Genomic DNA, 288,358 nt, shown 5'->3' with positions numbered 1-288,358 from the left:
AAATTTCTTTGAGAGGGAGAACTCTCTATCCACACATCACCGCGGGCTTAGAAATCACTGCTCGTCCGAATCTCATCTTGCCCTTTTGACACACGATAATCTCCGAACAACGGACGGAAAACGGTCAGATTCTATATTCCCAGCTTTCCGGAAAGCGCTTGACGCAAAGCCGCGTTGCAGACTGTTAACGAAGGTCCGAGGGTATGGAACAGGCTCTCAGATACGTGAGTGGTTCGAAGACTCTTTAATAAAAGAACCCAGTACACTGCCTTGGACAGCGATTGTTCCCCGGAGGAGACAAAATACGGACATTACTGTCTTAGGGAAGTGGTCTTTCTTTAAAAATAAAAAAACAAATATCCGCCATTTGACTGTAAATTGTTTATGTATTTTTCACAATCATAATTTTGGCTTCGCAGCCAGTCTCAAGTGCACGTTGAAATGTTAAAATATATCCTGCACTTGGGAATGGCTATAAAACCGAAATCGTGATTATTTAAAATAAATGAACGATTAACAGTCGAATGGCGGAACCTAAGTAGTTCTAAGTTCTAGGGGACTGATGACCTCAGAGCCATTTGAACATTTAGAGCTAGTTGCGATTCATCACACAAATCAGAAATTTTGTCTATGCCATTTTGTATTTTCCGACGACACCGTCAAGAACACCCTAGCATCATCAGCAAACAGACGTAGATTGCTGCCCACCCTATCCGCCATATCATTTATGCATATAGAAAATAACAGCTGTCGTAAATTACTTTCCTGGGGTACTCCCGACGACACCCTTGCCTTTGATGAACGCTCACCCTCGACGACAACATACTGCTTTCTATTACTTAAGAGCAACTAACATATTTGGGAAAATCTTCCACACGCTCATATCTCCGATAGCAGTCTGCAGTGGGGTACCGTTTTTTTTTTTTTCGGAAATGACTGTTGCCGCTTCACCCATATTTCCCATCATATCACGTGAGAAACGGGCAAGCTGCATTTCGTACAAGCGACACTTTTTAAAACCATGCTGAGTCGTCGGCATAAGTTTACGGTCTCCAGAAAGTTTATTGTATTCGACCTCATATGTTCAAGGATTCAGCAGCAAACCGGTGTTACGTATATGCATCCGTAATTATGTGGCTCCATTCTCTTACTCTTCTTATGTACTCTACAGGAGTCAACTGTGATTTTGTCCAGTTGGGAGATTCGTTACAAATACAAGCTAAGTAAGGGGCCAATGCCATAGAGTAAAGCCGGATTGGGATTCCATTCGGACTCCTTCAGTTTCTCTACGCCAGGGATACTTATTAGTACGTCGTCCATATGGGACTCTGTGCGATGGTCAAATGTCAGTATGTCTGTGCGACTCCCCTGCGTGAACGGTGTCTTAAATGCGAAATTTAAAGCTTCAGCTTCCGCTTTCATATCTTCCACTGCCACGCTAGACTGGGCAACAAGTGACTGGTTGGAAGACTTAGACCCTCTTAGCGGGTTTCCACGGGACAAGAACTTTCTCGGATTCTCGGTCAGATCCGAGAATGGTATGACGGTGGTAGTTGTTGAAAGCTTCGTGCACAGATCTTTTCACAGCCGCACGAATCTCTGCTAATCTTTGTCTGTCGTCATAGTTAAACCACGGTGGGTCTTTTCCGTCCTTAACCCTCTTATTAGACACATACTTGTCCACAGCACGATTTACAATCTGTTTGAACTTTGCCACTAATTTCTCTACGTCCATCACACTAAAACTAAACGACGTTAATTCAGTGTCTAAGTGAGATAACAGCTGATTATCTGCTCTTTCAAGCAGAAACACTCCCCTGATTTATTAACTTTCGTAACCATAGTCGCTATGCTGACATCAGAATAACCGACCCGATTTCCATACTGACGCCATCGATAAGGTCTGATGTGTCTGTAGCTAGAAGGTCTAAGATATTTCCATTGGCTGTGGGCTGGCGAATTGGCTGCTCAAGACAATTTTCGGAAAACACGTTCAAACGTACTCCGCAAGACTGTTTGTCCATACCCCCTGCAATGAATCAGTAGACGTCCAAGACTATACTCGGTAGGTTAAAGTCGCCTCCAAGAAGTATAGCATGATCTATTTACGCGCTACTGACAGTAGACTTTCTTTGAATGGTTCATGATCTGTCATTGCGAAATTGGGTCCCCAGTAGAAACATCCAAGAATTAACTAGGTTTCATCTAGACCTGTTCTTCACGACCAGATAACTTCACTGTACATTCAGTTTCGACCTCGTTACAGACAATATTTTTGTCAGCTGCAAAGAGCACTCCCCCTCCTATGGCATCTAATCTGTCTTTCTGGTATACATTCCAGAGCTTTCTACTTCCGGTTTCAACCAGCTCTCGAATGGTTCAAATGGGTTTAAGCACTATGATGGGACTTAACATCTGAGGTCATCAGTCCCCTAGACTTAGAGCTACTTAAACCTAACTACTCAATTCACTTCCATGCTGTGCTGAGCACTGGATCAACGCGCACTATAATGCAGAGTGAAAATTATTTCGGAAACTCCCGCGTTTCCAATTTTATCGTCCACCTATGTTTCTCCATACCACTCTAACATAACTTCTTAAACGCTTATTCCTAATTTCGTTTTTCCCCCACCACTCAATTCACTTCCATGCTGTGCTGAGCACTAGATGAACATTCTCAGAATGTTTTATTCTCAAATTAAGGCCTTTATTTGGTACTATAAAGTTCATTTGACGAGGAATGCTGTCTTTGCCAGTACTTTCTGCTTCTTACATCCTCCTTGCTTCCTAGATGCAGAATTCTTTCATATAGTCTACTGCCCCCTATTTTGATAAGTTTCTTGCTAATTTCAGTTCTGTTGTTCCAAAATATGATGGTCATCGTTTAGTTAACCCTCAACAAATTCCAAAAATGGTTCAAATGGCTCTAAGCATTATGGGACTTAACATCTAAGGTCATCAGTCTTCTAGACTTAGACCTACTTAAACCTAACTAACGTAAGGACAGCACACATGTTCATGCCCGAGGCAGGATTCGAACCTGCGACCGTAGCAGCCGCGTGGTTCGGGACTGAAGCGCCTAGAACCACTCGGTTAGCGCCGCTGGCGTTCAGGCGTTCAACAGATTCCGTTTGACTCACTACTAATATGCCAGTTTCTGTCGAGGCGGGGCTACGAGATGAAACTTTTTATTTTTACTTTTTTTTCTCCACCATTTGACTGTATATTACTATATCTGGTAAAGTCGACCCAAAACGGACTTTACCAGATGTAAGGACAACAGACACATCCATACACGAGACAGGATTCGAACCTGCGACCGTAGCAGCCGCGTGGTTCCGGACTGAGGCGCCTAGAACCGCTCCCAGCTCTCGAACCCAAGAACAATTTGAGCATGAGAACTTTCCTGGACGGCAGTAAATTCGGAAACTTTGTTACAAATACTTCGACAATTTACTGATATAATTTGGACAGTCTGATTTCGCTATCTGCATATCGATTGGCGAGTGTTCATTGAAGTACCCGAAAGGATTAAATGTGCACTCCACAAGTACTCTGCTACCCGAGTATCTCGCGTAAGCACCACGAAGACAAGTAATTACTAGTAAGAAGGCCAGACAAACAAAAAGAGCCGCGCGGAGTGACCGCGCGGTTAGAGGCGTTATGTCACGCATTGCGCGGCCCCTCCCGGCGTAGGTTCGAGTCCTCCCTCGAGCAGGGGTGTGTGTGTGGTTCTTAGCATAAGCTAGTTTAAGTAGTGTGTAAGTCTAGGGACCGAAGACCTCAGCAGTTTGGTCTCTTAGGAATTCACATACATTAAAAAGATTTTTTTTTAAACAAAAGGATATAATTATTAATTTCATAGTATTGTGTTGTATTGTGTTGCGTAAGCAGAAGCGCTGGAAAGAGAATGCGGAACGCAAGACCAGAGAAGGCGGTGAGTAAACATCGGCGAATGATGCGCGAAATTCTATCGCGTCGCGCCAAGAGCGACACGTAGAAGATGGGAATATAAGCGACGCTTCTGCTAGCCTCGGACGCTCAGATCGCCCCGGTCTGCAACGGACGTCTGTGCTACGCTATCAGATTTTCGTGATCCGTATCAAGTGCTTACTTGGACTTTGTGTATAGCAAGAACTATACTGTTTCCTTGTCGACTCTCGCTAGCGACATTTGTTGTAATCAAAGTATTGTCAACGGGATTTCTAGAAATAAAACTACTGATGTTGTTCGAATTGTTGTATAGCATTCAGAGAACGCAACATCCTTTCGGCACCCTATAAGCAACGAGTGGGCAAGGCCCCACATATTGAAATTCAGAAAATCATGTGGTAAAATTTACACGAACCTTAGTTTTACAAGGTTTTTTGTACGACCATCATCCACAGGAAGCAAAGAAATAGCCGTTTTTAAATAAAAACCGAATTTTCTTGTTACTATGTATTTTATTGCTTCCAGGCGCACCGGCCGCGGTGGTCGTGCGGTTCTAGGCGCTCCAGTCCGGAGCCGCGCTGCTGCTACGGTCGCAGGTTCGAATCCTGCCTCGGACATGGATGTGTGTGATGTCCTTAGGTTAGTTAGGTTTAATTAGTTCTATGTTCTAGGGGACTGATGACCGCAGCAGTTGAGTCCCATAGTGCTCAGAGCCATTTGAACCATTTTTTTTCTTCCAGGCGCGTTTCGCCTTTTACTGTAAGGCCTCGTCAGTGGAATAGTTCTTCGATTTTTTTGTTGGCATCGACGTTTCCTCTCATCAGGCCACATGGTGGAGGTAGCACTATAATTTCACTTAAGACAAATAAGCACATTTTCAGGTTACGAACTTTTTTCTTCGTAATTTTCATATTTTGAGTGTGGTGTCACCGCCAGACACCACACTTGCTAGGTGGTAGCCTTTAAATCGGCCGCGGTGCATTAGTATACGTCGGACCCGCGTGTCGCCACCGTCAGTGATAGCAGACCGAGCGCCACCACACGGCAGGTCTAGAGAGACGTACTGGCACTCGCCCCAGTTGTACAGCCGACTTTGCTAACGAAGCTACACTGACCGATACGCTCTCATTTGCCGAGACGATAGTTAGCATAGCCTTCAGCTACGTCATTTGCTACGACCTAGCAAGGCGCCATAGCAGTTGAAAATTAATATTATGAAGCATGTACCGTAGCGTGAGATGTTCTACAATTGTGGATTAAAGTTAAGCATTACATCATCTACGTACTTTATTTGCAATTCTCAAGATATTGTCCTGTTCCAGACCTCACGCTAGTCAGCGTGTAATTAAACGCGTGCATTTCGGCCTCCTCTAGAAACACAGTGTTGGCTCTTCTGCCAACACTACATTTAGCCCTAATTGCTGTGGAGCACTATCAGACATGTGTCACTAATTGATATTTTATCGAAACTCTGCTTTAGAGACGTAAGTATTGCGTCTCTACAACAGGTACAGCCATGGGGAAAACGTTAAGTTGCAAGATTTGTGACGTGTTCGCGGCAATACTGTTACACACACATACAAAAAAGAAAAAAAAACAGTACTCTGATGTGTGTGTACGTATTAAGGTACAATATATAATGTAGACATTCAACCGAATGGAAAAATGACATATATTAAAACTAATATAGAGGTGTACCGACAGGCATTCTTCCCACGTACTATTTACGAATGGAACAGGAAAGGCGGGAAGCATTTTAATGCCAGAAGTACTCTCCACACACACTGTAAGGTGGTTTGCGGAGTATAAACGTCGGTGTGTAGTGGTTTGCTGAATACTTATGTAGACGGAGAGCAGTTTTGCGGCCAACGTAAGAAATATGGTACTCTGCATCGACTCTCCTTTACGAGTGGCAAACCGTGTATACGTAGCGCCCGATAGAGACGAGTGTGTGCATGCTTGCTAGCGACACGCTGCTGGTGCCGTCGTATCTGCAACTCCAACAGCGGTTCGCTGTCACTAATCCCCTCCTAATGTCAGTTCCCTACGAAGAGCAACACGGCCTTTAAAGAACAGGACCGCGGCTCGTCAAATGAAATCTGAAATTCCTAGTCCTTTATAGCTTTCGTGGAGCCGGAGCTTTCTAGATTTTGGTTGGCGACCCCGGCGACAGAATCCAGATGATATGGGGTGAGCGAAGGAGAGAGGATGCCCCACGCCGTAGCCTAGTCGCTCGCCGGCTAAGTGGGTGCTATCGGTTGGGTGATTACCGGCGCGCCATCAGACGGCAGTAAACCGGGCTAAGGCACTAAAAGCCGCCGGCAGTCGCATTCCTGGACAGGCGGAGTCGCTGGAAGCGGTAATACCGACGCGAGGCGTCTGTGATTCAGACGTCGCCGGCAGTGCGCAACTCTGTTGCGTGCATTCCGGAAGTCAACACGGGTGCCGTTGTCTATGGCACTCCGGGCCTCATGGTCGGACGGAGCGAGCTGAATGTCGCAAGAGTTGTCTGCGGAATCAACGTTGACTTTTATACAGGAAATTTTCATTCTCCAACTGTACCTATAATTCTACAACAGACTCATATCAGCTGTATGGACCTATAATTACGTGTGTTCTTCCGTCGATACTACTTGAAAACGGGAATAACCAGAGCTGTTTTTCCCTATTCGCTTGGTACCCTTCGTTACTCCAGGGAAAGGTCCCAGATTCGAGCCCCGATCCTGCGAGAAAGTCTCGAATCTGCGCACACTCTACTGCAGAGTGGAAATTATTTCGGAAACTCTCTCATTTCAAATTTTAACGTCCACCTATGTTTCTCCATGCCACTCTAACATAACTTCTTAAACGCTTATTCCTAATTTCGTTTTTCCCCCACTACTCAATTCACTTCCATGCTGTGCTGAGCACTAGATGAACATTCTCAGAATGTTTTGTTCTCAAATTAAGGCCTTTATTTGGTACTATAAAGTTCATTTGACGAGGAATGCTGTCTTTGCCAGTACTTTCTGCTTCTTATATCCTCCTTGCTTCCTAGATGCAGAATTCTTTCATATAGTCTACTGCCCCCTATTTTGATAGTTTCTTGCTAATTTCAGTTCTGTTGTTCCAAAATATGATGGTCATCTTTTAGTTAACCCTCAACAAATTCCAAAAATGGTTCAAATGGCTCTAAGCATTATGGGACTTAACATCTATGGTCATCAGTCCCCTAGAACTTAGAGCTACTTAAACCTAACTAACCTAAGGACAGCACACAACACCCAGTCATCACGAGGCAGAGAAAATCCCTGAGACCGCCGGGAATCGAACCCGTGCACCCTACAAGTCCCGTCTCTAAACAAAGCGGGAATCACAAAAAACAATGTCTTCAATATGCTCACTAAAAGCTGTAAAAAACCGATCATCATAATTATTTATTTTTCACAGTATCTGTAAAAGAAACACATTTTGGTGACGACTCTGTAGCTGTACTAAATCTATGAAATTTATTCGCAGTTGCGGAATCTTTATGATATAAGCTACATTAGGTATGAAGATATTACCTGTTGTTGACACGTGAATACCTAATGCAGCTAATGTCAGAAAGATTCCGCAGTTGAAAATAAATTTCATAGATTTAGTACAGCTGCAAGGTCGTCACCAACGCCTGTTTCTTCAGACATTGTTAAAAGTTAGTATTAAAACCCTCGACAGGCAATGTGACGATCGTAACACTAACGCGGAGTACGTTTGTGTCCTTGAAACCCTGTGCGCAAATTCAAGCAAACTTGTGGGCGATGAAATCGTATGGGTCGATTCTGGAAGCGTGCTCCAGTAGCCGAAGTGGTGGAGGCAAGCGGAAATCCGGTTGCTGGTCCGACAAAAGTTTCCGTGTGTCAGCCATAGGTAACATCTCAACACCTAATGCAGCTAATGTCTGAAAGATTCCGCAACTGCGAATAAATTTCATAAACAGTAATTATTATAGAATTGCAGATCAGCACTTTATTTCCGTGAAGTAATTATCTAGCAAGAGAAGTAGTGACTTTATTCCGGTCATCGTACGAATACTGCTTACATCACTAGACAGTTGTAGAGATAGAAGTTGTGGCTGAGATGACGACTCACGATTGAGAAATTAGTCATTGCGAAGTCCCAACTATCTATTCCTAACGAAGAATCAGAGACTCAGTCACGAAAGTGTGAAACAAAAAGATAGCTAGAATTTTCCAGATGTAGGGGGAGATCTTACATATAAATAAGGGGTGTGACATAAATGTACGTCAAAAGTTTCAGTAATCATTTTTCTCAGGTAGAAGACGTATGAAAAAATTCATGCGTGCAGGTGTTCAGAAATACTTCATTATGATTAATCATGGCAAACACACACGAACAGACCGTACTAGGATAACACATGAACCTCTTTTTTACTTCAAATGTTCAAATCATCTCTTGGTTACAACTGATTACGAAACAAATCAGGTGAAACGGAACGAGTAGGTCGATCGTGATGAAATCGATGAAGATGCAGTGATTTTAAATGATACGAGTGCTATCAGTACAGATATGGTGAGCTGGCAATGTAAGGAGTACGTAGGGACAGCTGATAATTTGTGCCACACAGAAGGAAAGCACAGATTTCCTGTCTGTCGCCTTAACCATGAATCTCCCAGAGAGGACATACTACTACATGTTCGATAAAAGTTTCACTTGATGACATTGTATTTTCAGTGACATTGAATGCCGCATGGTGGCACTGTGGGCACGTGACGTGGTAAGGCAAGTATACAAGCGTTAGAGACGACTGGGAATCATTTTGGTGACGATGGCAGACCGAAGTTCAGATGGTTCAAAGCACTATGGGACCTAACATCTGAGGTCATCAGTCCCCTAGACTTACAACTACTTAAACCTAACTAACCTAAGGACATCACACACATCCATGCCCGAGGCAGGATTCAAACCTGTGACAGTGGCAGCAGCGCGCTTCCGGACTGCAGCGCCTAGAACCACTCAGTCACAGCGGCTGGCCAGATCTAAGTCAGTGATATTCACTGAGATAAGTGACTGAGATGAAGAACAGTTATGGCGTGTCACCTGTGTATCTCGGAAACGGCGAAGGTGTTCGGCTGTTCGCGTGCTATTGCCGTGAGCTTTCACGGAAAGTGCTTGAAGGACGGTGAAGCCACGAGTAGGCCACAGAGTATTGGACGTCAGTGTCTTATCACTGAACGAGGAGGTCAGAGTTTTACTCGCTCTTCACAAGCACCAACTGTGACAAATCTTGCCTCAGAGTACACTTCTGGCACAGGCCCAAGTGTTTCGGAGCAACCGTTCAGCGCACGTTGTTGAAGACAGGATTCCGCTGTGGACAACCGTGGTCCAGATAATCACGTATCTTGTTACACTAGATCGACGGTCGAGTCCGGATACGCTTTCTTCCGGATGGAAGTCTGCCGGAGGAGGAGCTTATGGGCGCTCATCGGCGACATCATAAGCGGAAAGTCTCCTGAAACACGCACTGAACCACGGACGCAGGACGGTGGGAGCAGTATTTGTTATGGGGGCCATTCTGCTGGGTTTCCTTGAGATCTGAGATAGAAATCGAAGGCACAGCGACAGACGTGGACTACGTGGACGTTACCAGCGACCATATCTATCCCTTCATGCTGGATATCTTTCCCCATAGCGACAGCATCTCCCAGCAGGATAACTACCCGTGTCCCCACACCGGGACCGTGCTACAGTGATTTGAGGAACATTTTAGTGTACTCACGTCGTTAGTCACTAAATTCGCCTGATCCGAACCCTAATGGAGCACTTCTGGGACTCTATTAGACCCCAGTCTCATGCCCATAAGAAATTGGCTCGTAATTTACAGGAATTCTGTGGCCAGGGCGTAGACATTTGATGCCACAATCCTCGTAAACGTACCAAAGACTTGTTGAAACCAACCCACTCAAAATAATTTTTATGATACGTTCGAAAGATGGAGCAACACGCTGTTAAGCTGGTTGTCTTAATGCCTCGTCAGGTATCTGACATGTTAAGCCTCGGTCCACCATCAACTCCGTTCCATCGCTATTACTGCTCCCACGTACTCGTGGAGATCCTCTCGTAGTTGTGTCCACAAAAAGTTGGTGTGAACGTCAGTGAAAAAGAATGCTGGAGTCAGTCCTGGTTCAGTTAGGGGTTAAGACGACTGCTCTTGATAAGCAACAAGTCAGGTGTGGCACCAATTTTTAGTTGTTGCTACACATTCGTTACATCTGGTCTTGTCGCAATTCTCAGGTTCACTATCAGTGTTTGCTGTGTTATTTCACAGGAAGCATTGTTGAGATGCGACTCATCTAATTGCCTTATTTACGTGCAGCACCTACTACTTAAGTTGGTTACTGTTTCATAGAAGTATTGAAAAACTGATAGAAGCTCACCTCGGGAAAGATGAGAGTAGGCTGCGAATAAATGTAGGAACACGCGAGGCTACACCGATCTTACTACTCATCTTAGAAAATCGTTTAAAGAAAGGCAAATCTACATCTATAGCATTTTCAGGCTTAGAGAAAGGTGTTGAAAATGTTGATTGGAATACACTTTTCAAATTCTGGTGGTAGCTGTGATAAAACACAGGGAGCGAAAAGCTATTTACAGCTTGTACCAGTTGTCACAAAAATCGAAGGACATGAAAAGGAAGCAGTATTCGAGAAGGTAGTGAGAAGGGTTGTAGCTTATCATCGATGTTATTCTATCTGTAGATTGAGCATGGAGTAAGGGGAACCAAAGAGAAATTTGGAGGATAAATCCAAACATCAGGAGGAAGAAATGAAAAAAGTGAGGTTTGCTGATGTGGTTATTCTGTCAGAGACAGTAAAGGACTTGGACGAGAAGGTGAACGGAATGGATAGGACTTTAAAAGAAGTAACAAGACGGACATCAGAAGTAGTAAAACAAGGGTAGACGGGTCAAATCAATCGATACTGAGAGAATTAGATTAGGAACTGTGACACTTAAAGTAGTAGACGAGTTTCACTGTTTGTGCAGAAAAATAACCGATGATGGCCAAAGTAGAAAGATATAAAATGCACACAGCCTATAGATAGGGAAACATTTCTGTAAAAGAGAAATTCGTAATTATCAAGTAAAATTTAAGTGCTAGGAAGTCTTTTCTGAAGGTATTTGGAGTGTAGGCTTGTACTGAAATGAAAAGTGGACATGTAGCAGTTCAGACAAGAAAAGAATAGAACATTTTGAGGTGTTGTGCTATAGACGAATTTTAAAGATTGAATGGGCAGATCACGAACTAGTGAACTATAGAAGATTATTAAAGATTAGAGGGGTGGATCACGTAACAAATGAGGAAGTATTGAGTCGAATTAGAGAGGAAAGAAATTAATAGCACAGCTCGAAAACAGGATAGATTCGGTTGACAGAACACATACTGAGACATCCAGGAATCGTCGATTTGGTATTGGAAGGAAGGGTGGGGGCAAAAATTGGAGAAGGAAGCCAAACCATGAATACAGTAAGGAGGTTGAAATGGATGTAGGTCGCACTAATGACTGGGAGACGAATAGGCTTCCTTCAGACAGATTAGTCTGGAAATTGCATCAAACTAGTCTTTGAATTGAACACCACAACAGGATAACGGATTTTGAAACCATGTATCCGTTAACTGTTGTTCATCATTGACTTGGATTCTCGGAAAGTTGAAGTACACACAAAATGTTATGACTGTCGCAACTTTTGCATTCTATGGCACAAACTTTTGTTCCAACAGTGCCACAAACAGATGTTACGACGCATCAGGCAGCTATCACAAACATTGCGGGTGACTGATAAACAGGTTCTGGTAACCAGATGTCATCGCTTCGTTCAGAATGCTACTGTACCTTTTACCTGTTTTACGTGTATGTGTGCTTTCTATAGAATCTTGAGGAATCCCAACAAGACTGTACTAAACATTGGTGAAGTCACTCTTCTATCAGAGGTTCTAATTCAAGTAACATCCTGCATTTCCACTTCGATTTCGCTGAGTGCTCGTAAAAAGTGTTGTAAAAGCGGATTTCGTTTTTAGGAGCAATGCATCACAGCCGTAGTAACGACAAACGTAAAGATACGTTTAACCTCGTAGTCCTGTGTACGGGAAATTAATTTGCTGTGAGACGCGAGATACGCACCAGAAATGGATTGCTTGTAAGAAGCGCGTTTAACAATTTATCACTTTGTGACGAATAAATAAAACTGTTTAGTACGAAGTAAGCTGGCCTTTGCGCCAACAGGTACGAGCTTCTCCAATAACACTCGGAAACTTGTCCTATAGGGCTCGCGACTCCTTCAGTTTTCTATAAAGTGCACTTTGGGAGTGACACCACAATTACAATCTTTTGAGAGTGCATGGTTTCTCGGCGAATATCATTGACGGAACCTTCTCTTTCAAATGGTTCAAATGGCTCTGAGTACTATGCGACTTAACTTCTGAGGTCATCAGTCGCCTAGAACTTAGAACTAACTAAACCTAACTAACCTAAGGACATCACACACATCCATGCCCGAGGCAGGATTCGAACCTGCGATCGTAGCGGTCGCTCGTTTCCAGACTGTAAAGCCTAGAACCGCACGGCCACTCCGGCCGGCCCTTCTCTTTCGATCTGCCTACGGCTACATCCTGCTCCTACGTCTAAACGAGTTGCCTTTCTATGATTTTCGGTTCTTCACGTACAGCAGAAGAGCAGAAATTTTTAGAACCGTTTCTTCAAAACAACATTGTTACGCTGCTGATAACCTAACGAACGATCTTTGGTCCTAGAAATCTCACCAAACGGAAGTACAACTAACTGATCAAGTGTTTCTTATCTCGACTTCATATTCATTCTTTGAGAGTGGCTTTACTTATTTACTCGGGTCAGAAACCGCACAAAATTGTACATCATATAAATAATCAACACTTTACAATTTACATAGCTGACGTAATGAAGTGAATGGTCTTCCCCCAGAATTGAGCAACAGCAGTTGAATCCTTGTAGCCTTCATCAGTTCTTCATGACTGCATGACGCAGGGCAGCATTGACAATGGGACAGGTGATGGACTGCCTAATCTCCGTATTCACATTCGATCGGTTCTTTGGAGAGTTCCCATTCGATAAGATTGTCCCTGGGTTTATTAACAGCTCTTAGCCTGTTCAATGATCTCCAGGTGGACCTGTCTGAAGTAACCCCAAGAGGTAGACATTCAGCAGGTTTCATCCACACAGTTGTTCTCTGTGAGCAAGTGATAGAATACCTGCCAAATTGTTAACCTTGTCTGTAGGTGTTGGTTTCAGACATCCAGTTGTCAGCCGTGCAGTTTGATTCAATGCAACATCCCCTTTCCTTGAGCGGGGAGAGCTCTGCCATACAGGGCACGCATACTCCTCTGGAGAAAAACAGAGTGCCATGACGGAGGCTGTGATAACTTGTGGTTGGGCTCCCAAGTTACTGCGACTTAGTTTCCCAGGGGTGTTATTTCGGGCTGACGCTTTTAGCTTGGTCTTGAGATAGATACTGTTCCAGCTAGGTGCCCCCCCCCCCCCCCAATTAAATTTTAGGTTTCTGTTTGCCTCCCTATTTCGGGGGCGGAAGGCATAAACTTCCGGTGGTGCACCATCCAGCCCACCATTATAACAACAAAATGGTTCAAATGGCTCTGAGCACTATGGGACTCAACTGCTGAGGTCATTAGTCCCCTAGAACTTAGAACTAGTTAAACCTAACTAACCTAAGGACATCACAAACATCCACGCCCGAGGCAGGATTCGAACCTGCGACCGTAGCGGTCTTGCGGTTCCAGACTGCAGCGCCTTTAACCGCACGGCCACTTCGGCCGGCTATAACAACATGATAACGCGTTTTCAATATCTATTTTACCCGTCAACTAGTGTGAGGCATCTCTCTATATCTACATTTATAGTCTGCAAGCCACCTTACGATGTGCGGTGGAGTTAACTTCCTACATCACTGATATTTCCAATTTTCCTGTTCCATTCGTGCATGGGAAAAGCAATTATAGGTATACCTCCGTGTGACCCCTAAAGATTCTTTCTCCCGTCGCAATCAATTAGCAATTATTATGTGGAAGAAACTAATACAAATGATCTCAGAATTTTAGCAGTATACCTCTCCATGATGCACAACGACCCTATTGTATCGCCTGCCATTAGGGTTTGATTACACTTTCGGTAACGGTCTTACTGTATTTCGCTAATTTTCTAGCTTTGTCAATTTTCTGTATACAATAATATTATCGAAGAACAGGGTCCTAGAGCTTCCTTACGTTATTCACCAGATCATTTATGTATATGATAAACGGTAATGACCCTGTAACACACTTTAAGCTACTTTTGCATCTTGTGAAGTTCGCTCAGTAAAGAACAATGTCCATAGGTCTGTCTGCTTGGAAATTGTGAATCCAACATTAGACGCTTGCTCTAGGTATACTCTACGCCCCTGGTACAAACTGCTGTTTTCCGCAAACGGCCGTATAAGGATCCTATATTTTCTGTGACGACATAACCAGCTTGAGGAGCACAGTCGTTAGACCCCATGTAGCCACTTCCCATGTAGCCACCTCTACACTCCTGTTGACTCGATGGTGGTTGCCTCACGACAATCGAAACAGGACGCAACATAGAGAACCCAACAGTTTCATCTATCCGAGAAAGACCACTGTAAGCTGATCGAAACGGCAGTTGTTACTTCACAGTTCCTAATTAATTTATGGTGCTAAATGACAAATAGGTTTTCATTCATCTTAACAATGACAATGGAAGCCGTCGCACCTTTACTACATTTGTCACAGAGAGAATTGCCATTGTGGAGTCAATAGATTCGTTTATAAAGATGGATATGGTATCTTCATCTCCTGGATGACAAGGTTACGAAACCATGTCGATCATTGTTTTATGTGCTTCTGGTGACTGCGTGTAGATGAACAAAAACATCCAGTATCTTTATGGCGGGAAAAAATGTTTCAGGGGAACGAGTTCAGTGGGTTACGTTTTATATACCGAGCTGGCGCAATAGTTATGGCACAGGGTTCGTATTCAGGGAGTATAGGGTTCATCCTATCGTTCTGGCCGGCCGGTATGGCCGAGCGGTTCTAGGCGCTTCAGTCTGGAACCGCGCGACCGCTAATTTCGCAGGTTCGAATCCTGCCTCGGGCATGGATGTGTGTGATGTCCTTAGGTTAGTTAGGTTTAAGTAGTTCTAAGTTCTAGGGGACTGATGAACTCATATGTTAAGTCCCATAGTGCTCATAGCCATTTGAACCATCTATGGTTCTGATTTAGGTTTTACATGTTTACCCTTTAAGACTAGAGGCGAATTTCAGGATGATACTATAGTAAAGTTTCAGCCGATTTCCTTCCCTTTCCAGTAAGTGGAATACACTAATGATGTCGACGTCAGCTGGGCGTTACACTCAAACTTCCCCCAAAGCCGTGTACCTCGCTTATACACATCCACGTTAGCTATCACGTCCAAGAATTTATTCTGTGTTTCCCCCTCAATCGCGTTTTCTTTGGCTATCTCTTGTCTTCTAATCCCTCTTTGTCGCTACCTCTCAGCTCTTTCCTTCTCCCCTCCCCCCCCCCCCCCAACTATCTCTCTCTTTCCCTTCTCCCTCCATCTGTCTCCTTCTCTCTCCTTGTTTGTAACCTATTGTCTTATTCTCCATTCTCTCGCTCCCTCTTCTTCTTTAATTTCTCTTGTAGATTAAAACCTCGGAAGCGACTTTGTCCGTACCGCCAATAAGCAAATGATGTGTCCCCAGCGCTCCCATTAGTTCCACTGAGAGACCTCGGCCTTTCCGTTTTCAATTAAACTAATAAGCTGCAGCTGCTCGCAGACGCCTTCGCCTTCCCGTTTGCCCATGCCGACGTCTTTTTGCCACTAAGCGGCGAGCGCGCATTTTATGGGCAGTAAACGGGGGCTCTGTGACCGCCGCCGCCGGACGCGCTCGTGGTCATGGCCGTGGCCGCAACGGAAAATTAAAGCTATTCATCCTAACTTTGTTTCTTTACGAGCGAGGCGTTAACGCGGTGGCAAGTGCCATTACGACTTGGGCCCTTCTTTTCTATACCCCGGCACTCCTATAAATACTCTTCTCATTACGTTACTTCATCATATCGGCATTAAGATGAGGAGCAAAATACGTGCACTAGACTGGCATTCTGAAGTTACCGGACTGAAATTCTCCTCTTGAAATCCTGATGTGGGATTTCTGTGATGCCTTCAGAGTATCAGACGGGAACGTTTTGCTCGATCCTTATCTTTGTTAGGTGTAAGTAGATGGGCAATTTTATATTTCTCCATGGGGTCTATCCTTTTTTGCATCTACAGTGAAGAATTATTTTAAAAAATCTCGTTTACAGTTTCTAAAGAGAATCTGCGAGTCTTAATCAGTGCTATATGCGTAGTTTCTTCTATTCACCTTGCATGTGGCGTTATCATTTTCCGAAACTGTCTCATTTTTGGTCTGCATGGTCTGAGTGGACGCAGAGATGGTTCTGGTAACGATAGTAAAGATCGGGGTACATATACTTACACAGAATTACATCAAGAAAAATTAAGAGTAGACGATGAGTTTTGCTATATGGGCAGTAAAGTAACTGACGATGACTGAAGTAGTGAAGAAATGAAGTGCAAACTGTCAGTAGCAAGAAATGCATTTCTGAGAATGAGGAATGTCGTAACATCGTATATATGGGGTGATTAAAAAAAGAACATACTTCAGTTGCTTATTACAGACAAACTGTACTAGATAGAAACACATTGCGCATGTCACTGCGTAGAGGAAGATTACTAGTTTTGTGTTCCACGGACACTATACCATACACTCAGCATGAGCACCACGCGGTGCTGGAGAAACTACGAAACGGTACTCCATTTCATTCCAATCATACCTTCTGTTATGGTCGCCGGGAGGCAATTGCTCCAGTAACTGCGACTTATGAGACTTTCTACGAAGCCGTCGCTTCAGAATGCGCCACGCCGTTGTTGAAAAGTCTAAGTTCGTACCCCGCTCGTCTTGTGGACTTCCGAGGGCTCCGTGCGAAGGCATTGTGGCGTGCGGTTAGGATTACGGTATTTTACAAATCGTGGGCAGGACCACAACAAAACCCATAACTTATGATTAGCGTAACATGGGGTTTCATTTAATTGCTGCCTCTCCCGACTAAAGATAGTTATCCTGTCAAAGAAATCTCCACCTGAGAACGCGTACCAATGTTGTCTGTCAAGCAATGTAAATGGGACTAAATTTTTTTTTACAAGAGTGATCTCACACAATTTAGCGAACAATTATTCAAAGTGAAACATTTTTCCTTACACAAAATGAACTATTTTTACATAGAATACCAAATGCGCACAACACTAATGTATTCTTTCCTGTCAAAAAATATTTCCTAATAGTTCTTACGAAACAATCAGGGTTCATACATTAGCAGAGAACAGTTTCACCACGTAAGATACTGTTTGCACCATATTTAAAGATTATTCATAATCTAAGTCGAATTTATGATTTTGGGTGGGTTCTGGGCCACCAATACACAATTATTATCGTAAAAATTGACCATCAAGATTCTTGTGCCCTTAGTAGTTTGATTTAGAACTGCCGCTGTAATATTTCACTACAATGGCGTCCAACATAAGACAGTCACTTATTATTTCTGCTTCAGACGTTGTTTCACTCTCAAAAAATAACATAGATATTAAATCTTTCCTGTACCTTAACTATATGCATTAACATTTAAAAGTATTTCTCCATGTTACTCACTCATTATTCAGCACTTTACCAATAATCCGCGCTGTAGATCAATAGCGCTAATGGCTGCGTTCCATTGTAGCTGAACAGAAAACTTAAACGTTTATTTAGGACGAGAATCATATTGAAATAAAGTTTCAAACATAAGTATTGATTTCAGTGACACAGAAACTCTATTTTTCAAATATTACTAAGCAACATAACACAGTTTTTTACCGTCCTCAGTGCTACGTGGCATCAATCTCGTCCGATCATTACAACAGTTCGAACAAGAAGAAGAATTACTCTAGAAAAATCAGAGATAACAAAATATGAAGATTTCCATTATCTTTTTCCATGAGTATTGTCTGAGATATAATTTTCACCCCTGACAGTAGTTAATTATTATTATTTTAGTATCGACGAAGTCCTTTTATATTAACATCACGAGAATGTTCGCCCAAATTGCACACACAATGCCGTCGTGAATATTGTTCTGAATAAAATATAGTCGTGGATGTTACAGAATCTCGTATACGCTCGACATTTTCATCAGACGTGCGTGGCTGACCAGTTTTCGCTTTGCATATGCTACGAACGTCGAAGAATGTTGTATGCTAGTCATAAATATGCTTGTGCGAAGGCGGCGTCTTGCTGAACCGATAGCGGGATGCACTTCATAGTTGAACAATGAAAGGACTTCGCGCAAATTCCAACACACAAAATGTTTCCTCTGGTAATGTAGTCGCCATGTTCCATTTGTAAAGACTGTGCCCTTGAGAGAAAGAAACTTTTAAATTTGGTGCTACATAGAATGCTGAAAATTAGATGGTAATTAATTTAGAAAGACCCGCTTCAGTTGTACTCCGTCTACAGGCCACAAGTGGCCCATATGGACCATCCGACCACCGTGTCATCCTCACTGAGGACTCGGATAGGAGGGGCATGTGGTCAGCACACCGCTCTGCCGGTCGTTATGATGGTTTTCTGTGACCGGAGGAGCTATTCGGTGGAGTAGCTGCTCAATTCGCATCACGAGCTTGAGTGCACCCCGAACAATGTTAACAGCGCATGGCGCCTGGATGGTCACCCATCCAAGTACCGGCCACGCCCAACAGCGCTTAACTTCGGTGATCTGACGGGAACCGGTGGTTTCACTGCGGCAAGGCCGTTGCCCTCAGTTGTAATAGTATTTCTTTAAACCACGACCACATTTTCACATCACAATATATTTTACACGTGTTATAAGGGACGATAAAAAGTTTCTCTTTTAGGTCATTGCTGCAACGAATATGTAACGTTGCATGACTCAGATGCTGGTATATAAACACCGATAAGTAGTCAAATTATTACTATGGCATTCGTGTCTTTCCGATGTGCGTGCGGTAAACGGGGAAAAGTTTTCTATGTGCGACGTTATTACCACATGCGTCCAAACAGGATCAACGTGATGTTAGTCTTTTCTCGGCTGTCGAAATGACAAACATCGGTAGACAGCCACTAGAGAATGAAGAATTTGTATGGGACAGTATGTCAGTCGAAAACCGGGAAAACTGCGACCAGGGACGCTGCTGCTTCATTATAACGCACGTCCCCACGACGCAAATGCAGAAATTACGCCGTTTCGAGTAGGAGACACTCGAACACCTGCCCTACAGTCCTGATTTCTGCCGCTGCGATTATTACGTCTTTGATACCTTAAAGAAAGCCTAGAAATGTTGACGAGTCCTTGTCGGACGACAATGTGTAGCAGACAGTTACGGACTCCTTCACGAAACAGGACACTGTATTTTACCAAACGGGCATCTTCAACCTGGTGGCTAGATGGGATGAATGTCTCAATCCTCACTGTGATTTTTCCTGATTGGCATATGCAGCTTTCGAACGGAAATTTTTTTTATCGTCCGTTTTAAGATTGAAACATGGAGTAAATTTTAACTAACGCGTAGGGCAAAAGAACCGTCTGGTTTTACAAGTGCATATCTTTCAACCGCATGCACGTGGAACGCTGAGGTCCTTTTTATACACTACTGGCCATTAAAATTGCTACACCAAGAAGGACTGCAGATGGTAAACGGGTATTCATTGGACACACATATATTACTAGAATTGACATGTGATTACATTTTCACGCAATTTGGGTGCATAGATCCTGAGAAATCAGTACCCAGAACCACCACCTCTGGCCGTAATAACGGCCTTGATACGCCTGGGCATTGAGTCAAACACAGCTTGGATGGCAAGTACAGATACAGCTGCCCATGCAGCTTCAACACGTTACCACAGTTCATCAAGAGTAGTGACTGGCTTATTGTGACGAGCCAGTTGCTCGGCCACCATTGCCCAGACGTTTTTAATTGGTGAGAGATCTGGAGAATGTGTTGGCCAGGGCAGCAGTCTAACATTTTCTGTATCCAGAAAGGCCCGTACAGGACCTGCAACATGCGGTCGTTCATTATCATGCTGAAATGTAGGGTTTTGCAGGGATCTAACGAAGGGTAGAGCCACGGGTCGTAACACTGTTCAAAGTGCCGTCAATGCGAACAAGACGTGACCGCGACGTGTAACCATGGCACCCCATACCATCACGCCGGGTGATACGTCAGTATGGCGATGACGAATACACGCTTCCAATGTGCGTACACTGCGATGTCGCCAAACACGGATGCGACCATCATGATGCTGTAAACAGAACCTGGATTCATCCGAAAAAATGACGGTTTGCCATTCGTGCATCTAGGTTCGTCGTTGAGTACATCATCGCAGGCGATCCTGTCAAGTGATGTAGCCTCAAGGGTAACTGCCGCCATGGTCTCCGAGCTGATAGTCCATGCTGCTGCAAACGTCGTCGAACTGTTCGTGCAGATGGTTGTTGTCTTGAAAACGTCCCCGTCTGTTGACTCAAGGATCGAGACGTGGCTGCAGGATCCGTTACAGCCATGCGGATAAGATGCCTGTCATCCCGACTGCTAGTGATACGAGGCCGTTGGTATCCAGCACGGCGTTCCGTATTACCCTCCTGAACCCACCGATTCCATATTCTGCTAACAGTCATTGGATCTCGACCAACGCGAGCAGCAATGTCGCGAGACGACAAACCGCAATCGCGATAAGGTACAATCCGACCTTTATCAAGGTCGGAAACGTGATGGTACGCATTTCTCGAATCATTTGCATATCACAGCATCTTCTTCTTGTCGGTTAAATTTCGCGTCTGTAGCACGTCATCTTCGTCGTGCAGCAATTTTAATGGCCAGTAGTGTAATTACGTGTAGCATTAAAGTTTCTACTTATCTCTCACAAATGTTCTGTGAGCCCTGCACTGGGCTCACTGCAAACATAGAGACGGCAGTCCATGTTCTTGGGAGCATCTCTAGAGTTGCTGTGCGGCGTCGCGGTTTACCCAAAGGTTTTGGAAGGGGAAGTACACAAATCGCAGAGTTTCGCAAACTCGGCCCCCCCCCCCCCAAAAAAGAAAAAAAAAGAAGCACAAACCATGAAATTAGGCGACCTTTTAAGACAGTGGTGTAATACGCTGAGGCAGGTTATTGCTAAGAAATTTTCTGATATGCCGCACGAACAATTGTAACTGAACTGGAGCTATTGAAACGGAGAGCGCAAAAGACTTTTTGCTGCTGTGTTATCGGCATTTGACTCAACGCACATCGAGTAACGAACGAACGAGCGAACGAGGTAGCTGACACAGGGGGGCTGTTACTGCCGAACACATGAACGGGTAACTTTTGACAAAAAGATGAACGTCTAGTTTTAGTGCGACGAAATGCATCACCAAATTTCTATTTTCATTCATTAATCACAAAGCGCACCAAACCTTTCTCACAGTGGGCCGGATAACTGACGAAATGGAGAACCCGGGCCGCATCATATTTTTGTACAATACTTGCAAGCGACGTCGAAAGCTCTGGGAAAAACAAGTGAAAAACTAATTTCAGCATTCCATATCAATCGTAGGTGAGTGGCACGCAGTGGAAAAAAACCAACGGCAACTAACATATTTATGTACTAAAAAGTCTCCGAAATTGTTAGCAAAAAGACAGGTACATCAAACCTAGTGTGCAGATATCTGAATCTCACAAACTAAGCTGCAAAAAAACGCTAGTGTGATTTGTGAAACTGGCGTTTGGCTTTTAGATATCGTCTTTGTTTGCTTTTGTATTGCTGCATCCGTTCAATGGAATTGCTTTCCAATGTTCATCAGTCAATCTCGATCGATGTGCTGACTTCGCGTACTTCTTTTTTTAAAATGTTCGCTCACGAATGTAAGTTGTGTCATCCCAGTGGCAAATTTCTTCAATTTCGGAAACTCAGCATCAGGTAAGCAGCGATAAAATTCATCACGTTTTCCTTCTCTGTGATTCTTTCTGAACAAGTCATTTGCTTGCAAGCCATTGACCTCTAACTGCAGTTCAAATGGCACGTCATCAATGTAGCAGTCAAATGGATTCTGGGACAGATGAATTCACTCTCAGTTCTCTCAAGATGGAATTTTTTTTCAGAAAATCAAAGTTGACATCTTCAGGGGTTGTAGCATAAAACGTTTTAGTGCAGTGAAAATGAGAAGTTTTCTCTTTCCAGTTGTCCTTCAGACAACAACAGCTTTCTCCGAAATCCTCTAATGATTCTGTAAAGATCACAGACGAGGTTGTCTCTCCCTGGAGATTCAAACTCATTTCATTCATGTGGGCTGTGATGTCGTTCCGGAGCTTGTAAATACGAAATAGGTCGTCACCGCAGCTGTCACCACTACTGTCTGAAAAGGCAAGTCACAGAATTCATAATCAAATTCTTTAAGAAAAGCCAGAAACACGATGATTGAGTGCATGTCCCCGAATGAAGTGGGTTTGAGCCATCGTCCTCCCGAATGCGAGTGCAGTGTGCTAACCACTGCACCACCTCGCTCGGTGATTCATTTGCAACAAACTTTGTTGTGAAGAGATCTGTTTCGGTTTCTAAAGTACAGGGTGATTACAAATGATTGAAGCGATTTCACAGCTCTACAATAACTTTATTGTTTGAGATATTTTCACAATGCTTTGCACACACATACAAAAACTCAAAAAGTTTTTTTAGGCATTCACAAATGTTCGATATGTGCCCCTTTAGTGATTCGGCAGACATCAGGCCGATAATCAAGTTCCTCCCACACTCGGCGCAGCATGTCCCCATCAATGAGTTCGAAAGCATCGTTGATTCGAGCTCGCAGTTTTGGCACGTTTCTTGCTAGAGGAGGTTTAAACACTGAATCTTTGACATAACCCCACAGAAAGAAATCGGGAGAGCGTGGAGGCCATGACATGAATTGTTGATCATGATCTCCACCACGACCGATCCATCGGTTTTCCAATCCCCTGTTTAAGAAATGCTTCTGCTTTTGCCTTTTCCGTAATATTTTCCAAACCGTCGGCTGTGGTACGTTTAGCTCCCTGCTTGCTTTATTGCGTGAAACTTGCCCGCACGCGTTCAACCGTTTCTTCGCTCACTGCAGGCCGACCCGTTGATTTCCCCTTACAGAGGCATCCAGAAGCTTTAAACTGCGCATACCATCGCCGAATGGAGTTAGCAGTTGGTGGATTTTTGTTGAACTTCGTCCTGAAGTGTCGTTGCACTGTTATGATTGACTGATGTGAGTGCATTTCAATGTGACATACGCTTCCTCGGCTCCTGTCGCCATTTTGTCTCACTGCGCTCTCGAGCGCTCTGGCGGCAGAAACCTGAAGTGCGGCTTCAGCCGGACAAAACTTTATGAGTTTTTCTACGTATCTGTAGTGTGTCGTGACCATATGTCAATGAATGGAGCTACAATGAATTTATGAAATCGCTTCAATCATTTGTAATAGCCCTGTATATTTCACTGCGTAACCTTCCAGAGAAGTATGAATATGTTGACAGATATTTTACTTCATATCTACGTCGAAGATTGTGCTCTTTCTTAACGGTAAGGTTTTCGTTCCATATCACCATGTTTTGTTTCCACAAAGTATTTCTTCACTCCCAATTTTCATTGAAAACGCGACACTCGGCGTCCACTTCCCGTTTCTTAGTAGCCATAATGAAGAATGAGGTAAACGGGATGACAAAAAAAGAAAGACATTGAATAACAAGTATCATTAAAATCTTGGGACAGCGCGAAAAGGCAAACGTTACGATAGTCAAGAAAATTTATGATACGCCCGCTAAACCCGCTGGGCAGGACAGGTAATTAGAATTGTGGAAAGGGCCAAATAATGTTGGGGTCAGTTTCACCTTCTAATTGTAATTTAATAACACATTTACAACCAAAGAGGCACATAGCGAACCTTTACCAAATGCAACCCTTTCAAGGCTGAAGGCCTCCAAACAAGAAATCTTAACAAATCAACAAGATAAAATTCAATTAAGATAGCAATAAAATAATTAGAAAAAAACATCTATCACAGCTAGGTGGAAAGCCTCAAAGCAATGTAGATAGTACATACACATGCAAGGTGGAATACAAATGGCTGAAGGCCAGAATTAAGTTTCAAAATTTTAGAATATATTACCATAATCTTTTAAAAGCAGAAGAGTGCAATGTTTAAGCTTGAAAGATAATTGCAAGACTGAAAGCCCACAATTAATTTTGCAAAATTCTTAAGAAAAAAAGGAAAAAAATAACCATAAGCCTTAAATTTTAAGTAGCTGAAAACAGATAACTAAACACCGGTGGGAAAGACAATAAAGACAACGGCACTCAGACGCCTCCAGGCAGGTCGGTCTCCCCTCGTTCACTTACGCGAGACAGGTGGTGAACCCAACTGCACTTGATCCGTCGGAACCAAACCAGGGGACAGCCAAGGACCGACCGACACAACGACTTGCTTCCCATCAATCAGTACATGAGAACTCAAACAGAAAAGTTTGCAAACGTGATAATCCACAATGGAATATGTATTAGCTGTCAAAATTACACACCATGTTGGACAGCTACAAAAGGTGATGGAAGGACACTGCCTGAAATTACGTTAGTGGCCAGGGCAGGTAACCGGAACACTAACGGCCAGAAGGCAGAAAATTCCAATGGTGCACTCGAATTGAAGTCAGCCATAACGGTTAATTGCACCGCATGACGGCTAAATTTCAGCAGTAGAAACACTCTGTGTTGCTCACAGGAAAACCTCCTAAACAGCAAGCCACCGAAACGAAACACCACAACATGAATGGACGTGGCTTGAGTAGTTGAAACCACTACTCAACTTTGACGTTATAGGACGGTGAACCACGAAGCTCGTAGCGATCGGACAGCTCCACACACGCTACGACACTGCGCTGGGAGGGACTGCCAGCGGACCCAGCCGACTGCACCGCGCGGAGGTAACTTCCCTAGTCCGCAACAACCGACCGACTCCCCTCAGAATGCCGACAACATCTACAGTTGAAAATAACGCCAACTACACACACAAACTGACAAACACTTGAACGAAGACCTGAACAATACCCAACAGTAACTAAACACGGACGAGGACAAGTTACACACACACACACACACACACACACAGCCGACTCATGAAAAATCGGCGAGCCAAAACGCGTCGTCCAGTAGGACGACCGACCGACGATCCACCAAGACGGTGGCCCGGCTCAAGTGATGCGTGGCGGCAATTGTCGGCCGAGCCATGTCGACGCAGAGGTTACTGCTGCTCCAACACGACTGCACCAGCGCCGCATTGTAACTCCCCGACTGCCAGGTCCGGACTGCATTCCACATGCGTTCCAACAGACTGGCAGACCCGAACTCGCGACCGGAACACCGTACGACAGACAACGATCGTGAAGTAGTAGCAGTCGAGCAAAGATATTGCGAGAGGGGATATATCGATACGCGGTACTAGCGCCAGTCACTGTCAGGCAAAGCAGCAACTCAGTGACAGTAGTAATTTAAATTAACGTCGTGAGGTGGAAGTACGTTAACAACAGAATGTAAAATATGTGATGGCGGGAACATGAGCCACGCACGGCTTAATTTGTATGTGTTAATTAAGACCCAATACAAGATATTTAAGCCATATGGCAATCATTAGGTCTCCACACGTGTGAAGATCTACTATTCGAAAAACAGTATTAATATTTAAATTGTATCATAACATCTCGTGTTCTATACGTTTAAGCAAGCAAATTTAAGTAACGTCGGCGAGCCGGATGAAATGACGTCGCGGGCCGAATACGGCGCGCGTGCCATAGTTCGATGAACAACAACTGGATGAATATTTTTTTTGAACACCCTTTATGTTTGTTTTGGGGTAGTCTTCCATTATTCTGCGGATCTGAAGCTCTAGATCTCTGACATCCACCAGTGCCTTCATGTTTTAGTAAAAAGCCAAAAAACAGATTTGGTCACACTGCCCTTATTGCATATTGTGTGCCCTCCTCTTTCCTGAGCTTATACAGAATTATCCAGCCAATTAAAAGAACCTCATAACAAAGACGCTGTAGTTCATGACACATGCATTCGGCCTATTGCCAAGGAGAAAGATACGTCAGATTCCGGGAATCGAACCTCTGTTCCAAAACCCGTCGCGCGACACTAGCCCCTCTGGGTTCAGCCTGCAAGAAAGACAAGTTGCGGCAATCCGAAAGCAATCTCACGGAGACAAATTTTAAGTACTGGGCATTATGTAGCGAGCCGGACAGCGGGGTGTAGGAGTAATTACCATATTTCCGCCGTTATGGAGGCAAATGCTCGCTTTAATTAAACGCAGATTGGGTTTGTTGTGCGCGGGCCGGCTTATCTGTGCCTGCGGTCTGCGCTAAATGAAGACATCCTGGGCGCCGCGCGCGGAGCATTTCATTTACATAAATTAATGTGACGCCGTATTAAATGTGGACAGTTCTCGGCAGAACGGGTTTCGTAGGGCTGTGACAAGAACGCGCTTTCCCGTAACAGAGCAGAATTATAGTTCTGGAAGATGGTCCCCCCCCCCCCCCCGTAATGACTATCTAGGAGGCTATTCCACTGGGTCTTCATGAGCGAGAGATCCGTTTCGATAGGATTCCCAAATCCAGTTTCCATAAACCGATTGCCCTATGCCACTTATGTTTGGTCATGGTAACAATCCAATATCTATTTTGGAAATTTGGATCTAGCTATCGGATTTCCTCTTCCACAGTCGCACTTCTGGCATTTGCTTAGACAGTGAAGTTCCTACTTTTAAAAATAAGGGCCAATGTGGACGGAGTGCGACCAAGGAGAAGACGAAATATTACGACGTTTAAGGATTATTATTTTAATTAATTGATGAGCTATCGTGATGACTGAATCAGAAGCCGAAGCTGCTGATTTGTAGAGTCTATTCGCGAAAGCAACGATCAGAAAATTGATATCAGACCAAGCTAGCAAAATGGATTCAAGACTTAAAATATAAAATGATCAGCGAAAATTGTTTCCTGACAATCTGTTTTCTCCTTCCGGAAGTTGAGTTGCATGTAATTGAGAAAGTAGCGAACTGCCCCACGGAAACACAGCTAGGACACAAGTGACAGCTTTTTATTCCAAAATCATTAAAAAAAATTAAAAAAAAAATAGTACAGCTAATATTAACGTTTTCTGCTTCGCCGTTTCCTTAAAGTGTTATCCACATCTGTTTTCTGCAAGGCACCGTACGGTGTGTGACCGAGGGCACATAATGTAGCCAGCCGTTGTGTCCGAGCGGTTCTAGGCGTTGCAGTCTGGTACCGCGCTGCTGCTACGGTCGCAGGTTCGAATCCTGCCTCGGACATGGATGTGTGTGCTGTCCTTAGGTTAGTCAGGTTTAAGTCGTTCTAAGTCTAGGGGACTGATGACCTCAGACGTTAAGTCCCATAGTGCTCAGAGCCATTTGAACCATTTTAGCACATAATGCAAATGTATGATTATCCTGCCGCCTCCCCCCCCCCCCCCCCTCTATCCACTGCGCCTCTTTTCATATCACATGAAAGGATGGCGATATCGCTCTGTATAGATTTCTTATTGCATTGCGGTCATCACGTGAGATGTACAGTATGTTGGAGGAAGCAATATGTTTTTTGGCTAATATCGGCTCTTGGGCGCTCGTAATAAGACTCTTCATGGTGTACATCATCTTCCTGTAAAGGCTCCACTGCATTCTGTTGAGGATTTCATGGCACTATGATGCTGATTAAACAAGTTCCTAGCGAGTCGTACAGATCTGTACATAGAACTTCTCGTTAGTTTCTTTTTTTCTCTCTGTCTCTCTTCCGTTTAGCCAGACTGAGGGAAAATACTCAGTAATTGGCCGCAAACGGGTTTTGTAGGCGACTTCTTTGGTGCGCAACTTCACTTCCATGGTAAAATGTTACAACCCTTATAGGGTGGTATTGCGTGGTAGTAACATTTTATTCGACGCTCGATATGTAATTGCTTTGCTACTTTAGGATTTGTATCACACTTGGTTTCGGAAGAATATTATTGTAGGTTCTTTTAAAATTTAAGAAAGAATGGAGGTACAATTGATTTTATCTTCATCCAATAAAAGTTCATATTAAAGACTCATGTAATATTTGCACTGTTGTTTGACGTGTTCGTATGAGAACTAGAGATGTTATAATACTGCCGCACAGCTACTTGCATTAATATCTCAATGCAGAATGGGAATCCAGGCTAAATTCAGATTAATTTTTTTCTTTCGATTATTTACTGCAGCTGTACTTTTCACTAATCGATGACTTGCACTTTCTTCGCTTGAAGACACATTAAAATACTATTTTATATGTTCGTTTCCTCGAATTTATGGGAAACAATCTGAGTCTGTGATGAAATTCCTCAAGTATCATTCAAATATTTTCTTTAAACAGATTCAATAAATTCATCCCATAAACAGAGTTTTTTATCTTCTGCATTTCAAATAAATTTATCGGATGTAGCACTACACGAGTACGTGTTACCGCCCGGTTATGAAAAACTTTAAGTTATTAAAACATATTAGCGGGAAAGCAAACGTGGCTAAATGAAAATTGTTGCACAATTAATATGTATCTCTTTTTCCTTTCGAATGCCAAATGTAGGCAACGGCGTTCTGGAGTGAGCTGCAGGTATCATCTTGCAAGGACTGACTGTGGGCTCGGCGATAATGCCCTGCTTATGCCAAGTCCCCGTGTCGAGGATGCAACAAACAGAAAACACTGAAAAACACTTTTTAGTGTTTAATAAGCGTAAAAATAGGTTGGACGACGTACTTCGCCGTAACTCGTGGAGACAACAACTTTGTAGTGGTACAGCATCTGACGCCGTATCACTACAATACGACAGGATTCTTCCAACAAATGTAGTTCTGGAGTATACCTTCCCCCCGTCTAGATTTATGTGGTCGTTCTAACTGGAGATTGACAAATATTCGTAGATACCTGGAAAAGAAAAGAAAGACTCATACGGCATAGTTGGCTGGAGTATGGTCGCCAGGTGTCCAGGTTTTTACGGATGTATCCGGTCAAATATACAAAAGTCCCTCCTGTCCGGCTTTTGTTAGGCTTCCAAGCGATGAAATGGGTAAATCTCGTTCCAAGCTAACGACGTAAGCCCTAGGACTAAGTATGAGCAGGAGCAAGGAGATATACCATAAGGATATATAGACATATCAACCAGTGCTATTTTTTTTTTTTGTGTCTGTGTCCTATGTTTTTCTTCCTAGGCCTAATTGTGTAATTTAAAATTATCCTGTCAACAGTTCAACGAAATGGCTACCAAGCAAACAAAGTTTTCGATAAATTGGCTCCAAATGAGGAATATTAGTACCGGTATTTAACTATAATTTTCGTTGTTTCTTCCCAAGTCAAATTGAAATGACCAGTTATTCAATATCTTAGTTGCTAACATAAGTGACAAATTATCTGGCTGTTTACTGACCTTTTTTTAGATTAAGCAGATGTAATTTGACTACACAAAAACTTAATTGATTACTAATAAACAGTTGAAGATTCCATTTAAAATACGGCAGAATCTTCGGTTAAATAAAACGCCAAGTCCGGCTTTTCTATTTTTCTCCCTGGTAACTCTAGTTGTGGGACCCTGAAGGGGTAGGTTCAGCCGCTTAATAGGGAGGCTTACTTCCTCTGCACCCTATGTCCCCTTTCCTCAAACTTGTACATTAATTGTATCTGTCCAGTGTAGGTGACTGTAATGGATGTGTCTGTAGTTGCCGGCCGGTGTGGCCGAGCGCTTCTAGTCGCTTCAGTCTGGAACCGCGCGACCGCTACGGTCGCAGGTTCGAATCCTGCCTCGGGCATGGTTGTGTGTGATGTCCTTAGGTTAGTTAGGCTTAAGTAGTTATAAGTTCTAGGGGACTGATGACCTCAGATGTCAAGTCCCATAGTGCTGAGAGCCATTTTTTTTGTCTGTAGTTTGAAGTCATGTTTGTTTCCTGTCATGAGAGAAGGGCGAGGGTAGAACCCGATACAGGCGCAAAGCCTACGCCTCTCGAATAGCACCTAGGAGGCGAAGATCTCAAAACCTCTATTCGACGGACAGATCAACATAAACAGTGTCACATGTCCTCATTCTGTGAGTCACTGTGCAAAGATTCGATTTTTAATTCAGGACTGTAGCTGTTCAGGAACTTTACACCACAACTCTCCTTCCCTTGTGGTCCAAATACTGCGGGCACTAGAATTCTAACCGCCTATCTCAGAGTCCGCTACCGAACTAGCGTTTTAGATACTTGAAGGTTGTACAGATTTCAGTAGCCGATCAGCCATAGCGTAGCAAGACCAATACGCGTGAAAGGTTCGCAGCTTTCACGACCACTCTCCCCGTTGGTATTCAATGACCGACATTATGCTCCTAGTTCTAAAACCACTCCTTGAATAACAAAATGAAACTTTCTCTCTAAAGTTCCTGATTCGGAAACTGAAGAGTACGCAGTGGGGGTCGCACTTCAGTATAACGACGTTTCAGCAGTGTCATTGTCTCTTTCTGCCGCTAACTATGCTGCGCCATTCTGGCACGGACCATGTAGGTATTATTCTCTACATCTGTATCTTCACTGAGTGTACTATTAGAACAGCTATTTCTCCTCCCAATTCCTGTCACAATGACGAATGGCACGTGGGAGAATGACAGTCGGCAAAGCTCTGTGCGAGCTCTGATTTTCAGCTCGTCATAATTACGCGAAAGGTACGTCGGAGGAAATAATATGTTTCCTTACATCTCTCGGAACGCACTTTCTCGAAATTTAAATAGTAATCCTCTCCGTGGTGCACAACGTCTGCCACTGGACTATGCTGAGTATCTTCGTAACGTTCTCGCGCCGACTAAATGATCCCGCGACGAAACGCGCTATTCTTCGTAACACCTTTTCTCTCTCTCTTTCTCTTCTATTAATCCTACTTGGTAAGAAAAAAATGGTTCAAATGGCTCTGAGCACTATGGGACTCAACTGCTGTGGTCATAAGTCCCCTAGAACTTAGAACTACTTAAACCTAACTAACCTAAGGACATCACAAACATCCATGCCCGAGGCAGGATTCGAACCTGCGACCGTAGCGGTCGCGCGGTTCCAGACTGTAGCGCCTTTAACCGCTCGGCCACTCCGGCCGGCTACTTGGTAAGAGTCCCAGAATGATCAACTACAGACCTATTCGAGAAGCAGTCGGGTGAATGTTTTGTAAACCACTTCTTTCGAGGATCCGTAGGTCAGTGGTCAGGCTAATTACACATTCCCTGAAACCAACACCACAATTGAATTTTTAGTACCTATCAGAAATAGTTTGACCTGGTAAGGCAAAGCTGAAATTGTGGAGAGGAAGGCACCTCACCTATGCAGATGAGTGACGGCAGCTGAACTTGTAACATATCGTTCCCAAGCCTTCTTTTTGTTGGTTAGAGACACTTAGCTGACCTGGGCCAAACGATTGATGTAGGCTTCTTCCAGCCTCAAGGTGATGCGTTTATCATTTCCCAGTCCATCATAGGTGTGTTCTGGCCGGGCTTTATAACAGAACGGCTTCTGGTCGAGTGTATCTTACATAGCTCGTAGGCAAAATAAGTTCCACATCCTTCTTCACAGAGATCGCGCCTGTCCGAAGATTAGGAAAATTACTTTTAGACGTGTTCACTCAGCTCTAGCGGTCGATATGTGAGCACTGAGTAGTATAAATGCTTCCGTAAAATTATTTTTTGGTATAATTGATTGGAAACCAAATACCTTCTTCTATTCGTTTATCCGTTGCTGTACGAACCAAGAATGACTGTTGACAGAAAGATGCTTAAGCACATTTATCTCTGGTAAGCGTACTAAAATTCTCAAGTGCAAAACATTATTATGTAATTTGTGTTTAATTTAGATGCCTCTTGAGTAATAAAACACAATGTCTCACTGGTATATCCTATCAGATCACAATGCTTTGAAAATCATTCCTAGATTTGCAATTTATATCACTTCTCATAAGCTCGGTAAGTCAAAGATTAAACACCACTTTCTTTTAGCGTCGTGAGGTATATAAATTTTTCATTCAGTAAAAATCCGCTCTTCCTGACCTTCGGACACTATAAATAAACTGGAGTCATCAATTTCCAAAATAACTAATTCTGCAAAACTTTTCTTTTTAGATGGTCTAAGAAGTTTTATTTCGTAAAACCATACGCAGACGACTGCTACGTATGTATTTCAATGTACAGCTGAAACTTGGCTATTCCAGAACAGCTAACATCAAACTCTGACGTAGAACTGAAATTACAACATTAAATTTTCGTTTATAAAACATAATTTCACTGTTAAAAACATAGGCCGCAGCAACTAAGGGATGTTTCCGGCATCTTCCCGCGCACGGCATTCGGCTATCTAACGTCTGCCCCGCGACATCAAAATTCCGGCCCAGCTGGGAGATTCCTTCCGCTGCAGCTTAGCTGCTGCTCCGCTCATGGAATACAAGACATCACACACACACACACACACACACACACACATTTTGTAGGTTTTAAAACAGAAATTGACATCTATACAAACATTGTCTGTGTTACAATATACTTAACATGAAGAAGTTCAGGCGGACACTTACCGGATATCGTGGCCAAGATAAATGATACTGTAAAAAACTCTGTTTCGCCACAAGGACTAGTCTCTTTTCCATGAAGGCAGAATTTTTCAGTAACTGTCAGAAAAGAAAACAATTCTCAATAAATACTGGCAGTACGCAGTACTTTCCAGAGGAGTGCTGTTGGTGGGAAAAGACCATAACGAATGAGAATGCTGGTACTCAGCTCCTGAGGATTACTGGATGAAAGGTCAGGTGATAAAAACGTTTCCGGCAGTTAGGAGGAACTCGTCAGCCCTCCGGGGTGTGTGGGTTGTCTCCTCTGTGGAGCAAATATGCTGTTTCGAGAATATTACTGCCTTCCTAGTTCGTAGTGCTCCACCTTTATTCACAGCATATTTCTTCCAATAAGGAGATATGAAATAATTGTAACTGTGTTTCCCGCGCATAGGTGTGAGTGCACAACGGTTGTCCCACTTTTGTAGACAGCAGAGCACACGTGGTTAATAGAGCAAAGTTCATGCAAGACAGTGGAGCCATTAGCCTACTGGAGATGATGATTTATTAAAAGCGGTGGACTTGCCAGGATCTAATAGAAGCCAATAAATTACACTCGTTTCCTTGGAAGTCCGGAGCTTCTATAACTTTTTCACTGTTGGGTGTTATTCTGTTCGTGTTTATGGAGATTATAACGGAAGTTGCTGGGAACGAGGTGGAGGCGGTGAATTCATTTGTTAGCGTTTTCCAGTCTACTGGTGGAACGGCGGAATATTTCGGAATGCAGCTTGATAGCTATATGGCATGTATAATTTGTTTCGTAGCTATGACAAGGTTTACCCTGTCTCGCGAGTTGGAACAAGGCTAGCGACCCTTATTTGCAGCGGTTTTCATGGTGTGTCGGTGCAGATAATTAATCCAGGCCTGCCGATGAACGTTTCCGAATTCATCTGGGGTGCAACACGTCGCGTAATTTATATGCATGCTTCACAAGGGCAACATGTGGACGTGTAAAATCGCTTTTTTGTGTATCCGTACTGGCGTAGCCCAGAACAAAAACCACAGTGATCACGTTATCTAGACATTTGTCACAGGACATTCCATTCGCATGTCATTGAAGTGCCGCATTTGGACTTCGACGACGAATAAGAAATGAACAGCATCTTTCATTTTTATAAATACTGCTCTATAAGTAAGGGAGAGTATTGTACCTTAGAGACCTTCTCAAACTTTAGGCTCTAGTCAACACTGTAACGGAAGTTTAATATATTTTCTTGCCGGCCGCGGTGGCCGTGCGGTTCAGGCGCTGCGGTCCGGAACCGCGGGACTGCTACGGTCGCAGGTTCGAATCCTGCCTCGGGCATGGGTGTGTGTGATGTCCTTAGGTTAGCTAGGTTTAAGTAGTTCTAAGTCCTAGGGGACTTATGACCTAAGATGTTGAGTCCCATAGGGCTCAGAGCCATTTGAACCATTTGAATATATTTTCTTATTTCATTGTCAGATAATAATAATGACCTTATGTGTACTGCAGACTTTTCTAAAATTATAAAAGTTACTCTGGAAAAGTAAGGATTTTCAGATCTGAAAACTGTTCCACGGTGCAACATGATAACGTACCTAGAAACAAATATTATTTTCAGACGTAAAAGTGCAGCAATGGAAGAAATATTGTCAGTACTGTATTTAATAGTCTGTCAGTGAGCGTCAAACGTTTGTGCTCGACGGCCAATACTGAGATTGTGGTGCGTCACCTTGGGCAGTAAATGTACCGATTTTATTAGTAATTGGTAACGTATATAAATCAGTAAGTAATGAATCGGCAATAAATCAGAGATATTTACCACTGCAGACAGTTCTATTGCAGCCAATGAGATTCTGGCCGAAGGTGTGTCCGGAGGCGCCCCAGACAGCTGTGGGTTACCAACCTGACTGATGCCCTCCATACAGCCCGACAAACAGGAGTGGTGGTCTGGGATGCCATTTATTTTCACAACAGGACCTTTTTGCTCGTCATGCGTGTCATTCTTACAGCACAGTGGTACGTCGACGATATTCTACGTCCCGTTTTGTTTCCCTTAATGACAAGCCATCCTGGGCCTACGTTTCAGTAAGATGGTGCCCGCACGCTTGTTTTCGTGCTTGCCAAAATTTACCTTGGGCAGCCAGGCTCAAATGGTTCAAATGGCTCTGAGCACTATGGGACTCAACTTCTGAGGTCATTAGTCCCCTAGAACTTAGAACTAGTTAAACCTAACTAACCTAAGGACACCACACACATCCATGCCCGAGGCAGGATTCGAACCTGCGACCGTAACGGTCTCGCGGTTCCAGACTGCAGCGCCTAGAACCGCACGGCCACTTCGGCCGGCGGGCAGCCAGGTCGCCAGACATAATAACATAATCTATGCTCTCCAACAGAACTGAACATAAAAATGCAAGTTACTTTTCCCGTAGATCAGCAGCATTTCTTTATTATCCTCATGTGTGCACATCACACACAGTTACACAACAAACTTGTATTCACAACGCGTACTAGCGCCACGGAGTTGATAAATTACTCTCATGTATAACTACACTGTACACTAAAGCAACAACAAATGAGATCCATGGGAGGGGGGGGGGGGAGTCTACATAAGTCAGAAATTATAAACAAACCCCACACCTCTACTTCAGCACTACATTGGGTACTTAATGCTTACAATCAAGGCAGTAAACAGCTCGGTTTCTTCACAACCTGTGTACTCTTCATCGTTTGCACAATTACGTTTTATTGACAAAAATGGTACAGTTGATGCATTTTAAAATACACTCCTGGATATTGAAATAAGAACACCGTGAATTCATTGTCCCAGGAAGGGGAAACTTTATTGACACATTCCTGGGGTCAGATACATCACATGATCACACTGACAGAACCACAGGCACATAGACACAGGCAACAGAGCATGCACAATGTCGGCACTAGTACAGTGTATATCCACCTTTCGCAGCAATGCAGGCTGCTATTCTCCCATGGAGACGATCGTAGAGATGCTGGATGTAGTCCTGTGGAACGGCTTGCAATGCCATTTCCACCTGGCGCCTCAGTTGGACCAGCGTTCGTGCTGGACGTGCAGACCGCGTGAGACGACGCTTCATCCAGTCCCAAACATGCTCAATGGGGGACAGATCCGGAGATCTTGCTGGCCATGGTAGTTGACTTACACCTTTTAGAGCACGTTGGGTGGCACGGGATACATGCGGACGTGCATTGTCCTGTTGGAACAGCAAGTTCCCTTGCCGGTCTAGGAATGGTAGAACAATGGGTTCGATGACGGTTTGGATGTACCGTGCACTATTCAGTGTCCCCTCGACGATCACCAGTGGTGTACGGCCAGTGTAGGAGATCGCTCCCCACACCATGATGCCGGGTGTTGGCCCTGTGTGCCTCGGTCGTATGCAGTCCTGATTGTGGCGCTCACCTGCACGGCGCCAAACACGCATACGACCATCATTGGCACCAAGGCAGAAGCGACTCTCATCGCTGAAGACGACACGTCTCCATTCGTCCCTCCATTCACGCCTGTCGCGACACTACTGGAGGCGGGCTGCACGATGTTGGGGCGTGAGCGGAAGACGGCCTAACGGTGTGCGGGACCGTAGCCCAGCTTCATGGAGACGGTTGCGAATGGTCCTCGCCGATACCCCAGGAGCAACAGTGTCCCTAATTTGCTGGGAAGTGGCGGTGCGGTCCCCTACGGCACTGCGTAGGATCCTACGGTCTTGGCGTGCATCATTGCGTCGCTGCGGTCCGGTCTCAGGTCGACGGGCACGTGCACCTTCCGCCGACCACTGGCGATCGATCGATGTACTGTGGAGACCTCACGCCCCACGTGTTGAGCGATTCGGCGGTACGTCCACCCGGCCTCCCGCATGCCCACTATACGCCCTCGCTCAAAGTCCGTCAACTGCACATACGGTTAACGTCCACGCTGTCGCGGCATGCTACCAGTGTTAAAGACTGCGATGGAGCTCCGTATGCCACGGCAAACTGGCTGGCACTGTGGCGGCGGTGCACAAATGCTGCGCAGCTAACGCCATTCGACGGCCAACACCGCGGTTCGTGGTGTGTACGCTGTGCCGTGCGTGTGATCATTGCTTGTACAGCCCTCTCGCAGTGTCCGGAGCAAGTATGGTGGGTCTGACACACCGGTGTCAATGTGTTCTTTTTTCCATTTCCAGAAGTGTAGCTGTTGGAGAGGTTGAGTGTATTCTTGAATAAAATGTACATGGTTCCATTTAAAACGTTAAATCTCTACCGCGTATTCCTACATCTATGGCGATACATAAAACGAACACCATCAGCAAGAACTATGCAATGATATTAAAAACATTGGTTGAAACAATGTTTTCGTTTAACGCATCAGAAAAAGTCAATTTGAGTGAGAAAGATAAATGGGACACCATGTATATCGAAATATGTATAAAGAAGTCTTCGAAAAAGTTGTACGGGCCGGTCAGAAACAGTCTGAAAGGATTGCAACGGTGATGCAGGCTAGGTTGTTGTGAGACATAATTGTTAAGGAAAAAAAATGGATATGTTGCGCCGTTCCCGAGTTAATTAGCACTGAAGTTAGCCGATCAGGCAATTGCGCGTGCAAATACAGTTAGTGTCAGTTGTTGTTATAGCGTAGATGACAGCGCACGAGACTGCTCAGCCTTTACCTCGGGTTTGATCCTTACTACCGTCCCATGTCTAATTTTTGTTTCGCTCTTTCGTTTAGGAAACCAAAGGACTCGAATCTGTGCGGGCAACGGCCTGATTGGCTTGCTCCAATGCCGATTAATTCGGAAACGGCACAACGTTTCGATTTTTTTCTGAACATTTACTTCTCAGCACAACCTGCCCTGCAACACCCTTACAAGCTTTTCAGACTGTTTCTGACCACCCTGTATATAGCATCGCAGTGCTATACGGAAAGTAAAATGAACCCCGACTTTATGTAGAAGACAAAGCCTTGTGAAATCATATGAATATCTTTGAAACACCCTGTATTATTAATTGTTTAATGCGTACCGTTACAAAGAAAGAGGCCACTTACTTATCAGGGTCGGTACTTTTTCCTTGCCGTAGTACAACGCGTCGAGTAATTTTCTATTTTGTTTGAATGAGTGAAAGCATCAGTGAGTCACTTCCGTGTATTGCGCCACTTTCATTATACAGTAGTTCTTTTACGTTTGAACTTGAGATTGCTACAGCTACAACCTGCCGAAAATGGAAACTTTTCTAGTTTGGCCTGTGTATGCTACCTCACCTCTTAGCCTTTCTCCTCAAGAACCTACAGCGGTTATTGATCTCTGCTCATTATCAAAACAGTGGATGTACGGCAACTCGAGAGCTTTATTTACTCGGTAAATAATCCATTCTATGTAAATTTGCACCGTAACGTAAGCCAGTTAAGCCGCACAGACTTTACCCGCTTGCTGGCGCTAATAATAGCGGGCCGCAGACACGATAAATAATGCATGGCGTGCGCCGCAACTTCTTAATTACTGTGTTACTCCCTAACGGGGCGACCCTTAACCCGGCATTACCGAGGGGGGCGGGCCGCAACAGGATTTGGTACGTTAGAAGAGGACCACAAAGTCGCACGCTGGTGCTTGTCACAGGGCGTACTAGAGGAGAACTGGCGTCGATGTCTTTGCTCTGCCAGGATGGACAGAGAGGACACAGAAACCCAAAAACACAAAAAAAAACTAAAAGAAAAAGATCCGAAGTTAGACTAGTTTAGTCACAGTCAAGCGCAGAGTGTCAATAAAGTTCGCACTGTTTCAACTATTAAGAGCCTCTCGTGCAGATGGGGCCGTGGACACAGTGGAAGAAAGAGAACGGTACATTGTGTAGGAAGTAATAAATTTCAAATAGCTTTGCACAAGACAGCTGCCGCATCTGTTAAACACTGAGCAGATCCAAATGTGAATACGCACTACGTAGCAGTGTATGGAGTTACTAAGAAAGAGCGTAACACGTTTAGTGTACCTCTTCGTTACTGCAGATGGGACTTGGAGCCACCGCTTCATGTCAGAAATAATTTCAAAAAATGCAGTTTTTGGATATATGGCTCAGTAAAAAAAAAGAAATGTGTGATTCATGTTTGGGAAATGGTACGGCTACCTGGGTAAAAAAGTAACGATTTTGATTCAAAACGCTGTTAGTGCAATGCACTTGCTATACAATTTGCAATGAAGAACATTGTTTACTAGATATGAAACACTTTCTAAAAATGTTCATCCCGAATGCAAAAAATGGATCCAGTTTTATAGACTACAACGCTAAATTACATTTGAAACGAACTGTCTTAGGGTAACTGTTTCTTTCGTTGCTTCTTGGTAGGACAACATAATAATAAATGAAAAACAATATATTGCTTGTCTTGTACAGAATTAATTTATTCAAGTTAACCAGTTTTCGGCTTAAAAGGCCATCATCAGTCTTCAACAGACTGTCGTCATCAAAGAAGTTACAATGTTTGTATATAAAATTACTGATCTAGGCTTAGGCACAAATATCCAGAAATGTCATCTTCAACAGTGACATGGGAATGTAGTTTAAAGGTAAAAAATTGAACAGTAAATAAATAATAAAATTAGTACTTGAGAAGACTGTTTCAAGAGGTAACACACATGGAGAATGTAACAGAAACCACTAAAAGAAATAATGAACAGTAGTAACAACAGAATATTCGAGAACATTGTCAGTCACAATAAAATAAAAAGAAATGAATCAGTTGACGAAAGCTGAGTAATAGGAACGAACAGACAGTGTGCGAAGTAACAGAAAATTGAGAGGATTCTGTGAAGCTTAGAAGAGGGGAATTATTAAGCTGTGTTTGATGATTTAAAATTTTTAAATTTAAGTTTTCTGAGTTTAATTTCTGATCACATGCCAAAGATACTTTTTTTATAAGTTGTAACTACGCTGTCACAAACGGTGATTATTGTCAAAGATGCAAATGCATGGTTTACACCACGTAAAGGCTATAAAGGAAGAAAGGATGCCTTAAAAACAAGAAGATAGGAACTGGATATTCACATTCTAAATCTGATCCTGGCTCAAATTTTGATGAATCACTTTATATGCCTATCAACAAGATCTCTGCGGTAATTGACGAGATTAACGGAATTTATATTTCGTGTTCAGATTCAATTAGTAGTTTGTTACTTTACACTAACAATATTTTTGTTCTACACATTTTCGGAACAATGAATAACGCAATATAGATTTAATGTACACTGTTGTCAATAGCACATCTTTGCTAGTACGTCTGTCGGTAGGGCTCCATCTCATTGTTCAATACATTTTCTTATTTTACCAGTGTTAATCGAAAGATAACGAGATAATTACCGGAGGGGCTAACATCACCGTGAACTATCTTCTAAATTTTAAATAACTGCACCAGAGAAACAAAAACACGATTAAAAAATGTATCCATGCGGGCCGTCATAGCGGTCAGTAATAAATGCACCAATCTCCAGCTGCTAGCTGGAAGAATTCGACTGAACAGCAAGTAGTGCTCCTCAGGTCGGAATTCCTACTCTCTGAATGCTGAGAATGCCAGAGGCAAGTAAGTCCTTTCATCGGGCTGAGTGGCTGCCTCCATTGTGTGGTGCGAGTGGGGAGCATTGCATTCCATCCGGTACTCTAATCTCAAGCACGCTTTTAAGAAGCAGATTAAACTGGTGATTGCCAGTGGTCAACAAACTGCACAATTTTATGATGTTCGTTTTGCAGCAGTGATCAGCGATGGCGGAAATGAAAAGAAATAGAAAAAAGCTGGTTGGACAGATGTCAAGGTCAGACAAAGCCACTGTGTAGCAGCAAATTCGGAACAGTCATTGGAGTAAAGAAGTAATGATGATCGTTTTCGGTAAACTATTCCTGCTGATGATGCAGCGAGTGTCGTCGCCTTTTCGGCTGCTCTGGCCAGTAGACTAGACTGTACAGTTTCGCTAAAGCGGCGAGCGGATTGCCTGCTCACCAGGCGCTACCTTCGAGGTCGTTGCTACGGTTACAGCTTTGAAAGGAGAGAGGCAACGTAACACAGTGATTGAAGAACCTTCCATTAAATGCAGACAAAGGCCACGTGTATTCCCATGCGACTGTCATTTCGGTAACGGAAAGGAAATCAAGGAATTAAGCTGTGTGTGTGTGAGTGGAGGGGGATGTTGGTTCATTGGTTCACTGCATAGCTCTGGCTGGGGGTTTTAAGAGGTTTCCCCTGGCTGTAAGAATCCACTCCAAGTAAACTACCAGTTAGGAATTATAATTTCCCATTTTCTTCGAGGTAGTGCGGGGATATTTCCCGAGTACTTTGGTATATGGCTTCCGTGGTGTTCTGTGGCTCGTAACACAATAATTGCCGTATCTTGATTTCTTACCCCGTTTGTCTTTGAATTTGTATTGCACCTGATATACTGAGTGTTCAATATTTTAAACATAGCTGCACAACAGCAACGGTTTCACGTAATAAAATTATAAACAGCCAACCATTTGCAATGGATAAAGAAATTCTTTAACTAGTTTTCGACAAATATAACTTTGTCTTCTTCAGAAGGTAGCAATTTTACATTAGTAAGGACTAATGTACCATCGCCTTTTTTACAATTGTCAGCATAGATCCACGTGTCAAAAATAAAATATAGCCCTAGAATTAGGGTTTGTCACGTAATTATAAAATAGTTCATGGATCTTGCAGAGCTCACAACCGACGTGACAAACCCTAATTCTAGGGCTATATTTTATTTTTGACTCATGGATCTATGCCGTCAATTGCAAAAACGGCGATGGTACATTAGTCCTTACTAATGTAAAATTGCTACCTTCTGAATAAGGCAAATTTATATTTGTCGAAACCTAGGTAAACAATTTCTTTATCCATTGCAACTGGTCGGCTGTTTCTAATTTTAATACTGAGTGTTTATAATTAAAGTTCCGTTGATCAGAGATGCAGTGTGGGCTATAATTATCGTATGAAGGGAAACTTGCTAGATATTCTAATGCATTAATGAGCACCCGATTTACGCTGGGAAATAATTAGTTACAATTTTGGCCATCAGGTACATATCTGGCACTGTGAATGTAAGAAGGACGTTCAGAAATGGATTAGAAACGGGACGTGGGCTGAAAAGGCCAAGTAAGTGAGAAGGGCGTAATATTGCTTTCATTATTAAGAGCCGCTTACAGAATTTGTTCAATATGAGCATCGGAAGTGTCGACGAGATGCTGTACAGTGCTAAATTTGCGCCTGGTGGCCAAAATTGGAATTAATTTTTTGAGCTTAAATCGGATCCGCATTATCGCTTAGCAAATGTACCAATTTTCGCTACCATACGATGTAAGTAGGCTGTTCAGGTTTTTGTGTTGGTAACGCCAAGTAGCGCTCTGTATGAAAATCACTGACTGTGCTGTGTGCAATCTGTGGCTGGTTGGCATTGTTGGAATATTTGCTTGTGTAGTGTTGGGCTGTTGGATGTGAACAGCGCGCAGCGTTGCGCAGTTGGAGGTGAGCCGCCAACAGTGGTGGATGTGGGGAGAGAGATGGCAGAATTTTGAGAACGGACGATCTGGTCATGTGTCCGTCAGAAAGAGTAAATTTGTAAGACTGGATGTCATGAACTTATATATATATATATATATATATATATATATATATATATATATATATATATATATATATATATATATATATATAATGCCTTTTGAACGCTATTAAGGTAAATACATTGTTTGTTCTCCATCAAAATCTTTCATTTGCTAACTGTGCCTATCAGTAGTTAGTGCCTTCAGTAGCTAGAATCTTTTATTTAGCTGGCAGTATTGGCGCTCGCTGTATTGCAGTAGTTTGAGTAACGAAGATTTTTGTGAGGCAAGTGATTCATGAAAGGTATAGGTTATTGTTAGTCAGGGCTATTCTTTTGTAGGGATTATTGAAGAAAAAAAAAAAAACATTGCGTCAGTTTACTGTTGATCAGAATAAGTAAAGAGAGAAATGTCTGAGTACGTTCAGTTTTGCTTAGCTGCTTGAAAAACTAATAACGTGGAGGTTTACCAGCACTGTCATTTATAAATTTTCCAGAGGGGAAGTTTCAACGATAATTACAACCCACACTGGATCTTTGTGAGTAGCTGCACTTTATTTATAAACTCCTGGTATCTGCGCAATACTTTTAATTTCATATTAGTTTATTATTATGTAAGTAATTAGTTTCATTCTGCAGTGGAGTGTACGCTGATGTGAAACTTCATGGCAGATTAAAACTGTGTGCCGGACCGAGACTGAAACTCGGGACCTTTGCCTTTTGCCTTTTCCATTTGAGCTACACAAGCACGACTCACGACCCGTCCTCACGGCTTCAGTTCCGCCAGTACCTCGTCTCCTATCTTCCAAACTTTTAATTATTGTCTGGAAAGAAACTTGTTCCATTCACTCAGCGTATTTATACTTGACGATAGCAACAGTAATGCTCACTGCACTCTTCACCCTCAATCTTGTATTCAGCTACGTTGAACTACTGCTCCGTTCTGTCTTAGGTGTGTTTTTCAAGAAGTGTTAGTTGTGCGTTAACAGTCACTGTACAGTCTGCCGTAATCATGGTGGTCGATAATTTGAACAATACCTATAAAGTGTGAATTCTACATTTTCTAGTTCTGCATTTCTTACGGACTGTACTGTACAGAGAGAGAATAGAGTGGACACACTATAATAAAAGTGCACGTCTTTCTTCTGAGGATACTTGCTTAAGGCTGTATTTTGTGTTCAACGTTTTGGTGATTTTGAGTTACAGGCATTTGTTCTGTAGTGAAGGTATTTTCAGAGAAACACGTGTAACATGTATAAATCATAATTACATCTTCCTCTGCAACGAGCCACCTGAGGTCGTTAGACCAAAATAGAAAGTATCCCTGAACAACCTCCGAAATTTTGTAAGTAGTTTTCGCATAGGATCTGTATAATGACACATGCGGAACAGAATGGCTGCAAAGTACACTTCACATGCGCTGTCAAACCGCCAACCCTGTGTCCTAAGAGGAGGGAAAAAAGCACTGTGTATACAGAAGTTACTACGAGGGATTTACAGCGAGGATGTTGTATTTAAGACGACAAAGGAGGGACTAGAAAAACAGTTGCCACGTTGGTACGCCTCGACTTTCACTGAATAATGTATTTCTATGCCCCGTTTCAGTCAGTCGTTGCAGATTGCTCCGTCTGAGACTCTCAACCACCTCTGGTTCCTTCGGTTATTCCAGGATCCTTTTCTTTAATCTACTACCATCTTTCAATCTCTTCAGTTTTGAAATGCAGTTCATAATCAATAAATTATCATCAGAATCTACAACTGCATCAAGAAATGTTTGACACTTTAAAATCTCGTTTCGATATCCCTGTCTTACCATTATATAATCAACCTTAAACCTTCCGACGTCTCCAGGTCTCTTCCACGTATAAGACATACTTTCATGTTTCTTAAACCGTTATTGGTGATTAAATTACGCTCTGTGCAAATTACTACCTGGCGGCTTGCTCTTTCATTCATTTCCCCTGGTCTGTGTTACCCTGCTATTTTTCCTTCTCGTCTTATTCCTACTACTGAATTCCTAGATACCCATTACAATCAAATTTTCGTCTCCCTCAATTGTCAGAATATATTGTTTCAACCTCTTCATCATTGGACTAGCTGGCATGTAAACATGTAATACTGTGTGTGTGTGAGTGTGTGTGTGTGTGTGTGGGGGGGGGGGGGTGGGGGGGGGGGTCGGCTTCATGTTGATCTTGGCTACGATAATGTGTTCACTGCACTGTTTGTAGTACGAGGGAGTGTTGAAAGCTGAGGCTATCGAATTTTGTATGTGGAAACTCTTAAGGGTTTTTAAACAAAACAAGGGTTGTTAACTTGCTACACACTTACTCTTCATGTCTGCATATTTATTTCTTAACGTAATCACCCTGGCGACGAACTCATTTCTCCCAACGAGAGACCAGTTTGTTGATACCATCACTGTACAAAGCTTGACTTTTCGACGGAGCCACAACCTCAACTCCACTTGCACCGTTTCATCACTATCAGATGAAGTCCTCGAAATTGTTCTATAAGTTTAGGGAAAAGATGAAAATCGGATGGGGTCGAGTCGGGACTGAATGGGAGACGATCGATGATGGTGAACATAAAGCGTCAAATATCGTAGCGTTCGTGTGTGGTCTGCATTGTCACGCTCAAGGAGCGGTGCTCCATGTTCGATTATAGCAAGGTGTTTCTCCTCCGTATTGCACGCTACAGTTTGGAACCCTCTAGCGGAAGATGGCTGCGAATATGCAAAGATGAAGAATAAAGATGCATAATGTTAATAACATTAGCTTTATTAAAAAACTTTAAGGGATTTCACGTAAAAAATACGGAGACATTACTTTGCAAAACGTCCTCATATATTACCAGTATTCCTATTTTCTTGGACGTTATTAGGTCTATTCCTGCATTATCCCTATTTTTTGTTGTTGGCACCGCTGTACTGACCTGACCAGAGGTTCTGTTCTCCCTATTATCATACTTCGCTAATTCCTTGTGTATCAAGAGTTCATCCTTTCTATTTCACTATACCTCAGACCCCCGAAGTGTACACTAATGAGCCGCTTCTGGAACGAAATACTTCACTGATTCTCCGCATCAGGGATACGTCAGTTTGTTTGTAAGTTAGTAGAGGCATGTCGCATTAGAAGTCTGTGTATAGGTCATATAATTCGCGTACACATCGGTCCACTTATCTGCGTACGCCGTGATGGCTGCCGATAGCGACTCAGATAGGTTCCGAAGGTTTTACATCAGGCGAAACTGGTCGTCGAGAAATCAACGTGAGTTCAGTATAATGTTCCTCAAACCATTGTAGCACCGTTTTATCTTCGAGACGCTGCCAATTATACTGCTGAAATGGTCATCGCCGTCGGGAAGATATCAAGCATGAAGGGATGCAGGTGGTTTGCAACTACCAGGGTATCTTCGATTACTTTGTCGAGTCCCATGCAAGTGCAGGAGAATATCTCCCACAGCGTAATACTGCTCTCGCCAGCCTGCGTCTTTGACGCGCAGCACATTTCGGGACGTCGTTCACCTCGATGGCAGCGTTTGTGGAGGCGCCCAGTGACCTAGTGTACCAAAAATGTGATTACCCGAAGAGCCGATAAATTTCCACTGATCGACGGTCGAATTCCGACAGTCCCTTGCCCACTACATCGTAATTGACGATGTTGTTGGGTCACTTACGGGAGGTCCGCTGCTAAGGTCCATGTTCGACAATGTACTATAAATGATGTGCTCCGAAATACTTGACGTGCACCAGCATTGCCCTCTTTCGGCAGAAATCCCACAGATCACCGTCTGTCCTTCTTTACAGAAGAGACAAACCTATGAACACTAAGTCCTGTGAAGAGTCCTACCCCTTTCCGTAAATGCTCACGACAGTAGCACGTGAACATTCAATCAGCTTCGCCGTTTCCGAGATACTAGATCACAGGCTCTGCGTAATAATAATATATCCTTTTTGTCAAAGGCGCTTACCTCTGTGGATTCCCCCATTTGCAGATCTCATCTTCGCTAGGGTGATCTCCCGTCGGTGTCTGCTCCTCGTACATACTTACATTAACGCATCACGTTCCACCAGGCGGCATCAAACGTCGCGGTGGACTGTGGTCATACTGTTCTGGCTTACCAGCATATGTTACATGCTACTTTTGCCTATTTCTGCTCGACACGTCCCTGACGACTGGTGTTGTCCTGCAGGTGGTGACCCGGCGAGATGTCGCACGTGGGCCGCGAGCCGACGGGCCCCGGGGCCGTGGCCAGCGCGGGGGCGGCGCTGCTGGCGTCGCGCGGCGCCGTGGGGGCGGGCCTGCAGCCGCCGGTGCCGGTGCCGCCGGCGGCGGGCGGTGGGGGGCGGCTGGGGCGGCTGTCGCCCATGGTGTGCCCGCTGGCCAAGCTGGGCCGCGCGTCGCCCACGCCGTCGCCGTCGCCGTCGCCCGCCTTCGAGCCGTACCGCTACCAGCTGGAGCAGCCGCAGCAGCAGCCGCACCCCGGCTACCACCAGCCGTACCACGCCGTCGAGCACCAGGCCTACCACAAGCTCGGACACGCCTCCGCCGCCGACACTCAGGTCAGTCCCCAGCTCCTCACTTCTCACCAGTCTCTTGAAATTATCATAAAAAAGCGACATCCTTGGAGACACCGTGGGTTTATTCACGTTTGCCACGTTACTGGTGCCGTGGCGTGACCAGGATATGGCAGCCGGAACGCGTGGCCCCAGCGCCCTGCAGTTTCGCGACAGGAGAAAAATGTGAGGAAGGGGAGAACAAGAGGGGAAGCGGAAGGCCGATGCAGCAGGGGGAAGAATAAGAATAATGTTTAAAAAACAGTCGTAGCCAGCCGCGGTAGCCACGCTGCTGCTACGGTCGCAGGTTCGAATCCTGCCTCGGATGTGTGTGATGTCCTTAGGTTAGTTAGGTTTAAGTAGTTCTAAGTTATAGGGGACTGATGACCTCAGATGTTAAGTCCCATAGTGCTTAGAGCCAAACAGTCGTAGGTTCACAGTGTTCTTAATAAACTGAAGGACGGCGCGTTTCGTCTGGATAGAGCATCATCAGGCTATCTGAAAAATATAACAGGACGACGACATTACAATAAATCCAGCGGCGTCCTATTCTGGACTACATAAAAGAGAAAAAAGCATCAAAAACTTACCGAATAAAATTGCTTAGAGATACGTAATGTAACTCACGATAAAAAATCAAAAATTTTATTCGGCCCATTTTTGGAGCTTATTTTGCGTTTATAGTAGTCCAGGACAGCACCAAGCCGGATTTATTGTAATGCCGTCGTCCTCTTATATTTTTCAAAAAATTGTTCAAATGGCTCTATGCACTATGGGACATCGGAGGTCATCAATCCCCTAGTCTTAGAACTACTTAAACCTAACTAACCTAAGGACATCACACGCATCCATGCCCGAGGCAGGATTCGAACCTGCGACCGTAGCAGCAGCGTGGTTCCGGACTGAAGCACCTATAACCGCTCGGTCACAGCGATTGGCGTTACATTTTTCAGATAGCCTGATGATGCCCTGTCCGGGCGATACACGTCTTCCTTGAATTAATAAAGAACATTATGCAACCTACGACTGTTGTCTAAATAGCAGCGATAGGCGGCTTCCGTACCATCACGCGAAGATGCAGTGGAATAATTTTCAAAAGAGAATAAGAATATGAAGTAGAAGATCACATAAGACCCCAAGTCTCGAAAACATACGATGTCAGTTTGTAAAGAAATCACCAGGAAACTCTAATCGGTTACGACGAACAATACAGGGCGTTAGCAAATTTGTTACACGGAAATAACCTTTAATTGTGAAAAGGGTAAATGACTTCCAGAAATGTGTGACACAGCACTGAATGTAGTATATTTATACGCCTTATTTACAAGTGTTCAATGTGGCTAGCATCTTTAGCACAACAAATCTCTCATCTGTAATCAATTTCCTCCCAAATTCTATAAAGCAAGTCTTGATATATGGTGACAAACGCCTGTGTTATCCGCTGTCGCAACTCGTCGACGTTTCCCGGAAGCGGACGACAAACACTCTCTCTTTAACAGAACCTCATACACATTAGACCATTGGGTTTAAATGAAGTGATTATAGTGGTCATAATATTGTTCCACCACGTCCAATCCAAGTAGGTGCATTCCTACGCAGTTTTGATGGAACGACAGTACTGATTAATAATTGTTTTGGTTTGGTAGCTTTGTCCTGAACTGTAGTAGCGGATTTGGTTTCATGAAACCACATACAACATGCTGCACTCTCTGCACCATTATACGACTGCGTGATGACTGTAGGAATAACTCATTCGCACATGCTACCTAGCGGGAACCTCGGCAACCAACAGTGTTAGGCGGGAATAAAACTTGAAGATATATGCATTCAGCGCTGCATGAAACATTTATGCAAGTTATTTACCCTTTCCACAATTAAATGTAGCTTCTGTAACACGCTGGATTTCATTCCATAAGGCCTATCCCTCCCTTATATGCAGATACTTGTTTCTTATTTTTCGGTTACCAGACGAAGCCATTATATCAAGTAAGCTAACGCAACGAAAGCGTAAAAAGTATACTTTGCGAATATTAATTTCTTTTGTTATGACTTTGCATTGACGATCCATGTAACAACGAAAAAGGAAATGCGTTATTGCTCTAAGTAATGCGACTTTGAACTGTGTGTTGTTCCATGTCTTGAATTGCATGGTAAACATTTTGCTGATATGCTAAATAGAGTCTAAAAGCAGCGCTGAGGGTCAGAAAAATAGAGTGACTTCGGCAGGGAATGGGGAGAGGGACAAAGTTGGAGTTTGCTCTGGCCGCCTGTTACCCCAGCTATGCCACTGTTTAGATGTACAGAAGTTTTTTTAACTCACTTTCTTACTGTCTCGTAATCACAAAAATTCGGTGTCTGTAGGTTTGAGTTGTTTTCAAGTGCTTATAAAGAAAAATAAGTAGACATTCAAAGATATTACATTAGTAACTACACAAATACGTTGCTAAACGACGAAAAATTAAAAGTGGTACCATGGAATGGCTTTTGACCTGAGGCTGCATTAAAATATGTCTACCGTCACCATTACGTGCCAAGCACATACCAGTAAAGTGACTGCAGCTATTTCATTTCTTCTTTAATACTTGCATCCAGGATATTTTTAATTCACGTTCTGAAAATAACGCAATATTCGATCCTCCGGGAAAACTTCATAAGACACAAAACTTCAGCTAGATCTTTTTGTGTTTGACAGTTCTTTGCATTCCCCACATCGGGGGTGGATTGAAAGCGGCTATTGGGTTACATGCAATTTCTAAATTAATGTAAATTAATTTAAGAAGTTGAGAATTATTACGTCACAATGAGAACGATGAAAAGTGCATTCGCTTTATTATGAGAATGACATGATCGGGACTCCTGGTGATTGTGGGTAGTGATTGTGCTATTCGATGTATTGTAGAGGATGTTATAGGGAAAAGCATATGGGATGTCTATTTGGGAAGGAATTGATCGATGGGGTGCACTTGTAAGGAGATTGATGGGATGTCAATCTGGCAACGAAAAAGTGGGTTGCAGCCTTTGTGTGGGATGGGATGAGTAGGGTAGCTTATCGTTTTAAGGAAGGGTAATTTTAGTTATTAGTTCGAGGTCAAGGATGAGTAGGCAATTGAAATCATGAGAGGAAAGGGACTGTTTGGTCTTGGAGAAAATTTGGGATCCCTAGAGAGAGGCGCAGCAGATACACTTTTTGGAGTGCTGACCTAACAAGTGAGACTGTATCTTCAGCTGTAATAATGGGCTGGAGGGTGTGTGAGCGGTGAGTAGAGGTATCAACTTCGCGGATTCTGACAGTGAGCTCAGAATTATTTCGAGAGATTTGGCCTCGCAGTTACGAGAGTCCGGGAGGTACAAGATGGAGAATTTTTCAGGTTAAGGTAATCTTTGTGGACTTGTTGGGTTTGCAGTGGGAACAAATGGGTGGTTTTCTATATTTGTTTGTATGGCGATCATTTACTAGAGACAGCAAAAGCAACAGAGGGCTTGAGGTTGTGCTTTGGATGGTTCCACTTTATGGCGTTGGAAGTGAGTGACGGCCGCGTTTTTGGTTAGGTGGTCTCAGCAGATAGGGAATTCTATGTCTGCAGCTAGGCTTTACGAGTCCTTAAGTAGGCAGACATGATTGTTGGAACGCTTAGAATTTGGCGTATACTCATGATTTTAAGTTAACGTAACACAAAATAACACTTTCGAATGTTTTATAAGAGTGTAGGTGGACAAGTATATTTTCATAAGTCAAAAATAAAGAATAAAACTTGCTTAACAATTTGTAGCATCGCCACAATTACTGTGGTCCCAGCCAATGATGAATAATCAGATGACGTTATTCCAAAGACGAACCGATGAGTATTTCCTGTTTGTGCCATGTGTTCAGGTTGTAGAAGAAGTAATTATTCATGTATTCTGTAAATATAGTTAGCGTCAGTTGCTTCGGACACTCATCCATGATATTTAAGTTGTCTAGTATTACTAGATGAAGGCATCTGAAATCTGGTTTCGCAGGACAGAGCGGATTAGTTTGTGGAAAGGAGCCAAGGTCAATAACTGTTAGTTATACAAGAACACACACAACTTTATTGCTCAAACCAATGCACGGTTTTCTCTTTAAAACAATAAAGATCAGTTCACGGCTGATGGCCCAAGTTAACTTCTCCAGAATAAATTTGAATTATTGCTTTTAAAAAACCAGGATTTAGAGTACGGCTGAAGGCCTTACTTAAGCAAATTACAGTATCTTCTCGGATAAAGGCCGAAATAATCTTTGAGATCAGCTAAGGAAATTCTTTAAAAGCCAAGCATTTACAAATTCTGGCTAAAGGTCATATTAAGGAAAATTCAAGTTAATTCTTCCGCTGAAGGCCCAATAAAAAATTTTTCTTTACATAATAAAGGAGAGGCTTTAAAGATAAGCTTTTACACAGTATGACAGAAAAACATCTTAAGAAAACTTGAAGTATTTTGTCGGCTGAAGGCCCAACCAATTACTCAAGAATAATTAAATACAACCTTAAGATAAACATTTACACAACACGGCTGAAGGCCGTTTCAAAAAATTGAGATAAGTGAAGAGAAACCTTACAGACAAGGATTTACTTATTAAAGCCACAGATTCTGAAACAAACGCTGCTGAAGGCCTAAATACAGAGCAACAAGAATTTTAAATGAAACACGGCTGAAGGCCTAACCTTAAAGTTGTTACGAAGTTCGGCTAAAGGCCATATACTAAACATAAAACAGACAATAATAATACACGGCTGAAGGCCTGGCACACTACCTGCGACCAAAAAAAATTACAATCACAAACAACAAACAGTGGTGCTCAGAAGTGTTCCAAGGGTCGGCCTGGGGAGGAAACTCTCACAGTTTATGTGAGACAGGCAGCCAAGCGTAACACTAAACAGTCGGGTGGCAACCCGACCTAGGGACGGCTGAAGAACCAACCAACAGCCTAATCAATTCAATTCCACCCGACACACTAGCTGCTCTACTTCAACCGACCGACTGAGTACTCCAGTAAGCAGACAGCATTGATCTGCTCCGTGGAAATCACAGAAGCTGCACCCGGTTCCACGTAAATACACTTACACAAGAACTTGAACAATCGGAAAAGCAATCACTGAGGAACAACAAGGACGAATCAATTCGACACACAGAAAGTTTCCACTAACGGTCGGCGACCAAATACACGTCGCCGATGAGACGACCACTCGAACGACCAACCAAAGGCCGTCCCGCTCAAATCTCCTTCCGTCGGTCAGTTCATGTGTGTCGCCAGCTGTTCGCACCTCACAGGCGCTCCGTCCCCGACTTCACTGCTGCTGCGTCCGGACTCAACTCTCGACAGACGACGACCCGGAAATACTAGCGGTCGCTACAGAGATGGTACGACAGTGCACCTATCTGTAAGCGCTGCTGCTGTCACTGACGAGCAAGCAAACCAGCACCCTAGTGACGCCAGTAAATCGCATTAAAAGAAAAACAAGGCGACAGAACCACAAAAAGAAGATGACGAGCAATAAACGGCATGACCGCGAGCCGCGCACGGGTCAGCATCCTCAAAGAGAGCTCTTGATATTGTACGCAATCGAGCAAAGTTCTTCGTGGTTCAAACTGGAGTCAGCTACAATGCAATAACCGTTTCGTTTGTGCGTATTGAGTAAGTGGTTAACAAACAGTAATGTCGGAATAAATTTCACGTCACCACAAAGAATAACGTAAGGAAACAGACGAAACGGCAGGTTAAAAAAAGAGCAAAACGAATGTCATGGCAAATTATTTACTTAACCTGACGGTGGCCAATTTAAGGACGTTTGTAAACGTGGAGGGAACCGCGTACCTGTTAAACTGTTCATGCTCGTAGCGCAAATTTCCAGGTTAGATATTGCTAACGTTGTAAATGTCGATCTCTTCAAAGGCGTTCGTGACCCTTTCTTTAACTTATGAGAGGACCTATTAATTGTTACTTATGCTATCGAGATTGTGCATGTTAACAGGTAATTATCAGAGGTGGATTTTGTAGCTTCAGTGCTGTCAGTATGCTCTTTGATCCATATTGTAAAATTTCATCCAGTCCTCTGACTGCCAGAGGAAGATGCTATAAGCAATCTGCATCCCACGTGCCAAATAGCATTTTGTGCATTCATTCTTAGCGCCACTATATGAGTGACAAAACACGATGAACCCGCTATGCGCTTCGTCTTGTGACGTTTCGTTTCTTCATATCGGTGCTTTTACCTTTTATGACCCAATGGTAGCGGTATAGCGCTCTCACCGAATGAACAATATTCTGCTTATGCTGTCAAGGTGTGCAGGAAACATCCAGTTGTAGGGGGCAGTGTTCCGATGACTTTATTCCAAGAGGTGCGTAACAGAGAAAGTAACTTTACACAGTCTAACTGGTTCTACGAGTAAGATCAAACTCCGTTCTCAGTAAAGATGAAGTTTCCATGGTTGCCATAACTTCATGTTGAGTACGCAGGGAGGGCGTTTTCCAAGCTTTCGGCTTTCCGTGAGGATTCTTTGTGGTATGGTGGCAGACACAAAGAAGTCAGTAAATGGATATCACAAGACAAAGCAACACGTTTATAGGCCACTGCGTATTCTCAATAAATTGTCAACATAATTTTATATGTTAATGCTTGTTGTCTTAACAGTCCCCTACCCTGGTCAAAATTCATTATAACCTTTGGACGTAAGGTAACCATTTCAAGCAGAGAGACTTTTTCTGGGAGCGTCCCTGCAATATGTCAGTAAGCTAGGTCGACTGGATCGCGATCTCTGGAACGGCAGGCATCAGCTGTAAAGTTATGTGAGTCGTTACAGAACGTAAGTTCGTTCCTTAACCTAGGCTCAGGTACGGGCAGAACAAGCAGGCGAGCAATAACCAAGTAATCAAAATTAATATCAAAGCAAAACCGCTTCATAAATTCCGTCTTATATAGTTCCATTAGCAACGCTACTACGGATCAGAGCACGTTTGCCGAAACAGAATAATATTATGACAGCGCAACAGTTTCCAACAACAAATTATTAACCGCCAGAATCTTATACATGCAACGGGCGATTTGGCAACCCTGAAAACAACACCTTACGTTAGGAAACGTCATAAAACTTGAGTGGTGCCATCTCGACAACTTATTGGCCCTGATATCAGTGTTCAGTTGACATGGAGTTGGGATAGGTGAACATTGCGCTGTTGCCGTGAAGTCGTCGTTTTACAAAAAAAACAACGACAGCTACTCGGCCTCGTATCGTCTGTTTCGTGCTTATTACAACCTCGCATGTCATGTCGCAGTCCCGTCGGCACATGTTATCAAAATATGGGTACAGAACTTTGACGAAACGGTGATACGCCGTGAAAAAGGGGTGTAAGTGTAAAGCTCGTGTTTCAAGAATCATCTTGAGGTTGAATCTCTCCTGTCCGTGTTTGCTTGCAATTAGATTTGTTTCTGAATAGGGTCCGCCTTGAGCAAAACACAATTTCCTATTTTTCTTTTTATTCCCCAGACGTGTCTCACTGAAGCTACAGCATCCTCAGTGGGTTTTATGCTATCTTCTTGTTGCCGTATACTGTGTATTTCCTGGATTTTATGTAATTCATCTTAGTTGATTTGTTTCAAAGTTTGTCAGTTTTGCCGGTTCCCTATTATCTTCCTGTGAAGGCCTGCACTAAGTAACTTTTCATGTCATTGTTTACAAACAACAGAGGTACTCGGAACAAGCTGTCCGCCATCTTGTTTCTGTTTGTAAACAGTGACACGAAAAGTTACTTATTGCAGGTCTTCATAGGAAGATAACAGGGTAACCGGTAAAAATGACAAACTTTGAAACAAAACAATTACATTGAATTACATAAAATCGAGAAAATCCAGAGCATGTAACAAGAAGATAACATAAAATCCACTGGTGACGCTGTAGCTTCAGAGAACATGTATGGGGCATAAAAAGAAACATAAGGAACTGTGTTTTGCTCAAGGCCGACACTCTCCAAAAACAAATGTTGCGAGAGCGGAAGAAGCCTTCAGCCGAAGTCCCAGGCGTTTTGCACGCAAGCGTGCGTTGCAGCTTGACATACCGTACCGCAGTGTAAGGCGAACATTGCGAACTGCAATACCACCCATACAGAATTCAGATAACGTAAAAACTAAATGCGGACGACCTCCTAAAGAGACTACGCTTTTGCCAGAAATTGTAGGAACTCATGAAAGACAACCCAGGCTTTTGCGACAATCTGATCATGAGCAACGACGCCAATTTCTGTGTCAGGCTTAGTTAACAAGCAAAACTTTACATACTGGTCACGTGAAAATTCTGAAATGCTTCATGAAATCCCATTTCACAGTCAGAAACTCGAGCGGAGTATCATCGTTTGGAATCATAGGACCTTTTTTTAAGACTATCGCGCAATGGTGTTACTGTGAATATAGAACGTTAAGTTGACATGTTGAACTATTTCCTAGAGAGACAGCTTGCTGATATTCCTGTAACTGCAAATACATTCTTCCAGCAAGACGGGGCGACGTGTCATACCTCACAGAGTCCCATAAATGTGCTACAGAGCATCTTTCCTCATTTTTGGTCATTTCACCTACAAGAACGGGGACATTTCCTGGTCTCCAAGATCCCATGACCCTTCAGAATGTCATTTCTATCTTTAGGGTTATTTGAATGTCGGATCTTACTGTGAGATCCACCACGCACTATCCAGGAACTGAAAAATCAAATCCGACAGGGAGTTAATCGAATGTCTAGCTTCCGTAAAAGACTTGAAATGTTCACGAAGGAAAATGGCAACAACGTACTTGATGCCTTTTTCAAGTGAAGGACATTTTAAATTGCAAGCATTGTAAATTCATGTTGTACTGTTACATCACTATGAATAAATTTATGTCACTGGTGGAGGTTTCAAAATCGGCAGTCAAACTGTGCACCTGTCACATACACAAATATCCGAAAAGCATCCCACGTATGTAGGACATTTATTCCGTTTTCTTGTGCATCAGTTTTTTTTTTTTTTGCATCAGCTTTGTGACTAGTTTAATTTGGCTTTCTCGACTGTGCCAACATCTTTATCTCAGAGTAGCACTTATGTACACCTCCTTGATTATTACTTGTAGGTATTCAAACTTCTATTTTGCCCTGTAATTTTTGCTCCTTTAGTACCACGCAAGTTACTACCTGGTGTAGTAAAATCATCAAGTCCCTTTCTCTAGACAGTGTTTTCTACATGCTTTTTCCTCGCCTATTCTGCTAAGAACCTCTTCATTTCTTACGGGTCGACTTAATTTTCAGCATTTTACTGTAGCACCTTACTCAGACACTTAGATTCTCCTCCTTTCCGGTTTCCCTCGCTCTGTGATCCACTTCAGTACAGTGCTGTGTTAAGACGCACATTCTCAGAAATTTTTTCCTCTTCGTTGATACTGATAACTTGTTTTAGCTGTAACCTCCCCCTCACTTATCGACCTTAATGACAGTGAAAAATTAAACCGCGTGTACCTAATGGTAATTTTGGAAAAGCAATCGTCACCGAAGTTAACCTGTCGGTAAAGAGGGAGGAAAGGGTTGCATCTAAATGAAAGGAAAAATGCAAGTGAAACTGGTGGAAAATAATTTTGAAATAGGGAGAAAGTTAATAAAGGAAGTAAATGTGCGGCCGTTACGTTAACAATCAACTAGCGGTAATTAGATATTTGAGATTTGGGGGAAATTACGGTCGCCAGTCCTATGGACAATTACTATAATAACTGAAAAAGAAAGGTTATTACACATATAATTAGCACTAGAGGCGTGGCAACTGAAGGTTGACACGTGCAGTGTGAAAACTGAAAGTTTGTCAGAAGTAATAAATTTCGCTACACTTAATTTAGCAAAAGAATTAATGAAACCGGAAAATCGAAAGTAAATTTAGTGACTGAAGTTAATAGTGAGCTTTCTTTCTGAAGCACATCGAAATACAGTTAGTCTTGGACTACCTCAACAATCATTTCTAAAGCTACTTGAATCTACGCAATTTAGAAAGAAGTGATTTAACTTTGAACTTGAATTAAACGATTCTGAACAATTAACAATAGTAAAATTTAGTACGTACCAAGCTGAGCTGCAGTCACAGGTAAGCTAAAATACGGTAACAAAACTCGCACTCTTAATTTGTGCTTGTGTAATCTAACTATTGTAGCCAGCTAATGCTTGAATTGAACTTTGAAATTAAAGCAGTGAAATGGAATTATGCTGGCGTTTGAATTTCAACGACACTCGGGTTTATTTCGGAAAAGGAAGGGACCCTGCTTGGCAATGCAATTGGGACAATGAGCAACAGAGGTTCATGCTAAGTTGCTGTAATTTTGCGAGGCAAATGGAACAATTTGAAAAGTTGAGGTCTGCCATACAGTTCTGAAACTTTACGTGCTTTTAGTCTTCCTTGTTGGTTGATTGAAGGTTTGAAGCCGTCGATCGAGGAGGTGGCGACAGTCACTCATTGTCGGCCGTCGCTGTTGCAGAAGCTGGATGTTGGCGCGCCTTCTTCTCGACACGGTCACCAGGCGAAACGGGCTCTTGATGTGCGCCAGCTAATGCTTCCCGTCCGCGACACCATGTCAGAAACTATCATCGCGAGTCGAGCGCAATTACATGCTGCCAAACCCCGAAAGCGCGGCAACTCGCGGGAGCGTCACACAACACACCTGCTCCACTCGCTACTCCCGCCAGACTCCCACTGTTCTGCCCGCGCTTCACGCGGCAGAGTTAACACTACCAAAGATCCTACACACTTTGAGTCTTCACACGACCTATCGATGTAATCGTTCGATAGCAGTTTTCCCTAGGCAAGACCCAGCGTAAAAATACAAATAATATTTACGAAACAAACCAATTATACATCGACATAAATGCATAAATATATATATATACAAACAGTAAAGCAATTATAATATATAAAGAGACAGAAATGTCATATCTTGAGGTAACAAAACAAGGAAAAAAATAATAGTACAATAGATGGAAATAGGAGGATATGCATTTCCGGCGTTACACGTGCCCCACATTGTCTGAGGATGTTCGTGTAACGTAAACAGACTCAGAAAATGTCCCAAAAAAGAAACAGCGGAAATGCATATGCTCAAAACATCAACAAAATTTAGCATTCGTCTAATTAAGCATAAATCAATTTTTAGACCATAATAATTGAGTGCAGACACTCCTAATCTTATTCCACTCTGTCATCTTGCACAAAATAAAAACAGGTTGACAACATATTAAAATTCATAGAAAACATAGAAAATGGTTTAGCTATTCTAAAATTGTCAAAATTCCCAACAGTATCAAGAAATGTAATACTATTTACAAAATTAATCAGAGTACATGGTCATAAAAACAGGTAGATGAAAATACGCAAATTAATAATTAATTACATAGAATACACATTTTTACATAACCCTTTCATAATTAATATTCTCGTCATGGGAGTCCATTAAACGCTAAACAAGAAAATAACACACATCAGATCGAAAAAAACATAAATATTGACAGTAGAATTCTTTCAGCTGTCCAGGAAGAAAAACAATTCCGCCTTCCGTACTCGCAAGTACAAAGAATGCCGACAGCGGCCCAAGAGCCAACAGCGGCACAAGAGCCGACAGCGGCTCGCCTCGCCAGTATTGTTGCGCCCGCGTGTGCGGCACGCTTGATCTCACTCGCCCTTGTGACGGCGTTTCCAGAACGTCCGTTTCACTGAATTCTTTCGGAAAAACTCACTCCCGAGTAATCTCAAGGAGTCCATAAACACTATCACAGTGGATAACTCAACACTGTCCATCATCACACGCATGTACTAGCCTGAAACTTAAAACACCGTCTAAGTACATCGGCAATGACTAGTAAAACACATATTCATGAAATCTTACAGCTAGTTACAAAATCATATTTACATTGCTTAATCTACTGTGACTCAGCTGAAAACTTAAACTAGCAGCTAGGATTTTTCAATTGATAAATAATCACTCTCTCTTAAATCATTTAGTCAAAATTAATTACTTATTAATTACAACTTCTTTAATGTCCCCTTGGTCAGGCAAAAGCATGGCAATCTATCAAACCTTAAATCTTACACTCTATATTTACATATTGTACAAATTACGCATTGTGTGGTATTAATCGATCCTAGGTTGGTACAATTTCAAATCTACTATATTCCGTATACCTAATCGTTTTCCAGAGCTTGGATACTCTAAGCAATAAGCATTTGTGTGAGGTATACCAATGACTTTATATGGTCCATTATAAACAAACTTAAATTTATAGATTTCATTGTCTATCTCGCTCGATTTCTCATGAGCTTTTACAAGTACTAAGTCTCCGATTGCAAACTTAGCAAAACGCGCTTTAGCGTCATGACGACGTATGCGAGCATCAGCTTTTAGCTTCATTACTTCTCGCAAACGATCTTTTTTCACACCAATACTAATGTCAATCCGTGGAGGGAATTTGATTACCTCTTCCACTAAACTTTTACTTCTGTCATCCAACAGGATTTCCTCTGGAGAAAATCCCGTAGATTCATGTCTCAAGGTGTTCATAATTCTCTCAAATACTGCTACATATTTTCCCCATGCCCTATGGTTGTGATGGCAATAGGTACGGCAAAGTCGGCCTAGCTCGCGCATATACCTCTCAGCGGGATTCCCAGCCGGACAATAAGCTGAAATATGGATCACCTCGACCCCATTACTTTCCATGCCTTCATTCCACAACTTAGAAGTAAATTGTGCCCCATTGTCTGATAGAATCGCCTTGGGCTTGCCAATATGAACAAAATAATCGTTCACAAGCTTGCTATAGACCGCTTTGGCTGTAGCTTTCCTAATCGGGTATAGTTTGATGAACTTGGAAAAAGCTTCTAGCACTACTAAAATGTAGGCAAAGTTTCCTGATGACTTGGGCAAAGGTCCGTACAAGTCCACGCACAGTAACTCAAAGGTGTCGTTAGGCCTTATACTTTGCATAGGACCACGACTCGTACAGTTGGTAACCTTCACCTTCTGACATAAATCGCAAGTTTTCACTCTGTCAGTAACTCGTTTTAACATGTTGTTGAAATTCACTACTTCACTCAGCTTTTCCGTACATTTCTTTGGTCCACAGTGACCATACGCCAAATGGTAGTAGTCTATTATTTCCGTGACGTATTTGGTGGGCCAGCATACCCGCCAAATATTACTATCTTCACCCTTACGTATGTACAAGATATGATCGTATATCTTGTAATACTTCCTTAATTTCTCTCCTTCTGGACTCTTTTCATCATATCGGGTTTTCACCATATTTAAACAACCATCCTCGTTCTGATGACGACGTAGATTCTTACAGATGTTCATTATTAATTTACGTCCCTCAACTTCTTTAAAATAGTACAATTTGACCACTCCATCTGCCTCATCTTTCAATAGACCTTGATTAGACTCGGGCAACCGCGACAGCGCATCCGCTACGCAATTGTCGGTCCCTTTTACGTAACAGATGTCATAGTTAAATTGCTGTAAATACAACGACCACCTAGTCAGTCTTTCGTGAAGTAGTTTACAATCCTTCAGATAAGTGAGCGCCTTATGGTCCGTATGAATAATCACCTTACGGTCCCATAGGTAACCCTTGAACTTCTTGAATCCCCACACGATAGCGAGACACTCTTTCTCAGAAATCGTGTAGTTTCGCTCACTTTTTGATAAAGTTCGACTCGCGAACGCTATCGTCCGGTGTTCCTTATCCTCTCCTTTACCAACTTCTTGGAACAGTTCTATCCCCACCCCATAATTCGACGAATCCGTTCCCAGATGGAAGGGTAGCGATAAATCAGGATGAAATAGTATGTTAGATCTTAACAACTCGTCTTTTAATCTCTCGAAAGCGGCCTGACACCCGTCAGTCCACACAAACGGAACGTTTTTGCGTAAGAGGTTATTCAAATTTTCATCATTAAACACTTGTCCTTTTACAAATTTACGGTAAAATCCTGTGAGCCCTAGAAAACTTTTTAACTGTTTCCTAGACTTGGGTGGAGGACAATTCCTTATTGCCTCTAGTTTCTCTGGGTCTTTCGTAATACCAGCAGTGGTAATTACATGCCCTAAAAATTTCAGTTCCTGCTTCACAAATTCGCATTTCTTTAGCTTTAGAGTCATTCCGCCACGGCGCAATGCTCTAAAAACTTCATCTAACAGGTCACAATGGTCATGCCAAGTGGCATTGGCCAACAATAGGTCGTCAACATATACAGTTAATCTTGAACTCAAAGCCGGTCCTAGCACTTCATCTAGGGCCCTGATGAATACGGACACAGATATATTAAGTCCAAACGGCAGTACTCTATACTGATAACACCTGCCCGCAAACAAGAAGGCGGTGTATGGCCTAGATTCTTCTTCGAGTTCTATTTGCCAGTAACCAGCTGTCAGATCGAGGCTAGTCATGAACTTAACGTCATGAAAACGTTGCAAAATCTCCTCCATACTCTCTGGTCTGTCTGTTTCACGTTGAACGACCCTATTCAACGTGCGTGCGTCAATCACAATACGCACACTACCATCCCGTTTTGCTACAATGACCAAACCGTTATTGTATGGGCTTGTACTTCTTTCAATCACTCCCCATTCGATCATCTTATCTATCTCCCGTTGCACTGCTTCCTTTTTGGACAGCGGTATAGCATACGGTCTCACGAAGAATGGTTCGTGCGGAATTACGTGCAACTTGCATTTATATCCTTCCACAGGACCCGGTTTGTCTGAAAACACACTCTTATTCCTCATTATTACTTCATACAGGCCTCGTCTTTGTTCGTGTGTTACGTTTGACACACCGTCTACAATACTTTCCAATTCACTCTCTACACTATTGTCAATGCCGAGATTCCTCACATTACAGTAGTTCAAATTCATACCTACGTCAATACCATTCGGCCAGTTAACAATGTGTATAGGCTGGTATTGCCTATGCACACCGTCTCCTGCCTCGTCAAAACTAACTACTATTGTTTTATCTTGGGACGTACATGTCAAAGTTTTGCTTTCGCAGTTAATCACTGCACGGTACTTTAATAGCCAATCTAACCCGATAATTACTTCCGTAGTTAAGTCTGGCACGACGACAAACTCTTGTTCAAATCGTGCCCCACATATCTCGAAGTTGACAAAAATCTGTTTTGTGACCGGTTTACTGGCCTTCCCAGTAGCACCGACAATTTTCACTCCCGTTACTGGCATAACTACGATGCCAGGCCTGTCTTTCAGTAACTCAAAGATTTTCCCAGATACAGCACTCAATTCTGCACCGGTGTCAATCAACACGTTTAGTTGTAGGTCGTGCATATTAACAGACACTACTATCTGTCTACACTTGTCCTCGACTGTTTCTTTATTTTCCCACAGTAAATCCTCGTCTATATCCAGGTCATTCCAGAAAAAACCATCCGGCTTTGATCCTAAATCCGGTTTATCTGGCGGCTTTTTCAGCCTCTGTTCACATACAGTTTTAATTTCAACACGTTTGTCCTCAGGCATAGTCTGTAGCGTCGCCTCCAATACCGAAACCTTTTCCTGTAACTCGTCAACTAGTGAGTGTTGCTTTGCTATCAATTCACTAATTGTCACCTTCGTTGATTCCACTTTGGTCAGATTGATCTCATCTGCCAATCTACCTGGAGGAATGTGCCCAGTAGCATCTGAAATTACTTCCTCTGGATCTGCGCAACCCACACTGCTATCGTCTGACTGTATAATGTCAGCTCTAACCTCATACACGCTGTAATCTATGTGCTTTTCTACCAATCGTGTCCGGCTATCACTAAGATCTTCGTAATCTTTCTCCTTAATACTCTCGCAACGTTTAAACTGGAGGTTTGCGTCGGATGGGTCGGCTACTTCTATAACTTTCGGTAAAGTCTGCCGGTTATGGCCAGAACTTTCCGTTACTACTTCAACATCTAACTCCTGCAGGACGAAACACGACGAATCTTGCTCGTGCTCCCCATTAACATCAACTATTTCTGGTAAAGTCTGCCGGTTAGGGCCAGAACTTTCCATCACTTCACAAATACTATCTTCCTGTGGGACGAGACGCGGCAAATTCTGCCCGCGCTCTCCATAAATGCTTCTCCCGTACAGGCCCCTATAATCTCTTAGTTCGTCGTATAAGCGACCGAACTGCCTTAACCAGACCTCATCCCTCTCTGCATCCCCTCGCTCAATGACGGACGTGTTATCCGACATCTGATCTTCTCTCAACAATTGCGAATCATTCTTAAACTCAATCTCCAGTTCCGCTGTGGGTATTACAGCTGGCACCTTATAATCGATTTCCGGAACACTACTTAAATTGTTCTCACTGACAGTGAATGTACTTTCTACTGCCGTGTATACAGCTGATCTACTACTTGTGGACGCACTCCTTTCTCTTAACACTGGCACACTCTCCCGCCGTTGATTATTCCATACGGAATTTTCATAACGACGACACCTGGGTTTTCTCCTGTTATTGGGCCGCCAAAATTTCTCCACGCCTGGTCGGCCCCTCACCGGCGCGGCTAATGGTTTCCCTGTCTCGTCCCAGCAGATACGCTCCCCGGATACTGCTGAGGCGGCTGGTCACACCCTCTGGCGTTATTACTATTCTGCGCAGTCCGTATCACGCTAGTATGATACTGGTTTCCGTCATTCCGGTTATTATTTGCATTGTACCGATTGTCATTACGGCCCGAACCATTATTGTTATTGCTGCCAAGATTGCGGTATGCATTATTCCCATGGTTATCGTTGTTGTGGTTCCCGTTGTTGTTACCACGGCCTCTACCACTGTCGCGATTATTGCGCCAATTGTCCTCGTCCTCAACTCTTTCTAGGAAATCATTGATTGTCTTGTAACTGCTTCCTATGTAGCGTTTTGTATCATCTGGAAGCTTCTTGTAGAGTTCCCAGACTATTTCGGATTCCGTGCGGCGATCACGCAAATATTCCAACTTGCGGATCCAGCCCTCACAAAACTCCTTCATCGAAACGCGCGAATTCGCATCGAAAGGCCTCGATACGACAAATTCGCGCCAGACACCTTGCTGTTTCTGCTCTGACCAGTATCCAGCCAGAAACAAATTTTTAAACTCGTCAAAAGTCAGGTTCGTAATGTTGAGGTTTAAGCCCCAACGCTTGGCATCACCAGCCAACACATCAATAACCGCATTAATTTTTCTCTCATTAGTCCATGATCTGGGTAAAACTCTTTCACAATTTTTAATGAAATCCGTCGGGTGTATACCGCCTTTTTTCAAGGGGTCGAACCGCTCCTCTTTCGTCAACAACTCCGAACTATGTGCACAGATTGGCACATAGCTCTGTTTTTCGTCAAGTTTCCTTTCTAATTCCGACACCCTCGTAATCACTTGGCAAGTGGTTGTCGCAAGCGTTTCCACTTCCCTCTTTTTCTCTTCCCAGGTATTAGCCTGCTTCGTCACTTTGGTATCTACTTCGGATACTAAAGCCTTTAAAGTTTCCACCTTCTGATGATCCTCTTTTCTCACTAATTGAATTTGTTCCGTCACCTTATTCTCGATGATCGGAGCAACTGCGTCTCCTACACTTTTCTCGATTCTGCTAATTTCGGAATCAAAACGAGTATTTATGCTCGCAATTTCCGCCTGAACGCCTATCATTTCTTGTTTAAGATTACCGATTTCGGTATTAATTACAACAATATCTTCTTTGATTTTATCAACTTTTGTGTTAACAACTCCAACATTGTTGATAACAACGTTAATAGCTTTGTTCTGATTGTCTAGCATCCGTTCAAATTTTTCAGACTGAGCTTCTTGCTTGGCAGCCTGAGCTTCTTGTTTGGCAGCCTGATCTTCTTGCTTGGCCGATTGACTCTTGATTTCGTTAATCAAAACATTCAATAAATCAGTTAAATTCCCGGAAACTACCGGTTTTACTTCCGTAGCGGCTTCCTCTTTAATTGTCCCCCCGTATTCGTCATCAAGGGATTCAGATTTGATTTTCACTTCTGATTCCGAAACATTTTCTAAACTTTGGAATTCCATTTCTGCTCTTTGTTGCGATTCGGCGGTCGCGTCTTTCATGCTAGCCGCCTGCCCCTGAACAATGGGTACCGCGGCGCGCGTTTCCCACTGTTCGACCGATTGTTCCGTATCCAAGTCTACCAAATTTTGGCAATTGTTGCCTTCACTCATTTTAATAATTTTCAATATAACTGCCAAATCTCAAATATAATTAGGATTACTCCCACTACTTATTCTCGCTGACGTAACGGCCTGTACGTAACCAGTACTTTGTTACGAGATTTGCAACATACAAAATTCGTGTCCAGAACAACCTCAAATCCGGAGATTGTCCTGTCACCAGGTCGCCACGTGTAACCTCCCCCTCACTTATCGACCTTAATGACAGTGAAAAATTAAACCGCGTGTACCTAATGGTAATTTTGGAAAAGCAATCGTCACTGAAGTTAACCTGTCGGTAAAGAGGGAGGAAAGGGTTACATCTAAATGAAAGGAAAAATGCAAGTGAAACTGGTGGAAAATAATTTTGAAATAGGGAGAAAGTTAATAAAGGAAGTAAATGTGCGGCCATTACGTTAACAATCAACTAGCGGTAATTAGATATTTGAGATTTGGGGGAAATTACGGTCGCCAGTCCTATGGACAATTACTATAATAACTGAAAAAGAAAGGTTATTACACATATAATTAGCACTAGAGGCGTGGCAACTGAAGGTTGACACGTGCAGTGTGAAAACTGAAAGTTTGTCAGAAGTAATAAATTTCGCTACACTTAATTTAGCAAAAGAATTAATGAAACCGGAAAATCGAAAGTAAATTTAGTGACTGAAGTTAATAGTGAGCTTTCTTTCTGAAGCACATCGAAATACAGTTAGTCTTGGACTACCTCAACAATCATTTCTAAAGCTACTTGAATCTACGCAATTTAGAAAGAAGTGATTTAACTTTGAACTTGAATTAAACGATTCTGAACAATTAACAATAGTAAAATTTAGTACGTACCAAGCTGAGCTGCAGTCACAGGTAAGCTAAAATACGGTAACAAAACTCGCACTCTTAATTTGTGCTTGTGTAATCTAACTATTGTAGCCAGCTAATGCTTGAATTGAACTTTGAAATTAAAGCAGTGAAATGGAATTATGCTGGCGTTTGAATTTCAACGACACTCGGGTTCATTTCGGAAAAGGAAGGGACCCTGCTTGGCAATGCAATTGGGACAATGAGCAACAGAGGTTCATGCTAAGTTGCTGTAATTTTGCGAGGCAAATGGAACAATTTGAAAAGCTGAGGTCTGCCATACAGTTCTGAAACTTTACGTGCTTTTAGTCTTCCTTGTTGGTTGATTGAAGGTTTGAAGCCGTCGATCGAGAAGGTGGCGACAGTCACTCATTGTCGGCCGTCGCTGTTGCAGAAGCTGGATGTTGGCGCGCCTTCTTCTCGACACGGTCACCAGGCGAAACGGGCTCTTGATGTGCGCCAGCTAATGCTTCCCGTCCGCGACACCATGTCAGAAACTATCATCGCGAGTCGAGCGCAATTACATGCTGCCAAACCCCGAAAGCGCGGCAACTCGCGGGAGCGTCACACAACACACCTGCTCCACTCGCTACTCCCGCCAGACTCCCACTGTTCTGCCCGCGCTTCACGCGGCAGAGTTAACACTACCAAAGATCCTACACACTTGAGTCTTCACACGACCTATCGATGTAATCGTTCGATAGCAGTTTTCCCTAGGCAAGACCCAGCGTAAAAATACAAATAATATTTACGAAACAAACCAATTATACATCGACATAAATGCATAAATATATATATATACAAACAGTAAAGCAATTATAATATATAAAGAGACAGAAATGTCATATCTTGAGGTAACAAAACAAGGAAAAAAATAATAGTACAATAGATGGAAATAGGAGGATATGCATTTCCGGCGTTACATAGCGAGTGATCTCATCTCTCACTGTGCTCATTTATTCCTACATCCACGCATCGTCCTGAATGCGTGATTTTTGCAGAACTCCTTCAGTTTATCTGCCTTGTGATTTGAAATTCTGACGTTCAGTTCATTGCTAATGTCATGACTGCTACTCTTCATTACTTCCGTCTTTCTTTAACTTTCAGTACGTATTTGTGGTCATTAGACTGTGATTCCATTCAAGAAGTTGTGAATTTTTTTCTTACTTTCACCGACGATGACTTTATTTCCATCATTTCCTTGCTGATGTATACGGTGAACTGTAGGGAAGAAAGACGGCATCCCCATCTTACGACCCTTTGAATGTGAACCTTCCCCTCATCATTTATTTGTCAAGAATGTTACTTTGTAATATTTCACTAACAGATCTTGTTATTTACATTCTCATTTACAAACGCCAACAGAACATACACAGATACCCGACTCCAGTTACCTGCAAGGCACTCGTTATTTATGGATGACCCCATTAACGCTCGGTGATCGCAGTTATCAACTGACAGTCAATGGGCTGTACTAGATTCGCGCACTTGGTATCCTTGCAGGCGTACCAGCTCCGGGCGTCGCCGTCGTTGGAGCACCAAGCGTACCACCACAAGCTCGGGAGGTCGTCGCCGGCGCTGGACCACCGCCAGGGCTACCACCACCAGCTGGAGCAGAGTTACCACCTGCTGAGCCGCAGGTCGCCGTCGCCGTCGCCGCCGCCGCCCTGCTACCACCAGGCCTACCACCACAAGCTGGGCCGCGCGTCGCCGTCTCTCGACCAGGGCTACCACACCCTCGTCTCCCCCAGCCCGGGGCCCTCCACGCCGGGGCCCTGGGTCGAGCCTGCCAGCAAGGTGCGTGAGTAGCTGGCTTATGCAGTGAACTAATCAGTATAGTCCTGTGATCAAAGGTGGAAGGAGGGGAACCACATTGATATTATGATTATGTTATCAGAGCTCTTAGCTTATGTTTGAAAGGAATGTGTACTATGTGATCAAAAGTGTCCGGACACCTGGCTGAAAGTGACTTACAAGTTCGTGGCGCGCTCCATCGGTAATGCTGGAATTCAGTATGGTGTTAGTCTACCCTTAGTCTTGATGACAGCTTCCACTGTCGCAGGCATACATTCAGCCAGGTGCTGGAAGGTTTCTTGGGGAACAGCAGCCCATTCTTCACGGAGTACTGCGCTGAGGAGAGGTATCGATGTCGGTCGGTGAGTCCTGGCAGGAAGTCGGCGTTCTAAAACATCCTAAAGGTGTTCTATAGGATTCATGTCAGAATAGTGCGCAGGCCAGTCCATTACAGGGATGTTACTGTCATGTAACCTCTCCGCCGCAGGCCGTGCATTATGAAAAGGTACTCGATCGTGTTGAAAGGTGCGTCGCCAACCCCGAATTGCTCTTCAGCAGTGGGAAGCAAGAAGATGCTTAAAACATGAATGTAGGCTTGTGCTGTGACAGTGCTACGCAAAACAACAAGGGGTTTTAGCCCCCTCCATGAAAGACACGACCACACCAGAACACCACCGCCTCCGAATTCTACTGTTGACGCTACACACGCTGACAGTCGACGTTCTCCGGGCATTCGCCATACCCACACCCTGCCATCGGATCGCCACATTGCGGACCGTGATTCGTCATTCCACACAACTTTTTTCCACTGTTCAATCGTCCAATGTTTACGCTCCTTACACCAAGCGAGGCGTCGTTTGGCATTTAGCGGCAAGATGTGTGGCTTATGAGCAGCTGCTCAACCATGAAATCCAAGTTTTCTCACCTCCAGCCTAACTGTCATAGTACTTGCAGTGGAGCTGATGCAGTTTGGAATACCTGTGTGATGGTCTGAATAGGTGTTTGCCTATTACACATTACGACCCTCTTCAACTGTCGGCTGTATCTGACAGTCAACAGACGAGGTCGACTGTATGCTTTTGTGCTGTTCGTGTCCCTTCACGTTTCCACTTCACCATCACATCGGACACAGTGGACCTAGGGATGTTTAGGAGTGTGGAAATCTCGCGTACAAAGTATGACATAAGTGACACCCAATCACCTGACTACGTTCGAAGTCCGTGTGTTCCGTGGAGCACCCCATTCTGCTCTCTCACGATGTCTAATGGCTACTGAGTTCGCTGATATGGAGTACCTGGCAGTAGGCGGCAGCAAAATGCACCTAATATGAAAAAAGTATGTTTCTGGGGGTGCCAGGATACTTTTGATCACATAGTGTATGTAAAACTATATCCTCGAAGGCTGTAGTGAAGTAAACCCGTTCTTTATGCGTCACTTTAAGTTCACAAATATCAACTATCAATCGACCTACATCTGCACCTGTACTCTGCAAACTACCTTACGGTGCGTGGGTTACATCTGTTGTCACCACCATTTCACCCATCCCTCTCCATTTGAAAATAGCTCGTAATAATTTCTTCGTCGTGGTCATTTCGCAAGACGTATATGGCAAGAAGTAACGCTCTCTGAGTTTGAACTGTAAAATCACTCTATGATGCATAACGCCCCTCATGTAACGTCTGCCACTTGATTTGAGTATCCCCATAACACTCTCGCGCCTACTTAGCATTCCAGTGACGAAACGGGCTGTGTTTTTTAGATCTTCTCTACGTAATAAGGCGAGTGAGCAGTTCTCAAAATCGCTCGAACAAGAGTTTTGTAAGCAACCTCTCATGGAGGTATACCGTCCAGTCACATTAATGTTATTAGTGCCAACTTTCGATATCAACGTGCAGTGACCACCCACAGTCGACAGGTGGCAACACTGACAGGGGAGAGTATATAAAGCGTGTTGGGGAGGGGGGGAGGGGTGCGCAGAAACAGTGCAGTCATTGTCGTAATGGGGAAAAAGCTGATCATTGGCTCTCATGCAAAGGGTGGACGCATTTTTGAAACGGCTATTTTTTTTAACTTTTCGCGTGCCATCGTGGTTAAAGAACACCATTGATGGCTAAATGATGCTATCCAAACCCGGCACTGAGGCATCTGTATTGAACCACGGTCCATAGATGACTAGGATGAACGCCTCCTGCTGATATGTGTACGGGCGAATAGATGTGCAACTGCTGAGCAACTGACCGCCGATATGTACCAAGGGGTACCAACATTGGCTCCGCAGCTGGCTCCCAGGTCATGCACTCATGCTGACTGCTGTTCATCGGCTACGAAGGCTGTAATTTGCACGCAAACACCGCAGCTGGACGTCCACTGGTGGCGACAGGTGGCTTAATCTATGTTTTAGCCCCCATGGGGCAGATGACTGTAGGCTTGTATGGCGTGAAACTTCTGAAAGCAAACACCCTGCAACAATTGTAGGAAGGATCTATCCCGGAGAAGGGAGCGTTATTACTCTGGAAGGCGCTCTGGATCAACACAAGTATGCATCTGTCCTTGGGGATCGTGTCCAGCCCGCATCTCGTGGTCGTGCGGTAGCGTTCTCGCTTCCCGCGCCCGGGTTCCCGGGTTCGATTCCCGGCGGGGTCAGGGATTTTCTCTGCCTCGTGATGGCTGGGTGTTGTGTGCTGTCCTTAGGTTAGTTAGGTTTAAGTAGTTCTATGTTCTAGGGGACTGATGACCATAGCTGTTAAGTCCCATAGTGCTCAGAGCCATTTTTTTGATCGTGACCATTCCTGTACGCAGTTTGCTTTGGCTCGGCACGATTGCATGTACCAGCAGGAGAATGCAACCTGTCAGACAAGTCGCAGCGTACGTGGCTGGTTCGAAGAGTACCAGGATGGTTTTACCGTACTCGTCTGGCCACCAAGTTGTCCGAATTCAAACCCAATCGAGAATCTGTGAGATCAACTCGAGCGGGGTGTTCGCTCCATGGATCCTCAACCGATAAATCTAGTGCAACTGGCCACGCTATTGGACTCAGCACGGCTCCAAATCCTTACCTTTACCTTCCCGAACCTCTTTTACTCTTTGCCTACACCTCTCGCAGGGCTTTGCGTTGCAAAAGTTGGTTATTGAGGCTTTATACAGGTGGTCACATTAATATAATTGACAGTACACAATTGCTTAATATAGTTCCAGTGAATTTCAGCCTGTTACCTTCCTTTCCCACAGTTAGTTTATGTGGTCATGCTAGCTTAAGTCGCTCGAGACAGCTATTCCTAAATATCTCACGGTTGTTGGAGTTTTCAGTGGTTTACTAACAAAAGTGAAATAGTGCAGTAATGGGTCTCTTCACGTATTTGTGCACAATACGTAATATTTGCTCACGTTTAGAGTCAACTGACATTCCCTGCACCTATCTTCGATTCTCCGCAGGTCTTCCTGTACTTATTAGTTCCTTCGTTTTCGGAGAGTGCTTGTATCCCGCAACTGTATATTCAGTTAAGGAAACAACGGTCCAGTTGTTGATGTGAACTTCATTTAAGTCCGCTACCGGAATAGGCTTTCCCATACAGGCTATTTGCGAGTGAAGCTGAAACTACCACGCTTCTTCTTATTTTTCTGCTTCACAGGGTCGGCATGTTAATCTAGATTTGGCAATGTTAACGGTAAACAGTAGCCACACCTGCCCCTCTCCTCCTGGAACAGGTATTTGTGCATCCCATCTGTTTGCATTTAGTGTTACCCCATTGAGAGTACGAGAAGGTGTTGGCGAACGTAACTGAGTTGGGACGTGGGTAGCACATCGGTATTCACCTAGTAGGATGTGGAGAACCACTTAACCACCACATCAAGGCTCGTCAGCACACGAGGCCTCGTCGTTAACACGCCGGGTGGGCGGATTCGATCCGGGCCGGCGCTGCTCCCTGAATCCCGGAAGTCCCCGCACTAGAGAGCACGGCTACTCAGGCTGGTCTCGATCTGAAACTGCAGGGATTAATGCATATTATACTGGATGTATAGTGTGGTCGAAAACTGCCTGAAAAGTTTGTAAGCGTGTTGTAGAGCGGTTTGTGATCAGAAGTAATTGTTAAGACAAAAATTCCATGCTTTACACCGTTTCCTAGTTATTTACCATTAATGTTTGCCAGTAAGTTCGTCACTCGCTCAAATTCAAACATGCTGCCAGAGGTGGTTTCGCCAAACGTGTTCTTCGTTTGGTTTTCTCAAAAGATCATACGTAGCTTCTGCTCACCTATCTTAAATCTATCACTTTAAAAAAAGGAATATTTTAACTGTTAACGAGCATTTCAACAAATGGTTGCTCACACACCCACAGACGACCGTGCATTACCGCATTATAGCACGTGAAGGTGCTTGAATTTGTGCACGACGACCTGATTGATCAGCTGCAGTGCTAAATAATGTGGAAACGGTGCAGTGTATGGAGTTTTTTCCTTAATCTTTATTTCTCACCTCAATCTCTGCAGCAGCACCCTTACAAGATTTTCGGGCTGTTTGTAATCACCTTATTTAATTATGTGCATAATAGACGCCAAAAATTACGATTGTGTACAGTATAAGTACAGAAAAAATATATATCTTAAATTGTGTTGCTGTGGAGCAACGTCAAATGATAAAGAAGTAAAGGTCGGTTGTGTTTAAATATTTTATGCCCAATTATATAGTGAGAAAAATGAGCGTGTAATGATTCTGAAAACTCTACAGTTAGATACATTAAAAGTATGCCTTAATTTCAATAATAGTTATATTCTTACATGTTCCAAATTTCGTGCTATGCCAATAGAAAGATAAAATTTTTTTGGATTGGATTCTTATGCGCAAGGTGGACTGCTTACAGAAACGTTTACTAACTCTTGGATTAGATGCAACTATGAAATTCTTTCAGCAGTGTGTGTGTGTGTGTGTGTGTGTGTGTGTGTGTGTGTGGTGAGGGGGGGGGGGCGGGAGGGGGGCCACCGACCCTGCATCTTCCATTGAGCATGAGGAATCTGGGATGGAGTCTGTTCGGATATCGTGAAAAGATCGAAGCTATCGTCTTCACTTGTACAGTATTTAAAAGGTGAGAATGTATTTTTCGATGCAGGAGACATTAAAATGATTTGATATTCGACTTTCGCTGTAAACAATAACCACCGAAAGCTGCTGAGAGTTTTTATTTTTCTTACTCCGCAGTTATATTCAACCATGACGTCATTGTCTGGCAGAACGTTAAAGATTTTTCATAGTGAATCCCAGATGTCTACAATTTTGAAATATGATCCATAACTATAAATCATTGGACACAAAAATACAAGTGTGATAAATGAATGAGCCATGTTGTTTCATGGTAGTAATTATTTACAAAGAAATTTCTTTCATAGCAATGGGTGTTGGACGTTTTGATGAAAATTTTATGTTCATATATTATCGGGAAACATTCTAAAGTTTCAATAGTTTCTTACTTGGGGGCGGCCAATTACGACTCTTGGAGTCCTAGCGCTTTCTGTTTCTCCCAGTGTCTTCTTACTTACTAGTCTAATAAAGTTAGTGTGATTACTTGTGAAGCCGAAGAATTGTATTCCATCAAAGAATTCGCTTTCGGCTCGTAACGGGCATTACAGGATAAAGAAAAGAATACGGCCCACCTGTTCAAGTACTAGCGCGTAAATGCAGGTCACCACACGTCTGTAGCTGCAGTCTCTCTTTTATCCGAACTGACAGCTGTTTTTGTGACATAAATCTATGCCTTTTACAGTCCCACTACTCGGTTTTGTCATACTGAAAAGCGAACTACGTTGGCTTCCCTTATTCGAACACTCGTAGCTAGCGCCACGTGGCTACGTCCAATTATCCCAGTATTACTTCTGGGTTCTTCTCAGTCATGGCATTATAAACCACCAAATTACGGGATTTTTTGGGACTGTAATAGTGCCGTTCCTTTAGCCTTGATTGCAGAGATAATCGTATTTCAAGCATACAATTCCGCTTGACGGAAATAAAAACCACAGGATTAAATCTATGGTCTGATAATAAAATGGAGTCATCGGCGTGCCATAAAACTTTTATATAACCCATTCCCTCTCTAAGGCCCGTTTGATAGTCGGCACTTGTGGTAATTTCGTTTTCCGCTAAGTTTATGGCCGTTCTTATGTTATTTTCATTTTGGTAGATGTCTTATCTTTACCAGGTTTTTGCCGCGACGATCCGAAAAAAGAACGTTTTTTAAATGCTGGTACTCATGTCAAAAATACGTCTGTGAATGTTACTTTATAAAGGGCGACTCTCTACTACTAAGATATGACCCACAAAACTGAATCAGACAATCTAATACGCCAGTTATCCCAAAATTTACACTGCAGTTACGGAACATGGCCGATACCAAATAGGTTTGATGTTGTTCTGTGAATGTGATGTATTCAGTCGAATTCTTTATTCAGCAACCTGTGGTTGAATTTGAGAAATGGGGAACTCATTCGGTACTGAAAATTCCCCTAATATTCTTTTATTTTCGTTCCCACTTGGCTGTGTGAAGACGTCAATGAGCCACTGCTACAAATGTCATGCGACAAAAATATCATTCTCTGTTGAAGCTTTCCCTTTTAAATGAGAATGATTTTGTTTTTGCGGAATGGAAAATAGCGTAACGATAAAATATGACTTACAATTTTTTTTAATTTATTTATCAGGTTGCGTGGAACATGCGAGCTAAAGACTTTTCCATAGAACGAGTCAGTACATAGTGTCCAGAATTTCGAGTACAAAATTTACAAACGAAAGAACTAAAGAATTGACAAAAAACGAAATAAAATATACATGAAAGTCATCAATGTGTAAGAGGAAATCTGTACAGAATAGAAATAGTATGGCAAGATTATGGTTCTGTTTTTGATCTGGCTTTGTTACTGTGGTTCCTGCGTTTCTCCGAGTGACACCAGGGTCTCACGTGTGATACAAGGAAACTTAATCCTTGTAAAAATATGGGACCGTTCCACTGAGAAACCTCAATTACGACTGCAACCAGCTCGAATGTAGAGTACGACCGTCGTTGTCAGCACCAGTGGCATTTCTATAGGCATGCGTCCGATTCGTAATACTGTGATACTGGCCAACGTAACGGGCATTATTGCAAGTGCTTTTTGTCATGGTCATGTATTTTCTGAAAAATGCGTCAGCTTGATGAAGGTAACGTTGGTCAGTACAACAACAGGACGACTCGGTAAGCTCGAGGAATAAGTGTTGTTGGAATCATTTTCATCTCTTCCATTGGTTGCACCCGACGTCGTAATTTCATTCTTCGGCGACACAGTCGGTGGGAGATACTACGCATCTAGCAAACACTGGCTGTAATGTACGGCTCATGATAACGTAACTTAATTACTTTAATATTTACCCAGGTGACTTGTTAAAGATGAGTGAAGCCCATTCCACATCGTTCTGGTTCAAATGGTTAAAATGGCTCTGAGCACTATGGGACTTAACATCCGAGGTCATCCGTCCCCTAAACTTTCGAATACATCTCTTATGTTTTATCGGTATCGACTTATAGTTGTGCAATAACCCCAGACGCCGGCCGGAGTGGACGAGCGGTTCTAGGCGCTTCAGTCTGGGACCGCTACGGTCGCAGGTTCGAATCCTGCCTCGGGCATGGATGTGTGTGATGTCCTTAGATTAGTTAGGTTTAACTAGTTCTAAATTCTAGGGGACTAATGACCCCAGAAGTTAAGTCCCATAGTGCTCAGAGTCATTTGAACCAATAACCCCAGAAAATATCCATAAAGAAATTCCGAAGTTTTGTCGGTGGGGTTCGGACTCATTGGTTTCCAAAACTTGAAGAATACCTTCGAGGATTTCACTTTGATAACGATGAAGCCCGTGGCTGTTAGCCCATGAATCATAGACCTTACCGGCGATGGGGTGACTTGCGTGTCTCGCCGATATGGTTAGCTGCATCGTAGGTGCAACCACAGCGGAGGGGTATATGTTGAGTAGTTCCTGAAGAGGGGCAGTAGCAGAGGCAACAGTCTGGATGATTGATTGATCACTGACTGCGAACGACCGAAATGGTTCAAATGGCTCTGAGCACTATGGGACTTAACATCTCAGGTCATCAGTGCCCTAGACTTAGAACTACTTAAACCTAACTAATCTAAGGACATCACGCACATCCATGCCCGAGGCAACATTCGAACCTGCGACGGTAGCGGTCGCGTGGTTCCAGACTGAAGCGCCTAGAACCGCTCGGCCACAACGGCCGGTGCGAACGGCTGAAAGCAACAGGAAGATAGAGTGGTAAAATGATGACGGTGTCCTCTTGAGTAAAATATTTCGGAGCTAAAAATAGTCCCCTATTAGAATTTCTGGAGGTGGGGCGGTGTGGGGCGAGGGGGACTACTCAGAAGGATGTCGTCATAAGGAAAAGGAATACTGGCATTCTACAGGTCGAACCGTGGAATATTAGAGACCTTAATCGAGCATGTAGGTTAGAAAGTTTAGAAAGGCAAGTGAGTAGGTTGAAGTTAAATGTAGTGGGAATCAGTAAAGTTCGGTGGCAGAAGGAACAGGATTTTGGTCAGGTGATTACGGAGTTACAAATACAGAGTTACATAGGGGTAATGCAGGAGTGGGTGTAATACTGAATAAGGTAATAGGAATGCGGGTAAACTACTATGAACAGCATAGTGAAGGCATTATCTTAGCCAAGATAGACACGAAGCCCACACTTACCACAATCGTATAAGTTTATTTTGCCAACTACCTCCGCAAATGATAAAGAGATGGAAGAAATGAATGATGGGATGAAAGAAATTATTCATATACGAAAATTTAGTTGCAATGAGGAACCGGGATTCGATAGAAGGAAAATTAAGAGAAGGAAAAATAGTAGGTGAATATGGACTAGGGGAAAGAAATGAAAGAGGAAGCCGCTTGGTATAATTTTGCACAGACACTAATTTAATCATCGTTAACTCTAGGTTTAAGAATCATGAACGTAGTTTCTCTAAACGGAAGAGACCTAGAGACACCGGAAGGTTTCAGATTGATAAGACGGAGATTTCGGAGATTTTAAATTTTAATAGATATACAGGGGCAGATGTGGACTGTGTCTACAATTTATTGGTTGTAAACTGGAGATTAAAACAGAAAAAAATTGCAGAAAAGTAAGAAATTAAGGAAATGGGACCTGGATAAGCTGAAAGAACCGGAGGCTGTTGAGAGTTTAAAAGGGAACACTGGTCAAAGGTTGACTAGGACCGGGGAAAGGAATAAAGTAGAAGACGAATGGGTAGCTTTGAGAGGTGAAACAGTGAAGGCAGCAGAAGATCAAATAGATAAAAAGACAAGGCCTAGTAGAAATCCTAGGATAACACAGGAAGTTTTGAATGTAATTGATGAAAGGTGAAAATATAAAAATGCAAGAAAGGAAGAGGGCGAAAGAGAATACAAACGTCTAAGAAATGAGATTGATCAAAAGAGCGAAATGGTTAAGCAGGAGTGTCTAGAGGACAAATGTGAGGATTTAGAAGCATATTTCATTAGAGGGCAAACAGATACTGCCTACAGGAAAATTAAAGAGATTTTTGGAGAAAAGAGAAGCACCTGAATGAATATCAAGAGGTCAGACGGCAAACCAGTACTTAGCAAAGAAGGGAAACCTGAAAGGCGGAGGGAGTATGTAGGAGGTCTGTACAAGGGAGATGAACTTGAAGGCAATTTTATAGAAACGTGAGAGGAGGTAGACGAAGGTGAGATGTAAGATATGATGCTGAGAGAAGAATGTGACAGGCCCTTGGAGTCAGAACTACTGATAGCCTTGGGGGAGCCAGCCATGACAGAACTCTTACACCTGGAGTGTAAGATGTATGAGACAGATGAAATACCCTCAGACTTCAAGAAGAATGTAACAATTCCAAAGAAAGCAGTGGCTGACAAGTAAAAAATTACCGAAATATCGGTTTAATTAGTCATGGTTGCAAAATACTGGCACAATTCTTTACAGAGGAATGAAAAAACTGATAGAAGCCGACTGGACGGCAGAATAACTGATGATGGTCGAAGTAGAGAGGATATAATATGTAGACCGGTAATGGCAAGAAAAGCGTTTCTGAAGAAGAGAAAGTTGTTAACATCGAGTAGAGATTTAACTGTCAGGAAGTCTTTCTTGAAAGTATTTGCATGTAGTGTGGCCATGTATGCAAGTGAAACATGAACGACAAATAGTTTAGACAAGGGGAGAATATAAGCTTTTGAATTGCGGCGGTACAGAAGAATGTTGAAGATTATGTGAGTAGATCACGTAACTAATGAGGAAGTGCTGAATAGAACTGCGGAGACAAAAAGTCTGTGGCACAACGTGACTAAAGAGAGGGATCGGTTGGTAGGTCACATCCTGAGGCATCAGGGGATCACCAAGTTAGCTGATGAAGGAAAGCGCAGTGGATAAAAATCGTAGTGGGAGATCAAGAGCTGAATACGCTAAGCAGATTCAGAAGTATGTAGGCTGCAGCAGTTACTCGTAGATCGAGAGAATTGCACGGGATAGAGTAGCATGGAGAGCTGCATCAAACCAATCTTTGGACTGAAGATCACAACAACATTCTTCACATTGCAGTTTCAGCATATTTGTACAGATGTCATACGTAGCATTATACGTTACACTGTCGTCGCTGATTTAATCATCGATCCATTTATTTTATCACAGTAAAGCTAACTGATATACCCACTGCGGCAGTGTAAAGCACGGATTTCCACTACATCCGTTCCACTGGCAGCATTATTCCAGGATACCCTATGAATACTTTTCTGGTTGTATTATTTGGAAATCATTGGCAGGTGGGAAATTATAGTAAGGTCAGTTTGATGTAACGAGTAGTGTATGGTAAAGAGCTCATATGATAAATGCCTTTGTTTCTTTTCCATAGCGTTTATACCGCCTAGTAACCGGCCCGATTTTTCACAGTTTGTCCGCCTCTTTAGCTCAGTAGTCAATGTGTCCGGCTACTGTGCGGAGGACCTAGCTTCGATTCCTGGTACTGCCAGTGATTTTTCCTTGATGGGGGGACTGGAACAGGTAGCACTCAGCCTCGTGATCCTAGCTGAGGAACTAAATGAGTAAGAAATAGCGGATCCGATTTCGAGAAAGCCCACAACGGTCGGGAGAGCGGCGTGCTGAACCAACGCCCATCCATACCGCATTCAGTGATCCCATTGACCCCATGGCAGGGCGGTAGGGCGTTCCCGACTGGCCCACTAGGCCAGAACGCGGAGCTTTGTTTGCTTTTTTTTAAAATTTGTATTAGACTTCCCGTGCCTCAACCGGTAAAAATGGATCCCTTCAGGATCCATATTGGTGTCCGTCTGTCTGTCTGTCCGACTGTTCAAAACCATATTTATGAGAAACAGGTGGACGTAGCAAGCTGAAATTTGTCGCGTATTAAGGTTGCGGTCCCTTGGCGACGTAAAAAAGTCAACGCAAGCAAAAGATGCGCCCATGTATGTCACATATTTTGACACTCGTTAACACAGTCATCAAAACCTACCGGGTAATTCCCATTGATCTAGAATCATGAAATTTGGCGAGAAGCAAGGTTTCGCACTACAACCAAAGGAAAAAATACAAAAATAGTTAATCTGCAATTATATTACCCGAAACAAAATGTTTTTGTGATTCCATATTCGACTGACTGTTTGTCTGTCTGTCTGCCTGTCCGTGTCTTAAGACCTCTTTTTCTCAGAAATGGATAGACGTATCAAGTTGAAATTCATGTCCCATGCTATAGTCATGCTCCTTTGGTGGATTAATAAACACTACCTTATGTCAGAACATTCAAAAGATGTCACGTACTTCGATTCTCGCAAACTCACTCATCACAACTTTAGAGTACTTTCCGTTCACCTAGAATTACGAAATTTGGCAAGAAGCAAAGCTTCAATGTACAAGTAAATGAAAAATCATCAAACTGTTAATTTGTAATTATATCACATGAAAAACACTGTTATCAAAGTGCCTGTCCGTTCCTCAGTTAAGCTACTAGTTTCTGTGATCATTTGGTGATGTAACACTGTTAAGCTTCTAGATCAGTGCAGCCAACAGATACGGCCATTTATGTCACATGTTTTCATACTCGCAACCTGTCTCATTAAAACCTAGAGGGTACTTGCCCTTAACATTGAACCATTAAATTTGGTAAGAAGAAAGATTTCACAGCACAAGTAAATTAAAAAAAGAAATTGTACTTACATCACACGAAAAATTATCATACTATGATATGTTACCCGACTTCGAATTTAAAATTAAAACGTTCTCGAAAGTCTTGGAATTCCTGGGACCGATATCTTACGAGTGTCAATGTCGAAAACAGGAAACAATCGTCGAAGTCCTCGAGTCCCAGAAAGGATGAACTTTTTATAAACGTAATTAAGTTTGTGCGAAAACCTTAGTGCGCGCGTCTAGTCAACTTTTTTTCTTCAGATGTGGCGTGTACATATATATATATATATATATATATATATATATATATATATATATATATATATATATATATATATATATATAACATGGCTGTGATCAGCAACCGTAATAATTACAATGTCACAAATTTCCAGCCAACCGGTTGCAAATAGAAATAAAATTCTTTAACTAGTTTTCAACGCAAACTAGGGCCGCCTTCTTCAGAAGAAACTGTTACCTTAAATATGGTTAAAAGGATATTTGAGCGACATCGCTCTAGTCAAAACATTAAAACTACAATTAAAACATTTTCCACCTGAATGCATACCAGGTATAGTCAAAACTTTAAAACAGTATGTAAATATGCCACTAAGGACACTGCAGTGGTATAGGACAAGAGTAAGTAACAGCAATATCTATTTGTCTGCATGCCGTTCCTCGCGCCACATTCGTCAAGGTAACCAAGGGAGAGAACTCATATGTGCCGTGTGTAAATCGTGCAATCTCTGCTCTGTGTGTTGTTGTATTTTATGTTTTTGGGGGTTGCATTCTCTGAGACGAATAGGAATCGCTAAAAAACGACACTTAGACTGCCCAGTATGTGATACGTTTATCCTCTCTATCTTGAAAGCTAGCACGCTGCGCGTTATGCTACACGAGCATGCGTTTTAACCCTTTAGTGACCAGTGGGAACAATAGTTCCCACTTATTTGTTTTCACTGTAAGTTCAGTGGTAATCCGTGTTGCCACTTCTAACTTGTGCTACCATATCTGTTAGAGTGTGCTAACTATGTGTAGATTGTCAACGGCTAGGCGATAGCTGTTGTATTTCTACCCTGTGAGTCGATCAATGCAGAAGCGCAGTTCCCGCGTGAAAACGAGCCACTGTTTCGACCGCTACAGCGTTTTTTGGATAGTGTGCTTTCCTTTTGCGTGTGAAGTGACTTGTGTTGTATTTATCTACTTTTATATTTATGAGGGATATGGTATTCGTGTATATTTGCTGGATTTGACTGAAAATTACATAAATATTACAAGGTAAGTTAGTGGAAGCAGAAGTGAAGTATTCTGCCCATTGGCTGTGGCAGAGTATAATAAAATAATGGGAGGAGTGGATAGATTTGATCAGCTGCGTGAACGGTATGCTGTAGGTCGTCGATGATGGAAGTGGTGGCACAGACTGTTTTTCTTTCTTGTGGATTTGGCAGTTGTCAATTCCTACGTTATGTGGAAGCTACAGAAGACAGAAGCAGACCAGCTAACATTTAGATTGCACTTCGCAAGGCAGCTTATCTCTGGCTTCTCAAGTCGTAAGAGAAGAGGAAGGCCTGTTCATTTTCAAACACCAAAAAGAGGTGTGTCTGGAGTACCAGATGAAGTTTGTCTGGAGAAAGTTGGAACTCATTTCCCTACAAAAGGTACAACAAACAGATGATGTCGCCAATGTAGCACCAAGAACAAAGAAAAGGGAACAAAAATAATATGTAGCAACTGTCGTGTACCTTTGTGTGAAGCATCATGCTTCTCTAAGTTCCATAGTACATCACCTTAGTGAACTCAAAGGACAGTATGAACTAATACAAATACAAATGTAATGTTTAACATGTTTTCGTACTAAAAAATAAAGGAAGTGCACTTTTCTAAATTAGCGAGTGAAGTTACTCCAGAGTTCGGTGGGAACAATAGTTCCCACAAATTATTTATACTCGTAGGCTAAACTCTCACTTTCAAGATTTAAACTATGATTTTATGAATGGTTTCTAAGCCCAATAAAGTGTTCATAAAAAGACTACAACTTCCGGAAATAATTTGGTCACTAAAGGGTTAAGATAAAGGCCTATGAAAGTAAAGGCCAGTTATGTCAAGTGATGCTGGAGGACTTAGACTGGGAAATGAAACAGTGAGGAATTTCACTACTTGGGCAGCAAAAAAATGGTTCAAATGGTTCTGAGCACTATGGGACTTAACATCCGAGGTCATCAGTACGCTAGACATAGAACTACTTAAACCTAACTAACCTAAAGACATCACACACATCCATGCCCGAGGCAGGATTCGAACCTGCGACCGAAGCAGCCGTGTGGTTCCGGACTGAATTGCCTAGAAGCGCTCGGCCACCACGGCCGGCGACTTGGGCAGCAAAATGAGGACGATGGCACTATTGAGTACGATATAAAATGTCGTAACGGATGCTGCCTCCCGGTGACTCGTGTTCCGGTTTTGCGTCAGTGTTGTGGTTCACTGTTGCAGACGAAGGCGTCGTCGTCGTCGTCGTCGTGCCGCAACCCGTGGGAGCGGCTGCCGGACGAGGCGGTGGTGCGCATCTTCTCGTGGCTGGACGCGGTCGAGCTGAGCGCGTGCGCGCGCGTCTGCCGCCGCTTCAACGTGCTCGCGTGGCAGCCGCAGCTGTGGCGCGTCGTGCGCCTGCGCGGAGACCGCGTCTGCGCCGACAAGGCGCTGCGGGCAGTCCTCCGCAGGTACGTGCACCGCGTCCATCCGCTGTCGTGGGCCGACGACATCACCTTCCTCGCCCTCCACCAAATTCGAGAAACTTCTCCCTCCAGATATACCTCTATAACTTCACCTACTTGTCTAACCTCTGCTGTCTCGTAATCATCATCATCATCATTTAAGACTGATTGTGCCTTTCAGCGTTCAGTCTGGAGCATAGCCCCCCTTATAAAATTCCTCCATGATCCCCTATTCAGTGCTAACATTGGTGCCTCTTCTGATGTTAAACCTATTAGTTCAAAATCATTCTTAACGGAATCCAGGTACCTTCTCCTTGGTCTGCCCCGACTCCTCCTACCCTCTACTGCTGAACCCATGAGTCTCTTGGGTAACCTTGCTTCTCCCATGCGTGTAACATGACCCCACCATCTAAGCCTGTTCGCCCTGACTGCTACATCTATAGAGTTCATCGTAATCAGTCCTATAAAAACCCAGACGACACTCACAGGACCCAAGTCCCGCAGCTTTCCTCTTCTTGACTTCTGCCTCACTTGTATCAATAGCCACCCAATCGATGTTACTAACATTCTCAAATGTTGTTGACTTATTCTAGATCGGAAACTACCATTGCGCCCCAGCCATCAAAAATCCACAATAGACTAAAGTTACGAGGGACGTTCAGTAAAAAGAAAGCACTCTGTCTTCAGGCCACGAATGGCCCACCGGGACCATCCGACCGCCGTGTCACCCCCACGGAGGATGCGGATAGTAGGGGCGTGGGGTCAGCACACCGCTCTCCCGGTCGTAAGAGGGTATTCCTGACCGAAGCCGCTACTATTCGGTCGAGTAGCTCCTCAATTGACGTCACGAGGCTGAGTGCACCCCGAAAAATGGCAAGTGCGTTCCAACCAGAGAGCTGCCATTGAGTTTATTCTGGCGGAAAACCAGAGCATCGCAGAATTTCATAGGCGCTTGCAGAATGTCTACGGAGACCTGGCATTGAACAAAAGCACGGCGAGCCGTTGAACGAGGCATCTGTCATCATCGCAACGAGGTCACGGAAACGTGTCCAGTCTCCAGAGTGCCATGCGGTGGCACACATCTGTTAATCCTGCAATCGGGCTGTTGCGAACGCACTCATTTGCGGTGGTCGACGGATCACGAACACCTCGCTTCTAAACAGGCCGTCCATCCTTGGGGTAGTCAAATGTGTGTGCCCACTGCGTTTCTCGCCCCCTTACACAAGACCATAAGGATCAACGAAGGACCACCTGTGCGGAATTTCTTGCGCCTTACAAGGCTGACGGTGACAATTTTTTGACGAATATCGTCAAAGGCGATTTCCGTGTGTTTGGCCCAATGAAGGATGGACTACGCGGGAAGCAGTACGTGGATGATGGGGCGGTTATCGTTGCACGAGACGTTGGATCCAACATCGACCAGTAGAGAGGTACCATGCAAGCATGAAGGGCCTCATAGTAAGACCGTCGCACTGATTTTGAAGCCAAAAGAATGGGGAATAATATGGTGTATTGGAATCCAGATAAAACCAACCTGCTTTTAGAAAAAAAAAAGATGTTGCATTACTTACTGGACGCCCCTCGTCCGACATTAACGGACCATAGATGAAGATTACGCCCTCGTAGAATGCTCTACACCTATGAAAGCCTTATTGAATCCATTCTCAGCTTTGCCACCTTAGCCTGGAGCTCTGCACCCCCAAAACTTGGGCATTTCTGGCACGTACTAGAATGCCACGCATTCCATCTCACTCTCCATATCCATCTTCCTTTTATAGTACCACTCGAGTCCTCGATCATCGTCGCAAATACCACTCATTCTGCAACCTCGCAGATCAAAACCTAAGTATCTCCCTAATCTTCTCTAATCAAGGGCTGCTAATGCGCCCATACCATCTCAACCTTCTTTCATCTTCACGCCCACGGTACCTATCCCTGCCAATATCAACTGGCTCCCACTATCTCCCAAAAATCTTCTACCAGCTGTAGTTCTAGCCTACATATCCTTTTCCTTAGATCAAGGCGCCAGTACCGTATCGAGCCTTCTGAACAAACATCCCGCCTTCATTTATACATCCCAGTTCCCAACCCAACGTCATTTCTACATTCCTAGACAGAGGAAACCATCCCCCATCCCTCCCAGTCCAGTGTGGAGCAAATGAAATTCGCATCCGTTGAAACTCTAATCAGTGAAATCCATTTAACTGCATACTTTCTAACTAGTCGTCCACCTTGCATAAGAACTAAAACCCAATACGAAATTTCCATCCAACTGTCGCTGTGCACAAAGGAGTATACTAACACCGCGCCTTTATCTCATGTATATTGTCGACGTCCCAAAAAGAAAGCCACGTGTATACCTATTCAATTTCGCCGACGACACTGTCCTCCTTGCAGTCCTTCCTGCCCTCCTTTCACCCCAAGTATCCATCCAACTTTATCTGGAAAACGTAACACCTTGGTTAATCGTATGGTACCATCAATCCAGCGTAAACTCAAGCAATAATCATAGGGAAAATGATCCAAACATTTAATCCCAGGAGCCTTTACGTCATAATTAACAACCATTAAATCCACAAATCTAAAACACTAAATTACACTAGACTAACTCGATGAAAAACCAACTTGAAATCTTCAGCAATTAAGCGCTAAAGAAGGCTACGTGAGACTAAAAGTAGTAACCGGCTGGAAACGAGGTTTAAATCCCACGAGCATCATCCACACACATAAAAAAAAACATATGTCCTGTTGTTACTGGTACGGACCTACAGCGTACCCTAAATACTTGGGGTATTTAACAGGCCAACTAGTCAAGATGGTGAGTGGAAGGCTGGGCTCGGTTGTGACCAACCGAATTTTTTGAACTGTTTTCAAATTTATTAACATGCCTGCAAATAAAACTCAAACAATTTAGAAATGTAAATAATTAAACTAGTTTCCTTGAAACTAATAAATTGAATGTGAGCTGTCTTGCAATAAATGCGCTTCAATAAAGTCTGCCAAGTTTTAATATTAGCAACACTTAGTGCGGCAATAATATTAACTGGCACCCAACAGAATCTTAAAAGAACACAATAAACCAAGGCATCAAAGGAAAGGATCAAAATTAATTATAGCAGCACAATACGAATGACAGCTTTTATTTGTCTCTCTACACAAGCATCGTAGCAGCTCATAAAGCACGGGCCGAATACACTGTGTTGGCCAGGAACCCTCGCGTGCACTGGATAGCCTCTTCAACCTCTCCAGCACCCCCACTCCCACCCTCCTTCCCCATTGACACCTCCCTCCCTCAACACACCATTTCTGCTTGATTCTTCCAGATCAAGAGTGATGTCCGCCACAGAGTTGCTGTTGGTCCCTCCAGGAACGAGACATCATTTTTCAGGACACAACTGTCTGCGCATCAAGGAGCAACCAGCGCCCCCTAACTGTTAATGAGCGTCCCAAATATCGGAACAGTTACCTGTGATTATTTCCCACTCCTTCCAAATCCCGGAAATCATGTCCTGTGCCATATGATAAATCTCCCATACTTCCTCAAACACGTGGAATAGCTTCACCAGTCCTATGCTTCCCACAAAATCAGATCTCAACACCTCTCTGTGTATGTCATACTTGAGAACCTTGATCTGCTGCCGCGTCTCTATTGTTACATACCACCTTCATTGTATCTCCACGCAGTCCATGTCTTTTCCCGTGGTAATTTCATCTACCAATCTGGACCAACAATGTCTTGATGAACTTGTGGATAGTGTGCCACGACGAATACTGGCATGCATCAATGCAAGAGGGCGTGCTACTGGGTACTACAGGTACCGGTGTATACAGCAATCTGGACCACTACCTCTGAAGGTCTCACTGTATGGTGGTAGAACACGCAATGTGTGGTTTTCAAGAGCAATAAAAAGGGAGGAAATGATGTTTCTCTTTATCTCTATTCCAATTTTCTGTACAGGTTCTGGAACTATCGGAGCAGAGGTGATAACCTTTTTTGATATGTCTATGTAGGCCTGTCAAGTTGGTAATTTGGTGATGTACACAAGGCAGGTAGCTGGTGACATACATACGGCTGAGTTTCGATGCTACAGCAAGCAGATGACGCAGTTGGTGACGGGCACACTGTGCATAGTAGGCTGGTGACGGTGAGTCAGCTGTAGCTGTGGTGATGGTGGAGCTGCAGGACTGTGTCGCAGGCTGGGCGTGCACGCGGCGGTGGAGCGGCTGCTGGTGAGCGACGGGGCGCGCGCCACGGACCGCGGCGTGGTGCTGGCGGCGCGCCGCTGCCCGCTGCTGACGCACCTCCAGCTGGCCGGCTGCGGCGCCAGCGTCTCCACCGGCGCCGTCGCCGAGGTCGCCACCCGCTGCGCCAACCTGCAGCACCTCGACCTCACCGGTGAGTCCGCCACGCCACACTAGCGTCCAGGAGATACAAAGCAGGATGCATCCGCACCGTTACAGTAGTAATTTTGGGGCACGATGCGCTTTTCGTGCAGGCTTGGTAGCTCGACCAATTCCAGGAGCAACGATTATCGTTCCGATCTGACTATGTAAGCGTAGACCAGATGTGACTTGAATTCATAGAATCGACAGAAATCGAGCGGTTGTTGTTGTGGTCTTCAGTCCAGAGACTGGTTTGATGCAGCTCTCCATGCTACTCTATCCTGTGCAAGCTTCTTCATCTTCCAGTACCTACTGCAGCCTACATCCTTCTGAATCTGCTTAGTGTATTCATCTCTTGATCTCCCTGTTCGATTTCTACCCTCCACGCTGCCCTCCAGTACTAAATTGGTGGTCCCTCGATGTCTCAGACCGAGCGAGGTGGCGCAGTGGTTAGCACACTGGACTCGCATTCGGGAGGACGACGGTTCAATCCCGTCTCCGGCCATCCTGATTTAGGTTTTCCGTGATTTACCTAAATCGCTTCAGGCAAATGCCGGGATGGTTCCTTTGAAAGGGCACGGCCGATTTCCTTCCCCATCCTTCCCTCACCCGAGCTTGCGCTCCGTCTCTAATGACCTCGCTGTCGACGGGACGTTAAACACTCATCTCCTCCTCCTCCTCCTCGATGTCTCAGAACATGTCCTACCAACCGATCCGTTCTTCTAGTCAAGTTGTGCCACAAGCTCCTCTTCTCCCCAATTCTATTCAATACCTCCTCATTAGCTATGTGATCTACCCATCTAATCTTCAGCATTCTTCTGTAGCACCACATTTCAAAAGCTTCTATTCTCTTCTTGTCTAAACTATTTATCGTCCACGTTTCACTTCCATACATGGCTACACTCCACTCAAATAATTTCAGAAACGACTTCCTGACATTTAAATCTATACTCGATGTTAACAAATTTCTCTTCTTCAGAAACGCTTTCCTTGCTATTGCCAGTCTACATTTTATATCCTCCCTACTTCGACCATCATCAGTTATTTTGCTCCCCAAATAGCAAACTCCTTGCTACTTTAAGTGTCTCATTTCTTAATCTAATTCCCTCAGCATCACCCAACTTAATTCGACTACATTCCATTATCCTGGTTTTGCTTTTGTTGATGTTCATCTTATACCCTCCTTTCAAGACACTGTCCATTCCGTTCAACTGCTCTTCCAAGTCCTTTGGTGTCTCTGACAGAATTACAATGTCATCGGCGAACCTCAAAGTTTTTATTTCTTCTCCATGGATTTTAATACCTACTCCGAACTTTTCTTTTGTTTCCTTTACTGCTTGCAATCGAGCGGTATACAACATGAAAATCATTTAAACCGACCAACTCTGGGAGGTTGCACAGGACACCAAAGCAAACGTTTTTCCCTAATTTCACAATTACAGGTGAGAATTATGAAACCCACAGAGGGCGTAACCTTTCTCAATACTCGTGCTACTGTGCACTCTGAGTACGAATCAGATGAATGTAAGAAACGTCCTTCGTGAACAATTATTAATCCATTTCACTTCCAGCGTGTGCACAGCCCGGAACCAGATGATTATCCACTCAAAGCACAGCTTTTGCAGTGGTACCTGGCACAGCGTAAAATGCGTCTTACAATTCCGTCCTCTGTGCTGTTTACAGATGAAGCAACTTTCTGGCGTCATTGGGTATTCAACATGCTCAATTCAATGTTTTGAGTGAATTTGAGCTACAAGTCACACTTAGTAGCACTCATCAGTTGCAGCTCTACGTGAATGTGTGGGTAGATGCTGTTGGTGACTATTTAATTGAGCCATTATCTCCTACCTACACCATTAAATGACAGGTATCATTACCAGGTCATCACTACTTCATTGCGAGAGTTGCTGGATGACGTGCCACTCGCTACAAGACAGCTCTTGTGTCTCCAGCATGACAGGCCGCCGTTACATTAGTCGTCCTGTGTCTCGGTTCTTGAACGACAGTTTTTTCGGTGTCCCGTGTAACCTCTCAGAGTTCGTCGGTCTCAATAATTTTTACCTATATACCAAATAAATTAATAAGCGGTGATAATGATCCGCCAAGGTAAACAAAACGGTCCAGTACGCTGTTGTAGAAGCAAATTTAAAAGAACGCAAAATGCCCAAGTTTGGCCAAGTTTTACAGTAGCTCGGAAGTTCGCGCTAACCTCAATGCGACATGCTTTTAATAACTGCCACAACGAAACTCTGCCTCGAAATCTGGCGTAAAACCCATAGAGATTCTGGTCATATGTAAAGTACACCAGCGGCAAGAGGCAATAAATACTTTCACTGCAAAATAACAATGCTGACGTTATTGATGACACTGCCACAAAAAGCGAATCACTAAACACGGTTTTACGAAACTCTTTCACCAAACAAGACGATAAAAATATTCCACAATTCCAATCTAGAACAGCTGACAACACAAGTAACTTAGAAGTAGATATCTTGGTGTAGCGAAGCAGCTTAAATTACTTAATAAAGGCAAGGCCTCCAGTCCTGATTCAGAGTATAGATTCGTGAAATTTCCATCGCCAACTTCCTCCTACGAGTGTGAAAATATTCTGTTGCCGTCCACCTTTATAGGGAGATATGATCACCATGATAAAATAACAGGAATCTGAGCTCGCACAGAAACATTTAAGTACTCGTATTCACTGCATGCCGTTCGAGAGTGGAATAGAGAAACAACTTGAAGCTGATTCGATGAGCACTGTGCCAGGCATTTAATTATGAATTGCAGTGTAATCTTGTAGAGTTGGATGTAGATGTACGGGTTAAACATCTGACTCAGCTCGATTGGAACGGCGATAGACAATCTTTAGACTTAAATACTTTCTGTTTACTTGCGCACTCAGTATTGCAGTATTTTAGGAATGACAATATTTCCCATCTTGACTGTTATTACAGGCTTCTGTTTGTCCATTGAGGACAGAGGGAGGGCAACCGGGCATGAACAACTTGAACAATGATAACTGAAACCGACAGCGTCGAAACTGGTAGCATGTTTTGAATAAACGACCTATTGGTTTCAATCATTATTCGAGTTATTAGAGGTATCTGTCTATTCATAATCGGAACATCAGCCTGTTGTGCCTTTCACAAATGTCAGCCCACTATGAAGTGCAACATGGATTCTCGTTCCTTTCGAAGGTTCACTGTCCTCGAGTCAACCATATTTGTATACGCGGTGTAAAAACTACCTACACAGATTTGTGCAGCTATTAAAGGAGATAAAAAGAACATTTCTGTTATTTGACAGAAACGTTATAGGTGCCCCACACCTCGGATAGGGGTTCTTGAAGGATTTGACACTAGAATGTTCTTGGAACAATGTTGATATTGCGATGACTGCTTCGCATGCAACACGTTGACGTTCGAATTCCAACACAACTACACCTTATTGCTAAGAAGTGTAAGTTTTCATTCCACATTCCTGACTAGAAAATTCACATTATTATTGCTTATTTTGTGTTGAACAAGGGAGTTTCTACTGATGTTTACACGCTATTGATGGGTGCTTACTGTCTAAGCAATTTAGCTGATATGCGTCTCATTCTTGAGGAGACATTGCAACAGTCGAGCATCGAGGTACCTGTGTCCAGAACGATTTCCAGGGAGGAGCTTAGCAAATCATGTTACATTTCAAACACTTGACAGTCAACTTCATGAAACAGGATCCGTTAGACCAGACCGATGGCAAACTGAAAGAACTCGTACTTTCCAGTTTGTGGAACCTGTATTACGGCAAACTGGGGACAACCCCAGTACAAGTTCGCGATCCATAGCCAAGGAGAAGGAACTAAATACCTCCAACGCCATTGTGTGGCAAGTCCTGCACGAGACGGGCATGCGTCCTATGAAGTATCAGAACGTACCAGACCTATCAATTAATGACTTACCCAGCGCGTCGAATTCTGCCAATGCTATCTGCGCCAATTTTAAAATCCTCGATTCCAAACATATTGTTCGTTCACTGACGAGGCTGTCTTCACAAGGTAAGGAACAGTCAACAGGCACAGTAGCTACGTTTCGGAGATGGAATGTAGTTAGGCAATGCGTGTTTCCCACCATCAATAGAGATTTACGATAAATATGCTTGCTGTTGTTCACTACCATCTGATCAGGCCATAGCTTCTGCTCTACCCGCTCAGTGGAGTAAATTACCGTACCTTTCCCCGTGAAGTACTATGGGAAATACTGGAGAATGTCCTGGTAGCACTCAGGCAATGATTATGGTTCCAGCATGGGTAATCCCTACCACGTTAATGTCAGACGATATTTAAATAATGTTTCCCCAGCTGTTGGAGAAACATATCTAATATCGCCTTGATTTACGTTTAAAACTCGCTGTAGAAATGTCCACAACGTTGCATTTCGGGCTGCGTAGTGCTTACAGAATTTGCGTATATATTGTAGATATCGGTCCGAATGCGTCAGTTTTCTGCTCACTGCATAGCCCGGATATCGACTGAGATGGAAAAGTAGTTATGACGACCTCATCGTGATGAACGTGGTTCATATCCCCGTCTAGTCATTCACATCAGATTTTTCTCACGATTTCGTTCAACCGATTAAGCAGAATGTCGGAATGGCTATTTTGACAAGGATGAAATCTAGCGAGGTGCTCACTGGTAAGACACTTTATTCGCATTCCAGATCACAGTGATTCAAATACGCATCCGTTCATTTAGAATTAGATTTTCCGTAAATTCCCTAAACCGCTTAAGGCGAATTCTGGGATGGCTCGTCTGAAAGGGTCGACCTGTATCTTGACCCACCCTTCCCCAGTTCAAGATACTGCTCCGTCTTTAACGACCTACTCATCGATAGAACGTTAAACACTTCCTTCTACATCTGCATCTACATCTACAAAACCTAAATACTTCGTACCACTTCTATTTTCTTTCCTGTTTCACTTCTATACAAGAAACAGCTATCTGTATGCTTTCGTAGATGTCGTGATTTACCTTGTGTCCGCCATTTTTAGGCAGGTTGGACGTTGGTGATAGCAGAATCGTTCTTCGGTCAGGCGCAAACGCCGGCTCTCACCTTCTCAGTAGTATTTTCCGAAAAGAATGTCTTCTGCCTTCCAGTGTTTTATTTGAGCTCAGGAGTGTTTCCGTAGTATGCGTGTGTTAATCGAACCTGTCGGTAAAAAATATAACAGCACGCCTCCTCATTGCTTGGATGTCTTCCTTTAATTGAAGCCACTGGGGATCATAAAAAACTCGAGCAGTATCCAAGATTGGGCTGCACAAGTGTTCTGTTCGTGGTCTCCTTTATATATGAGTTACAATTTCCTAGCATAAGCCGACGCCAACGATCTGCCATCTCCAAAGTCGATCTTATGCACTCGTTCCCTTTCATGTCTCTTTGCAACATTACTCCTAGGTATGTAATCGACGCGAATTTGTCAAGCATTACGCAACTAATCCAGTATTCAAACATTACAGGATTTTTTTTCCTACTCATCTGCAGTAACTTGAGCTTTTGCTCATTTAAGCAAGCTACCATTCATCTCACCAATTAGAAATTGTATCCAAGTCACCATGTATCCTCATACGGACACTCAGTGACGGTACTTTCTCGTCCACTACAGCGTCACCGGCCAACGGTCACAGGTTGCTGCTCACACTGTCCGTTTGTGAGCTCAACCACACTTCCCCGAGGCATTCCTGACTATGCCCTTACCTCTCCCGAATACTCGCCGTCCAGGAAAACGTACTGTATTGTATTACTTACAAAGTCTTCAAGCCTCTCATATATGTGAGAACCTATTTCGTCTTTTCAGACGTTCCTGAAAACCCTGCCGTGTGGTACTGGGTCAAAAGCTTTCCGAAAATCTAGGATAATGGAGCCTGCCTGTTTGGCTTCATCCTTAGTTTTCAGGATACCTCACAAAAAAAGGGCAAGCTGAACTTCATATGAGATATGTTTCCCAAATGAAATTTGACTTTCGGGGTAAATAAATTGTTGGTCGCCTCAATTTCTGTCATAAATTCGATACTGGTTTGATGAGAGCTGAGGGAGCAGAAGTGAGTTAGTAATTTTATTTTGCTTGATATAACCAGTAAAACCCTTCATGACGTTAATATGCATTGGATTACACTAGCCATCATAAAAACCGTAGAATGCAAGCAACAAACGGTTCTGATAACGGCCAGTGTAAGCCGACGCAGATTAACGTTTTGAAGCATTTTGTGATTGTGTCAAATTAAAGTATTAACAAATTAGTCATTTACATTCACCAGCTACAAATTGTCATAGTTTCCGAAAATCTGTGAATATTTTTTCAAGGTTACTATATTGTCAATGTGGGTGTATTTATCTCGTCGTAGATTAATCCATCTTCAGGCACCTTACAGGTATGTGGTAATCGACCTACAAAGGTAGTATATGACGTCTCCTGACAGAGAACATCACAAAAGTGTTCTCCAGCTGTCAACATACACGAAAATACTTCAGCTGATCAACGCAACCGAACTACCGATTCCAGCGACTGAAAGTCAACGACTAGATCAATGGTGGAGAAAGATATGTAAATAAATGAAATACACACGAAGATGGACCCGTAAGACCCGAATTATAAGGGTAGATCAAAAAGTTTTCGTTCGAGGACTGTACAGTTCAAAATCGGTAAGCCAATCAGGCCAAATCGATGCAATCATTCCATCGACGGACCAGGGTGATGACAGCAGTTTGTTAAAACACCGTGACCTGCTGTGTGCAGAAGTCAGCAACTGCCTGCTGCGCATCCTCGTCCCAATGGTACCACCGACCATTGAAGGCCTTTCTTAAGGGACGGAAGCCGTGATGTTCACACTCGGAGATACCTGAACTATAAGGCTGGTGTTCATCTCCCACTTGTCCATAGTGAATGAGGCTGGCCTCCCAGATAGACCGGCGTGTTGCGTCGAACCACGACAAGTACGGAACTTGGCGCACCGCTCCACAACGTTGGTTTTCATTAGACATGCTGTACCATACACATTCTTCTTTGTCGAATGGACGTCTTATCAGTGGTTTTCCTTCGGCAGCAGAGAAAGAATAAGAGCATATTGATCTTGTTTGGACGCACTTGGTAATAACGTCGCCATAGTTAACGTTTCCAGTAATAACGTCGCCATAGTTAACGTTTCCACATTTACCGCACGCATGTCGGGGAGAGCTAAAGGCCACACTAATCCCTTGCTTACATGTCGATGCCTATACACTACTGGCCATTAAAATTGCTACACCAAGAAAAAAATCAGATGATAAACGGGTATTCATTGGACAAATATATTATACTAAAACTGACATCTGATTACATTTGCACGCAATTTGGGTGCATACATCCTGAGAAATCAGTACTCAGAACAACCACCTCTGGCCATAATAACGGCCTTGATACTCCTGGGCATTGAGTCAAACAGAGCTTGGATGGCGTGTACAGGTACAGCTGCCCATGTAACTTCAACACGATACCACAGTCCATCAAGAGTGGTGACTGGCGTATTGTGACGAGCCAGTTGCTCGGCTACCATTGACCACACGTTTTCAATTGGTGAGAGATCTGGAGAATGTGCTGGCCAGGGCAGCAGTCGAACACGTTCTGTATCCAGAAAGGCCCGTACAGGACCTGCAGCACGCGGTCGCGCGTTATCCTGCTGAAATCTAGGATTTCGCATGGATCGAATGAAGGGTAGAGCCATAGATCGTAACACATCTGAAATGTAACGTACACTGTTCAAAGTGCCGTCAATGCGAACAAGAGGTGACCGAGACGTGTAACCAATGGCACTCCAAACCATCACGCCGGGTCATACGCCAGTATGGCGATGACGAATACACGCTTCCAACGTGAGTTCACTGCAATGTCGCCAAACACAGATGCGACCATCGTGGTGCTGTAAACAGAACCTGGATTCATTCGCAAAATGACGCTTTCCCAGGTTCATCGTTGAGTACGCCATCGCAGGCGCTCCTGTCTGTGATGTAGCATCAAGGGTGACCGCAGCCATGGTCTCCAAACTAATAGTCCATGCTGCTGCAAACATCGTCGAACTGTTCGTGCAGATGGTTGTTGTCTTGCAAACGTCCCCATCTGTTGACTCAGGGATTGATGCGTGGCTGCACGATCCGTTACAGTCATGCGGATAAGATGCCGGTCATCTCGACTGCTAGGGATACGAGGCCGTTGGGATCCAGCACGGCGTTCCGTATTACCCTCCTGAAACCACCGATTCCATATTCTGCTAAAAGTCATTGGATGTCGACCAACAAAGCAGCAATGTCCCAATACGATACACCGCAATCGCGATAGGCTATAACCCAACCTTTATCAAAGTCGGAAACGTGATGGTACGCATTTCTCCTCCTTACACGAGGCATCACAACAACGTTTCACCAGGCAACGCAGGTCAACTGCTGTTTGTGTATGAGAAATCGTTTGGAAACTTTCCTCATGTCGACACGTTGTAGGTGTCGCCAGCGGCGCCAACCTTGTGTGAACGCTCTGAAAAGCTAATCATTTGCATATCACAGCATCTTCTTCCTGTCGGTTAAATTTCGCGTCTGTAGCACGTCATCTTCGTGGTGTAGCAATTTTAATGGCCAGTAGTGTATGTATAGCCGCATCGGAGTCGCGCTACGTTGCACACGCGCTGCAGCAGCGCCCTCAAGCTGAAAAATTTTGATCGCCCCTTATACAGTCTAACACATTACTCATATTTGTGGCTACTAATAGTTTTTTAAACATACTTTCTGTATAGCTCTACCAGCTTTACATTTCACAACAATTGATAAATGTATCTTTCTTCGTTCCAAGCTGAATCGTAGTGCAAGTTCTTTTATCAAAACTGTTTCACTGAGGAGTAAGTATCGTACTACGGCTCTTCCTGTAAATCATCGTACAGACATCAGAATAACAGGTACCGAAAAAGGTGACAACGGGACAGAAAATAAAGTAAAATCGCTCTACAGAGAAAAGCCACCGGACTTGATGGAGTATGCGGAAAATCTTACTGCTCTTCTAGCATAGTGCAGGGACAACAGCGTGGGTTATTCCCGTTTACAAGGAAGATCGTCATACAGATGCAGAAAACTACGGGGCTATTTCGCCGATGACAATATTATTCTTTTCTAGAAGTGTATTATGACAGTTCTGGAAACCGAAAATCTCTGTGCAAAACAAAATGGACTCTGCAAACGACATTCATGTGGAACCGAGCTCATTCTGTTCGGCCACGAGACCCCAGAAGCAAAAGATACCGGCACCCTACGTAATACGTTGTTCCTAAACTTCCCGAAGACGTCTTCTAATGAACGAAATGCGAGCGTCGGAGTATCGTTTAAGTGCTGTGTTCCTGGATTGAAGAGTTCTTAGCGAATAAAATACAGAAGGTCTTAACGGAGAGAAATCTTCAGACGTAAAAGTAAATTTTGGCATTCCCCAAAGGGTTGTTATAGTATCATTACTTTACTCCCTATACACTGAAGTGCCAAAGAAACTGGTATGGGTGTGCGTGTTCAAATACAGAGATATGTAAACAGGGAGAATACGGCGCTGTGGTCGGCAACGCCTGTATAGGACAAAAAGAGTCTGGCGCAGCTGTTAGATCAGTTACTACTGCTACAATGCCAGGTTATCGAGATTTAAGTGAGTTTGAACATTGTGTTATAGTCAGCGCACGAGTGGTGGGACACAACGATGAAGTGGGGATTTTCCCGTACGATCATTTCACATGTGTACCGTGAATATCAGGAATCCGGTAAAACATCAAATCTATGACATCGCTGCGTCCAGCAGACGCATGAACGGGACCAAGAACTGAAGAGAATCGTTCATCGTGACAGAAGTGCAACCCTTCCACAAACTGCTACAGATTTAAATGCTGGGCCATCAACACGTGTCAGTGTGCGAACCATTTCTTCAAAATGGTTCAAATGGCTCTGAGCACTATGGGACTTAACACCTGAGGATATCAGTCCCCCTAGAGGCTCTGAGCACTATGGGACTTAACATCTGAGGTCATCAGTCCCCTACACTTAGAACTACTTAAACCTAACTAACCTAAGAACATCACACACATCCATGCCCGAGGCGGGATTCGGACCTGAGACCGTAGTAGCAGCGCGGTTCCGGACTGAAGCGCCTAGAACCGCTCGGCCACAGGGGCCGGCACCATTCTTCGCTGGTCACCAAACTTTCTAGACATGAACGTAATTGAGCATATCTCGGAGCCTTGCCTCATACTCTTACGGATTTATGGACAACCCTGCAGGATTCATGGCGTCACGCCGCGTTGCAGCACTTCTGCATTCTCGCGGGGGCCCTACACGTTATTAGGCAGGTGCACCAGATTCTTAGCCTCTTCAGTGTATGTAACTCACGTACTGATTAACATTGCAAGTTGCATGAGATCTTTTGTGAATGATGCTGTTTTGTACAGAGAAGTCGCAACGCTAGGTAATTGTACCGAAATGCAGGAAGACTTTCAAGGGCTCGATAATTGGTGCGGGGATTAACAGTTGACTCTCAACGTAAGTAAATGTAACGTGTTGTGCACAAGCAGACAGAAACACTCTTTATTGTATAATAACACGATTACACAACAATCACCGGACGCAGTTACATCAACTAAATGAGAATATTTGCACGGAGCGATTTAAAGTGGAACGACAGCACAAAACTAGTCCCGTGTAAATCAGATGCCAGACTGAGATTCACTGAAAGAACAATCACGAAATGTAGTCGAACCACGAAGGAGGTGGGCTACAACACCTTCGTTCGATCAGTACTTAAACATCGGTAGACAGTGGGAACCGTACCAGGAGGAGTGGTAGAGGCAAAAGAGGAGATCCAAAGAAGAGCAGTGCGTTTCGTTACAGGTTAACTTATTAAACGCAGATTCGTCACAGACTGCAGTGGCATACCCTACGACAGAGGCGTTCTGCATCGCATTGTCGTTTACTGTTAAAGTTTTGAGGACGTACGCTCTTAGAGGAGTCGAATAATATTTTGTTTCCTCAAAAGTATATCTCGCGAAAAGACCATGAAGGTAAAATTAGAGAGGTTCTAATTCACACGCTGGCTTACCAATACTCATTCTTCCCGCGAACCGTTCGGAGCTAAAACAGGAATTGGGAGAACTGACAGAGGTACACGATGTACCCTGCGCCACATACCTTACGGTGGCTTACGGAGTACAGATGCAGATGTAGATACGAATGAGCGTCATAGAAACTATGATTTGCATTTATTCCTTGCTTAATAAGGCGATTAAAGGATAAAATACATGTCATATAAATGTGCTTACGGTTCAGTTTTTGTGAGACGATATGAGGAGTGAAATGAAATGTCGCGGTAGATGAAGGGGTCGGAACAATTCTCACTGAATTCAGATGTCTCTGTCTGGAAGGACAAACCATGGAATTTTCTGTAGATCATGGGCGGTGCCATCAAAGGCCTACGACGGGTGCAGCCACAAGAGCGACAGGCAGCCGACTCTCCACAGCGTTTTACATTCCTCGTACCTCGGTAGCTAATTGTCCGCAGGAGGGCACAGTAACTCGTGGTGTGGGAGCTACACAAGGCCTGTCCCGCTGTGTCGTGCGACATAAAGTTCACCATCACTGCCCCCTCCACACACACACACACACACACACACACACACACACACACACGTACACACCTACACACACACACGTGTGTACATCTGCTTTATCGCACTTCCTCCGCTGTCCGGTGGTGCGCATCAGATAAGCGGCTTCTCCCACCCCACGGCCGTTCGGCTGGCCCAGCCGGACCTGCTCCTGGCGGAGACACCAATAAATCCTCGTGGAGCTAGGCTGGCCAGATGCGCCTCTGCTGCTCCTCGCCTAACGCCGGCACCCGCCGAGGCAGCTCGTCCATTACGGGAAAGAAAGCACGGTTACTATTGGACAGAAGCCAGGGTGTCCAGGTCTTTATACAGTCATGGGCCAAAACATTACAACCACCTGCTCGTAGCGTGTCGAACCACCACTGGAACGCATCACAGCAGCAGTTCTGGGTGACATGGACTCGACAAGTCCTTTGTAGATTTTAAGGGTATGTTCTTCTGGAAAAAGCCGTTGGCGTCGGAGAAAACATCAAATCCACACACTTGCCGGCCGCTGGTGGCAGTGCGGTTCTAGGCGCTTCAGTCTGGAACCGCGCGACGGCTACGGTCGCAGGTTCGAATCCTGCCTTGGGCATGGATGTGTGTGATGTCCTTAGGTTAGTTAGGTTTAAGTAGTTCTAAGTTCTAGGGGACTGATGACCTGAGATGTTAAGTCCCATAGTGCTCAGAGCCATTCAATCAAACCCACAGTAATGTTCACGCAGCCCACGTCTGTCGTGGTGCCTTTGATTAGTACCAATGGTAGTAGTAGGAGTTGCTGTTGTGCGGCTGCCCGGAGGCGGACAATTTCTGTAAACATACAGTGATTGGAGCTCTTGCATTGACTGGCCCAACCGCATGTTATGTGTTACCAGATACTACAATTTCCTACACCTGAAGATGAGATTTAAAAATCTCAAAACCGGTCGTGGTCTGAATAAATAATTAGTACAACTGAAGCACATCTCTCTAAATTAATTACCATAGGTTTCTTGGAATCCCAAGCGGATGTCGCATTTAGCTCAACACTTCCCCAACCGACCTGCGTCCGTGGCGTATTTCATGTTTCGAGGAGCAATTCGCCTGCGTGACGGGGTATCCGGATACTGCCACCGACGTGGGATAGCAAGAAGCAACACGTTTCTACCGATCCGCGGTGCAGTCTCTGTGAGTCCTTGCCACACCTCTAACTGACGGTGTCAGTTGATGGACGAGGGAACACGTAGAGATCGCATCATGTTCAGTAATCTATGAACGGTACGCTCTATGGTCGGACTTATCATAAATCACCACCTATCCTGCTTTACAGAGAGGGAAAGCCTCTGACCTTCATATTCTGTGGTGAGGCGTGTCCCTCCAAAAGTTGTTGCATGCTCGTAGTTTCACCGTTTTTCAGCCACTTTCCTTAGATGCTGACGAAAGTAGCACTCGACAGCTGACCAGCTCATTTGTTTCGGAGATGGTCGGATTAACTAAAAGCAAGCTTTCTTTTTCGTCTCTCCAAAGTAAATCCTTGGGAAATAATAGTAGCTATGCTTTCTCCTCTCCTAATTTATTCTGTTTATAGAGCATATGGGAAGGTACTGTTTCCTGAAGCCTCTCCAGCATAGTTTTTAATGAGATTTCTTCATCGTTTGCCTCTTATATAAAAAATTTAATGACACTGCCTGACAGCGAAGAACTGTCCTTGCACCTATGGTGTGTCAAGATTGTGGCCAGATGCTCTCTTTAGTAAAGATATAGCAAGCAGAATGCTCCAAGCGTGCAGGTCGATAGGCGACAGATAACATAGACTGCCTGCCGCTCCTTCGAAATAACAGGATGGACTCGTCCAGTGATCATGATGAGGTTGCATTTCCGCACCGATGCCATAGGCATCCACCTTCTGGAATCTAGTTATTGGCTTTTTATTCGTTACAGAATTCTCACTCATTTCTAAAGATTGGACAGTTTTCTGTGACAGAAGAGAGGAAATGAACAGCGAACTTTTCAAGATCAAAAACACCAAAACACACGTCTCTTAGTATTAGGATGTCTTCAAATTCAGTTGGGGGGGGGGGGGGGGTAAACAGCTGTAGTCGCAGTATAGAGTTACGAACTCTGCAGTACTGTCAGCTTGACTGCACAACAACGTGCCAAACTGAATAGACAAGGACTTCCTTGGTTCATTACTAGAAGCTGACGCTATCCGCCAGTTTGAGGTTGGTTTTGGGAGATCACCGGCGATCGTCCAGCCGAAACCTGGTCCTGGATGACGCTTTTTCCAACGAACTCAGGAACTGTAGCTCTGGAAACAAACGTTATTCAACTTTAGTTACGCCAATCAACAATAAAAAATAGAAATCGTGGAATTAATGCAATAATTAGGTAAGTCTTCTTTGAAGTACATTCCCTGTTTCCCCTCTCCGTGGAACATTACTGTTGTACTTTTTGTTAGATATTTTAGTGGATATGCAACAGGATTTTCTCAATCTGAATTTTTATGTTCCAGATTATTAATTCCAGTGTCAAGCTAAAATTGTTAGAAATATAATACCTTTTTTGAATATTTCTACTATATTTCATAAGCCACTGATTACCGGGGATACAGTCGTATGATACATTTTCAGACTGTTGAATATCAAAAGATTACATAGGCTACTGAAATATATTTACCATTTACGTATCAAAATAAGTTACCTTAAATGCTAACAGATAATTATCCATTTTTTTTAGATAGCTTACAATTAGTTTTGCTGCCTCCCGTAAAATTAGTCCCTGGGACACGACACGTTTCAGTCTCAACGTATCAGTTGCGTTAAAAATGTAGAATTTTGCCCCCTCTTGAACAAATTAATGCAAACGCTCATGGCTGATTCTACGCTATTTTGCGGGAACTCTACCACTTAACAGTGGCCGAGGAATACTTGGCTGAGAGCTTTCGGGAATATAAGCACTTTACGTGGCTTGAAGTGGAAGAAGGTTTTTAAAAATACAAAACACTGTGAAATTGTGCATTCGTAAATTCTGTAACAAATTCTGTGATAGAATGAAAGTTCCTTCAGAACGGGAACCGACTGTATCGAATCCTGCATCTCTAATTTTCTCGGTAAAATAGAAAATCCGAATCTGTTTACGTGATGGAGAGGTTATTTTACACACTCAACTGCCGTCTACAGCAACCAAATCTCCACGTTTCTTTATCTGTACAAGTGTCTTGTGTCGATTGTCTTCCTGCGTGGCATCTGCAATTCCTACATTCCAGTCACTCCTAGGTCTGCGCCTGTTCCTCCTTATGGAGCTCTCCATTCCCACAGTTCCTGAAGTTTTCTGTTACCATTCATGCTTCTCATACGCTCGTTATATTCTGACTGTTCCCTTTCTGACCATTGTACTATTGTTGAATATATTTCCATTACTAGCTTGGGGTCTTTATTCATTACCTTGCCCTTTATACTGGTTTTGCAGTATCCTTTCTCATTACTCGGAGCCTATGTTTCATTTTCTTCGTTAACTGTCCACACTTCTGCAGAATATAGTACATGCTTTCGACAAATCACTTGTGCAGTTTCGTCTTGGTTAACTATGGAGATAATGTCGTTCCATAATAATGGGTTAACAGTTTAATTGTGATCCAGTGTTAATTTATCTTTTACGATTTCCTACTCACAATTCTAAAACCTTATCACGACGGACGGGAGGGCGACGGTTCACATCCGTGTTCGATCGTACTAATTTAGGTTTTCGGTGATTTCCGTAAACCGCTCCTGGTAAAAGCCAGTATAATTTCTTTCAACTTCGTTAAGTACAATTAAACATGATAAGAGGGGCTCTCAAAGTAAACATATCTCCATTTTGATTTTGTTGTACCTGAAAGATACAGTTTAAATGGTTCAAATGGCTATAAGCATTATGGGACTTAACATCTGAGGTCATCAGTCCCCTAGACTTAGAACTTCTTAAACTTAAGTAACCTAAGGACATCACACACATCCATGCCCGAGGCAGGATTCGAGCCTGCGACCGTAGCAGCAGCGCGGTTCCGGACTGCAGCGCGTAGAACCGCTTGGCCACAGGGGCCGGCGATACAGTTTAACTTTGTAGCTGTACGACAATGAGTTAAAAAGTAATGCCTCGGAATTTTTTATTGCTCGTCGTCTTCCCAGCTTTGCTGATGCAAGTTAAAAACCTCTGCCCCTAGATGGCTCCGAATTGTAGCGTGTAACGTGGCAGTGTGTCACGTAACTACGTCAGTGCCTGAGAAACAGCATACTGTAATTGAGATTCTAACCACAGAAAACGTCCTTCCAACTGAAATCCATAGAAGAATGAAAGCTGTTTACGGTGATGGTTGTATGAACATCAGTAATGCACGACATCTGCAACAATCCGAGCACTGGTTTCACTGTAATCTAGATCATTCGGCATATAGTCACGACTTGGCCCCATCTGATTTTCATCCGTTTCCAAAACTTAAAGAACACCTTCGAGGACATCGCTTAGATAGGGATGAAGCGGCGCAACAAGAGGTAAGGTTGTCGCTCCATCGAGAAAATAAAATATCCTACACTGACGGTATCAATAAATCGATTTCTTGTTGGGAAAATTTGTGTTCGTTGCCAGGGTGACTATGTTGAAAAATAAATTTCCAGACACGAGCAACAAAGATGTAGAATGTTAAAGCTGGTTTATATTTAGAACGCTCTAAGAGTTTTCACATAAAAAATTCGGAGGTGTTACTTTTCAGTACGCCCTCGTCTAAAGATAGCAGCTTTTAAATCACGAATATAAGACTAAAAACATTCACGATATGAAATCGAATGTGAGGTATACCCTTCCCAATGCGAAAATCTGTAAGTAATAAGTAGCTGTGTAGGTCAGCTAGACGTAAATGACTCCTGCCTACAAATGTGACCTGCCAGTGTCGGCCTCGTCATAGGCGCTCGCACGTGTGCACTAAACAGCTAATATGAAAGAACTTCCAATTAATACTCCTGTTAAGGAAGTGGCAGCTGGCAGAAAAAAGAACCTCACCGTAGGATAAAGGCAGTAAACCGGGAGGAGAGGTGTCATAACATATCAGAAAATAGTTTGAAAAAGCTTCTGTGTCGGAAATAGCTACGTTTATTTAACTGCTAATAAAGGCACTGTTTTAAACTAGTAAAAGTTTCTAGCTCCTCAACTGCATAGTAGTGACGACTTCTGGAAACATAATGACAGATATCAAAATGCGTTCTACGCACACGAAACATTTTTGATCTTCCAGGAGGTTTCAAATCAGCGCGCTCTTTGCTCAAGAGTGAAAGATTTGTTCTCTATTCAGTTAAGCTTTCCAGGGGCGAATGTCTACCAATCTCAGTAAACACTTCCGGGCTAAGTTGCCGTGGTCGATCTGTAGAAATTATTCTCCCTGACGTTTCGTTCTCAACTACGGAGAACATCTTCCGAGGTGAGTCGACGACTGGCTGCTAGGAGCTGGGGCTGCCGCTTATATGGAGATCGTCACGTGGCGTGTGGTGGCGCCCTCTACGTCCGGAACCGGGGGACTGCTACGGTCGCAGGTTCGAATCCTGCCTCGGGCATGGATGTGTGTGATGTCCTTAGGTTAGTTAGGTTTAACTAGTTCTAAGTTCTAGGGGACTGATGACCTAAGATGTTAAGTCCCATAGTGCTCAGAGCCATTTGAACCAACTTAGCCAGGAAGTGTTTACTGATAAAGACGCTGGCCGTGAAAGCCTACATGGGATGAGTCTACCAATCTGTCGCAATGAGCAAAAAGTGAATCGAGGAGTTAATTAAAACGTTCTAGAAAATTAAAATTCTGCACCCGGCCTGGATTCTAAACTCGGACGTTTGCCTTTCTCGGGCAAGATCTCTACCGACAAAGGCTAGACTCACGACTCGCTCTCACTGCTTAACTTCCGCCCGTACCTCTTCTGCTGTCTTCCGAATTGACAGAGTTCTGCTGCGCGCCTTGCGGAAAGAGAGCATTTTGTGGAGACTTGACTGCCTAGGGCAGAGGCAGTCAGTCGTTTCTCCCTACCCCCCACTTTTGTACCTCTGTTAGTAGTGAAATTCTCTAACCGCCCACCAGCTCCACAGTAGTGATGATTCATAAAGTAGAATAGCTACTGTACTTTATAAATTCATACAACAGAGGTGGATAACTCCCAACCATTGCCGATCGTGAAAGCTTGAACGCCCATCTGCGGGCGGTAGAGACCAGATTGACAACCACTGGCCCAGGGGATTATTTCAAGAATTAGTTTTCAGCCAGCAACGGAATATGCGCTGATTTTGAAACTTCATGTCAGATTAAAAAAAAAAAAAAAAATGTGTGTGCCGGACTGGGATTCGAAACGTATTAGCCCACAAAAGGCCAAGATCCCAATGTCGAATGTCGGTCCTGCACATAGTTTTGACCTGCGAGACAATTTCAAAATCAGTGCACACTCCCCTTGTTTTACCTATCGTTAATCCTGTCCAGTACAAGGTCCGCTGTATTTTTCACAAATTAATTTTATTTAGCTTTTCGGCCGAATGGCTGAGGAAGGGAAGTTGCTTGAGCTACCTGCCGGCGAACTGAATTAACTTTGTTCTGTGTGTGATCGTATTTTAACTGGTTCAGCACCGAGTTCTCTGAAACTAGGCACAAGCCGAGCGGCTGCCATAACAAACGTGTGAAACCGCCCAGTAACTACACGCAGGCTGACTGGTGCCCAGCTAGTGCTGTCTCACACTCTAGGCTCCCAAGAAAACGGCTGCACATTACGCTATAAGAACAGGTCAGCGTACGCTCCACCGCAGAGTGGAAATTCATTCTGTAAAAAGCTGGTTATCTCTACAGTGGCTATTAAGAAGACTATTTGTTGAGAATCAATTAAAGGCCTGTGCTTATTGCCTCGGCTGTCACTTCCATCGTGGAGCCGGAGCCCTTGCATAATACGCTTGCGTCATCAGAGGCGATGCGCCTCAGCACTATTGGAAGCTGACCGTGTGGGTCACCTCTCTGCTGCTCAGACAGTAGCCGAGAAATATGGCTGCAAACTAATGCAGCTGTGTCGCACATTGTGCTCAATGGTTATAGATAGACCGGGTAACCGTGGCAGTAAGCCCGTGGTTAACTATGGCGGCTGAAAAATTACTGTAAAATACTACATTGTTATGCAAGTAACTGGGTAGTGTACGGTGGCGCAGACGACAGTCCGCCGATAAATAATGAACCAGGAGTGAACGCGCACCCTCGTACTAACAGGTCTGCCCGCTCGGCCGTACGGTCTCAGCTGGACTTAAATGTTGACTGGAAACACTTAACACGCCGTGTCGAATAGTTTCATAAATCTGGGTTAGGCGTCCCTGAGTGCTTGCTGTATTAAATACGACCCATTACCTGCGCTAGCAGCAAATTGAGTTTTATCGTCCTCTCGAACTGCGGTGGCTGAAGAAAGCGATCGTCGATATCGTACGTGCTATTCCAAGTATTTTCTGCTGCAGCGGACCATGCGCATAATTTACTTAATGCGCTTACAAACATTACTGCAAAATCACTGGCGTTCTAAGTATCTGTGGTATTTCCGAACGTAGGTATTTCCGAAACAAGGCAGTCTTCTGTGCGAATTCCAGTGACGCTTAAGCACAATACACTCTTAGTCTCTATCGAGAAAGTTCATGTGAATTCTGGATTTACACACAAATAAAAGTCTTTTAGGTTTTCGTATAAGCAAAGCTTTATTTTCTACACTTGTTTGGTCACGATATCCGTAGTTGCCATGATTACTTAAGGTATTCAAACCAGTTTATGCAACTCCTAAAAGAAACCTACTTATCTTGCCATCTGCATTCGCATTATTGAGTTAAAGAATCTTAACTACTGTACAGCTAATTATTTACAGTTCTGACTTGGGTGTAGACCTAAAAATGGTTTGTGTCGTAAGTTATTCAAAAATGATTTTTCACTTACTTCATTTTCATATTCTGTGCTTACATCCAGAGGTTTTATTTGTGTATGCATTTGTCAGTTATGCCTGACTATGTCCTGTTCTCATTTTGATTTACTGCGCTACTCGTTTACTGACGTAAAAAGTGATTTAATGTTACAACGCTATTACAGAAAAATGTTCATTTTCGTATTTCTCATTAAAAATATGTCTGTGTATTTTTATGTTTAGAACTGTGAACTTATCTCTTAGATTCGGTGTTTATCTAATAACGTTCCTTATATCAATGTAATAAAGTCCCCACACTACCCTTTCAGCCTATTCACATAACTAAATAAAGGCTTATCAACATAAACAAATCAGGAAAGGATTACCGCTTTATGTAAGGCACCGTTTTATTGTTTTGTTTTCACCCAGACATGTTCCAGCTCTTTTTGTGCTATCTTAAGTGAATTTTATGTTTATTTTCATTCTCACATGAACCTATGAGTTGTATACGCTGGTAGTTTTAAATCTACTGTGCAGTCTACAGCTTGTCATGCTTTTCGATGTTGTCGTGTTTTTTCCCTTGCTAATGTCGTGTCAACACGCTTATTTCTTTTGCTGTTGTCCTTACACAGGAAGTTTGGATGATTTGTTCATTTCTGAGTGAAAACAAAACTATAATGCTGCGTCTTGCATTAGGCGGAATTTTTATGGCTCTGAGCACTATGGGACTGAACAGCTATGGTCATCAGTCGGGATTTTTATACAGTTTTTCTTAGCAACCAGCGAAATAAGGAGATCCGCAACGTGCACAAGAAGATTTTAAATGAAACAACATAATGTAGCATGTGTTTCGTCATAGGAACGTAAAGAAGCAATATTGCTGTAGTAATGCAATATTTAGCCTTACTTTACATTACGAAACATGCATTGATTCCAGGCGAAAAGAAAGTAGGTCAGAAGACGAAGCGCTAAAGAGAGGAATATCTGAAAAATGGGAATGCACACGGCACTTCAAGGTGTCAGCAGAAACGAAAAGAAACTTACGTAAGCAAAAGAAAAAAAATCAGTCATTAATAACTTATGACACGAACAATTTATATTGTACAACAAAACCAATATTGTAAATAACTGTGATAACAGACGACTGAAGTTTTAAGTTAATAAAACGAAACGCTTATTGTAAAATAGCTACATATTTTTATTAGTTGCAGAGATTAATTTGAAATACATAGTAAAAAATTTTATTTATTCGTTTTCTTTCCCCTTTCTGAGAGTGTGATCACGCTCAGGAACAGAAAACCGCTCACTCAGAAATGATAATCTGATAAGCTTTTTAATATAGCTGAAATTATTTTCATTGCCAGTTTGTCTGACTTTAATTTTTGTTAGTACCTGAATCAGACAGACTATTTTTATCTCCCTGACCATTAAGAATATTGTAAATATCACTTTATTTCGTAACTACCGATATGCAATGGATGAAGTTTGATGATGTTATCACTTGTGGAAGCTTCATGAAACCTACTTGTGTATTGCCTTCACAACGCAGGGTTGCCTCTTTCACCATTTCATCCGTTCGGAAAGGCTCCTCTTTTAGTGGACGTGCCGTTGACGTCTTCAAAGTCACTTTGATAAGAGACCTTTAAATGCAGTAGCAGCCGGACCAGCCAGTACGAAGTTATTTATTTAGTTTCTATACAGTTTTTATTCCTCTCTCTCCTTGCTTTTTCCTGGCATGTACAAGCCTAACCTTGTTTTACATACTGGGCATAAACCTGATCCAGTCCGAAATGAGGATGTAGGCACGGATTATGTAAAAAGAGTTTTCTGGACAAACTTAAGAACAGCAGATAAAAGGAGCGCAGCTCGACGCGGTCTCACATCGTCGTCCATAAAAACGAAGTCAGGGTCGAAAGCTCCCCCGTAAAGACGCATATCGGGAAGGAGTACAGTGTCACAATAACGTTGATTGGTGAGTTTAGGCCTACCGTGTTCACAGATTTGAAGGTCAATGCTCCGGTGCAGCATTATGCCAACCACACCATAACACCTATACCACCAAAACGGTCATATTGTCTACTTTCCTGTGTGCATGAAGCACCCTCACATGGGAACACGTAATACTCCCAGGAACATTGTCGACGGCGGTCGTTTTGGTGGCGCAGGTGTTATGGTGCGGGGAACGGATATTATATCATTCTGGCAGAGTGTAAGCTAAGTCCGAAAGAACAGATAACGTCGGTGACCATGCAGCTCGTTAGAATTAAATTACAATGAAATGAACACCGTTAGCTGCTTACAGGCGTTGACATACGTCAACGGGGACAGATGAAAATGTGTGCCCCGACCGGGACTCGAACCCGGGATCTCCTGCTTACATGGCAGACGCTCTATCCATCTTTTTTTCGTTATTTAACGTTGTGTTTGGTCGTTGCGGACGTCGCAAGGCATCCTGTTCAAGTTCGGTGGTTGATCGTTCCACTCAGTTTTTTATTACAGAGGCCAAACGGCTCTCTGGCCGAACACGCTGAGCTACCGTGCCGGCATCCATCTGAGCCACCGAGGACACAGAGGATAGCGCGACTGCAGGGATTTATCTCTGGCACGCCTCCCGCGAAACCTACATTCTCAACGTATTGTCCCGCGCTATCCTCTGTGCCCTCGATGGCTCAGATGGATAGAGCGTCTACCATGTAAACAGGAGATACCGGATTCGAGTTCCGGTCGGGGCACACATTTTCATCTGTCCCCGTTGACGTATGTCAACGCCTGTAAGCAGATAACGGTGTTCATTTCATTGTAATTTAATCGTAGGAAGTAACAGGACGAACATCAGTGACAATGACATTTTGTGTCAGGGTTGGAACAATTCTCGGGTCTCCTAAAACACGAAATCGGCGTCCGAGTCCGACAAAATGGCTAAAATTCGGTTTTCTTTTTACTTATTGCTATCCAAAAAAAGTTGAATGGTGGAAACTCATTTTCTTATTTTATTATCGCTCTCCACGAATGATGTGAATGGCAAAAACTCGTTTTTCTGTTTGATGACGTTGCTGTTTTATCATGTTGGTGGCTGTTTGAAACCGAACAAATACATTAAAGTACCGTAAAGTGAAGATATACTTCGTTGTTGAAGTAGCAACACCCAGCGAAGACCCGAGCAAGGTTACGAGAGCCAAATTGATTCCGCAGATAGTTCCGGAATGCGAGCCTCGCGGTAGTCGTTAGCTGGCCAGCCAGGCACTTGGCGCCAATTATAATTCCTCTTAAGCGTTGAACACTGCGGCCGCCGTATCAGGGCGGCAGAGAATGGGCGAGAGGGGCGGCTGCGCTTCCTGGCTAATCGACGCGTATTTTCGCCGCGTGAGAGCGCGCTCGCGAGAGAGACGGAGAGAGAGGGAGAGAGACAGCGAGAGCTGCCGAGTGGCTTCCCGTGTCGAGATAACAGCGCCTAACAAGCCGCTGTGCGCGCCGCTGACAGCTACCGCACAAGCGCCAACAGCTCCGACCCGCGGCTGCGGGCCGTGAGTGTGTCCGATGCCGGCTTTACGCCGCCAGAGGACGCGCTGCACAGCCATCACAGGGCGCAGGTGCGCCTCACAGTACGGGACAAGCAGCGCGCCGGCGCGGCAGTGGGAAGCCCGGGGCGGCCTGGAGTGGCTCTTCGTTTGTTTACCGGCGCCGCGCATGCGCAACCCTTTTATCCGTAGACCATAGCATGATCTGATAAGATGTTCAACGCCTCGTGTACATGTACGTGACTACGCTGTAATTCAGCTTAAGTGTTTGGTAGAGGATGCTGATTACCACTGCCACACTATTTCACGACTGATCCATTCTGGAATAACACGTAAGGAGAATGAACCTGTACATCTTTCCATGAAAGTTCTGATTTCTCTTATTTTGTTGCAATGTTCATTTCTCCCTACATAGATTGCAGCCAACAAAATACACTATAAAACAAAAAAGGAAAAAAATGTCTCACCAAGAAGGGTTTATCCGAATGGGGCGGAAATCGGTAGACGTAACGTACATGTACAGACAAATAAATGAGTACAATTTCAGAAAAGTTGGGATATTTATGGCGAGGCGGCAGTCACGTTGATATCCCACCTCTGTCCGGGGCGTCTCCAGACACGTCTTCCGCCAGGAATCTCATAGACGTGCAGGCCGCAGGTGGAAAGACGCGTTATTGAGTTGCTCAATCTGTAAACCTCTTTCTCTAGAATTAATCATCCAATTTCTCTGAAACTGAAATCATTTGTTTTTCTGTCATGTACATCAGTTGTACCGATTTCTGTCCCGTTCGAATAATTCCTTCGTGGTGCGTCGTCTTTTTATCTTTGTATTTTCGCTTTCGGAGGAGAAAGTTGCTGACTAAAGTTTATTGAGTGGTGAGCACCACTTCAAATTCAGACACGCTGACCAGCGACACGTGTTTGGAGATGCCCCGGATGGCGGTGGGGTACCAGCTGACTGTCCCCTGCCACGCGGCCCAACAACCATTAGTGGTAGTATGCGTTGCCACTTCTTTTCATAGCAGGGCTCTTCGGCACCCTTACAGTACAGCGGTACGTCGACGATATTGTGCGCCCAATTTTGTTGTCCTTCATCAGCTCGTGGTCTCGCGGTCGCGTTCTCGCTTCCAGAGCGCGGGGTCCCGGGTTCGATTCCCGGCGGGGGATTTTCACCTGCCTCGAGATGACTGGGTGTTTGTGTTGGCCTCATCATTTCATCATCAGACATGAAAGTGCCGAGTTTGGACTGAGCAACGGCTGGGAATTTGTACGGGCGCTGATAACCGCGTAGTTGAGCGCCCCACAAACCAAACATCATCATCATCATCATCATTCTTGCTTGCCAAACCCTACTTTGGCCAGCAAGGTTCCTGGGTGGCTCTCCAGTTGAGAACGTTGGAGCATTATGCACGCGGTCTTCAAACCATGACGTGATTTGAAGATCTAAAGCGCCTGTGCGACAGAATTTGGCACTACATCCCTCAGGAGAACATCCAACAAGTCTATCAGTTAATGCTAAACCGAACAGCTGCGTGCAGGCCGCAGATGGACAGACGCGTTATTGAGTTGCTCCGTCTGTAAAGTTCTTTCCCTTGAATTAATCATCCAAATGTTCTGAAACTGAAATCATATGTTTTTCTGTTCATGTACATCCCTTGTACCGATTTCCGTCCCATTCGAATAATTCCTTCGTGGTACGTCGTTCTTTTATCTTTGTATTTCGCTTTCGGAGGAGAAAGTTTCTCACTGAAATTTATTGAGTGGACCTCGCCTCAACGAAAAACCTTTTTGCGTTCATGATTACCACGTCAACATATCTGTGACACTGTCTCCTTGTTTCGCGATAATACAAAACGAGATGCTCTTCTTCGAATTTTTGCGATGTCCTCCGTCAATCCTATCTGTAATGGATCCCATGCCCGGCAGTAATACTACAGAAGAGGACGGACAAACGGAGTGCAAGCAGTTTCTTTAGCAGATTTTTTGCAGCTTGTAAGTTTCTACGTTATCCACAACTCATCGCAGCTTGTTTCGAAGCGGAACTCATCACTGAAGTCAATCATACTCCAATCAGACTGCAAGCCGAAGACGTATTTGAAGACGTCCTGAAGAGCGGTGAGATGCGATGCTGACTCTCGCCTGCCATACGGCCTGACAACCTGGAGTGATCCTCTGTGATGCCATTTCTTTTCATAGCAGTCCTTTGGTTCTCATCCGTGACTCCCAGCACTACGTCCACGGTATTCTGCGCCCCGTTTTGTTACAATTGATGGCAAAACATCCTGAGCTTACATGCCCACTGTAAAAAGCGAGAGTTTCTACTGCTTGTCTTAGAGCTTGCCAAACCGTCCCGTGGCCAGCAAGGTCGCCTGATCTCTCCCAAACTGGGGACATAATTGGCAGTAACCTCCAACCATCTCAGACTTTGACGATCTAATGCTCCAATTGGACAAAATATGGCACCAGATCCCTCAGGAGGACGCCCAACAACTCTTATCAATCGATGCCAAACCGAATAACTTCTTGCATTAGCGCCGGAGTTTGGCCAGCGCGTTACTGACTTGCCCCATTTGTGAAGCTGTTTCTTTAAATGTATTCTTCGAAACAAAATGCAGTAGCTCAAGTCTGTAACAGCACTACTATGGTCGATGCAAATGTGACCTGTTCAGTAAGAAGGTTTAAAGAGGCGTTCACTCTTGGAATTTCAGGAAGAGCTGCTGCTGCTCTCTGTACAATGAGAATCCCATGAACTTTTAAAGAGTGGGAGAGATCCTCCGCTTTAGCCCTCCTCACATGGTCACCTTTCTACACGTGAACCAAGCCAAACGCGGTTTCCATTGTGGCTGAGGCACACTCAGAAACGACCTTCTCAAGATGATGTGCGACCGTGCGCTTTCCAATGGCAACTGTCAGTTACGTCTCGAGTGCAAATCAAGCTGTTTGTTGATGAAAATGGACCCGCGTAAAACAGCCACTTTAGCTCAGTTAACGATCATCGAAGACAGCGGAGGAAATCTGGACACGTTGATGGACTGGACAGCGAATTGCTGGTAAAGGAACGTTGCATGCTATACTATTAACATTGTGCAAACACTGCTCTTCTTTCTCTGGGTCCTTTAAAACTCATACTTGCGCCCATGTCCATATGCTAGCTGCATTGTTCTATCTTTAGTATACACCGTGCTGAGTTGCAGGGGTATCAGCCAGTGACGTAGACAGTAATCTTACAATTCACGGTCCGTGTTCCCTGGGACATTCACAAAATTGGCCAGACTCACTCCTGAACCGAACGCTCTCTTATACAGGGTGTTCGGTGTGTAAGTGCCGACATTGTGATAATTGGTACCTTAATATGTACCTGCTTCAGTGTGTTAGATCTCTCTCTCTCTCTCTCTCTCTCTCTCTCTCTCTCTCTCTCTCTCTCTCTCTCTCTCTCTGCATCTGACAGTCTTCCCACAAAAACGTCACGTAGTCTACTGCCTGATGTTTTCTGCACGCTCCTAACAGCACCACTATGTGGACTACAACAGTCAGTAATGGACTAATCGTTTTGGGTCTGCGCATCCATACTTCCACATTTGTCCTGCTGCCCACGGAAATTAATGGCTTTCCTTTGCCACACTTACTTGGAGGTATTAACCAACATAAAAACACACTACTCGCAATAGCTGTAATTAATAAGGAAATACTGATGTCATGTTGTTCAATACGCTATTCTTAGTCACCAATAAAAATATTTACACTTATACGCGCCACACCCTGTACATAAGAGGGCGTTCTGGAAAGTATTACCTCGCATTTTCACTGGAAACTCTAACAGTTTTTTAAATAAAACAAACGCTGTTAACAGTCTACATATGTATTCTTCTTGTCTACATATTTGCACACTCTGCCGCTAGCCGTCGGAGGTTCGAGTCCTCCCTCGGGCATGGGTGTGTGTGTTGTCCATAGCGTAAGTTAGTTTAGTTATATTAAGTTGTGTGTAGGCTTAGGGACCGATGACCTCCGCAGTTCGTTCTCATAAGACCTTACCACAAATTTTAAAATTTTTCTACCGCTAGAGGGCTTTGAATTGTAGCGTGTAACATGGTGATGTGTAACTTAACTGTGTCAGTGCATGAGAAATAGCATCCTATAATCGAGTTTCGAATTGTAAGAGTTCGCCAACACATGACGCACCCGCTCCTTCAACATTACAATACGAGACCACACACGCACGCTGCGACATTTGCAACAAATCGACACCTTGGGTTCACTGCCATCGATCATCCCCCATACGTCGCCACTTGGCAACATCTACATCTACATTTATACTCCGCAAGCCACCCAAGGGTGTGTGGCGGAGGGGACTTTACGTGCCACTGTCATTACCTCCCTTTCCTGTTCCAGTCGCGTATGGTTCGCGGGAAGAACGACTGTCTGAAAGCCTCCGTGCGCGCTCTAATCTCTCTGATTTTACATTCGTGATCTCCTCGGGAGGTATAAGTAGGGGGAAGCAATATATTCGATACCTCATCCAGAAACGCACCCTCTCGAAACCTGGCGAGCAATCTACACCGCGATACAGAGCGCCTCTCTTGCAGAGTCTGCCACTTGAGTTTATTAAACATCTCCGTAACGCTATCACGGTTACCAAATAACCCTGTGACGAAACGCGCCGCTCTTCTTTGGATCTTCTCTATCTCTTCCGTCAAACCGATCTGGTACGGATCCCACACTGATGAGCAATACTCAAGTATAGGTCGAACGAGTGTTTTGTAAGCCACCTCCTTTGTTGATGGACTACATTTTTTAAGCACTCTCCCAATGATTCTCAACCTGGTACCCGCCTTACCAACAATTAATTTTATATGATCATTCCACTTCAAATCGTTCCGCACGCATACTCCCAGATATTTTACAGAAGTAACTGCTACCAGTGTTTGTTCCGCTATCATATAATCATACAATAAAGGATCCTTCTTTCTATGTATTCGCAATACATTACATTTGTCTATGTTAAGGAACAGTTGCCACTCCCTGCACCAAGTGCCTATCCGCTGCAGATCTTCCTGCATTTCGCTACAATTTTCTAATGCTGCAACTTCTCTGTATACTACAGCATCATCCGCGAAAAGCCGCATGGAACTTCCGACACTATCTACTAGGTCATTTATATATATTGTGAAAAGCAATGGTCCCATAACACTCCCCTGTGGCACGCCAGAGGTTACTTTAACGTCTGTAGACGTCTCTCCATTGATAACAACATGCTGTGTTCTATTTGCTAAAAACTCTTCAATCCAGCCACACAGCTGGTCTGATATTCCGTAGGCTCTTACTTTGTTTATCAGGCGACAGTGCGGAACTGTATCGAACGCCTGCCGGAAGTCAAGAAAAATAGCATCTACCTGGGAGCCTGTAGCTAATATTTTCTGGGTCTCGTGAACAAATAAAGCGAGTTGGGTCTCACACGATCGCTGTTTCCGGAATCCATGTTGATTCCTACATAGTAGATTCTGGGTTTCCAAAAACGACATGATACTCGAGCAAAAAACATGTTCTAAAATTCTACAACAGATCGACGTCAGAGATATAGGTCTATAGTTTTGCGCATCTGCTCGACAACCCTTCTAGAAGACTGGGACTACTTGTGCTCTTTTCCAATCATTTGGAACCCTCCGTTTCTCTAGAGACTTGCGGTACACGGCTGTTAGAAGGGGGGCAAGTTCTTTCGCGTACTCTGTGTAGAATCGAACTGGTATCCCGTCAGGTCCAGTGGACTTTCCTCTATTGAGTGATTCCAGTTGCTTTTCTATTCCTTGGACACTTATTTCGATGTCAGCCATTTTTTCGTTTGTGCGAGGATTTAGAGAAGGAACTGCAGTGCGGTCTTCCTCTGTGAAACACCTTTGGAAAGAGGTGTTTAGTATTTCAGCTTTACGCGTATCATCCTCTGTTTCAATGCCATCATCATCCCGGAGTGTCTGGATATGCTGTTTTGAGCCACTTACTGATTTAACGTAAGACCAGAACTTCCTAGGATTTTCTGTCAAGTCGGTACATAGAATTTTACTTTCGAATTCACTGAACGCTTCACGCATAGCCCTCCTTACGCTAACTTTGACATCGTTTAGCTTCTGTTTGTCTGAGAGGTTTTGGCTGCGTTTAAACTTGGAGTGAAGCTCTCTTTGCTTTCGCAGTAGTTTCCTAACTTTGTTGTTGTACCACGGTGGGTTTTTCCCGTCCTTCACAGTTTTACTCGGCACGTACCTGTCTAAAACGCATTTTACGATTGCCTTGAACTTTTTCCATAAACACTCAACATTGTCAGTGTCGGAACAGAAATTTTCGTTTTGATCTGTTAGGTAGTCTGAAATCTGCCTTCTATTACTCTTGCTAAACAGATAAACCCTCCTCCCTTTTTTTATATTCCTATTAACTTCCATATTCAGGGATGCTGCAACGGCCTTATGATCACTGATTCCCTGTTCTGCACTTAAAGAGTCGAAAAGTTCGGGTCTGTTTGTTATCAATAGGTCCAAGATGTTATCTCCACGAGTCGGTTCTCTGTTTAATTGCTCGAGGTAATTTTCGGATAGTGCACTCAGTATAATGTCACTCGATGCTCTGTCCCTACCACCCGTCCTAAACATCTGAGTGTCCCAGTCTATATCTATCCGATTTTCATCTGCTTCCGAAACTTAAAGAACGCCTTCGAGGACTTTATTTTGATAGTGATGAAGCGGTGCAAGCAGAGATGAAGTTGTGGCTCCGACAGTAAAGTCCAAGTTTCTACAGTGACGGTATCAAGAAACTCGTCTCTCGTTGGTAGAAATGTGTTCATCGCCATGCTGACTACGTTGAGAAATAAAAATATAGACATAAGTAATAGAGATATAGAATGTTAAAAACGTTTGTTTTATTTAAAATTTTCACATAAAAAAATTTGGAGGTTTTACTTTTCAGCACGCCCTCGCACATAACATCGAATCCGCCAGAGTACACTTTTTAAATTAAAGAGATCATCACTGTGAATTAAAAATGTAATTTCATAAATTAGGATACAAACTTGCAACGTTTCAAATTAAAGAGATCATCACTGTGAAATAAAAATGTAATTTCATAAATTAGGATACAAACTTGAAACGTTTCACTTCACAAACTGCGTTTCTCTACGCTACACTAAAATTGACACACGTTAGTTCAGTCAGTGTGTTTTATCGTGGATCTTAAGCCTTTGCCCGCAGACACGTCATTACATAACATTTATTTTTTTACAAATAGTTCAAAAAACGTCGCCTGTTTCATAAATCTTAAATGCATCGGTGCGTTGAAGCGACATATTTCTGTAAGGTGCAAATTATAAAAAATGTTCAAATGTGTGTGAATTCCTAAGGGACCAAACTGTTGAGCTCATCAGTCTCTAAAATTTAAACCAACTTATGCTAAGAACAACACACACACACACACACACACACACACACACACACCCATGTCCAAGGAAGGAGTCGAACCTCCGGCGGGAGCGGCTGCGCAATCCATTACATGGCGCCTCAAACCGCCCGGCCACACCGCGCGGCCGCAAATTATAATACGAACAACCTCTAACTACAGATTTGTCATTTTCCATGATGTTACTAGAAAAAAAAGTGGACAAGTGCGAGTAGGGCTCGCGCTCTGAAGGTTCCATACAAACTTAAATCTGTACATAGATAATGGCCTGTCATAAACCTTTTTACTGGACACCACTTCGCCAAGTTGCATGTCCCTAACCTACCCCAACCGAAACACTTGTTGTTTCTGCCGGCACCCTTCATCGTTAAGGAGTAAAGGCTAGGTTAATGCGAAGACTAAAAAATCCGTGCTTCGACAGAGATTCCACTCCACGACCTCTCGTTTCCCAAGCACACGACTCACCACCAGACCATCGTGCCCTACTTGTACATGGGTTTTGCGAGTGTCAAAATATTTGAGATAAATGACAGTATCTTTTGATTGCGTTGACATAGAGGCTTAGATGTTTCACATCACCAAGGACCGTAGATCTTAGTATGTGACACAAATTTCAAATTTATACCTCTACCTGTACCTGAGCAAAGGGGTCTAAGCAGTCGGAGAAACAGACGGAGAAACGGACAAGAAAATGATCCTATAAGGGTTGCATTTTCACCGGTTGATGTCCGGTACCCTAACGAATGGTAACAAACACGAGAAAACCTCGAATTGTCAGTGCTTCGAAACAGCATACATGCATAGAAAGTAAGTTACGGTACAAAAAACACCTAATACCAACTTCGACTGCAAACGCTGTAATCCAGTATGGCGTGTCCTAAGTTCTGCTTGTCAAGTAGATAGCGATCTACCATTTTATTAGCCGCGTTTCTCTTCACAAAGCAAAAATCTGATGCGTCTTATTTGCCTTTCATGCCTGGGAATGCTCCTCGAAGTGGAGTCTGACGTCACAAAACCCGACCAGTTCCGCGTCCACGGCGGCATTCACGCCCCGTGTGAGAGGATACGCCGAGCGGCCGAGTGGCTCTTTGTTGTGAGGTGCGGAGAGTATGGAGATTAGGTGGGACGGCGACAGGTGCGAAGAAATTAAGCGGCCAGTTGAGAGGAGAGCAATCCGAGCCTGCAATTTATTCCGAGCTAACGAGGCCGCCTGCTGCTACCGGGCAGTTCCCGCGAGGGGCGCATGCGCCGGATGCGCCACTACCGCTGAGACTACTGCTACGATGCGGTCTTATTTTATTTCTTCCACTGATGTTTGCAGAGTGTTGAGAGCGAGCGCTTGGAACTTGCTGGCGTTTTATTTACGCAGACGACGAGACACCCACAGCCCTGTCTACCTAGTTAGTTCTCGAGGAATGCTCATTTGATAAAGAAACCAATATCTTGCCGGTAAGATATTTTGACTTGAATTGGTGTCCATTTCGATAAATTATTATACACCTACATGTACTCCTCACAAGCCACTGCACAGTGCGTTGTTGTGGGTACTTCCTACCAATATATTTTTCTCTTGTGTTCCATTCGCGTATTGAGCGATGGAAAAATTATTATCCATATCCGTCTGTGCGCTCCGTAACCTCCCCGATCTTATTCTCGTGATATCTACACGGGACGTGCGATTGTGGAGTACAGTCATTTCCACATCTGCATGTATACCCCAAAAGACCCATTATGGCTCTTAGTGGAGGATACTCCGTGTATAATTGTCCTCCCCCTACCCTCTTCTTGTAGTAGTCGCGAATGGTGCGAACGATTGGTGACAATCCTGCTCGTGAGCTCCAGTTTACATCATTATACTCTCCATGTCCTTCTCGCGGAATAAGTATATGACGAAGCAATATATGGGTCGACTCGTGTAAGAATCTATGCTCTTGGAATTTTAACAGCAAAACAAATCTTGGTTCACAATGAATCACTTGTAGCGTTTGCCACTGGAGCTGATTGAGCATTTGATTGATGTTTCTGCGCTTATTGAGCGAACCTCTGACGAAACGCACTTCTCTATTTCCTCTCATCATTCCGGTCTCCTATGGACCTAGACTGCGCCGGCCGCTGTAGCCGAGCGATTGTAGGCGCTTCAGTCTGGAACCGCGCGACCGATACGGTCGCAGGTTCGAATCCTGCCTCGGGCATGGATGTTGGTGATGTCCTTAGGTTAGTTAGGTTTAAGTAGTTCTAAGTTCTAGGGGACTGATGACCTCAGATGTTAAGTTCCATACTGTTCAGAGCCATTTGAACCATTTGAGCGTAGACTGCTCGAACGCGATTTTCGTAGGTTACATGCTTTGAGGTAAGGATATAGCCAAAGGGGAAGTCCAGGGGATCCAAACCCCTTATCTCCTAAATGAAATTACACACGACCTAGCTGCCGTGTAGTGAAACTGAAAGGTATTTTGGTTGATCATACAACGAAAAAAAAGAATACACACTATCGATAGCAAGGCCAGCGATACATTTAAACTATCTTTACATCCATATCATTATCGGCTATCGCCCATCCCTATTCTAGCCAAGATCACTTCTTGCCCTTGCTTGAGCTCAGTTGCCGTATTGTGAATCAGTTCAGTCCTTATTTGCAGTTGAATTTAATGTAAGTCCTACTGTTTGTTGTTTTGTGCTGTGTAGTGTTGTGATAGTTTCTAATTCTGGATAAGTTTGTGACATGAAAGAAGAGGGAAACCGATTCTGATTCATCTGCTAGCGGTATGGTAAGTTAAATATATTAACTTCAAATATGCTTGCATTCATAGGCTATCAAATGAGTAAACAGGCACAATTAAAGGGAAAACATGCAGTGTCAGAAATCAATCTTTTGTTTTGATGCATTTTATCTTGTTTTAAAAGAAAATGTACAACAACTAGTTTTTCCAAATTCTCCACTGACTTGGGGTAGTTCTGCGATTGAGTCTTTGAGCTTGCAATCCCTGCATTCTGAAGGCGAGGTGGTTTGAGTCTATCCGCAGGCAACTTTGAAATTGGTGTTCTGTGGTTTCCTATTTTCAGTTTAGGCAAATGTTCCCTTAACACTGGCCAGAGCCAAGTCCTTCCAAATACCGTTCCTTCCTGACATATATTAAATTCCGTTACCGAGAGAGAGAGAGAGAGAGAGAGAGAGAGAGAGAGAAGAAAGTGTGGTGGGGGACAGGAGAGGAAAGGGGAAGAACGCAACGAAGAAAAATCTATTTTATTTATTTATTTTTCCCTTGGACTGCCAAGGTAGCGATTGTCAGTTGATCCTTACATATCCATTGACGATTTTGACAGAAATAAAATCTTTAGAAATCGTACGAGAGTAACTGCGTTTCACGACTCGCACACCGTAAAACATTTCGCAATAGATTCCTATAAAGAAGTGAAATATAAAATTTCGTAAAATTTTTCACTTTATCTCTTCTTCTGAAAATCAACCTAACATATTATTTACAGGTTTCGAATATGTCCCTCAGAAACATCGTTCATCATTTTGGGTAGAAAGTAGGTTATGGTTTTCCTGGTTGTAGACGCTGCGAAAGATGATGTGCTCTTATATCGTAGTATATGACAGACTAGAAACAATCCATAGGCTGATACTGAGCCAATTCTCCACGATATCCTTTCTGTCAGCAGTTAAAGGTATGCACAAGAGTTTATCTGAAGCTTTGGATGTATGAGAAAAGCAGAACTGGTGTGAGGGCGGGTCGTAAGTAATGCCTGGATAGCTGAAATGCTAAGAACACGCAACAGCAAAGCTCTGGGATCTACTCCCGGTTCGGCATTCATGTATTACGTTCCACTGGATAAGCCAATACGCCATGCTGTCGATGACTAACGCATGAATGATGTACCATGCTCGACACTTAAGAAACAGAAACATTCCGTTTCTGCATATTCTAAGGCAACAAATGAAATCTCTTGACCTCCACGAACAGTGTCTACATGTCAAATCCTGCCCTTCATCTAAAGAACTGCCGGGAGTATTCAATATTCGATCCTGAATATCTTTGTGGTCATGCGGTCAGTTTTTGTGTTTAAGAACGCAGGTAACAAAGAGCGATGGGAAACGTTGTCTCTTTCTGTACAAGACACATCAAAATTAATAGCTAAACAGCCTTAACAGGGCCTCAAAAGGTAAGTTTTACTTAACAAACACCCTATTTTATACCGGATATTTTCATGTCAGTGGCACTACAAAGATTACATGTCCTCATCACTACGTACGTTTTTAATGAAATTATATTTACAAAACAGCTATTAAATCGAGTTGTTAAACTCTCTGCAATCATATGCTGCTTTAGCCTGCAGAATATCATTTTCAAAAAAATATAAAAAATGACACTGCTGGCCCTAGACAGTGGTGCTTTTAATCGAGCGCACTATGTCCAGGCCCTTAACATCTGTTCAGAAATGTGGCACTTGAGTATTTGAAACATTTATCCCATGTCATAAATGTATGACACACAATCAACCGAAGAGATGTCCATGAAGAAGCACAGCAGTTAAAACGTGACTTACGAACTACAGGAATCAAACGTTACTGTAAGTGGCCCAAAGCTGGACATATCTACAAAGACATAAAGAGCTTGATGTGTCAGCCATTATGTAAATATAATGTAAATGTAAGTGCGCATGGTAATGGGAGCGTGCTCTCGAAACACGTAATATAATTCAAACAATCCTGTGTACTTACAGGAAGCCTTTCTTCGTAACTCATGAGTAAATTTTGATCTAGTGTAACTCATAAAGTGATATGTTCATCGGTAGTATATGACCCTAAGGGTAGTGACGTTCACCAGTGTTCGATATTACACGCTAAGCTACTCCGTTGCATTTGATGGAGCGAGGGCACGTGCTCTGTCGACTGTGATCTCGCTATCGGATGGGAAGTCAGCTAAGCTGCTGTCCTTGTGCTGTAATATGCCGGCAGCTGCACCTACATCGACATATATGCTCAGCGAATCACAGTCAAGTTTTTGACAGAGCGTGTTTTTCATTGTATCATACACAAAGGTTTATTCCCGCTCCATTCATTAAAGGAGAGTGAGCACAATAACTTCTTGTAGGTCTCTGTCAGAGAAGTTATTTGGCCAGTCTTCTCTGCACCTTCTCTACCGAACCGATACGTAGCGGGGTTGGAGAATATTCATAGTTTGTGGGCTGAAAGCCAGTTCTTGGAGTTCTTTAAGCGAGTTCGTTTGAGATGCGAGACGCCTTTCTTCCAGTTTCTACGAGAAAGGTTTCCGTACATTTCAGCTACACTCCCTCACCAGTCAAACGGTCCTTTTTAGTGTACACTCAATGTCTCGCGTACAATCACCAAGCAACAACGCGATGCATACGAAACAGTAAGACACAAAAAATTTCATTGATGGTTTTTTTCCATTACTTTAGGACGAGGATTTTATTTGCGGCTCTATAGATAGAAATTACACAGATATTTTATTTATTTATATCTCATTGTAGTCTCAAAGAATGAAATATACATTAAATTAAATTACTAATAAAAAAAACTCTCTGGCCGAGTAAGGCAATCAGTAGCTTACCACAACAACATTGTGGAATATTCCACATTGCATCCATGCTCGGTAATGTATTAAATTAGCTTCTTCCCATATATACACCACATGGTGACCGGGCCAAATGCTACCGAATTAAGCATCAAACGAGAAAACTACTAACAAGGGAACCTCCCCATCGCACCCCTCTCAGATTTAGTTATAAGCTGGCACAGTGGATCGGCGTTGAAAAACTGAACACAGATCGATCGAGAAAACAGGAAGAAGTTGTGTGGAACTATGAAATAATAAGCAAAATATACAAACTGAGTAGTCCATGCGCAAGATATGCAACATCAAGGATTGTGTGAGCTCAAGAGCGCCGTAGTCCCGTGGTTAGTGTGAGCAACTGCGGAACGTGAGGTCATTGGTTCAAGTCTTTCCTCGAGCGAAAAATTTACTTTCTTTATTTTCGCAAAGTCATGATCTGTCCGTTCGATCATTGACGTCTCTGTTCACTGCAATAAGTTTAGTGTCTGTGTTTTGCGACCGCACCGCAAAACCGTGCGATTAGTAGACGAAAGGACGTGCCTGTCCAATGGGAACCGAAAACATTTGATCGCAAGGTCATAGGTCAACCGATTCCTCCACAGGAATATTCCATACGACACTGGTGACGGCATGTGCGTCACATAACAGGAATATGTTGTCGACCCACCTAACTTGTACACTTGGCGAATGGGTAAAAACATTCTTCTACCTTGCCCGATTTAGGTTATCTTGTGGATGTGATAATCACTCCCAAGGAAGTGTTGAAAACATAAGAGTTTGTCACGTAGAACTGAAAATAAAAAATTAAAATTCTCACTCGAGAGAAGACTAGAACCAAGGACCTCTCGTTCCGCAGTTACACTAACCACGGGACCACGGCGCTCCTGAGCTCATATGGTCCTTGATGTTGCCTATCTTGTGCATGGACTACTCAGTTTGTATATTTTGTTTATTTTTTCATAGTTCCACACGACTTCTTCCTGTTTTCTCGATTGATCTGGGTTCAGTTTTTCAAGGTCTATCCACTGTGCCAACTTATAACTAAATCTGAGAGGGGTGCGATGGGGAGGTTCCCTTGTAAGAACGAAACTCGTCTAGCTTGAAGTGGGAAACCAGATGGCGCTATGGTTGGCCCGCTAGATGGCGCTGCCATAGGTCAAACGGATGCCAACTGCGTTTTTTCTTTAATAGGAACCCCCATTTTTATTACATATTCGTCTAGTACGTAAAGAAATATGAATGTTATAGTTGGACCACTTTTTTCGCTTTGTGATTGATGGCGCTGTAATAGTCACAAACGTATAAGAACGTGGTATCACGTAACATTCCGCCAGTGCGGACGGTATTCGCTTCGTGATACATGTTAAAATGGACCGTTTACCAATTGCGGAAAAGGTCGATATCGTGTGGATGTATGGCTGTTGTGATCAAAATGCCCAACGGGCGTGTGCCATGTATGCTGCTCGGTATCCTGGACGACGACAGCCAAGTGTCCGGACTGTTTGCCGGATAGTTACGTTATTTAAGGAAACATAGGTGAAGCGTCAACCATGACCTGCAACAAATGATGAAGCCCAAGTAGGTGTTTTAGCTGCTTTGGCGGCTAATCCGCACACAGTAGCAGACAAATTGCGGGAGAATCGGGAATTCCAAAAATATCGGTGTTGAGAATGCTACATCAACATCGATTGCACCAGTATAATATTTCTATGCACCAAAAATTACGGGACGATGACAGATTTTTTTGCACGCGCTCTATTTAGCGACGAAGCGTCATCCACCAACAGCGGTAATGTAAACCGGCACAATATGCTCTATTGGGCAACGGAAAATCCACGATGGCTGCGACAAGTGGAACATCAGCGACTTCGGCGGGTTATTGTAAGGTGCGGCATTATGGCAATCTAAATGGTGTAATGTATGCTGATTTCCTACGTAATGTTCTACCGATTTTACTACAAGATGTTTCACTGGATGACAGAATAGTGATGTACTTGCAACATGATGGATGTCCGGCACATAGGTCGCGTGCGGTTGAAGCAGTATTGAATAGCATGTTTTATGACAGGTGGATTGGTCGTCGAAGCACCATACCATGGCCCTCACGTTCTCCGGATTTCTTTCTGTGGGGAAAGTTGAAGGATATTTGCTATCGTGATCCACCGACAACACCTGCCAGCATGCGTCAACGCATTGTCAATGCATGTGCGAACATTACGGAAGGCCAACTACTCGCTGTTGAGAGGAATGTCGTTACACGTATTGCCAAATGCATTGAGGTTGACGGACATCATTTTGAGCATTTATTGCATTACTTTGGTATTTACAGGTAATCACGCTGTAACAGCATGCATTCTCAGAAATGATAAGTTCGCAAAGGAACATGTATCACATTGGAACAGCCAAAATAAAATGTTCGAACGTACCTGCGTTCTGTATTTTAAACCTTCCTGTTACCAACTGTTGGTCTAAAATTGTGAGCCATATGCTGGTGACTATTACAGCGCCGTGTATTACAAAGCGAAAAAAGTGTTCCAACTAAAACATTCATATTTCTTTACGTACTACAAAAAATGGTTCAAATGGCTCTGAGCACTATGGGACTCAACTGCTGAGGTCATCAGTCCCCTAGAACTTAGAACTACTTAAACCTAACCAACCTAAGGCCATCACACACATCCGTGACCGAGGCAGGATTCGAACCTGCGACCGTAGCGGTCGCGCGGTTCCAGACTGTAGCGCCTAGAACCACTCAGCCACTCCGGCCGGCTTACGTACTACACGAATATGTAATAAAAAATGGGTGTTCCTATTTAAAAAAAAACGCATTTGATATCCGTTTGACCTATGGCAGCGCCATCTAGCGGGCCAACCATAGCGCCATAGGGTTTCCCCTTTCAAGCTAGACAAGTTTCGTTTTTTGTAGTTTCTTCGTTTGACGTTTATTTCGTGAGATATTTGGCCCGGTCACGATCAGTGGACCACCCTATATATATATATATATATATATATATATATATATATATAGTTGACGAGCCATATATATATATATATATGCAACAATATGTGAAGAATCCAAGTGGCATCTCACTAAAAGAGAACATCACTTCTGTGCGTTACGCGTAAGACAGACATTTCTTTTTTTATATTTTAGACTGTGATGGGCGTTGCAGGAGGCAAGTTTTAGTAATAATTCCAGAAATACGAGAGGATGTAGGTGGGGTAACATTGCATAAAAAACAAATGACTTGATGTCGCAGTCGAATATAAAGCCATAATATAAAGGCTTAATCATATCGTCTTGTAAAAAATGTAAGTCTGATTCAAATGTATGCGTTATTGATAGAATTTAACCAGTTTTATTCAGTTAAAGAAACGGTCAGCTACCGCATCTGTCTTCAGGACTCAGTCGAAGACGATTTAATGAAGTTTGCACGTTTCACGAGCAAGCTAACACGTGCATAAGAAGCACAACAGTTCTAGAAACCAAGAAGCTTCATCACGGAACAGCTGCCAGTGATTCTTTTGGAGAGGTTCTCCAATGAAAGATAATTCTGCACAAAAAGTTTTGTGTGTGAAGGAAAATTATTCTGTTATATTATAAGTCAAGAAATTGCAGAAACTGACTGAAACAAGAGGGACATTTTTCATTAGGGTGGAGGACCAACTTACTCTCTGAAGGAATCGTTCCAGAATTCGTCTGAAGTCACCTATTAAAACCTCGAGAAAACTGTATGCGGAGGACTGAAAGAATTTCTTTTCATACCCTTAGTGAAGACGTGTAGGTGCGTGTAATACACTTGTTTAGTCTGAGGAGCGACCGTGGCAAGTTTTTACACAGCTCCGTATAATATAACCGACGTTCAGCAAGTTTTATGCCAGAACTAATCAAACACTCACCGCTCTCGTGCATGAGCCACAGTTTACGTAAATGTAAACGTCGTAGGCGGTTCGAAATTTAGCTAGCTTTACGGAAAACATCAGGAAATTGCAATACCCTTCCATCCGACAAGAGTAGTAACATATTTCCTCGAGCTTTTTTCTGTGTCTATAAGGTGGCTGTGAGAAGTCGACGAGAACCGAGGACCTGGATGCAAGCATGAAGAGTCCGCACAAAAGCCGAAAGCAAATGAAACGGCGACACGCTACCGCTCACCTCAGTTGCTGCCTCGCGCCATAACTTCACACCGTAGCTCCGCGCAAAAACGTGGTCACGGTCTCCCTAATACCTTCCTTGAAGTTAAAATTGCTCGCCGTCTTAAGCCTCCGAGAGAACTGTCAAGACTTATACGAAATTTAATGTCATTATTATTGCGCGATTGTCTGTGGAATGGGCACTTTAATCCCCATAACTGCTGTCCGGCGTAATTTATTTCTGAGCACTCGGGCCCGTAACTACCGTTCTGAGATCTTTAACTGTAAACAGAAGTGATTAGGCGCAATAACAGCAAATAAATTGTGGACGAAGCGGACGCCGCTGGCTGTCGGCTTGTTCGTTATTAGGCGGTTATAATTCATCCGAAACGCCGCGGCCCTGTAAAATAATTCACCGCGCCTTTCCGAAAGGCAGACATACGATCACCGTCGATTTGTTCTTGCACCCCCTGATTATAGCTGCAGCTGGGACCGTCCGTTAGTAAACACAAGACTTCTACGTACCTCTAGGTCTACGTGGTCTCACTGAACAGGGGAAAGCCTTAACACGTTTAGGGACTAAACTAACTGGAGAGATCTTCGCGACGTTTTTCAGTGCCTCAATGCCTCACGCTTCATCTTTGGCAGCGGAATTACAAACGAGAGAGTATAAATGGCTCTTTGTTGTCGAAGTTATTAGAGATGGCACGTTCGCTCAAACATTATGAAATTCTTGGAGGAAAATTAGCATCTAACAAAGGGTAAGCAAGGATTCAAGAAAAGCGATCCACGTGACACATAGTTCGGTTTATCGACAGAAGATATCTTGCAAAAAATAGAGGGTTATGAAACTTAGTCATTCTATCTATAATTCTAACAGATGCTAGACACAGTGTCTCAAATAGCCAAAAACAATCGAACTGTGTATGCATGCATTTGGTTCAATTACTGTTTGCCTGATAGAAATACGTTGTACGTGATATCCGTTTGATTTGAGGTTCATGTCATCGTCTTTCTTGTATATAAATTACATTTCAATAGAACAAATGTAATTGAGTAATAACAGAAGGCGATTTATTGTTTCATTTCAGAAGTGGAGAAAGTACAGGTCGTAGAAGAAAGTGTAATAATACTGCGACTTCTTATTCTTTTACTACTTTCTATTGCTGCCAAAGATGGACGTTTCGACTGTCCACCTAGTTCACTGGCTTGTATTTTAGCGAACAACTGTCTGTATGGATCTGTGAAGACTTCAGTGTGCTCTTGAAGACGGACAACTCGTAGCTAGTTTTTCAGCGTCTCTAATTTAGAACCGAACGCCACGAATCATTCACAAAGTTTGACCGTACTTTTTGCTTGCTAAATGTCAGAATATTTAGATCCTACTTTAATAATGAGGATGAATATTTATTTTCGTTTAAGACACTCTTCGGCTGACTCCTTATCACATTCTTCATTATGAGTCGTCAGCAATACGTTGGATTTTAGAAACACTTCCATCCCATGCGAAGACGTCGTGAACATTGCGACAGTAAACCTGAAAGCGAGGATCACTGAGGGAGTTTGCAATGTTCTGTATATATGGTGCGGAAAACCCTACAAATATTGCTAACTTCTTTGAAATAAAGACCCTGGTGAACCAACTAAGTACTTCCGACTCATACTCTCTCACCAAAAGTAAATGTTCTTTATCAAATTTTCGTAACTAATAAAAGGAATTATTCTGCATACAGATGAAATGAGGCTGTTATACATTCTCTCTTCGAGTACGACAGTTTACTACTATTAATTACAACTGTCAACGATTTTAAACATAGCGACTTGTACGAGGTTATGATTGGAAACCAAACGCAACTTCTGGTCTGAATATCCTGGAATAAAATACCGTAAGTAAAATTGTTTTTTGCTACTGTTTTTTCTAGGGCAGTAATTTCGCGACCTTGATTAAAACTAGTCACAAACTACATCATAATAATATTAGTCACGATCAGTCGTAGTTTAAGGAATTATTCCTGGAAAATCGGCCTAAATTTTCGCATAGATGTGAGGTGATGATCCAGCAGGAGGAATTATGGAATTATGGTGTTTAGATATAAAAGTTCTTCAACAGGTTGTGAGGATCTGTAAGATGAAGGTACCAGGATATGGATCAGTGTATCAATAGCTGGTGAAGTCTGGTTCACCGAAATAGCTGTATATGCCAAGGAGGCTGTTATTAATTGGAGATGTTCCATTGGAATGTAAAGAATGTTACAAAAGACCGGTGCATAAGAAAGGGTAACGTAATGATCACAATAATTATAGGGGATCGGCAGTGATCCCTTTCGTTGGAAGAGAAAGAAACAAGTCACAAGCAGCAAGAAGAGGAAGCAGAATTCAGAGCAGTGAGATCGGTAATGGACAACATCATCTCAATGAAATTAATATGCGAAAAACACACAAAGATTGCACTTCAGACGCTAGTTGCTTTCATTGACGTGGAGATAGCATACGATTATGAACCCACCAACAAACTTTGGAAGAAGTTGAAAGAGATAGTGTTGGACCAAAGATTGCTAAAGGCTGTTATGAAATTATGTGAAAATAACACAGCGAGAATAAGGAATGGGAACATTGGAGAGCAGGCTTGGAGGTGACTAAGGGTCTGCGACAAGGATGTGGGCTGCCACCAGCACTCTTAAGCTGTATCTAAAAGCAATCCTGCAGACTAGGCATAGAAAATGCCAGATTATCGGAGTGACAGTAAAGGACAGCAAGACATTTAGCTCGTATTTTCAGGTGACAGGTGCGTACTAGCAGATGATGAAGATAATATGAGCTACATGGTAAGAAAGCTTAAAGAGGAATACAGAGAATGTAAAACACTATAGTATTGAGTTAAAGTTGAGTGTAGTTCTGTATGGAAGGGAAGTCTGGAACATTAATGAAAAAAATAAAAAATAAATAAAAAAATAAACACTGCTTTCGACTGAGATGGATTACTTAAGACTAAGCTGATGCTATTCTAGGAAGGATACGATAAAAAATGTCGTATTCCGACAAACGATGAAAACGGATAGGGGTATCCGTAAAGACAGCCAACAAAACAGCAGATGTGGTTTGACCATGTGAACAGGATGAATGAAGACTAGATACCAGATAGGATACTCCGATCGATACCATCCCAGCAGTAGAAAAGAGGTCGCCCACGACGCATCTGGCAAAATGATGTGGAGGAGGTAATGTAAGCCACGAAAACGAATAGGGGAAGTCAAGACAGAAGAAGACGGCGACTGGGGACAGAGGAACGGCATCAGCCATAGACCGTTTGCAAGAAGAAGAAGAGGAGGAGGATTAAAAGACGGATGGACAGGCTTTATATAATTTTCGCAAAATAATGTCCAGTGTATACTATGAACATTTTAAGGACCTTGGCATCCACTGGAGTACGTAATTTTGGCACACCGCTGCGTATACGGTAATGGCGAATAAGGAACTCATTACGGCCAGCCATTACTTCATTACTCTCAAATTTCCCGGAAGGCCAAATTTGGCGGTGCCTTTAAGCGAGCCACGTAATCGCCGCATCATGTCGTAAAATGAGATTAGTTACGCTTAAGACCTACCTGTGTCTTGTTTACTCGTTCTTGCGCTGCTGCACTGCATTCTGTCAGATGCTCTCGAGCAAGTTGTACCCATACAGAAGGCGGTGCATTGACGGAACTAAAGCCATGGGGTTCACGTGGTGCCACATGTGCAATACTTTCATTCAAAGGCTTATGGACGATCCAACCAAATTCAAAAGTTTACTCGCATCCAGTGAAGGCAGCTTAACTTCTTGCAACAAGATGATATGATCTCACACAACTTGGTGTATTGGTACTAACTACTCCTTTTTTTCTGAATATGAACGACTTTTCGAGATGACTCAGTCCACATTGCTGCTAATACTGCAGTGTTGCTGGATAATACAGAAAAAGAAAACAGGAACTTCTAAGAATCACAACAAAATTAGAATTACATAAAAACACGACGAAGTTCAGCAATGTCAGTTCCCTTCGAAGACTCTGTAGTCGAATTATCAGTGATGCTTAAATAGCAAAAATTGTTTCCTTGTTTAAGAATACATTTTCTGTCCTAATTACTCTGTAGTTACATGATTGCATTCATAGTGTAAGTATTATAATATTAAAAAAATATGTAATACCAACTCTGTATCATGTGTAAATTACAACTTCACTGATCTTTTCTTTGCATCGGTGCTTCCATTAATTGTTCTCTTTTATAACTGAAAATTCTATATGTGTTGGCTATTTTGACGGGCAACAGTTATTAGAGCAAAAGTTTTTTGTGCTGACTGCTCAATAGAAGCAGTGGGTAAATCTTAGGTCAGAAAAGGATAGAGTGGGCGTAAATTGGAAGGCTACGTTAAACCCTACACTGCTTTAGTAATTATGGTGCTACCATCGCTTCCTTAGATTTGTGAACCAGCTGGCTCATTTAGGATTTAAACTAGGTATAATATGGAATCCGTACCATAGCAAAATCTGATATTTCCCATAATAAAAGGAAGCGTTACAGTTAGTCTTAAAACGATTTTGAAATACGGGATTGTGTCTGTAAAACTCTGCATTTTCTTTCAATTGATGGATGAAGTTTAAAGATTCGAAAGACCAAAAGTCGCTGAAGAAACAATAGCACGTAACAGAAAATTATAAGTAAAATCTCACAAGAGTCGTAAATGATGTATTTTTTGGCAAAAAGCTAAACATTTCCTTGAAACACTAAATTTTAATCCATACTTTCCTAGAACATAAGTTCTGTTATTTTATTGTTTTTTTTCTTATTAATCATCGAAGTGCAAATGTGAAATTCCAAAGAAATCCTTGAAAGAGAATAGAACGGCTCACGAAAGGATGTAATCAAGTACTCACTGCGGCTTTGGTTCAAATGGTTCTGAGCACTATGGGACTTAACATCTATGGTCATCAGTCCCCTAGAACTTAGAACTACATAAACCTAACTAACCTAAGGACATCACACAACACCCAGTCATCACGAGGCAGAGAAAATCCCTGACCCCACCGGGAATCGAACCCGGAATGCGGATTTCTATATTGGATTACTGAGGAGTGCAAGCAACGAAAATGTTGTAGCATGTCAACAAGTCTTACTTGTCAAGTGTGCATATTGTTCCATACCGCTGTGCACTGATCAATTCCTTTTCAACTCCACATTAACACTTCGGTGGCGAATAAGGAAAGAACGTAAGACAACACAACAAGTTCTACCTTAGAAAATATGATTCTGGAAGTGCATGTGTTAAATTTATTGTTTCAAGCAAATGATAACCTTCAGCGAAATAATACCTCATTATTGACTCCTGTGAGTCTGCTAGTGATTGTCCGTTACGTCGTTCGGTTTCTTCAGCGACCTATGCTTCTGCAGTCTCTACGTTTGTTAACTTTCAATCATCAATTGTACGTAAAAGCAGAGTTTTAGTTAAATGACCTTGACGGGTGACAGAAAAGACACATATCCACATTTTAATAATATTTTGTTGGATTGTAGCCATCTGAAGTTCCCTTGTAAGCAGAGTCTCTACAGTATCGTCTAATACAAATTTTATTTCGATTCTCCGGCTTGGCAAGAGTGTTGTTTCTTGAGAGAGGAGGCGTTGACTGTTAAAAGCTAAAATGAGAATGCGATTAGTTTCACTCGCTTTTGTATCGATCATCTCTAGTAAGCGTCCTCATTTTCTTGTGCTTTTCCACGCTATTGACGTATTCATCGCAGCAGGGCGCGAACGGTGTAAATAAGTGTAGCGTGCCTCGTGGACTGAAGCCCGGCAACGAGTGGCAAAAAGCTGCGAACAAAGCGCCGGACACCAGAACCCTTCACTCCGTGAAATGTGCGCCTCATCTCTGTGATCTTGTTTTCGAGTTACACGCACCGTGTAGGTATTTACGATTTGTTTTCCTGTAAAGTGAGGGACGAAACGTGAGAGCGAATAGGGAAGCCCGGGGCAATAGGTGGTTCGTTTACTGCCTCAGTTCTTTATGGGTAGAACGCTAGTACAGGACGGGATGGAAACACAACTGAGCATATCTGAAATTGAACGATTTCTCACACGCGAAGAATAACGTCTTTCCTAGCGTGTCGACCCACCGCCAAAAGCTGGTGAATTAGTAATTTTTTATACACGGCTAGTTTCAGTCATAGATAATTATCATGCCTGCATAGTATCGTAAATATAGCTATGGAAGGACAGTTGGATGACATCACACGTGTAAGTGAGATTTAAGAGCACACTTTATTGTGCAGATAAGCACTGGAGAACCATGAACACGTTCTCACACTTATCCAAAGCTGTAACCTGTTTTTTGTAGTCACTACAACCGTCCGTCAAGCGACCCCCAGTAAGCGTGACCCACTTAAAACTAGCACCCCTCTTATTTCATGGACGGTTCAAGATATCGAAACGAGCTTTTCGTCGAATGAAAGTACGTAGACAGGCGCAAATTCTGTTGCATATTTAATCCACTTAACTTTTTCATCAAGCGATATACTGAAGCAAGGAACACTTTTAAAAGATGGGATGGTGTAGTTCTATCGGCATTTGAAAGCTCCTAACGAAGTCGAGTACAATAATTTAATGGTCGTTAATGTTGCGTTAAACTTCTAGCAAAAATATCCGAGTAGAGCTCTCATGCTAAGCTCCATTTTTATGATTACTTACTTCCACAAAAGTTGTTCCTTTAAACATGAGTATGTACACACCTCATAATTAGGTTTCCTGAGTCCCCTGCGATATTCTAAAAGTTAGCATATAATTCCAGTCACAACAATTTTGTAATGTTTCCATAAGTGTTTTATAAAATGCATTTTATAAAGTACAACAATTTTAGCTGACCTTGTACCTTTGTCGTGTAAAATAGGGCAAAGAGGAATAAGTAGAGCAGGTCAGACTTCTTACTGCATTCAGTTTTAGCTGATTGCACGGATACTTTAGCGAAAATTTCCAAATCGGACATTAATAAAGGTTACATTACTGTACTAGTCTTTTCAGCAGCTTTCGAATGGTGTTAAAAAGGTGTATCATTCCGTTAAGAAAGAATATAATCACATCAATGTATCGGTTAATAAACGAAGGGAATGGGTTAAGCATACAACAAAACTACCTGCTCCTCTGCCAGCTGTCACATACCACGAACCTCGTTTCAGTATCCTGAACAGTTGAGGAAATCAAAAGTTTTCAGATTACATTACAACAGACCAGAGTACTCAACTACTCGACTGATCTTGATGGTTTTTATACTGTACAATACACAACTCGACGTATTGCCCTTGGTGCTCAATAGAGACGACATGAACACAGAATGACTTTGCTAAATGGAGACGAAAAGTGAAATGAAGTTAAAATCTTCTGGGTTATTAGGCCACGTCATGTTTCTTCTAAAATGTTCGACGTTTCGACCCCTGTGCTGGGATCTTCCTCAGGATCTTTTGGATCTTTTGCTAAAACACTGGACACCAACAGATCCTGAGGAAGATCCCAGCAGAGGGATCGAAACGTCGAACATTTTAGAAGAAACATGACGTGGCCTAATAACCCAGAAGATTTTAACTTCCGTGACAACGGCCACGAAAGCCTGCAGACTTACATAAAAAGTGAAATGATCGTTAGCCGGGAGGCCCCATCCAGTGAAGTTCGGCTGCCGGGTGCGAGTCTTATTTCAGTTGACGCCACTCTCGGCGACTCGCGTGCCGGTGATGAGGATGAAATGATGATGAGAACAACACAACACCCAGTCCACAAGTGGAGAAAATCTCCAACCCGGCTGGGAAGCGAACCCGGGCCCGCTACATTGTTGGCAAGCTCGTTACCACTCAGCTAAGCAGAGGGAGTACATGGAGACAAACCGCAGGGAACGATCCCAGAGAAGGAAAAAAAAGGTAAAAAATGGGCACATGGCTGAAAATGTGGTCCAAGTGAGAACACCCACTTAAAGTGGAGGTAAATGATCCTAGACAGAGCAGGTTTCAACGATAGGAAGCACATATCAGAATACATCTGGCAAGTGGGAAAGTTGTGTCTTTACTAGTTTAAACTCCACACTCAAAAGGGCAATGAGCTGGAAAATCTGCATGTAGAACCCACATTACTGTCTGTATCAACAAAGGGATGACTTCCAGCAGGGGAGGCACAGGAAGTGCAGATATTCCTTGTCCGTGAGGCGTTGTGGAAGGATGACCGGCCCCACAAGGCAGTCAACAAAAAAATCCCCACCCCCAGATTAAGGCTGAAACGGTGCTTCTGGATCGCTGCCATCATGTCATTCTGATTCTCCGTATCCCACAGGTGAGTGTTGTGAAGGTTGACGATACCGTCCCCCGTATAGGTAGACTATGGAATTAAGTATCGATACCACCCTATCGGCGTCTCAAAGTTGGCAATGGAGTTACAAGTTTCCGTCAGACACCTTTAGCGGTCGCGCGGAGTCTGGCGGACCCAATGGTGCGCACCCCTGAGCCTCGCATCCAGTGGCACCGTACCTCGAGCGCCCTCTGTCGTCGCGACATAGGATAGCCGGCGGAAGCCACACAGCCCACTAGCGCTCGGAGCTTCTACGCTACATGATGCTATCCAGATTCCGCCTTGTTGCGGCCCTGACACCATCTTTCATGCTTGAGTTCAGAGAGTCTCATCCTTGTCGCTATTGAATCAGCTGTACTCTATAACTTGCTGCATTACTTGCAATGAATCTTCGTATACTTAGAGAAGGTTGCCAGTTAAGTAATGCTTTTGTTCACTGTATGTGCTTGTTCTCTGATCATTTCTGCTCCTGCTCAGCTTTCCTTCGGTGTCAGCTGCTGCACCACTCTGTAGCTCATCTCTCCATATCCTTGTGTACCAAGCCGTACACCACAGACTCATCTGTGAATAGGAGGAATGACACAAAGTCCCATCACGTCAGTGGCCTGTGCGACGAACCAACGACAAACCCGTCGGCGTAGAGGCAGGTCCGCAGGTCATAAGGCTTGCAAACGTCGTAACACATACGAGTAGCGGTAGCTGTCTTGGAAAAGTTCTACATCCATCTTAAAGTGAGTGTATCTCCAAACGCGTTTCCCAACGTATTGCTGCTTATCCTGTCGTGGAACGTTTCCTGCAGTTTGTCGCCATTTAGCAAAATCACCTTGTACTTCACTTTGTGATGTCGTCAGTCATACGACCACACCGCCGCCTGAGAAATGGATCCGCCGGATGCGATTCTCTCGATAAACGGAACAGAATAACGGCTGTGTTAGCCAAAGAGTACACAGCCAGTCGCAGTACTTACGCTCACCGCGAGGCGCCGCTAGGCCACTTCATGCGCAGCAGAAGAGCAGTGCAGTTGTGCCACTCTACAGTTCGTAGCCGCGCTCAGTGGTCAGCCAGCGCCGATGTTAGTCATCGTCTGCAGCTCAGTCATTGCTGCTATCAAGTCTTTGTAGCCCCGTTCCAAGTTAGTCTTCAAATTCATCGGATTCGACATTCAAGACTACGAGAGATTAATTCGTCACTGCAACATTTGTGACTTGTAAATTATGTCATTCTATGGACGCTTAGTCTAATCGCGTCTTCTATAATTGTCAACAAACTGATCAAGAACTACAGCAAAGTTAAGTAATAAATACTTCATCTGTAAACAGCACAGCGGACGGAATTGTAGAACGCATTTTACGCTGTGCCAGGTACCGCTGCCTGTGCTTTGAGTGGATAATGAACTGGTTCCGGGTTGTGCACACACTGGAAGTGAAATGGATTAATAATTGTTCACGAAGGACGTTTCTTACATTCGTCTGATTCGTCCTCAGAGAGTGCACAGTACCACGAGTGTTGAGAACGATTACGCCCTCTATGGGTTTAATAATGCTCACATGTAATTGTGAAATTAGGGAAAAACGTTTGTTTTGGTGCCCTGTGCAATCTCACAGTGTTTGCCGGTTTAAATAATTTTCACGTTTCCAGAATGAGATTTTCACTCTGCAGCGGAGTGTGCTCTTATATGAAACTTCCTGGTAGATTAAAACTGTGTGCCAGGCCGAGACTCGAACTCGGGACCTTTTGCCTTTCGCGGGCAAGTGCTATCAACTGAGCTACCCAAGCACGACTCACGCCCCGTCCTCACTCCTACCTTCCAAACTTCACAGAAGCTCTCCTGCCAACCTTGCAGAACTAGCACTCCTGGAATGGATATTGCGGAGACATGGCTTAGCCACAGCCTGGCGGATGTTTATAGAATGAAATTTTCATTCTACAGCAGAGTGTACGCTGATATGAAACTTCCTGGCAGATTAAAACTGTATGTCGGACCGAGACTCGAACTCGGGACCTTTGCCTTTCGCGGGCAAGTGCTCTACCAACTGAGCTACCCCAGCACGACTCACGTCCTGTCCTCACAGGTTCGTAGGACAGCTTCTGTGAAGTTTTGAAGGTAGGAGACGAGGTACTGGAGGTATTAAGGCTGTGAGGACGGGGCGTGAGTCGTGCTTGGTTAGCTCAGTTGGTAGAGCACTTGCCCGAGTTCGAGTCTCGGTCCGACACACAGTTTTAATCTGCCAGGAAGTTTCAATAAATACTTTATTATTTTGTACTCCTGCTAATTAATTGTGTTTTCCTGTTGTAGCTACCAAGCAGTCTCGGCATAGCAGAACCCACGTATCCACCTCCTTGGCTACCTCATATTTGCCACCTCATGTTGATGGACTCTATTATCGTAGAAAGTCGAGAGCCATCACACTTCGGTGTCTGATCTCCATGAACTGCCTTTGTACGCCACGTTAAGAACAGCGTGTCGACGTGATGATGGTCTGTGATTTTAAACGGGTCGTAAGTGTAATATTTTCGAAACAGCAACTTTTGGCGGCTTGCAGATGTCATTCGTGAATCACCTGAGAGCTGTGTTTCGGCCTGGTGGTGGTGCCGTTCCCACGCCTGGTCCCGCAGCTCGGCCGCACCCCCTGGTGGCGCCGTGCCCGCGCCCAGTAACGGTGCGGTAATTGCCGGCGAGCCGTTTCCGGCGCGGCCAGGGCGGCCGACCTCTGACCCGCAGACCGCTACGCTGGCCAGGGGCGAGCGCTGCCGCACGCCGGTGCCGGCCCGGGGCGCCCCATACGGCTCAGCGAGGCGCGCCACGGAGCACGGCGGCCGCGCGCTAACGAGGCTCCTCCACCTGCAGCCAGCTGGCTGATAACTGCCTCATTCCGTCCCCATTCGCGGGTCCACACACTCGCTCTAGCGTGGAGAGCAGTCCGGAACGCGAAGACAGGATATACACTACTGGCCATTAAAATTGCTACACCACGAAGATGACGTGCTACAGACGCGGAACATAACTGACAGGAAGAAGATGCTGTGATATGCAAATGATTAGCTTTTCAGAACATTCACACAAGGTTGGCGCCGGTGGCGACACCGACAACGTGCTGACATGAGGAAAGTTTGCAACCGATTTCTCATACACAAACAGCAGTTGACCGGCGTTACCTGGTGAAACGTTGTTGTGATGCCTCGTGTAAGGAGGAGAAATGCGTACCATCACGTTTCCGACTTTGATAAAGGTCGGATTGTAGCCTATCGCGATTGCGGTTTATCGTATCGTGACATTGCTGCTCGCGTTGGTCGAGATCCAATGACTGTTAGCAGAATATGGAATCGGTGGGTTCAGGAGGGTAATACGGAACGCCGTACTGGATCCCAACGGCCTCGTACCAATAGCAGTCGAGATGCCAGGCATCTTATCCGCATGGCTGTAACGGATCGTGCAGCCACGTCTCGATCCCTGAGTCAACAGATGGGGACGTTTGCAAGACAACAACCATCTGCACGGACAGTTCGATGACGCTTGCAGCAGCATGGACTATCAGCTCAGAGTCCATGGCTGCGGTTACCCTTGACGCTGCATCACAGACAGGACCGCCTGCGATGCTGCACTCAACGACGAACCTGGGTGCACGAATGGCATAACGTAGTTTTTTCGGATGAATCCAGGTTCTGTTCACAGCATCACGATGGTCGCATCCGTGTTTGGTGACATCGCGGTGAACGCACATTGGAGGTCTGTATTCGTCATCGCCATACTGGTGTATCACCCGGAGTGATGGTATGGGGTGCCATTGGTTACACGTCTGTCACCTCTTGTTCACATTGACGGTACTTTGAATAGTGAACGTTACATTTCAGATATGTTACGACCCGTGGCTCTACCCATCATTCGATCCCTGCGAAACCCTACATTTCACCAGGATAATGCACGACCACATGTTGCAGTTCCTGTACGGGCCTTTCTAGATACAGAAAATGTTCGACTGCTGCCCTGGCCAACACATTCTCCAGATCTCTCACCAATTGAAAACGTCCGGTCAATGGTGGCCGAGCAACTGGCTCGTCACCATACGCCAGTCACTACTCTTGATGAACTGTGGTATCGTGTTGAAGCTGCATGGGCAGTTGTACCTGTACACGTCATCCAAGCTCTGTTTGACTCAATGCCCAGGCGTATCAAGGCCGTTATTAAGGCCAGAGGTGATTGTTTTGGGTACTGATTTCACAGGATCTATGCACCCAAATTGCGTGAAAATGTAATCACATGTCAGATCTGGTATAATATATTTGTCCAATGAATTCTCGTATATCATCTGCATTTCTTTTTGGTGTAGCAATTGTAATGGCTAGTAGTGGATTACTGGATTTTTGCTGAGCTTGCAACTGTAATGCTTCACTACACGACTCCTCCTCTTTCTTCTTATCCTCCTCCTCCGCCTCCTCCTTCCTCTTCGCTTTCTTATTCCATGGATTAGATGAATTCACCTATATCAGTCAACAAGATCCAGCCATCTCTTCCGGTCATCTTTCTGTATCTTGAATGAGACTTTCACTCTGTCGTAGAGTGTGCGCTGATATGAAACTTCCTGGCAGATTAAAACTTTATGCCAGACCGAGGCTCGAAGTCGAGACCTTTGCTGTTCGTGGGCAAGTGCTGTACCAACTGAACTACCCAAGCACTACTCACGACCCGCTCTCACAGCTTCAGTACCTCGTCTCCTACCTCCCAAACTTCACAGAAGCTCTTCTGCGAACCTTGCAGAACTAGCACTACTGGAAGAAAGGCAGAATTGAAGCTGTGGGGGCGGGTCGTGAGTCGTCCTTGGATAGTTCAGTTGGTAGAGCACTTCCCCGCGAAAGGCAAAGGTCCCGAGTTCGAGTCTCGGTCCGGCATACAGTTTTAATCTGCCAGGAAGCTTCGGTTTTTCTGTCTTGTCTCTCTAGGTTTGTAGTCAAGAATTTGTTTGGAAGTTCCATAGTAGAAATTGCTTCCTGCGTCACAGCCGACATAGTGACAGTGAGGTACCTTTTCCTATTAGATTATTTAATATAATTATAGGATTTTAATAATTGTTACCATAGGCCATTTGACAGCCACTGATGGCTGAAGGCTTTCAAACTTCTCCATGGAGTAGTACGGTCTTCAGACTCACCCATCCGCACTCCTCCTGCATGTCTTCTGCTGTCACCCTTCCACTACGTTGTCGCCTCGATCTTTCCCTATCTTTATGAATCCACCAAATTTCATCGGTCCACTTACCATACGCTCCCACCGACAACTATTTCAGTTTCATTACAGTCTCTTCTCATCATCAGCTAGAGCAATCCCCTGATACATTTGTTTGTGTTACTGTCTGTCCCAGTGACTCCAAACAAGTGACATATCTCCCTCTCTTACTCGCTGAAAAACGTTCTGGTGCTTATACTTGTTGCTTGGTGCGACCTTCCCACTGCAAATATTACCACTATATCGACTGTACTGGTCTGATTTGTACTGCATGTGTGGGGGTCACGGTACGATCGTAATGTATCTGATAAGATCGAAAAGTTCTGTAAATTTTACTGACGTGACGTCTTCACTCTAAGTATTTATCCCAGCGCAGTCAGAGGCTAGGCCTCTGATCTTGTCCAGGTACTTTCGGTTAAAATGGATTGCTACTACAGGGGGCTCAGATATTCAGGCGCAGGCTGACTATTAACTGAAGAAGTCGAAATTTCAGTAGGGATGTCAGTTATTTTATTCACGTTGTTACCATTGGTTAAAGTAATAAAACACAGTCGTCACAAAGTCGCTTGCTTACATCGATAAGTTGCATGCTCACATCAAGTGTTCTACAAGTCCACACATGAGATTAATCTACTTTTCGTTCAAAAATGAACAGTAGATAAAATTTAACTAATGCGTGACTGGTCTACATTGCTCGCAGCTAGGGTGCGAAATAAATCTTTGTGGCTACGAAGGCGTTCCCGGAGTAATAATTGATAATATTTTTCTCGGGTATGCAGCCGGATCATAACGTCTTCATGACACAATATTTCCGCGGTCCAGCTGGCCGCCATCTTGAGGTGAGAGTGCTGGTGCGCCGGCGAGATCGTGCACCAGCACTCTCACCTGAAGATGGCGGCCAGTTGTACCGCGGAAATATTGTGTCATGAAGACGTTATGATCCGGCTGCATACCCGAGAAGAATATTATCGAAATAAATCTTTACTGGCTGCTGGCAGCACTTGATGTTTAACCACATAGCCGACCACTACATTACTTGTCGACGACAAGACTAGAACTCTCCTTACAGCCAACACGAATCACTCTTTTGCACTTAGGTTCGCTTAACAACACAGTCCACTCCACTTGGCTGTCAAAAGCAAGTGAGACAGATCGAAAAATGTAAGTAAACTGTTTGTTATTTCAAAAGGAATGCCCATAACTGTTAATACATTAAACGCACTGTGAGACAAGACGGTCAGTGCCTTAATGAGAGAAAGTTCCGCTTGCCTACGGAGGCATGACTGTATCCAGAAATCCCCTCTTCGTCCGAAGCAGATCGGCGGCCACAAATCTCTTTCTTTCCGACTTCAAAAATTTGGAAATCACACAGGAAGAGATCGAGATTGTTTGGAGGATGTGTAAGGACTTCCCAGGGAAAATTCTGCAGCGTACCCGGAACAACCTTGGCAGCATGTGGACGGACAACTTGGTTCCATAGGCAACCGCAAACTTTTACCAGGCAGGCATTGATCATCTTGTCTCACAGTAGGATAAATGTGTAATCAGCTATGACGATTATTTTTGATAATAAAACAGTTTACTCACTTTTTTCTGTGCGTGTCGTTTTCATTTGACTGCTTTTTGTACAGGATGACACCACGGTGATGTTACAAGCTTTCAGGGATTGTTGGAAAAAGTGTATCAATTTGAGCTAAGAGACCCTGGTCCGGGAACGATCGAGTGGAAGTTATAAGCGAAAATCTCTGCCAATGAAAATCCGTTACTGGTGCTGTTGATCCTAAGACTATAGAGTAAGCAAGTGTCAGAAATGGCAGTATGGACAAAAAGAAGAATAAAAGTCAACTGCACATGAGCTCTAAAATGCGTACCCGAAGAGCAATGAGCACATGTTCATCTTCACTACTGTGAAACACGTCTCTTGTATTAAACAAGTGGCCATAGCTCTGAAAGTATGCATTTCAGATCTCGTATTTACCGGACATTTTTCTTGTTTTTGTCTATACTACCACTTCAGGAAGTTCCCTCCTCTACAGTCTTGGGAACAGCAGTACGGGTACATGCATTCCACTGTCAGAGTCATCAGAACGATTTTCGCTTATAGCTTTCGCCTCTGACGTTTCTGGACCAGGGTCGCTTACCTCAAACTGATACATTTCTCTTCTGCGGAATCCCTGAAAGTTTACAGTACCTTCACGGAATCACCCTGTGCTGTCAAACAAAGTGGAAAGAAAAGGTACATACAATACACAAAGTTCTGACAAACTTGAACAGCACGGAAACTGAGAAATAATCTCAACAGACACTCCAAGGCACTATATTGTGACACATAAAACGTAAATACAGTATCTTTAATAATAAGAGCCACTAGTGAATCGAGTTCATGGCACTCATATGTCTCGAAACTATTCACCCTTTTCGAACCAATCTGCTACAGTAAAATTCCATCATTGTTTTTAGACAGTCACTATGCTTCTTTCAAATGTTCTCAAACTCTCTCCTGCCATGCCTGCAACAGTGTGCTTTTGATCGTTCTAATTTAAACAGGAACGGCGCAGATGGCAGAGAGGCTATATCTACCACCTTCTGCAACCAGGCAGAAACAGGGTGACCTGACTTACATTTTATAATTTTATGCAAAGGAATTACTTGAAAATGGCAAATATCCGAAACGAGACTCGTATGTAAATAACGAGCTAATGAAATCAGGCCGGCCGGTGTGGCTGTGCGGTTCTAGGCGCTTCAGTCTGGAACCGCGTGACCTCTACGTCGCAGGTTCGAATACTGCCTCGGGCATGGATGTGTGTGATGTCCTTAGGTTAGTTAGGTGTAAGTAGTTCTAAGTTCTAGGGGACTGATGACCACAGATGTTAAGTCCCATAGTGCTCAGAGCCATTTGAACCATTTTTTGAACCAATGAAATCAGTGCGCAGCAGAAAACAGAAAAATACTTAATATGTCATTCACTGACCTAATCCATGCTGCGGTCCCATCTGAAAGGAAGCTTTCAAGCTACCCATCGAAACCAAAACCTTACCTGGGCACCAGTTGTTAGTTACCGATTAATATAGTTTCCGGTTGGGGTCTCGCTCATGCAGCTAGCTAGTTCCTTCGCTCGTTTATTGTCCAGTATGCGTGCGCCGAGTAGACATGGTGGTAACAGTAACAAAAGGTGTTTCGTATTCTCCTGCAGATTAGTTACATCTCAATAAAAAAAGTTAAAAAGACTACCTTCGTACGTCAAAACTGTGGCTAGATATTGATCTACCATGTACATATGACGGGAGCGGCTCGAAAATTGAAAGCACAGGGCCACATTCACCGAAAAACTGAAAGATCTGGATATTTGTGGTAAGATCTTATGGGACCAAACTGCTGAGGTCATCGGTCCCTAAGGTTACACACTACTTAATCTACCCCGCGCGGCCCCTGAAAGATCATTCAGTTAGGAAACAAAGCTAGTTATTTAAGCACACGGGCAAGAATGTGGTTACCAACAAGTCACTCATTCAGTGGTTATGTGTATGGATGCCAAAAGTATGTTCTGCCGGATTTCGGGAGTGCGCGAGTGTCCTCGCATAGTATCGCATGTCGGTCAATATTATCTGTCCGTCCAGTCGGTGCAGAAGCATCAAAACTAGACAACAGTAAAGGGAAAGGCTCGTTTCGCAGATTTACGCACGCTGTCGGCACGCGTTGTTCGCTTGTTTACATATCCGGCTGACGCGACGCCTGCAGATAAACCACGCAGACTATGGCGGGACAGCAACATTCAGTTCCGCTGCTGGACAGACGGCGACAGGCGCGCACGCGCATTGAAATACAGTCGTGTGAGCGGTGCAGGGGGGGGGGGGGGGGGGGGGGGATAGCCGGTGTTATCTGAGGTATTCGCGGGTTATGGCGCGCCTAGTAATGGGACCGGCGTCCACTCTGCGCGGATGAAGAGGCCAAGGAATGCGCTTTAAGTGGCGCCGTCCCGGCCTACCCGTGTAGCCTGACAGCTCAACTCGTGTACTCCGGGAGGCGTTTTACTGCGAGCCACGCTTGCTCAAGTTGTTCCAGCTCGACATTGTTCTCTGCCCAGCTCGCGGTAAAACAGGCGTTGCTGAGAGCATTGTGGCCACGAGAGGTCGAGCGCACTCTAGCAGTGCATTATACGGGCGTGCATCTACTTCACTTAAGCTAGTATTACACGGGGGACGAGAATAAAGTCTCGACTGGTATTTTTTACTTCGTTCCATTGGGAGAGAGGTAGTCGGGAAAGGGGGGAGTGGAGGAAACTGCAGGAATAGCAACGGCGGCGTAGCAGCTTTTCAGTTGAACTTTCAGGATTGCAGTTGGTCGCCTTTTCTTTTCAGTATAGTGCACCTGTCAGTCATCTTATTAGAATCGCCGAAACTAACATCGGCTTTATTTTCTCTTTATTTACCATTCTATTATCCCCTGATGAAAGAGAGAGAGAGAGAGAGAGAGAGGGAGAGTGAGAGAGAGAGAGAGAGAGAGAGAGAGAGGGGGGGGGGGAGAGAAAGAAACGGGGAGATTGGGATGGGGGGGGGGAGGGGGAAGCTCGTGACCGCCATGTGTTGCCAAATAAATACAATCGCAGAAACAAAAATCTCAACACCAAATTGTGCGACATAAACGAAATTTGTAGGAGTGTTTGCACAAATGAGAGATCATATCTATTCCAATATCCGAAAACAAAATCCATGTTTAGTGGTTATATGTCTCGGTATTCTACTGCACACTCTAGATTTGATCCAGGTGCAGCATGTCATTCTCAATGGAGAGAAGTCTTCCCAAGTAAGAGTGACTTCAGGTGTGCCGCAGGGGAGTGTCGTAGGACCGTTGCTATTCACAATATACATAAATGACCTTGTGGATAACATCGGAAGTTCACTGACGCTTTTTGCGGACGATGCTGTGCTATATCGAGCGGTTGTAACAATGGTAAATTGTACTGAAATGCAGGAGGATCTCCAGCGAATTGACGCATGGTGCAGGGAATGGCAATTGAATCTCAATGCGGACAAGTGTAATGTGTTGTGAATACACAGAAAGAAAGATCCCTTATCATTTAGCTACAATATAGCAGGTCAGCAACTGGGAGCAGTTAATTCCATAAATTGTCTGGGAGTACGCATTAGCAGTGATTTAAAATGGAATGATCATATAAAGTTGATCGTCGGTAAAGCAGATGCCAGACTGAGATTCATTGGAAGAATCCTAAGGAAATGCAATCCGAAAACAAAGGAAGTTGGTTACAGTACACTTGTTCGCCCACTGCTTGAATACTGCTCACCAGTGTGGGATCCGTACCAGATAGGGTTTATAGAAGAGATAGAGCAGATCCAACGGAGAGCAGCGCGCTTCTTTACAGGATCATTTAGTAATCGCGAAAGCGAGAACCGATAGAGGTACTCAAGGTACCCTCCGCCACACGCCGTCAGGTGGCTTGCGGAGTATGGATGTAGATGTAGATCGTGCCAGTCGCATAACATTGACGCTGGTAGCTCTACTGCGGGTATACAAATCAGGTTTGCTCTAAATAGGCGCTGCAACGGTAGTAAGCGTTAGTTACTTTTGGAATTAGACGTGGTGAGTTGCTGTTAGTCAAGAATGTCTTTAAAGCGACAAGGACAAATGGTTCAAATAGCTATGAGCACTATGGGACTTAACGTCTGAGGTTATCAGTCCCCTTGAACTTATAACTACTTAAACGTAACTAACATAAGAACATCACACACATCCATGCCCGAGGCAGGAATCGAACCTGCGACCGTAGCAGTCGCGCGGTTCCGGACTGAAGCGCCTAGCACCGCTCGGCAGCGCGGCCGGCGACAAGGACACCATTGTCAACAACTCATTGAGTTTGAACGAGGTCGTGTAATAGGGCTACGAACAGTTGGATGTTTGTTCTGCAGTACTGCTGAAAGACTAGGGAGGAATGTAGCCACTGTACATGATTGCTGGCAGCGGCGGTCACGAGAATGTACGGTCGAAAGAAGACAGGGCGCCCGACGGTGACGTGGCACTACGACAGGGAAGACCATCTTGTTCGGCGTCTGGCTCTGGCGCATCGTACTTCGACTGCAACAGCAATCTGAGCAGCAGCTGCCATCACAGTGACGCAATGAACTGTTATAAATCGGTCACTTCAAGGACAGCTCCGAACCAGACGACCAGTACCGTGCGTTCCACAGACCCCAAACCACCGCCATTTGTGACTAAAGTGGTGTCAAGCGAGAGCTCAGTGGAGGGCAGGTTGGAGGTCTCTTGTGTTTTCTGATGAAAGGTGGTTCTGCCTTGGTGCCAGTGTTGGTTAGAAGGAGGCCTTTTGAAGGCTTGCAACCAACCTGTATGTGTGCTAGACACGCTGGACCTACGTGGAGGTACTGTCTGGGGTCGTCATCCCACACACACTGACTGCAAATTTGTACCTAAGGCTGGCGATTCGACCTGTCGTGCTGCCATTCATAAACAGCATTCCAGGGACTGTTTTCCAACAGGACAACGCTCGTCCGTATACCGCTATTGTAACCCAACATGCTCTACAGAATGCCGACATGTTGACCTTGCCAACTCCATCACCAGGTCTCCCTCCAATCGAGAACATGGAGATCAGCGCCATCCACAAACTGCATTAACCATTCCTGCATTGATAATGTCCGACCATGTGAAACAAGCACAGGAACTCCATCCCACAAACTGACATCTGGCATTTATACCACACAATACATGCACATTTGCATGCTTGCATTAAACATTCTGATGGTTAATGTACCAACATTCCACATTTTCAATGCCTTATCTTGCGCTACGTTAACCTATGATGTTACAATGTTAATTACTTAAATATAATGCATTCCCGAAATTTCATTATTCTACATTAATTATTTTTTGGTGTTGCAATTGTTTTTCGTCAGAGTATACGAAGAGAGAAAATTTGAAAGGCTGTAGTGGCCATTTCTTCACAAAATACATTTTTAGTGATGATGTGTTCTCGGTATTGTACTACACTCTCTAGACGTGATCCAGGAGCCAAAGCATGAAAAAAACGCTTCCAGACATGCGTTAGGAGATAGTACATGGTCTTCGTGTCAAGCTCTGCTTCCTACTAGAGTTCCAAAATTAAAAAAAAAAGTGACAATTTTTAATGTTGCTGCATTTCTGTACTTGTGTTATCACAGACATCACGTTATTAACAGCACCTGAAAAGAAACTTTCTTCCTGCTATTTTGTCGAAAACTGATATTTTTGAGACATCTGTTTCGTGCGAAGAAGAAAACATCAGTCAGGCACTGGTAATAATATTATTTATATACACAAACAGCCTCATTACCGGTTTCGAACCGATAGGTTCATCTTCAGACGGCTGTGCACTTTGTTCAAAATGGTTCAAATGGCTCTGAGCACTATGGGACTTAACATCTATGGTCATCAGTCCCCTAGAACTTAGAACTACTTAAACCTAACTAACCTAAGGACATCACACAACACCCAGCCATCACGAGGCAGTGTGCACTTTGTGTTACGTTTCTTGTTTTTACATTTGTTGTTGGGAAAGGTGTAGCCAGCAACTAATGTAAACAACACCGGATGTAACATAAATGTAAACAGATGAACCTGTTGTTTCGAGAACGGTGACAGCACTATTTGCATAAGTAAACAAATTATTATCAGTGGCTGGTTCCTGCCTGTTTCTTTGCAAGGACAAACGTAGAACCAGACAGTTCCCTGGTGCGACACTAGAACGTTCTAAATAAAGTATTTATATTGTAACTTGTCTCATTACTTTTTTACAGTGATGCGGTCAGCTGCACAGTTGATTGGTATCTTTGGGGCCCCTCAACTTTTTGGACACAAATCAGTGTTCGAACATTATGAATTACCTCGAAGAAATGATTTATTGTCAAAAACACCACGAATTCAGAATATATCGTTCTTGTTGAACACAACTAGTTCTTTATTCACACAAAGTATTGAGTGCTATCGACAGAGGATATCTAACTGATTCCATACTTTTAGATTTCCAGAAGGCTTTTGATAGCGTTTCTCACAAGAGACTTCTAATCAATTTGCGTGCCTACGGAGTACTGCCTCAGTTGTGGGACTGGATTCGTGATTTCCGGTCAGAAACGTAACGGTTCGCAGTAACGTTGCAGAGTCATCGAGCAAAACCGAAATTATATCTGGCGTTTCTTATGGAAGTGTTACGGGACCTCTGCTGTTCCTAATCTATATATAAGATTTAGGAGCCGGCCGGTGTGGCAGAGCGGTTCTAGGCGCTACAGACTGTCACCGCGCGACCGCTATGGTCGCAGGTTCGAATCCTGCCTCGGGCATGGAAGTGTGTGATGTCCTTAGGTTACTTAGGTTTAAGTAGTTCTAAGTTCTAGGGGACTGATGACCTCAGATGTTAAGTCCCATAGTGCTCAGAGCCATTTGAACCAGTTTTGAACGATTTAGGAAGCAAATTGAAGAGCCCTTTTAGATTGTTTGCAGAATATGCTGTCATTTTCAATCTCGTAAAGTCATCAGATGATGAAAAGCAGCTGCAAAACGATTTAGGCAGGGTATGTGTGTGATGCAAAAAGTAGCAGTTGACCCTAAATAATGAAAAGTGTGCGTCAGACGCATTGGACTAGAAGGAATGTGTTAATTTCGGTTACAAGTCAAACAAATCTAGAGGCTCAGTTGGATTACAATACGAACAACTTTCATTGGAATCATCACATAGACAATGTTTTCGGAGAAACCTAACGAAAGACTGCGATCTATTGGTGGATCCCCTGGAAGATGCAATAGGTCTGCTGAAGAACCTGCCTGCACCTCTTCTGAGTACCGTTGTGCAGTCTGATTTTGGCACGAGGTAGTACTGATGGAGGAGAAAGTTCAAAGAATCCCAGGTCGTTTTTTACTATGGTGAAGTAGGGGAGAAAGTGTCACGCATATGATAAGCGAGTTGGGCGTATGTATACTACAGACAGATCAACATGACAAGCATATGGACTGGGGGCCAGATATGGGGTCTAACAGAGCTAACGTAGGAACTTTACGTGCAAACATTTTTGTAATCAAACTGTGTCGTTTGATAAAGCCGGCAACTACCGCTGGAGAGCGCTGAGAGCGCACAATCACGTGGGCGCTGTCTCCGTTGGCCGGATGTCCCGCCCGCGTGCACGTCAACGTTAGCTGCCTCGCCCCTCGTGACGACGGCTTTAGTGTGGACCAGCGCTTAGATGCGGTGGATATGCAACCAAGTCTTAAAAAAAAAACATAGAAGAGGGTTGTTACTTGATCAGTTAAAAGCCTCCACCTGAGGAGGCGTCCCAGAATATCCTTTCAATCGGATTAAACCCAGCGGATGCCACGTTTATCAGATACCACAAGCGCGGAATCACGAAGGCAGAGCAACGCTATTTCAACTTGCATCGTGCATGAGCGTTTCGATTTTTCAGATGGGGTGAAACCTGAGCCCAGCATTGCAGAGGCGTGTCGTCATTAACATGTCAAAATTACTGCTGTCAAAAGTTCCTTCTGCAGACTTTATCGCTGCTGGGAGTCGTGTGTTTGACTCTTTGTGGTGAGAAGTGAAACATTAGCGAAACGCTCGTTTCCGTAGCGTTGGCGAGCAAAAAGCTGTCGGCCGGCGGTGCCGCGGGCCGGCGATGCGGACGGAGGCTCGAACAGCGGACGTAAACACTGGAGGAGAGTGCAGGAATGCGGCCGCCCGCGCCGGCTGACGTGTCGTGTACTTGTAAGATGAGAGCCCCACCGCCCGCCGCGGCCAGCGCTCGCGGCGTTTTATCTTTCCGTATTGAGTTTCCCGCACGCTTGTATGCATTAATGTTTCTGACGAACGCTCCTGCGCTACAAAATGCGTACGCACGCCGTTTTGTTGCCTCATTTATTCTGAACACTGTTACGTCGGTCGTGATGCAGCCGTGTGGCGGAGGCAGTTGTGTATACGCGCTGTTGCGTTTCGGCCACACCGAAAACTAATGCTTTCTAGAAGCCTACGAGAACATCCATAATGCGTTCTGCTAAATTTAAGGTGCTGAGGTGCTGCTAGGAAAGCTAAATTTTGCTTGTATACAGCCTCTAGAACCCTCGCAGAGAGCAGCGCCGCTTCTGAGACGGTGAGGTGCCCTGGTCCCCGGATGGTCAAATGTGTGTGAAATCTTATGGGATTTAACTGCTATGGTCATCAGTCCCTAAGCTTACACACTACTTAACCTAAATTATCCTAAGGACAAACACACACACCCATGCCCAAGGGAGGACTCGAACCTCCGCCGGGACCAGCTGCACAGTCCATGACTGCAGCGCCTTAGACCGCTCTGCTATCCCCGGGTGGAATCGGCTCAATGGATTAACCACGAGGGACGGTCGATGTGCCGGCCAGCCTGGATGTGCTTTTTAGACGGTTTCCTACAACCCACTAGGCAAATGCCCTGCTGCTACCCAAGTCCCACCCAACTTACACGATTCGTAAACATTTAGAAAACTTTGTCTCTAAGTTGCGCTCTAGCAGAACTACTGTTCGGTGGTTTTGGTACTACACATAAATGAGGTAATAAATGGTAGGACTACTGGTAGAAGTGATAGTGAAAGAAACATAAAAGAATCTGTCAGAGCGAAACTGGGACTCGATGACTTCTCTTTGTTGTTTGTTTGTTTTGCACGTAATTCAAATGGCTGTGAGCACTATGCGACTTACCGAGCGAGGTGTCGCATTGGTCAGCACACTGGACTCTCATTCGGGAGGACGACGGTTCAGTCCCGCGTCCGGCCATCCTGATTTAGGTTTTCTGTGATTTCCCTAAATCGCTTCAGGTGAATGCCGGGATGGTTCCTCTGACAGAGCACGGCCGACTTCCTTCCTCATCCTTCCCTAATCCGATGAGACGGATGACCTCGCTGTTTGGTCTCTCCCCCAAATCAACCCAACCCACTATGCGACTTAACTTCTGAGGTCATCAGTCGCCTAGAACTTAGAACTAATTAAACCTAACTAACCCAAGGACATCACACACATCCATGCCCGAGGCAAGATTCGAAAGTACGACCGTAGCGGTCGCTCGGCTCCAGACTGTAGCGCCTAGAACCACATGGCCACTCCGGCCGGCTGCACGTAATTACAACCGCACATCGTTCGGTGCTAGTTCACAGTTTATTCTATATGCTTACTAAATATAAGCTGCATTCGTAAGTCGAAACAAGGCCCCGCGAGTAGACAACATTTCGTTAGAACTACTGACAGCCGGCCGCGGTGGTCTAGCGGTTCTAGGCGCGCAGTCCGGAACCGCACGAGTGCTACGGTCGCAGGTTCGAATCCTGCCTCGGGCATGGATGTGTGTGATGTCCTTAGGTTAGTTAGGTTTAAGTAGTTCTAAGTTCTAGGGTACTGATGACCACAGTAGTTAAGTCCCATAGTGCTCAGAGCCATTTGAACCATTTTTTGAACTATTGACAGACTTTGACAAAACTCTCCCATCTGGTGGGCAAGATGTATGAGAGAGGTAAAATACTCTCAGCCTTCAAGAGGAATGTAATAATTCCAATTCCAATGAAAGCAGGAGCTGATAGGTGTGAACATTACCGAACTCACTGATTAATAAGTCCGGGTTGCAAAATACTGCCGAGCGGTTATAGGCACCTCAGTCTAGAACCACGCGACCGCTACAGTCGCAGGTTCGAATCCTTCCTTGGGAATTGATGTGTCTGATATCCTTAGGTTGGTTCGGTTTAAGTAGTTCTAAGTTCTAGAGGACCGATGACCTCAGAAGTTAAGTCCCATAGTGCTCAGAGCCACTGAACCATTTTTTTGCAAAATACTTACACGAATCTTTCCAGAAGAATGGAAAAAAAATTGGTAGAAGTCGGCACCGGGGAAGATGAGTTTGGATTCCGAATAAATGTAGGAACACGCCTGGCGATACTGATCCTACGACTTCTCGTAGAAGACAGGTTAGAAAAGGCGAACCTACGTTTATAGATTTTGTAGACTTAGAGAGAGAGAGCTTTTAACAATGTTGACTGCAGTATTCTCTTTCGAATTCTAAAGGTGGCAGTGGTACAAAACAGGAATGAAAGGCTTCGTACAATTTGCACGAAAAATCAGATTGCAGTTATAAGAGTCGGGGGGCATGAAAGGGAAGCAGTGGTTGAGAAGGGAGTGAGAGAGGACTATAGCCTGTCTCCCGTGTTATTCAATCTGTATATTGAGTAGGCATTAAAAGAAAACAAAGAAAAATTTGGTATAGCAGTTAAAGTTCAGGGAGATAAAAAGGAAACTTTGAAGTTTGTCGATGACATTGTAATTCTGTCAGATACAGCAGAAGTCTTGGAAGAGCAGTTAAACGGGATGGACAGTGTCCTGAAAAGAGGATGTAGGATAAACATCAGTAAAAGCAGAATGAGTGTAATGGAATATAGTCGAATTAATCAATCGATGGTGAGAGAATTAGATTAGGAAATGACACTTAATTAGATGAGTTTTGCTCTTTGCGCAATAACAAACTGATGATAGTCGAAGAAGAGAGGATGTAAAATGTAGACTGGCAATCGTAAGGAAAGCGTTTCTGAGGAAGGGAAAGTTCCTAACATCGACTAAAGATTTAAGAGCCAGGAAGTCTTTTCGGAAAGTATTTGTATGGAGTGTGACCATGTATTGAACTGAAGCATGGACGCTAAACAGTTTAGACAATAAGAGAATAGACGATTTTGAAATGTGGTGCTACATAAGAATGCTGAAGAGTAGATAGGTAGATCACGTAACTAATGAGGAGGTACTGAACAGAACTGGGGAGACATAAATCTGTAGCCGGCCGAAGTGGCCGTGCGGTTAAAGGCGCTGCAGTCTGGAACCGCAAGACCGCTACGGTCGCAGGTTCGAATCCTGCCTCGGGCATGGATGTTTGTGATGTCCTTAGTTAGGTTTAACTAGTTCTAAGTTCTAGGGGCCTAATGACCTCAGCAGTTGAGTCCCATAGTGCTCAGAGCCATTTGAACCATTTTGAACATAAATCTGTGCACAACATTACTAAAAGAAGGGATCGGTTAGTAGGACACGTTCTGAGATATCAAGGAATCACCAATTTAGTATTGGAGGGAAGCGTGGTGTGTAAAAATCGGAGAGGTAGGCCAACAGATGAATACAGTAAGCAGATTCAGAAGGGTGTAGGCTGCAGTAGTTCCTCGGAGATGAAGAGGCTTGCACAGGATAGAGCAGCATGGAGAGCTGCATCAAACCAGTCTTCGGACTAAAGACCACAACACCAGAAACAACAAGAAGTAATAAAAATTAGCTGATTGTGGAACTTTTGCGGTTTTAAATAACCAAAGCAGTTACTTTTGATACAAATACTTTTTACATGCATAAACATAAAAAAGATGGTTTACAGGGCTCTCGGGTGTCCATCGGGCTAGAAACCTGAGAGCCCTGGAAACAACACATACGCCTGGAAATCCTCCGATCACACAAGATCTGTATGATTATTGTTTTTTTCGTGCTCAGTAGAAGGTTCTTCGTCGAGATCAAAAGCAAGAGTTTCCTCTTATAACTAATAAGTGCGAAAGTTATTTATGAATACAAGAAACATATTTCATATAAGCTTGACGGAGTACAGAAGAGATGTGTAATATGTTTCGGTTTCGGGTTTCCTTTTCAATTTTTACTACAACATGCCTCTGTTTCATGTTACAAACGAATAATTTTCGAATAAAACCTGAATTAAATATTGACAGTTTCAAATTTGCTATAAGTAAGTGTCATTTTTAAGTAACAGACAGGAAGATAACTATGTAAAACTAAATTTTTCATAGATTACGAGGCCCTTTATATATTCTCATTAAGTTTCTAGACGGTTCACGGCTTCCGGTTTCTTGGGGAACCTAAGAAGACACCGATCGCTCACGTAAAAAAGCGATTGTAATGAGGTAATGCCCCGTAGGTACTCTACAAACCTAATATACAAGTAACGCGGTAAATATTAACTGACTCAAGCTGCTAGGAAAACTACCGTAGTCTACACTTACCTGTGATGGTCTAAGGTAGGTATGGTAGTTTTATTTGGCTCACTTTCACTTGAATAAGGCTAAACGCAGACAGTTGGGGTGCACTAATTTCGTCCCACGGGTTAACGGGTTCGCGACAGGGAAGGCATCTGGCCAATCCTTATACTGACCATGCCAAATCCGATAATAACCATGCCCACCTTGCTCCGATGCGGGACAGAGGTATAAGGAAAGGGAGAAGATATAGGCCTCTACAGCGGTCCTTCGTGTTTGTTGTCGCTAACGCTGAAGAACCTATACGAGTATTTATTGGCATTGCAGATGTTGTCGCACAATGAAGAAGCTAGCGCATTTTGCTTACTTTCATTGCATATTGCCCTATGCAGCTTCACACCCGCGTCCAAAACTCGTAACGCGAAATATTTGAATTGTAAACTCAAGAACGTCCTCCCGATGTGCCTTCACGAAATTTGTCGTAAATAATATACTTTGTTCTCGGACCAACAGCTCAGTTCAAGGAATCACTGCTAGAAAGAAGAATAATCACCTTAAAGATTTAAAGCGACTTACTTTCACCCAGCGCGCCCGGTTAGCCGTGGGATCTGACGCATTGCATTCTGGGCGGGAATCCTCCCGGCGGATTAGTGTCGAGGTCCGGTGTGCCGGCGGCTGACCAGTCTGTGGATGGTTTTTAAGGCGGTTTTCCATTTACCTCGGCGAATGCGGGCTGGTTCCCCTTATTCGACCTCATTTACACTATGTCAGCGACTGCCGCGCAAACACTCTCCACGCACGAGTACACCATAATTACTCTACCTCGCAAACATTTGGGGTTACACTCGTCTGGTGTGAGACGTTCCCTTGGGGGGGGGGGGGGGGGGGGGCAATTGGGGGTCGAACCGCACACTAACCCTCGGTTCGGTGTGGGGTGGCGGCGAGGTGAGTTGACTGCTGTAACCTGTTGTGGTGTTGTGAACCACTGAGAGCTACGGCGGGGACGAAGCCTCTCCGTCGTTTCTAGGTCCCCAGCTCAATATTTTCACCCGGAAAGGTGTCCACTATTAAAAAACACACACTTTCAGTAACTTGCAAACAGCTATGAATACTCTTCCTACAAATAACATTTTGGTTAACGGGGAAGGCATTTTCTTTTACTCCACTGACGAATTTCGTAGCAGAATCACTTAATATAAAACGTGTTTCACGATTCCTTTTGTACATGAGACTTAGTAGATGAAATTTTGATAGGTACCCTTGTCTGAAAATGTAAAGTTTGAATATTAAAAATACACTCCTGGAAATTGAAATAAGAACACCGTGAATTCATTGTCCCAGGAAGGGGAAACTTTATTGACACATTCCTGGGGTCAGATACATCACATGATCACACTGACAGAACCACAGGCACATAGCCACAGGCAACAGAGCATGCACAATGTCGGCACTAGTACAGTGTATATCCACCTTTCGCAGCAATGCAGGCTGCTATTCTCCCATGGAGACGATCGTAGAGATGCTGGATGTAGTCCTGTGGAACGGCTTGCCATGCCATTTCCACCTGGCGCCTCAGTTGGACCAGCGTTCGTGCTGGACGTGCAGATCGCGTGAGACGACGCTTCATCCACTCCCAAACATGCTCAATGGGGGACAGATCCGGAGATCTTGCTGGCCAGTGTAGTTGACTTACACCTTCTAGAGCACGTTGGGTGGCACGGGATACATGCGGACGTGCATTGTCCTGTTGGAACAGCAAGTTCCCTTGCCGGTCTAGGAATGGTAGAACGATGGGTTCGATGACGGTTTGGATGTACCGTGCACTATTCAGTGTCCCCTCGACGATCACCAGTGGTGTACGGCCAGTGTAGGAGATCGCTCCCCACACCATGATGCCGGGTGTTGGCCCTGTGTGCCTCGGTCGTATGCAGTCCTGATTGTGGCGCTCACCTGCACGGCGCCAAACACGCATACGACCATCATTGGCACCAAGGCAGAAGCGACTCTCATCGCTGAAGACGACACGTCTCCATTCGTCCCTCCATTCACGCCTGTCGCGACACCACTGGAGGCGGGCTGCACGATGTTGGGGCGTGACCGGAAGACGGCCTAACGGTGTGCGGGACCGTAGCCCAGCTTCATGGAGACGGTTGCGAATGGTCCTCGCCGATACCCCAGGAGCAACAGTGTCCCTAATTTGCTGGGAAGTGGCGGTGCGGTCCCCTACGGCACTGCGTAGGATCCTACGGTCTTGGCGTGCATCCGTGCGTCGCTGCGGTCCGGTCCCAGGTCGACGGGCACGTGCACCTTCCGCCGACCACTGGCGACAACATCGATGTACTGTGGAGACCTCACGCCCCACGTGTTGAGCAATTCGGCGGTACGTCCACCCGGCCTCCCGCATGCCCACTATACGCCCTCGCTCAAAGTCCGTCAACTGCACATACGGTTCACGTCCACGCTGTCGCGGTATGCTACCAGTGTTAAAGACTGCGATGGAGCTCCGTATGCCACGGCAAACTGGCTGACACTGACGGCGGCGGTGCACAAATGCTGCGCAGCTAGCGCCATTCGACGGCCAACACCGCGGTTCCTGGTGTGTCCGCTGTGGCGTGCGTGTGATCATTGCTTGTACAGCCCTCTCGCAGCGTCCGGAGCAAGTATGGTGGGTCTGACACACCGGTGTCAATGTGTTCTTTTTTCCATTTCCAGGAGTGTAGATTTGAAGAATGGATCACTTCCAAATCTCCAAGGTACGCTCTCAGACAGAGAAGAGTGGGCCGCAGTCAGGCCCTGTTGTAATTATGACATCACATACCAATTTAGTCCGACTACAACAACGGTTGGGGACAGCTTTTACGTTTGCAGCAAGGTGGACTGACTGTGGTGCTCCACGGACACTCCGTATCCTCGACTTTGCAGGGGACATTCTTCCTCAAATAGAAAGGAACCCGACGAGTACTTGAAACCTTGCCCCTGCTGTAGGCTGCTGTAGAGGACAATGTCCAGAGTTTGTTGTCTCCGCTGTGTGCATACCGTGAAGTGAGAGAATTGAAAGTGGTACACTCTTCAAACTAATTTTGTATCGAGGCAATACACTTCCGGACACGGATTCCTTATCAAAATTTTATCAACTGAGTGTCATCTACAGTCGCTCGAGTTACGAAACACTCTGTATTATTGTTAATAATATCAAATAACAAGAGCGTTGCGTAAAACCTGACTTCTGCACACCTTCAGTGCAAAAATTGATCTAAATAAGTGTTTTACAACGGTTTTCTCTTAATATCTTTGCTGATGTGTGGCTACAACAGCCTTAGAACTATCTTATGCACTTCAGTGTACGTACTTTTACGTGAGTCTACCAAGCTGCGTTTTACTTCTTAAATGAAAATAAGTCTGAGACTTGTTTCTTCTTATTTCACAACCATGAGCACCATTACGTTTGGGATCCTTGGTAACAGAATTACCATATCCCTTTTTTTTGTATGTACAAAACATTTGTGCTCTTGTTTCATTGCATGTTCTGCGTCTTTGACGATCTCCTCGTTATTGATATACGGAACAAGAAGTATATCTAACGTAATCTACTATAACGCAAACTGGTTGCAAAACGAAGATTTGGTATGAGTGCTTCGATGTCCGTCGACGGCTAAATCAGAGATACGACACAAGCTCGGATTGTACCAAGAGGGGTCATAAAATCTACCGTGGTCTCTTCAATGTAATCAACCACGCATTTAGAGAAAACATGTAAAACCTAAAATTGGATGATCCTAAGAGATCTGAACCCCCTTCACCTAATGCGAGTCCAATGCATTAACTACAGCAAGTTACTGACTTACTCACAGGAAGCTAGTGACGTGATAGTCGATGCGGCAGCAACTGGTTCGAATCCTAGCAGCACAAGAATGGGTGTCATCGACAGCATTTGGCTGTCGAGATGAGAGATTTTGGCATTATCGAATAACTCACGAGAAATTTAACTCTCTTCTTGAATTAATAACCAGACAAAACAGCTATTCAGAAATGCTTTTGGACTAAAGGACAGAATGTTACTCCGAGATACATGCTGTCCCTCTATAACAGTAATTATATAGTACTTTGACATCGAGCAGCACATTATAATTTTGATTGAACTCGCTTTAAACATAAACAAGCCATTGCAGTTATTTTTAAGTAAGGGACAGCTTTCAGTACAAGTACTGCTACAGGAACTTCTTTGTATTTGTTTTTCTGGTTGACTGTTGCTGAGACTAGCGGAAGAAATGGTATGAGTGCTTTACCTGTGTAATATTCTCTCTCTTTCTTAATTTCCACATATGAAAGGAAATGTCCTGACAAACCGCTAAGAATTCGCCTGTGGCGTCACTTGCCAGCGTGACGCCCAGGAGAAATACGGGCCCCGTAATGGACTTGTGACGTCACTCTAGTCGCCTTGTCCGCCATACTTAACGAACACTAGGCTCCGTGCAGGGCCCACAGGAAATCAATGTCAGTGAAAAGGTACCCACTGAAGGTCTTAAGTTTGTTGTATGGTACCAAGGGCTCGCATGCATTTAAACACATAGTTCAGAATTACTGAACTTGTCTGAAATAGTTACTCGCTCCCCGCCGGAAACGCCTGCTGGCACTCGTTAAGATCTGCAGTGTCACGTGCTGTGACGAACTCGCCGCGGCCTGTCTTTCTCGTGCGCCTCGCACTAGCCGCACGCACAGAATGAGTTGCCCATAGACAATCCTTTCCGCATTTTCTGCTGGCCGGCTTGCACACGCACTGCAGGGACTGAGGTCGGTTCCCACTAGACTGGAACGCGCCAGGGCGGCACGCCGATTTGGAGTTCCCATCTAAAGCGGCAACCAGTGAGAGAACAGAGCTATGGCTGGGGAACCAAGAAACGCACTTAACAACTGGCACCTTACTCAGATGTGAACACGCCAGCACTGTAGTACATTATTACATGCCTACTAACACCACAGATGATGAAAATATTGAAAGAATGTGTGATGATACACAAGACATTGTCTGTATCCTTAAGGGAAACGAAAACTGATTTGTAATGGGGATGGAATTCAATAGCACGAAAATAAAAAATTCTGTTTAAAGTGAACTGGAGGAAGGGAATAAAAGAGGAAGCTGTTTTACGACATTTGGCGCAGTGCAAATTTTATTAACTGTCAACATTTGGCTTGAGAATCTTGAAAGAACTTGAAAACAACGTTAGATTCCGGTGAAACGTCTGAAAACGTGACGCAGTACCAGTCCTATGGCTTACCTTATAAGACAGGCTGAAGAAAAGCAAACTAGTGTTTACAGAATTCGTAAATATAGTGAAAGCTTATCATATTTGGGACTGCAATACACTCTCTGAAATTCTGAAAGCAGCAGGAATAAAACACAAGGGCGCAAGATTATCTAGCACTTGAACACACACATTTTTTTGGAACAACAGCAGAACGGGGGAAAAAAAAAGATCTACGAATTAAAACCCTCAGAGAAATATAATTCCTGGAATCGACAGTGACAAAACGTTTGTGGTGCAGCTTGTTTTAGAGTTTGAGAAATAGAGTTTAGATGTGTGACAACTTTACTGTTGTATAAGTAGAGAAGCACAGAAATGTAGCTGTGAACACTCACAGTAAGTGCGCTCCCTACAATCCGTTTAAAAACCTTTTGAAAGTCCGTTTAAAATAAACATCTAATGTAACAGAACTTTGTGGCTGTTAGCGACATCCGGGGCAGAAGCCACAGGTTATAAATGGATTTTGCAACAACAACTCAAAAAGAAACATGGAAGGCTATCTTCTTCATGTCCATTGCAGTTCTGGGTGTAGAACTGTGGTAAAATAAACTTAAAAAATTAATAATTCATATAGTTTTTACATGTTATTAGATAACGGCCTTGCCGCAGTGGCTACTCCGGTTCCCGTGAGATCACCGAAGTTAAGTGCTGTAGGGAGTGATCGGCACTTGGATGGGTGACCATCCAGGCCGCCATGCGCTGTTGCGATTTTTCGGGGTGCAATCAGTCTTGTGATGCCAATTGATGAGGTACTCGACCCAATAGTAGCGGCTTCGGTCAAGAATACCATCATAATGACCGGGAGAGTGGTGTGCTGACCCCACGCCCCTCCTATCGGCATCCAACCGCTGAGGATGACACAGCGGTCGGATGGTCCCGGTAGGCCACTCATGGCCTGAAGACGGAGTGCTTTTACATATTATTAATTTCAATTTTTTTTTTTTTTGAACCAGATCGATCACGTTCTTGTTGACCGAAGACATCATTGTAGTGTCGAGCATGTAAGATCCTTTCGCGGGGCAGATATGAATTCAGACCATTTCTTAGTGGTAGTCAAACTACGTCTGAAACTTTCAACCATGTGGAGAAGAAATTCTGAAATGATGGTCCGCTTCGACAAGAATAAGTTGAAAGATGTAGAAGTGAGACAGCGCTATCAAGAAAAAATTGCAGAACATCTCACAATAACAGAGAACCCTACCAGTGTGGAGAACGCATGGATGCTGCTGAGGAATGCAGTGTTAGAAAGTGCAAATGAAGAACTAGTTTGCGATGCAAAACGAAGAAGTAAACCTTGGTTCGATGAACAATGTCGAGAATCTGTTGAGATTAGATCAGCGAAGAGGATAAAATGGCTACAGCAACTCTCGGAAGAAGCAAGGGTAGCTTACTACGAAGCGAGGCGTAACACGGACCAACTCATGAGAAAGAAGAAACGGGACCACCACAAAAGTCTGTTGATTGCAGTCGAAGAAGCAAAGTCGTCACGCTCGTTTTTCCAGGCCTCAAGATTCGCCAGAGGCGCATACAGACAACGTACATTGGTCCTAACGAATGAGACGGGTGAAGTTGTACCGCCAGAAGAGCAAGCAACCCTATTTAAAAAACATTTTGAAAACCTATTGAATCCCGACAACCCACCAGTAGGGACAACACAGACGGATGCCCGTTTTGACAGAGTTGAAGTCCCTGAACCATCTGAGGAAGAAATCAGTGTTGCCCTAAAAGCACTCAAGAACAACAAGGCTCCAGGAGGTAGTGGTATCACAGCTGAGATGCTTCGCTTGGGAGGGGAAACACTGGTGGGTGCTTTGAAACGATTAATTTCTACCATCTGGGAAGCAGAAGTTATTCCTGAGGAATGGAAGGGAGCAATCATATGTCCCATATTCAAGAAGGGAGATGCTACTCATGTATCCAACTACCGAGGGATTTCGTTACTTGAAATTGGCTACAAAGTTTTTACAACACTGCTACTAAACCGCATGAAACCACTGGCTGAAGGAATTGTAGGGACCTATCAATGTGGGTTCGTTGCTGGACGATCGACAATTGATCACATATTTACTCTGAGGCAGTTGATAGAAAAATTCTACGAATTCAATAAGGATCTACACCTCATCTTCATCGATTTTCGACAAGCTTATGACAGCATTGACCGCGCCACGTTATGGGAAACGTTAGAGGAACTTGGCATCCCATCAAAATACATCCGCTTAATTGCTGCTTGCTACTCTCAGTCTACGGCCCAAGTGCGGTTTGGTAATCAACTATCACCATCATTCAGTATACAAAATGGATTGAGACAAGGAGATCCATTGGCGCCAATATTATTCAATTTGGCCCTGGAAAAAGTAAGCCGTGACACTTGTCGAACCAGAGAGATGGAGATGGTGGGAGCAGACACAATCTTGGCATTTGCTGATGATGTTGTGATCCTTGGCGACACTCTAGAGCAAGTACGCAGGGATACTTCCCGATTCCTCCACAATGCAGAGAAAATTGGGCTGGTGGTGAACGAGGAAAAAACTAAATATCTTGTTGTATCACGCCGCCGAGATCTCCCTCCTTCCATTGATGTCGACAGGCATACCTTCGAACGAGTTGAAGAGTTCAAGTACCTGGGCTCCATACTAACAAATAGAAGTGAAGTAACGAAAGAAGTACAGCAACGTATAACAAATGCTAATCGCATGTTCTTTAGCCTGAACAATCTTTTCAGATCTCGGCTGATATCGCAGAAGAACAAGATCCACCTATACACGACACTGGTGAGACCAGTACTTTTATACGGCTGTGAAACTTGGGCAACATCAGCAACAGCAGAAGAAGCAATATGTGCATTTGAAAGGAAGGTACTTCGGAAGATATATGGACCCATCTACAATGCCATGGAAGGTAAATGGGAACGAAGAAAAAAAGAAGATTTATACCAGCGGTATGGAAAGCCACACATTGGACGAATATTGGCGCAGAAGAGACTCCAATGGTTTGGCCACATCCTACGGGCAGACGGATCCCTTCCAAACAGAGTCCTCCACTCTCAACCCACAGGAAAACGCCCTAGAGGACGCCCAAGAACTCGATGGAAGGATAGGATAACAACGATCCTGAAAGAAGTGGAACCAGCAGCCGTGGAGGAGGACGCCAACGACCGGATGAGATGGACTGCCATCTGCAACAGCTCCCTCCTCTCGTGTAATTGACAGACACTGCGTGTGTGTTTTTTTTTTTTGTTTTTTTTTTTTTTTTTTTTGTTTTTTTGTTTCTGTAATGTATCCCTCTTGCCTTTTAAACCTTTGATTGAATGCCCTGTTTATTTTTTCGTTTTTCTTTAAGCTGTAATGTACATATGTAACTTTTACTACTGTATAGAGTACTTTTGTAAGTCTTTTTGTCTTTACTTTTCCTTTTGTTCTTCTTGCTGTAGGCCTTAAAGGCCCGATAAGGCAATAAATGATGATGATGATGATGATGATGAATTATTTTTCATACTGAACTTAATTTGTGTTTAGAACCGCGGGACTGCTACGGTCGCAGGTTCGAATCCTGCCTCGGGCATGGGTGTGTGTGATGTCCTTAGGTTAGTTAGGTTTAAGTAGTTCTAAGTTCTAGGGGACTTATGACCTAAGATGTTGAGTCCCATAGTGCTCAGAGCCATTAATTTGTGTTTAGGTATACTTACAATCGCATCATTATGTCTGCTTGCTCGGTAATCATCCTGTTATATTATACAGTCTAACAGAAGTCTTCGTGTCGGTCTGTATTAACCCACAGTCTATAGCACAGTGAGGACCCACGCCATGTATGAGGTATGTAGCTCCGAAACGCGCACTTTCCTCGTGAGCTTATGTCTTTTGTTGATCGACGTAGACTTTGTTTCACTTTCTCAAACTACGCCGATTATAAATGTTCACAACCAGCTGGCAACGGACAGAAGGGTTTTACACCACTACTACGTCATCTGCCAGCTGGTGGTGAACACGAAATTTTATGATAAGCGTAATATAGCTATGTTTATGTTTGTACAAAACATTTTTATTTTCGACATGCTGATGTGTAGTGACCTCCATGGTTGTGAGAAGTGCATGCGCAGTGTCAGGCGACATGCAACACTGGTGGACAATGCTGTAGTTGTGGTCTTCAGTCCTGAGACTAGTTTGATGCAGCTGTCCATGCTACTCTATCCTGTGAAAGCCTCTTCATCTCCGAATAACTACTGCAGCCTACAGCCTTCTGAATTCATCTCTTGGTCTCCCTATACGATTTTTACCCTCCACGGTGCCCTCCAATACTAAATTGGTGATCTCTTGATGCCTCAGAATATTCCCTACCAACCGATCCCTTCTTCTAATCAAGTTGTGCCACAAATTTCTCTTCTCTCCAGTTCTGTGATCTACCCATCTAATCTTCAGCGTTCTTCTGTAGCACCACATTTCGAAAGCTTCAATTCTCTTCTTGTCTAATCTGACTATCGTCCATGTTTCACTTCCATACATGGCTACACTCCATGCAAATACTTTCAGAACTTTCCTGAAACTTAAATCTGTACTCAATGTAAACAGTTTCTCTTCTGCAGAAACCATTTCCTTGCCATTGTCAGTCTATATTTTATATCCTCTCTACTTCGACCATCATCAGTTATTTTCCTTCTCAGACAGCAAAACTCATCTACCACTTTAAGTGTCTCATTTCCTAGTCTCATTCCCTCAGCACCACATGATTTACATTCCATTATTCTCGTTTTGCTTTCTTTGATGTTCATCTTATAGCTTCCTTTAAATGCACTGCCCATTCTGTTCAGCTGCTCTTCCAGGTCCTTTGCTGTCTCTGACAGAATTACAATGTCATCGGAAAACCTGAAAGTTTGTATTTCTTCTCCATGGATTTTGATTCCAACTACAAATTTTTCTTTTGTTTCCTTCACTGCTTGATCAACATACTGTTTGAATAACATCGAGGATAGGCTAAAACCCTGTCTCACACTCTTCTCAAACACTGTTTCCCTTTCCTGCCCCTCTACTCTTATAACTGTTCTCTGGTTTCTGTATAAATTGAAAATAGCCTTTCGCTCCCTGTATTTTATCCCTGCCACTTTCGGAATCTGAAAAAGAGTATTCCAGTCAAGATTTTCAAAAGCTTTCTCTATGTCTACAAATGCTAGAAACGTAGGTTTGCCTTTCCTTAACCTGTCTCCTAAGATAATTCGTAGGATCAGAGTTCCTCGCGTGTTCCAAAATTTCTACGGAATCCAAAACGATTTTCCCCGAGGTCGGATTCTACCAGTTTTTTATTTCGTCTGTAAAGAATTCGTGTTAGTATTTTGCAAACGTGACTTATTACGCCGATAGTTCAGTAATTTTCACACCAGCTTTCTTTGGGATCGGAATTTTATATTCTTGACGTCTGAGGGTTTTTCGCCTGTCTCGTACATGTTGCTCACCAGGTGGAAGAGTTTTGTCCTGGCTGGTTCTCCCAAGGCTATCAGCAGTCCTAACGGAATGTTGTCTACTCCCAGGACCTTGTTTCGACTTACGTCTTTCAGTGCTTTGACCAATTTTTCACGCAATATCATACCTCCCATTTCATCTTCACCTTCGTCCTCTTAGATTTCCATAATATTTCCCTCAAGTACATCGCCCTTGTACAGACCCTCTATATACTTCTTCCACCTTTCTGCATTCGCTTCTTTACTTAGGACTTGTTTTCCATCTGACCTCTTGATTTCATACAGGTGCTTCTCTTTTCTCCAAAGGTCTCTTTTAATTTTCCAGTAGGCAGTATCTATCTTACCCCCTAGTGATTTATGCTTCTACATCCTTAAATTTCTCCTCTAGCCATCCCTGCTTTGTCATTTTGCACTTCCCGTCGATCTCATTTTGGAGTCGTTTTTATCCTTTATCGCCTGCTTCATTTACTGCATTTTTATACTTTCCTCTTTCATCAATTAAATTCAATGTCTCTCCTAGTATCCAAGCATTTCTGTTAGCCTCGTCTTTTTACCTACTTGATTCTCTGCTGCCTTCATTATTTCATATCTCAATGCTACCCATTCTTCTTCTATTGTATTTCTTTCCCCTGTGCTTTTCAATCGTTCCATAATGCTCCCTCTGAAACACTCTACAATCTGTGGTTCTTTCAGCTTATCCAGCTCCCATCTTCCTAAATTCCTATCTTTTTGCAGTTTTTCACATTTAATCTATAGTTTATAACCAATAAATTGTGGCCAGTGTCCACATCTGCCTCTGGTTCCTAAATCTCTTTCTTAGCATTATATAAACTATCTGAAACCTTCCAGTGTCTGCAGCCCTCTTCCGCGTAAACCAAGTGTATGCTACGATTAAGTTGTGCTCTGTAAAATGCTACAAGGCGGCTTAATCTTTCATTCGTTACACCTAGTCCTTATTCACCCACTACTTTTCCTTCTTACTTTCCCAATATCGAATTCGAGTCCCCCAGGACTATTAAATTTTCTTCACCCTTAACTATTAGAATAATTTCTTTTATCGCATCGTACATTTTTCACTCTCTTCATCATCTTGGCAGTCCCTTCCCGGAGATCCGAATGGGGGACTATTCCGGAATGCAGTTGTAAGGGAAGGAGTAGAAGAAAAGGTTACAGGAGAATATGGGCTTGGGACAAGGAATGAAAGAGGAGAAAGACTAATTGAGTTCTGTAACAAATTTCAGCTAGTAATAGCGAATACCCTGTTCAAGAATCATAAGATGAGGAGGTATACTTGGAAAAGGCCGGGAGATACGGGAAGATTTCAATTAGATTACATCAATGGAGAGATCATCATGACACTTCTTCAATTACAGGACATATGTCCTGTGGATACACGTTACGTGTCTTTAATGCAGTGGTTTCCATTGCCTTCTGCATCCTCATGTCGTTGATCATGGCTGATTCTTCCGCCTTTAGGGGCAATTTCCCACCCCTAGCACAAGAGAGTGCTCTGAACCTCTATCCGCTCCTCCGCCCTCTTAGACAAGGCCGTTGGCAGAATGAGGCTGACTTCTTGTACCGGAAGTCTTCGGCCGCCAATGCTGATTATTTATCAAAATTTAGGCAGTGGCGGGGTTCGAACCCAGGACCGAAAGCGTTTTGATTATGAATCAAAGACGCTACCCCTAGGCCACGGGTACCCACCTTGACTTACTCAGTTATGCTAATTATTGCTATTCTGATCAGATGAAGCGCCATCTGTCGGACATTTTTGAACTTTTGTAATTTTTTGTTTTTGTTTTTTTGTTCTAATAAAACCCCATGTCATTCCAAGCATGTGTGTCAATTTGTACCTCTCTATCTACATTATTCCGTGATTTATTCAGTTTTCAAAGTTATACTGACTTTTTGATCATCCGGTATATTTAATAAACGAATTGTAAGGCTAAGATGTGATGACAACCTGCGGTACAACTTCATCTGACTTCCCAATGTTGTCGAAATAATCTGCAGAAAATTGCACAAACTTAGTTTCAATAATTACGATAATAAGTTGTAACTTAAGGCGGATATCAAGTTTATTACAGACTATATTGTATTAAAATGTGATCATGATCGACCTCCACTTTCGTCGTTTGTAGAATGTGAATGACGAGGTTAGACTTCTAAGCACACGATAATTCAGGTTGTGCCTACATAGCTCCACTTAGAGTGGTCTATAATATTTAAAAATAAGGACTTGATTCGGTAAAGGGACTTGCAGACAGCAATTTTCCATCGGCCCAAACCTCTCTCTGCTGATGGCGATCTCCGCGTCCCGGAGGAGATTTGTGAAAGACGGCGTCCTGGAGGGAAAGAACAGCTGTTGGTCCGCGTCGCTTGGCAACACTGCTGTCGGCCGGCCGGCGGGCGACTGCCGACTGGACTGGCGCATCCGACGGCGGCCGAGCCCGCCCGATGTCGCTTCGTGTCCCGGTGGCTGGGCCGGCGTTGCAGAATGCCGCTCGCTCGCTGGCTGGCTCGCTAGGTCCTGTTACACGGGGAACCTGTTTGCTGCCGGCCGGCGCGGCGCTCGGCCGCCCGCCTGCCTTATGTTTTATATTACATGCCTTCCTTCATATTAGAGCCACGAGATTCCCAGGGCGAGCCTTTGATGCCGCCGGTGCGCCCGAGCACACTTGCAAACGCGCAAAATAAAATCAGGAGGAGCGACCGGCAGCGCACGGCAGCACCACCTAACATTACACTGTCTGCCGGCCTCCTACTGCCATTAGTGCACAATGCAGAGCGAGACGGCGCATTCCGGAAGGCGATTCCTTCCTCTCCGCCGTTCCCTGCTTTTTTGCCGCCGTAGAAGTGTCGCAAGAAGTTCTAGAAGCCAGATGGGCGCCGCGCTAGTGAGAGAACTTTTGTCCGCCTCCGTCAATTAACGGCAATTATATGTTCGGGAAGTATGTATGAATAATTTTAATTGCCGCGCTTCCGAGAATGAAGCTGCGGGGCCTCTTACGGGCCGAAACACTTGTTTCAGCCGACCTCCTTTTGTTCCTAGTTTCCCGCACGTGTCTGATGGGCGGCCTAAACGAAAGTCATTCCCTGCGACTCAGTCTCCGTTACTGTATGGCACTTCATAACTCGCTTCTCGCGGAGTTGGTACGACGCCGCAAAAACTGGGTATGGCTGTTCTCACGTGGACCCAGCCTGCTATGCATCCCCGCAGTAACCGGTAGCTTCGTGACGCCTTCCTGTTCTTTACGGCTTGTCTCACCCGCAGGCTGCAATAAATCTAATAAGCTTTGTTAAGACGGAACTTTTTTCGCTTTTTTAGCCGCGCGGGATTAGCCTAGCGGTCTTGGGGCGCTGCAGTTATGGACAGTGCGGCTGGTCCCGGTGGAGGTTCGAGTCCTCCCTCGGGCATGGGTGTGCTGTCCTTAGGATAATTTAGGTTAAGTAGTGTGTAAGCATCGGGACTGATGACCTTAGCAGTTAAGTCCCATAAGATTTCACACACATTTGAACATTTTTTTTCGCTTTTACCAGTTTTCTGATCTGCTAACTTATGTAAGAGCCTGACCTCCCGTGGTTTCTTTTCGCGAGGAGCTGATTGTGCGCTCCTGGTCTCTTTTGGTCAACCGCGAAATCCACTGGGTTTTGTCAGTGCGTCTCAGAGATCTGTACGCTAGTACTTATAGCTTTGAGGCTTGAAGGTTTCCTCTGTCGAAGATTCACATTTGCTTTGATACTGGAGGACCGAAAGTTACAAGTTTTTAGTAAAGATTATGAAACAATAGTCTGTCAGCTTGCCGTCTTTTAGTTACCATTTAGAATGTATACTCAGTTTAGCGTCCATAACAACGTAATTAATTAACTGAAATTCAGATGACTAGATTTACTGCATGTAAAGGGTGTCTGAGGAAGAATGGTCTAGGCGCTTCAGTCTGGAACCTCGCGTCCTCTGCGGTGCAGGTTCGAATCCTGTCTCGTCCATGGATGTGTGTAATGTCCTTAGGTTAGTTATGTTTAAGTAGTTCTAAGTTCTAGGGGACTGATGACCTCAGAAGTTAAGTCGCATAGTGCTCAGAGCCATTTGAACCACTTTTTTACATAATTTGTAGCAGATAGCAAGAAATCCGCTACTGCTGTTACTACCCATCCAGAATAAGGCAGACGTTTTCTTCCCTTGGCGCTTGCATTGGCACATTTTTCCCTCTGTCCTTGGCTCAAGTGGCTCTGAGCGCTATGGGACTCAACTTCTGAGGTCATTAGTCCCTTAGAACTTAGAACTAGTTAAACCTAACTAACCTACGGACATCACACACATCCATGCCCGAGGCAGGATTCGAACCTGCGACCGTAGCGGTCTCGCGGTTCCAGACTGCAGCGCCTAGAACCGCACGGCCACATCGGCCGGCCCCCTCTGTCCTTAAACCCATTCTTCTTTCCAGCTTTTCGATCACTTCCTACCTCCCCATAGGCCTGTATTAGTGAATAACCCTACCGAGATGCACGGACAAAACACAGTTCCCGCTCCTGAGATCTCCTCGATTAATGTTACTACGAAATGCAGAGGTGGCAGTACACCGTTTAGTGCGGGCGTGGAGGAGCTCCACTTCATTTCAATGTACAGTCTTCTTTATTCTCTAAATTCTTTAGTACATTGCCAAGTTTACACATGTATAACAGTTAGTAAACATTACAATAAGCGTTTTGCAAAACATCCATTGGAAAACACGCATTTTTAACATATACTCGTGTTCGTGGGACACCAGTACGTGCAGGAAGTCGCCTTATACTGGTAGTCGGACTATGCTCTACCATTTCATCATTGTGATTCTGTTCCTGCATAGATTTTCGAACTAAGCGTTCATAAGAAATAAATGGGAACTGGGAGAATACCTGTTTCACGAGATTTGTTGAAAACTCTGGTAAATCCTCTACGGTCAGGAATGCGACTTGTCGGAAAGCGCCGACCGTATTCTTAGACAGCAGCAGGAGCACCACCATCACAGAAGCCCTCAAACGTACACCATATCGGCACAGACATCATTAGTGTAGATGTGTGGCATTCAAGCCAGCGCGTGTACAAATACAGCTACCCGATGCAACTCTTTGATACTCTCTCAATACTTCACACAACTTCACTCACAAGACGTCATGGGCAACTGCGAGTACAACGGGCTAGTTTAATGCGGAAAGACATCCCGAGCAATTCGAATGAAAGCGACGAGGTAGGTTTAGCTAGAATAAAACGTCAAAGTGGTTGAGTGGGTAAGATACGCACGCTAGCGCCACTAACCCAAAAACAAATAAACATTAAATGTTTTCTATATCTGAAACCATTCGGAATAGGACATACATCAAAACTAAATTTGCTTTAAATACGTGTTCCTGTCATATCCCTCAATACTGACCATTCCTGCTGGGACATCCTGTATATACTGACAGATACAAAACATATCAGGAAGTTAATTTTGTACGTTGTTGCCCTGCGTTGCAGCGAGCGAAAAAAATTTTGTTACCACTCCTAAGTAATGTTTATACTACAGAAGTACCGCATTTGTGTTTGGAATCAAAAGAAGAAACAAAACATTAATTCTAACAAAGCTCAGGAGTGTTTTTTGATAAATTAGAGTGTACCGAGTGGTAATCTGATAACTGCTGCGTTTATGACGTGGTGGATTAATAGTGAACACCAGAAAGAAAATGAAATGTTCAAATGTGTGTGAAATCTTCTGGGACTTAACTGCTCAGGTCATCAGCCCCTAAGCTTACACACTACTTAATCTACATTATCCTAAGGACAAAAAACAAACACCCATGCCCGAGTGAGGACTCGAACCTCCGCCGGGATCAGCCGCACAGTCCATGACTGCAGCGCCTTAGACCGCTTTTTTTTCTTTTTTTTTGTTTTTTTTTTTTTATACAAATGAATAAAAGGAAGGCCGTTCCTCTTCGGCTACATAAACAGAATAATAGGAAGTCGTCCCGTTACGACAAAGGATGCTCCATACTATAGCCCGCTGCGAATTTTTCGATGACTGTCTTCTCGTTGCTGTGTTGTTTCCGTTGTTTGTTCAATCTCATAAAAAAAAGGAACTGGGAAGAGATGCTATGGTTATCTTCTCATGTCATCGATAATCCAGCTGCGAGGCGGATTATGGAATGCGCTCCAAAGAAAATTAGAAAAATATTGCCTATATTTAGGGTTCTTTGTTGAGGTAATACCAAAAATCGGGTACTGTCTTTTCGCCATTACCGAAGAGGTAGTGAACAGCGTGGCCGCTGATCCTCGTCACAGAGTTCGTTTTTGCTCTTGGGTAATAAATCTTATCGGGGAAAAGAAGTGATCGGGTAGTTATCCTGTCGGGAGTGGTGCGTGTGAGAAAAGCCAATATCTGACGCACCAAATACGAAACGTCCTTTGCCGACCGCATTCGAAACGATGTTCATCCGTGTCAGTCACTTGGCATGTGGCACACAAGGATGAATCAGCGAGGTGGATGTGATGTAGGCGGGACTGGCACAACTGTTTCCCGTTAACAGTTACGTACCATGCAGATTGCACGTTAGTATCAAGGGTGGTAGCATTCACTGCCTGCCACACAGCGCGCCACTTTGTATTGGGGTGTTTGCTTTCAATCACATTCGGCGTCCTGTTCATTTGCATGGCAGCATATATCGCCCTCGTCATCATCAAGCGTGTGGGTAGTGGTGCGGTGCGGATGTAGCTTAATTCAAGGAAGAATTGGCTAATGTAGAAGAAAGGTGCTAGGATGTCCGATATCATCACAGGGGGTGCGAGTGAGATTGGTCGTAAGGCTTCCAGTAAGAGACCTGTGAGGCACGTCGGACTTCGTCGCCACAGTTGCAGGTGACAGCTGACGAACAGGGCCTTCGCACTGTCCTGAACATGACAAAGGCCTAAACCTCCTCTGCTCCTCGGGAGGGTTAGGGACTCGTAACGAATCTTAAATAACATGCCCGTATTAACAAAGGATCCCAAAACCGCCAACATGCGGTGAGCCAGGGTAGGTGGTATGGGGAGTATCTGTGCAAAGTGGGGGATACGTGACGCCAAACAGACGTTAGCATATCGTGTCCGTTGCAGGAGGTCTAGATGTCTCAGACGGTGGTCACTTATTCCTGCTCTCATCTGATTCAATAAACGCCTGTAGTTAAGGGCTGTTGAACGCTTCATGTCAGATGTGAAATCAATGCCAAGACAGCGGATTGTGTCACTGATTCGTAGCGGTGCGACGCTCTCGTCGGGTAGGCCTCTGCCTATAGACAGGGCGTGTGATCTGTGGAGATTGAGATGGCTCCCCGATGCCGCGCCGTAGGTCGTTACCCACGCCAGTGGTGCACGAACATCGTCATTATTGCGAAGAAGGAGTACCAGATCATCCGCATGGGCAGTGCAGCAAAAATTGTGTCCACCAAGGGACATCCCAGTCAGGCGTTGTCGGAGGCCGCAGAGGAGTGGTTCCAATACGAGGGGATACAATATCGCCGAAAGAGGGCAGCCTTGTCGCACCGATCGCTGGATCTGTATCGGCGGCATAAGACGGCCATTATATAACACCTTGGACGTCGCGCCGCGTAGGAGACGCATCGGTACATTAACTATGACGTCAGGATACCCCATGTGTCGCAGTACCTCCATCAAAAATGTGTGGTCGACTCTGTCAAAGGCCTGGCTAAAGTCGAGTGAGGGCAAAACTCCTGGCAGTCGGCGAGCTTTGGCTAGTGCGATCATATCTCTATATCGGCACAATGCAGTGCGAATATTATGGTCACCACCTAACGATGCCTGGTCCTGCGACACAACACATCGTACTGATCGCTTTAGGCGTGCCGCCAGAAGCCGGGTGAAAATCTTCAAGTCACTGTTGAGTAAGGTCAAGGGCCGATAGTCACTGATCTTGGATCCGCCTCGTGGTTTGTGTATGGGCACAATCAGTCCTTCTAGGAAGGCCCCAGGTATCTGCGTCGTGGGATATATAAGATCGCAGCAAATATCAATCGATGCTGGTGCCAGCGATTGTTGATTCGTCCGGTAAAATTCCAGACGAAGGCCATCAGGTCCCGGGGACTTATGAACAGCCCCAGCCTGTATTGCTTCAATGATTTCCTCTTCCGTTACATCTGCAGTCAAATCCGCCGCCGCTGTCGGAGAGATCGAGCCATAAGTGAGTTGAGAGACTTCAGCGATCACCTCTGGGGGATGTCGATGTTCCGAGTACAGCCTAGTGTAGTGAGCATGAAGGGCGTTTCCTATGTCGCGCTGGGTATCAAGGCGTCGTCCGTCTTCCGTCGTGATAGCTTGGATCAGTGTCCTGCGTCGGCGCCGTCGTTCTGCAATGACGTGGTACATGGACGGTTCCTGCTGGGCCACTCTGTCATGAGTGCGCGCTCTGACGATCGCACCCTCAAGGTGGCAGCGTGTCAATATGATGACCTGTGCCTTGGCACGGTTCACCGCCACCTGCCGTGCAGGTGAGTACGGCAGTGTTGTACATTCCCTTAAGATGCTGTAGTAAAAGTCCACGGTATGTCTCTTCCATGCTGCAACATCTCGGCCGTAGCCTATCAAGGTCTTCCGTAGGGCTGGTTTGGCGCAGAGTAACCACCACGACAGTGTAGACCGGTAGGTGCCACGCCGGCGGCTACAAGAGTCCCACGTGTTCTCTATAAGGCGGCGGCATTCCTGAGAAGCGAGGTGGGCGACGTTCAACTTCCAAGGACCACGGCTGTGCCATACCTTCTGGCGGCCGAGGGTAATAGCGCAGATGTAGGCCTCGTGGTCAGAAAAAGCTGTGGGCCAAACTTCGGCAGCTCTTGTCCCCACAGCTATGGAGCGCGAGATATAAATCCGGTCGATGCGGCTGGAGGAATGGCTTGTGTAGTGAGTAAATCCGGGCCGATCGCCAGAAACATGTTCCCACGAGTCCACCAATTGAAGATTATTTGTAATTGTCGTAAGTTCTGTGCAGGGAGAATGATGTAGTAACTGATCCTTAGGTGCTTGGCTACAGTTGAAGTCCCCTCCCATTATCAAGGCGTCCTAACGGCCCATAAAGAGGGGCGTGATTGCATGAGCGAAAAAGGTGGATTGTTTCGCATCGCTGACCAGATCCTGACGGTGTATAGATGTTAATAAGTTTGACTCCTTGGATAGTAAGAGCCATGCCTCTGGCGTCAGGGAGATACTCGACGTCTTCTGCGGATATACCTTCGCGGAGGAGGATCGCCACACCACTGCCATTGGCAAACGCATGTGAGACCCAAGTGTTGTAGCCATAGCGTCCCTTGAAATCTGTGACATACACCACTTGAAGGAGCGCAATGTCGATGTCTGCTGCGCTGAGTAGATCCTGTAGCATCGCTAGTTTATGTCGGGCACGTATGTTGTTGATGTTAATCGTCGCTAGACGGTATGTTTGGTCAGACAGGTCGACAACTAGGTTGTGTAGGAGGCCGGGTGTGGGCGGCAGGGGCGGCAGGGGCGGCCCCACAGAGGCTGACGATACAGCCGTAGTCTGTTGTTGGTAGGTGCTGGGTACAGCCGAGAGAGCATCTCTGCCTTCGGCATCCTCCTGGTGCTGTGGCTAATCCTCGACATCATCCGCCCAAGAATCAGATGCAGCAATTGGTAACTGTTGATTAGTGCTGTCAGTAGAGCGCTCGCGCGCATGTTCAGTAGCAGAAGTGATGTCAGACCGAGGCTCAGAAATTGTATCCGCCGTAGCATCGTGACGGGAAGGGTGAGTTGTGGTGGTAGAGTCCTGAGTGTCGTCCGACGCCGGATGTTCGTCCGGGTCACACATCCGAAGCAGGCAATCGTCGGATGGCGTATGGCGCCGTTTCTTGCGTTTTCGAGGGGACCGTTGTTTCCGGACATGTTGTTCTGTGTCAGAGGGCGGGCGACAATCATCTGATGCGGTCTCCATTGGTAGAAAGGCAGAGGTCGGGACAATTTCATTTTCTACTTCCATCTTCTCTTTAGGCTCGTCTTGGTGGCACAATTGATCACCGTCTTGAGGCAAGTCTGCCGATGACGTCGTAGAGGGGATATGCTGTTTTCCACACTGTCATCGACCACTGACTGCAATATGGTGTTACGATCCTGGGCAGGAACAGCTGTTGCAGTTGCAGCCGCTGCATACGTGATGGGGAGTGAAGTAGGCGTCGCCGGGGATGGAACTTCACCAACCGGTGTCTGAGTCAGTCGGCGTTGAACGCAGGCCGATCGGACATGTCCTTCCTGGCCACAGCCGGCGCAAGTACGCGGTTGTCCGTCGTACATGACAATGGCTCTGCAGCCGCCAATTACTAAATAGGATGGCACATGCTCGCCAGTTCAATCTTAATTTGCCGCACTCCGTTTAAGACGGAGTACGTCTCAAACGTTTCCCATTTTTCAGCCAAGTGGCTTAGCACGTTGCCGTACGGTTTGAAAGCTGTCATCACAACATCTGGCGGGACTTCGATTGGCAGCTCGAAGACCCTCAGAGTGCGAAGACGTAATCCAGCGTGGTCGATCGTGACAGTTCCTATGTGACCATCAGAATGCTTGAATTTAAGTCCTTGAGCGTGTCGGCACACAACATCAGTGCACGGCTTTTCATTGATCATTTTTATGTAGACGACACTTTGTGTTATAGAAAAGCGGATCCCAATGATGTCTTGAGGTGCAATATGAAGTTCTTCCCGGATGAAACGTTCAGTGTCAAGTGCTCGAGGTCTTGCGTAGTCCGCTTGAAATGTGATCTTAATTGTGGACTTGCGATACGAGTGTGCCATGGCACTACCGAGACACGGACGCGTGACACTCGCCGTAGCGGAAGGTAAACAGTGAACACACGCGCGCGCGGTGCGCTAACAGGGGGACACAGGCACGACGACCTTGCCCCACCTCTGCTAACAGCGGACTGATCTTTAATCCAGTGCATTATGGCTCTGAGCACTATGGGACTTAACTTCTGACGTCATCAGTCTCCCTAGATCTTAGAACTACTTAAACCTAACTAACCTAAAGACATCACACACATCCATGCCCGAGGCAGGATTCGAACCTGCGACCGTAGGTACAGCCAGAAAGAATCTTCTGAGGAGGCGTGTGACATCAACTATTCGAATAAGGTTACGACGTGGATGTTTTCCTGCATCTCGCTTTAGGATCGCAATCATAGACTCTCCCACATGCAACGATCATTCTGAAGACGACGTAGGCCTTAAACTCATTATTGTGATATGTTCTAAATATGATTCACACTAAAATAAACGACGGTGGGAAACCTTTGGAAAACTGCAGATTCCAGCTCCAACAAATATTAAAGCGTTAATGAGTTACTTGTTGTTACTCTTTAAAAACAACCACGAAATTTACTGTTTAATAGCTCGTTCTCTGCGAGAATTGATGTATATATCTGTCGATTCAAATATTGACGTTTGTAAATTTTTACATCTGTAAAGCAGCTGTTGATTTTTGATTTAACTGTTTGCTTTAACCTTAACAGGCAGCTGTTATTGCTGTATTGTTTCCAACAAAAATCCAGTAAAATAAAATTTAAAAAAATCTTTAGCCTTTCGTCATATAGGTGTTAGTGTACTTGCATCAGGTAATAGTACAGCAATAATAGTAACAGGTTTGTCCTAGTGCAGGGCTATGCAGTGTAGCCACTGAGCGAGATGGCGTATTATTTAAGACGCTGGTCTTGGATTCGGAAGGAGAGGGGTTCCGATCCCTTCCCGGTTAGCTAGGTTTAGGTATTTCGTGGGTTACTCTAATCGATTAAAGCGGATGCTGGGATGACTTCTTCGAAAGAACGCGACCGCTTTCCTTACTCATTTTCGTCCTAGCTTGCATTCACCTCTAATGGCTCATCGTCGACGGGCATTCCTTCCTTGTAGCACAACCAACATTCACAATCTGTCAGAGAAACTGTGTCGAATACAGTTCTCACCTATTTCAGCCTGTAGTCCCTTTGATCTGCTAGCATCAGACCTATTAGGTTGCTGTCGTCATTTCCACTTTATGTTTACTTGTTTTCCTACGCTGACACAAACAGACTGATATTTCCAAAAGCTCCTCATCCGCCCACAATGCATGACATATTGTTCGTATGCAGCAAATATAAAGTTGTTGGGTGAAAACTTCTACAGCTGTTGAGAGCATATTTTCTTCTGCTTCAATATACCAGCTCAGATTCTAAGCAGCACTCTTCAAATATGTATTCTTCCAGGATTCCTTGATTTTCTACAACTATACTCATGTACTACAGGTCGGTAGTGGCAGCGGCAACTGGGTTAATAAAGCGCAGAATTACAGGTTAACAAAATGGCTCTGAGCACTATGGGACTCAACTGCTGAGGTCATTAGTCCCCTAGAACTTAGAACTAGTTAAACCTAACTAACCTAAGGACATCACAAACACCCATGCCCGAGGCAGGATTCGAACCTGCGACCGTAGCGGTCTCGCGGTTCCAGACTGCAGCGCCTGTAACCGCACGGCCACTTCGGCCGGCAATTACAGGTTAACATTTATTAATTAAAGATATTACAGTGGAAAAAAATCGAAATTTAAATAGCTGCCTGCCACAACATTAAACATTAGACAGTTTACAATGAATGGCTTGTTTTACTCCTTTGAAAGAACTTCCTTCACCTGTTAGAGTCAGCCAGTACTTTGATCATTCGTAACCACTCGCAAAATATCTACAACGTAGATACTCAAATTTCTAGGAGGGAATGCATTGTGGATAGAAGCGCTCTACTCAATGAAATACGGAATGCAAGCGGTATGTTCTTAGTGTTATCTATTGCGGGCGCCTTAATTATAGACTGTATTAAGGTGGACTTGGAACTGCTAGTGTATTCCGGGGGTTCGTTTCTAGACTCCTGGTATTTTGGGTTGGGCAGATGAACTAGATCGGACAGCAGTCGGTACCGTTTCGACTTGGTCATGGTTGTTAAAAACCATTCAAAAGCCAAGATCACATAAAATACTTTTTATTCAGGACAAACGGTTTCAACAGACTTTGCTGTCATCTTCAGGTCTTAAACATCTTTTTGTAGAGATCGGCCTTCAATACTCTCATAATGAGAAAATTGGTCATAGTTATTAAGGACGCAGCTAAGAAGGCACTGGGGTCAGTGCTGATGGATCTTGTTGCTACTGTGGGTGTGATGCGTGAATGGGACACGGCGCACTCGTGACAAACGCTCTGTTGGCTGAAGATTTAACCTGGTGCTTCCCATATTAAACTTATGTGAAATCCTGAACGACCGAGGTGGGCGGGAAACATTATACTGATCTTTAGTCTTTAATTTACACAAGTACATGTGCTTGTTTTTAATTATATGCCACAGATTACACGTCATCTTTGGTGATTGAAAGTTAAGTGGGCATGACATGCTAGTTATTGTATGTAGTGTTATTTTAAGTTTTTCTCCTTCTCTGTACCAGTTCAACTTAGAACTCTGAGTAAGACGATATTTTTTAAAGTCATGTTCTCCTGCATTTGCTAATCACATTATGACGTATTATTTCGTTGCTGCCCTTCCTTAAACCTCCGCACCTGGAATACGTTATTAACTATTTCAGTTATGTGAGTAGTAGGAGTTGTATTGTCACACATGTATAGGCCTAGTAGAGCTAAGAATTATAATCTTGTGTCTCGGCCAAATAGTAATGGGATTTATTTTGCGTATCATCAGAAGGAGATAATTACAGCCTTATTTGCGTGTCAAAAATAAGTTGCATGCACATTTTTTCGTGGTCATTTAGTTCGTAGTTCCTGTACAAAAATGATACAAGGAAACCAAACAGGTGCATACATCATGCCAAAACTGAGTGATAATCAGCAAACAACTGATGTTCTGGTATGATGTCTGCACCTGTTGTGTGGTTTCCTTATACCATTTATGTACAGGAACTATGAACCTCGTGACCACAGCAATATGCTGCATACATCTTATTTTTAACACTTGCAAATAAGGCGATGATTTTAACCTTCCGAAGAAGGGCACTAGGTGCCTGCAAGCGGTAAGGGAAATTTAGTTTTTGCGACTGGTTACTGATTATTTCAATAAATACAAATACAGTAGCTGGTGATGGATAAAATACTTAACATATTGAAATACATACGAAGAAAGTATGTACAAGTAAACTTGAGATTATATTGTTCTCAAAGTTTAGAGATATATCAGTATAAAAGCCAAAATAATGTACCAAGTGAGAAATCATTTTTTCATAATGTGGGGCCACAGTCATAATATATTTCTTCAAAGTCAGTATCGCCATTAGACTTTATCTTCAGCCGTTGGAAGAGAAGTACATCCCCAAATGCTTGGCTAGGCAGACATTTAACAATTTTTTCATAATGTGGGGCCACAGTCATAATATGTCTACCGGCGGTACTGACTTTAAGCAAGTGAGGAATGGCACGGACTAATTTGTTATATAGACGTAAATTCAAAGGTTGGTAATGTGATGGCCAGGAAAATACGGGGGATCAGAGGCGAGGAAGGACACAGCCTAATGTGGGGGTTAAAACTGTTGCAAAACTTCATCATATCATATTATGGTAAGAACAATGTTAACTGGCTGTACTACTATAGCTAGAGTGGTTAATGGAATTGAATTTGGTAATTAATTATAAAGTAACCGTTCTGTGATTAGTAATTTGCGATTTGTTTTCTGCTTTTGTTTGATCTATAGTAAACACACACGTAATGTTTTCAGGAAGGCATTCAGCCAGAGCATGTTCAGCTAAGGTATAATCACTTACTTTTTAGTCTCTAACTCTTTTCATCTTTAGTCAGGTCATCCTACAAATTCCACTCTGCTTTAAAGATGAAATCTTTTCTTTACTATTGAACAGAATGTGGGCAACAGTATTATTGGTGTAGAAAGCCAGTATATATTTCTTCGATTTTAGTTTGCTGGGAAGAACGTGTGAAATCTTACTTACATATGATGACTCGCTTGTTGTTAATATGATTTAGTGCCTTCTGTTATCCATTGTTTACTCTTCCTACCGAGTACATTTTCAATTAAGGTAGTACTATAACCTGCGTTGGTTTGTGGTATAGATAGAAGGCATTGCACCATGGAGTGGAAGGCAGCATGTTTGTGTGTTCAAAAAATGGCTCTGAGCACTATGGGACTCAACTGCTGAGGTCATTAGTCCCCTAGAACTTAGAACTAGTTAAACCTAACTAACCTAAGGACATCACAAACATCCATGCCCGAGGCAGGATTCGAACCTGCGCCGTAGCGGTCTTGCGGTTCCAGACTGCACGGCCACTTCGGCCGGCTGTTTGTGTGTTACAGGATGATGGGAACTGGCGCGTATGACTGTCTTGGTAGAGGTTACTTTCCTGTAAATCTTTAAAAAGTTTTGTTTAGTAATGTCAACGAAGAGGTTAAGAAGTTGACTGAGTCTCCTCTCAGCCTCATTTTTTTAGTGTGGGGTGAATTTAATTGTCGGAAAAAAGTTTCAATGTCTAATGCTACCTGCCCACAAGCACAGCACAATCGCTCACACACCTCTGTATCTACAACCGTTAGTTCAAAATTATCCATGAAATTGCAGCTCATAAGGGGGTTAAAAGAGACCCCTTTGTTAACCCATCTGACTGTACAGAGTCTGTTGAAAGTGGAAATAGTTTTGTTTCATGCAGGTCACAATTGACAGTATCATATTTTCTGTCTCCGTTATAGTTGTTTCTGGTTTTATACAACGATTCTGTTAAAATTTTAGCAGTTCCTGTGAATCGTACGCAAAGGGATGATTACTTTACCTGCTGTCGAGGCTCTTCTCCAATTTAAACGCTGATCTGTAACCCAATAGTACGACGATAGATCTTTCCACTTGTTCCAAAGCGTATTAGAGTTCCTGTAGGTTGTGAATGGGGCAGGGGTGATTGCCAATTGGGAATGTTTGGAACGGGCTTAAAGATGCAGAGTTCACATGGAGGCCAAGGTAAATGCCCCGAACGGCGCGGTTTGAGGTGCCTTGCACGGACTGCACGGCCTCTCCCGCCGGAGGTTCGAGTCCTCCCTCGGGCGTGCGTGTGTGTGTTGTTCGTATCATAAGTTAGTTTAGGTAGTATGTAAGTCTAGGGAGCTGATGACCTTAGCAGTTTGGTCCCTTAAGAATTCACACACATTTGAATATTTTTTTAAATGTCCCGAAAACTTTGATCGAAAATGAAGTATTTGACCTATTTTTAATCTGAGAGAAATTTTAAAAAAATGTGTGTGTGTGTGTGTGTGTTTTGTGTAAAGTCTACGAATCATCAGATAGTGGGTCTTGCGAAAGTAAACAGCACCTCACATAACACTGATGGATTATGTCTCTGATCCAAATGGCGATGAATATACCATGCATGTCCACCTAATATAAATAATAACTGTGCTTTAGAAGTTATTCTCGAGCACACCCGTCATAAGTTTACATTTTAATTTTCTATTTAAATGAGATACAGTGTATAATGATTCTAGTTAAATTTCATTGTTTTCAGTTTCGCAGCTCACGAATTTAGCGTTTACGTTCCACCCCAGAGGTTCTGCATCTAGAATATATCATTCTCGCACTGTTAAAAACTAGATTACTCCATCTCTCTTACTTGTTACCGTTGCCGCCGCCATAAGGGCGCTTTTCATCACTGTTTCAGCGCTTTAGAATAACCAGATTGTGACGTCGGCACTAAAAGTTCAAATGTGCTCCTATATTCGCCAAACATTTTCGAACAAAATTGATGTTAAATTCGAAACATATATGTTTTCACGCTGCGTAAATTCTTTACTTGTTTATCAGGTTGTTGCATTTGATCTGAAGTCAGGATTGATGTATCTCTCCACACTAATTCATACGGAGAATGTTTCATTATCTTTACACGACTACTGCAACCACCATTCTCTTGAACCTGCTTACGATATTCAGTCATAGGACTCCTACAATTTTATCTCCTTCACCTCCCTCCATGAGCAAATTAATTAAGCCTTGATGCCTTAAGCTGTGCCCTTTTAACATATCTTCCATCCCGATATTGAATTTGCCGCATAATGCTCCTTTCTTCCCAATGGAACGCACTGTCTCTTCTTCAGTTACTGGATATGCTTATTGATTCTTCTCTAAAGCCACGTTTCAAATGTTCCCATTCTCACCGTGTCTGAACTGCTCGTCGCCTACGTTACACTTTCATATAACGTTACACTCTACACAAATACTTTCGAAAACTATTTTCTCACACTTAAATTTATACTTTATGTTAAGATATAAGTCTTTTACTGAAGAACTTTGCTTGCTGTTTCTATTCTACAGTTTATATCCTTTTTAATTCTGCTGTCACCGGTTTCTTGGACTGTCAAATAGCATAACTCGTCGACTACTTTTAATGCCGTCCCCTAATGTAATTTATTCAGACCAGGCAATTTAATTCGAGTACACTACCCTTGTTTTTACTGATGATCATCTTACTATGTCTTTTAAAGACTTACCTGTTCAGCAGAGCTTCCAAATCCTTTGCATCCCTGGCAGAATTACCAAACATTAAGATTTTCACTTCTTATCTCTGAAATGTAATTCCTTCTCCACTTTACTCCTTAATTTCCATTACTTCTTGTTCTATGTGTAGATTGAAGAACATAGGTGACGATACGCAGGCTTCGATCTTTGTAAATGCCGTCTGGTTCCTGCACTAGTTGTAGATAACATTTCATTGCATATATTTTAACCCTAACAATGTCAAAATTTGAGGAAGTGTATTGCAACCCACACAGTCAAGAGCACGGTTCCTAAATAACGTAGTGGATTGAAACAATTTGTTACAAAAGTAGCTCCCGAGTGCTATAAATTTATTTGCGGTGTTGACATGCGTGCAATTGCAAGGTAATAGTACCGTCGTGTAGCACAGAAATGCCTCGATAAGATCGGCAAACGAACCACAAGCGTCTGCATTTGTTGTTGACATTTACCCAGTAAGCCGGCAGGCCAAATTCGTGAGTCAAGGAGATCCACACGCGAATCGCCGGGCCTAAGCCTGCTGCGCTGTTATTCATGCACGATGCCACGAGTAAGGCTTAACATGACCGTCGTCCGTGCTCCATGTTTCACTAATTTATGAGTATAAGTGCTGGAAAGACCGGCCGGAGGAATTGCGCAAGCTCGGGTATTTTTTACTCGTCGCGTTTGGCTCCCCTGCAGGTAAGAAAGCGGCGATTAATACAGTGGCGTCAAAATACTCATGTAACGGCGTCGCGTGTGCGCGCAGAGTAAATTTGCTTTCGTGAAATTGGTGCTGTCGGGTGATGGGCTTACGTATGTTGTGGATTGCCATGGTTTATAGCGTTGCCCCCGTGCGCCTGGGAACGACTATTTTCGCTTTCTTCGTTTTGCGGTCGCCGCGGCGGCCGCTTGGGCGCACGTGAGCTGAGGGCTTCGGTTCATTCCATTAATTCGAGACCCGTACGTGATGAGAGGTGTGGCTGGTTGGCTAAGTGGGTGTCAGACTGCGATCCCAGGGATCCGGACTTTAGTCCTCAGTCGGTCCTGGGATTAAATCGATTCTTTCCTTCGCTTTTCTTTTCCCGCAGATCACTAGTGGTGTTCCGTCCATGACACAACATGAACACAGAAAAACACTGATGCAGAATTTCTATAGCTGTTGACAGTCTAAACGACAGCACTGAAAACATATGTCAAAACAAACAAAACGGCAAGTTTACCAACTCATTTTTCCCTCAAAACGAACACAAAAATACAAATAAAATTTGTAGGCTGAGTCGAAGGACATGAAGCAGTAGTTATTCACCATAAAAACAGAGTGCACAATAAGAGAAATCAAAGAAAAATTTGTTGAAGGAATTAAAAATCAGGGAGAAAGAATTAAAATGTTGAGGTCTGTCGATGACATTGTTAATTCTGTCAGAGGCAGCAAAAGACTTGGAAGAGCGGTTTAACGGAATGGACACTGGCTTGGAAAGAGGTTACAGGATAAACATCAACGAAAGTAAAACAAGGGTAATGGAGCGTAGTTAAATCAAATCAGGCGATGCTGAGGGAATTAGACAAGCAAATGAGGCTCTGGATGTAGTAGAAGAGTTTTGCTATTTGGGCAGTAAAGTAACTGAGGGTAGCCGAGTTAGAGACAATGTATAATGCAGACTGACAATAGCAAGCAACCAATTTATGAAAAGACATCGAATGTAAATTTAAATGTTGTGAAGTCTTATCTGATGGTATTTGTCTGACGTGTTACATTGTACGGAAGCGGAAAGTGAACGAGAAATATTTCACACTGGGAAAAAAATACTAACTTTTGAAATTTGATGTTTCAGGGGAATAAGGAGGGTTAAGTGGATAGTTATGATAACTATTAAGGAGAAACTGACACGATTTTGGGGGAAAGAAGTTCATAGCTCAAATTGACTAACGGAAGGGCCTTGTGTGTGTGTGTGCGTGTGTGTGTGTGTGTGTGTGTGTGTGTGTGTGTGTGTGTGTGTGCGTGTGCGTGTGTGCGTGCACGCGCGTTTTGGCAATAGGAAGGTCATCCAGTACCTCCCTCTGCCATTAATATTGCTGAATCAAAAAATTTACATCCCAGCCCCGTGAAGCTACAGCATGAAGCCAGTAAAAAGAAGGTGTGTGGCGAATAGAACACTTTTGTTGTTGCGCTTTTTATTCTCAGCACCAGGACGTAGAAAGGAATGCTCGGAATCCAGCCCGTATGAAGTATTTAAACATTCCTCTATTTAGCTGAGATGTGAACTGTCTGTTTTACTGAGGACAGTCGCCTGCCGTTATCATTCCGTAGTAAAGCGCGGTATCAGTGGGACATGTTTTCTCCTACCCAACGTAAATATGCAGCCGATGAAATGCGATATCTTTGAAGAAGCTCAGCAGTATCTGCTGTTCGGTAATGAGATGGCACAAACTGATGTTAAGGATTCGTTTAAATCAGATCAGCGGTTACTCTGATTGTCACAATTTCTTACGAATCCATGTAATACATGACCCACAATATTGAAAGAGCTGAATCAGTAACATGGGTAATATCAGATAGGATATCTAATCATCTGACTCACTCAGAAAGGTAAGGTTTCAGAACGTATGCGTGTCCTATCACTAAATATCTGATTTTTGCTTTATGTAGGTAACTTGCTACAGCTGTTAAAAATTGGGAGAAAATCATCTTTACAGCCACTAGCTGCACATATACAACTTTATTCTGAAGTGGTTTCCGTTTTCATAACCACCATCCTAGACGAAAATCAGTACGTCAGATGGGTCAAAAACTCATACTTCTCATAAATAACTCGTCAGCATACCAAATACAACCACGTGCCTCAATTGCACTCAAAATACACTTATTGTGGCTAATGACTCTGAGCACTATGGGACTTAACATCTATGGTCATCAGTCCCCTAGAACTTAGAACTACTTAAACCTAACTAACCTAAGGACGTCACACAACACCCAGTCATCACGAGGCAGAGAAAATCCCTGACCCCGCCGGGAATCGAACCCGGGAACCCTGTATTGTGGTTAATGTCATGATTTATGACTTCAGGAGAAATATGTTTATTTTATACACTACTGAGAAACATGGTTGTATTTGGTACGCTGGTAAGCCATTTATGAGAAGTACGTATTTTTGAACCATCTGATGTACTGATTTTCGTCCAGGATGTTGGTTGTAAAAACTGAAACCGATGAAGAATAAAGTTATATATCTACAGCTAATGGATATAAAAATTCTTTTCTTAAAATATCTGACATTGCGACGTTTATTGCCATAAGAAAACACTGGTATTAAACCACACGCCCTCATTGTAAAAAAGTGCTGTGTTTGAGTTCGTCAGCATGTTTGTTAAACAATTTCGGTCTAAAATGCATGTTCTTGTCAGGTTTCGGACGTTACTTTCCGTGAAAACTTCTGGAGGATAACTACTTGTCCTTACTGTCACAATTGCTTCGGCGTACTTCACAACACAAATTTTCATTTATAGGCTTTCGGCCGTTGTTAACTATTTTAATTATTTTGCTCACAAAACCTCCAGCTTTCAATATGGAAGACATGCATGAGCGAACCTACAACAAAACTTTCAACTGTCTCGAAAAGACTCCCTTAAATAACTAACCAATACGCCCTATGCGTGTGCTCGCGTGTCTTCTGTGTGACAGCGGAAGGGAGTGACGAAGGGAGGGGGGAGAGAGAGAGAGAGAGAGAGAGAGAGAGAGAGAGAGAGAGAGATAGCGTGAAAGTGCGAGGAAGAGGAAGAGAAAGAGAAGGGGTTCGGAGACTGGGGAAATGCAGGAAAGGTGGAAGCTGTAATTTCGCTCAGATTTTTGTGCACTTTGATCACACTGGTTCGATGTTATTTTTGCACGAATAAAGCTCCAGTCGTGAGTCTCAGACGTAAACCACTGCCACTGGCGACCGCAGCGCCCTCAGGCTGGTATTACGAGACCTGGGTCACAACTGGCGACGCCACGCTTCCCTCGGTACCCCGACAAGGTCCGGAGCGTCACAGCCCTGTGGTCGATCCGTATTAGCCGTCCTGAGCGTGTGTGACAACTTGTTATTTGGTCGGCGGATCGTGCCTAAGTGATTAGTTGCGATGCCTGCCCCTGCCCGCGATATGCAATGCTAATCAGGCAACGAGCTTTGTAATTTCACATGCAAATCTCACATTCCAAGTGAGACGGCTGCGAAGGTTCTGAAACAAGGAGTAGAGAAGGCAAAGGAAAGAAAAGGTGGCGACAGCTGGGCAGTAAAATCACTGGAAACGTTCGTCGTGACCTGAGGTCCTTATCCCGAAGACGCCGTCCCCACGTGGTTATCCCTACAGAACCTCTGGTGTACAGCTTTTCTAATCTCTTCCAATTTCCATCTTTCCTCTTCTTCCTAAGATTTTTATTCTCGAATCAGAAGCATACAAATTTACAGTTGCCATACACATCAATAAATATATACACACAAATTGTATTTATATTACAAGTGCCTAGTACTTTGCAACCTCCAAGGCGCTTGGAGTGGCTTGCAGGAGATCAATCTTCGTGCAGGATGTAGGGCACAAAAGGCACTGGAGCATGTGGCTTGTGGTTTGTTCTTGTCCACAATCACAGGACGTATTTTTTGTTATGAAGCCCGATCTCTTCTCTCCGGATCGTCCAACTCCTGATCGTAATCTGTTTAAAGATTTCCACACCAGCCAGATCTCGTTGTGTCCAGGTGGTAGTTCTTCAGCTTCTGGCGTCCTCAAGTGAGGCGTCGACTTCTTCCAGAACTCCAGCCTTGCCTTCTCTGGTGAAATGGTGAGTTTCTCGGATGTTCTCAGGAAGCTCTTTCGCGATCTCAGCCGTTGCTGTGGTGGATTATGTCCATGCAGTGGATGGGCACTGTCCTGTTCCACTTTCAGTCTCTCCTTGTTGGCAGCCACTGTTCTGCGTATCCATGGTGGCGCTATTCCAGCCAGGCAGTAGAGCTTATCAGTTGGGGTAGGTCTTAAGCAACCTGTGATCAACCTGCAGGTTTCGTTGAGAGCACTGTCTACTTGTCTGGCATGAGATGACCTGTACCAGACTGGAGAAGCATATTCAGCAGTAGAAAAGCACAGTGCCATTGCAGAACTGCGAATAGTTTGTGGATGTGACCCCCACTGTGCTTCCTAAGATGGTGCACTACTGTGAAAGCTCGTCCTAGCCTTCCTGCCCTATGCTTTTGATATTGCTTTGAAATGTATCATTCCTCACCATGCCATGGGATAGCCCTCTTGACTAGTGGAGAGACTTTTCCCATCTTCTAGCTGAATGTCTGATCTTTCTTTGACCCATCTAAAGTGGTTTGTGCTCGGATTGTTCTATGCTGGCTTAAGGGCTGCTGATTTCCTCGTGTAGGAAAATGTCTTCCAACATCTACTGGAAACAAACTCGTGAAAAATCCTCATAGGAATTAGAGCTTTTGAAATGAATGTGCTATGCAGCAGCTGGATATCATCAAAGAAAATGCCAGCATACTGCCAGTATGATAAAAGCAATGTCGGGGGTTGTCAGTATCCCACGGAACCAAAGTATCGGCCGGCACCTTACATTGGTGTAGGAGGCAAGTTTTGGGTCATTTAGGTCGGAGGTGGTGTTTAAAAGTCGCGAGTTAGTAATCATTCCTCATCTACAATATTTTTCAAAAGAGAGAGCCTTCAAGAATTTGCGAGTACGTTCTTGTGTATGGGCGTTGAATTTAGTTAGTCATTTTACAGTTTTCTGAGCGAGTATTGCGGTTTAATGAGTGTGTTCGTATCCGATAGGAAGGCATCTCTCATCAGACCGTTGTTCTGTCACTAGTTGGAACCGGTGCTGTATTTAATGAAGTATACTGACTTGTTAAAGTCTATTTGAAGCCAATAAATTATACTTGTCACAGCAGAAATTTGAAATTTCGTGTTTTCGTGTGATTTTTAATCTATCGATTGCTACCCTGTTTTCTCGGGTGGAGCGGAAGTTTCTTCTAGCAACCAGCTGGAGGATCTGTGTTCACTGTTATATTGCACTTTTCCAGTCCACCAGATTAATCTCGGTTTTTTTCTGAAAGCAGTTAGATATCTTCAGGACATTAATTCAAAAATTAATTTTCACTGTGCAGAAGAGTGTGCAATGATATGAAACTTCAAGCTGTGTGCCGGACCGGGAGTCGAATCTGTGAACTTCGTCTTTCGCGGGGAGTGCTCTACGAACAGATCTACCCGAGCGGACTCACACCCCTTTCTCACAGCTTTATTTCCGCCAGTACCTCATCTCCTACCTTCCAAATGTCACAGAAGTTCTTCTGCAAAACTTGCGGGATTAACGCTCCTGGAAAAAAGGACACCGCGGAGAAATGGCTTAGCAACAGCGTGGGGATTCTTTCTAGAATGAATTTTTACTCTGCAGCAGAGTGTGTACTGATACGAAACTTCCTGAGGAGATGAGGTACTGGCGGAACTAAACCGTGAGAATGGGTCGTGAATCGTGTTCGGGTAGCTCAGTATGTAGAGCACTTGCCTGCGGAAGATAAAGGTCCCAGGTTACAGTCCAGATCCGGCACACAGTTTTAATCTGCGAGGAAGTTTCAGGCATTTGTCACTGGTTTTGGAACACTGACAAGCTTAACTCTGTCTTAATGGTCGGACGATCCTGTGATTATTTGTGTGACCTTGCTTTGTATACGCTCAGTATCCTCCCCTGGTCATTTTGTAGGTCTAGCAGTACAATAAATTGATCCGGGTCCGCTGATAAACGCTTCGAAGCACTGCGTCGGTCAGTATGTAGTATTGCACGCCAATCGTGCATTAATTCCGAATGAAACTTCACGCAATGTCACAAATTCTACTAGGAGAGACCTGAGAAACGTTTCCAGTTCGTATTACAATTTAGCTTTCTTAAATTATATTTAGTTAATGTCTTGTTTCCTTGGAAATCAGAAGTCCCACAACGACATCGTTTTGTAAACCTGCATATCATGGATTGAAGAGTAACCGATAGGCACTTTCATAATGTGAGAAGGGGCATCAGGATTGCATTTGTTTCGTTCGGCTGAAAATACAGTCTACGAAGGGCAAGAGCCTGGTTTCAAGTCATGGTCTGGAAAATATTTTAAATGTGTCACGAAGAAACTCAGTAGCAAACTCTGCTGGGGGCGTGAAAAATTCATTTTATGATCTCTAAACACTTAGTTTGGACTCTTGTTTTATGGATATCGTATGCAGTAGTCTAGCAAAATTATCTGTCACTGTTGACTTTCTTCATCTGACATTTCTGTCAATGTCATGCAGCCCCGCAGACAATTTTAACAGTAAAACTGCAGTTCCTCTGAATCTAACGCTACACGAACGGGGGCAACCAGTGGGGTCACCAGCACCAGCGGGTCTTATTGGACTAGATTCTTTTGTGTGATGCTGCAAAAAAGAACACTAGAGACAAATTTTGGCTAGCATTAACAAGATTACATTCATAGGTTCATAGGCCGGATATTAGGAAAATACAGTCGGCCTGCAAACGCTATTGCTAACAAGACATTCGTGCAACCAAGCCTAAAATGTTGTTCAAGTGTGTGACAGCCCGTACTAGAATAGTGGTAAAGTGTGCAGGGCCCATACCAGGGGAGGATACTGAGCGTATACAAAGCAAGGTCACACAAATGATCACAGGATCGTCCGACCCACACACATTGAAAAACTTGAGTTGGCAGAGTCTTGAAGACAGACGTCCACCATTCCGGGAAAGCCTTGTTACGAAGTTTCTTGAAACAGTATTGAGGAATCTAGGAATATACTGCAGACCTCTACAGACCTCTACATACCTCTGCCGTGGGGAGCTCGAAGACAAGATTACACTAATTACAGCACGCACAGAGGCGTTCAGTCTTTCATTTTAGAGAAGGAACCATGTGATACGATGGGAAGTACCCTCTGACATGCACTTCACAGTGATTTGCAGTGTTTGAATGTAGAGCACATATAGCCAAAGTCGAAGATTAGTAGTTAGACTAAATAGTGCCAAATTGTTAAATCAGTGACATAGTTCATATTCATCGTGTAACAGTTCGCTTCAGTACGAGATACAGAGATCGTATGAATCTCGTAATGTCGGTATCAAAATCCGGGTGGAGTTATATGAGTGGGATTTTGAGGACCTGAGTTTGTTTACGACATACATGTATGACGCATCAGTAAGTACAAGGTGGTTAAATTACACTTACACTACTTGTGAGGGCCCCCATGAAAACTGATTGATTGTAGGACAACGAAACTTTGTGGAAACATTTGTAAGGATATGTTGAAGAGAAATAACGAATAAGTCACTGAAAGGAACACGTTATAGTTTCCACAGGAGAAGGTAACATTCGTTAATTGCTTACCGTGTTTACGTTCCAGGTTACAAACGTTGCTCAAAGTGACGAGCATCTGCATCGACGAGAGCCTGGAACCACAATAGAGATTGCAAGGGGGCTTAATTAAAAAGACAAGACTAATATTAATGAATAAATGCAATAATTTTACTAGCTGTGTGACCGGTTACAAAGCCTCGTAACCGTTTGACCCTGACTAGTCTTAGCACGCAATCTGACAGTTTTGTGTGTGGCAGTGTGACTCAACGTATATGTATCTGGCTCGGTCCTTTCTCAATACGACAAAATATTTTAAACACCATTTACAATGAACTAATTGAAAAACCAGAAATACTACAATTGCACATAGAAACCAGAATTAACAAGTCTAATAAATGAACACGAGCCAGATGCTTTGTTGACTGTACCTGTGAGCAAGAGGGATTGTTATTAAAGAAAACTGTAATACCTTTTTACCTCATTATATATTGACGAAAATATTCCATTACACCAGCATCATAAATCAAAAGCCCATCTCCTTTCTCAGATATATTCTGACAATTGCATCTTCTTCCATCTATACGTTACACCAACCGAACAGTACAACATTTCATTCAACACTCAGATCGTCTACACTCTAGCCCAACAGAACAACGATTGCTCTCGACATCCTCTGAACTACTACTACCCCAGTGGAGGCGGCGGAATAATAATCTTTGGCACAGTCTCTGGCGCTGTGACTCAGTGTAGTCATCTTTCAAGATATCATCTCACAATTGATCGCAGCATTTTTCGGAGGGTGAATCATGAAATGTTCACCTACTCTGACACAACTCGTGCACTGCTTGAAGGTCGTACATTGGGTCCAGCATCCTCAGCCATGTCAACAGTTCCTCCTTCAACAATTTGTGGCGCAATTGGCCGTCGGCCTATGTCAGGAGCAATTCGCAAACCACCAGTTAATTCTAACTCCCGAATCGTGTTCTTCAACACCGGTGCGGAAAGAGGTTCAAAAATGGCTCTGAGCACTATGGGACTTAACCTCTGAGGTCATCAGTCCCCTAGAACTTAGAACTACTTGAACCTAACTAACCTAAGGACATCACACACATCCATGCCCGAGGCAGGATTCGAACCTGCGACGATAGCAGTCCCGAGGTTCCGAACTGAAGCTCCTAGAACCGCTCGGTCAGCGGAAAGAGGACCTCTCCGTATTACTATATTGCGTCGATACTCACGAAGATTAGCAGCGGCGTTATTAGTTTTGTGTTCATAAAATAGCTTTACGATTGAAGCTCTGCTTGCCCGCCTTGTTAGTCATGTGGTCTAATGCACTGTTTTCCTTGCGGGAAAGCGTACCGGTCCCCGGCACGAATCCGCCCTGCGGCGTTTTGCATCTGCCTCGCCGAATGCGGGCTGGTTCCCCTAGTTCCACCTCAGTTACAATATGTCGGCGGTTGCTGCGCAAACAGTCTCCACGTACGCTTACACCATAATTACTCTACCACGCAAACATTGTGGTTACACTAGTCTGGTGTGAGACGTTCCCGGGGAGTTCCACTGGTGGGCCTGCCGGGGTGGCCGTGCGGTTCTAGGCGCCACAGTCTATAGCCGAGCGACCGCTACGGTCGCAGGTTCGAATCCTGCCTCGGGCATGGATGTGTGTGAAGTCCTTAGGTTAGTTAGGTTTAAGTAGTTCTAAAGTCTAAGGGACTGTTGACCTCAGAAGTTAAGTCGCATAGTGCTCAGAGCCATTTGAACCATTTTTCCACTGGTGGCCGAACCGAACAATAACCCTGGGTTAGGTGTGGAGCGGCGGTGGGGTGAGTGGACTGCTGTAGCCTGTTTTGGGGCTATGGCGGGGATGAAGCCTCTCCGTCGTTTCTAGGTCCCCCGGTTCTATACAATACAATACAAAGCTCTCCTTGCGTTATCCAGGCCCTTGTTGACATTCTGTAATTGTAATGCACACCGATGCTTGTGTTTCAAACCTATGTCGCCGTAGCAGTAACGGCGCCTAACGGCAAATCCTGACACTAATACTAGTAACAATGCAAATCCGGCGGTGCACAGTCTGAACATCACACCTATAACGTTGGGTATCCATACGGTTCGCTAGCTCAAGTAGCGACCACCCTGCATTATTCATCAAAGTTTGCTAATAGAGAAGTTAGCAAGATACACCAGAAATAATGGCAGCCTTATTTAGAGGCAGAAGACCATTGCATTTGTATTCACCTATTCCTATGTTTGACTTTTCAGAAAAGGGAAGAGGATAGTTTTACAACCCCGAGAAGCGATGAATAATAGCGGCAAGAGGTAGATTTGGTAGATTCGACGAAACATGTACGAGGGCTTACTGAAACCTGAGGCCTCGGAAGATTTCCTTTTTCAGTATCGGTTGAGGAATTACATGTCATGCATGTTAATCCGTCGACTTTCCTGCTTCGCTGACCCAAGTTACATTCCCCTGCCGCTAGAATTGTAGCTTCTAACATAGGGGTCTGTAACGTAACTATGATGGTGCGCGAGAAACAGAGTGCTGTCTGTAATCGAGTTTCGAATTCGAAGAGTTCTCACACACATGGAGCACCCTCTCCTTCAGCATGACAATATCAGAGCACACAAGAGCGCTGCGACATCCGTAACAGTCAGAGACCTTGGGTTCGCTGTCATCGATCATCCTTCATACAGTTCGGACTTGGCTCCATCCGATTTTCATCTGTTTCCAAAAGTTAAAGAACAACTTGGAGGACTCCACTTTAATAATAATGAAGCGGTGAAGACAGAAATGAAGTTGTGGCTCTGTCAGTCAACCCTGTAATGACGGTATCAATGGACTGGTCTCTTCTTGGTAGCAGTGTGTTCGTCGCGAGTGTGACAGTATTGAGAAATAAGTACGTATACATGAAGAATAAAACTGTAGAATGTTAACAACGATTCTTTTTAAAAACTTTAAACGAGTTTCACATAAAAAATTTGCAGTAATTACGCGTCAGCTCGCCATTGTATAATGCTGTCCGTGAGGGATTATCCGAAATGATATAGTACGGCAAAAACCGTCTGCAGACAGTTCTTCACGCTTTCCTTTATTTACATCGAAATACAGCCAACTGTGCTGAACCGTAACGTTTACATTATCATTACTTTCGTTATTCTAGGTTTTTAGACCAAAAGCTGTTAGCCGGTCGGTGTGGCCGTGCGGTTCTAGGCGCTTCGGTTCGGAACCGGGGGACTGCTACGGTCGCAGGTTACAATCCTGCCTCGGGCATGGATGTGTGTGATGTCCTTAGGATAGTTAGGTTTAAGTAGTTCTAAGTTCTAGGGGACTGATGACCTCAGGGCCATTTTGAACCAAAAGCAGTTACCGGGAACGTGAATCGCTATTTTACTGCTTAATACTTCTTTGTACTCCTATTCAATCGTCTATTCTCTTTCCTTAGAGGTCGTTACAGACCTGTGGTCTGTGCTGTTTTCACTTTCATCGTTCCCCGTCGGAAAACGGTCGTGAACTAGTCGCTTAACTTTCTTATCGTCTATTGTTAGTGTTCATCGTCACGGTAGAATAACGCTACTCGTTTGTCGATACATGTACTAACGTCGAATGGCTTGTAAGCCCATTTCATTTTTTATAATAGCGTTTCCTAATAGCTCAGTAAACTTTCACTCGCTACTTTCACAAACTTTCTTACGACACTTCGAGGGAAACTAGAACAACCATAGAATCCATAGTATTATATTACCACGTTCTAGTATGTTCTTCATGTAATGTAAAGTTTCTGATCGTACGTTGCACTTTACCTGAATCGATACGTGCCAAATTCTTCTTTACGTTTACTGATTTGTGGGTTTAATTTTGTGAAATGTGTTCACAACGTAGTGTTTGACTTGCATCTTCTACAAAGTACTTGTTTTACGAAGGCGTTTCGTGTCCTCCGTACGATTTTGTGCTCATATCTTAAAAAGCGCCATTTGGTGATCTGTCGTCCCTCAGTATCTTGCGAGGTTTTTGGGTCATTTACTAATGTATTCCTGTGCCTGCTGTTTTTTTAAAAGTTCTAGCCTTTCATCTCCTCAGAGGTTTTCTTGTTCTCCTGTTTAACATTTTCTTGAGAGAGTTTCGTATCCTCTATTGGGTAATATGAGTATAGTTGTTTGGGGCGCCTTCTTTCGACTTGAGTTATTAATAGGAACTTGATTTATTCTTAGCCACTATGCTACAGTTCAGTATATTCTGTTGTGTGAGCTATGTGAGACTGCAGATTTTAATATGCTTGTTAACATTCACTTGCTGATGCGTACCTTCGAGAATTTTATCTACGAAGTTAGCTTTCTTTTTCTTACTCTACCGTAAAAAATTGGTGTTGATGAATTTTGTTAATGTTCTATGATTATTTCTCGTTAATCTAACAAAAACGTAATACCATTATTATGCCAGATTAATAGAGAACGTTGCTATTTTTTCGCATTATACCACAGAAACTGGTGTTTTCTACATAAAAGGCTACCTTACTGGCCCACCGACCGGCTGCCGAATCTTTCTCTGCCAATGGCATCATTTGTATGTGGTATGGGGGGGGGGGGAGGGGGGGGGTGGTCTGGACACCACTCCCACGGCTGTTGTCGGCTTCCCAGACCTAGGAGTCGCTACTTCTCATTCAAGTCTCTCCTCAATTGGTATCACGAGACTGAGCGCACCCCGTTCCAATACTAAGCAAAAATTTCAGATTGTACCGGGAATCCAACGCTGGTCCATCGTGCAGTAGTCACAAACACTGACCACTTAGCTACAGAGGGTTGCGTCCTTCCCCTGGCCTCGCTCCACCCCCATCCGTCCCTCTTCAGCAGTATGTAAGTACACACTCTGCAAGCCATTGTACAGTGTGTGGCGCAGGGTACTTCGTACAAATATTAGAGAACTTCTATCCTATTCTTTTCCAATATTGAGCGAGGAAAGAGGAACTATATGCTTATCGATTCCTTCAATCTTATTTAGTAGAACAGCTTCACATTTATAGATGAAAAGCACAAAATCCTGCAACTTCTACAGTACTGTAGAATATCCACTATTCTGTGATTTTTCATTTATAAAAGTAACTATACACCTCTGTGTACGCTCCTGACCATTGCATGCGCCTTTTTTTTAACCATGATTTTCTTCAATACGCTTCTGTCATAGTATTAAAATTACCATCTTTGGTTAAAGTACAGACCCTCGTCTTGTCGCCAAACCTACTACCTCCACACGGTTTTTCCTGGGGGAAGGAGGCCGCTTCAGGCTGGAGTCTGTTTGTCCCTAATCCACTTAAATCGTCCGTAGTCAGGATTTTCAGAGTATGAACATGAGCTGGGAGGAAGCTAAAAACTTGGCAGCTGATCCAGTTCGCTAGAGAAAACTTGTTGCCCGATGTGCTACCTAGCACTGGAGGCACTAAGCAAGTGTTCACGACGTTATTTTCATTGAGACAACAGCATCATCAGCGACGTACTCTGATAATACGGTTCCTCCTACCAGTGAAATTGATTGTGTGTATAGAAAGGTCCCATTGCATTTCCATGGCTTTGGTTGCTGTTGAACATTATCGGCCGGCCGAAGTGGCCGTGCGGTTAAAGGCGCTGCAGTCTGGAACCGCAAGACCGCTACGGTCGCAGGTTCGAATCCTGCCTCGGGCATGGCTGTTTGTGATGTCCTTAGGTTAGTTAGGTTTAACTAGTTCTAAGTTCTAGGGGACTAATGACCTCATCAGTTGAGTCCCATAGTGCTCAGAGCCATTTGAACCAACATTATCGATCTAGTACAACGCCTTTGATTTTTTAAAGAATCCAACTCCCATGTATAAAACGTCACATCTTCTAACTATGTATTGTAGAGTGATATAATTTTCGAAGTATATCCAGTGCTATATTTGTAAAAATCTGCTAAATCCGTTGCGAATAGATTTAAATTGAAACGTCATGCCTGAAGTTACAGGTTTAGTGCACGAACAGCGAAAATATAGTGAGCTATAAATTATTTTCCTTTTATGATTCTGTGACGGGTGTCAGCGGGAAAAAGTTTAATAAAGTTTTGAAATTATGTAGGAAGTTTGATGGAAATCGCTAAATGCTCTTACTCTCAAATACCAGACGGATATAACCTGGGTAATTTGCTAGTTTTGAGCTACAATGTGTCAAGACATACACACTGTTTACAGGTGTAGTACTTGGTTCTTTGTGTTAAATCTTTAACATACTCGTAACATCATAGCTCTTAACGTGTATGGTGTATGTCGTGACAGCATCTTAAATTTTTAAATTCGGCCAGTACCTGCTTGAACTATTGAAAATCAAATTTTTATGCCTCCTGGAAGACGTTAGTGCAGGCAAGTAGCTACTGGGAATGTGCCCTGGCTTAACTGTTTAGTAATACAGATTGCAGAGTGTGTTCATTGGCACCAGGCTACAATATGTGCGTAACGACGGTCTGTAGTGTTATTGATTCATTCCTCACTATTACTGGCCATCAGATGGCGCTCTGTGCACCCTCTGTCTTCACTCTGCAGGCAGTAACTGTGCTGAGTTAAGACGTGAACAGTGTTTGCAACATACATTCTAGGGTACTACCGCATCCCCCCGACGAATACATATTCCTGTTGAACAGCTTCAGCGATGTGGACCTACGGGGAGGTGGATGGGTGCTGCACATGTTGGGCACGGTGTATCGGTGGTGTGTCACTGTTTTCGACAGTCGTCTGTGGCACATCCCCCAACTGTAGACCGGGATGACCGCGTGTTACAGACACAAGTTAAAATCGACACATTATGCGAGCAGCGGTGGCCGACCATACATCATCAGGGAGGAAATCTGGGCACATGTTGGACCTGCTGTGTCACCAGGACCACTGGGACCGTCTGTTCGCATCAGGACTATGGGCACGTGTAATCCGGCTAGGCTGCCAGTGCGCCGCGACACCGTCAGTCATGGCTACTCAAGTGTAGACCTGGTGAGCTGCCTATTCCACAGCGCATTCGCCCACGACACACGTGTCCCATCCCAGGCTATACGGTGCTGCTAGGGCGAGTGGAGAAGGGGGCATCAGTTACAACTCGCGGTCATATTTGGTGTTCGTGCAGAGTAAAAATAACCAGTGCCTGCTACATTACACGTGCTACTGCCGTTTCATCGACAGCAAGGTGATGTGCTTTTACAGCAGGACAACGCACGTCCACGTACGATCGCTGTTACGAAACGTACTCTTCGTGGTGTACAAAAACTGCCCTGGCTAGCAAGATTACCGAATCTCTCGCCAATTGAAATTTATGGAAAATGATGAAGCGGGAATTTACTCGTGCTCCAGGGCCTGCAAGTACCATTGTCGAATCGCAACAAAAGGCGCAAGATAATTACGACAATCGCAGGACATCATTCGACACCTTTATGATTGTTTGTATCTCAGGACGCAGCCCTGCGATGCCGCCAGAGGTGACGGGCGGGGGTGAGGGGCTGAGGATACCCTCTGCAATGATGCGACTGTTTGGGCACCCTTTACTATGACAAGTGTGTTTCATATAGTGTGCATTTGTTATGATATACTGCTACAATGTTGAACTACCGGTCACCTTACTTCTCAATAAAAACTCCTTGTCCTGATGATGTTGCAATCGGCAATGTAGGTACTGACTTCTGTAAGAAAAAACTAAGTTGAACCCAGTCCCAATAATGCGACGATGTTCTCTATGATCGTACAAGGTGTTTATAGTTGAGCTGGCGGTGTTCCGAATACTACAATGTGTGCTGCATACACCGCAGAACGCTGAAACATCGTAGGTACAAGTATTCGGACACCCCCAAAAACATAAGTTTTTCATATTAGGTGCATTGTGCTGCCACCTACTGCCAGGTACTCCGTATCACCGACCTCAGCAGTCATTAGACATCGTGAAAGAGCAGAATGGGGCGCTCCGCGCAACTCATGGACTTCCAACGTGGTCAGGTGACTGGGTGTCGCTTGTGTCATACCTCTGTACGCGAGATTTCCACATTCCTAAACAGCCATAGGTCCACTGTCTCCGATGAGATAGTGAAGTGGAAACGTGAAGGGAGACGTACAGCACAAAAGCGTACAGGCTGACCTCGACTGACAGAAACCGCCACAGCTGAAGAGGGTCGTTATGTGTAATAGGCAGACGTCTATCCAGGCCATCACTCAGGAATTCCAGACTGCATCAAGATCCACTGCAAGTACTATAACAGTTAAGTGGGAGGTGAGAAAACTTGGATTTCATGGTCGAGCGGCTGCTCGTAAGCCACACATCACGCCGGTAAACGCCAAACGACGCCTCGCTTGGTGTAAGGCGTGTAAAAATTGGAGGATTGAACAGTGGAAAAACGTTGTGTGGAGTGACACAATGTGGCGATCCGTTGGCAGGATGTGGGTGTGGCGAATGCACGGCGAACGTCATCTGCCAGCGTATGTAGCGCCAACAGTAAAATTCGGAGGCGGTGGTGTTATGGTGTGGTCGTGTTTTTCATGGAGGGGGCTTGCACCCCTTGTTGTTTTACGTGGCACTATCACAGCACAGTCCTATATTGATATTTTAAGCATCTTCATGCTTCCCACTGTTGAAGAGAAGTTCGGGGATGGCGATTGCATCTCTCAACACGATCGAGCACCTGTTCATAATGCACGGCCTGTGGTGGAGTGGTGACACGACAGTAACATCTCTGTAACGGACTGATCTGCACAGAGTCCTGACCTGAATGCTATAGAACACCTCTGGGATGTTCTGGAATGTCGACTTCGTGCCAGGCCGTCCGACATCGATACCTCTCCTCGGTGCAGCACTCTGTGAAGAACGGTCAGCCATTCCCCAAGAAACCTTCCAGCACCTGATTGCCTGCGAAAGTGGAAGCTGTCATCAAGGCTATGGGTGAGCCAACACCATATTGAATTCCAGCATTACCGACGGTGGGCGCCACGACTTGTAAGTCGTCTTCAGCCAGGGGTCCGGATACTTTTGATCACATAGTGTATGTTCATCAATCGTTGTGTTTGCGGAGTATGCCGAAAAAAGTATTCCAATTCCTGCCACCATGTGAAAGTATGGGTCTCTATTTTCGTTATTGGCCGACATCTGGTGCAATGTTGAATATTGCTCTCGAAAAAGTCAGTCCTGTGAGAAGTTTCGAGGGAGATGCTGACGAAGATATGAGTTGCCTGCGAGGTGTGGGCAGGTGGCTTGCGAGCGGTGACGACCTGACGTTGCAGCAGCAGCAGCAGATCCCGGAAACCGGAGCGCGGGTCGCTGACTCGCGGCCGCCGCATCCGGGAAGACATTCGGCGGGTCCGCGATCGGCGCCCAGCACGTAATTACCGCAGCAGTGGGCGAGCGCGCAGCCCGCTAAACGGCGCGCGGGTAAACACAGAGTAGTGCAGGCTAATTTGTGCCGGAATCCGCATTAAGTGTGGCGATGGCGCCCAGATAGACAAAATTAATAACACGAACTGCCGCGGCGCGAACGGTCGCCTCTGTTCGTCACAGCCGGCATTTAGACGTTTACGGCCGTCTCCTGGGGGCAGCCCGGCCTCTTTTAAAGCGTCACACGTATCGACTTAAGGAATTTCCCCCCAACGGCGCGCTACCCTGTAAAAGATGAGCGAAATGGCCGGTGCAAGTCGTCGTATAAGCCAGCCAGGCAACGTGCTGCAGTGAAGCGGAATGAGCCACTACACTTCTGCAAGGTAACATAGCACTTCTTAGACGCAAAGTACAGTACGTGTTTCACATCATATTTAACTGATTGGAAACACGAAGTTATATTAGAAATCTTACGGAGTTCTCATGACTCATCCTCCTCTGATTCTGTACAAATAGTTGTTTGAGTTCCACACGGTTCAATGTTCGGACCATTTCAGTTTTTACTACATATACAAAGTGAATTTTTGGTGTGTACAGAAAATCGTAAAACTTACACGTCATCATACAGTATAGGCTTTCGCAGCCGATGTTTATTTTCAGTTATACGTACCGGGCTCTGAGGCTACGCCACTCATTTCCAGGGTGGTTGAAATTAAACTTCCGCCAATTGAAAAGACACCCGTAAAAACGAGTGATCGTAGGACAATGGAACTTCCTGGAAACATTTTAAAGGGCCTTCGGAAGGGAATAACGAATAAACCACTGAAAGAAACATATGCCTTAATTGCGCACCATATTTACGTTTCATGTTAGAAACGTTGCTCAGTGTGACGACTAACTGCATCAACGACAGCCTGGAACGACATTAGATATATGATTTCACAATTGTTCGCAGCAGTTTTCGAATGGTGGGTCACGAAATGTTCAGCTATGGTGACACAGCCCGTGCACTGTGAAGATCGCACATTGCGTCCTCCATTCTTAACCATGGCAACAGTAACTTCTTCAGAATCTTGTGGCGCAATTGCCAAACGACCTCTCCCAGGAGCAGTTTCAAAATCGCCAGTTAATTCAACATGGTGCAGAAAGAGGACCACTCCGTATTTCTTTAATGCACCGATACCCGCGAATAGCAGCTGCACTGTTATTGTTGTTTTGATGAAACAGCTTTGCGAGTAAAGCTCTGCTCACCTCATCCAGACCTATGTTGACTGCCTTTGACTGTAATCAGCACTGATACTTGTGCTTCAACTCTACGTAGCCATACCAGTACCGGTGCCTAACAGTGTGTCATGACATTAACTACTACTAATAACGCAAATCCTGCAGCGCATTGTCTGAACATCATTTCTGCGAAGTTGTGGACCCATACGGTAAACGGTTTTCAGTCCACACTGGCTGCAGTAACGAAAGTTTAATTGTAACCACCCTCTATTTTTGAAGATCTCTCCCGCAGTCAGAGACAAAACGTCAGGGTGTAGTAGATACATATCGCCAACAGGGTCAGCCCGGAAGTTCTAACTGAAGACTTTCACGTAGTGCTGACAGAAATAGGATGGTTATACAACATCTCTTCTTTTCTACAGCTTAGAAATGATAAGTTGCAGTAACATAAAACCAACTTGTACCTTATGTCCGCACCCGGTAGCTGAGTGGTCAAAATCGTTTTTGCAGTCTCGATACTTTACTTATTCCTAGGACAGCACAATTATACGAATCAAGATTGTTTGTTTACCCTGCCTTCCTGTTCCACGAAAAAAAAGGGCTTAGCGCGACAGAATGTCAATCTAAAGGGCCCAGGTTCGATTCCCGGCTGGGTCGGAGATTTTCTCCGCTCACGGACTGGGTGTTGTGTTGGTATCATCATCATCATCACCATCATTTCATCCCCATCGACGCGCAAGTCGCCGAAGTGGCGTCAAATCGAAAGACTTGCACCCGGAGAACGGTCTACCAGACGGGAGGCCCTGCTCACACGACATTTACATTTTAACTTATACCTAAGTAATAATTATATCTACATACATACTGTGTAAACCACTCCGGAGAGCATGGAGGAGCGTTAGAGCTTTCTCCCATTCCAGTTGCGTAGGAAACACGGGAGGAATGACTGCTTAAATACCTCTGTGTATGCTGAATTAGTCTAACTTTCTCTCTGCGATACGTAGGGCCATGAAGAATAGTTTCATTTCATACTGGTTCCTGAAACATTATACGTAGCCTTTTGCGCGATAATTTGTGTCTGCCTTCAAGAGTCTGTTAATTCAGGTTTTTCAGTATTCCCGGCCACAATCAGACTCCGAACGTCATTTCTACAAACAAAACAAAAAGTGATGTTAGTCATTGACTAAATCGTAGGCCAACTGAAATAACAGAAGAGGAATTTTTGTCTGAAAATTATCTTTACTTTCTGCAGGCGCCATTTTTACTCCCATTGAAAAGTCTGCTTGTATAAATGAGCACCCATCTCACACTAGTAAAACCAAAATAATGCTCTCTGCTGATGCAGAAAGCATCGTAATCGAGCCCAACCGATATGCAACAGCAGAAGGAACAGTGATGAAAGATCCAGAAAATTTTTTGGAGATTTGTGGTAAGGTCATATGGGACCAAACTGCTGAGGTCATCGGTCCCTAAGCTTACGCACTACTTAATCTAATAATCTAACTTAAACTAACTTACGCTAATGACAACACACCCACCCATGCCCGAGGGAGGACGCGAACCTCCGACCGGTGGGGAGGGGGGGGGGGGGTAGCCGCAGCACTGACAGGGCGCCTAAGACCGCTCGGTTACCCCGCGAGGTCTCCAGAAAAATTGTTAACTGCTTCTCTATATATCGTCTTTGAAGAAATACAATTTATTCAGTTCTTAAAATGCAAGTTACGTCAATACCAATAATGGTTTAAATGGCTCTGATCACTATGGGACTTAACATCTGTGTTCATTAGTCCCCTAGAACTTTGAACTACTTAAACCTAACTAATCTAAGGACATCACATACATTCATGCCCGAGGCAGGATTCGAACCTGCGACCGTATCGGTCGCGCGGTTCCAGACCGAACAATACCAATAATAACAGACAAGATAGGAAAGGTGGTTCAACGAAACCCTTTATCAGACATTTAACTGTGAATCGCATAGTAGTCGGATGGATGCAAAAGGAGATTAAGTGGAACTTAGTGTTCAAAATTCCTAAGTGCGCAGAGCTTAAATTGCAAATACACCGTCCATCCAAAAAGTTACCAGTCTAATTTTATTCCTGGCTTATAAGAGACGTCAGCGCAGCAACTACGGGGTACTTTCAAACAACAACTGCAAATAATAGTCCGTCCAGTCAGTTAAACATCACAAACAATACTTTATCTGATAGTTTCACATGGTCGTATGAACGTTCTGCGTGTTGTACTCTCATGTACTAAAGGGGGGGGGGGAGGGGAGGGAGAAGACTATGTAGAACACCCGAAGCAATAAAACCAAACTATCATCTACTTTTTATTAATCCAATCTCGAAATATTTTGGACTGATGGGATATAGTACAGTTCTTCGCAGACGCTAGAGTTTAAGAAGTTTTTGCAAGACATGTTACTAGCTGAGTTGCTGATAAAAGTATCACAATATTTGCTTACTGTGCATACTTCCATTTCTTAATGCCATCAGGAATAAATTTCTGAGGTAATTCTGGATATATACGCAAATAAAGGTGGGTGAGAGACAATATCAGTTTTCCATCTTCGAGTACATTTATTAATTTATGAACAGGCAGTGTCTACGTGTTGTCATGTTAAATATTTTTAAGGGTAAAGCAAAATTTCGGTTATTTAATGTTCTGCTTTTAAATATGTTTTCATAGAGAAAATGTGTAACATTTGTAAACCTACTGATACTCTGCATATCAAATGCAAATACCTAATTCAGTAGCTAAATAAGCAACGAGAAGCACCTGCATGGCGAGGAAAAAATTTTTTGGCCTGGCAGGGACATAGCGTTGATGCAAGCAAAGTTCTGTTTTCGATACGTGGATTTATGAAGTAATTTATTAAGTAAGCAATTTTTCTGTAGTCGCCTTATGTGTGTTTCGTTCAGACGAATAAACGAGCGTACTACCCTATCCTTTCCTTGCTTCGAACGGCTTAACGACAACAGAAATTCATCCACCCTTGGTAAAGATTACTAAATACTCTCTTTCCGGGATCTGGGGAGGTGGGACGTTCCCGGATCGAATGCACCGGCGGATTAACGACCAGGATTACAGTGCAGGCCAACCTCCGTGTGGCTTTTAGACGGTTTTGAACATATGAATACGTGAATAATAGGCTAGTACCCAAGTCCCACCGCAGTTACACGATTATGCCGTTCAATTTTCAATTTAGTCGTTGTCGGTCTCGTGCTGAAACATTCCTTCTTCTCGCCCTCAGGGCATCTGTGACCTACTTGCCGTCATTCTGGAAATGCCAGCCACCCACCGTTTCATCTAGGAAAGGGGAAGAAGTCGCTAGGAAAATATGGAGTTGAAGCAGTGATAGCCCAAAATGGCTCTGAGCACTATGCGACTTAACTTCTGAGGTCATCAGTCGCCTAGAACTTAGAACTAATTAAACCTAACTAACCTAAGGACATCACACACATCCATGCCCGAGGCAGGATTCGAACCTGCGACCGTAGCGGCCGCTCGGCTCCAGACTGTAGCGCCCAGAATCGCACGGCCACTCCGGCCGGCCAGATAGCCCAAAGAAGCAGCACGCATCACTGTGTCTTCTGCAAGATGAGCTGGAGCACTTTTTGAGCAAAACCATTTCCTGGGACAACTTTCCGCCTTGCTTCGTCTCTACAGTCTCCCATAAACTAGGAAGGAGATGTCGGTAGTACGCGCCTGTGATGGTTTCTCCTTATAAGCATAATATGCCAGCACTACACTATGGTGGTCCCATAGAAGCACTCAGCATAGTTTTGCCCGATGTCGGTTGTGTCTTCGTCATTTTCCAGAATTCCACTTCAGGAATTGAATCAATGCACTCCGAAACTATTCAAGGAACTGCACTGGTGTGAAGAAGGTTCACGTCGTAAAAACTGCTTATTTATCTAAAAAGCTGAGGAATTTTCAACCGGCCCACGTAGCGACAGTATTTCGCAATGCGTAATCCACAAAGCGCAACTAGACAGCGATACAGAGAGCTCTTACAGGATCTGTTTCAACAGATACACGTAAGCACTGTCACTGTTCCACCACCGGATCACTACAATGCAATGCCATTCAGTTCGACGTGATCAACTGCTGATTTGATAGTGGGAAATGCAAGCGCATGCAACGTCGTGCGGTGCTGTGCTGATATGTTATACAGCTTTGTGTTTTATAAATTTTTTAGCGTCTTTGTTAGCCGTATGTTATATACTGTATCTTTTTTTCTTACAATATTCTTATAGACATTGTACCTTTACGTGTTAGTGAGACAAAATAAACAAACTCGGATGCAAAATTTAGTAGAATAGACGACTAATTGTACTACGTGAGCTTTCGATGTAGAAATCAGTAAATCGCAAGCTTCGTATCGGTTTATTGATTATACAGTACTGGCCATTAAAATTACTACACCCAGAAGAAATGCAGATGATAAACGGGTATTCATTGGACAAATATATTATACTAGAACTGACATATGATTACATTTTCACGCAATTTGGGTGCATAGAGCCTGAGAAATCAGTACCCAGAACAACCACATCTGGCTGTAATAACGGCCTTGATACGCCTGGGCATTGAGCTTGTATTGCGTGTACAAGTACAGCTGCCCATGCAGCTTCAACACGATACCACAGTTCATCAAGAGTAGTGACTGGCGTATTGTGACGAGCCAGTTGCTCGGCCACCGTTGACCAGACGTTTTCAATTGGTGAGAGATGTGCAGAATGTGCTGGCCAGGGCTGCAGTCAAACATTTTCTGTATCTAGGAAGGCCCGTACTGGACCTGCAACATGCGGTCGTGAATTATCCTTCTGAAATGTAGGGTTTCGCAGGGATCGAATGAAGGCTAGAGCCTCGGGTCGTAACAGATCTGAAATGTAACGTACACTGTTCAAAGTGTCGTCAATGCGGACAAGAGGTGACCGAGACGTGTAACCAATGGCACCCCATACCATCACGCTGGGTGATACGCCAGTATGGCGATGACGAACACACGCTTCCAGTGTGCGTTCACCGCGATGTCGCCAAACAAGGATGCGACCATCATGATGCTGTAAACAGAACCTGGATTCATCCGAAAAAATGACTTTTTGCCATTCTTGCAACCAGGTTCGTCGTTGAGTACACTATCTCAGGCGCTCCCGTGTGTGATGCAGCGTCAAGGGTAACCGCAGCCATGGTCTCCGAGCTGATAGTCCATACTGCCGCAAACGTCGTCGAACTGTTCGTGCAGATGGTTGTTGTCTTGCAAACGTCCCCAACTGTTGACTCAGGGATCGAGACGTGGCTGTACGATCCGTTACAGCCATGCGGATAAGATGCCTGTCATCTCCACCGCTAGTGATACGAGGCCGTTGGTATCCAGGACGGCGTTCCGTATTACCCTCCTGAACCCACCGATTCCATATTTTGGTAACCGTCATTGGATCTCGACCAACGCGAGCAGCAATGTCGCGATACGATAAACCTCAATCGCGATAGGCTACAATCTGACCTTTATCAAGGTCGGAAACGTGATGGTACGCATTTCTCCTCCTTACACGAGGCATCACAACAACGTTTCACCAGGCAACGCCGGTCAACTGCTGTTTGTGTACGAGAAATCTCATGTCAGCACGTTTTAGGCGTCGCCACCGGCGCCAACCTTGTGTGAATTCTCTGAAAAGCTAATCATTTGCATAACACAGCATCTTCTTCCTGTCGGTTAAATTCCCGTCTGTAGCACGTCTTCTTCGTGGTGTAGGTATTTTAATGGCCAGTAGTGTACATAATTGCTAAGCAAGAAGCACATGTCAGTTATATGTGTTTTATTGCAACCATTAAGGAAATTCCTCTAAAACGTATGTAAAATTTTCGTTAACCACACATCTCACGGTTAAGCCAAATACACGATCATTACTATCGTACTTCAGTTCTTTCCTTCTTAAATGCGTTGCATAAGTTTCTAAAAAGGGAAGACAGAGAGAGGGAGAGAGAGAGAGAGAGAGAGAGAGAGAGAGAGAGAGAGAACTGGTTCCTCGACCTGGCAAGAAGGTGTGAATTATGCTATGTAAGGGCAGCAAAGAAGTAAACGAACTAGCACAAATCAAGCGAGCGTGCAGGTAAATGCAGAGCCCACTCCAATGAGGAGACACGAAAAACGATGGGCCCCAGTCATGCGAAACTCGTTTGCCGCTGGCTGAATGATCTGCGCACATGCGGCTGCGGCAGCCGGCCAGCAAAAAGGCTCATTCACGCCTTCCGCACGCTGGCCAACGTTCGGAAATGGCACCAAGTCGCCTGGGGTCACCAATTCAAAGCTTCCGATCCGCAAAAAGGAATGAAGGCACGGAAAGACGTGCACTCCGCCTGCAGTACACAGTGAAAGGCAGACTGCATGCACTACCGAGTGTAGGGGACTTGTTTCGTCCTACACTTAAGAAAAGGTGGTCGACCACGCTTTATAGTTTCCGTCAATTCGGTTACGAAACGTGTGATGCTGTGGACTATTGCTGTCTGATCTGGAATTTCCAGTGAAAATGTAGAGTGTCATCTTTAGAGTGTCATCTTCACGACGCCAGCTGAGGAAGCATTCTTGATACGCAGCTCACAACATCTACATACGCATTATTTCCTCGCAGGCCAGTGTACACCTCTTAGCGGACAGTAGTTTGTATTAGTATTATCGATTTCCTGTTCTACTCCGTTCGCGTATTGAACATGCGAAAATTAACTATAGACTTCTGTAAGCACCACAATTTCTCTTAGCTGATTTCATGATCCCTACGCGAGTTACAAGACAGTGATACTAGAATAGCCCCAAAATTTTCCTCGAATTCCGGCTCGCTGAATTTATCCAACAGAATTTCGCGAAAACTAAATCTGCTTCTGTATCTACACATCTACTCTGACTGCGAAAGTGCATTGTTGAGGGTTAATCGAACCACCCTCATGCTATTTCTCTACCTTTCCACTCTCGAACATCGCACTGGAAAAAGAACACTTAAATCCTTCCGTGCGAGTTCTAATTTCTCTTACTTTATTACGATGACCATTTCTCCCTATGTAGGATGGTATCAACAAAATATTTTCGCATTCGAAAGGGTAAGTAGATGATTGAAATTCAGTGGAAAGATCTCACTGCAACGAAAGTTGCCACCCGAGCTCTCGTATCATATCCGTGGCACGCTCTTCCCTTAAAAGTAAAGTCGTACCATGAGTTCAGCCACCTAACTGGAGAGGTTTTCTCTATCCTCCGCGTCCGTAGGCACCTTTCCTTCGTGAAATATGAGAGCCGACTGTGAAAGGGTACTGGTTAAATGTAAATGACTATATGGCCTGTGTGTGATGCTGCGCCGTGTTCGTGTTGTACATGATGAGAGAAGAGAGAGGATGAAACCCTGTACCCACACATAGCATCACGGAGCCCGTCAACGGATGGACGGATCACCATCAAGAGAGTTGAATGCCGTTACTTCACGAGACACTGCAGAGAAGTTCGGAATTTAATCCAGGACATTGGCGCAAAGGCTGATGATCAGCTACTTTATACCATCACCTGTCCGCCCCCGGTAGCTGAGTGACCAGCGCGACAGAATGTCAATCATAAGGGCCCGGGTTCGATTCCCGGCTGGCTCGTAGATTTTCTCCGCACAGGGACTGGGTGTTGTGTTGTCCTATCATCATCATTTCATCCCCATCGACGCGCAAGTCGCCGAAGTGGCGTGAAATCGAAAGACTTGCATCCGGCGAACGGTCTACCCGACGGGAGGCGCTAGTCACACGACATATACATTTATTTACCATCACCTCCTGTCCCCCTGCCGTAAAAGCGAAAGGAAAATTCTCAACAGCACTCGGCGTTCCTCCTTCGAGCTGCTGGCACATGGCTGCCTCCTCTGCGGAATTGGGCCGCCATTGTGCAGTGCTTGGGCTGTACGGGTCTGCATGCAGGACGTTTAAACAGAACGTGTTGTATATCAAGTTGCCATCGCTGCTGTTGGGTTCCACCTCATCGGATCTCTATTTCAAGAGCCGATGAAACGAAAGTGATTAATGATTAAGATTCTATGTAGCATATGACCTTCTACATAGATAATTATGTGGAAGATTTTAAAAGCTTTGCAGGATGTGTGGCTCCTTAATTCCCCGTTACAAAATATTCCAAAATATTCGATACGCGTTAATTTCGCAACTGCATGTCAATACCGAAGTTGCTATTGCATACAAATCGTTTTTTGCTGTCCTATCAAGTTGCAGCTATAAGGGTATTCGTGAATGCGCTACTTGAGCGCGTTCCCTTTGCTGAAGAAATTTTTCTGTTTTACGTACTGGTTAACAGTCACCAGGGGTACACGGAGATTTAAACTTACAGCTGAAGTTGCAAGAATTGAACTGTTTCTCACTTGAAAATGTCTAAGAATGTAATCGCCACGCCATTCCCTCAAGCAGTAGTGTATTATTTTGTTTTTGTGATCTTCAGTGCCAATGCTAGTCTAATGCAGCCTTCCACGATAGTTTATCCTGTGCCAGCCTCTTCATCTCGGAATGACTACTGCAACCTACATCCATTTGAAACTGTTTGCTGTATTTAGCTCTTGGTCTCCCTACACGCTTCCCCTTATTATCAAACTGAGGATTCCTCGACGCCGTCAGGATGAGTCCTACCAACTGACCCATTATTATAATCAAACTGTGCCAAAAATATCTATTTCCCAAAATTAGATTAAGTAAATCATCATTATTATTCTATCCGCCAGTCTAATCTTCAGCATTCTTCTGTAACACCGCTTTTCAAAGCTTCTTTTCTCTTCTTGTCTGAAATGCTTACTATCCACATTTCGCTTCCGTACAAGGCTGCACTTCATACAAAGACCTTCAGAAAAGACTCCCTGACACTTAAGTTTATATTCGATGTTCACCAGTTTATCTGTTACAGAAATTTTTCTCTTACTATTGGCAGTGCGCATTTTATATCTTCTCTACTTCGCCCATTGTGTTATTTTGCAACCCAAATTGCAAAACTGATCCACCACTTTTATAGTTGAGTTGAGGCCAGTTGATCCCTGAGAGCTGCAGTAGGCTCGGCGCAGCAGCTAAGCAGGCGTACCTCAACAAATAACGTAACGCGATTTTCTGGAGAGTTCTATGCTATAGCGTCTCGGTGTTGTCACAGCTGTGTAGACGGCTACTGTTTTCGCTTGCAACAGTCAGCGCTTCCCAGTTTAAAGCTCGCGACAGCGCTACGACCTGACAGGGATGTGATTACGCAGTCTCGACTATAGCATCGCATTTCTTAAGTTAATTTCATCAGCATCATCTGATTTCCCCATCATTCGACTACATCCCATTATCCTTGTCTTACTTTGTGTTATGAAACATAAGAAATTCACGTACGTGTCTCCCATACGATTTGCTCATTCCACACATCGTACTGTATGTTATTGTCCAACTAGTGGTACCTTTTCTCTAAGTAGTAAATTTACGGTACTCTGCCGTCTGCATAATGTGGACTCCAAATGTTTAAGATAATGTATGTGTTAGAATCCAATGAAAGTAAAAGTATTGTTCACCACGTGCTAGAGAAGTATGTGCCTAGCAAAAGTATAGGGGAGGGAAAGGATCCACCTTGGTACAACAAACATATTAGGAAGTTGCTGAGAAAGCAGAGAATTTTGCACCGTCGTTTTATACGTAGTCACTGACCCGCTGACAAACAGAAATTATGAGAAATGAAAGCAGCTGTCAGAAGGACAATGAGAGACTCTTTTAACGAATTTGAAAGCAATATTTTATCTGCAGATTCTAAAAATAACACCAAAAAATTTTGGTCGTACGTAAAATCTATGAACGCTACAAATAATTCAATACTTTCTCTTGCTGACAGTACGGGTAACCTAGCTTTCAGAAACTCGTTTACGATAGAGAACTGCAGCACCATTCCCCTTTTCAATTAATGAACAAACAAAAGGATGTATGACATAGTGTTTTTGGTGTATCCGCCATTGTAAAACAGTTAAGATCCTTAGACGCCAGAAAGGCATCTGGTCCAGACGGTATCTCCGTAAGATTTTATGTTGACTATGCTACAAAAATAGCACCATTCTTATCCGTCATCTATCAGAGATCATTGGAACGGCGGAAAGTTCCACGGGACTGGAAGAAGGCCCAGGTCATAGTAATCTATAAAAAGGTTAGAAAATCGGATGCAAATAATTACCGGCCAATTTCACTGATGTCGATTTGTTGTAGAATCATGGAACATATTTTGTGATCAGACATAATGACCTTTCTAGACTCTGAGAAGCTCATCTGCAGAAACCAGCACTGTTTTAGGAAACAGCGGTCATGCGTGACACAGCTGGCCCTCTTTGTGCTTGATATACAACAGGCTCTAGATACCGGCTCACAGGTTGATGCCATATTTCTCGACTTTCGAAAGACGTTCGACTCAGGTCCGCACTGTCGCTTGCTACAAAAAAGTGCGCACTTACGGCCTATCCAATGACATATGCGGTTGGATAGAAAGTTTTCTAACAGACAGGGAGCAGTACGTCGTCCTGAACGGGGTAACTTCAACAGAAATAAGAGTAACTTCAGGTTCGCCCCAGGGCAGCGTAATAGGTCCTCTGCTTTTTACGATTTACATAAACGATCTGGTTGATGGTATTGACAGCGGCCTTAGACTGTTTACCTATGATGCTGTAGTCTACGGGAAAGTAGTATCACACGAAAGATGTGAACAAATCAGTGAGGATTTGCAGAAGATAAATGCGTGGTGTAATGACTGGCAGTTATCACTCAATATTAGTAAGTGTAATCTACTGCGTATAACAAGGGATAATCCCCATTAATGTATGAGTACAAAATAAATGATCAGTCTTTGGAAGCGGTAACATCAGTCAAGTATCTGGGTGTGACTATTCGAAATGATCTCAAATGGAACGATCAGATTACACCAGTAACGGGCAAAGCGAACTCTAGATTGCGGTTTATTGATAGAATCCTGAAGCGATGCAGTCCTTCAACAAAGGAAATAGCTTACAACACGTTAGTTCGTCCAGTCTTAGAGTATTGTTCGTCTGTATGGAACCCTTACCAGTTTGGTCTGATTCAAGAGATTAAGGAGGTCCAAAGAAGAGCGGCAAGATTCGTGACTGGTACATTTAGCCGTCGCGAGAACGTTACAAATCTCTTAGAAAGTTTGAAGTGGGACACACTTGCAGATAGACGACGCGCTAAACAGAATTCCGAAATCCAATCTTCACCGAGGATATAGAGCATTTATTATTACCACAAACTTTCAAATCGCGTAATGATCATCATTCAAAGATATGGGAAATAAGAGCTCGTACTGAGGCGTTCAGATAGTCGTTTTTCCGTCGCGCGATCCGCGCGTGGAACAGAGGGGGGAGGTGGGGGGGGGGGAATATGACTTTGACATGAATTGTGCCCTCCGCCACACACCGCTTGGTGGCTAGCAGAGTACATATGTAGATGTAGATGTACACTATTAATATGTAAAAAGATTGCAGATCCATGAATACGAACATCACGGAAAGCCAGAAGGGGGATGGTATCCGTTATTATTATAACGAGCACAATTGATGAATGGCAGTGGAATGGTTCGATCAAGAAATTAGAGCTACGCGAGATGACGTTTGGAATTGCTGGCAAGCAATCAGCACGCGTGTGTTGCTTACTCCGTCCTGCCGTTCTCTCATACAACCAGTTTTCATCTGCTGGTCTCATTAATAATCCCTTCAAACTGAAGTAGCTTTGACTTTATCATCTTCACAAGTTGGACCTACTTGCCTCTTTTTTCGTGAGCTCTGCGTTATTTTACTTGCGAAGGTTTAGTAATTTGCAAGTCGACTTGAAACGCTACTGGCGCTCGAGAAGTCTTCCCGCATGACATACCTTCAGGCTTAACGTCACATACTCCTTATGCTCCACACACTACTTGAGGGAAGCCTGTTTTACTCATGTTGCTCGTTCAGTGTTTCGCTTTCTTATGCAGCTGCAGCACTTCGTTACAAAAAATATTTCTTTTTCACGTACGTAAGTCAGTTTCTTGCTCATCGCAAACCTGAGCTGTTTATCGGTGATAACGACAACGCGTTTAACGGCACATACACCGTTGCCTGTGAAAATTGCAGCGTTCGGAAGGAATATCATTATGGGCGTGAAATTTTACAGTGAGTGTGTTTGACACGGATAGCTGCAGATGAATACATTGAGGGTTGCACAGCTCACGTGACTCTACATGAGCGATCCGTTGTAAATTACGGGCACGGGCGTTCTCTAGAAACGTCCACAAGACGAATCAGCGAGAATACTGGAACCATTTTAAAAGAAGAGCAATCACGGTTCAGGAAAGGAAGGATCTGTATTTATATATAACTACCTTGTAGCAAATTGTTGATTAAAAGGACCACAACAAAGAGACAGGCGTAGTCTTCATTAATCTAAATAAAGTTTTTAATCGTGTAAAAGAGGCACGTTTTTAGAGATAATCGATAACAATGGTTTCCTTCAACATTTATAACAAGCACGCACAAATATTTAGACATTTTAGCTGTAGCGAAAAGTAATGAAATGGCAGAATATTAATCTAGCTGTAAGCCAAGGGAACATTTTATGAGCAGTACTTTTTAATAAGCATATAAACAAGATCTTTTTGCTTTACCAACGATTCCGTTTGCATATGTCCAGATGACTGTTGCACTCCGTCTTCAGGCCACAAGTGGACCATCGGGACCATCCAACAGCCGTGTCATCCGCTGTTGAGGATGAGGATAGGAGGCGCGTGTGGTCAGCACACCGCTCTCCCGATCGTTACGATGGTTTGCTCTGACTGGAGCCGCTACTGTTCGGTCGAGTAGCTTCTCAATTGGCATCACGACGCTGAGTGCACCCCGAAAAATGGCAAGAGCGCATGGTGGCCTGGATGGTCACCCATCCAAGTAGCAGCTACGCCCGACAGCACTTAACTTCGATGATCTCGCGGGAACCGGTGTATCCACTACGGCAAGACCGTTGCCCAGATGACTGTTGCTAGTAGTGAAAATAATCTATAATACGAAATTCACCTGTTGTTCGTAGAACTAGCAGATATCAAATAGCAGAACAAAGGTTTTGGAGTTAGGAAGAAAAATTAAAATTGGTTGTGACATTGTAAAAGAATGAAAAATAGTAGAACAAATATCTAGGATTCAGTATATCACATGAATATGAAACTGAACTTCCGAATGAGACAGAAAATTTAACTTAATAAGCGGCACTATCAAACGGACCTACTTAGAGGAAAGATTATTATTTCGCTTCTGGACGGAAGTGGCAGACACACAAACAATAAACAGTTTCAAATCGCGTAATGAAAACAGTTTTGTTTCTATTTTTTTGCGTATTATGGTAGGGTTCTAACACTTCCGCCAGTCGGTTTTCGCATTTGGCTTTGTTAAGTAGTTAACAAACGTGAGGCCCATTGTAGACAGTGCTATCTCATAGTTACTTGTTCACGCAAGATGTTTACTATTCTCTCTTCTGATAGGCCTATGGCGCCGCCTAGGTTCGCGCACATTCAATAATCGATCGTCTAACACCAAACTGAGCGCTTTTTCAATGTTTTCTTCCTTGGTAATAGCTTTCGGACCTACGTTCAAAGAATCTTTTATGGCTGCACAGTATTCCAGTTTACCCGTTTAAAAGAAATATTCACGTACACAACACGGTCAATTTAGAAAACCGTGTGAAGGAAACTATGTCGCAGATCAACTTGTCACAATTGCAAGGGAATGCAGAAGGCCGTGGACAACATTTCCAACTGCTGTAAAGAGCTTCAGCTTCCTTTAAATGCTGATACCTGCAAGATAATGCTTGCATCACAGAGAAAGAACTCGATAGTCTTCGATAACAAGAGTACTGGCGAAAGTCTGGAGCACCTCTTATAGATAAATACTCTTATTTAAGTGAAGTACTAGGAAGCCATACCAAAGAGGACGAATACGTAAAACCGAATGTGCAAGGTGAGTGGAAGGCTTCGATATGGAAGAAGAATCCTGGAGAAGTGTACTGCATCTATAAATTGAGTCGTACTTGCTGCAATCATACCAGATCAGTGTAATACATACTGTAGTAAAGAGGGCCTCGGAACGTAAATGGGAATCGTTGGCAGGAAGGGAGGGTTATTCTTGTGGAAGGCAGTTGGGTAAACTTAGATGGTCTTTAATCGAGGCAGACCTACGACAATTCTTCTGTTACAATCATACTTCTCGCAGATTAACATTTGAGAGGTAAGGGCTCGTATAGAAACGGTAGGGAATAGTTTTTCCCTCGTTCATAACCTCAGTGGAATAGAACAATAAAAACGCTAGTGTTGATACGAGGTATACCGTATTCGCGGTTTTGCTGAGTATATTTATGCAGAACTGCCGCCCGTAACTCCTTCCCACACTTTAAAAACAAAGCAAGTCTGATGTCTTCCTCATGATCCCACGACGATTTGCACACGCGGCTACTGTGACAATTCATTATCCCACTCTGCCTGAATCTCACTTCGTCAGTAGATAAAGAGGAAGCTGTGAACTGCGGATCAATAGCTCTCTGCCCTCATTTGTATTAAGTGGGGATGATATGTTCTCGTTCTACACACACAGAAGGTGGGATGTTCTAGGTGTTTCTTCAAAGAGTTGTCGGACGCATTTTCTCTTCTGTTTCGGCAGATATTTACAATTTCGTTTTCGTAATGTATAGCTGCTGTCGGGCCAAACAGCCAGTGCTCATCACGCCTTTAATACGACGTCCAACTTTGACGGAAGGCGGCAGGCGAAGATTTACGTGCCCATTCGATAGAGCGGTCCGAAATTAGTCTAGCACGATATTCGTTCTGTCGATATGTACTAAAAGGAACAGTCAAAGACGAAGTACTCTAGCACGACAGCACCTTCTTGGCCCACGCTGACAGCTAACGCCATGCAGTAGTGCTACTAAGTGGCTGAAGAAATACAGGTTATTCTTCCAGTTTTACTGTATCTCTTTATATATATATATATATATATATATATATATATATATATATATATATATATATATGCAGAAAAATGTAAACACACACCCACACACTAGTCGAAAGAAATAAACACCCACACATGCATTGGGGAATAGCAGACGCTCCCACCACCACCAAACAACCCAGCAATAGCAAAACAAAGTACACGAAGCAGTGGGATAGCAGTAATTCTTCAGAAGCCGGCCGGGGTGGAGAGAACAGTTCTAGGCGCTACAGTCTGGAACCGCGCGACCGCTACGGTCGCAGGTTCGAATCCTGCCTCGGGCATGGATGTGTGTGATGTCCTTAGGTTGGTTAGGTTTACGTAGTTCTAAGTTCTAGGGGACTGATGACCTCAGAAGTTAAGTCCCATAGTGCTCAGAGCCATTTGAACCATTTGAATTCTTCAGAACACGAAAAGGTGAATATGTTTCATGTTATCGAAAACGATGTGTTCTAAAATCCATGACATATATGTAGAAGAACAGGAAGAAAGACGTACGCACCAGAAAACAGCGGGTAACGTTAATAATTAATACTGTTTACAGTAGTAAGTTAAAGCGTCGGAATTGTTCATGATCCTAGCAGACAAAACTGAAAGGAAAACCATATTGTCACGCTTGACCACTAAAGGTGCTTTAAAATAATGCGAAACTCGTTTGGCCTTAATATGACTTTCTTTACAGTCGCAAAAGATTGTATTTAAGCTAGAAAATATTCAAGCTATACAACTTGTATAACTGTGACTGGGAAAACGAAAAGACGCCGAGAAACAAAGACTAAAATATGTAATAGTATCATATTTCACTATTTGCTTTGTTCACACTCCACTCAATCGATAATGTTGTTTTGAAGCTACGACACTCTCAAGTCAGTACGTACGGAATGACTTACGTGAGAGGTAGCTGTAAATACTAAGTTTGACAACAGCATTGTGAAGAGCATGGTAGAGGTTACTCCCCATTGTAACAGTTATTAGTCTTTCTTCCCGTTCCATTCACCTACGGGGTGCGGGAAGAATGTCCGTTTAAGTGCCTCTGTGCATGCTGTAATTACCGATATCTGATCTTCGAATTCGTATGGGAGCGAGACGAGACAGTCATGGTGTAAAGGCAGTTACTGAAACTTCATGAGTAAGCTTTCTCGGGACAGTTGCGTAAATCCTCAAGTGTTTGCCACTTCAGTTTCTTCGGCATCTCTGTGACATTTTTCCACGGGAAACCCAAACCTGTGACCATTCGTGCTGCCCTTCTCTGTATACTCTCATAACACCTGTTCGTCATATTGGTGCGAATCCCACGTACTTGGGCAGTATTTCAGAGGATGGGTGTATTGTAAGCGATATACTTTGTAGACGGATTGCACTTTCGTTGTATCCTACCGGTGTTCCATTTCATATCCTTAAAAATTGTTACGCACAGATATTTATATGAGTTGAAAGAATTCAATTGTGATTTATTGATATTGTGTTGTGTTGTAGCCGTATGAAGATAGATTTTTTTTTTTGCTTTGTGAAGTGCCAAATTTTCTTTTCTAACCATTTAAAACAAGTTATCGGTCTTTGCACCACATTGAAATCTTATCAACATGTAAGTGAATATTTGTGTAGCTGCTTTTACACACTATTTCATAACAGATAAATGCATCATCTGAAAGAGTCTGATGTTACTATTAATATAGTCTGTGACATTAATATACAACATGTACAGAAAAGATTCCAACAGACTTTGCTGGGACACATCGTAAGTTGCTTCTACATCTGTCTATGGCACTTTGTCCTCGTTACCTACGAATCCTCAGTCCAGTCGGTATCGCTTGATACCTTAGACAAGCGTATTTTTGACAGTAAGTATATGTGTGGTGATATGTCAAATGTTTGTCGGAAGTCAAGAAATACTACATCAGCCTGACTGCCTTGATCCACTGCTTTCAGGACGATACTTGAGTAAAGATCGAGTAGGGTTTTGCATGGTCTATGTGGTCAAGAAAGCTCACTGCATTAGAGCTCACAACATACTCCAAAATTCTAGAACAATGGATTTCAAGGATATTAGATGGTAATTTTGTGGATTACTTCTCTAGTTGGGTGTGACGTGTATTCTTTCTCTCTCCCTCTCCGCAGAGAAGCGAGAACAAATCGCAGCACCACTCCTGGCTGTTCCTTTAAAGCGCTTTTTCTTTGATACCCTTTCTCTCTCTGGAATGGACACTAACTTTTGGACACTAACTTTTGTGCTGCTAACATCCTTTAAATGTCACCAGAATTTCTTTGTGGTATGCTTGAGATTTCTTGACAAGATTCTGCTGCGGTTGTTGTTAAAAGCTTCACTCATTCCTCTACCGTCAGCCAAACACGTTTCAATCAGCATCTGTACTTTATAGCCCTGTACTTTGTTTTACACCTATTGTACGGTACTTACTCTTTCCTTATCAGTTTCTTTACGGAAACTGTATACAATGAGAAGTTCTTCCGAACATGAAGTATTCTGCTAGATACCTGTCTATCCAGTCAACAACCAACTATTCTTCTAAGTTTGTCACAGTTCTGCATCCTCCTGGCCAGGGCTACATGTTTGGAGCAAAACATAACAAATAAGAAATGAGCAATGAACTTCAATGAGAAGAAAGCTTGTACCACAAGGAACGTAACATTCGGGACACAAGCTAAATTGCCCAGATTTCAACAAGTATTTGTTTCCGAACATATGTACTATCTCATGTAAGACTGTCAGATGCATTTTAACGCCCGCTTATTCATCTACAACTGCATCTACATGGCTATCTGCCAAACACACTTACGTTCCTGACAGAGGGTTCCTCGAACCACTTGCGCGCTAATTCTCTATTACTCGACTTTAGAACAGCGCTCGGGAAAAACCAACACCTATTTATTTCCGGGCGAGACCTGATTTCCCTTATTTCATTACGATGATCGTTTCTCTCTGTGGAGATCGGCGGCAACAAAATATTTGCGAATTCGGAGGAGAAAGTTGGTGATTGAAATTTCGTGAGAAGATCGAGAAACGCCTTTGTTTTAATGATGGTCACCCCCAAATCCTGTAACTTGTCCGTTGACACTTTCTCCCCTAATGCTCGATAATACACAACGTGCTGCCCTTCTTTGAACTTTCTCGATATACTTCAATCCTATCTGGTAAGGATCCCACACTGCACAGCAGTACTTCAAAAGAGGACGGACAAGCGTTATGTAGGCAGTCTCTTTAGTAGGTCTGCTGCATCTAAGTACTGAGCCAATAAAACGCAGTCTTTTGTTCGCCTTCCCCAGAGCGTTTTTTATGTTTTCTTTCCAACTTAAATGGTTCATCCGAGGTATTTAGGTGAATTTACGTGATTTGTTTTTGACTGACTTCTCGTGTAACCGGAGTTTAACGGATTCCTTTTAGCACTCATGTGGATGTCCTCACACTTTTCGTTATTTAGGGTCAACTGCCAATTTTCGCACCATACAGGTATCTTTTTTAAATCGTTTTGCAATTGTTTTTAATACTCTGATGGTGTTACTAGACGATAAATGAGCTGCAGCATCTGGAAACAACCTAAGACGGCTGCTCAGATTTTCTTCTAAATCGATTATACAGATATAGCCGGCCGATGTGGCCGAGCGGTTCTAGGCGCTTCAGTCTGGAACCGCTCGACCGCCCGCTAATGTCTTAGGTTCGAATCCTGCCTCGGGCATGGATGTGTGTGTCCTTAGGTTAGTTAGGTTTAAGTAGTTCTAAGTTCTAGGGAACTGATGACCTCAGATGTTAAGTCCCATAGTACTAAAAGCCATTTTTGATTATAGAGATAAGGGAGCCAGACATCACCTCTGTTTTACTCGATGACTTACCTTCAGTTAGTACGAATTGTGACCTTTATGATAGGAAATCACGAGTCCAGTGGCCTAACTGAAACGATATTCCATAGGCACTTAAACAGATTACAACCCGCTTCTGAGGTATGGTGTCAAAAGCTTTCTGGAAATCTAGAAATACGGAATCAATTTGAAATCCCTTGACGGTAGTATTCAACACTTTGTGTGGGTCAAGAGCTAGTTGTGATTCACAAGAACGATGTTTTCTAAATACATGTTGACCGTGCGTCAAGACACTACTCTCTTCGACATGATTCGTAATGTTCGAACACAATATATGTTCCAAAATCCTGCTGCGTATCGAAGTTAATGATATTGGCCTGTAATTTAATGGATTACTCCTATCGCCTTTCTTGAATATTGGGGTGACGTGTGCTACTTTCCAGTCTTTGGGTACGGGTCTTTCGAAGATCGAACGATTGTATACGAACTTTAAGTATGGAGCTATTGCATCAGCATACTCTGAAAGGAATCTGATTGGTATAGAGTTTGGACTGTAAAATTTGCTTTTAGTAAGTAATTTAAATTCCTCTACTATTGCGCAATAAATACGGATACCAACGGCACCTCTGCACTGGACAGAGAGATTCCGCGCCCTCCCTGGTGCCGGTACGGTGACTCTGCGGGCCACGGCAGTTTGTCGGGTGAGGCGAGTCTTTTGTCCTGCAGCCGGATCACATGGTATCCGGGGCCCTGTCGGTCTGTTCTCGGCTGCCGATAGCGAAACCCGAGCCGCGCCGCCGCCCGCTACCTGGGCGCGACCGAACTCTGCTCTACACCTGTTGTGTCAAGTCTGGCGGAAACTGCGGCGTGGCGCGGCGACCTGGTCGTCTGGCAGTGTGCCCTGCACTAATTACTATCTTACGTAAACTGAAGATGGAGGGGACGAGAAAGGAAAGGAAACGGAAGGAGCTGATGATGTCAGCTGGATCTAGACTTTATGCATAATCAATGGCGACGAGTGGAAATGTGTGCCGAACCGGGACTCGAACCCGGTATCTCCTGCGTTCTAGGCAGCTGCCATAATCACTGCGCCAATCGGACGCAGTTTTTGTCATAAATGCGCGGACTATCTCGGCACGCCTCTCGATCGACCTACAGTCCCGCCTATCGAAAGTCCCGGTACATGTGCTCCATGCCAGCTACATTGAGCTTCCCGCCGGAAGATGAACATGATTGTGCATCCGTACTGAATTTTGTAGATTCATTGTCCTCCGAGGTGAATAAATTATATGGCATGTCCAAAAGAACAGACACTATGCATTCATAGAATTGATTCGCCTCGATGGGCAGTTAATCCAAACCTTCAGTGCGAATACATAATATCTTTCGACCTCCAGCGGGAATCTAAAATAGCGAACATGGAGAACTTGGACGGGGACTGTGGACAGGTGGCGCTAGGTGGGAGTGTGAGTCGGTCAGATAAGGTGTCGACATAGTCCGAGCATTTCCGATGTGCCCAGATGACGCAGCAGTTAACGCAATTGTCAAGCAAGCAGGAGATCTAGTGTTCCAGTCCCGGCCTGGTACACATTTCCAAACGTCTCCACTGATTTCGGATAAAGTCCCGATCAGCTGATATCATCAGCTTCTTTCATTTCCTTTCTCCCCGAAGAAACAGACACCACGCGTTCATATAACTAATCGCTTTGTTATACAGGGTCTGCGCCTCTCGAACTTGAATGGAAACCACTTCCTCATGCTCCATATTCTCCAGACTTAGCCCCTTCTGATTATCATCTTTTCCGGTCTCTCTAGTAGAAGCCGACTTTGGGAAAGATCAGTTTCGATTCCGGGGAGATGTAGAAAACCGCGAGGTAATACTAACCCAAAGAAAGCTTTTGACAGTGTTGACTGGAATACTCTCATGAAAAATCTGAAGGTAGCAGAGGTAAATTTACAGGGAGTGAAAGGTTATTTACAACTTGAACAGAAACTAGAGGCCAGTTATAAGAGTTGAAGGTCACGAAAGGGAAGCAGTGTTTGAGAAGGAAGTGAGATAGAGTTGTAATCTATACCCATGTTCTACATATGTATAATGAGCAAGAAGTGAAGGCAAACAAAGAGAAAAATTGGAGTAGGAATGAAAGTTCTGGGAGTAGAAATAAAAACTTGGAAGTTTGCCGATGACACTGCAACGCTGTCGGGGACAGCTACTAAACAGAATAGACAGCGTATTGAAAGGAATATAAAACTTGAGCATCAACAAAAGCAAAATACGGGTAACTGAATGTAGCCGAATTAAATTAGGTGGTGATGAGGAAATTAGATTAGGAAGTGAGTTTTGATATTTGGGCAGAAAAATGACCGATGATGGTCGAAGTAGAGAGGCAAGAAAAGCGTTTCTGGACGAGAGACATTTCTTAATTGCTTTCAACATTTCGCGGCCCTGTCAGCAACTGTATGAATATTAATTTTAATTTTAAAAATCAACAGCCTCAGTTGCACAGATTACCTAGATTTACCTAGGTTTCAGTCGGGATAACCCAACCTTCTTCAGAATAAAAGTAACTACCGTTTGTACACAATGGACATCGTCAAGCTAAAACTAAAAATCTATCAGTTATCGTCAGACAGTAAAAACTTATCTGAAACTGCCTCGTCCCCACTTCGCGACCGCGATGCGGCAGCCAAGAGTGCTGTACTGGAACTGGAGTATACACACATATTACCCGAACTCTTACTGGACTTGGTAAGAATGTCTTTCACGAGTAATGAGTGTGTTGGGTAGGGACACTACGAATGTAGTGTGTGGACAGGTAAGGTGATAATGTGGGTCTCGCGGGAGGCGTGCGCGAGATAGTCCCTGCAGTCGCACTATCCTCTGTGCCCTCGGTGACTCAGATGGATAGAGCGTCTGCCATGTAAGCAGGAGATCCCGGGTTCAAGTCCCAGTCGCCGGCACGGTAGCTCAGCGTGTTCGGTCAGAGGGCTTAGCTACCCTCTGTAATAAAAAAACTGAGTAAACGGATCAACGAAGAACCTGAATGAGTGGCATCGGACGTCCGCCACGAGCAGATTCAACGAACAATATAGAACGATGGATAGAGCGTCTGCCATGTAAGCAGGAGATTCCGGGTTCGAGTCCCGGTCAGGGCACACATCTTCACCTGTCCCCGTTGATATATATCAAAGCCCGTCAGCAGCTCAAGGTATTAATATATAATTTTACTTTCGCTCTAGACGGCTGTAGGTCATCAATGGTGTCCGTTCTTTCGGACATGTCCAAAAGAACAGACACCATATTTATATAAGTATTCCATTACTTTGTTTTTAATACCAGCGTATTTCATTTGGCGACTACGTTTACTTTCAGTAGGCTTAAAAGTGTCAAACCTTCGAAATTGCAATCGCTATAAATATTTGTTTTTTAACAGACATAAACAGAATGACAGCGTTCGATAGATATAAAATGCTTGGCTACTAATTTTAAATCAATAGCAACTGCCGTATCATAAGCTTAGCTAGCAGGATTCGTAGAGGAATTACGAAACAGCTTAAGAAGATCGTCACGTTTCATCAGTGTACGTTTAGTAAGCAAGACAGCGCTACGGATTTGCTCATTAAACTCCATTGGTAGGTGTTACAAGCGAGACGGTGTGCACCACTGAGAGATATGCTGTTAAAATTTCGTGCGTTTTAAGAAGTGTCAGACAATATGAAATGTCCCAGACAGACTACACCTCGCGAAATTACCTTGAAAGGATAAATAGAGAAATTAGAAATTGTATGGTGACTTGCTGCCAGACGCTTTTCCCACGGAAAAGGAGGGGGGGGGGGGGGCAGGGATAGGAGGGAGGGTACGGCAGTGACGGAAGTACACTTCGTCGCATATAGTAAGGTGTCTTGCGGAGAATAGATGTAAATGTAAATGAAGGTTTGTGCTTATGTACGGCCCACGAAAAACTACATTGGTACCCGCATTTCGCTCATTGCTGCAAGTTGTCTTCGACTTCGTACGTGTCCTATTCGCGGCGGCATAAGTCACTAAGAGAAATGCTCCTTTTGGTGTGTTTTATCCGGTAGTCATTTGCTAAGAAACGGTGGTAAATTCAGAAGTCAAAGAGAACAACAAATTTGTTTCGTAGTAACTTAAGAGAGAGAGAGAAGTGTTGTGAGGGGAGCGATAATGCAGCTATACGTTTAGTTTCTCTTTTAGAGCAAACAATAAAAGAACCTGGACGGTCCGCTGCAGTATACGAAAAAGCTCTTTACGGTAAGCACCTTAGTGCGAACGATAGCACATACTGATATAAATAATTCCGCAGCGCCGATATCTCTTCGAGACAACTATAGCTTAAATCAGCTTAATTCTCCCGAGCACCATCGAATTCCTTGAGGATTGTAGGACCACGAGAGTGTAGAACTTGCGGGGCTTGTTTACAGTCACAGACGGCGCGCCTAACAAGTGTAATGCTTTGAGAACTTGTCCGGTCCACTTGTTGACAACCTGTTACCCTCTAACGAACATGGCGTGGTAGTGTTTACGAGGCAGACAGGCGGAGCAAACAAGCACTAATTTGTTAAGAGCGTACACTGAGATATCCTTAGAACTGCTCGTCGTGACGTACAGTCGGTGGACATCAGAGGGACTGACAGTCCGTAGTTTTGACGCTCACGAGGCGGCGTTCACCTCGGACACTCATTATTTTTATTAGAGTTTCAGCATACTGCCTGTCGAGGGCAGTTTTTGCTCCATTTCATGACCGTTTACGTTCTAGACAGGGATAGGAACTCTCATTACTCTTGCTCAGCTGCGTGTTGGGCAAAATATGGTGCAAGGATATAAAACTTCGAGACCTGTTTGAACTTGTAAGGACTGGCCTAAGGACAATGGTGTGGAAATAGACTGTTTAGCTTTTCCATATGACATAAACACAATGAAGGAACATTTTGAAATAGCAGCAGATAAATTGTAATGTACTTCATTGCAATATATTGTAATAACAACTAGACGATAACCGATTTCGCCGCTGTGGCCGAGCGGTTCTAGGCACTTCAGTCCGGAACCGCGCTGCTGCTACGGTCGCAGGTTCGAATCCTGCCTCGGGCATGGATGTGTGTGATGTCCTTAGGTTAGTTAGGATTAAGTAGTTCTAAGTTCTGGGGATTTTAGTGGGCAAGCATGTAGTCCACATCAACCGATACACCGGGGCCCCCATAGACCACGTTCAGACGGTTTCAGACCGAAGTGCAAAGTGCACTACCGCGTTATCATGCTGGAATCTCAAATCGCGCCGCATGCCCCGTAGCACTTCTTCCAAAAACTCTGCCAGCTCTTTTTGCAGGAATATCAATACCTGGCACCCGTTAGGTGGGAAGGAACGATGTCCGGTCCAACCACGAGACCATTGCAGATTCCCGCCCAGACACTCATGCCGAAGGTGTGCTGAAATCTTCTTGATGCCAAATGTGGCTATTTCAAGGTTCAAAACATCTTCCCTGTTCAAATGCACTTTGTCGGTGAAAGAAATTCATTTTGGAAACAGAGGAATATCCACGCATCTGTGTAAGAATCAGTTACAGAAATTGACACGTGGCAAAAAATCCGCCGGGGAACATGGAATGTACGTTCTGAGGGTGATACGGCTGCAGTTTGTTTATGCAGAACACGCCAGACCGACGAGTTAGACACGTGTAAGTCACGTGCAATTGCTCGAGTAATCGTCGATCGGTTTTGTTCAACTTGATGAAGCACTTCCACTTTGAAAATGACAATGGTTCAAATGGCTCTGAGCACTATGGGACTTAACATCTGAGGTCATCAGTCCCCTAGACTTAGAACTACTGAAACCTGACTAACCTAAGGGCATCATACACATCCAGGCCCGAGGCAGGATTTGAACCTGCGACCGTAGCGGTCACGCGGATCCAGACTGAAGCGTCTAGAACCGCTCGGCAACTCCGGTCGGTGAAAATGACAATGCGCCTCCTTCTTGGAACACCACAGTTTGCTCTGTCGCTTATAATTTCTCACTTTCCCGCAACCATTGTTCCACTGTGGCAAGCATGGTGTGAGATGGAGTCACACGATTTGGAAAGTACTCGTAGTACAGATGCTGAGCTTCTTTTCAATTACGGCGAGCTTCACCGTAAATTAACAACATATTGGTGTATTCCGCGAACTTGTACTCAGGCATCCTTTTACTGCAGAGCCGGCCGCGGTGGCCGAGCGGTTCAAGGCGCTACAGTCTGGAACCGCGCGATCGGTACGGTCGCAGGTTCGAATCCTGCCTCGGGCATGGATGTGTGTGATGTCCTTAGGTTTGTTAGGTTTAAGTAGTTCTAAGTTCTAGGGGACTGATGACCTCAGAAGAAAAGTCAGATAGTGCTCAGAGCAATCTGAACCATTTCTTACTGCAGTACTAGTCACCGCAATGTCAGCTGACGAATCACCAAGAAGCGTGAAAACAAGGCAGATGGAAACGGAGGATATCACGTGACATCGTGTCATCGTATCATTCATGAATATGGGTAGCCTGCCATAACAGGAGAACTGCGTAAGGAACACATAGCGCGCCATTGATAGCTCTTGTTTTCCTTGTAACGTAGGAACGACCCGTTTGTGGACATGGGTTCTATGTAAAACTTGATTTACTAAGTCCCCTCTACAACCTCTGGAAGTTTGTAACATGAATTGTGAAACACCGTATATATTTTCTGTAGCTATATATTCCAGTCTCTGCTTCCCATACAATTTTTGCCCTTTCACTTTAATAACACATATCCTATCATCCTATCCTTTCTTTCCTTGACGTTTCAGCGAAAAATGTCGTCATTTATTTTCCTAACTTACAGTATATTACCGTAACACTGCAACACAGCCGGCCGGAGTGGCCGAGCGGTTCTAGGCGCTGAAGTCTGGAACCGCGCGACCGCTACGGTCGCAGGTTCGAATCTTGCCTCGGCCATGGATGCGTGTGATGTCCTTAGGTTAGTTAGGTTTAAGTAGTTCTAAGTCCTATGGGACTGATGACTTCAGAAGTTAAGTCCCATAGTGCTCAGAGCCATTTTTTTTTTTCAACTCAGATCTTTTGGTTCTCTTCTTCTATGATTTACTTCCACACAACATTGTACTTCGGACGTATATTGTCGGAAATATCTTTTTCAAATGAAGATCTATGTTTGATGATAAATGATTCCTTTACCTGTTCCGGCCTCTTTACATCGTCTTTACTTTGTCTGGAATGCTTTATTTTGCTGCCGAGCAGCGGAATTCCTTTACCACGTACACTGCATCGGCCTCAGTTTTGTTTGATATTAAGTTTGCCTCTGATCTTGTTTCTGCTGCTGCATAATATTTTCATTTCCCTTTGGTTTACTATTAATCCATATTTTGTCCTTAGCATATTGTTCATTCTGTTCGATAGATATTGTGATTTTTCCCGACGTTCACAGCTAACAGCAAAATATCAGCGAATCTTATCATAGATGATTCCTTTTACCCTGAATTTTAATCCCAGTCCCAGATCTTTCTTTTATTTCCTTCATTGCTTTTTAGATACACAGGTTGAATAGTAGAAGAGAAAGATTGTATCCATACATTATGCCCTTTTCAATCAGAGTACTTCTCTTGTGGCCTTCCATTGCTATTGCTTCTTGATGTCATACATATTTTATGTTACCCACTTTTAGTTTTAGCTTATACATGCTTTTCTGATAGTTTCAAACTTCCTGCAACAGTTTATATCATGGGACGCCTTTCATACGCTGACAAATCCCATGAAAGTACAGAAAAACTTGATCATAGCGGAAGCCGTATAATTCTGAAATATGGCCAAACCGTCTGTCCAGAAGCATTCAATACACTTTCATATGCTAATTTTGTGTGTAAAGTGGAACGTGCCTAAAACTGAAACGGAATGCAAATTTTAAGACTTAACCCTAGGACGCCCAAGCCTTTTTTTCTAACTTGGATGCCTAAGGGGAGGGTTCGGCGAGCCCACAGGTATTAAATAAGTTTACTGACGAAAAATTACAACTTTCAAAATTGTTTATGTATTTTAACTAAGGAATCGGTTTATAAATGTTGTTAATTGTTATAAATATTGGATTGAGTGCATAAAAAATTGACATATTACAATACAAAATACAGATGTGTTCATATACAATAGACTACTCTCGAGTCCTCAACTTGAAGGCAAGAGACACACTTCACGATTTTTTCTGAATGTGTGTTACACACGTGTTTATGACACTGTCCACAATACTGTTTTGGTTTACTTAGATTGTTGTACTTCTGCTTCTTTGTTTTAGCTTTTCTTACACAAACTTGGCACCGACCTTTCCCTGCAGGAGGCTGACGTGCTTCTGTTGTCACTTCTTTGATTTCCTTTTGTAGAATAGTCTCCATTGATTGAACAATTTGGTTAGATAACCCACTTGCATTGGCACTTCTTTCTTCTACCTGCAATTTCACTAGTTCCATCCCAGCTTGCAGAAGATAAAGTTTCCGTTTGTTGTGTTTCTTTTCATTCCATCTTGGATGTTGCTGGATAAATATAGTGGTTGCATTGATGGCACAAATATCGATGAGAGAGTAAAATACAGATAGAGGCCATCTCTTTGTTTCCCTCTTGCAGATGTACATACGCGCCATTTGATCAATGGTATCAATTCCACCTTTAGTGGAATTATAATATGCATTTATCTCGGTTTTATTCTTCTCTCCTCCAACAGTGCCTTTATCTTGGTGCATTGTTTGACAACATCAGTAAGTTTTTACTTGGTTTCATTTTTGCTGTTTAGGACACCAAAGTTACTGGAGGCCTACCTGTTGGGAACTGCACTAATTCACTGCAAGTTTACAAGGTAAATAACAGCTGACTGACATCAACAATCACTTCCTCTAAAAGTAGACCGATTGTTGTGAATATCAAGAATACCAACCAACAAGAAACAAACTTGCATTGTTGTAGAGATGAGAAATACGAAATCCTACTAAGGGAAACTTTCTATAGCATGGAAGCCTAAGGGGGGGGGGGGGGGTTGTTGGATCCATAATAAGTTTATTTATTTTTTCTTTCAAAGCAGGAATTTTCTATAAAATATATTGACACTAACGTTTCATAAAATAGCCAACAAACAATAACTCAAAGGGAATATGTAGTATGAAAGTTACTTGGGGAAAAGCAGGGGACATAAAAAATTGTGGTTTCAACGAACCCTCCCCCCCCCCCCCCCCCCCCTTAGGCGTCCTAGGGTTAATTAATAATTTATTGTATATTGCGGAGCTTGTAGAGTACTCCTGCAGTACGGTCTACATTAGTTATTCACGACTCTGCTAGGTCGCTATTTAACACGAAAACTGTACGGCGCTGACAATGCTGTTACGCGGCGCAAAACCAAGAAAAGGGGTTCGGCGCAAGCTGGCGCTGCGGGAAAGGACATTAAACCGCCCCGCTCTGTGCAACAACGAACAAGCTTCGCACAGTGTCGGTACATCAAAGGAAATGACTCGTTCATGAACGCTTTGTTTGTTGGCGTTTCTCGTTTCCTATTATTATTGAGATGCGCGGGCGCGCACTGGAACATTGTTGTGCAGCTACGAACACTCTGCTGCAATCTATGCAATGAAAGAGGTGGGTGGTGTTCCGTAAAACAATAGTTTTACCCTGCAAGGCCAAGCGTTCCAAAGAAATGCATTAGCATTATTTTCTGCCAGTTTCAGTTGACCAGTAGCATTTTAAGTGATAACATGATGTCGAACAAAAAGTGTGTGTCGCTAACATTTAACGGAATGGTTAAGGTAATCGAGGCGAGTGAGAAAGACGCGAAATAATGATCCGTTTGAAATGCGGTAAAACACAAATTCATGATAAAATGGTTCAAATGGCTCTGAGCACTATGGGACTCAACTGCTGAGGTCATTAGTCCCCTAGAACTTAGAACTAGTTAAACCTAACTAACCTAAGGACATCACAAACATCCATGCCCGAGGCAGGATTCGAACCTGCGACCGTAGCGGTCTTGCGGTGCCAGACTGCAGCGCCTTTAACCGCACGGCCACTTCGGCCGGCTAAATTCATGATACCTTAAGAAACAAGTGTAAGATAGGGATTAGTGGATGAAAGGCAACGGGCAAATGAAAAGAAAGGCAAAGAAGACTGGAAATGAACAAATTAAAACAAGACAGTGTGGGAATGGTTCGTAAGTGCGCTGGCAAAAAACTTACCTTTTGCCTGGACGCATGTGGCAGACTGAGGCTCTGTAAGTCGTTACATGGCGTAGAAATACGGAGTTTAAGGCATTCACAGAAGGGCAGAACAGCTTCAAAGCTAGGCACAACATCGTGTGGAATGAAGCTTTTGAGGAACTTAATGGTGTTTAAGAAAGTGTAGCAACAGCATGAAAGACAATACCGTACAACGTAACTGAGAATTATGACCGGAAAGACGTACTCAGTGCGGATGAAATGCGAGTGTTTTATCGTGCACTGTCTTCGAAGTAGAAAGTGCTCCGACGGTAAAATGTCCAAGAAGAGACTCATTGTACCGCTGTGTGGAAACATGTCAGGTGAAATGGAAAAGCAACTGGTGATTGGAAAGACGGCAAAACCGCGTTGTTTCAAAAAATTTGGCGTCAGTAAGCCTCCAGTCACATGTCGAAGCCATAAAAAGATGTGGATGGTGAGTGGTTCTATGGAAGAATTACTGGGATCTTTCAATGCCAGAATGGAAAGAACACATCGCCGAGCTCTGCTTTTCTCAGACACAACCTGTCACCCGAAAGTCAAGTTATCAAACGTGAAGTAGTCTTTGTTCCCGCCAGCTTCAACTAGCCTCACACAACCCATGGACCAGGGGGTTATTTACACATTCAAGTCCCAACATAGGCGGTTACTGACGCAGTCTCTTATTGTTAGTGTAGAAGAAACCGAAAGTGCATTTGCTCTTGCATGATCAGTTTCTGGACGCAGTAAGTTGGATTGGCTTGGTACTAAGGGAAATAAAGCCAGAAACTATTACTATTTGCTTCAACAAAGCAGGATTTGGAGGTGAAGGACAAAACGTTTCTGTGGCCATCAAAGCTTAAGAAACTGCAGCAGCAATTGCTGTATTAATTAAAATGCGAAACATTTCATGTAGTGCAGATGACTACAATCGAAGTGGCGACTTTCGTCAACTCAGTACACTTATATTTCAGCAACAGATTTGAAAGAAATCCGGAACACAGAAGATGATCAGGAAGAAAGAAAGGGAGAAGAAGAGGAGAAAAATGATGTCTTTAGAAAAATTAGCACGCCTGAAGAAGCTACTCCATGGATAAACGTTGTTATGCAATTTGCAGCACACAGAAATCCTCCCAGGCAATTAGAACTGTTGTATAATGCAAAAAATTGCTAGATGAAACAATTTTGAAAAGGAAATTCAAACAGGTTACCCTTCCCGAGATGCGACGAAAAATGTGAAATACGAGGGTTATTCGGAAAGTAAGGAACGATCGGTTGCGAAATGGAAAATACAGTGAAAATCTGATGAAGCTTTGCACAGATGCGTTGGGCACTGTGTCTAGTACGCCATCGATCACATCATGTCGCTCTTTTCAGATCTGAGCTCACAGTGAGATCGTAAAGATGGCTAGAAATTTGCGTCCCCCGCCAAGTATGAGGGCCTGGTGAAAGATTTCGCCTGTAACATAACTTTCATGCGGTTCGTTCTACACGACAATTCTCGGCCGAAATCTGCAGGGGCAATGAAGATGCTCCTGCAGCGTTTTCGATGGTAAGTGTTTGATCACCCACAATACAGCCTGTAACTGGCTACCCCTGAGGTTCATCTCTGCTCAAATGAATCGCTGGCTATGAAGATAATATTTTGACACAGACAACGAACTGCAGTCCAGAGTAGAAAACTGTCGAAAAGCACTGGCGGATGTCTTCTATAACGAGGGGACTGGAAAGTTGGTACAACGCTACGACAGATGTCTAACTCTGAGCGGCGACTGTGTAGAGAAGTAAATGGAAAATGTAGCTAACCGTTGCAAATAAAACAGTTTTGATTTTCACTGTGGTTCCCATGTTCCGACCTATTGTTCCTTACTTTCCGAATAGTCCTCGTATAAAGCAAATAAACACAGGCATAATATCACTGTACATCAACACTAAACGAATTTAAAATTAAAGTAAAAATACAAAAATGCCGTATGTTTATTGGTTATTGGAATAATGTAGTGTTCTGTTTTAAAATATACCCTAAATGAAATGCCGGCCGAAGTGGCCGTGCGGTTAAAGGCGCTGCAGTCTGGAACCGCAAGACCGCTACGGTCGCAGGTTCGAATCCTGCCTCGGGCATGGATGTTTGTGATGTCCTTAGGTTAGTTAGGTTTAACTAGTTCTAAGTTCTAGGGGACTAATGACCTCAGCAGTTGAGTCCCATAGTGCTCCGAGCCATTTGACCCTAAATGAAATCTACTGTGCAAGAATGAAGGTATTTAAATACTTGCATAATTACAAATTTATACTTTTGTGCGCGATGCCTGACAAATTTTGTGTAGCCTCGTGAGTTTTGTGTAATCCGGAAACTTCACCAATTTGGAAAGTTATTTTTGTCCCATGCGATTCTATTTCGAGCAGGTTTCACTGATACTGATTCTTCTTAGGTCTTGCTTCCATTACCGAGCATAGTGTGAGATCTTCCTTTGTGGTGTCCTTACATTTCGGTATGACAAAAATGGTAATTATCTAACAGATTCTCTATTTTCCTCTCAAGTTACATGACAGTAATGACTACTGCAGTTCTTCGGTGGACCTGGAGGCGTATCTGAACCTTGTCCTCCCCAGTGCGACCTCAGTGTCTTAAATACTGCACCACCTCAAGGGTTGTCAGTGATGGACCAACGTTCCATAAGGTGGATGACCGAATGTCCTGTCTGATCGGTATACAACCCAAGGTAAACACCACATTTAGCGCCAGAGAAACTTCTATGAGGAAAGCATTAACAACGTGATATTTAAAAATATTACGACACGGAGCCACACTTCTTGCCAGCATTTGACGGAAACGGTGTTTCCACATCCTACGCTGCCTTTCCCCACTCCATTCCCACCGAGCGTTCCTGGATGCTGTCCAGTTGCTGCAGCTGTAACTGTAGCTCATCTCGCGAAAGTTATCTGTACAAAAACAATAAGAAAACTGGATCCACGATAGAGAAAAGGATCGATATTCCAGGGTACAGAGGCAAACCGATGTTTAACAGTTAATTATTAATTTCGTCGTTCAATTAGCCCTGACAGATGTTGTGCTGAAGTTCATTTAAACTAATTACAGAGAGGGGAACTCAAGCAGTAGCGTGAAATAATCACGTATGTCGCCAGCAGCAGATGTAAATACGAGCAGCAGGTCACGGGTGACGTACGACACGTGTCGCGGGCAGTCGGGAGTCGGGACCATTACAGCAGACGTAAAGACGCGGTTAACAAAACGAACGACGCGCGCGAAATTGCGTGCGACGCAGGATTTAGTGGCGACTGTCTCGAACACGGGTACCAAAGTAATGTTTCCATTTTTTACCGCTCCTCCCGTAAGGGGCCCGTTGTTCACTACGCGAACACCTGCAAATATCGTGCGGGCCGAGCATCGAAAAATCAATTAGCCCGGTATTAGCATAACAGCGCCGTATTTCCGTACTAGAGGAAAATAAAACGAAGGAAAACGTCATAAAGTCTGTGTCGCGGTGGACGGGCGTGTGTGTGTGTATTTGCCGGTCGCTGGACACGGCTTGCGTCACTGTAAGAGTGAGTACCTGCTTCTTCTACACACCACACCACGAGCGTTTTCGCAATAAATACGGTAAACGCTTCATACGTTACTGGTACACCCAACTGAACAGGGAAGTGAAAACAAACAAAGGAAGGGAGATACCTCAGTACACATCACAGCGTAGCACAAATTTATACATGGCATACATAGGGTGTTTCAGGTACGAGGCAAGCACAGTGTTGTGCCGAAACGAATACCAGGGAGACAGAATCCGATCGAGACATACGCTCCGGACCGTTTGTCGGACTTCAGCAGGCGTCGTACCTGTTTAAGTCGAACTATGCAAATAAGGAGCGGTCTTGCTTGAGAGCAAGTTAGAGAAAATCGTTGAAGGATTGCGCAATTCAAACTGGTGTGCAAGGACATAGCCAGGATTTTGCCAAATGGTAGTGGCGGGGGTTTCCGGTTTGTTAAAGAGGATATTAAAAAGACTCATGTTCTTCATTTATTCTTTTACGTTTATCTATTTTTTTAATTTTTATACATAATTTTCTTTCGGGAGGTATTCATTCAAGTATTATCTCGTCTAAATTTAAGCAAGAAAATATTTTCTTAAAACAGTATGACACGCATTATATGTTGCTGAGAAATAACCAGATTCACAATTAAATATTTTTTTGGTATTATGATAATTTCACTCTATTGCCAAACGAATTAACATTATAATATGCATTACCCTTGCTCACTCTTCTAGTACAGAGTTCACTCATAAAACTAAATAGGTTCAAATCTCTTTTGTCAATGGCTATTTTTCACCTTCAACAATCTTGTATTTAAACACAACAATTATCTGAAACGAATTCAGAATTCTTTCACCACATCAAAGTATCCCAGATTCGTCAATTCAGTCTCATATTTTGTTAAAATGTCTTTAATTTAATTAAAACTCTGCAACTTCCCTATTTTATCAAGAATTTTTAAAATTATTTCAAGAGTCAACTTGAAACTATAGCAAACACAGTTATATATTAAACAAAACGAAATACACAAATACTCTGACGTACAGTTTCGGGATCTTAACGTTGATTCACGCATTGATTTCAACTAGACTTCTAATATATGTGACCTCATAAATCAGTTTGTATTTATCCATTGTAATATGGTTATACAGCCTGGATGCTAAAAATGCCCTCTACAATGTACAACGTATGTTATAGTTTGTATAACTTTTATTTACAAATACGCTACAGCTGTGATGGTTGCATATGGTGTTCAAAGGATATTACAAATAAGAAATTTCATTCTAGAACATCGTTCTTGTAGTAAAACTGGAAGACATGATAAAGTTTGACTCCTCTTCGATGAAGCCTTTTCATTCAAGTATCTTTAAGAGAATTTGTATCGTTCAGGAAAGAGGCGAATTCGGAAGGAATTGGCTGTGGCCTGTAGCACGGGACCAGCTCCTGCACTTGCCTAAACTGAAAATGGGAAACCATAAAAAAACTATTTTCGAGATTTCCGGAGGATAGATTCGAACCACCTCGCGTCCAAGTACAGAGATTGCTATCTCAGTGCCTGAAGCTGCAGAGCTATCCCTGTCGGTAGAAAATTTGCAAAGAAAACTGGTTGCTGTGTATTGTTTCAAAATAAAATGCATCACAACAAAAGACGGAATTCTGATACTGCACGGGTTTCCTTTAATAATGCATGTTTGGTCATTTGATAGTCCATGAATGCATGGACATTTTAAGATTTAATGGTACATGGAATTCCTGACATCAATTATCATAGTTATATGACAGTGTAAATAGATTTTGGCCGAAAGTAGGAGGGTAGTGGGGGGGGGGGGGGGGCGGTGGCGAAGGTGGCAGTCAGCTCGGACGAATCGAAACAGCCCGCGGAAAAGACCTTTTAGAAACGAACGAATTGTGAAATGTGCTGTCATCACATATCCGTTGCGCTCCGCTCTCCTTCCCCCCCCCCCCCCTCCAGCCCCCCCCCCCCCCCACCATTGACAGGTTTTCGTAACTGAGTACTATCTGGGTGACCAGACTAGGCGCTATTTTGCCATTTGGGTCACTAATGATAGCATTTTGAGCAATTGTTTTAAAGAAATGAAGAGCATCGTTTCAAAACGTATTAAATGCAGCCAAGATCAATATACACTCCTGGAAATTGAAATAAGAACACCGTGAATTCATTGTCCCAGGAAGGGGAAACTTTATTGACACATTCCTGGGGTCAGATACATCACATGATCACGCTGACAGAACCACAGGCACATAGACACAGGCAACAGAGCATGCACAATGTCGGCACTAGTACAGTGTATATCCAACTTTCGCAGCAATGCAGGCTGCTATTCTCCCATGGAGACGATCGTAGAGATGCTGGATGTTGTCCTGTGGAACGGCTTGCCATGCCATTTCCACCTGGCGCCTCAGTTGGACCAGCGTTCGTGTTGGACGTGCAGACCGCGTGAGACGACGCTTCATCCAGTCCCAAACATGCTCAATGGGGGACAGATCCGGAGATCTTGCTGGCCAGGGTAGTTGACTTACACCTTCTAGAGCACGTTGGGTGGCACGGGATACATGCGGACGAGCATTGTCCTGTTGGAACAGCAAGTTCCCTTGCCGGTCTATGAATGGTAGAACGATGGGTTCGATGACGGTTTGGATGTACCGTGCACTATTCAGTGTCCCCTCGACGATCACCAGTGGTGTACGGCGAGTGTAGGAGATCGCTCCCCACACCATGATGCCGGGTGTTGGCCCTGTGTGCCTCGGTCGTATGCAGTCCTGATTGTGGCGCTCACCTGCACGGCGCCAAACACGCATACGACCATCATTGGCACCAAGGCGGAAGCGACTCTCATCGCTGAAGACGACACGTCTCCATTCGTCCCTCCATTCACGCCTGTCGCGACACCACTGGAGGCGGGCTGCACGATGTTGCGGCGTGAGCGGAAGACGGCCTAACGGTGTGCGGGACCGTAGCCCAGCCTCATGGAGACGGTTGCGAATGGTCCTCGCCGATACCCCAGGAGCAACAGTGTCCCTAATTTGCTGGGAAGTGGCGGTGCGGCCCCCTACGGCACTGCGTAGGATCCTACGGTCTTGGCGTGCATCCGTGCGTCGCTGCGGTCCGGTCCCAGGTCGACGGGCACGTGCACCTTCCGCCGACCACTGGCGACAACATCGATGTACTGTGGAGACCTCACGCCCCACGTGTTGAGCAATTCGGCGGTACGTCCACCCGGCCTCCCGCATGCCCACTGTACGCCCTCGCTCAAAGTCCGTCAACTGCACATACGGTTCACGTCCACGCTGTCGCGGCATGCTACCAGTGTTAAAGACTGCGATGGAGCTCCGTATGCCACGGCAAACTGGCTGACACTGACGGCGGCGGTGCACAAATGCTGCGCAGCTAGCGCCATTCGACAGCCAACACCGCGGTTCCTGGTGTGTCCGCTGTGCCGTGCGTGTGATCATTGCTTGTACAGCCCTCTCGCAGTGTCCGGAGCAAGTTTGGTGGGTCTGACACACCGGTGTCAATGTGTTCTTTTTCCATTTCCAGGAGTGTACAATTTGATGCATTTTCACCCCAGTTGTGGCAAGCTCTTTAACGTTGTTGAGTAAGATCGGCTCACTATAATTTAGTGTTGAAGAACACGGATAGGAATAAATCGTATTATGTACATGGCAGCAGACGGTCCAATATGTATTATGTTCATGGCAAATTTCCCAGCGTGCATTATTACCCCGCTCTTCTGCTTGCAATTTCCACATTTTCATCTTACACCTCACAGTACGCTGTTAATTATATAAATGTGGACTTTCGTTCACCACAGAGAGATATATACCCGGGAGAGAGCTACGGGAAGGAAGCAGAATGAGATTTAAAGTTGCTAAAACTAAAAGACAGCGTAAAAATGAGGCTCAGTAAGTAATACACCTGATATATTTTACGAATGATCATTTTCAGTGAAATTTGTAAGTCAGTGCATCGATGTGTTATTTGTGTGGGAAAAATTGCACAAATGCATGCTTTTTGATTGAGCTTTATATTTGTAGTTAGGACCTGACGAGACGTGCTTCGTTTTAGGTACTTCAACCGAGATCCACATTTAAGTAATTTTTAGCCGCCTTGTAATAACAAAGAAGGCAGATTCAAGTGTGGAAGCATCGTAGTATTCTACCTGGCGAAAACAAAAAATAAAGCTCACAGCATACGGAACAAAGTGGAACAAGATCGCAGACTCAGTTATATGATGAAGAAATGTAAGCGTTAAGAAGAAAAGAGAGTTAAGAGGAAAAGCACAATGGAAATTCCATTGATAAACCGCATTACTTGATGTTAAGAAACTGGGATGTCGATAAACTGTCGAAAACAAGATTTGAAGACAACTGAAAAGAAGTTGATATTTTGGAGTTTCAAGCACTAAACATAGATGCGACATCAGTTGAAACTGCTAGGCCGACTCATGAGGACGACGACACTGTCTGCACGAGGAAGAAGGACTAACAGCAAAACTGTAAGACATCGATCTACCATCAGCAACATGATGGTCTGTGTTCGACAGTAAAATCAATGAAAAATTGAAATGAATGTTTCAAGCCGTATCACGTGAAAACATGATTGGATCAAAACGTTTGTCGCTGGGTGAACTGGTTCAAAAAGTAGTAAGTGCAATTTGAAAATTCAAATCGCGCCTTCATGCATTGGGAAATGATTTCGATCATGACTGATTCTGGTACATAACCAAAATATTTAGTTCCTGCACTCCAGAATTTTGACATATTTCGTTTGGTTAGGAAAGAAAAACCTTTCGTTTTTGCTTCCTGTAAAATTGTGATTTGCGCAAATAATACAATTTGAAAAGATGCTCTTCTAACGCAACCATCGCTTTTTGGGCGACATCTATGTTGATCAACGCCGGTTTTGGGCTACACAGGCAAACCCAAACGTATTTTTAGCATTTAATTTAATTTAATGTCATTTGTAATTATGTTTAGCTCTCCGCTGCCCTGTGAAAGAGTGAAATAGTCCAGTGCTAGCATTAAACTGCTGTAGACAGGTAATTAGACTATTATAACAGTGCACACAAAAACAAAAAAAAAACAAAAAAAAAAACGGCGGCACTTACATTAAATTGAACTGCAAGTAAGAACTGAACAGATTAACAAAACAACAGCTCATGAATGCCAAAGATTACAGTAGTTGAAGTTAGCTAAACTAGGGTTAGGCGATAGCCGATAGTGCTATTGATATGTCGATGTTTTAAATCTATCGATGGCGACGTTTACTATCGGTAGTGCGCATCCCATTTCCGTCGTATGACTGAAAATCAAAATATATTTCTGTTTCACAACAATGCAGCTGGGTCGTGCGCAGTTTCGTACAGGTGATATGGAAGGGAGAGGGGGGGGGACGGAGGGAGGGCGGCGGCCGTCCGAATCCACCGCACGCCCACACTGGCTGCGCCCTTGTGGTGTGCCAATCGCATTCACTCACAGATCTATGCACAGACTACAGCTGAAACCTTTCTGATGTAAGGCTACAGTATCTGAATTGGTCATTCGATAAACTATCGTTAAGTGCGAGGTTCCAGAATGACTTTGAGCACTTAGGCAACATACGTGGCTGACAAAAAGTGACAAATACTCAGAAGACATGGTAAGATGTCAATGTAATTTGGTACAGAGACGATCTCTGTGACGGATAGAAAGGCTACCAGAGCGCATTAGTGGTGTACGTTTTCAGTGTTGTTATCATGCCTTGTATAGTACTGTAAGGGATGTGAACAGCGCCAAACGTTGAGTGATCACTGCAAGGGCTCGGGGATTCCGCGTGCCTGCCATCACCTGACAGAGTTTGAAAGGAAGTTCATTTTAATTCTCCATTTCGCCTGCTGTTCGAAACGTGCAATATCCTGACATGTGGGGCATTCGGATGCGAGTGTGGCGTGATGTTGCACTACATGAGAACGTGAGGGCACACATACTCGTCGACAAGCTTTCGGTCTACTACATCTACATTCTACATTTATATTTATACTCCGCAAGCCACCCAACGGTGTGTGGCGGAGGGCACTTTACGTGCCACTGTCATTACCTCCCTTTCCTGTTCCAGTCGCGTATGGTTCGCGGGAAGAACGACTGTCTGAAAGCCTCCGTGCGCGCTCTAATCTCTCTAATTTTACATTCGTGATCTCCACGGGAGGTATAAGTAGGGGGAAGCAATATATTCGATACCTCATCCAGAAACGCACCCTCTCGAAACCTGGCGAGCAATCTACACCGCGATGCAGAGCGCCTCTCTTGCAGAGTCTGCCACTTGAGTTTATTAAACATCTCCGTAACGCTATCACGGTTAGCCGGCCGAAGTGGCCGAGCGGTTAAAGGCGCTGCAGTCTGGAACCGCAAGACCGCTACGGTCGCAGGTTCGAATCCTGCCTCGGGCATGGATGTTTGTCATGTCCTTAGGTTAGTTAGGTTTAACTAGTTCTCAGTTCTAGAGGACTAATGACCTCAGCAGTTGAGTCCCATAGTGCTCAGAGCCATTTGAACCCATTTTTTCGCTATCACGGTTACCAAATAACCCTGTGACGAAACGCGCAGCTCTTCTTTGGATCTTCTCTATCTCCTCCGTCAAACCGATCTGGTACGGATCCCACACTGATGAGCAATACTCAAGTATAGGTCGAACGAGTGTTTTGTAAGCCACCTCCTTTGTTGATGGACTACATTTTCTAAGCACTCTCCCAATGAATCTCAACCTGGTACCCGCCTTACCAACAATTAATTTTATATGATCATTCCACTTCAAATCGTTCCGCACGCATACTCCCAGATATTTTACAGAAGTAACCGCTACCAGTTTGTTCCGCTATCATATAATCATACAATAAAGGATCCTTCTTTCTATGTATTCGTAATACATTACATTTGTCTATGTTAAGGGTCAGTTGCCACTCCCTGCACCAAGTGCCTATCCGCTGCAGATCTTCCTGCATTTCGCTACAATTTTCTAATGCTGCAACTTCTCTGTATACTACAGCATCATCCGCGAAAAGCCGCATGCAACTTCCGACACTATCTACTAGGTCGACCACCTACGACCACGAAAAGAGAGGACAGCCGTATTGTACAGCCATTACATAGTAGCCCCTTCACATCTGCACCTGCGATGCGAAAACAAGTGATAGATTCCCTGCAACGTACTGTGGCATTCCGCATCATTGACCAGATACTAGCAGTGGACGGACTAGGACATTACGTCCCATGTGTAGGCTGCTCTTACAAACGGCTGCGACTGGAAGTGATGTCACGACGCGGAGGTGGTGTCGTGCTGGTGAGTGAAGTCGCATTCTGTTCACAAAGTAGTTGCGGTTCTGAACTGCCGCAGGTGAGCATCGCCAGCGAGTGCTGTTACGATCAGTATCATTCTTCAGGCTGAGTGGTGTTACTCCTGGAGTCGTGGGGGATGGGGAGACATCAGGTGTGATTTCAGGTCGCGGCTGTTAGTGACTGAATGAGCTCTGATGGCACAACAGTATGTCACGGACTTCCTGCATCCTCATATGTTACTTCCCATGCGATGGTACCATTGTGCCATTTTCCAACAAGACAATGATCGTCTTTACATGACCAGTGTGTCTGTGAACGCTGTCAGCTGAGGTACTCCTTGGCCACCGTGATCCCCAGATCTGCTCCTGATAGAACATGCGTTGGACCGGCTCAGACGTCAACTCCGCCCTAGTCCCATTATCCTTGATATCAAGGAGCATTTACAACAGTTTTGGTTCTGCTTACCTCAGGAGAGGAGTCAACGGTGTTATGACACCATTCCCAACCGATTCGGTAACGGCATCCACACCAGAGGTGGTGCAGTGTTATACTAATATGTGAGCTCACACTCCCAAGTGTGATTTTATACTCACTGAAATAAGATCACATACCCCCTCAGTCCGTATAAAGTTTCATTTCGTTTCCTTCTCCCCTTCTAGGTGCTCCAGTTGTTTGCGGTGCCGTATAGATGGGAGGGGGATGGCGTGGTTTGATTCGAGTTGTCGATGGAGTAATATAGACGGAGGTATTCAGATTGGGCGAGGAGGTGTGGGAATTTGATGAGGTGGTAAACGATTCATGTGGGTGAAGGTAAACAGATGCGGAAGGCAAGGCGGAGTGCATCTAGAGGAAGTGATAGAACTTGGAGTGAGCAGATAGATGCTATCAGATTAAAAGCATCGGCTATCTGTATGCAATGCAGAATTGACAACTAGTTGCCTGGTGACGCGGATCTACCTGGTATAAAAAGATATGGGCAGTCTAGCTAGCACGATGCCTGTGCATAAGAGTTAAAAGGAAGACTACAGTTGTAGAGAAGATCTTTATAAGCCACACATTTCTGAGTTGGTATAAAGAGCAACACCACTGGACAGTGGATGACTGGAAACGAGTGATCTGAAGTGATGAAATCACACTATTCACTCTGGCAGTCCGATGGAAGGGCTTGGGTCTTGTGAATGCTTGAGATCATGTGTAGTGCCAACAGTGAAGTACGGAGAAGGTGATGTCACAGTATGGGGCCGGCTGGTGTGGCCGTGCGGTTCTAAGCGCGTCAGTTTGGAACCACGTGACCGCTACGGTCGCAGGTTCGAATCCTGCCTCGGGCATGGATTTGTGTGATGTCCTTAGGTTAGTTAGGATTATCAGACTAAGAGCAGCCGACCAGTTGCAAAGGATAAAGTAATCTTTACCTAGGTTTCAATAGATATAAATCTATCTTCTTCAGAAGACGGCAGTATTATAACAACATGAAGTGATATGTCCTTATCGTTTAGGCAAACATTTGCATAGTTACATTAATTATATAAAATATAGCCCTGACAACAGGGTTTGTCAGACAAATAAAATAGGTACATAGAAGTTGCAGAGCGCCTAAGCGCTTAGGCGCTCTGCAACTTCTATGTACCTATTTTATTTGTCTGACAAACCCTGTTGTCAGGGCTATATTTTATATAATTAATGTAACTATGCAGATGTTTGCCTAAACGATAAGGACATATCACTTCATGTTGTTATAATACTGCCGTCTTCTGAAGAAGATAGATTTATATCTATTGAAACCTAGGTAAAGATTACTTTATCCTTTGCAACTGGTCGGCTGCTCTTAGTCTGATTTACGTGGAACCGTTGCTGTAGCGCAGCTATGTTTAAAGTACTAGTTAGGTTTAAGTAGTTCTAAGTTCTAGGAGACTGATGACCTCAGTAGTTAAGTCCCATAGTGCTCAGAGCTATTTTGAACCACAGTATGGGGGTGGTTTCAGGGGTAAGCGGCGGCCGACTTTTTGTTTTAAAAAACGCGAATTTTAGAAGGATATGAGTACATTTTTCAGCATTGTGTACTGCATACAGTAGAGGAACAGTTCAAAGTCGATGACTGATTGCGTCAGTATGACAATTCACTCTGTCAGGAAGCAGCATCTGCGAGACAATTCGCTGTGGACAGTAACTTTCCTGAAATTGTCTGACCCACCCAGGCACTCGACCTCAGCCCGATGGAACACCTTTGGGATGAGTTAGAACGTCGTCTTCTCTCCAGACCCCTGCGTCCAACGTCACTACCTTCTCTGGCTTTGGCTCTTGAAGAAGAATGGTCTTCCATTCCCCCCACAGAAATTCAGGCACGTCGCTGAAAGTGTCCCCAGCAGAGTTCAAGCTGTTTTAAAGCTGAAAGATGACAAACCCCTTACTAATGTCCATTGTAGGTGTCTGGATACTTTTCACCAGATAGTGCACGGGCAATGTTGACGTAAGAGAGGATTAATCAGATCAAGATTTTTTTGGGTATGAAGGCTAGAGGGAGGAATGGCTCTGAGCACTATGGGACTTAACATCTGAGGTCATCAGTCCCCTAGAACTTAGAACTACTTAAACCTAACTAACTTAAGTACATCACACACATTCATGCCCGAGGCAGGATTCGAACCTGCGACCGTAGCGGTCGCGAAGTTCCAGACTGAAGCCCCTAGAACCGCTCGCCCACGCTGGCCGGCAGTGGAAGGAATCAGTCCACATCATTGTCAGTAGCGTTGTGAAACCGAGTTATCTGCAGTCACATCTTCCCTCCCCCAAACCCACCCAACCATCACTGGTGGCCCAATTACTACTTCAACAAACATCAGTACTGTTCTGCCCAGCGCCAAAAGTATATCGCACAAGCCACAGTACAAGAAACATTCCACACATGGACTTTACGCATGATGTCAATTATTCGTTCGGCAAAGTGTAGCAACGTAACAGGCACCAAATTTGACTCGACACCAAAGCCTTATTTCCTTGTTATTTCCCCCGCTCTCGTTTTGTTTTCCTTTCTTCCCCTCACTGCCGAGATGCGCCGACAGCTGGTTTTCTGTGTAGAAGGCCGCGTCCCACGATCCGGCGCGTGTCCGCGCGAGCCGAGGCGTGCCGTCACGCGTGATGCTGGCGCGGGGGCGTGTGAAGCGACAATGGCGCCTGCCGTGGCCGCGCCGGGCCGGGGCGTGTCACTTAGCAGCTCTGCCCGCTGTAATTACAGCGCTTGCCGTCCTAAATGCCCCGCCGGCTACGCCCGATTAATACTCCCCACTCCGTAATGACGCCGCGATCCGACATAATGGCGGCCCACGCCCACACAGCGGCGGACCGAGCCGGCCTTCGGCGTTCCGCACAAAACGCCGCGCTCAGGAATGTCGCCGTCGCCGTGCGATACCTGTCAGCCCACAACGCGAGCTGAGCTGGCCGTGGCGTGGCGTACGGGCCCGGACACACAAAGGTCGAGAGCGGGGACATCAGAGAATCACGTCTTACTACGTGATCACTTCGCTACAGAAATTCCTGAATTTAGTACAAAGGAAAGGTGATGTGACAAGCGCTAAAGGGCTCTGTAAATCCGTGTATATGGCTTAGGACAATGAAGATCGGGATGAAGCACTGGTAAGACTGGACTCGCATTTGAGAGAACGTCTTTGTAATACCTGAAATGCATTCGCAGTTACGAATATGAACCACCCTCGGCTCCTTATTAGAAGGACGACAATGAAAATTTCTGCCTGACTAGGACTCGAACCCGGAAATTCCACTGTACGCAAGAAGTCGCCATAACCGCTTCTGCTGTCTGTGCAAAAATCACTGCGAGACGCAAGTTCTCTTCGGACATACATGTCCGAAGGAACTTAGAATCGTACTTCTTAATAGCACAGGCATTAAGATTTCGTATTTTTTCGCTAATATCAGGCCCTCGACTCTCATGAAATGTGTCCGTAATGGACGGAAACCTACGTAACGTAGCTGTGCAGGAAAAGGACTTGTGAAAGTTTGGATCTGGCTATGATTCATTCACGAACAGCCGATTAAGGTGGCGCGTAGAACGGAAAATTCGGTTTCGAGATCCGGTCCGGTACAAATTTTCATTGTCGTCATTCTATTATAGAACCGAAAGTGGTTTATATTCGCGACTGCGCGCACCTTTCCTGTATTTCTTGATTTTTTGACGGCTGTAGTCGCGATAGTGCCTGTTCCTCTGGACATGGGTGCATGTCCGAAGGGACATTGCATCATTCTCCTTAATAACACAGGCACCGCTATTTTGTGTTTCTAATACCTGACAGGCCATCCAGATTTTGGTTTCCTGTAGTCTCCCTTAAGTGCTCATGGAAAAGACGGAACTGATAAGTACGCGGACGATTTTCCCGGTCCGATCTTCTACTCCGTCTCTAATGACCTAACCCTACAACTTCCTTCCTTCTTCCATTATCCTATCCCATTTCTATCTCCTGACTGGTTTGATGTTTCCTCTCGTGTGCTAATCTCTGCATTTCAGTGTAGCACTTCCACCCTACTTCCTCAGTTACTTGTTGAATGCATTGCAATCTGTATATTCGCTGCTGTCTTACACATGTCCCAAAGTCATGTCTCCTCTTTTCAGCGTTTCCAGATGTTCCTTTCTACGCCGATTCTATGGAAAACACTCACCCTTTATCTTAATAGTCCACCTAATCGTTAACATTCTGCTACAGCAGCACATGTCAAACGCTTCAAATGGTCCAATTGGTCTGAGCACTATGGGACTTAACATCTGAGGTCATCAGTCCCCTAGAACTTAGAACAACGTAAACCTAACTAACCTAAGGACATCACATACATCCATGTCCGAGGCAGCATTCGAACCTGCGACCGTAGCGGTCGCTCGGCTCCAGACTGTAGCGCCTAGAACCGCACGGCCACTCTGGCCGGCGATCACTTTAGTAGACATGTTGCTTTTTCTATGTGCTGTGCCAATAAATCTCAGTCTTTGGTTTGCTTCCCCACAACATTTAAGTTATTTGTAATTGTAATCCCTAAGTATTTAGTTGAATTTACAACCTTTATATCGTGTAAACGAAATATAGCGGATTCCCTTAGTACTCATCCGTATGGTTTCACACTTTTCATTATGTATAGTCAATTGCCACTTTCCGCACCATACAGATATCTTAACTAAATCATTTTGCAATTGGTTTTGATCATCTGCTCACTCTACAAGACTGCAAATGACAGCATCACATGCAGCCAGTCTAAGAAGAGCGCTGAGATTGTCCCTTACATAGTTTATGTATATCAAGAATATAACGGTCTATAACACTACCCTGGGGAACGTCAGATATGACTTCTGTCTTACACGATGACTTTACGTCCATTACTACGAGCCGCGCGGGATTAGCCGAGCGGTCTAGGGCACTGCAGTCATGGTCTGTGCGGCTGATCCCGGCGGAGGTTCGAGCATTCCCTCGGGCATGGGTGTGTGTGTGTTTGTCCTTAGGATAATTTAGGTTAAATAGTGTGTAAGCTTAGGGACTGATGACCTTAGCAGTTAAGTCCCATAGGATTTAACACACATTTGATCATTACTACGAACTGTGAACTTTCTGTCAGGAAATCACGAATCCAGTCGCACAACTGAGACGGTACCGCACAGTCACGCAATTTGTTTGGAAGTCGCTTGTGAGAGACGGTGTTAAAAGTCTTCTGTAAATATAAAAATATGGATTTATTTCGACATCATCTATCGATAGCAACCGGCCGGTGTGGCCGAGCGGTTCTGGGCGGTTCAGTGTGGACCCGGCGACCGCTACGGTCGCAGGTTCGAATCCTGCCTCGGGCATGGATGTGTGTGATGTCCTTAGGTTAGTTAGGTTTGAGTGGTTCTAAGTTCTAAGGGACTGATGACCTCAGATGTTAAGTCCCATAGTGCTCAGAGTCATTTGAACCAATATCGATAGCACTCATTACTTCGTGAGAATAGAGAGGTAATTGTGTTTCACAGGAACCATATTTTCTGAATCAGTGTTCGCCATTTGTCAATAAATCATTTTCATCAACCTAATTCACAATGGTCGAACAGAGTATACGTTCAAAGATCCTACTGCAAATCGATGTAAGTGATATGGGTCTATCATACAGCATATCAGTCCTGTTTCCTTTCTTGGATATTGGTGTGGCTTGTGCTACTTTGGGCACGGACCTTTCGACGTGCGAGCTGTTGTATGTGATTAATAAGTACGGAGCTATTGTATCAGCATACTCTGAAAGGAACCTGACTGGTATACTCTCCGAACAAGACTTATTAAGAGATATATAGAATAAGAACGCCACCACCGTAGGCGACTAACCTATCCTTACGGTAAACATTCCAGTCTGAACTTAAGATTTCGTTGTCACTGACGTCTGGTTTCAACGAGCTTCCTGTTTCCAATACTATACAATGCTGCTAAGTTTTCAACAAGGGTTCAACAAAATGCTTTCCAATATTCATTGTACACCATGTGGCTCTACACTCGCACTTTTGTATCTGGAAATTTCGTTTCAAAACAATAAAGTTCACGTAAACATATTTAGGAAACCAATCACGACTAATTCTATTATTCATTTTATTTCTAAGTCCCTTATGTTGGCAGGAAAGAAATACACGCAATGTTTCAGTTACATGAGTACATAACCATTTACGCAGTGAGCGACAGTAATACGGCCTCAATAGTCTCATGCATGAAAAAAGAAATAAACTCCTATCATTAACTAGATACATCTACACTGCTGGAAAAAATCCGCTGGCACAAAGACTGTGTTCAGTGCCACCAGGGTACAATATGTGCAAAAAGAATTTCAGAAGTGTGTGTGAAATCTTATGGGACTTAACTGCTAAGGTCATCAGTCCCTAAGCTTACACATTACTTAACCTAAATTATCCTAAGGACAAACACACACACCCATGCCCGAGGGAGGACTCGAACCTCCACCGCGGCCAGCCGCACAGCCCATGACTGCAGCGCCCCAGACCGCTCGGCTAATCCCGCGCGGCAAAATAAGTGCATACTGAGGGGTTGTAGTGTTAGTGATTCATGTGTCATGGTCACTTTTGTCTCTCAGCAGCAGTAGCTTTACCGAGTTTAGAGGTGAACAGTATGTGCAACATTTAATTTAGGGTACATCCATGTCCCGCCGACGAGTACGTACTCCTGCAGCAGCCTCAGCCATTTGAATAGTCCTGCGGGAACCTGGATGGAACGAATCGACTCATATTTTTCTCAGAATTTCGAACGTCTTCCGTCACTATGTATTGTCGAACGCTTTTTGTAGGTCAACAGACCATATGAATAAGTCTTCATTTTTCCTAATTCTTACATCTGCTATCAAGGGCAACACCAGTACCGCCTTTCTGGCGTCTTTACGTTTCCCAAAGTCACATTCATCGTCATATAACTGATCCTCAATTTTCTTACCGTTATCCTGTGTATTATACTTGTTGGTAACTTGGATGCATGAAATGTTCAATTGATTGTGGGATTGCCATCACACTTACCTGCTCTTGCCACCTTCGGGATTGTTTCGATGACATTTTTCCGAAGGTCTGATGGTACGTCTCCAGTCTCATAGATTCTAAGCAGCAACTTGGTTGCCACATCCACCATCGATTCCTGATATTCTGAAGGAGTGTTATCCATCCTTTATTCGATCGTATGTCTTCCAAAGCTTTGTTCCACTCTGGCCCTAATACTGGATCCCCTATGCCTTTCTTATAGACTCGAGTTTCTTTTTTCATCTCATCCGACAAGTCGGATACCTTAGGTTTATTACTTCTACCTATGACGCCTTTGCGTTTAACAGTGGAATTCCCGTTGCACTCTTAACATTGATGCTCTTCCTTTTAATATCACCGATTGTTGTTTAGACTTCCATTCATTCTGCAAGAGTCCTACCAATGGCCATTCTTTCTTCGATTTTTTCAGAGTTCCTGCAACCGTTTCGTCTTAGCTACCCTGAATTTTCCATTTACTGCACTCCATGGTTATTTATACTGTTGTTGTCCTATCTTCCTCTGAACACTTTTGTACTTTCTTCTTTCGCTGATCAATTGAAGTGTTTCTTCTGTTACCCAAGGTTCTTCGCATTTGCCTAACATGTACCTATATTTGTCTGTACAGCTTCTGTGACTGCCCTTTGTAGAGATGCCCACTCCTCTTCAGCTGAACTGCCTACTGTGCCTACTGTGAAGACTTGCAATAAGGCCTCTGTCCAAATCTGTCAGGTAATAACACTGTCTCACATGAGTACACGGCATCTCTCTGTCCTTCAGTGGACCGAACGAGGTGGCGCAGTGGTTAGCACACTGGACTCGCATTCGGGAGGACGACGGTTCAATCCGTCTCCAACCATCCTGATTTAGGTTTTCCGTGATTTCCCTAAATCGTTTCAGGCAAATGCCGGGATGGTTCCTTTGAAAGGGCACGGCCGATTTCCTTCCCGATCCTTCCCTAACCCGAGCTTGCGCTCCGTCTCTAATGACCTCGTTGTCGACGGGACGTTAAACACTAACCACCTACCTACCTACCTGCTCCTTCAGTGATCACACGTCATCTGAATTTGTTCACGCCCCGTGTGTATGCTGCCTGTCTGTCACAGAGCCGGCCGTTGTGGCCGAGCGGTTCTAGGCGCTTCAGTCCGGAACCGCGCTGCTGCTACGGTCGCAGGTTCGAATCCTGCCTCGGGCATGGATGTGTGTGATGTCCTTAGGTTAGTTAGGTTTAAGTAGTTCTAAGTCTAGGGGACTGATGACCTCAGATGTTAAGTCCTATAATGTTTAGAGCCATCTGAATCGTACCTGTCACAGAGAGTAGCAACTTTAATCATTTACACACCCTCCGACGGGATGTACTTGTACAGAGCTACGTTGACATCCGACCATATCTTCTGTGTGTTCTACCTTTTTTGTCAGGCAGTGTGTATATGTATATACTGCTCAGTTACATTAGTGCGACCATCTATGAAAAAGACTGTATAATCAACTTTCGCAGCGCCAGACGTACGGGAAGAGAGTCAAGGAGGTTCTAGAAGCTACGGACAGAAAAGTGAAGCCATGCCGACACCAGAGCCGTGCCACCTGCGGTGTGTTCCTCGGATGAGGATCCATGGCGCGAACAGCCTGATCGAGGTGGTCCCACAGATTGTCGATTGGGTTTAAATCTGGTGAATTTGGGTGCTAGGGACGCACGGTAAACTCATCCTTCTGAACTACTCTCCTACACTGCAAGCGGCGTGCCCTGCTGGTATGTACAATAATGCCGAGGAAAGACAAACTGTATGTAGGTGCGGACATGGTCTTGTGTTCATCCATTGCGCCTTCCATAATGACTAGACATCACCACGAAAACATTCCCCAGCCCATAACGCTCCCTCTACCGGCCTGCACCCGTCTGACAGTTGTTGAGTGGTGTCTGCTTTCAGACGTTTGACGCCGATGGAGCATAAAACGTGATTCAGCTGAAAGGGTTTCCTGATGTTGTTCAGTATACGTCCAGTTGCGGTACTGGCTTGTGAATTCGAGCCTTCGTCGTCGATGAACAGCAGTCACCATGGATGCATGCTGCAAAGGCCCATACACAGCAAAGTTCGCTGAATGATCACTGAGGAGGCACTGTTGGTAGCCCTTTGGTCCACCTGAGCTGTCAGTTGGTCAACACTTGAACGTGTATTCTCCTGTAGCAACACAGCTGCCTCGGCGCTAGTTTTGGGTAGTACCATTTCGCCATCTATGGTACACTTTAATCACGGTGGCATATGAACAGTGTACATGCCTAGTCATTGCGGAAATACTTCCACCCTTGACCTGAAAGCCATGATCGTACCCTCTTGGACGTCAGATAAATCGCTGTGTTTCTGTGTTATGACAATGACTGCACTGTCGTCCACATCCAACTGTCACACTCTATACCCTCCACTGCTAATGCTGCCACCAGCCATCTGTGAGTGGTTGGTTACTACACTTTGACATCGAACATAGGGAGTTATTAATGTGACTGGACCATACAGGTATCTACACAGTGATTCAGCTGCCCGTACACATGTTTTTTATACAACTTCCAACATTTTCAAATACCATGAGTAAGATTTTCATATTCTCTCGCTCGCTACGTGTAAACTGTTAGTTTGACAGAAAAAGGTGAGTAGAACATTTATGTAGGAAATTTAATATAGTTAAATTCTGTACTGGAATACGTTTTCTTGAATACCTCGAAAATCGTGAACTCCAGTGAAAACGTATCCCAGTACAAAATTTAACTGTATTAAACTTCCTAAAGAAAGGCCCCTTTCATTTTTTTGTACGACTAATAGTTTGTGCATAGTGAGCGAGAGAATACGAAAATCTCACGCCTGTTTTTGAAGGTGTTGCGGGTTGCATAAATCCTATCGTTAGGGGCCCCACTCACCCTGTATATACAGGGTGAGTCACCTAAAATAACCGCTGGATATATTTCGTAAACCACATAAAATACTGACGAATCGATTCCACAGACCGAACGTGAGGAGAGAGGCTAGTGTAATTGGTTAATACAAACCATAAAAAAATGCACGGAAGTATGTTTTTTAACACAAACCTACGTTTTTTAAATAGAACCCCGTTAGTTTTGTTAGCACATCTGAACAGATAAACAAATACGTAATCAATGCTGTTTGTTGCATTGTAAAATGTTAATTACATCCGGAGATATTGTATCCTAAAGTTGACGCTTGAGTACCACTCCTCCGCTGTTCGATCGTGTGTATCGCAGAGCACCGAATTACGTAGGGATCCAAAGGGAACGGTGATGGACCTTAGGTACAGAAGAGACTGGAACAGCACATTACGTCCACATGCTAACACCTTTTTATTGGTCTTTTTTCACTGACGCACATGTACATTACAATGAGGGGTGAGGTACACGCACACACGGGGTTTCCGTTTTCAATTACGGGATGGAATAGTGTGTCCCGACATGTCAGGCCAATAGATGTTCAATGTGGTGGCCATCATTTGCTGCACACAATTGCAATCTCTGGCGTAATGAATGTCGTACACGCTGCAGTACATCTGGTGTAATGTCGCCGCAGGCTGCCACAATACGTTGTTTCATATCCTCTGGGGTTGTAGGCACATCACGGTACACATTCTCCTTTAACGTACCCTACAGAATGAAGTCCAGAGGTGTAAGATCAGGAGAACGGGCTGGCCAATTTATGTGTCCTCCACGTCCTACAAAACGCTCGTCGAACATCCTGTCAAGGGTCAGCCTAGTGTTAATTGCGGAATGTGCAGATGCACCATCATGCTGATACCACATACGTCGACGCGTCTCCAGTGGGACATTTTCGAGCTACGTTGGCAGATCATTCTGTAGGAACGCGATGTAAGCTGCAGCTGTTTGGGCCCCTGCAATGAAGTGAGGACCAATGAGGTGGTCGCCAATGATTCCGCACCATACATTTACAGTCCACGGTCGCTGTCGCTCTACCTGTCTGAACCAGCGAGGATTGTCCACGGACCAGTAATGCATGTTTGTGAAACTCGCTTCATCGGTAAACAGGTAGAACTGCAACGCATTTTCTGTTAATGCCCATTGACAGAATTGCACTCGATGATTAAAGTCATCACCATGTAATTGCTGATGTAGCCACACACGAAACGGGTGAAAGCGGTGACGATGCAGTATGCGCATGACACTACTTTGACTCAGTCCACCGGCTCTCGCAATGTCCTGTGTACTCATGTGTGGGTTCATGGCAACAGCAGCTAACACACCAACTGCACCCGCTTCTCCTGTAAAGGGCCTGTTACGGACCCGTTTGCGTGTTACGACCATACCTGTTGCATACAGTTGGCGGTAGATGTTTTGCAGTGTGCGGCACGTTGGATGCTCTCTGTCCGGGTACCGCTCTGCATACACCCTGCAGGCTTCAGCTGCATTTCGACGACACTCGCCATAGATGAGTATCATCTCCGCCTTTTCAGAGTCCGAATACACCATGGTCACAGTTCCTACAACACTAAACTATCACAGACGCCTGGTAACACGGTGTACCACAGTTGGTTTGCGTGCGGAGACGAATGCAGAATAACAATAGCAGCAAGCGCTACATGCGGACACTGCGACAGCTACACCAAACCACAACAGTGCACTACAGCCACACTCGTAAACACGGTCGTCATCGTAAACATGTCCCTGCAGATGCTGCTCGCCGACCGTGGCCCGTGTTTGTTACTACATGCAACTGAACGTCGGAGGTTTCAAGCGTCAACTTTAGGTTACAATATCTCCGGATGTAATTAACATTTTACAATGCAACAAACGGCACTGATTGCGAATTTGTTTATATGTTCAGATGCGCTAACAAAACTAACGTGGTTCCATTTAAAAAAAAAAGTAGGTTTGTGTTAAAAAACATACTTCCGTGCATTTTTGTATAGTTTGTATTAAACAATAACACTAGCCCCTCTCCTCACGTTCGGTCTGTGGAATCGGTTCGTCAGTATTTGATGTGGTTTACGAAATATATCCAGCGGTAACGTTAGGTGACTCACCCTGTATATCGACTGAAGAAGAAGAATGGATTATATGTGCACTATGTCATCAAAAGTATCCGGACACCTGCTTGAAAATGACTGACAAGTTCGTGGCACCCTCCATCGGCAGTGCTGGAATTCAGTATGGTGTTGGCCCACCCTTAGCCTTGATGACAGCTTCCACTGTCGCAGGCATATGTTCAATCAGATGCTGGAAGGTTTCTTGGGGAATGGGAGCCCATTCTTCACGGAGTGCTGCACTGAGGAGAGGTATCGATGTCGGTCTGTGAGGCCTGGTACGAAGTCGGCGTTCCAAAACATCCTAAAGGTGTTCTGTAGGATTCAGGTCAGGACTCTGTGCAGTCCAATCCAATACAGGGATGTTACTGTCGTGCAACCACTATGCCGCAAGCCGTGCATTATGAACAGGTGCTGGATCGTGTTGAAAGATGCAGTCGCCATCCCCGAATTGCTCTTCATCAGTGGGAAGCAAGTATGTGCTTAAAACATCAACGTAGGCCTGTGCTGTGATACTGCCACGCAAAACAACAAGGTGCCCATGAAAAACACGACCACACCATAACACCACCGCTTCCGAATTTTACTGTTGGCACTACACACGCTGGCAGATAAAGTTCACTGGGCATCCGCCATAACCACATACTACCATCGTATCGCCACATTGACATTTTGTACCGTGATTCGCCACTCCACACAACGTTTTTCCACTGTTCCTCGTCCAATGTTTACGCTCCTTACACCAAGCGAGACGTCGTTTGGCATTTACCGTCGTGATGTGTGGCTTATTAGCAGCTACACGACCATGAAATACAAGTTTTCTCACCTCCCGCCTAACTGTCATAGTACTTGCAGTGGATCCAGATGCAGTTTGGAATTCCTGTTTGATGGTCTGGATAGATGTCTGCCTATTACACGTTACGACCCTCTTCAACTTTCGGCGGTGTCTGTCAGTCAACAGACGAGGTCGGCCTGTACGCTTTTGTGCTGTACGTGTCCCTTCACGTTTCACTTCACTATCACATCGGAAACAGTGGACCTAGGAATGTTTAGGAGTGTGGAAATCTCGCGTACAGACGTACGACACAAGTGACACCCAGTCACCTGACCACGTTCGAAGTCCGCGAGTTCCTCGGAGCGCCCCATTCTGGTCTCTCACGATGTCTGATGACTACTGAGGTCGCTGATATGGAGTACCTGGCTGCAGGTGGCAGCACAATACACCTAATATGAAAATCGTATGTTTTAGGGAGTGTCTGGATACTTTTGATCATATAGTGTATTTATGCACAGTAATATGTACTACGGCAGTTAGCAGAGCATTTCTTTGGCACATTTACACCTACTAAACAATCCTGTGTTGAATCCTGCAGCTCTTGTTTGACCATTTCTGTCTCTACTGTCAATCCACCTTGGTAAGTATCCCAGATTGGCGAACAATTATGAGGAATTAGACGTACTTGGGTCTCGTGAACGGCCTCTGTCGTGCGTGATTTACATTGCTCCAGGATTTTTCAAATAAATCTGGGACACTACATGTCCTTCCATATCTACATACATAGTCATCATGCCAACACACTGTGCATAGCAGAGGATACCTTGTACCACTGCCAGTCATTCCCTCTCCTGTTCCACTCGCAAAGGGGGGGGGAGTGAAGAACGACTGTCCATATTCTTCCATACAAGATGTGATATCTATTTCCTTACACGAGTTGTGCTTTGTTGGCAATAGACTCATCCTGCAGTTCGTCGCAAATGCCTGCCTTGTAAAGTTTCACAATAGTGTTTCGCGAAAAAAACATCTTCTTCCTTTCAGGCATTCCTGTTTGAGTTCGTGGAGCATCGTTTTGATCGAGCCTGCAGGTAATAGAGTTAGCAGTATGCCTCAGAATTGTTTCAGTGTGTTCTTTTAATCCGATTTGGTGGGGATCCCAAACACTCGATCAGTACTCAAGAACTGTATGCGGTCTCTTTCATACACTCCTGGAAATTGAAATAAGAACACCGTCAATTCATTGTCCCAGGAAGGGGAAACTTTATTGACACAGTCCTGGGGTCAGATACATCACATGATCACACTGACAGAACCACAGGCACATAGACACAAGCAACAGAGCATGCACAATGTCGGCACTAGTACAGTGTATATCCACCTTTTGCAGCAATGCAGGTTGCTATTCTCCCATGGAGACGATCGTAGAGATGCTGGATGTAGTCCTGTGGAACGGCTTGTCATGCCATTTCCACCTGGCGCCTCAGTTGGACCAGTGTTCGTGCTGGACGTGCAGACCGCGTGAGACGACGCTTCATCCAGTCCCAAACATGCTCAATGGGGGACAGATCCGGAGATCTTGCTGGCCAGGGTAGTTGACTTACACCTTCTAGAACACGTTGGGTGGCACGGGATACATGCGGACGTGCATTGTCCTGTTGGAACAGCAAGTTCCCTTGCCGGTCTAGGAATGGTAGAACGATGGGTTCGATGACGGTTTGGATGTACCGTGCACTATTCAGTGTCCCCTCGACAATCACCAGTGGTGTACGGCCAGTGTAGGAGATCGCTCCCCACACCATGATGCCGGGTGTTGGCCCTGTGTGCCTCGGTAGTATGCAGTCCTGATTGTGGCGCTCACCTGCACGGCGCCAAACACGCATACGACCATCATTGGCACCAAGGCAGAAGCGACTCTCATCGCTGAAGACGACACGTCTCCATTCGTCCCTCCATTCACGCCTGTCGCGACACCACTGGAGGCGGGCTGCACGATGTTGGGGCGTGAGCGGAAGACGGCCTAACGGTGTGCGGGACCGTAGCCCAGCTTCATGGAGACGGTTGCGATTGGTCCTCGCCGATACCCCAGGAGCAACAGTGTCCCTAATTTGCTGGGAAGTGGCGGTGCGGTCCCCTACGGCACTGCGTAGGATCCTACGGTCTTGGCGTGCATCCGTGCGTCGCTGCGGTCCGGTCCCAGGTCGACGGGCACATGCACCTTCCGCCGACCACTGGCGACAACATCGATGTACTGTGGAGACCTCACGCCCCACGTGTTGAGCAATTCGGCGGTACGTCCACCCGGCTTCCCGCATGCCCACTATACGCCCTCGCTCAAAGTCCGTCAACTGCACATACGGTTCACGTCCACGCTGTCGCGGCATGCTACCAGTGTTAAAGACTGCGATGGAGCTCCGTATGCCACGGCAAACTGTCTGACACTGACGGCGGCGGTGCACAAATGCTGCGCAGCTAGCGCCATTCGACGGCCAACACCGCGGTTCCTGGTGTGTCCGCTGTGCCGTGCGTGTGATCATTGCTTGTACAGCCCTCTCGCAGTGTCCGGAGCAAGTATGGTGGGTCTGACACACCGGTGTCAATGTGTTCTTTTTTCCATTTCCAGGAGTGTAGATGAGCTACACTTTCCTAGAATTCTCTCAATAAACGGATACCGATCACTCTGTTTTCCAGTTACCAACTTTATGTGCTCTTTAAATTTCATGCAACATTCCGCCATTTAATCGAAGTACCTGTGTCAAGCAGCACACCATTAATACGGTCTTCGAACCTTTTTTGGGTTATTTTTCCTACCCATCAGCACTAACTTACATTTTTGCACACACAGAGCAAGTCGCCATTGATCAAATCGAATGGCAATTCTGTCCAAGTCACCTTTATACCCTCCTACAGTCAAATAAATATGACGCTAATAAGGACACTATGCGATCATCAGAAAACAATCGAAGATCACTGCTGGCCCTATCCGTCAGAGTGATTACGTATATAGAAATTAAGAGCGGTCCTGTAACACTTTTCTGGGGATATCCTCACACGATATCCATATCTCTGATGAACACTCGCCGTCCAATACAACGTACTGGGCTTCATTACTTAAAAAGTCTTAGAGCCATTTACATACAGGATAACCTATTCCGTATGCTCGGACCTTCGCTATCTGTCTGTAGTGTGGTTTTCGACATTGTCTACCACTGAGGGCTACATACTGAACCTGGAGCATCGATGGGAGTCCAGATAGCGAAACTGGTCTCTGGTGAGAGTTTCCTCAGCCGTGGGAAGCCGCAGTAACTGATCTTCAACGGCTCATATAACCTACTGATTGTCCATTCCCCGCCACATATAACAGAATGCCATTTACTGATGCTGTGGATCTGCATGCACTCGCAGTCTTCTGCAGTTACGTGTGCGAACGTTCCTTGTATGTGAGACTCCCTCCTTACAAGTAAGACTTGTTTTTATCGAAACGACCACCATAAAGCTTCTGTAATTGCTTCGGTGTCGTAAAGGCTTATTATTTCGCAGAAGGCAGGTGGCAATCTCATAGTTACCGCTGGACGAGAATCTCCTGACTTATTGAAGTTTCGTTCCGCTGACGGTCTTATCTGTAATCTGCCTTGCATCATGAAACCATCTTAGGAATCATGATTGTCTTGATACTTAAGTTCGCATGAAACTAATAACAACCAAATGAAAAGACGCTTCTGTGTATTCCTGAGCGCACGCAGGCCGAACTGCCAACGGGATGTCTCCCTGTATATTGTAATTTTCTAAGGAAAATCAGGAGGTTGATGACCTGTTAGCAAGCTGCCTCCCGCACTCGGGGAGGCACGAATCAGTTAGTTTCACGTTCCCTTGATCGTTTGTATGATAAACCGGGTGATGTGGAATGAGTCATTACAATCACATCGCAGTTATTTTGTAAATATACCTACGTGCTGATCCTACACAAAGTTTATTTCAATATTATTATTACATATACAGATGTGACATAATAATTCCTACCCACCATCTTTCACCACAGAAACTCTTCTGCTGAATATGTGTTGCCAAGGAGAAATTTTTTCAGTTTAGTTTCAGATTTTACTTTGTTGACTGTCAGCCACTTTAAATCGCTGGTTAAGCGATCAAAAATTTTGGTTGCTGCACTGTAAGCCCCTTTCTGAGCTGAAGACAACATGAACGTGGCGCAATGATTGATATTTTCTCTTTTAGTACTGTAATTATTTACAACAAACTTAATGAGGGAGTAAATATATGTGAAGCATTGTGAAAATGCTTAGCGCCTTAAAACAGATATCTACAAAATGATCTTGGGTGAAATTCGCATATTATTCGTACAGAACGAATTTGAGCAATGAAGACTTTCTTTCTTACAGATGAGTTACCTCATATGATATTATTGACTGAAAATGCACAAAATATGTCAAATTATTAATTTGTATCTCGTCAAGATTTTCAATTATTCTCAGTGCAAGTGTCTCTGAACTTAGTCATTTAAGAGTTCCAAAATATGCTTTTTCCAGTTTAAATTCTGATTAAAAATATGGCCACCTAAGAATTTTAAAATTTCCACCATATTTATTGTTGCTTTACCATGCATTACACTTATCATTGGTGCAGTACTTCTGCCTGTACGGAAATCAATATATTGTAACTTTTAAAAAAAACATCAAATCCGAGTCCATTTACAGAAAGCCAGTCAACTACACGGTTAACAATAATGTTTCCCATTTGTTCTGTTGCGGTATGTATGCTTGGACTGATTACAATACTAGTGTCATCTACAAAAAGAACTGATTCTGCTTTCTGTACATTACAAAGAAAATCGTTTACATGGTTGAGGAACAATAATAGACCTAAGATTGGGGCTTGGTGAACCCCATATGTGACTTGTTCCCAGTCAGAATAACGTCCCTTAACTACATAGGTCGAATAAGTACAACTTTCTGCATCCCTTTGGTTATATATGACATTACCCGTTGGATAGCTACGCTGTCAGTCCTAAAAAACTTTAGCTTATATGGGAGAATATTATGATTCACACAGTCAAATGTCTGAGATAGGTTGCAGAAAATACCAGCCGGCACTATTTTGTTATTTAATTTGGTGAGTGAACATGTAAGTGGCATTCTCAGTAGAGCAACTCTTCTAAAATGCAAACTGTGATTTGCTGTGGTTATTATTGTCGCTGAGCTGAGATACTATTCTAGAATATACCTTCCCAAAAATCTTGGAAAATGATGTCGGTAGTGAAACAGGTCGGTAGTTGTTGACAACTATCCTATCATCTTTCTTAAGAAGGGGTTTAACAATGGCATATTTCAGTCCTTCTGGAAAAATGGCTTGAGTAGTGATGCATTACATATTTTAGATGAATCAGAGCATATTATATGGGAACATATCTTTGGCGCTCTATTCAAAAGACTGTCAAATCCAGATCAGCTCTTATTTTTGAGAGAATATAAAACATTCTTAATTTCATAGTGAGTAGTTTGTGATATTAATATGACTGAATTTTATGAGAGTTGCTTTTTCAATACACAGCTGTGATATTTCTCTTGAACTGTTTGCCCCTATCCTTTAAACATTTAAGAAATGATTATTAAGTGTATTTGATGCCTGTGATTCATCACTTATATAGCCGCTTCATTCAGTTCAATACTGGTTGTCCTGTTTCTCATTTCACTATCTTCCATATAGCCTTATGGCTGTTGTCAGAATTAATGATTTCTGATATCGAGTGTATGTTCCTTGATTTTTTATACCTTTTTTTTATTAATTTTGAGTAGCTGTTGTGATGTGTAATTACAGCAGGAGCTTTACTTGTTCTTGTCAACAGATATATTTTCCTTTTCCTTTCGTAAGATACTTTAATTCTTCCAGTGATCCCGAGAAATTTCTAGGTTAGGCAGAAAGCTATTTTCAAATAATGAGATCAATTTACCATGCACTAGATTAAATTTTATAGTAGAATTTGGTTCGTTATGAAGTTCACCCCAGTTCATGTCTTTTAAACTGTTCGTAAAAATATGTATTCTGAAGTCATTAATTATTATAAATGATTTACATTGAGTAGTATCTTATTTATTCTAACTGTGTATCATGATAAGAGAGAACATTTGTTACTTGATAAAGAGTTATTTTCTTGCTTTGAGCTTCACCAAAGAAAACAGTAGCAGTTGGGGTCCTAGTGTCTTTATCCACCCATATTGGAAAGTTAATTATTGAGATGAAATTGTAGGATCGAAATACGGTTTCCAGAACATTTTTCCCACCAAAATCCTTAAGAAAAATCTACACTGAAGTCACCACAGGCTGTTAACATCTTGCAGCCGCCTGACAGATGGCACGGTACGGAATCCACATTCCTTATAAAAAGTTCAGTAGTCTGTATATAGCTACAGTTAAAAGCGAATTTTTTCATATTAATTCACAAGCACACAGTTCTATGTGCTGATCACTACAAAAACAAATTTCCCTGACTCCACCTAAGATACACTTCTTTGTGTAATTGCTACTGCTGTTTCATCCAGGTCACCCTAGTACCGTCATCGCTGTGCTTAGCCAGGCTGTTCCCTGCTCCACCTACAACAACAGTCCTATCCTCTTTGTCAAAATATTTGCACAATTTCCGTATGTCTTTCTTCACTTGGCTAAGACCAGTACTTGACTTCACAGTACTTGTGGGCTGGTACCCTATTCCTAATTTTTCCTGTATATCTGGCCACCACCCTTACCACGGCTACCACATACCTACAAGACTCTTTATTTTTTGCTCTCTTTTGGTACTGACGTACACTTAGTTCCTTTGCTAGAATTCTGCTGAACTCCACTGTGACCTACTGCACGATGATACTCTTCCCCTCCTAGCTTCAGGTAACAAGTCGAATTTATTCGATACTGTAAACTGAAATATAGATGAAGATGTTGAAGAGTTGTTCCCCTTTCGCCCATCGCCCATTGCTTATTACTTTTACCTGGTTCCACGACCTTTTTCCCCCTTCAACCTATCTACTTCAGAGTTCGCATGTTCTAATTCAGCGTGAAGGTCACAGGTCTTTTCCTCCTCCTCAGCGACTCTCTTGTCTTGTTTGCAGAGCCTACAACTCGATGTGAGATCGTCACTGAGTTCCCTATTCAGTTCCCCACTATTCACTCTTTGAAACTCCAGCCGCCGGCCGGTGTGGCCGAGCGGTTCTACGCGCTTCAGTCTGGAACCGCGCGACCGCTACGGTCGCAGGTTCAGATCCTGCCTCGGCATGGATATGTGTGATGTCCTTATGTTAGTGAAGTTTTGTAGTTCTACGTTCTAGGGGACTGATGACCTCAAATGTTAAGTTCCATAGTGCTTAGAGCCATTTGAACCAAACTCCAGCCAAAAATTTACACATACTATCCTACGGCACCATCCACACTTATCACGCGTTTCAACACAGATTAAACCCCTAAGAATAGAATTTAATCACTTAAAGTACTTTACACTTTACGAATTTTCGTTATTTACGAGTTGCAAGAATTGGTCCTACAGGTAAGATATTCAGTTGTAGGATATAATGCAAAAGTTTCATTATTTGCTCTTAAAATAAGCATCATCTTAATTGTAGTATGTGTTAAGTATCTTATTCACAATAAAATGTGACTTTTAATGCAAGTGTTTCTGAATGAAACAAGATTTACGCTACTTTCCAGAAACATGAACTCAGTGATGAATAGAGATTTTGCACCTAAAGTGGTGGAAAAGATAAAAGGAAAATTAAACGGGGTTCTCTAAGTTTACTGCGCCAAGACATAAACAAAAATGCGACTGCAGCCTGACTTTGCGATCTTTTCGTGGTTTCTGGAATAATATGTAAATAAAAGTGAAATCTTTAACAGTAAACTTAAGAACACAGTAATACATGTATTTTAATGAGCAGTCAGTACTGAATCAACTGTTATTAAAATCTAAATATCTTAGCCTTATGAGAGCGCAAGAACTCTCATGTCTCGCCTGGTTGCATTGAACTGAATGACGTTCCCGGATGGAATCCGCTCGATGGATTAACGACGAAGGCTGCCTGGCTTTAGACGGTTACCACATCCGTCTAGGTGAATAAAGGGCTGGTACCCACATCTCGCCTTAGTTACACGATTCGTAAACATTTAGAAAACTCGCACACTTGTGCACGGGCTAATACCAGACGTTGGGTACACAAACTCCACCCCATCGGGAACGCAGTGTCTACAGGAAGCCTATCCAGCCATCCATTACCATCAATATCGCCAAACCTTATAGTTAACATTCCGACCCCGTGAAGATATGGGATAAGACCAGGAAAAAACAAAATCCGAAGGTTGAGGGCGACGTTGTTGTTTGCTGAAGGTCTGCTGATGAGACAGCGTGGAATGTACGTAGGCTGAATTGATCTAAAAGATGGGCATATAAGAGAAACAGCGCAAATGATACGAATACTCGACAGTACGAGGGCTGTTCGGAAAGTAAGGTCCGACAGGTCGCGAAGTGGAAACGACAGTGAAAACCCAATGAAGTTTTGCACAGGTGTGTTGCAAAGTGTCTCTAGTATGCCTATCGATCGCGTAATATCACTATTTTCAATTCTGAGCACACAGTGAGCTCGTCAAGGTGCCTAGAACAATAGTGTCTCCTACAAACTATGTGTGCACGACTCGAGGTTTTCCTTGATTTTATGCAACCCCACATATGGTACATGTCATGCACTTCTTTCTTCACGATAATATTCTAGCCAGCTCACTGCAAGGGTAATGGGACGCACCTGCAGTGGTTTCGATGGGAAGTGTCTGATGAAACACAATACAGCCCGGACTTGCCTCCCTCAAATGTTCTTCTCTGCTCATATGAATCGCCAGCTATGAAGACAACATTTTGGGACAGGCAACGAGCTGCAGACCAGCGTAGAGAAGTGGCGGAAAGTACATGCGGATACCATCTTTGACGAGGGTATTGGGAAGTTGGTACAACGCCACGAGAGGTATCTAAGTCGGAGCGCCGATTATGTAGACAAGTAGCTAGAAGCTGTAGCAAACTGTTGCAAATAATACACTCCTGGAAATGGAAAAAAGAACACATTGACACCGGTGTGTCAGACCCACCATACTTGCTCCGGACACTGCGAGAGGGCTGTACAAGCAATGATCACACGCACGGCACAGCGGACACACCAGGAACCGCGGTGTTGGCCGTCGAATGGCGCTAGCTGCGCAGCATTTGTGCACCGCCGCCGTCAGTGTCAGACAGTTTGCCGTGGCATACGGAGCTCCATCGCAGTCTTTAACACTGGTAGCATGCCGCGACAGCGTGGACGTGAACCGTATGTGCAGTTGACGGACTTTGAGCGAGGGCGTATAGTGGGCATGCGGGAGGCCGGGTGGACGTACCGCCGAATTGCTCAACACGTGGGGCGTGAGGTCTCCACAGTACATGGATGTTGTCGCCAGTGGTCGGCGGAAGGTGCACGTGCCCGTCGACCTGGGACCGGACCGCAGCGACGCACGGATGCACGCCAAGACCGTAGGATCCTACGCAGTGCCGTAGGGGACCGCACCGCCACTTCCCAGCAAATTAGGGACACTGTTGCTCCTGGGGTATCGGCGAGGACCATTCGCAACCGTCTCCATGAAGCTGGGTTACGGTCCCGCACACCGTTAGGCCGTCTTCCGCTCACGCCCCAACATCGTGCAGCCCGCCTCCAGTGGTGTCGCGACAGGCGTGAATGGAGGGACGAATGGAGACGTGTCGTCTTCAGCGATGAGAGTCGCTTCTGCCTTGGTGCCAATGATGGTCGTATGCGTGTTTGGCGCCGTGCAGGTGAGCGCCACAATCAGGACTGCATACTACCGAGGCACACAGGGCCAACACCCGGCATCATGGTGTGGGGAGCGATCTCCTACACTGGCCGTACACCACTGGTGATCGTCGAGGGGACACTGAATAGTGCACGGTACATCCAAACCGTCATCGAACCCATCGTTCTACCATTCCTAGACCGGCAAGGGAACTTGCTGTTCCAACAGGACAATGCACGTCCGCATGTATCCCGTGCCACCCAACGTGCTCTAGAAGGTGTAAGTCAACTACCCTGGCCAGCAAGATCTCCGGATCTGTCCCCCATTGAGCATGTTTGGGACTGGATGAAGCGTCGTCTCACGCGGTCTGCACGTCCAGCACGAACACTGGTCCAACTGAGGCGCCAGGTGGAAATGGCATGGCAAGCCGTTCCACAGGACTACATCCAGCATCTCTACGATCGTCTCCATGGGAGAATAGCAACCTGCATTGCTGCAAAAGGTGGATATACACTGTACTAGTGCCGACATTGTGCATGCTCTGTTGCTTGTGTCTATGTGCCTGTGGTTCTGTCAGTGTGATCATGTGATGTATCTGACCCCAGGAATGTGTCAATAAAGTTTCCCCTTCCTGGGACAATGAATTCACGGTGTTCTTATTTCAATTTCCAGGAGTGTATATTTTTTATTTTCACTGTGGTTTTCATTATGCTACTGATCGGACCTTACTTTCCGAATAGCCCTCGTACATTACACGGTGATTCCGTGGCGACGTTAAGGAATGTATCAATTTGAGGTAAGGGACCCTGGTCTGGAAACTAGAGTCGGAAGTTATAAGAGAAAATCGTCATGATATCACTGACTGTGGAATACACGTACCGGTAATGTTGTTGCCAATATTCTACTGAACAATTTTCCATAGCTGTTAAGTTATGCATTTTAGAATCGATATTCACCAGACACTTTTTTCTCGTTTTGGTCCATATTACCTCCCCACAAATGTGGAAACTAAAGGGCTTCCAGTAGAAGAGATGTATTGCATAGTAACGAGGATGAACAAGTGCTCACAGCTCTTAAGGTATGCATTTTGGAGCCTATGTTTACTAGACTTTTTTTCTTGTTTTGGTCCATATCACCACCCCTGTAAGTTGTCTGTCCTACAATATTAGCAAAAATCGGTTATCAGAACGATTTTCGCTTACTACTTTCGACTCGATCGTTCGCGGACCAGGGTCCTTTACCTCAAATTGTTGTATATACTCTTGTCCATTATCTCTGATAGTCAGTAACATAATCACGAAATCACTTTTTGTTCGTATGATCATCTGTATCACAATGACACCCTCCACCACGTATATCACATTGCGTAACTGAGAATATCTGATCATGGTTTTCGTTGTAACCAATCAGTAATGGACTGAATGAATGTTATTTTAGTGATTGATGGCCGTTATTACCAAGTCAGCCATTTCATTTTAGACGCTCATGGATTTTTTCATAATTCAACGAGAAAATAAATAATCTTATTCATTTTCTAATCTGTCATTTCAGGTACATTAGTACTTGCGGATACATGGATGGCTACAGAGGTCTACATCAGATGATGTATGTTGCCAATGTTCAGCGATTTCCGCTTGAAGACGGAGCCTTCTGGATTCGAAATAGATTGCATTTAAACTGGAAAAAATGCAGCTGATTAGATAAGGAAATAAAAGGAGAGGAATGAGAAACTATTTATTTTTCTCAGTAACTTTTTTAACTGCCAATATCTTCACTATTTCTCAGCACTACCGTTTCTACAACGGATTTCTCATGTCTGTTATGCATAAACTTGGATATTCATGTTGAACTTTCCTTTTGAAATTTTCGAAGTCCCCTAAAATGCAGATATTAGTTGCGACACTTCGCATATTTGATGGCTACAGTCATAGAAGGTAGCAGTACGTGAGAGAGGTAAACGATCCTAACTCCGATTTCCGCAGCTTCTACCTAGAACCACATCTGTAATACACACACGCTACTTCATTTGTAGAGAAACTACAAGGACCATTCATGCACAAAAGAAAGAGGCTATGAAACACTCATCGGACCGACGCTTAAATGCAGCTCGTCGCTCTGGGACCGTTAACTCATAAGGCTAAGAACTGTGCGCTTCGTCACAGTTTAATACCATAAGCACGGGAGTTTCACGGAATGCCATACTACAGTGGTTGACGCTACAGGAGAGTTGCTATTTGTTGCGTAGACTTATCGTTAAAATTCCGAGGGCGTACTGTGAAGGAAGAGCCATGTATTACATTTCTTTCTGCCAGACACATCTCACGATATGGTCATTACTGTGAAATCGGACTTTGTTGTGGTGGTCGGCGGGGAGGAGGGGTCATCGTCAGACTTGTAATTAATTTGATACACCCCGCCAGGACTACTTCTCACTTACATCCAACGAGCTCATACTGATACTTCCACAAACATTTAATACAATTACAGTTACCTAACACATTTTTTTCTATTTTCCTTCCATCCCTTGTATGGTTGTTCGTAACTGTATTTGACACGCCAATAATCTTTGGTACAGGTATAATGTGTATCATAAAACTTAACAGCTGCCAACCGAGATGGTACACGGCAGTTCGAGCTCTACCGTGTTCCGTAAAATCATTTGGCTTTATTTATAAAATAAAAATCCCATACGGGCGTTGTACAGGGTGCGTGAATCAGATTTTACCAATGTCGGTGCAGAATCTGTGTGTGGTAGCTTTAGTTTAGAACTGACTTTTGAACTGGTGAGGTATAGATACTCGTACCCATCACCTACATCTACGTGGATACTCTGCAAATCACACTTAAGTGCCTAATATAAGGTTCATTGAACCATCTTCACAATAATTATCTTTTATTTCGCTCTCGAACAGCGCGTGGAAAAAACGAACAGCTAAATTTTTCCGTGCTAGCTCTTTTATTACGATGATCGTTTCTTCCTATCTAGGTCGGCGTCAACAGAACGCTTTCGCATTTGGAGGAGCACGTTGGCGATTGAAATTTCGTGAGAAGATCCCGCCACAACGAGAAACACTTTTGTTATAGTGATGTCCACCCAAATCTTGTATAATGTCCTTGACACTCTCTCCCTATTTCTCGATAATACATAACGCGTAAGGATCCCACTCTGCGTAGCAGTACTCAAAAAGAGAACTGATAACTACGCTTGGCAGTCCTCTTTCGGAGTCTTTAGTAGATCTGTTGCATCTTCCGTTATGCCAATAAAACGCAGTCTTCCGTTCGCCTTCCCCACAAGATTTTCTGTGTGTCCTTTGCAATCTAAGTTGTTTTTAGTAGTCATTCCTAGGAATTCAGTTGAATTTAAGGCTTTTACATTTGACTGATTTGTCGTGTAACCGATGTTTGACGGATTCCTCTTAGCACTCATATGGATGACCTCACACTTTTCATAACTAGGACATGACTGTAATATACGATATTATTTTCAATAAGCTGGAAAAATCTTAGAATAATCGTTATCGTAAGATATGTTTATATCAAAAGTCTTCGGCAACTGGGGCAGGTTACAAAAATTAATATCCTGAATAATTATTTAAAGAAAATGGTCGTTTCGGTGCACCAGTTCTGAATGAGGAAGGCAACAGCGAAATGGGAACGGCTGATAGTGGATCAGAAAGCACCATTCGCTACCCAGTATAAGTTGGACTGCAGTGTGTGTGTGTGTGTGTGTGTGTGTGTGTGTGTGTGTGTGTCCAGAAACAGTATGAAAAGCTTGTAAGGGTGTTGCAACGCCAGTTGTGATGAAAAATAATTCTTAAGAAAAAAATTCGATGAGTTTCATCGTTCCCGATTTAGCTGGCGTTGAAGTTAGCTAATTAGGTCATTGCGCACACAAATCCGAGCAGCCAGAGGCGGTGTTGCCAAACGTGTTCTCTGTAGAAACTGAAAAAAAAAGACACTGGAAACCATTGGACGGTAGTTAGTTCAGTTCTTGCTACCGTGCAATACCTAATTTTTGTATCGCTCTGTAATTCTGTTTGAGGAATCAGAATGAAGAACACGCTTGGCAGCACCATCTCTGGCAAGCTGCTTGAATTTGCGGCGCGCGACGACCTAACTTCATACCCAGTTAAATCTGAAACGGTGCAACGTACAGAATGTTTTCTTAACAACTATTCTCAGCTGAACCTATCGTGTAATAGCCTTACAAGCTTTTCAGAGTGTTTCTGGCCACCCTGTACAGATCACAGTATTATTCAGAAAGTAAATTAATTATCATTCATTGAAATGTAAACTGGGTATAAATAAACTGTATACAGATGGAAACAATAAGTTTTCAAGTCGACAAGTTATCGATGTGCCCTCTATTGCTGCACGACAAACATCCAAATCTGTCTGTCACAAAATTTCGTCCTGTGCATATTTCGGGCAGTAAACTGACGTTCCAGATTGGCAATCTGGCAACATTGCATTCACATGTACGGTAACTAACTCTGTTAGGAAGTACAGCAGTGCTGTGCAGTTGGTAGAGTGGATAGCGTTTTGGTTTAGCATGCAGGAAGTCGAGGGTTCGGTTCTGGGTCGGGGCTTATTTGTTCATACAGCAATTACAGTGGGTCTTCTACAAAACATTTTCAGTTACGTAATACGAACACATAAATGTAAGTACAATTGTTTTCATTGGTCAGCTTTTAAAGAAGCCTTTTGCACGTCGTGGAAACAAAGTTTCGCGACACTACATCTACTAGATTAGAAACCTGTTTTCTCTGTACCCTCCACTAATGGTCTCATGAAATTATTTGCAAAGCTCATTGCTAGCCCTACTGATGACGTGAGGCCTAATGAAAAGTAATGAACCTGAACGTGGCAAGAATAATAATTGGTTTTAATCAATAGGACTATTGGGGGACGGTACACAGAAAAAAGCTTTGGAATCTAGTAGATGGAGTGGTCTCCACGACGTGCAAAAGGTTTATTTAAAAACTGACCAATGAAAACGATTGCACTTCCGTTTCTGTGTTCGTAGAATGTAACTGAAAATGTTTTGCAGAAGACCCACTGTAATTGCTGTATGACAATTATGACGCCAGATACCGTACCACGCAGACTACTTTTAGCAAATAAAAACAAATAAGCCTCGATTCAGAATCTAACCCTCGACCTCCTCCACAATAACCCAAAACACTATCGCCGCCCGGGGTGGCCGAGCGGTTCTAGGTGCTAAAGTCAGGAACCGCGACACCGCTACGGTCGCAGGTTCGAATCCTGCCTCGGGCATGGATGTGTGTGATGTCCTTAGGTTGGTTACGTTTAAGTAGTTCTAAGTTCTAGGGGACTGATGACCTCAGCAGTTAAGTCCCGTAGTGCTCAGAGCCATTTGAACCAAAACACTATCCACCGCACCAACAACACAGCACTTCATCTCTCTCCTGACAGAGGTAGTTACTGTACACGTAATTACAGTGTTGCCAGATTGCCAATCTTTAATGTCCATTTATTGGAAATTTGTGGTAAGGTCTTAAGTACCAAACTACTGAAGTCATCGGCCCCTAAGCCTACACACTACTTTATCTAACTTAAACTAACTTACGCTATGGCAACACACACACCCATGCCCGAGGGAGGACTCGAATCTCCAACGGGGGAAGCCGCACGGACCGTAACAAGGCGCCTCAGATCACGCGGCGATTTCCATTTACTGCCAGAAACATGTCATCATCATCATCATCATTTAAGACTGATTATGCCTTTCAGCGTTCAGTCTGGAGCATAGTCCCCCTTATAAAATTCCTCCATGATACCGTATTCAGTGCTAACATGGGTGCCTCTTCTGATGTTAAGCCTATTACTTCAAAATCATTCTTAACCGAATCCAGGTACGTTCTCCTTGGTCTACCCCGACTACTCCTACCTCTATTGCTGAACCCATGAGTCTCTTGGGTGACCTTGCTTCTTCCATGCGTGTAACATGACCCCACCATCTAAGACTGTTCGCCCTGACTGCTACACCTATAGAGTTCATTCCCAGTTTTTCTTTGATTTCCTCATTGTGGACACCCTGCTGCCATTGTTCCCATCTACTAGTACCGGCAATCATGCTAGCTACTTTCATATCCGTAATCTCAACCTTATTGATATAGTAACCTGAATCCACCTAGCTTTCGCACCCATACAACAAAGTTGGTCGAGAGATTCAACGGTGCACAGATAACTTAGTCTTGGTACTGACTTCCTTCTTGCAGAGGAGAGTAGATCGTAGCTGAGCACTCATTGCATTAGCTTTGCTACACCTCGCTTCCAGTTCTTTCACTATGTTGCCAACCTCTGAGAATATGCATCCTAAACACTTGAAACCATCCACCTGTTCTAACTTTGTTCCTCCTATTTGGCACTCAATCCGTTTATATCTCTTTCCCACTGACATTACTTTCGATTTGGAGATGTTAATCTTCATACCATAGTCCTTACATTTCTGATCTAGCTCTGAAATATTACTTTGCAAACTTTCAATCGAATCTGCCAGAAACATGTGCAGGACGAAATATTGTGAGACATTTTTGTATTTTGAGTTAGTGAAGAATCACGCTGCGAAGTTAAGAATGCGCGAATTTTTCTTCAACCTGTATGTATAGTTCATGAAATAAAAGTAAATAAAATCAAGTGTTTCTTTGTGAATAACCCTGCAGAACCAGCGCAGCAGAATGCGGTTAGAAAGTTACCAGAATGTCCTGTGCCCGCAGGCTGCTGCCGCGTGTCGTGCATCGGCGTGACGCCCGGCCCGGAGCCGCCGCGCCGGCTGCTGCTGCAGTACCTCGACCTCACCGACTGCCAGGCCGTCGAGGACTCGGGCCTGCGCGTCATCGTGCGCAACTGCCCGCAGCTCGTCTACCTCTACCTGCGCCGCTGCGTCCAGATCACAGGTCGGTGCCACCTCGTACACCATTACAGTTACATTTATTTTATTTAGCGTATGGCTAATACAGACATATCATGAAATTACATATACATATGTATATATTGACACACAAGAAACTTAAGTTTGTCTTTACAACTGAATATCCAGTCCTTCAATCCAGCGCACTGCATCTGGAGTTGCTAGCAGGAAGTCCTCTTTGGCGCCGTGATAGGCTAGAATCCTGCATTCACTGACAATGTGGTGAACAGTCTGGTATGGAGCCCCGCAGTCACAAGCTGGATCAGGCAGCTTCTTCCACTTAAAGAGAGCATCCCTGCATCGCCCATGGCTGGTACGGATTCTGTTGAGAGTAGACCACGTCTTGCGTAGTAAGTCGAATCCACTTGGAAGATGTTATGCAGGTGCACATCTGTCACTGCTTCCCACCGACCTTTCCATTCTTCAAGAGGTTTGAAATTTTTAGCAACCATGTCAGCAGCATCGCACAGAGTTGGATGACGTGATTTCAGTCTCTTGCGATTTAAAAGTGGCAGGTCGCTATGCACGGGTAGGTTAGAATTCCTGGAGATCTTGTGGAATTCTCTCATAAGGCCAGTACATCTGCGTAGATCAGTAGGCATTATACCGGTTAACAGTGGAAGCCAGATATTATGCGCATTGTCGTATTCAGCTGTGTATCAACAAGCCTTGTTGATGACTATTCATCCAAACAGGTGCACAATACTCAGCACTTGAGTATACCAAGCCCAGAGCTGAAGTTCGCAGGGTGGTTGCTGAAGATCCCCAGGTAGTTCCGCATAGCTTATGGAGGATGTTGTTTCGAGTCCTCAGCTTTTGAGCTAAGTTAAGAAGGTGTTGTTTGAAGCATAGTGTACGATCTAGGATGACACCAAGATATTTTGGGTTCCAGTTGTGACGAAGAATTCTGCCTCTGAAACTTACCTCCAGTTTCACGTTCGCCAGCTGGTTATTTAGATGGAAGCAACACACTTCTGTTTTACTCACACTGGGTTGGAGTCTCCAGATTTTGAAGTAATTGTCAAATGCAGACAGGTCATTGGCTAAAATCTCTTCTGTTGTCTTCATTTCCTGGTGTTTGACGGCTAGAGCCAGGTCATCGGCATAGCAGTATTTTCTGGACGAAGTGTCAGGTAGATCAGATAGATATAGGTTGAACAGTAAGGGTGGGAGAACTGATCCTTGAGGCAATCCGTTGTTCAGCTTCCTCTCCTTACTTATGTTGCTTCCAGTGATTACCTGGAACTTCTGATCACTTAGCATGCTGTTAATCAGTCGAGCCATTGTTCTGCAGGGTATGATGCGGAGAAATTTGTAGATAAGGCCTTCCCTCCACACAGTGTCGAAGGCGGCAGTTAGATCAACAAATGCCACAGATGTTTTCTGCTTCATTTGGTATCCTGACTCTATGAAGGATGTGAGAGACAATACTTGGTCGGAGCAGCTACGCCCTGGTCTGAAGCCTGCCTGATCAACTGGAACGTTCTCTAAGATAGCGCTACTTATTCTGTTATATATTAGCCTTTCAAAAAGCTTGTAGCAGCAGCTGAGTAGGGAAATGGGGCGATAGTTTTCTACCCTGTTGCTGGGTTTGCCAGGTTTCAGAACAGATATTATCTTCACCTTTTTAAACTCAGATGGAAGTTGACCAGTCAGCAGGATGTCAGTGAAGAATTCTGCCAGCCATTTCTTAGCTTTTTCTCCCATATGGATCAGGAATTCTGGGTGGATACCATCGAATCCAGGTGCCTTAAGAGGTTTGAGGTCCTTCAGTTCAGAGTCAATGTCTGAAACTGTGAAGGGATGGGTATACTCAGATGAGGGAGATGCCTTCTTTTTATGGCCGGCCGCGGTGGTCTCGCGGTTCTAGGCGCGCAGTCCGGAACCGTGCGACTGCTACGGTCGCGGGTTCGAATCCTGCCTCGGGCATGGATGTGTGTGATGTCCTTAGGTTAGTTAGGTTTAAGTAGTTCTAAGTTCTAGGGGACTAATGACCACAGCAGTTGAGTCCCATAGTGCTCAGAGCCATTTTTTTTTCTTTTTAAGGTCACGAAGCTGTCGCCTGATATGTCTTGTATGTTTCTTGTCAGGAGGTACTCTTGAGGTGGTAATGATGTGGGAAGCAATTTGGTCTGGTGTTACTTCGGAATTTTTTCTGCATGCTGGTGCACTACCTCCCAGTTTTCTCAGAAGACTCCATGCTTTCCTGCTCGAGTGGGTAAAGTCCATAGTTTAGACTGTTTCTGCCCATTTCTGCCTCCGAGACATGTCCAAGCTGAACAATAGTTCCGTAGCTATCTCTGGGTCACCACTTTGCTGGAAGTATTGGTACAGTGTTTCACTTTCCTCATTCCATCCTGGAACATATTCTTTTCGGTATCCTCTTGGCATACACTTTTTAGCTGTTGCTGTTACTGAACCAATGAAGCGTTGATAGTTATTATGTGATGGAGGTATCCATCGAATGGTCTTATCCAGTTCCGTTGAAAACTTCATCCAGTCGGCTTTCTGGAAATTCCATCGAGCATGCGGAGTTGATCGTATGACAGGAACAGTGCAGCCAATTTGTATTATTACAGGTCTGTGTTGGCTGTGAGGAAAGGCATCTATCACTTTCCTTGTGGTGTTGATGGGAAAGCCAGTTTCGTTGCAGCTAACAAAGCATAAGTCAGGATTTGAATCCTTGTCCCAAGCACCTGACCAGAAAGTGCGTTGATCTTTGGCATCAAACACTAGATGAAGATTATTCTCTTCGATCCATTCTGCAAGCATGCTCCCATTTTCATCATTTTGAGAGTATTTCCAAAGTTCATGGTGACTATTGAAGTCTCCTATGTAAATTGCAGGATGTTCTGCTGTGTGTAGGACAAAATCGGGCCATGTTGTTTTGGGTGGTTTGTAAACATTTGTAATAGAAATGCCGTGCAATTGTATGGCAACTGTATGTATATCTGCCTCCACACTTACAGAAATCAGCGAAGCTTCATTTATGTTGTTACGGATATACGTAGCAATTCCATACACCTCGTGGCAAGTTACACCAAGTACAGAATATCCAGGAATTCGACCTCGGCTTCGGAATATTTCTTCGCTGGAAACACGAGTTTCATGAATGGCGACGACATCGATATTGTTGTCCAGCAAAAATTTTGACAGGTAGTCACACATTGCCCTGCTAATGCTTTCGATATTCAGTTGAAGGAGTCTGATAGTTGGTCCAATGTTTCTTGTTAATGAGCTCTGAAAAGAACTGTTTCTGCTATTTAGTTGATATGTCATTGCTAGGAGATCCTATGGATAGTCTGGCTGCCTGTAATCACTGTTTCTCAATTAGCACCACCCAGGAGGCACGTGTAGGGTATTTTAAGGTTAAACCTACGGACGTGAGCAACGCTACCTCCCATTACAGTTACAAGTACAGCAGGAGACACGAGAAAAACATCGCGTAACACCGCCTGTCGGCTTTACAGTCGCCTCGATTCCTTCAGGAGGAGAGTCCGCAAGTTTCTTCAGCCGTGCTGTATCCAGCCAAAGCCACTGCTAGAAGATTACATTTCCTAGAGCTACCGAACTTCAGGAATGATGATGATTGGTTTGTGGGCGCCCAACTGCGCGGTCATCAGCGGCCTTACAAAGTCCCTACTTTTATACAGTCCAATTTTTTCGCAGTCCTATGTAGCCACTATCAAGAATGGTGATGATGATGATGATGAAATGTTGAGGACAACACAAACACCCAGTCCCCGGGCAGAGAAAATCCCCAACCCGGCCGGGAATCGAACCCGGGACCCCATAAACTTCAGGAATGTTACATTTCACCTGCTGTTCCAGATAGACCAAGATATTTTCAATGGGACAAATATCGGACGATTTAGCGGCCCAGTCGAGGTGCAATAATGTCCCTCGAGTCTTCTTCCAGCCGCTATATTATGCTTGTAGTCCTGTGAACACGGCTGTTGTCACCCTGTAGTGTCCACAGAATACTCATCGTGAATGTATAGAGGAAAGGAGAAGACTCATAGTGAATGTATAGGGGGAAGGACAACACCTGATCACGAAGAATGACCTTGAATAACTGGGCACAAGTTTTGATACGAGAAATACAGCCGAAACGCCGCATAACCGTCTCATTCCTGAACTTGGCCCTCTACACATTGCCTATGAAACACCTCAATGGGCAGTGCATTCGACGCCTTGCATCAAGAGACTGGGGAAAATCGTGACGTGAGGGACCACATTATACGCTTCCAGTCGGGTAGTGTCCAGTTTCTGTGTAGTTTCGCCCACTGAAGACATGCAGCTTTATTTGCCGCTGTAGGCTGCCCCGATAGCTGAGTGGTCAGTGTGACGCATTGCCCTCCTACGAACCCGCATTAGATTCCCGGCTGGGTCGTGGATTTTCTCCGCTCAGGCACTGGGTGTTGTCTTCACCATCGTTTCATCCCCATCCGGAGCGCAGGTCGCCAGTGTGGCGTCGAATGTAATAAGACCTCACCAAGGCGGCCGGACTTACCCCGCAAGGGGCCTCCCGGCCGATGACGCCAAACCCTCATATTCATTTGCCGCTTTGGGTAATGGTCTTTTCGAGGATCCCGATTACAAATAACCACCGCATGGAATTCGTTTTGAAGGATCCTCTCGGTAACTGGTTGAGATGGACGTGCACTCACTGATAGCAATTCCTGTCGGGTTTGACAACTAATGGCACTGACAAGTCCTGAGAAGCGTCTCGGTCCCTGTTGCATAGGATCCTTTTATGGCTGCGATTTTTTTAACTTTGTTACATGGTTACGAGTGGTACACCATTCCTTGTCGATACGTTGGACAGTCCGCGTTGATACTCGTAACAAACCAGGAAACTCCATTAATAATGAGGTCACTGTAACTCCCTGACGCCTCCACATCTTACTGCAATTCTTCAGTACAACAGGCTGAGCCTGACACACACAAACCGCTTCACTGTGATGAGGCTGAACGGTCACATGTCTGGTACCAGTTGCACACCACCCATAGCACTACAAAGCGACCAGTCTGCGTATCTACGGGTGTGACCAATGTTTTTTTCCTGCCTGCTTAACTAGATGCTTTATTAAATATAGTATATAACTACTTGTCACCCGTTTTGGCACTGAACAACGCTACTTTCCAACCAGCTAACAAGAACTTCCAATCGTTGAATGTTGTTAATGAGGTAATTTGCAGCGATAGTGACTAAAGAAGTATGTTGCTAATTTCCTTAGTGCTCTTTGGGATTTTCAGCTTCGTTCTTAATAAGACGGGTACTTTTAAATACTTTTGCACCAGAGTACATAATTTGTGAAAAGGTGAAAAATCGTTCCCAGCTACGTGATTTGGGAACGAGCACCCACTACACTCCTCCCTGCCCTGACCGATCCTAAACCACTGAGTTCGTTCTGCAACTACAGGCGTGATTCGACGTTGTCTTCATAATCACAATGACAGCTTAAGAAGAAAAGGGAGTAGCACAAATCTGCTTGACAAATAGTCGACCACAGACACTGTTAAATATGTATACCGACCTAAACTCTCTCAAATGAATAAACAAAAAAACACATTCAACTAGGTCAATAATTTAGTCAAGTGACGAGTAATTTAGTAATTATATGTGTCTGAACAATATTGTTTAGCAAAGCTGGAAAGTAAAAAAGGCCCGATCCAGTAAGCTGAATAGTAGCTGGTCGAGCAGCTTTCCCCAGTTCAGCTCACTTCTACCACTGGCGCGCCACTGGGTACGTGTAAGCACTGTCTGTTTAGTGGCGCACTTTATCATCTGTCGTCGTTCCGTTCTCTCTTTTCATTCATCTGTTTACTGTGGATCAGAATCATGGTTCGTTGAAGTGACGATACAACGATTCAGTTTGTTTCTCTTTACGTGGAGAAGGAAGGCTGCTGGAATGTGAAACGTCCTCTGTACTGAAAAAGACGATGGGAATACCGCAGTTCCAGGAAAAGTAGATTAGTTGACATATCTAGTCGAAACAGACGTGTCAGGATCCTTAAACTACACCTAGCAACAAGAACGTACAACACTGCCTGCAGTTTACTTTCTGCAGGTACCTCTTGCCTTAGGTGAATATCACTACACTAGGTTTTATTTGCGAGTTCGTTCAGAAGCACATTTGATGCGGCCTGCTAATCTCTTCGGCCAGTTAATTTTCGTGCCCACTTTTTCATTCTCTTCCTTACAATTTCAGTCTCTTCTTTCACCTCTTACAGTATAACCATTGCTGCGAACTCTCACTTCCGAATCATCGACAACAACCAACACTTGACTGCCAACTAAATCTTGTAGAACGCGCACTTGCTTACTTGAAGTTTAGCTGTCAAGTAGAGCTGTTAAACCACTTCCTACTTGACTAAATTACTGATCTAGTATGAACGAACCTATGGACTGAACAGCATAAAAAGGCTCTGGTATAGGTAAAAAAGAGGCTGGATACTGGCAAGTTATTACTTGACCAGTGGACAACGCTCCATCAGTCAAACAAAAGTACCCACATAACTAATCAGAGGACACAAATAAAGAAAGAGAACACGTAATTTAGGACGAACCAGAGAGACAGTAATGATGGCACGAGGCAGTAGCAAGTGGAAGATTACCTCAGCGGCGGCATGGGGGTATTAATCGTAATTATGAGTTGCCATCGTAATTTCTGATGCTGTAATTGTTGTAACTGAATGGCAACGAGATTATTAACTGTTTCTTCGGCTAACTGACAATCTATTATCGGCCGTTCTGGTGCCTTTAGCACTCAGCTGCAACGTCACACATGGCACCTAAACAGCAGGAGTATGTGCTCTGAGACTGTACCAAGCTCGGAAGCGCGCCTAGGTGGCAGAAGAAACTGGATTCAGTGAGGCAGAGCTCTTAATGTGGGCCGCGCGGGGTAGCCGCGCGGTCTAGGGCATCTTGTCACGGTCCCCGCGGCTCCCCCGGTCGGAGGTACGAGTCCTCCGTCAGGCATTGGTGTGTGTGTTGTCCTTAGCGTAAGTCAGTTTAAGTTAGATTAAGTAGTGCGTAAGCTTAGGGACCGATGACCTCAGCAGTTTGGTCCCATAAGACCTTACCACAAATTTCTTACTGTGGGGTTTAGTCAACAGTTGCGGTTTCAGAGAATACGGCCGACTGCGCGAGGGCTTTACTTTTCATAGCCAATCTAAAATGCCCATTTGCACAGTTTTGGGCAAGTTGCTTACTTGATTTGGGTTGTAAAACACTGATCTCTAACGGGGAGAACTACTTCTGTGTCATCTCTCTGGTGTGGTCATGCACCGTTCAAACGGCATGTAGGACGCTCTTAATAACGGGGAAAGTCATCTTGGCGAAAATTCTGAATTCATCGTCATTGCGATCAGCAATAATTATAGACAGTACCTCTATACCAGCTCGTCGTTACTGTCTACTTAGTACCCCTCATGCAACACCGAAACTCACATATAACCACTAGTTAGTTTATATCAACAAAATTAGTTAGTCTTAGTGATAGCCCCAAAGGCCTGTTAATCTCTAACTCCCCTAATTCTGCTTCTTCAGTAATAGGATGACGCCCCTACAGGGTACGGCATGACAGATTCCAGTCTGAACCAGGACGAGGAGGAAAAGTCTACTTGCAAAACCATTTTTGCTTCTTGGATTGTATTTCCGCAGATTTCAGTTCAGCTGAAACAGAATTTGTTATTGTCCGCTAGAGAAACAGTAAAGATATTGGGAAGTAACTGATATAAGAATTCAAATGTCGCAAAAAATGATCTTTGTGAGAGCAAGAAGTAAACTATTTGCTGAGAGCGAATTCTGGGCCTCTCTAGACGTCGTCCGAGCAGCGTCCGAGCTATTTTAAATTATTAAGTGTATTTCAAAGCAGTCTTTATAGGTACTAAATATGGTTAGTTTATTCCTCGCGATTCATTTTATTTATTTAAAACATCGACAATGATATAGAACGATACAGGTTTATAATTTTTTTTGCTTTGTAGTCTAGCAACGTGCGTTCAAAAACATATTGAACTTCATTTTTACTTGCTGCATATCTGCCTAATTTCCTCTTACATCTGGGAATTTTGCATGCATGCATATTCTTGCGTTTCGCACTGATAGATTTTGGCCTTATTTCAGTTTAGCGTGCAGCATTACACACTTCTTGACGATACAATATTGCACCACTTATCTTTGCTTCCGTTCTCCTAGTTAAAAACGTGTCTGTATGTTTTGTGTATTGTTGAAAACTTACTTGCTGCTTCTGGTTTTCACTTAATCCAAAAACAAGAAAACGTTCTTTTAATCTGTGATTTGTTGTATGTTTGTATTTATGTACACTGCGCAACGAAATTAAAAGATTACTTTTTAGAAACCCGTAATTATCTCCCATTCCGACACATAAGTTTGAAATTTGGTGGAAAGGTGCCTACGACCTACCTCTGGAATGGTGTGAAAGCGTTGAGCTCCGTGACTTCCCTCGGGCTCTTCGACTCTTCAAACAGCAAAGTGTTGACACATGCGAAAAAAGGCCTCAGCTCAGAAGTTCATGTGATCTGTATAGGGGATTAATGATGTCGCACTGCCACCAAATTTCGCCACAAGTCTGCTCAATGCTACCATGAGAAGGTCGTCGCAGCTCCTCTCATGCACATTTCACCCCTTCTTTTGACGTCTGGACGATGGAATTCAGAACCAGCGATACCCAGCGTGGGTAAGACGGACTCTAACGACCTCTTCATCGTGTAACCCGGCCACGGTGGCGTTGGGCAGAATTGTGATGAAATTTGGTGCCAATGAGACATCACTGACCCAACTTACCACTCACATGAACTTTCGAGCTTTGGTGTTTTCTTCGCCTGTGTCGACATCTTGTTGTTTGAAGCATGCCAAGCCCGAGTGTGACGTCGCAAGGGCACCGTGTTTTTGCACCTTTACACAGGAAGTCTGTAGGGACCTTTGAGCCAAGTTTCAAACTCGTGCGTCGCAACATACGGCAATTGTGGAGATTTCAAATAGGTGATCTCTTAATTCTGTTGCACAATCTATATGGGTTGCACGAAGGAGTAGTGTTTGGAGTTACTGATCTAACTGGAGAATGGTTGATGCTGGTGGTGACAAAGATTAGTTGAAGGCAGTGAACAGTGAACATAAACTAGGGGAAGGAACAGTGGGTTGGAGGGGTGTAGAGATAAAATGGGAGGACGAGTGAACGAGATGGGGGGGGGGGAGGGAGAGGGGGAGAGAGAGAGAGAGAGAGAGAGAGAGAGAGAGAGAGAAATGGGCAGGCAAAGATTTTCTTTTTCTGTTTTACGTGTTCGATGTTTTTCGATAGTGTTCTCTTTCCAATAATTCTATGGTCTTTAAGAAGTCCTTTACTGTGTGTTGGTGCTTAGTTGTTTTAAGTGAATAAAAGCAAACGGGTATGATAAAAAGCACACGTTTTTGTTCTTGCAGAGGTGGATTTAAATAATTGGGACACAACCTTGGCCACTTTTATCACACAGATCAAGAATATTTTTAATTTGTTTCTGGTACGATATATTACAGACAAAATCTGAAAGCCTACAGTGTGTACGTGTATTTATGTTAGTAAACGGAGTCTGTTCTTGCTCAGTACGTAATACGGTGTAGGGATGTAGTTGAGAATCTTGATGTTGTGACACTTCTTCGCAGATAATCCATTTCCACAGCCACCAGCCCGCAGTAGGTCCAAGTGCTAATTGGAACGTTGTCCTGTTGGTTTGTTACAGACGCGGGCATCAAGTACGTGCCGAGCTTCTGCTCGATGCTGCGAGAGCTGAGCGTGTCGGACTGCACGCAGGTGACGGACTTCGGGCTGTACGAGCTGGCCAAGCTGGGCGCGACGCTGCGCTACTTGTCGGTGGCCAAGTGCGATCAGGTGTCGGACGCCGGGCTCAAGGTGGTGGCGCGCCGCTGCTACAAGCTGCGCTACCTGAACGCGCGCGGCTGCGAGGCCGTCAGCGACGACGCGATCGCCGTGCTGGCGCGCTCGTGCCCGCGCCTGCGCGCCCTCGACATCGGCAAGTGCGACGTCAGCGACGCGGGGCTGCGCGCGCTAGCCGAGAGCTGCCCCAACCTCAAGAAGCTCAGCCTGCGCAGCTGCGACCTGGTCACGGACCGCGGCGTCCAGTGCGTCGCCTACTACTGCCGGGGCCTCCAGCAGCTCAACATCCAGGACTGCCAGATCTCCATCGAGGGCTACCGCGCCGTCAAGAAGTACTGCAAGCGCTGCATCATCGAGCACACCAACCCCGGGTTCTTCTGAATCGCGGTCTCGTCCATTGGACAGCATGGGTGACTGTCAAGGACTCGAGGAGCTGTTCTAATAGTTGGCCCTGAACGTCACCTCCCATTTGGGCACTAGGTGTCTGTGCCAAAATAAAGAGCAACCAGACTAAAACTCTCTCCTGTCACCATCAAGTACTGTGATAACCTTGTAAGAAGTACACACACCATCAAAATTACTGCAAGCACACTGCATAATCGAGTACATCAATCTGGAATTCTTCAGCACTGCACTCTGCTGCAATGGATTTACTTCAGCGCTGGCGACTCTCTAGGACTCCCTTGAAGAACTGCTCCATGAATTGTCCCAATACATCACCTGTCACTTGGGCAATACCTATTAGTGGCAGAATGGCAAGCATCTTACATCATTAGCCTACCTCCCATCAAATGCTGTGATAACCTTGAGAATTACAGTAAAAAGTTCCAAAGATGTAAAGAAGTATTGCAGACGCCCTTCATCGAGCACACCACCCCATTCTCAACTGTGGTCTGGTCCACTAAGTGTACATCAGCATGAGCTATTGTCAGTGACACCCTCGAGAAACTCCTGTCGTTTGGTTACAATGCGTCAGTGATGGAGTCTTTCAGCCAACAACTTTGTCCTAGCACTATTACATAATGTGATAAATTTAGACTTATTCTAAGACGTCCATCACTACATTCACACGCAGATCAACAGGACAATCTTACACTGTCAGTATGGTAGGTAGAGATCACCGTCAGAGGATTATGACTTTGAGTGAGCCCTGTCAACTCAGCTGCTCATTGAGTAGCAAACAGTTGTTAGGACGAGGAAGGAGCTTCAATAGTGAATTTATTGATTTCGTTTGGATAAGCATTATCATTTGTAAAACTGAGACACTAAAAAAAAAGGAAGGAAAAAAAGCTGAGTACTCTGGCACTGGTTGAATTTGGTGCTTTGTGAAACTACAGCATCCTCAAAAGAGTTCTCTGTTCCGGAAGTATACTGCAAGTGAACAAAACAGATTTTGAACCTGACAGACATGTTGCTGAATATAGCATATGAGGAAAGGGGCTAAATATATCAACTGATCTGATGAACATCATTATTCAGGGAAGCTGACGTGGAAGAAACATATCTGCAGTGACCAAAATTTAACAATTGTCTACATTCTGTACATTGCCATGTTGTGGTGGCGCACTGTTATTAATAATGCGACTGACACTGGACTTGCAGGCATCGTGACTACATTTATTGCAAATGCTATGAATAATTCGAATCATCATCATGCGCGTTGTTTCTGGGTTCTTATGCATCCAGTTATTTAAAAATACAGTTAAATTCAGCCAATAATCGTTGAAACCAAGGAAAGAAAATAAGAAACTGTACAACAGCTGTTTTATTGAACGCATAAGCGAGTTCTACTTTCACCACAACCAAGAGCACTGTCCATTGGCCAACTATCACTCTTCTCCCTTTCTTCACAGTATTAAAAGGCATACAATTTCATAACTTTGAACTTAATAGCGTTCAAAGCTAATACACTTTCACTTCTGACACAAAGAGCAAAGTTGCTTCTAGTGTGATTTCAAATGGAATGTGATAACACACTGGTCAATTTAAGATAAACATGTGTGTGAAATACCTTTGCTGTTATGGCACTTGTTCCAAAAGATTTGTGGGAGTTTTTAATAAACGGTTTTGAACATCAGGGTTGGAAAGCCTTCCAAAGGCTGCAAAAATATAAGATGGCATGTGGTTAACAGCATACATATTTCTTTCCTTGAGGCGTTTTTTTGAGTAATTTAGTCAATAGAGGACGAGGTTTTACATATGTGCTGATTTTAACAAACTATGATGTGAAAATAATCTCCATGATTCAGTAACACACCTATAAATCATTGTATTCTTTAATGATTTAGCTCATATCTGTAGTGAATCTGTTCAGCAGCGCAGAGTGTGTTGAGCAAATACAAAAATTGAATCCCTGGATCAACTCACATCCATAAACATAGAAATATGTGATTATTAATTCCAGATTCATGCAATGAATTCTGGCTTGGTGCAGGCAGTGTAATGTATCACCGGACTGGTTCCTCTGTCATTGTGCAAAGTAAAACCTACTGAGATATAAATTTGTTGAAAAGCAGCTACAGAAGTCGTCATCAAGCAAGTTTCATTTTTCTCTTGTGTCAGTAATGACAATTCTCTTGAGTTTTAGGCAGCCACACGTAACCTATTTCACTCCTAACAGATTTATGATTGATGCTGTTATTATTTATGTACTGAGAAACTGTGTGTTCAAATGGAAAAAGATTCCATAACTGATATAGAAGATATCTGATATTCTCTTTATTCTCTTTAGCTATATCAAGAAGATGTAGGTTAATGCTGAGACCACCAGCAGTGACTTATATTAAGAATCAAACAACTACTTCATTTTACCCATTTTTCAGTAGTTGTCAGCTTTTTACAGCAATTGGGTAAATGGAGAGGTACTTTACACCATACTACTCCATGTAATTTATTTAATAAATGTTTAAAATCCACATACTGAAATAAATAGATTACGATAAAAGAATTTTGCATATATATTGACACATCATAGTAATGCTACATGTAATGAAAATTGAATTCAGTTACATTTGTTATGCTCAGACAGACTAAATTTTCATTTCATTTATCCCAAGAACAAATGCAGGATTTATCAGCATTTGATGAAATAATCTTCAATTTTCATGTATTATTTGTCTTTGAATTTATGTAAATACAAGTGTCTCAAAAATATTTTATATAATTTTTTCTTGTTGTGAATGCTATACAACAGAAACTATTAAGAAAAAATTACACTTATGTCTGTTGAAGTGGAAGGGTAAATATGTACGACCAGTGTCCTTATCTGTATTATAAACAATGTCAAGTCACTAATTTAACTGTTTATGAAATATGGACTTTTTAAAAGAACTGCCTGTTGTTTCTTCCATTACAGCTTCTGCTATCACTTATTTCCATTATTATTATTGATTGAATGTTCATAAAATCCACCAGAACAAAAACCAAATAAAAGAAACAGGATTATCTTCAACAATTTGTTAATCATTTCTTTCAGACAGATATAAACTTGAGTTGATTTATAGAGTATTTGCATCATTATACCATTTAAACTTAATCTCTAAAATAGTATGTCTATCATTAAGATTTTTCATACCAGCTCTTTACTTTCATTTCTCCACATGAACATACCTTACAATCATCTGTTTTCTAACACACTTCTCAGTAAAGTCATATGCATTATATCTAGGATGCATGCCTCAAATGTTGCTTCATTATTGTATCCTTATATAGCAGCTAACCATCAAGTCTAAACTCTTTGCTTCTCATGTGATAATGCTCTAGTAAATACATTTGCACTGTTTACAGTAAGATTGGTGTGCTAGTCTACAATGACAAATTTGTCAATATCTTAAGGGATTAAATCAACACCTATACTTGCTTGGTTATGAAGTAAGATTGTGACATATGTTTAAAGGACTTCTGCAAGAAAATTAATTCTGTATTTATCTGTTTACATGACACTAAATGGGGAATAGAGTGTACTTTTTTAAATTACTGATGAAGTAAACAACAGTACTGTAACAGTGGTAGACAATTGATGTCCTGAGAAAGTGTCAGTGCCAGAAGTACAATTACATTCACATATAACCAGCTCTAGTGAAGCATATTTCAGTGGAAATATGGCCAACATATCTTTAAGGAAAAGTGGGGCACATTCCCTTTGAAAGACACTAGTTTGATGAATAAGAATAAACATTATTTTTGACAGATTTTTGTAAAAAGGACTACCAAAAACCTAGTGAAGGCTGATATTAAACCTGCAATATAACTTATTTTTACTATATGTTTGTAATTATTTTTAATAAATACTTGTAACAACATGTACATGTTAAAGAATGTATAAATGTATAGGATCTGGCAGAAACTTAAAATGTATATAACTGAAGGAAAATTGTAAATATCCCCAAGCTTTACTTTTGAAGTAATAAATATTTCTTTTATTTAATTATTATTGTTTTCTCTTAAATTTTATTATTCATTTTGCATTATTTTATAAGTCTACTTTATTTTCCTTTCCCATCAAGCATAAATTGCTTACTTTTTTCTTCATAATCCTTTCTTTAGGGTCCAAGATTATATATAATGGCTTGGAGTTACCTTATGAGATATAACTTCTAAATTTCTTGTAAATCTTCAAAAAATAATCACACATGTGGGTAACAGGAATAATACATACAAATGAAACTCAGCCCTCATTCAACCAACACACAAAAAAAGAGACCTTAATCCTACAGAGGGATTCGTGTACTACTGATAACATAGGGAGTTCCTCTCAAATGCAATATTCAAACAAATTGAGATACACATGGTTGGTTGGTTAGTTTGGGGGAAGGAGACCAGTCAATGTGGTCATCAGTCTCATCGGATTAGGGAAGGATGGGGAAGGAAGTCGGCCGTGCCCTTTCCGAGGAACCATCCCGGCATTTGCCTGGACTGATTTAGGGAAATCATGGAAAATCTAAATCAGGATGGCCGCACGCGGGATTGAACCGTCGTCCTTCCGAATGCGAGTCCAGTGTCTAACCACTGCGCCACCTCGCTCATTGAGATACACATGGCCTCTTGCATTGATGAATCCCAGTCGAAGTTTAGGAAGTTCAGAACCACAGAACTAGCTGTACTTAAAACAGCCTAAATTATTTCAATTGGCATCCTGAAGGCCCATGATTCAATGAACAGGCATTATTTCTTACTGAACTAGAAACTTCTAAAGAAAGCTACTCCAACCAATACCACATCAAAGTCACTTTTAAATGGGGGTTGCCAAACAGCTTCAAGAACCATACAGGTGTTCGACAAAGGGGTAGTTCACAGAATATACGCCACTATGCATCAGAAGATCCCCTTCAGTACACTGAATAGACACTGCAGACAAAACTTCAGAGATCCCTCTCGTCTTTAGGTGGGGAAAGCTCCAAGGAAGGCGACATGAAGATATGGATAGGAAAGAAGATTACTACACTAGAAACACAAAATTGCACTGACATGACGCACAGTCTTATAAGTTACACTGACGATAGCTGCTCCATTCGCAAAAAAATTGAAAAGCAACCGAATTCTCTTTTGTATAAGTTGGAATGTCCAGAAGTGGAATACTAGGAGCACTAATAATGCTAACGTTCTATAAAATGAAGTGTGAAATGTTGGAAGTACAAAATTTGTTGGGAGAAAGTAAACCCTCAAAAACGTGAGTAGATCAAAGTTAGACTAAAAAAGCCAAGTGAAGTGGAATCAAGAAAAAGAGCTTCCTGATCACATGATAACAGGAGACTAGAAATTTTGTCAGTAAATTATATTGCGGTGTGAATAAGAAGACAAGTAATAGGAACATTCACTGTGATCAACCCAGTGACCATATAATTGTTCTGATGACTTAAGTCGACTCCAAATGTCACTGAAGAGATTTACATGCTCAAGTCATAAGCTGATAGTGAGAATATATGAGGAATAACTGAACTGATGAAAGATGTGAAAGATAATGCAAATATGATAGTTCTAGATTATCAGAACACTGCAGTGATGGAGAAGGTAGAAGGAAAATTCACTGGAGAGTTCAGGCTGGGGCAAAAGAAATGAGATGAGAGCTTATAGGTATCATCTACAGTACATCACAGTCAGACAAATATTTAGAAAACAGTACTTCAATAGCACCTCTGGATGTATTACTATCTATTGCCAGTACCCTTTTCAACTAGTGGCAAGTCACTATCAGGTTTCCGTCAAATGATGCAAGTGGCAAGTCGCTATCAGGTTTCCGTCAAATGATGCAAGTGCATTAGAAGTAAGACAGAAGCAATTTTAATACGTTAGTAATAAGGTATAAACTAAAATGGCAACTACCGACAATGT

The 288,358-nt window shown here is 43.9% G+C and overlaps 1 protein-coding gene and 1 pseudogene across 1 annotated transcript; one reads left to right on the top strand and one right to left on the bottom strand.

The window, feature by feature from the left end:
* Positions 1 to 18,751: 18,751 nt before the first annotated feature.
* Positions 18,752 to 18,868, bottom strand: LOC126482721 (5S ribosomal RNA; annotated as a pseudogene).
* A 27,805-nt stretch (positions 18,869 to 46,673) lies between these two features.
* LOC126481849 (F-box/LRR-repeat protein 7-like) lies at positions 46,674 to 286,454 on the top strand. Its single transcript, XM_050105809.1, has 7 exons — positions 46,674 to 46,868; positions 67,438 to 67,731; positions 78,433 to 78,456; positions 82,406 to 82,653; positions 86,808 to 87,043; positions 271,933 to 272,112; positions 281,874 to 286,454. Exons 1-7 carry the CDS (start codon positions 46,674 to 46,676, stop codon positions 282,407 to 282,409), a joined length of 1,713 nt encoding a protein of 570 aa, XP_049961766.1. The 3' UTR covers positions 282,410 to 286,454.
* The last annotated feature ends 1,904 nt before the right edge of the window (positions 286,455 to 288,358 follow it).

This window comes from Schistocerca serialis, chromosome 5 (genome assembly GCF_023864345.2).
Source record: "Schistocerca serialis cubense isolate TAMUIC-IGC-003099 chromosome 5, iqSchSeri2.2, whole genome shotgun sequence".
NCBI classification, from domain to species: domain Eukaryota; kingdom Metazoa; phylum Arthropoda; class Insecta; order Orthoptera; family Acrididae; genus Schistocerca; species Schistocerca serialis.
Note: the sequence above shows the minus strand (reverse complement) of the source record. Positions and strands in the feature narration are given on the sequence as shown.

Coding starts and splice junctions, on each gene's coding strand:
- LOC126481849 (XM_050105809.1), top strand. CDS start 46,674: ATGGTGTGCCCGCTGGCCAAGCTGGGCCGCGCGTCGCCCACGCCGTCG. Junction 46,869..67,437: donor CCTCCGCCGCCGACACTCAG/GTCAGTCCCCAG, acceptor GTATCCTTGCAG/GCGTACCAGCTCCGGGCGTC. Junction 272,113..281,873: donor CCGCTGCGTCCAGATCACAG/GTCGGTGCCACC, acceptor GGTTTGTTACAG/ACGCGGGCATCAAGTACGTG.